The following is a 288358-nucleotide window of genomic DNA, read 5'->3' on the forward strand; positions in this document are numbered from 1 at the left end:
GTTTATCCTTTTCTCTTTCACTGTGCCAGCAGGGAGATCAATGTGCTGGGGTCATATATATGTAGATATATACACATGCATGTGTGTTTGAGCTTAAGGGTGCACACCCTAATGCATTAGGCTGCGCACACCTATGAGTAGGAGCTTTCTCTATTTTTGTAACTTTTTAGGGCTGGAGATTGGGCTGGACTGACTCGATCAGTCACTGGTCATTGGTGAGTGATGATTTGGTCAACTAAGAAGTGACCCTTTCCTGTGGTTTATGCCCAATTTGAGGGTGGTGAGCCCTCTTGGGGCTTCAGCTGCTTCCTTTGGGTACAGCCTTTAAAGAAAAGTATGTTTTTTTTTCCTTTTTATACTTACCTAGGTGGATGCAGCATCGGTCCGATGGTGCATCTGTCCCCCGCCTTCTCTGCAGTGAGAACCGAGCGATCGAACATTACCGATGGCTCAGTTCTCGCAGCTCCCCGAGCGGAGAGCTGCTGTCAATCAGCAGCTCTCCTCTCTGCTCTTCCACGTTCACTGGAGCGCTGAGCTGTGGAAGGGCAGGAAGTGGCCGTCTCAGGCTCTCAGCGGCTCGCTGAGAGGCTGAGACAGGCATCAGTTCAGGCACCTGGCAGATACAGACTTTATTGTTGCGATTACGCAGTGCCTGGACTGATCTTGGTGACGTCAGCAAAGAGCGGACTTCAGACCGCTCTCTGCTGAAAACGGGTCACAGGAGTGCAAAACTAATTGTACTCCTATGACCCATAGGTGAAGCCCAGCCAAATGAGCTCAGGCTGGACTTCTTCTTTAAGGTAATTTCCGTATGTAGACTTGTAAAGGTAAAAAGAAAAAGGAGCACTCAGTGTCTAATAAGATTACAATTGGATAGTATGTTAGAAGACGTTTATTGAGACATTTATTGCCTCTGTAAACAATGGCGACACTCTGAGGGCTCGTTTACACTTGCTTCAAAACATGGCTTCGGAACCATTTTTTTAAAGCTCTCTGAAAGCCAGTCAAAGCCCCTGTCACTAAATAAAATGGTTAGCTTACAGTCCTGTTTACATCTTGCTTTTGCTGTGCTTTACTTCAGCTTCGTTTAAAAAAATTTACCCTTGGTCGCTTTAGTGGTGCTTCAAAGTGTCTTCAAAGCCTCCACAGAAGTTTATGGCAAAGCTCGCTTGAAGCGCCTGAAGCTTTTGAGAGGCTTTAGCTTTGCTTTGTTTTGAAGATATTGCAGGTATGAGATATCAACACATAAACCAAAGCATCACGAAGCACCATCGAAAGCATCACCGAAGCACCGCAGAACCATCGAAAACACATTGAAAAAGAATGCTCAAGCGGTAGGCGGTTTAATGTGTGTTAAAGTCGAAGCAGGTGTATATGAGCTCTGACAGTCTTCCCTCTGTCCTGAAGAAAGGGGGAGTCCTTGTTCCCCCAAAATGTGTTGGCTCAATGTATTAATTGCTATTCTCATTGAACATCTTCTAACATACCATCCAATTTGCATCTTACTGGACATCGGACATGCCTTGTTCTACTTACCTTCGCTGTTTTGTTCTTTGTAAGCTGTTGTCACATTCCTGTATGAGGAGTTTGAGATGATGAGGGTGGTCTTGCATAATTCCTATCTGAGCACCTCTGGAAGTTAGGACTGCTAGGGCAGAAGAAGGGTGCAAGTGCCAGAAAGCTGGAACAGTGAGGTTGAACTTGGGAGTGCTGGTGACAGGTAAGCATGAGGACACCATGACTTCATTCAGACCAGTAGAGAACAGAGCACAAGCTCACAAGATATCAGCCAGGCAGAAAGGCACCAAATCACAAGCAGGATCAAGGTCAGAGAGGAGCAGAGTATGGCAATGTTCAGGCAGTGAAGTACAGAATCGATAGGCGAAATCTTGATCAAAAGTCCAGGACGAGGTCTGTAACACAGGTTGACAGCAGACATAAACTGGCAGAGGTAATTCAGAGGCAGCTCAGATGAAGGCCGAATCAGTAACAAAATCAAGCAGGATTCAAGTTCTAGGAAAATAGAGATACAAGCTGAAAGACCATCCAGCAATGATCCCACGCAGGCCTCAGGTTTAAATAATCCTCTAGGCGTGGTATCTGTGGTGCATCCACAAGCATGCTGTTGTGTTTGCTTTTGTATGAAAATGAGCATGATCTATCTGATGGCTGACATGAGGTTCTTGACAGCTGTATTGTCACTGATGTACAAGATGGACGGTAAACCACCATATTGAAGGTCCTTGGCTGAATCTTTTCCATTGTAAGGAAAGAAGATAAAAAGTGATTATTGAAATTTGACCACCACTTGAAAGAAAAAAAAAAAAACAACCTCCCTGCAAAAGAAGAACATCAGTACTCACCTCTTTCTTGAGAAAGTTGGGCTGTTCCCTGCCAAAACGTTGACATTGATAAGACCATGTTGGAAATTTCTCCTGTTGCAAGTCTCTCTGAATGTACCTGTTGGCTTCATATTCTATGCACCTCCTTCATGGATTGCACCTGGGCCAATATGCCTATAAACATGTGCAGTGGCCCACTTCTGCACTACCTTATGCTTACCTCTCCAGTAGGTAGGTAGTGGATCTGAACTGTCTTTAGGCCGGCATTCCCCTCTGAACAGAGTTTATTTCAGGCAATTTGAATTTTTACAAACTTTGTTCAAGCATTTTTGCATGTATATCAAGCTTTAGCCATTTGCTTCCTGGGGGCTGGGCAAGTAAATGAGAGCAGTTCTAGAGGAAAAGGAGGACAGTTGCTCAAGTGCAAAAACGCACAAAAATGTATGTGTCTTGCATTTACAGGAGCTCTCATTGATGGCTATAGGACTAAAAATGGCTGATTTTTAACAAAAAAAAAAAAAGCTCATATATTTTTTGAGTGTTGGACATTGAGCTATAAGCGACTGAGAATTAAAATGTGAAGTGGCACAATTATAATGGGATTCTGCATGTTGAGTCTAGTAAGGCGTAGAGAAAGACACTACAAAATGTACATGGGGGTTGAGAGCTAAGGCCTTAGTCAGAATCTACAGCATCCATGATCCAACTCTTCCAGGTGCGTTTTGTGGTTCTATTCACTATTTCCTATGTTACTACAGGACATGGTAGTCATATGACGACTGCAGGGAGCTATATCTGACATGCCCACCACTAGCTGGAGAGATAAGTATTAAAAATCTTATAAAAAAAAAAGTCTTATATTGCAAGGATGTTTTTTTAGAGTCACTTTAATTACTATCGGCTTAGGAAGAATTTGTTTACAGTGTAGCCCTGGTTTAGGACTGGACTACAGATGTACAGACCAGGCTGTCACTGACAGTGTGGCACATGTTGCAATTATTCATACACAGCCAGTGCTGCAGCTGTTCTCCCTCTTTTTTCCTGCCAGTGAGGAGAGAGACAAAACTCTGAACATTGCTAGAGTTCTGCAGCCAGAGGAAAACCCAGGCCACCACCTGAGAAAACAAAGGAAGCAGCAGTACTGTTGATGTGCATCCTGGGAAAGGACAAAGCCTGCTGGGAGGAGCAAGGACTTTTGGGAGATGTAGTCCCTAGAGAGACTTAGCTTGGGCTGCAGTTTTTTCTTGAACTACAAATCCCAGCATTACCAGATCTTGGCAGAGAAGGAAAAGGCAGAACTGTTCCTGGACTTGAGGCAGTCAGCAGAAGAGTGTTGTGGGAGACAAATCATGTTGCGGGCTGCTATCAGGAAGTTTTGCTGCTGTGTTGCAAAAAGGTCAAGTAGCAGACATCTCCTTGTTTGCAGGAACACTACTTTTGAGCCTGGTGTTGTTGCCTGATCACTGGAGAGAACGCCACTGCAGCTAGAGTCCTCACTCTAGGATTCAGTGAGAGGCCACTGGCCCTACCCTACCACACTCTACTTAAGTAACTGTATTGCTTACTGGGACTTTGTTCTGACACTTATACCTGGATTAGGAAGGACTTACTTTTTGAGCGCTCCAATGCCAGATATGGGCCCCAACATCCTGTTCAGTAGGGAAGGGTTTGATAAAGACTGCTATACCATTGTCATAGCATTGCCCCTTAGACAGGACCTTCTTTACGGGTCTCTCTCTGGCCTGCTTGCTTATTGCCAATTGTACACCCGTATTAGCCATTATTTATATATTTGTGTAGCACTACCCCCGTAGGAGTGGCAGATGTCAGGGTTTCTCTGCTGCACAGCCAGTCACACTGCATTTCCTTCTTGCATCCAGACACAGAGAACAGTCTTTTTGGCTTGTTTTTGTTGTTTTATTAGGGGATGATAACTTGACGAATAACAACAGATCCAGGGACAACTTCCTCCCTATTTACAGATTCCACTTCTTCCTCTTGCACGAAACTTGATCCTTTGCACAGCTCTGCTGGGTTCACTCCTTTGAAACTAATGCCCTGTACACACGGTCGGACATTGATCGGACATTCTGACAACAAAATCCATAGATTTTTTCCGACGGATGTTGGCTCAAACTTGTCTTGCATACACATGGTCACACAAAGTTGTCGGAAACGCGGTGACGTAAAACACGGCAGTAGCCAATAGCTTTCGTCTCTTAATTTATTCTGAGCATGCGTGGCACTTTGTGCGTCGGATTTGTGTACACACGATCAGAATTTCCAACAACGGATTTTGTTGCAAAGGAAAACGAGGAAATCTGGAAGCCGCACACCGGTCTAATGATAAGTGCCTTTATTATCAAAAAGCTGGATCACAGAAGTATACAGAACATCACAGCAGAAGTGTAGAGAGATCAGCTGATGCGTTTTGCACTCATAACGCGTGCTTACTCATAGTTGGCATACATGGAAATAAAAAACATATATAAACCCATGTGATCATATAATTGTGTGGATAATTGATATCAGCTGGAAACCGGTTATACTAATTTACGGCACCTGCTGTTAGACAGATAAGCCTTATAAAGGAAACTCCCATGTTGGTGATATATAAGCAACAGTGAAAGGAAAGATGGATAATAAGTGTAAAAATTATTATGTAAATAAAAAATAAAAAATAAATTAAAGAAAGAACACATAAAAAAGCGTATGTAACTAGAAAGTAATGGTGAATAAAAAACATTATAAATGTATATATGTGAAAAATATATATTTATTTACGAATAAATTATATATATGTATATGTGAACAATGTATGTGTATGGATGAATTGTATGTCAAAAAATATAAAAAAGTGATAGAAAATCAAAAATAAAAAGGAGTCATTGTCTAAAAATGTGTAGTTGAATAATAAAGATAAAATTAAATTATGAAATAAAGTGAATTATAAGTAAAAAAATGTTATTTGGATGAAACGGATTTTGTTGTCTGTACCGTGTGTACGGGGCATAACAGTCTTTTAGTTAGTTCAGCAACAGCCGCTTACCGGCTAGGAACTCATGGTCCCTTGTAAAAGGAGCACATGTGGAGTGAACTTCTGCTTCCCTGTAGACACTAGTCTCAGCTCTTATCCCTGCAGAAATGCAAGCCCACCTGGCTGCCACTTCACTAGCCCACCTGGCTACTTTTTCTTCCCAGTCTACCCGACTGACACACACTGGAGATTCCCCAGGGCAAGGTTGGATGAAGACTTAAGCACACCGCTGTCTTCAAGAGAGACCTGCTACAGCTGGCAATCTATTCCCTTGTCTGTCCCTGCACTGTGCTTACCTACTCACTCTGTCTTTCTTTATTTCTGCTGCCTCTCCAGAAAGTTTTCCTCCAACTGCCTCTCTGGAAAGTTTTCCTCCAACTGCCTCCTGTTATAGGCTCCTTCCAGGCCAACCTCCTGAGCTCCCGCCCCAGGTAAAACCCCTCCCCGGCAGAGGTCCCTCAAGGGCCCCTGACACACTCCCTCATTACTGCTTCTCCATCTTCCATATGACTCCCCGGCTGGCATGGCCCATGTCTATTTAAGGGCTCCTTAGTTCTCTGCCAGGCCCACTTCCTGGGGATTGGCTAAGGGCCCCTAAACATGCAAGGCAACATATTTACACCAGTCCTGCCAGCCAGTGTCTAATAAACGTACAGTATAATATATATATATATATATATATATATATATACATATATATATACATATATATATATATATATATATATATATGTAGCGCACTACTCCCTTGGGAGCTGCTGTTAATTCACACTTTTCTGTTAGTGGCCCTCCGTTTTCCTCCCCTGCACGAATAACATCAGCAGACAGTCCAGTAACAATTGAACATTAAACTTTATTCTTTTCCTTGCAGCATGATAGAAAAGAATGTGCAATATTTACAGTCTCTGTCTTCAGGAAGTATGAGCTGCCTCTTAATCTTTGGTTCCTTTAATAGTAGTTCTATCCCTTTTCCTTAATGAACCGACAGGTGCCTCTCTGAAAAACACCTTGGAATTCGAATGTCAGAAGTACCAGGCCTCACCTACCTATCTCGACTCCTGCAATCCTCCCTGGTCAGTTCAGGAAAAGTCCGGGCGCACCCCGATCTACTCCATCCTTTTAGCAGCCGCTTCCTGCTCCGCATGTCCAGAACCATCCCAGCCTGTGATATCTGACACATTGCTCCCAGAGTTTCTTTAGGGGAATTTTGTGGATGAACCATCCAGCGCTGAGGTCTCTGAACCCTCAGGCCTTTCCGGTTCAAGTTCTTGCTATCCAGCGCTGAGAGCATTACACCCCCAGGCCTTCAAGCCTGCTCCTTGCTGATCACATCTTTGCAGCCTTTCTGGATCAAATTCCCATCTCCAACCACACCAGGAAACATGTGACCTTAGTTTTTATAACAGTCCCGCCTCTGCCCAAGCAAAACAATGATTGGCTCAGAGCGGTCTCCAAAAACTACCTGCCACTCTGCTCCTTCAGTCCACCCACTTTACAGAACATTTCAGGGAAAGTGATGGAAATCTTACAGGGCAGAGTGTAGGTGGCCACACCCTCCTCTATTCTATCAAATCTCCCAACCAAATTAACCAACCAGCCTACACCAACAGGGTAAAACACCGGCAATTTTACCTGACACTAATCCTAACTAACTAACTAGCACACACCAACATATATATACTGTATATATATATTGCCAAAGGTATTGGGACGCCTGCCTTTTCATGCACATGAACGTTAATGGCATCCCAGTCTTAGTCCGCAGGGTTCAATATTGACTTGGCCTACCCTTTGCAACTATAACAGCTTCAACTCTACTGGGAAGTCCGTCCACAAGGTTTAGGAGTGTGTCTCTGGAAATGTTTGACCATTCTTCCAGAAGCGCATTTATGAAGTCAGACACTGCTGTGGACAAGAAGGCCTGACTCGCAGTCTCCACTCTAATTCATCCCAAAAGGTCTGTGCAGGCCAGTCAAGTTCCTCCACCCCAAACTCGCTCATCCATGTCTTTATGGACCTTGCTTTGTGCACTGGTCCAAATCATTTGGTGGAGGGGGGATTATGGTGTGGGGATGTTTTTCAGGGGTTGGGCTTGGCCCCTTCTTAGTGAAGGGAATGCTTAAGACATCAGCATACCAAGACATTTTGGACAATTTCATGCTCCCAACTTTGTGGGAACAGTTTGGGGATGGCCCCTTATTGTGGCAGCATGATTGCGCACCAGTGCACAAACAAGGTCCATAAAGACATGGATGAGCAAGTTTGGAGTGGAGGAACTTGACTGGCCTGTAATATAGTGTATGTCCCATCTATCACCATGGCAAAGAGGGTGTAAATCTCAATGGAGCACATATACAGTGACATCACCATCCTTGTAGCCCATTGATCCCTCCTCTAGCTCCATAGCTGAAGGCCGGCACCTCTGTATGGACCATCAGTTGGAGGAGCCAGAGCATTGCACCTAAGATCCATTGATTTTGGCTGCAATGCTTTGCAGGCTCACATACAAAAAAAATATATAATGCACATCTTTTGCCTTTTGCAATATAGGGCCATTCTTCTTTTTTCTTTTTTGCAAAAGGTGTTCTCCTTTAAAGCTCTATGGCTCTATATAAACTTTGTAAAGGAAACCTGTATTCTCTATGACTCTTATTTGTCAGTCATACACTTTACAGCTCGTGCTCTGCTTTCTGTTTTTATGATGGATAGTAAAACCTGCTGTCCCCGTCATGTCATTTTGATGTTTCATTTTCCTTCCATACGCAGTCACTACAGACATTATTCACCCTCCAGCAGCCTTGGAACACTTTATGAAAGGCGTTTTCTTCCTGGTAAGTGAGCAGAGAAGTTCTTTTTTTTTTTTTTTTTTCCTTCTTGACATAAGGCATTAAACGATTTTTAAATTCAGGCATGAAGTGTAGGTAATGTTTAGCACCGCTGAACTATATAAACAAAAAAGGGAGCCAGCTAACAGAACACCCTGAACAACCGAAGAAAGAAAGTGGAGCTGAGGGCAGCAGTGATTTAACTCTTTCACCTCCAGCGGCATGAGGTGTGTGTAGCCCACCACTAATTTGCCATCGACTTGCAGCAATCTGGTTTTCGGTCTGACTGGCCCGGCTTGGCAAAGGAAAAGTCTGAGGTTCCTCGTTGTTGCCTTGCGGTGCGGGAGAAAAAGGTTAAGCCTAAAGTGGTTTCATTCAGTGAAATAGCATCTCTTTTATGCACATCTGTCTCACTGGGCGGTATTTAAAATGCGTAGACTCAGGCAATTATGATTTACTGGCAAGCCACTCAGTCACTGCAGAGCAAGAGCAGAGGGAGGAAAAAAAAAAAAAAAAAGAAGAAGTCGTATGAAAGTCTTGCAGAGGAGGGAAATCCACACAGGACCAGCCGTCAGGAGCATGGACCGGTCGCTCATTCTCAATCAGGAGGCTCACTTCGCCTTAATGAATCTGTAAAGAAGATATTCAGTATTCTTGGCAATGGTAAGTCATAAGCTTTTTTTTTTTTTTTTTTTTTTTTCAACTAAACTTTTAGTGACTTGTAAAGTGGAAAACTTTGCCAGATGTTTTTGATTTAACAGTAGCGCAGCTTGTCCTGGGTTATTTTTAATTAAGACTAACCAAAGAAAGAGCTCTTTTATGTAAGTGCAGAAACGTAGGCATGGTAGTAGAGATTTAGCATAGGCTAGGGGGATCTGGCTGTGACTTAGCATTGCATAACGTGTATTTAGACATTTGGTGGCTTTGTAAAAGAAGATAGTTTGACAATTACGATAAAGTTTGTTTTGAATAGTTAATAGTACATAGAAACAATGATCGGACTTATAACAAGGAAAGAAATTATTGTCAAAGATCAAGATCATCATCTTTATTATTGCCAAGATCATATTTAACGCTAAGCCTTTTCGATTAAAATGACCGCTATAATATATTTCTAACAAGTGAACTGAATACAGGTTAATAATCCTGGAAATATATATTAGTGTAATGTCACTCACATTAGGAAAACACCGGAAGTCTCATTCATCAGCTTTTCTGAAGTTACAACTTTCTGTGTTGCTCATGATTAATGTAGAATACCATAACAATCTATGATTTTTTATTTTTAAATAGTTGTAATATCATTAGATGTGACCAGGGCTGGATTAAAGCGTAGGTTACCCAAAATATTTTTTCTATGTGTGTTCACATATGAAAAATGCTTTCTTTATTTTCCTTGCATGTTATTGTGTATTCTTTGCAGAGTGAAGCTTTACCTCATTTACTAAGCTCTAGAGCAGTGATGCTGGACCTTGGCACCTCAGATGTTTTGGAACTACATTTCCCATGATGCTCATGCACTCTGCAGTGTAGGTGAGCATCACGGGAAATGTAGTTCCAAAACATCTGGGGTGCCAAGGTTCCCCATCACTGCTCTAGAGCAACTGCACTTGCAAAGTGCACAGTCTATCTGCCTTTAGTAAATCCACCCCCTTGTGTGTAAACAGCGGCAGCAATCACACTCTATACCAGGGGTCTCAAACTGGTGGCCCTCCAACTGTTGCGAAACTATAAGTCCCATGAGGCATTGCACGGCTGACAGTTACAAGCATGACTCCCACAGGCAGAGGCATGATGGGACTTGTAGCTTCTGAGCAGCTGGAGGGCCACCAGTTTGAGACCCCTGCTCTATACACTCTCTCCTGGTCATGCAGGCACACTGCAGTCCCATATAAGTTTATGGGGCCTTATTGCACCTGTGTGCCAGGAGAGAGAGGACTTGGGGTGCAGCATGTGATAATACAATCTATGCCAGGGGTAGGCAACCTCGGCACTCCAGCTGTGGTGAAACTACAAATCCCATCATGCCTCTGCCTCTAGGAGTCATGGCTGTGATTGTCAGGGTCTTGCAATGTCTCATGGGACTTGTAGTTTCACCACAGCTGGAGGGCCGAGATTGCCTACCCCTGATCTATGCTGTAGTAGTTGGATTTCACTAAGTATACATCTGTGGAGGGGGAGGATGGGATCAGTTAACTCGGGACAAAGAGGCAAAAAGGATTATTGCACTTTGTTTTAAAGTGCACTTATGCTTTAGCGCAGGGGTCTCCAAATGTTCTAAACAAAGGACCTTATTTTCTGTCTTTCAGAATTTAGTGGGGACTGGATAGTGGGAGTAGAAAATGCCCCAGCGTCAGTGGGAGTAAACAATGCCTCTGGCTTGGTTGTTAATGAGAGTAAGAAAATGACACGCCGGCACTACGTGCCTGTAGTCAGCAGGAGGAGGAATAGTGCCAATTGTTGTCATCAGTGGGAGGAAGAGTGCCCCATCTTTGGTGTCAGTATAAGAAATAGTGCCCCATAGTTGGTATTAATAGTAGGAATAGTGCCCCATTCCTGGTGTCAGTGGGAGGTATACTCCTCTATTGTTGGTGTCGGTGGAGAAGTGCCCAATTAGTGGAATAAATATTGCCCCATTGGTGTCAGTCAAAGAAATAGTGTCCCATCGTTGGTGTTAGCAGAAGAAAAGTGCCCCATTGTTGGTGTCATTGGAAGAAATAGTGCCTCACTGCTGGTGTCAGTGGAAGAAAAAGCTCCCATCATTGTTTCAGTGGAAGAAATAGTGCCCCATTGTTGTTGTTAGTGGAAGAAATCATCGGTGTCGGTGGGAGGAATAGTTCCTCGTATCAGTGGAAAGAATAGTGCCCTAAAGGCCTGATAAAGGCAAGCAAAGGGCAGCATCCAGGCCGTGGGCTACAGTTTAGAGACCAATACTTTGGATGCATGATAGCTAGGAGAACAATTTCAGTGGTGCCCCCTACCCTTAGTGTCCTAAGCATGTGCTTATTTTGCTTAACCACTTCAGCCCCGGAAGGATTTACCCCCTTCCTGCCAGAGCACTTTTTGCGATTTGGCACTGCGTCGCTTTAACTGACAATTGCGCGGTCATGTGACGTGGCTCCCAAACAAAATTGGCGTCCTTTTTTTCTCACAAATAGAGCTTTCTTTTGGTGGTATTTGATCACCCCTGCGGTTTTTATTTTTTGCGCTATAAACAAAAAAAGAGCGACAATTTTGAAAAAAAAACGCATTATTTTTTACTTTTTGCTATAATAAATATCCCCAAAAAATATATTAAAAAAATATTTTTTTTCCTCAGTTTAGGCCGATCGTATTCTTCTACATATTTTTGGTAAAAGAAATCACAATAAGCGATTATTGATCGGTTTGCGCAAAAGTTATAGCGTTTACAAAATAGGGGATAGTTTTATGGCATTTTTATTAATATTTTTTTTTTTTTTAAATGGCAGCGATCAGCGATTTTTATCGTGACTGCGACATTATGGCAGACACATCGGACATTTTTGGGACCATTGTCATTTATACAGCAATCAGTGCTATACAAATGCACTGATTCCTGTGTAAATGACACTGGCAGTGAAGGGGTTAACCACTAGGGGGCAGTGTAGGGGTTAAGTGTGTCCTAAGGGCGTGTTTCTAACTGTAGGGGGGATGGGCTGTGTGTGACACATCACTGATCTCTGCTCCGATGACAGGGAGCAGAGATCAGTGACACTGTCACTAGGCAGAACGGGGAGACGCTTGTTTACATTAGCATCTCCCCGTTCTTTCTCCCCGTGAGGCGATCGTGGGTATCCCCACGGCGATCGAGTCCGCGGGACCCGCGACCCGACTCACGGAGCTTGCCGCGGGCACCTCTTAAAGGGAAATGTACAGGTACGTGATTCTGCCTGTACGAGCCCTTCTGCCGCAGTATATCTGCGTGAGGCGGTCGGCAAGCGGTTAAAGTGGTTGTGAACCCTCACAGTGAAGTGACTGGCCTCAGGTGATACACAGAGATACATAAGTTGTACCTGAATCTCTGCAGCAATTTGTTCTCTACATCCATTTAAAGTTGTGAATTTATATAGCTTGTCTGAGCGTTAAAAAAAAGGGGGGGCCAGAAAGTTGAAATTACACTCTGCAATGAGGAGAGCTCAGAGAGCTGATTGGAGAGAAGAGACACCCCCCCCCCCCTTTGCACAGCATAAAGGAACAGAGCTGAGGCTGTCGATCTGCTGGTGCTCCCTCCCCTGTCACCATTTTTCTCTTGGTGTCAGGAAAAGTTGTTAGAAGTGACTCATGCTGATAGCAGAGAAGAAGCAGACATTACACTTAGTACTCTTAATTGAGACACTTACACACTATAGCTTGGTTCATATTTAATATCTGAGGTTTGTAACCACTTTAATGGTTGATCCAGCCCTGTTTATGACCAGTACAGGGGTCTGGCATGTATTTGAATAAAGCATAGAAAATGATGATGTCAATTGTGTCACATCACTCGTTCTGAAATTGGCTCTCATGGAATTCTGAAATGTTGTTGGCAATGTAGTTTATCTGGAAGTAAGGACCAAAGCAAAGGGAACTGTCTTTGTTTTAAATCAAGTGTCATGGAATGGAAGGCATTAGTTATCAATGAGACACAGAAACAAAATGATCTGATTTAACCATCCAAATGAATCATATAAACATTTTTTGGGAGTAAATATAGAGCACTTTTCAGGCACCCAAGGAAGACACAAGAAAGATAGTTACGGTATAAAAGATTTTTTTACAAACTTTATTACAAAAACCATAACCAAACCAAAATAATTCAAAATTATGCCATGGCTGATCATGAAATGTTGGGTCAGAAATGGACGGTCCATCATGATCAACCATTGCAAAACTTCAATTAAATGTTATGGTTTCTGTAATAAAGTTCGTAAAAAAATCTTTTTACATTATTTTTCTTATGTCTTTCCTGGGTGCCTAAAAAAAGCCCCTTTACTCAACAAAAAAAAAAGTTTGCATAATTTATGAAGTCTATCATTTTCTAGTGCAAGACTGAAAGTGAAACAAACAAATTAGCTTAAGAGCCCTTGCACACTGGGGCGGGGGGCGGCGTCGGCGGTAAAACGCCGCTATTATTAGCGGCGTTTTACCGTCGGTATGCGGCCGCTAGCGGGGCGGTTTTACCCCCCCCGCTAGCGGCCGAGTAAGGGTTAAATACCACCGCAAAGCGCCGGTATAGCCGCGCCGTCCCATTGATTTCAATAGGCAGGAGCGGTATACACACCGCTCCTTCACCGCTCCGAAGATGCTGCTGGCAGGACTTTTTTTCCCGTCCTGCCAGCGCATCGCTCCAGTGTGCAAGCCCTCGGGGCTTTCACACTGGGATGACAGCAGCGGCACTTTCGGGGCGGTTTGCAGGCGCTATTATTAGCGCAATAGCGCCTGCAAACCGCCCCAGTGTGCAAGGGCTCTTATAGCAAAGCAGTTCTAACTCTAGATATTTTAATAAATAAAGAATGTTGCATATCCCATCCTAGAGATCCCCTTTTTCATTCATGATAAAAACATGGGAGCTTTTAATTAGCCATGAAACATCCATATATCCTCAGCCATCCTCATAGACTACAGTGTTAATGCAGCTAATTTTGAGCTTTGTGCTGTGACTACACCACCATATGACACGCATGGCACATTGGGCCTTATGTATAAAAGGTTCTAACCAGTGGCGACCGGTGGTAATATTTTTTTTTGGGGGGGCGGGGGCGGCCGGGTCGGTCTGGTGGGTCTGGTGCACTTACCCCATCTATGCGCTTCTCCCGGGCTTCACCGGTGGCTTCCCTTGCTCGGCGCCTGTGACGGCTTTCCCTTCCCCTGCTCTCCATGGGCATTGCGGCGGCTTCCGTTTCCTCCCTTCCAGGGCTTTTTTTCTCAGAGAATCGGTGCAGGAACTCCCCCCGTCTGAGTCACCCCTTGTCTTTGCCCTCTACCCACCTCTGAACACTGTCCCTTGATTCTACCCCCTACCCAGCTACCAGTACTGCCCCTTTTAGAGAATACAGAACCAAGTATCATTTTGTGGTGCTAAATCATTTGTATGGAACATGTTAATGATAAAAAGAAAAGCAGTAAAATAGATCCCCTGCAGTCAGCAACAATAGAATCCCAGCAATAGATCCCCACACAACAATAGACTCCCCCAGCAACAATGGACTCCACCCCAACAACAATAGATTCCCTGCAGCAACAGTGAACCACCCACAACAAAATATCACACCCAGTAACAAAATATCCACCCAAGCAAAATTAGACGCCCCCCCCCCCAAGCAGCAACAATAGATCTCCCAGCAGCCAGCATCAATGGATCCTCCAGCAGCCAGTAAAAATAGACCTCTCCCTCAACAGTAGATCCCTTCCAGCAACATAAGACCCTGCCCCCCCAGCAACAATAGATTCCCCATCAGCAACAACAGACCCTCACACAAAATCAGATGCCCACCAGTGACAATAGATCCCCCAGCAGCCAATATCAATAGACCCTCCAGCACACCCCACTGCCATTTAGTTCTGGAGGTGCCGGAACCCCCCGCGTTCCCGCTGAAAAAAAGCCCCGCTCCCTTCTCCTCGGTGGCCAATCAGGATTCTTCTCTTTTTGGCCAATCAGAAAATGGATCTCAGACCTGCTTCTGATTGCCCAGATTGAGGATCAGTGTTTCAATAGAGAATATTCATTGTGCTTCAAAATAACACCCGCGCCGCTGTAATTTCACGCGCCCGGCGTGCAGAACGCATGAAAAGGGGGTGGTAGTGTCCTGTCAGAATAAGGGCTGTGGATAGAGCATGGGAGTGGCGGCCGTGGATAAAGGGGGTGGCACTCCGGCGCACATAATGGATGGGCCACCACTGGTTCTAACGGAAAATGTCTTAATTGAAAAAGAGTCAACTTTCAGCTTCCAAATGCACATCCGAAAGCCAGAGAATCTAATGAATCAAATGAACCTTTTTCTTTCTTAAAAAAAAAAAAAATAAAAAATTATATATTTCCTAAAATGTATATGCATGCTTTTTAACTCTAATCCTTCAAATTCTTTAATGCCATAGATGAAAAAATGAAGGTTCATTTCCTACTAAGCTTCTGCCTAGGAATATAGAGGGGGTTATCTTACCTTATAGCAACTGATAAAGTAGTGGATTAAACTTTTGTACTGTATAGTCTCCATATACTGTATATTTCTGCCATATACTGGTTAGGAACAGATATCGGTATCTGTGCCGATACTAAGCATTTGTACAAGTATCGGTACTCATGCAAATGCTCCGATACTTGAACCCGATACTGTCCGGCTCGGTTCTTTCAGCTGACAGTGGGATTCCCCCACTGACAGCTGAAGTGTAAAAAAAAAAAGCTGGCAATTATCAGTTGTTAAAGAGAGGAACCGTCGCGTCCTTAACAATCAATGCCTCATTCAGCTGTCAGTGGGGTTCCCCTGTTCACAGATGAGGAGTAAACTGAAGTCCGGCTGTGGAGCTGTAAAAACAAAAAGCAGCCAATGTTCATCAACAACATTGCTCAGCCGAAAGGAACATTGTTTCTTTTTGTATCTTACTGTTTTTCTTCATCTACAGATCAAAGAGATGAACTTCCATCAGCAGATAAAGTCAGTTGAAAGCAACCTGTCAAGTAAAAAGTTTTGTATTAACTGTTTCTCTGTTTAACCCCTCATTCATAGGTGTGCGCAGCCTAATACATTAGGGTGTGCACCCCAAAGCTCAAACAGTCAGTAGAGCAATGGACGTTGTCAGTAGGGCAGAGATTGGTATCACTAGAGCATTGGATGGTGTCATTTTTTTTTTTTTTACAATTTTATTTTTTGTATTTTTTTTTTTTCACTTTTTTTAGGAGCCGTGTTAGGGGGCTTTGGTGAAATATTAGGGGTTTAAACAGGAGAAATCTGTACCATACAGGGTGATTAGGGTGTGCCCAGGCACACCTGGCACACCCTGTGCGCACGCCTATGCCCTCATTAATCCTTAATTTACTCTAATCGGCGTTAATTAACTCCTTATTCTCCTCCATTTAATTAGTATTTTCCTGCTGTTATTTTTTTCACTTCTATTTTATAAACCATCAATAATTAAAACTTTTTTTTGTTTGCTTTGCTTCACTTTAACCTCCCTGGCGGTATGATTATTTCAGATTTTTGTGTCTCAAAGCTGTACAATTATTTTGCATAGAAATTTGGCGTTTTACATTGTAGGCCTGTAATTCTTAGCAATAACACATTTAAATCTGTCCACCAAGAGTCTAGCAGATATCCCGGGTATGATGAAGTTTGAAACACAAAATCATAAATTATAATATAATAAATAAATATAAATAATTATAAAAAATAATAATATAATAATAATAATAAAATAAATTTCCCCACGATTCACTATCGCTCAATTCTGCAAGTGTTCTAATTTACTATCGCTGTTTTCTAGCTGGTCTAAAACCACTTTTGATGTAAAAGGACACTTTTTGGTCGCTATGGACAATCTTCACTTTCCAGGCAGAAAGAACAGTATATGTCATATAAAACTGCATGCAGGGCACTGAACAAAGCACTGGGGACAAAAGGGATGTGAAATGATTTCATACAGTAATATAATCTGTAAGATTACACTGTACTGTATGTATTATGAATTTTCATAATACATACAGTACAGTGGCCGAAACGGAGCCCGGCACAGAGAGGCTTCGGGCGGAGGACAAAGCCCACGGACACAGCTGGGGGAAATCGCAGGATTCTGGGGACAAGGTAAGTATACCGCACCAGGATCCTGAGATGTAATCCCGAGTGTGGCCCGGGGTTACCGCTAATGGTGCTGAAATTTAACCCCGAGCCACACTCTGGAAAACCGCCAGGGAGGCTACCATATATGTACACGTTTCACATTGAAAAGTGCGCAAAATTAAAAAAAAAATAATTTTAAATAACTTTCCAATGATTTGTACCATTGCTGACAGCTGAAGAAAAAATAAAACAGTTGCGGTAGGTATCGGTAATTGGTATCGGCGAGTGCTTAACCACTTATGGACCGCCCACCATCGTTTGAAGAGGGGTACCGTTGTTATGGCAGCAGCTAGCTACCATAATCCCGGTATCCTCTTCTTCAGCAGGCATTCTGCTTTCGGATAAAAGTGGTCTCTGCGGCAGATTCGCTGTGAGATCACTTTTATCGGCGGCGGGAAAGGGGCCCCTCTCTCCGTGCTCTGGTGCCCTCCACCGCTTACCAGAGCCGCTTTCTCCTATTAGGTATGGAGACGAGTGAGGGGAAGATGGCCGCCACCCCTCTCCATACCATTGCAGGGCAGAAGGGCAGAATGTCACTTCCACCCATAGCTCTTAAAGAGAAATGTTTATTTATTGTTTTTTTTAAACAACATTTTTTTTAACCACTTGACCACTGGGCACTTAAACCCCCTTCCTAACCAAACCAATTTTCAGCTTTTGGTGCTCTCACATTTTGAATGACAATTACTCTGTCATGCAACACTGTATCTATATGAAATTTTTGTCCTTTTTTCACACAAATAGAGCTTTCTTTTGGTGGTATTTAATCACCGCTGGGTTCTTTATTTTTTGCACTATAAAAGAAAAAAGACCGAAAAATCTGTAAAAAATGCATTTTTCTTGGTTTCCGTTATAAAATTTTGCAAATTAGTAATTTTTCTTCATATATTTTGGCCAAAATTTATACCGCTACATATCTTTGGTAAAAATAACCCAAATCGGTGGATATTATTTGGTCTTTGCGAAAGTTATAGAGTCCAAAAGCTATGGTACCAATATCTGAAAATCTAATTTCTTGAGACCCTAACATGCCAGAAAAGTACAAATACCCCCCAAATGACCCCTTTTTGGAAAGAAGACATTTCAAGGTATTTAGAAAGATGCATGGTGAGTTTTTTGAAGTTGTCATTTTTTCCCACAATTCTTTGCAAAATCAAGTTTGGTTTTTTTTACTTTTTTTTTTTCACAAAATTGTCATATTAGCAGGTTATTTCTCACACACCGCATATGCATACCACAAATTACACTCCAAAACACATTCTGCTATTACTCCCGAGTATGGTGATACCACATGTGTGAGACTTTTACACAGCGTGGCCACATACAGAGGCCCAACATGCAGGGGAGCACCTTCAGGCGTTCTGGAGCACCCAGGCCAATTCTGACATTTCTCTCCTACATGTAAATATCATCATTTATTAGCTAGAAAACTACATAGAATCCCAAAACATTATATATGTTTTTTTAGCAAAGACCCTAGAGAATACAATGGCGGTCATTGCAACTTTTTTATCTTGCACGGTATTTGCGCAGCAATTTTTTGAACGCTTTTTTTTGGAAAAAAAACAGATTTGTGCTTTAAAAAAAAAAACAAAACAGCAAAGTTAGCCCAATGTTTTTGCATAATATGAAAGATGAAGTTACGCCGAGTAAATAGATACCCAACATGTCACCTTTCAAAATTGCACGCGCTTGTGGAATGGCGCCAAACTTCGCTACTCAAAAATTGCCATAGGCGACGCTTTAAAAATTTTTACTGGTTACATGTTTTGAGTTACAGAGGAGGTCTAGGGCCAAAATTATCTACCGATCGCACCAATACCTCACATGTGTGGTTTGAACACCGTTTTCATATGTGGGCGGGACTTACATATGCGTTCGCTTCTGCATGCGAGCACACAGGGACAGGGGCGCTTTAAAAATTTTTTTTTTTTTTTTTTATTGTTCATTTTACTTTATTTATTTTAGTTTGATGCTTTTTTCAAAAAAAAATTTTTTTTGACCTCTTTTATTCCTATTACAAGGAATGTAAACATCCCTTGTAATAGAAATATGGCATGATAGGTCCTCTTTACAGTGAGATATGGGGTCAATAGGACCTCACATCTCACCTCTAGGCTGGGAAGCCTGAAATAAAAAAAATAAAAAATAAAAAGATCTTGGCTTCGATCGTAGCGGTAGAGTCGGTAGAAGCACCGGAGGGTGGCGGGAGGGGGGGACATCCCCCCTCACCTCCCATAAGAATGATCAAGCAGTGGAACAGCCGCTATGATCGTTCTTATGGTGTAGGGAATCGCCGCCTAAAAAAGCTGATATCTGAATGCAGGCATCATTCAGATATCCCCACACAAAGTCAAGAACGTCGTATGACAGCCGGTGGGCAGGAAGTGGTTAAAACGCTTTTTTTTTTTAACACAAAGTTGTCCATTTATACAATATTTATAACACATAACATGTACATACCAAAAACCAAAATAGATTCTCCTCCTCCTCCTGAGTACGGCGATACCACATGTGTGAGACTTCCACAGCCTGGCCACATACAGGGGCCGAGTACAGCCTAGTATGGCAGAGCATGGCCGGGCATGGCAGAGTATGGCTGAGCATGGCAGGGTATGGCAGAGTATGGCTGGGTATCACCGAGTATTGCAGAGTATGGCTGGGTATGGCAGAGTATTGCGGGGTATTGCAGAGTATGGCTGGGTATGGCAGGGTATAGCAGGGCATGGCTGGGTATGGCAGGGTATTGCGGGGTATTTCAGAGTATGGCGGGGTATTGCAGAGTATTGCGGGGGTATTGCAGAGTATTGCGGGGTATTGCAGAGTATTGCGGGAGTATTGCAGAGTATTGCGGGGTATTGCAGAGTATTGCGGGAGTATTGCCGAGTATTGTGGGGGTATTGCAGAGTATTGCGGGGTATTGCTGAGTATTGTGGGGGTATTGCAGAGCATTGCGGGGTATTGCAGAGTATTGCGGGGGTATTGCAGAGTATTGCGGGGTATTGCAGAGTATTGCGGGAGTATTGCAGAGTATTGCGGGGTATTGCTGAGTATTGCGGGGTATTGCCGAGTATTGCGGGGGTATTGCAGAGTATTGCGGGAGTATTGCAGAGTATTGCGGGGGTATTGCAGAGTATTGCGGGGTATTGCCGAGTATTGTGGGGGTATTGCAGAATATTGCGGGGTATTGCCGAGTATTGTGGGGGTATTGCAGAGCATTGCGGGGTATTGCAGAGTATTGCGGGGGGTATTGCAGAGTATTGCGGGAGTATTGCAGAGTATTGCGGGGTATTGCAGAGTATTGCGGGGGTATTGCTGAGTATTGCGGGGTATTGCCGAGTATTGCGGGGGTATTGCAGAGTATTGCGGGGTATTGTAGAGTATTGCGGGGGTATTGTAGAGTATTGCAGGGGTATTGCAGAGTATTGTGGGGGTATTGCAGAGTATTGCGGGGGTATTGCAGAGTATTGTGGGGGTATTGCAGAGTACTGCGGGATATTGCCAAGTATTGCGGGGGTATTGCAGAGTAGTGCAGGGCATTGCAGAGTATTGCACATTATTCTGGGGCATTGCAGAGTATTGCAGGGCATTGCAGAGCGTTAGGGATGGCTGAGCATGGATGGATGGATGGCTGGATGTCACTGTGCAGCGCTGTGGGCACTACACATACAGCCCACAGCGCTGCAGCCATCCATCCATCCCCCTCTCCGCTCACACTGTACCGATCGGTACACAGCAGGGGAGGAGAGAAACTGTTTGTTTACATGTGATCGCTCCGTCATTTGACGGAGCGATCACATGGTAAACGGCCGCGATCAGCGGCCTTTACCTGGATCCGTGATGCGCCGGGTCCTCTGGATTGTATTGCAACGACCACCATTTTATTCTCTAGGGTTTTAGAAAAAAATATATAATGTTTGGGGGTTCTACGTAATTTTCTAGCAAAAAAAAATCTTTTTAACTTGTAAACACCAAATCTCAGAAAGAGGCTCGGTCCTTAAGTGATTAAAAAAAATATTGGTACTCGTAAAAATAATGGTATCAGTGCGTCCCTAGTTCTTGAATATATATTTTTAGTACATTGTTTGCTAAAGCTTAATTCCAGGCAAACAGCTAAATACAACATTGAAATGCATAGATGGAACCTATTTTACCTGACCAAGAATTTGTATTTCTACCCACACAGTTCTAAGATTTATACAACCCTGCAAGAAGGCATAGCCAGCCTGGTGGCCTGACTTTCCTCTGCTGCAGTTGAGTAATACATCTTAGTCACTTCTCTGCCACCACCCTGTGATTGGATATTAAGCAGCAGCAACAGGCTAATGAAGTGACCTCCCTACTGCTCTTTGGCATGCTACTTGTTGGCACACATGCATTCAGGATAACCAATTGCCTCTTGGTGCTGCCATTTACGTTTATTATAGTAAAACCAAAACTTAGACATTGATGGCCCTGTACAGTGCACACAGGCTTTTTTTATGTATTATTCTGGGGTATTTAGCCAATTTATGGATTTATAGGGAAGTCAAAAATGTAGTATACACTAGGCTGATACGCCTAGTTTTTGCAAGCAATATGTGACTAAATGTATTTGCAACCAGTATAGTTAGTACACGTCGGCTATCTTTCGTGTTTACTATCTGTCGGACATAGGTTGGGGATTGTTTCAATTATTTTTAATGGAATAGAATAAATTGGAAACTTTATATCCTAGTGGGTGAGATGTGCTATGGTTTAGGTGCATCACCTATGCAAATTATATTATTATATTATTTTATACCACCTTACATGGTAATACTCATTCAGGCCTGATTCACACCTATGCAGTTTGCATATTGCAGGTGCATTTTGCGTTTTCCAATAAATGTTTTTCATCCACTGAAGTCTATGGAACCAAAAACCAGAAAAAAGACCCTGGCGCTTTCCATAAAATGCACAGATGTGAATTACATCCATAAGAAACCATGTTAAATGGACTGTAGAGTGTTTCTGCAAAACTGAAAACACACTAAATAATGCATAGGTGTGAACCAGGCCTCATGGTGAACGTGTTAATAGTATGGCGCTGCTGGTAGTTCATTCCTTTCTGTTAGTGTAGCTCCGTTACCCTTTCCCTGCACGAACAACACAGCAGACAGTACAGAACATTTGAACATTAAACTTTATTCTTTTCCGGCACTTATTGCGGTACTGTGGTACAGAGTCACTCTGAGTAACTCTTACAGATTTGGCATTAAGTGAAGTAAGTCCTGAGAGTACATAGTCCAGATTATATAGAGCCACTCTGAATAACTCTTAATCTGCGCTTGCTTCCAGTTATACTTTGCAGCTTTCCTTCCTCCTATTTATTGCTACTTCCCAACCGTACAGCACTTCCAAGTATCCCCAAAGAACGTTACTCTGAATAAAGTTCTTTTGGCTGACTGGTTGGATTTCTCCGGGGTGTTAATTTTTTAAGGCCCAACTCCCTGCTCAGACTTCTTTATTGACCCGCACTCCAACACTCTTTTGGGGTATTGATTCTCTAAGGCTGAAGACCTGTACCTCCTCCTTCATGACCTGCACTTTAACACCTTTAAGTCTCTTGAAAGCACTGTTTCCCTGGGTTTCCACTCACTTGTACTCCTGATCAACAGTCCATGTTTGCCACGGAGGGTCGATCTCCCAGTCTTCCTCCTGTTAGTAGTAGCAACTTCCTCCTGATGTCTCCTCCATCTCTCCTCCCCGCATGGCCCGTTCCCCTCCCCAGAGGGGAGAGCACCCGAGCTGCACCAGCCCCTACATGCTGTCTTCTTCTCCAAAACTCCAGCCTCCCGGAGCATGTGACCTTCGCTTTTATAGCAGTCCCGCCTCTGCCCAAGCAAAACAACGATTGGTTCAGAAAGGTCTCCAAAAACTACCTGCCACTCTACTCCTTCAGTCCACCCACTTTCCAGAACATTTCAAGAAAAGTGATGGAAATCTTACAGGGCAGAGTGTAAGTGGCCACACCCTCCTCTATTCTAACAAACCTCCCAACCACATTAACCAACCAGCCTACACCAACAGGGTAAAACACAGGCAATTTTACCTGACACTAATCCTAACTGACTACTTTAGCACACACCTAAGTAGGTGGGCGCTACAAGTAAATAATCTGTTGGGTCAATTACAGTGGTGATAACTGTCTAAGAATGGGGTTTACTTTGGGAGATTTCCTCCCATTTTGCTTACTGTAAGGCAAACTACCAAGGTTAAAGTAGAACTATGGGCAAAATGTTTTTCCATTTTGGATAGCATAAGGGAGGGCTATAAAAAAAAAACTATGACAGGTTTTTTTTTTTTGTACCATCTGTGTACCATTGGGGAGATTTCTCTTCACTTCCTGTCCCATAGCCAAACCAGGAAGTGAGAGGAAATCCCTGCAAATGAAGGGAATCCCTTGGGGCCCCCAGGTCACCATTGGAAGATTTCCCCTCTATTACTTTTTTGGGGACATCCCAAAATTTGGGATTTTCTTTTACTATCACTTTCAAAGATAATGGTAAACAAGACAACTAGAGAGGGTGAATCTCCCTAATGGGGACACAGACAGCAACAAAAACCGACAGGTGTTCTAATCCCTCTCCACTCCATCCAAAACTAGTTTTCCTTAGTTATACTTTAAACTTGGGCAATATTGCACAAAGTTGGGGTCCTCAGCCATGTGTCAGTTCATAGACCAAATTCAGAATACCATTGAATATGTAAAGAAGGCAGACTCCATCATAGTAGACATCGATGTCTGCAATGCAATCCTGACATTTTTCTGTACACTCATACCCAAATATTTTACAGGATAAATTTAGATAGAGTGCAGTTACCTCACTGACAGGTCTTGTACAAAATGTGCTAAAAAAAAGATAAGTTCTTTGCAGCGAATAAGGCAGCTGAAGACAGGAGAGAATAGTACCAAGCAGGAGCACGTCACGGCTTTTTCTGGGGGTTTTTTCGCCTTCTTCTGGATCAACTGTGGGTATAGGATTGGGCATATGGGATTGTATGATAGTTTTTATTTATTTATTTATTTTTATGGTTGAACTGGATGGACTTGTGTCTTTTTTCAGCCTGACTAGCTATGTAGCTACGTAGCTATGTATCTTTTGCTTTTACAGTTTTATGAATACATCCATTCCCATGCTGCAAATCAGGTCCAAAGTTCCATTGTTTCTCCTAGGTAACTATGAGATACTTTCCATGGAGCTGCTCCATGGACCACTTACTGTATGTGCTTTAACCTTAGTTTTAAAAAAGGCAGAGATAATTTCATACTTACTGTTCTGTGAAATATGGAACCCACAAAAAAATTTCTAAGGGGTGTGTTCCAAAAATAGCAATAATGCTTGTTATTATGTTTCCTCATGCAGAGAAGTGCCCAAGGGAGAGGATTATGTACTGGTGCTGGGGCTCAATTAAACAAATAACTATAAGACATTTGAAATGTAGCTTTTTGCAGAACATCAATGGGCTTGATTTCTACAAATATAAAGCATATTGACTTCATAAAGGAATTTTCACTTAAAAAAGGAAATTTTCACATTGCTTAGTAAATACGATGACAGTACACTATGCAAAAAATACCCAATTGCGTTAAAAAAAACAAAAAACAAAAAAAAAGGAATTTTGCTTTTTTGAGGACTGAAGTCAGTACAGCTTCCCCACATTCAAGTGAAAATCCCCTTGCAAAGTGAACATGCTTGTAGGCAGGTGCAGTCTTTTTTCTCTACTGCAGGTGGCACTCATCCGCAGTAGCAGTGCTGGTGGAGGAGGAAATTGAGAGGAACCTAGTTTCTCTATGATCTCCTCGGTCATAAAGAGGCAGCATCCAATTGGATGCTGGTGTCCTATATGGCTGTGGCAGCCATCTTGGGTCAGGCAGAGTCTATGCAAGACCCTGGCTCCCGGGTTTGGCGCGTATTTCCCATGTGGCTAGAGTAGGGACAGGTCACCCCTCGCCATACTTCCTGGAAGCCTCCCCACTTGGATATGGACCAGCCAGGCCACACTCTAAACCCCCCCACCCGTGATAGACGCTGTCGGCACATCTGAAACATACTGCTACTGCTCATCACTGTATATTTTGTGAGTGTTCCCTGGTCGGGTTGTCTTCCCGTCAGGATTATTGTTCATTACTGAATTTCAATTTCAATACACTTCTGTTTTCTGCAACTGGAATCTGAGTACTTACTGTTGCTGCACCATGCTGTACCTACCCACATGCTCTTCCCAAGTATCTGCCTACCTTATTGATCAACTTCTCTGTGTGTTACAGCACACCTCCCTCATATGTTATAGGGATGAGATGGGGGGAGGTATTCTGTAGTCTTGTTTTAGGTGACAATGCTGCTCCTCCATAGCTACAGTACATTAAATGGGTGTTTCCACATAGGATCACCAGGTGATAAGAAGAAGGTCAAGAGCATGAAAAAAAGAAAACCAATGCAGCCAACACATCAAAGGATTGGTCAGCTGCAATTCATACAAAAAAAAATTGTTTTTGGGTTTAGACGCCCTTTAAAACTGCACAAAAATAAGATTTTTTTCTAAATTTCATTAGACTAAATATTAACTAATGGAAAAATGTAAATTTTTAGTCCTGATTACTGGCCATATTACTCCAACAAAGTTTTACCCATCAACCAATTCCAAGCATTAGTTTTTGCTATTTTAAACATTTTCTGTTTATAGAATAGTCTTTCAGCCAGCCTACAGTAAAATGATACTTTTATTCCTTCAGCCATCCTGTTATACTTTTTAAGGAGCCAATATTGTTTGCATAATCCAAATAAACTGAAGAACAATAGCTTATGAATTAATTCTTGGATGTCTTACATAGAATTTGCTGGTACAGTCAGCCCCATAATAATTGCCTAGCCGTCCAGAGTCAGGATGTTGCCACTATTCCCCACTGTTCTGGAGGGGAGGAGGTTGTTTGATGGAATGGATTTTTTGGTTTTCTTTTAACATTAGGTTTCTTGTTTACGCCAAATAGGAGCTGCATAGATCATCCAGGCAATCCTTTGGGACAATAAAACACAGATTAAAAGAGAATTCTTTCCAAAGCAGAAAAAACTTTGGATACGATTTTCTGAAGAAATAATGAACCCTGAAAGACAACTTTCCTAGAAGTCATCTTTTCAAAATTTCTTCAAAGAAATTCCATAGTGCCTGCATGTGCTTGCCACTTCCAGCCTCTACAATGTAGTTCTGGTGTTATAGTACTATAGAATGTTGATCCATTGAAGGTACTTTGTGCCTTCAGGACAGACATGTGCAGAATTTTCCCTTAATTTTCTTTATGGTTACTATACTTTAGTGTACATATGGCAAACACAATGCCCGCAGGCCGGATATGGCCCTCACTTTGCAGCCTGAACATGGCTCTCACCTTTTGCTCCTGCTCTCCGCTGTCACTTGTAAAAACAGAAGCCTTCTTTGCTTTACAAGAGACAACTGTGCTCTCAGCAGCTTTCGTAACTAACGGATCCCTGCACGCACTCATGGCGAGGCACGGCAGGGACGGCTCTCCATGTTCTCCTTGCACAGTGATGCAGAGCTGACTACACAGGGAGGTATTAGAGCCAGGCAATATAGGAGAGAGAGATGTGGGTAAGCTTTGGGGGGGGGGAGTTGGAGTTTCACACTGTGCATAGCACTACCCTAAACCCTGCACTCTGTACACAGCACACTCCTAAACTCTGCACTCTGTACATAAGGCGCCACTGAACCCTGCACTCTGTAAGTAGTGTAATCCTGAACTCTGCACTCTGTGTTTAATGCACTCCTGAACCCTGCACTCTGTACACAGCACACTCCTAAACTCTGCACTCTGTACATAAGGCGCCACTGAACCCTGCACTCTGTAAGTAGTGTAATCCTGAACTCTGCACTCTGTGTTTAATGCACTCCTGAACCCTGCACTCTGTACATAGGGTGCCTCAGATACAACTGGCCCTTTGAGGGTGAACACACTGCTGTGTGGCCCGCAATTAAATTGAGTTAGACATCCCTGCTTTTAGTGTATACAAGGTTTGTATTTTTATGATAGAGACAGGGATATGCTGTACATTTGAACACCTTCATTTGTCAGTTGTTCTGTGATATCGGATAGTTTAATTTGACTGGAAGCTTTTATAATTGGGATTTTTGCCCCCCCCCCCCCCCCCCCGTTTTTCTTACCGTGCATGGGACATATTGTTATTTATTATTATACTGGATTAATATAGCGCCAACAGTTTGCGCTACACTTTTCAATGTTAGGGCAGACAGTACAATTACAATACAATTCAATGCAGGAGGAATCAGGGGACCCTGCTCATTAGAGCTTACAATCTAGGAGGGAGGGTCAAGTGATACAAAAGGGTAATAACTGTGGGGGATGAGCTAATGAAGAAAATAAAAGTACAGTTGTTAGGTGGAGGCAGGATAGGCTTCTCTGAAGAGAAAAGTTTTCAGGGATCGCCTAAAAGTGGATAGATTTGGAGATAGTTTGACAGATTGGGGTAGGGAATTCCTGAGGATGGGAGAGGCTCGGGAGAAGTACTGGAGGCGAATATGGGAGGAGGTGATGAGGGAGCTAGAGAGCAGGAGGAACGAAGAGGACAATTAGGTTGGTATTTTGAGACAAGGTTAGTGATGTAGCTGGGGGCAGAGTTGTGGATGGCTTTGTAAGTTATTGTTAGTATTTTGAATTTCATTTGTTGGACGAGTGGCAGCCAATGGAGGGATTTGCAGAGAGGGGTAGCAGACGCTGAGCGGTTTGTAAGGTGGATGAATCTGGCAGCAGCATTCATGATGGACTGAAGGGGGGGTAGTCTATTTAAAGGTAAGCCAGTGAGGGAGTAGTCAAGGTGAGAGATAACCAGGCAATGAATCAGGAGCTTTGTGGTTTCATTGGTTAGGAAGGGACGTAGTTTGGAGATGTTGCGTTGGTTGAGGCAGCAAGCTTTGGACAGTGATTGGGATGTGGGCCCAAAAGGAGAGTTCAGAGTCCAGGATAACACCTAGTACCCATATATATATTGGGACATATATTAATTGGCTTAATGTTTTACCATGACATTAGTACTGGTATATTACAGTAATGGGGCTACACAAGTGGTAATGAATAGGTGAAATGGAAGGGTGAATAGTGTTACTGAGCAAGTGGCTTAGCAAATCTAAGTACAGAATATTGTAGTGGTGGTCATCGCACTTGATATGGGGGGCTCAAGTTTGCCCTCTGACATCACCAAAGGGCCACACATAATATTCAATGAATTTAATGCTACTAAAAGCTGTCAGAGCTTGCAGCTATAGAACAGGAGGTAGTCAGAGGCTTAAAACATACTATAGGAGTTGCTGAAGTCTTATGCCTGGTACACACGATGAGATTATCGGACAAATGATCGTCCGTTTTTTTTTTTTTTTGCATGCTAGTCTCATATTGAAAATTGAGAGGTTACTAAAATTATGAAAATTCTCGTACGACAGAATAAAAATTCAGACCTGATGTGATGTATTGTATTTTCGAACGACAACTGTGCTGAATAAATGTAAATCGTACGATCTGGTATCGTACAAGAAAGATTTTCATGCTTGTCCCATTGGATCATTTTGCATGAATTGTAGTGATCGGCTCTTGAAAACTGTGTACTAACGATCAGATTATCGTACGATCATTTTGAAAAGCTGTATTATTTGTACGATTTTCTGATCGTGTGTACGGACCATTAGATCATGCATCTCTCATAGACATAAGACACATTACATGAGACTGTAATGCCGTGTACACATGAGCGGAATGTCTGACAGAAAAAATAAGACGGAAGCTTTTCATCGTATATTCCGATCGTGTGTATGCCCCATTGGACTTTTCACGTCGAAAATTCCGACGGACCTAGAAAGAGAACATGTTCTAAATTTTTCCGATGGAACCAATTCCTATCGGAAAAAACGATCGTCTGTATACTGTTCCGACGTACCAAAAACGACGCATGCTCTGAAGCAAGTACGAGACGGAAGCTATTGGCTACTGGCTATTGAACTTCCATTTTCTAGTCCCGTCATACATGTTGTACGTCACCGCGTTCTGGACGCTCGGAATTTGGTGTTACCATGTGCATGCAAGACAGCTTAAGCGGAATTGCGTTGGAACTCCGTCAGAAAAACCTTCAGAGTTTATTCCGACGGGAAAACCGGTCGTGAGTACAGGGTATTAGAAATCGCTGCTGAAGTAAAGTCCTTTTACAAATCAATCTCTGGAATTCATAAAGACTGGTGCAGACAGAATTTTCAAAAAATGCGTACATTCTAAAAGTGGTACAGCGTTTGCCAAATTCATGTACCTGCCTAGACCTTGTACTTGAATTTGATGCACGCTGCACCACTTTTAGAATGCACATAAGACACTTTCTCTGTAAGCCAAAAAAGATTTTGTCTTAGCTCCACTTTCATAAGATACAAACTGTTGGTATTATTTTCAATATTTGTACGCACATGCAATTTTTCTATCAAAAACTTAGATGGCATAAAATTAAATGACATTGTTCTAATAAATGCATAAAACAGATAAAAACACATGGTCATACCAAGTGGTGTATTTTGGTTTTGTGCCCTAGGCATGATTACATTTGGGTGGACTCCCCATCTAAATTTGTCCCACCCCAGCTGCAGTATACCATTCTTGACTCAGGGTCTGATGAGGAAGCTGCAGCCATTCACAGTGAACAGCTGTGGCTTCCTCATCAGACACTGAGATATGACTCATCTCAGGCCACATACATTATGTGGTCAATGGAGCAGAGGATGGGGTCAGCGGGGCAGAGGATGAGGCGGCACTGGTAAGCACTGATAGGCGGCACTAAAGGACACTGATAGGCAGCACTGATGGACACTGATAGACGGCACTGATGGACACTGATAGGTGGCACTGATGGGCACTGAGAGGCGGCACTGGTAGGCGGCACTGATGAGCACTAAAAAGCGGCACTGATGGGCACTAATAGGCAGCACTGATTGACAGCACTGATGGGCACTGACTGACAGCACTAATGATTCCTGAATACTTCCCTCTGCCAGAATCTTACAGGAAGAAGCCTAGAGCAGACTTTGACAAAGGTAGTGGAAATAACTTGTTCAGCTTGCATGCTCTGAGGGGTTCATGCTGGGATCTGTAATCCTTCACTTTTGGGAAATCACATCCCCCAAAGGTGAAGGACTACAAGTCCCAGCATGAATCCCTACTCTTTATATGGGTCTCTGGCTCTGCTCCCTCATGACACTGCACATAGGGTTCCAGCTTCACCTCTGAGTTTTCAGAGTTCCCTTCCCACAGAGCACGAGAAGATCACTGAGATGGAGGAGGTGGGTGGAAAGCCCTAGGCACGGCCGTCGAGCGGCGGAGGAAGAGGGAGTTAAATCCTCCTCCACTTTGAATGCTGGGGCCTCGGACACCCTCTGCTTTTAGGGTGGCGACGTGACGTCACTGGTTGCTAGACACCAGGCGGTGTGGCCCTAGCATCCAGTGGGCAGTAGAGCCAGCCATGGAGCCAGCTACGGGTCTCAGCCGCCTCTGCGGCGGCCTTTTTTGGAACATGATATCGGCGGCCCAGTCCTCCCTTGTACTCTGCAGTCATTGGCGAGAGGACTCCTCTCTAGTGTCCCTTCTTCGTCTAGTTTGCCTCACAGCAGATACGCCCCTGGTCATACCTCTTTACAACTTCGAACTGCTTCAAACAAGCATAATGCCGCGTACACACGGTCGGACTTTTCGGCTACAAAAGTCCGACGGACGCCGACGGACCAAGTCCGGCGGACAATCCGATCGTGTGTGGACTTCCCCGGACTTTCAGCTGACTTTTCCAGCCGCAAATCTGACGGACTTTAGATTTGGAACATGCTTCAAATCTTTACGTCGTAACTCCGCCGGACCCAGAAAGCCGCTCGTCTGTATGCTAGTCCGACGGACAAAAACCAACGCTAGGGCAGCTATTGGCTACTGGCTATCAACTTCCTTATTTTAGTCCAGTGTGCGTCATCACGTACGCATCCGTCGGACTTTTGTGTGATCGTGTGTAGGCAAGTCCGGTCGTCAGAAAGTCTGTTGAAAGTCCGCCAAAAGTCTGTCGAAAGTCTGTCGAAAGTCTGTCGGACGGGCTGTCGGACTTTTGTAGCTGAAAAGTCCGACCGTGTGTACGTGGCATTAGAGATTGAAAGAGATACTTTTAATAATAATAATAATGATAATACTAAAGGTAGAATACAATTCAATGATATAGAACTCATTCACAGAGAATTCCTACATACATGACAACATGACAAGAATGAGACAATCAGTTTATATAACAGCACAAGTGATGACACAGGTCAATAAATTTTTATGAAATAACATTTATAGAGGCAACAGAACTGTAAATGATATTATTAGTCATTCTGTAAGTACCTAGCATTATTCAGACTAATAAATTGAATCCAACGTGGCAGCTCCTTCAGCTAGAAGCTGATTGGTTTCTATGCAGAGCTTCACCAGATTCTGCACTCTCCAGTTTTAGGAAATCAACCCCAATCAACACGGTAACAGTAGCCTTTATTAATTTATTTTTTATTGTATTTTATTTAACTTTTTATTTTTGCCTTCAACACATGCTATATTTTGCCTGACTAGAACTTAAAGCATTAAACCACACAAAAAAAGTTATATATTGTAACTTACCAATTCTTAAATGTGGTGGCTGCATTTGTTTTCCTTTTTTCCTTTATTTTCACCTGGTGATCTGGCCTGTAACCAGGGCCGGATTTGCCACAAGGCCACCGAGGCCAGGCCTTGGGGCGGCAGTGGTGCAGGAGCGGCTCCACTCCTGCGGCGACTTCGCGGCCGCCCCCCTTTCAGGCAGCCCGTTAATGTGCATTAGGGGCACCGGTGCCCGTAGAAAAGATGGCCGCGAGCCGCCCACTACTGCGCATGCGCCGTTCCGAAGCCGGCCGGGCTCGGGAAAGCTCGTACGCGCTTGGCCGGGCGGCGCATGTGCAGTAGCGTGATTGCGCTGCCCGGCGCCATTTTTGAAAAGATAGGTCTCCAATCTGTGTGCCGCAGCGCCTTTGCTGCCAGGCCACGGAGGAGACCAGTAATGTCAGCGTGGCGGCGGCAGGGGAGAGAGAGAGATGACATCTCTCATTGCCCGCACCACTGTTCCGCCCTCCTCCATCTGGTGGCAGCCAGGCAGTGTGGCAAGTGATATCTGCATCTGGTGGCAGTGTGGCAAGTGACATCTCCATCTGGTGACAGCGTGGCAAGTGACATCTCCATCTGGTGACAGCGTGGCAAGTGACATCTCCATCTGGTGACAGCGTGGCAAGTGACATCTCCATCTGGTGACAGCGTGGCAAGTGACATCTCCATCTGGTGACAGCGTGGCAAGTGACATCTCCATCTGGTGGCAGCGTGGCAAGTGACATCCCCATCTGGTGCCAGGCAGCGTGGCAAGTGACATCTCCATCTGGTGGCAGGCATAGTGGCAAGTGACATCCCCATCTGGTGGCAGGCAGCGTGGCAAGTGACATCCCCATCTGGTGGCAGGCAACGTGGCAAGTGACATCTCCATCTGGTGGCAGGCATAGTGGCAAGTGACATCCCCATCTGGTGGCAGGCAGCGTGGCAAGTGACATCTCCATCTGGTGGCAGGCATAGTGGCAAGTGACATCCCCATCTGGTGGCAGGCAGCGTGGCAAGTGACATCCCCATCTGGTGGCAGACATAGTGGCAAGTGACATCCCCATCTGGTGGCAGCGTGGCAAGTGACATCCCCATCTGGTGGCAGGCAGCGTGGCAAGTGACAAGCGATGGTGGCAAGTGACACGCTCAGGGCTCCCAATGATTCTGCATTATGGTGAGTTGAACTATTTCATTTTATATTACAATGTAATGATAGAAATAATGCGTTTCAATCATCCCAACACCATACCAACCATGGTGCCGAGGATGATTGAAGCACTAACACCAGCCATTGCCCTGAAAAATTGCCCTGAAAAATCCTTACCCCTCGCAGGGGGGGGGGGGGCAATGAAGGACCCGGCCTTGGGGCGGCAAAGGGAGTAAATCCGGGCCTGCCTGTAACTTATTTTTCAACTTCCATTAACAGACCAAACTGTCAAAAGTAGCAGTTAGAGGGTTGAGACAAACCATTTAACACTAACAGTGGTGCTTACAATGATCTATTTTAATTCATTTATGTAGAACCTTAATCCCAAAAGGAAAATAAACATTGCTATAACTGCTCAAAACTTGTTAGCTGGAGTTCAATTTTAATTTGTTAGTTAAGTCCATCAAAATCTGCTAGTCCATCTAACACCACCCTCCTCCCCAGAGAGACAGTGCTGCTGTCCAAGGTGTCACTGTTGCTCCTTCATACATAATGGAGACACTCTAATACAGGAGGTTTGTTACTTGCTGGATCACCAGGTGAACATAAAGGAAATAAAGCCTAATGCCGCGTACACATGAGCAGACTTTACGGCAGACATTGTCCGGCGTACTTTTTGACGGACTTTACGACGGACTTTCTGAATGAACGGACTTGCCTACACACAATCAACCAAAGTCCGACGGATTCGTACGTGATGACGTACGACCGAACTAAAACAAGGAAGTTCATAGCCAGTAGCCAATAGCTGCCCTAGTGTCGTTTTTTGTGCGTCGGACTAGCATACAGACGAGCGGACTTTTCGACCGGACTCGAGTCTGTTGAACAGATTTGAAACATGTTTCAAATCTAAGTCTGTCAAACTTTTGAGAAAACAAAGTCGGCCGGACCAAGCATGCTGTTATGTCCGATCGTGTGTACGCCGCTTAAATAAAAGAAAACTGATGCAGCCATCAAAATTTAAGAATTGGAAAGCTGCAAAATATTACATTTTTGTTTTTGGTTTTAATATTGATCTAAAGGGCTACATATCAGAATCATAGGTAGAAGAGGAAATCTTCAAAGGGTCTCCCTGGTGCCAGGCATCTTTCTAGCTGGCAATGTCTTAAACTAAGTGTAAGGCTACCCCCTTAGGAGCCGCTGGATTTTGTCTGCTCAGCCAGGCAACAAGCATTTTCAACAGGCACACAGTAGTCAGAAAACCAGTTCAAAAGCTTTTGTTTTTGTTGTTTATTAACGTAAACAACTTGGATAGGGTTAGGGTGGTATGGGATGCCCAAAACTGAGTTAAAGTAAGATTGAAGACAAACTGCATCTGACTCTGACTTTTTCTGCAAAGAACTCCAGACTGTGTTCCCATGGGAAACTTCACTGACTACTAGCAAAACAACTCCAGCACTGATCCCAGCACTCAGATTTTAATTTGAAGGTCTTCCCAAGCAGGGGTGTAGGTTGACTGTAGCTGCCCCTCCTAGATGGCTAGCTGGGCGTTGCACCTGTCTGCCTATAGGCAGACTATAGGCTTTGGGGGTGAACAAGTAGAGGTTACTCACTCAGTCCCTTAAAGTCCTGCAGCAAAAATGGTAACTTCTGGTCAGGTCTCCTGCTGATCATGTCCCATTTGCTTCCAGGGTGTCTCAGCCAAGCCTGAGTTCTTCTCAGCCTCCTTCCTCCTCTCTTAGTACTTCACTTCTGTCTCCCTCTCTCTGGCACCTTTTGCCTTCAGCGCCCACCTCCTTCACCCCCTCCCCCAAGCACAGAGGTCCCCTCCAGGTCTCTGGGTCCTGCACTCTCTCTTCATGGCCAGGCTCCTGACTGTTTAAGGGCAATCTCCCCACCTTCTGGGCTGTCCTCACCCAGGCCTTAATCCCTGTCCCTCCACCCTTTAAGTTCTAGAACCTTCAGGAAGGTTCCAGAAGCCAGGGGGAGGTGAAAGAGACTCAGTCCTCAGAACCTGCCAGCTAACTAACAACAAATTAACTCCAGCCCTGCTGGCTACAGTGGAGATTAAACACACAGATTGTGCTACATAACTAACAGAGCAGTAGCATTACATGTGCATCCTGAGCCTGTGCCATATCTATGGCAGGTTTAACTTGCTGTGAAGTAGGAGTGGGAACTCATGAAGTATGGAGTATTCTCTTTTGTCAATTATGTCTGTGTATGACGCCTAAACAATTTGATTGGACATCTCTCTAGGAACACTAGTATAAAGTCTCTAAAGCAGATGTGCTGACATATACAGTGGTTATAGAAAAGAATCACCCCCCTTTAACCGTTTCAGCCCCGGAGGATTTTACCCCCTTCCTGACCAGAGCACTTTTTACAATTTGGCACTCTGTCGATTTAACTGACTATTACGCTGTCGTGCGACGCTGTACCCAAATGAAATTTGCGTAATTTTTTTTCACAAAAATAGTGCTTTCTTTTGGTGGTATTTGATCACCTCTGCGGTTTTTATTTTATGCGCTATAAACAAAAAAAAGAGCGACAATTTTGAAAAAAAAATATTTTTTACTTTTTGCTATAATAAATATCCCCAAAAATGTTTTTAAAAAACAAATTTCTTCATCAGTTTAGGCCAATATATATTCTTCTACATCTTTTTGGTAAAAAAAATTGCAATAAGCGTATATTGATTGGCTTGGGCAAAAGTTATAGCATCTACAACTGTGGGAAACATTTATGGCATATTTATTATTATAATTTTTTTTTTAATTAGTAATGGCAGTGATCTGCGATTTTTAGTGGTACTGCGACGTTGCGGCGGACAGATCAGACACTTTTGACACATTTTTGGGACCATTTATATTTATACAGCGATCAGTGCTATAAAAAAGCACTGATTACTGTGTAAATGTCACTGGTGTTAACAGGGGTTAAATGTGCGATCAAGGGGTTAAATGTGTTCCCTACTTAGTGTTTCTAACTGTGAATGGATAGGACTGACTGGGGAGGAAACATATCGTTGTTCCTACCTACTAGGAACACACGATTTGTCTCCTCTCCCCTGACAGAAAAGGGATTTGGGTGTTTATACACCCAAATCCCCATGCTGGCTCTTGTGCCCGTGACCACGCATGGCCGGCGGCGATCTCGCCCGCCGGCTATGAGCATCGGGCCCCCCACCGTGCAGCGGGTGTGCGCCTCCTGTGTTAAAAGAACAACGTACCCACACGGGGTTTCGCCCAGCAGAACCATTTTGCCAAAGTATATCAGCGTGAGCCGGTCGGCATGTGGTTAAAATAATCACATTTTGCAGCCTGAAATGAAGGCAGATACAGTTTTTGTTTTATCCAGCTGTATTTACTCAGTACAACTTATAACATCCAAGTGAAAGATATAACACCAACATGTCAGAAAAAAATTAAAAAAATCATGTTGAACCACCTTACAACATGACAATGACCCAAAGCAAACAGCAAAAATGACCACACAGTAGTTGAAGGAGAAAAAAGGTGAATGTCCTTACATGGCCTAGTCAGAGTCCAGACTTAAACCCCATTGAAAATCTGCAGTCTACAAACGGTCACCATCAAATTTAACTGAATTTGAGCAGTTCTGCAAAGAAGAGTGGGCAAATATTGCAAAGTATAAGTATGCAAAGTTCGTAGAGACATCTCCCAACAGAATAAAGGCTGTAATTAAAGCGAAATGTGGTCCAACAAAATACTGACACAAGGGGGTGATCCTTTTTCCTACTCCGTGATTCTGTTTTTGATTTTATTTTAATTTTTGACATGTTGACATTTTGACATGTTGGTGTTATATCTTTCACTTGGATATTATAAGTTGCACTAGTAAGTACAGCTGGATAAAACAAAAATGGTGTCTGTCCAAATTTCAGGGTGCAAAGCAACAAATGTACAAATGTAGTTATGTAAAAATATACCATACCTAGAATTCACCTTTAAATAGAAGAACCTAAGTCTACTTGCACATATGCATTCATTAACAAAAGCTTTTCTGCTCACCCACCTATGCTTTAGGTTTTGGCATGCTTACTACTATTGCTAAATTTGCTTTTGAGCTGCTAAGCTACGATGGGGAATGGATCTTTACTTTTTATGAAGACAGGCTGGAAGTTGCCACAGTGGAATACTATTTATCTTTAACTATCTGAGACCTGTCATTACCCGCACATACTCGCTGTACACCACTCTCCACACATTGCTTCCACCGGCATGGCAGCGTCCAGCAACTCCAGCCTGCCTGGATCCTCCATCTTCTCAAGTTCAGGTTCACCCAGCCTGCCATCTGTCTATTACTGAGCAGTGAGATAGGACTCCGTGCAGGAGATGGACAGGAGAGAAGCTCCTGGCATAGGCACACTCTTCCCAGGACGGGGGATCCCTGCTATTATCACACTCTTCCCAGGAGGGGGGTCATGGCATGGGCACATTCTTCTGGGGAGGGAGGGGCGATACCTGCTATGGTCACACTCTTCCTAGGTGGGGATACCTGCTATGGTCACACTTTTCCCAGGAATGGGGATATCTGGCATGGGCACATTCTTCTCAGGGGTGGTGATACCTACTTTTATCATACTATTCCCAGGAGGGGGGATACCTGGCATGTGCACACCTTTCCCAGGGTGGTGATACCTTCTATTGCCACACTTTTCCCCGGAAGGGGGGTATCCGGCATGGGCACATTCTTCTCAGGTGGTGATACCTGCTATGGTCACACTCTTCCCAGGTGGTGATACCAGATGAATGGGGAGGGGGGTGTCAGATGGGGGGTGTCATATAGGATTGACCCTGGGTGCCAAGTGCTCTAGATACACCCCTAAGGGGGACTGAAAAGAAACATAAACTGCTGTCTTATAGAGCAACTGAACTCTGGAAGATGTGCCCAAAAAAGGTAGACAGATATTTTCCCCACTGATTTACCATGCCTTGTTCTGCAGTGAAGGGCTGCTGTTAGAAATCATGGGGCCCTGTACAGCCTAACTGATGGGGCCCCCATCTACCCCGCCCTCAACCCCACCCCTGCCCCAAAACAAAATACAGTTTTGTCTTTAAAGTGGAGTTCCACCCACTTTTACAACTTGGTCTTAAAGGAAAGACCACCCCTCGTTTTTGGATAACAATTTTTATTATTTTCTTTTCTTTCCCACCTTTTCTGAAGTACCTAATGTACTTCCGCCCTAGCTCGGCCGCAGACCAGTGCGTCATTTCCTCCTACCCCCCGCTGCCTTCTGGGATCTGTGTGTCCCAGAAGACGACAGGGTCATTCAGAAAACGCTGCGCAACTCGTGCATGAGCAGTAGGAAACCGGCTGTGAACTTTGAAGGCTCCACTGCCGGTTTCCCTTAGTTACAATGGCGGCGCCTGCACCCGATCCTGGACAGGTAAGTGCACCTAAGAGAACGGAGAAGGTACAATACATTACAGATCACTCCACCAGGTGCCAGGGAAGGAAAAGAGCATATAAGGAAAAGAGGCCGGAACTATTGAGCATATGGAGCGGCGCAGGTACATAATCTGAAAATGAAGAAAAAGTTCCTTCAATGCTCCCACCTCCTGGACCCCTCTGTTGACCTGATGGGGTCCAGGAAACTATAATAATACACAGCCATGAGCAAGTAGGAGCTGGGGTATAATTTAGTAAACCCTATTTTTTTATTTGGGAGAAATGAACTTTAAAGCTGCCCGGGCCCCCCCTGTTGAGCTATTTAGGCTGGGGCCCAGTACAACAGGACCATGTGTACTGCCCTATCAGCGGCCCTGCTGCAGTGTGTCTATGTGTGTAGGTGGCCATCTTGGTAGAGGCAGGGCTTTGCTTCCTCATGTCAGCACCTCTAGCAAGGAGTACAGTGAGCAGCACAGTAGTGACATCACCAAATCTCACTCCAAATTTCTTGAGACTAGCAGTTTGAGGCAAAGAGGTCCTAAACTGCAGATATACACTCACTGCCCACTTTATTGGGTACACCTTGCTAGTACCGGGTTGGACCCCCCTTTTGCCTTAAGAACTGCCTTAATTCTTCATGGCATAGATTCAACAAGGTGTTGGAAACATTCCACAAATTTTGTTTCATACGGACATAATAGCACGCAGTTGCTGCAGATTTGTCAGCTGCACATCCATGATGGGAATCTCCTGGGCAGGATGGATCCATGCTTTCATGTTGTTTACGCCAAATTCTGACCCTACCATCTGAATCTCGCAGCTGAAATCGAGACTCATCAATCCAGACAACCTTTTTCAATCTTCTATTGTCTAATATGGGTGAGCCTGTGCGAATTGTAGCCTTAGTTTCCTGTTCTTAGCTGACAAGAGTGGCACCTGTTGTGGTCTTTTGCTGCTGTAGCCCATCTGCTTGGAGGTTTGATGTGTTGTGCTTTCAGAAATGGTATTCTGCATACCTTGGTTGTAACGAGTGGTTAATTAAGTTACTGTTGCCTTTCTATCATCTCAAACCAGTCTGCCCATTCTCCTCTGACAACAATGCATTTTTGTCCAAAAAAACGCTGCTCATTGGATATTTTCTCTTTTTTGGACCATTCTCTGTAAGAGATGGTTGTGTGTGAAAATCCCAGTAGATCAGCAGTTTTTGAAATACTCAGACAAGCCTGTCTGGCACCAACAACCATGCCACGTTCAAAGTCACTTAAATCCGCTTTATTCCCCATTCTGATGCTCAGTTTGAACTTCAGCAAGTTGTCTTCACCACGTCTAGATGCCTAAATGCACTGCCCCCTGTGACGTCATTGACCGGTGCATGCTGGGCCGCCGATGTCACAGGGGGGCGTTGCCACCAGGTGACATCGCTGCTCCTTGACAACCAGCTATATACAGTGTGTTTAAAGAAAAGAAAAAACGCAAAATGCATGAAAACTGAATGTAAAAATGCATCAAAAAATGCGGGTTTAAAAACCTGAAAACTGCATGAACCGCATAGATGTGAACCTAGACTAAAGCTATACTTCCATTTAGGAAGAATTCGAAATAGTAGTAGATTTTTCAGGGTACTGCTTGGTCACAATTAGGAATTCTAGATGTTTTCTTTAACATAGTGATTCTTCACTTTTTGAGACATTGACAGGCTGTATCATGTTATTTTTGCTTTTGCTCATAGTTTCACTATAACTGATAAACGCTACCATTACATTACTTCCGAGGTTATGTGAAAAAGTTTGGGATAGCCACAGGGGAATCATGCTCTATATTTTCTTCTCCTGTCATTAATTAAAATAATTGAGGTCCATAAGACCTCTTTACCAATTTAGACCATGGTGGAACCAACCTGTTTGCCTGCTAGATCAAGATAGATTTAGGAGTATCCAGAATCCCACGAATCTACAATTTAATAATGCATGGTGCTTTTGAACAGCCACTTTGCTGCTGGGCCTTTAAAGCTGATTAGCATAGACCCACAGTTATTGTAGGCTCATTTTAGATAAACAACTTATTAAACAAAACTTTTATTTGTGAGTTATGAAGTGCAGTATTGAAATGTCCTGCCCTGTACGCTGCAGCCTACTACTACTACACAAGGGACGGCATTCAGCCTCCCACAGCCTGTGGTCTCCACAAGTCATATTTAGAATGCCTGCCTTCTTATACAAAGGACTTTCTTTGTTAATCATCAGACCATGTGCGTTTGGGCCATATGACAGCCTGTGAGAGATTAAAGAACATTCAGAATAGTGCCTCTTGACAAGGTCAGTTTTATTTAGTTTTGCAGGGAAATTGTTGGGAGTTTTCCGATCAATCCAGGAACTTTATCCTGAAATATCTAATTTATCTCTGGTTCATTATGTCGGAAAATGAAGAAAGAAAACATGTTGCTGCAATGGATTCCAATCCTAATGGCTTTGGTAGATGAGAAGCCATGACATTCTTGCATTTATTCAACATACTGTACATACAGTACTGTATTCAACATACTGTATCTATGTTAAACACCATGGATTCCTAAAACTTTATTATATGGCAATTTTAATTTATAGGGCTATTTCAAGGGAATCTCAACCCAAGAATAAACATATAATATATTGCAGCTTATCAGTCCTTAGATGTGGTGGTGGTGGCACTGGTAGGATGGAAGTGTCTTTTAAGTAATTCAGTTCCTGCCTTAAGGTGACTTTGCTTACTCGCCATACTGTATTTATGGTTGGGGTAGTGTTGTTACATAGTTACATAGTAGGTGAGGTTGAAAAAAGACACAAGTCCATGAAGTCCAACCCTTGTGTGTGATTATATGTCAGTATTACATTGTATATCCCTGTATGTTGCAGTCTTTCAGGTGTTTATCTAAAAGTTTTTTGAAACTATTGATGCCCCTCACTGAAACCACCGCCTCTGGAAGGGAATTTCTCATCCTCGCCGCTCTTACAGTAAAGAACCCTCTATGCAGTTTAAGGTTAAACCTCTTTTCCTCTAATTTTAATGACTGGTCCCATGTCTTGTTAAAACTCCCTTCCGCAAAGAAGTTTTATCGTTATTGTGGGGTCACCAGTATAGTATTTAAAAATTGAAATCATATCCCCTCTCAAGCGTCTCTTCTTTAGAGAGAATAAGTTCAGTGCTCGTAACATTTCTTCATAAAAAATATCCTCCAGACCCTTTATTAGCTCAGTTGCCCTTCTTTGTACTCGCTCCATTTCCAGTACATCCTTCTTGAGGACTGGTGCCCAGAACAGGACAGCATACTCCAGGTGAGGCCAGACCAAAGTCTTGTAGGGCAGGAGAATTATCGTTTTATCTCTGGAGTTAATCCCCTTTTTAATGCATGCCAATATTCTGTTTGCTTTGTTCACAGCAGCTTGGCATTGCATGCCATTGCTGAGCCTATCATCTACTGGGACCCCCAGGTCCTTTTCCATCCTAGATTCCCCCAGAAGTTCACCCCCTAGTGAGTAGATTGCATTCATAAATGCATTATTTTACAGTTTTCTACATTAAACCTCATTTGCCATGTAGTTGCCCACCCCATTAATTTGTTCAGATCTTATTGCAAGGTTTCCACATCCTGCGGAGAAGTTATTGCCCTGCTTAGCTCAGTGTCATCCGCAAATACACAGATTGAACTGTTTACCCCATCCTCCAGGTCGTTTATGAACAAATTAAATAGGATTGGTCCCAGCACAGAACCCTGGGGAACCCCACTTCCCACTCCTGACCATTCCGAGTATTCCCCATTTATCACCACCCTCTGAACTCGAACTTGTAGCCAGTTTTCAATCCATGCACTCACCCTATGGTCCATGCCAACGGACCTTATTTTGTACAGTAAACGTTTATGGGGAGCTGTGCCACATGCTTTTGCAAAATCCAGATACACCACGTCTACGGACCTTTTCTTTATCTAGATGGCAGCTCACCTCCTCATAGAAGGTTAATAGATTGGTTTGGCAAGAACGATTCTTCATGAATCCATGCTGATTACTGCTAACGATACCGTTTTCCTTACTAAAATCTTGTATATAGTCCCTTATTATCCCCTCCAAGAGCTTGCATACTATTGATGTTAGGCTAACTGGTCTGTAATTCCCAGGGATGTATTTTGGAGGAATCAGTACTGCCGGAAGTGTAAGGCTATCAGCATGGTTCACTGACAAGCCAGGAGACGGTGTCAGCACGGCTACTCCGCGGACCACAAGACATTCAGATCAAGACGCCTAAATGGTGAGCGATATTACATGTCTTCCTATGTAAAAACATCAATGGACTTGGGTCTGTCATGTCACTAACTGTTGACCCCCGTGCTTAACAGCGCCATACTGCATGGATCTCTGTTCAATATATTCGGGTCAATCCTACGGGTGGATTTCTCGCCTTTATGCAGCTCTGATACAGTCAATTGTCCTGTGTATATGCCCATGGTACTCTACTTTTATCACTTTATATATCTGAGCAACATTTGTACAATATTTACTCAATAAGACCCGGGTCAAGGACTTTTTGTCTGTATGTGTATGCAAGACGAGTGATTGATGGAGGTGTGTATATAGGGTAAGGTGGCCACCCAATGTCCCATGTAAGACGTCAGTCTTATTTTTAATTCTAGCTGGAGGGAGGATTATTTTCATCTTTAATTTCTGTATTATTGTTAATCTGTTTATATATGAACTTTTCTACCTGAGGGTTTCTAATAAAGATAGTTAAGCTTAATATCAGTGTGTCCTCATTGAAGAAACTGCTTTTTTGGAATCTTTTCCGACTTTTTTCTTTTGCATATGCTGTTGGTTAAGTTCAGAGGACAATTACCCTGATTTATGTGGTTTTTTTCACGATCTATAGTCTGTGGTAATGATACACGCAGGTGTCTATATCTGAGCAGGTAATAGGTAAGCCGCCAGTAAAGCTCACGCACACCTGCGCTTGATTGGCAACGTCAGTGGTCTTTTTTTCTTTTGTTTAATGTATTTTGGCCCTTTTTTAAATATTGGTGCTACGCTGGCTTTTCCAGTACCATTTTAGTCAGTAGACTATCAGTAATAATTAGGAACAATGGTCTGGCAATTACTTGACTGAGTTCCCTAAGTACCCTTGGGTGCAAGCCATCTGGTCCCAGTGATTTATTAATGTTAATTTTCCCAAGTCTATTTCTAATTCTGTCCTCTGTTAGCCATGAGGGTGCTTCCTGTGATGTGTCATGAGGACAAACACTGCAGTTTTGGCTACTGAAGCCTCCGATTCCCTCGTGAAGACTGAGGAGAAGAATAAATTCAATACCTTCGCCATCTCCCCATCCAGGTGTCCTTCCTCATTCTTTATGGGGCCAATATGGTCTGTCCTCCTTTTTTACTGTTTATATACTTAAAGAATTTCTTGGGATTTTTTTTGCTCTCCTCTGCTATGTGTCTTTCGTGTTCTATCTTAGCCGCCCTAATTGCACCCTTACATATCTTGTTGCATTCTTTGTAAAGTCTGAATTCCCTTATTTAATATGCTCTTAGAGCAAACCCATCTCTCCTCTGTGTTCTTTGTTTCTAAGATTTTATCCCTATTTCTATCCTCTAGCAAGGTTCGTAGTTTAGGGAAGTTGGCTGTTTTGAAGTTCAGTGTCTTTGTGTTCCCCTTGTGTTTCCTATTTGTGTGATTTTATACTGAAACTAATTGACCTGTGCTCGCTGTTTCCTAAATTGCCTTGTATTTCCACATCCGTGATCAGGTCTGTATTATTGATAATCAGTAGATCTAGTAACGTCTTGTTTCTAGTTGGTGCGTCTACCATCTGTCCCATTAAATTGTCCTGCAAGACATTTAGGAATTGGCAAGCCTTAGACAAATGCGTGTTTCCCTCTGCCCGTCTATGTCTGGATAATTAAAATCCCCCATTATAACACTTCCCATCCTTGCTGCTAATCCAAATTGTGATAGGAGATCCATCTCACCCCTTCCCTCAGGTTAGGGGGCTTATAGCATACTCACAGTATTATTTTCCCCTTAGCTTCATCCCTTTGGAGCTCTACCCATAAGGATTCCACCTCCCTCCCTAGCTCCCTTATTGATGTCATCTCTCACATTCGCTTGTACATTATTCTTGATATATAGGCATACCCCTCCCCGTTTTTAATCCTCTCTATCCCTGTGATAAAGGGAATACCCTTGAATGGTTGCCAGCTGTTGAACCAGGTCTCTGAAATTCCCACAAAATCGAAATCCTCCTCGTTCAACAGTATCTCTTGTCCGCCAGGCTCCTGGCATTGGTGAACATGCCATGGATAGAAAGTGTGTTAGGACTACAGAACACTTTCACTACTCCTGATCTCCTTAACATAGGTAGCCCACACAGAAAACTCAGACAGGGCTGATAACATGTTTGAGGTTTTTAGTGCAGCATTGTCAGCTCATTACAGGAGGTTTAGAACTTACTTAATTCTTGGCAAGATCAAAAGATATTTTTGCACTTATAGAGTTTCACGTCTACCCCAACGCAGGTGGTCAAACACTATAGCTGGCTACTGTGTTCCTCACCTATAGCAGCCCCCTTTCCCATAAGGCAAGCAGGACAACCGGTACTCGGTTGCCCCAGGACGTATACACAATGCTATAGTGCCTGGACACCACGCCAGGGCAGATGCAAACATAGCAAAGAAAATAGATACTTGCGGTTAGCAGACAGTTAGCGTGGTTCTATAATAGTCCAGGTAAAGGGCAAGCTGAGTTCAGGGAATAGTCCAATAATCCGGTCCAAAATCATACACAGGGAAATCCAAACTAGCAAAGCAGGACAGACAGACAGGGAGCTTGATCAGGAACAACACAAGTATCACTCTGTATCAAATGAGGTTTGAGCTGGCTTATAACAGGCTTGGTTCTGATCATATTAATTAGCCTGCAGGTGGACAGACAGACAAGGAGAGTGCCGTAACCAAAACCCTGGATGCTGGAATGAGGAACAGGAGCACTAAGTTATCCTGACATAGAGCAGATATAACCATGGCCAAGACAAGGAAGAGGACAGGAGGAGCAGCCCCTCTGGGTGCATCATCCTTACCCAAGGTAGGGGGAAGGTGCTCAGTGAGCATCCCACTGCATGCATGTACCAGATTGGTGGTGGGCAACTAGTGAACCATGACCTTCGTTTTACCAGGCCCTGGCTTTCAGTTTGCTCTAACAGCTACTGCTTATGCACTGTGCTCCATCATGGCCACTCTCTGCTCACCTCACCCCAGCCAACATGAAAAACAGAGAGTGCATGAGAAACCACTCACCCCCAGCTGCTGGAAACCAAGCAAGTGACTGCATGCAACCTACACGCTAACTATAGGCAGTCAGTGCATTGGGGAACTGAGGAGGGGCCCAGAATGAGCATGTTAGAGCAGGCAGGATTGGTACGCCCATTTAGGACATGCATTAGCAGCAGGAGAAGGCCATGTAGTTTCGTATTTTGACTCTGGGCACTGGACAACCCCGTCCCAGCACTGGATATAACAAAGCACTTTCAATGTTATATTTAACAGGCCAGAAGGGATCAAGTAAAAACCAAATTGTAAATGGCTTTTTTCACAAAACTAGTTAACTGCAAGCTTATTTCATATTGGTTAATAAATGCACATCAGTGCAAATTTACCTGAGACCTAAATTTTACACTATATTTTTATCACTGGACCTAGGTTTTGAAACTTTTGGTCAACTCTTTGAACATTCGCACATTTATGTTTATGAACATTTATGTATTATTTACCAGTGTTAACTATGCTACAATATGCTACAATATGCTATTCCAGATTTTGACTGTTGAGTCATCCAAGTTATAGGCTCTGGTTATAGGCCCCCATATTCTTGTTCCATCACAAAGTCACATTCTGAACATAAAACAATGCAGAGCATGCTTTGCAAAAATCCCAGAGCCATTAACTGGATGAATGTTTTACGTATGGGTTTGGTATGTCTACTGTTTTCACCAAGGAGCTTTCTAGGTGAAGGTTTTCACTTTGAAAGCTCTTTGCGTTTATAATATAAAACATAGTTTATAATACATAAAATAACTGTTTTGTCTCACCTGCCATATCTGCTTAGGCTATTACAATTAGGGAAAGAAACTATAAAAGACCATTCTGGAATTTTGTAAAGATGTTTTGCCACATTTAATCGTGGCATCTTGCCACTTTTGTGTTTTTCCTTCTATGCTGCAGTCAAGAGGATAGCGTAGAGACCAAGACAGCTTGGCTGCCTACCCAGGTACTCTCCAGGGCCAATGGACATGCAGATGAAGTATTATGTGACAAAGTGTTAAGGCTCATACACACTATTAGAAAATCAGGTGAACATTTTTGCATCGTATAGTGTGTACACAACTTTCGACAGCCGATTCCGACTTTTCTTACGAAAATTCGCAAAGGGACAAATACCAAAATATTTCTCATACGGAAAGAGAATGAATGATTTTCGTTTAATGTGTACTGTTTTCATACGATTTTCGTACAAGAAAAATCAAGAAAAAATCAAGAAAAGAAAGACTGCGCATGATCAGAAACTACAAAAAAAAAGCCTTTTTTTCGTATGAGAATTTTCGTTCATCAGTTTCGATTTGCTGTGAAAGAATGAGGAAAATCAGACGATCGTTCGCCCAATTTTCTTATAGTGTGTACCCCACTTTACAAGCATTGCAAGCCAGTCACTGAAAGAGACATTCCGATCTATCCTAACACCCTTACCCCCTTGCACCATTGAAAATTGAAAAGCATGGAAAGCATAGAATACTACCAAATCACTTATCTTTCCACTTATTGTTATAATGAATATGGGGCCATTTGAGAAGGTAATATGTTGTAGGTTTTCAAGTTTTCACTTGTGAAAGAGAAAGGGGAATTGTGGTCCTACAAGACATGGCATTCTTGGCCTTTTGGCTACGATTAAGTGTAGTATCGGTCCCCAACAGTGTCGAGTAGGGGTGCTCCGCCATCATTACGGTCTTCTGGCAGGGACAGCTGGCTGTATAGTATCCCAGCTAGTATGACAGGGGGCCCTGAGGGATCTTCCCTTAGGAACAGAAACCTTAGTGTCCCTGGGCAGTGTACTGTAGACCAGGAGTAATTTCCTGGTGGAGGCTTCCAAGGGGCCCATTGCCAACTGATTTGAGCAGTGCTACCAGGTCTGGCCAGGGGCTGGAGGGCAGAGATCCTGCACTGTCAAGAGCGGAGTGGGGTCCTGGGAGTGCTGGAGTAGCGCTATGGATTTGGGACCCTACTGTGTGCACTAGACCATGACAACTTTGCTTTTTTCTGCAATACGCCTCATGGGCTAGGCCTTTTGGCTGAGAAGAGGGAGATTTTTGTTACAAGCCACAAAGCCTAGTCAATGCACTAGCACATGTATTGGCACTTTTTTATTTTATATTCTCTTATTTATTTTTACTCTCCATATGTGCCACCTGCACTTATATATGCCCATGAGGTTCTTTCCTCCCCTGCTTTGGGGGGGCTCTCTTCAGTGCTCATTAGTTGTATGCGGCTGATTATGAGATAAGGGGTCCATTGGGTGTACCCTACCCCTGTCAAGAGCCATGCACCCTGAAGGGTCAGGTGGGTTCCTTCCTTTACAGCCACATGCTTAGTGCACATTTTTTGTTCACTTTTGGTGTTTAGTTCTTGTTCACCGCACTGTGGGCTTAATAAAAGAGAAAAAAAGACACTGCATTACTGACAAACGGGTGGTTTAAAAAGCCTTTAACCTTTTTTTCCAATGAACTGTGAATCACAAAAAACACTATTCCCTCTAGCATCACTGTACCTAAAATAAATTAAAACAATGGTCTTTTTTTGTTGTGTTATTTTGTGTCTGATGAAGGATAGAAAGGGTTGAAAAAAGATGACTGCTGATTCCTGACATACCAATTCCTTTGAAGCTTCCTAACACCCTGATATCCCATCCACCATTCACTATAGAGAAGTTAAAGCGCTACTTCTTTTACAATAAAACAGCACTAGCAAAAGAAGGTGTGCTGCACACTACCTGTTTCTGATTTTCCATTCAGAAGGCTAACATGCAACACACCCAGTGAGCCATGGCTACAGGGGAAGAGAATGAAGATACTGTTGCCCCCACAGTGTCCTGTGTCACACTAGGTTAGGCCTGTGTGTGGCTGTGGCCATAAACTGAATATCAAGAAGTTGCACAGCATGTGCTTCCAAATTCCAATGTTGGAATCATATTTGGGGAATTATGACCTTGTGTGGAGAGAAATCCTATGCCTTCCGAGAACAGCCTAGAAATACACATGCTTTGTCTACACAGGGCGGGCAGAGTATTTTAGATGCCCCTTTGTACTTGGTATGCTTCCAGTTTCGTCAACTGGCACATTGAACTGTACTGAAGCCAAAATAGGTCCCACAATAATTGTTTAACATGACAACTGACACCACTCTTTCTCTCAGCTTCTCGCAGAAGCTACTTGATCACTTCCCATTGATCATTACTGCAAGACATCTTGTGCTGATTCCACTGAGTTGCACCAAAACCAACTGATACCAATAAGACTGTATGACCATAAAGGTTGTACAGCCTAGTTAAAGATCTATGTAGAGAAAATCGTGAATCAATGCTCACAGCTGGTTTAGAAAATGTACGACCTCAAGTCTGGGCACCAGTTAACAAAAAATATAATGGAGAACTACAGAAAGTGCAGGGAGGCATTGAGGAGCTCAGCTATGAGGAAAGTTTAGATGAACTGAATTTATTCTTTTTTGAGAAGAGGCAATTAAGGGGGGGAGATGATCACCGTGTATAAATACACAGGTGTTCCATATAGTGAACTTGGTGAATAGTTATTCACTTTCAGGTCAATACAGAGGACAAGGAGGCATTCTGTACATCTCGCAGAAAAGAGATTTAATTTTCCGATACAGAAAAGCTTCTTCACAGTAAGAGAAAATGTGGAATAGACTCCACCAAGAACTAGTTCTGGCCAGTTCAGTAGATTGTTTTAAAAAAAAAGAGCTGGATGCATTCCTAAATGTACAAAATATAACTGGATATTAACATTTATAGGTAATAACACCAGGGATTGTTGATCCAGGGAATATCTGATTGCCTCCTGGGGGATTAGGAAAGATTTTTTCCCCCTACTGGAGCACATTAGACCATGCTTTAAAGTTTATCTTTTGCCTTCCTCTGGATCAACTATGGGTATAGGATTGTGTATATGGAGATTTTCTATTTTGTTTATTTTTTTTTTCCTGTTGGTTAAACTAGATGGACGTGTGTCTGTTTTCAACCTAGCTATGTAAGTGATGTATGGATTAGGACATAAATTGAGGCCTAGGGCCAACGATAATTTGTATTTTCCACAGCTCTTATCTTATGTCTATTAGCCCTGGGAAGCTGCTGATGCTCTGTCCTAATGTTCAGCTCCCAACTCTTCTTCACTATGGGATCGATGTTAGGCATCATCTGGTTCTCTAAATATAAAACTTCCAGCTGTAATGTAACTTTGATATCTTCAATCTGTAGGTTTAAACGTTTGTTTAATGCATTGTATCATTATCTGAGCAACATTTCCTATTGGTTTCATTGATAATATCCTTCTCGACCTTACAGTCTGGTTTTTGCCTGCAACCCTCCAAAGAAGCTGTACTTCTAAAAGTCGCTACCAACTTACGAGTGCTGAAACCATTGGCCAGTTGACCACCTACTCCTCAAAAACTACTCCCTTGGCTTCTAGGTCTTATCTTATTCCTGGTTCTCCTACTTTCTAAGCACAACTTTATCTTCTCCTCTCCTCTTCCTTATTCCATTGGTGTCCCCCAAGGCTCTATCCTGACCCCTTCTATTATATTTCTAAGCCTCCTTTCTTGGTTATTTAACCTGCTATGAATTCCAAAATCATCTGTATGCTGATGACTTGCAACTGTATCTCTCTACTCTTCAGCTCACCTCTTTAGTCTCATTGTGCATCACTAATCTACTAAATGGCATATCAGTATGAATGTCACACCACTTCCTAGCAAACAATCTTTCAAAAACCGAGTTCATAATATTCCGCCTTTCCATGCATCAGCCCCAGACTTTTCCATTGAGATCCATAGTACAGATATCCCTCCCCTTATGCCAAGGTGCTGGGTGTAATCATAGACTCTGAGTTTTTCTTTTATCCCTACTTACAATCATGGGCGTCCGCAGAACTTTTTTTGGGGGGGGGGGGCATCATTTTAAGGTCGACTTGAAAGTAGTCTCTGCACTACTTTGGTCCAACTTCTATGCGAGTTGTACTCCATAGACCTCAATGTTAAACCCTGAAGTAGCATGCAAATCGTGCCTGAATAATATAGACACGACTTCAGTACGACTTTGTAAGCACAAGCCTGGCTCACTGATTGGGAAAGGAAAACTTTTTTTTCTTTTCGCGATGAGCGGCAGGCAGTGCTGACAGCTGTCTGGTATGAATCCTGAGGGGGAACGCCGCGCCAAGTTTTAAATGAAAAAAACGATGTGGGTTCCCCCCCAGGGGCATACCAGGCCCTTAGGTCTGGTATGGATCTAAGGGGAACCCCCTACGCCGAAAAATCGGCGTGGGGTCCCCCCCAAAATCCATACCAGACCCTTATCCAAGCACGCAGCCCGGCCGGTCAGGAATGGGGGTGGGGACGAGCGAGCGCCCCCCCCTTCCTGGACCGTACCAGGCCGCATGCCCTCAACATGGGGGGTGGGTGCTTTAGGGCATGGGGGGCAGCCTGCGGCCCCCCCACCCCAAAGCACCTTGTCCCCATGTTGATGAGGACAAGGGCCTCTTCCCGTCATAAGGGGGCGTGGTCATCACCCGGTGACCACGCCTCCTAAAACGTCACAGTCCCAGCATGCCCAGGGACTGTGACGGCATAAGGGGGCGGGGTCACCGCCTATATAAGTCCGTTGCGGAGCGTTCAGAGACCATTGCAGCTGGAGAGAGCGTCGTGTCAACATCTCTGGAAGAGAAGAGGGAAGAAGACGATCCAAAAGTCCGGACCACCGCTGGCAAAAGAGCGGCAGAAGATAGCGGTGGAGCCGGCAGAAGATGCAGACACCGGGAGAAGACGCCGGAGAGACCCCCGAAGTCGGAAGAGGACCCCCGAAGTCAGAAGAAGACCCCGGAGCTGCCTAATAAATTACTTTAAAACCTGTGTACTGTGTTTTTTATTTACGCTTTTTTCCCTACGTGAATGGGTAGGGGTACCATGTACCCCATACTCATTCACATAGGGTGGGGGGCCGGGATCTGGGGGCCCCCTTATTAAAGGGGGTTTCCAGATTCCGATAAGCCCCCCGCCCGCAGACCCCGACAACCAACGGCCTGGGTTGTCGGGAAGAGGCCCTTGTCCTCATCAACATGGGGACAAGGTGCTTTGGGGTGGGGGGGCCGCAGGGCGCCCCCCCATGCCCCAAAGCACCCACCCCCCATGTTGAGGGCATGCGGCCTGGTACGGTCCAGGAGGGGAGGGCCGCTAGCTCGTCCCCACCCCCATTCCTGACCGGCCGGGCTGCGTGCTCGGATAAGGGTCTGGTATGGATCTTCTTTCCTTCTTTATGGATCGATCTTTCAGCGTAGGAGGTTCCCCTTACAATCCATACCAGACCTAAGGGCCTGGTATGCCCCTGGGGGGGAACCCACGGCAGTTTTTTTATTTAAAACTTGGCGTGGAGTTCCCCCTTATGATCCATACCAACTACTGTATGTTTTCATTTGTTAATGCCAAAAACGTGGCAAAGTCGTACAAAGTAGTACTGCTCCCAAATCGCAGTAAAATCGCGGCAAATCGCGGTAAAATCGCGCCCGCGAAATCGCGGTAAAATCGCGCGACTTTGAAGTCGAATAAGTCTGAAAGGGGCCTTAGTCATTATCACATAAAGCGCAGGCATCCAAAGGTTTAAGAAACCTGATGCAAAATTTTAATAGAAGGATCAAGCTGCCATTGTCTGCTAAGCCATTTCTAGATTTCAAGATAAAATCACTGGCCAGGTTCACCCAAAGATCCCCCTTTAGAGCAGATCAGGGTCCCCATAGATCCCCCTTTAGTCTTACCTTTTTACCTATATTACCCGTGCTCCCAGGTTTTCCTGCACCACAAGGTACTCCAGGCTCTCCCTACAAAGAATATATATATATATATAGTGAGGATGGAAAGTATTCAGACCCCCTTAAATTTTTCACTCTTTGTTATATTGCAGTCATTTGCTAAAATAATTTAAGTTCTTTTTTTTACCTCATTAATGTACACACAGCACCCCATATTGACAGAAAAACACAGAATTGTTGACATTTTTGCAGATTTATAAAAAAAAGAAAAACTGAAATGTCACATGGTCCAAGTATTCAGACCCTTTGCTCAGTATTCAGTAGAAGCGCCCTTTTGATCTAATACAGCCATGAGTCTTTTTGGGAAAGATGCAACAAGTTTTTCACACCTGGATTTGGGGATTCTCTGACATTCCTACTTGCAGATCCTCTCCAGTTCTGTCAGGTTGGATGGTAAACGTTGGTGGACAGCCATTTTTAGGTCTCTCCAGAGATGCTCAATTGGGTTTAAGTCAGGGCTCTGGCTGGGCCATTCAAGAACAGTCACGGAGTTGTTGTGAAGCCACTCCTTCGTTATTTTAGCTGTGTGCTTAGGGTCATTGTCTTGTTGGAAGGTAAACCTTCGGCCCAGTCTGAGATCCTGAGCACTCTGGAGAAGGTCTTCATCCAGGATATCCCTGTACTTGGCCGTATTCATCTTTCCCTCGATTGGAACCAGTCGTCCTGTCCCTGCAGCTGAAAAACACCCCCACAGCATGATGCTGCCACCACCATGCTTCACTGTTGGGACTGTATTGGACAGGTGATGAGCAGTGCCTGGTTTTCGCCACACATACCACTTAGAATTAAGGCCAAAAAGTTCTATCTTGGTCTCATCAGACCAGAGAATCTTATTTCTCACCATCTTGGAGTCCTTCAGGTGTTTTTTAGCAAACCCCCTGCAGGCTTTCATGTGTCTTGCACTGAGGAGAGGCTTCCGTCGGGCTTTGAGGAGAGGCTTCCGTCGGGCTTCCGTCGGGCCCCGACTGGTGGAGGGCTGCAGTGATGGTTGACTTTCTACAACTTTCTCCCATCTCCTGACTGCATCTCTGGAGCTCAGCCACAGTGATCTTTGGGTTCTTCTTTATCTCTCTCACCAAGGCTCTTCTCCCCCGATAGCTCAGTTTGGCTGGACGGCCAGCTCTAGGAAGGGTTCTGGTCGCCTCAAACGTCTTCCATTTAAGGATTATGGAGGCCACTGTGCTCTTAGGAACCTTAAGTGCAGTAGAAATTTTTTGTAACCTTGGCCAGATCTGTGCCTTGCCACAATTCTGTCTCTGATTTTTTCATGCAGTTCCTTTGACCTCATGATTCTCATTTGCTCTGACATGCACTGTGAGCTGTAAGGTCTTATATAGACAGGTGTGTGGCTTTCCTAATCAAGTCCAATCAGTGTAATCAAACACAGCTGGACTCAAATGAAGGTGTAGAACCATCTCAAGGATGATCAGAAGAAATGGACAGCACCTGAGTTAAATATACGAGTGTCACAGCAAATGGTCTGAATACTTAGGACCATGTGGTATTTCAGTTTTTCTTTTTTAATAAATCTGCAAAAATGTCAACAATTCTGTTTTTCTGTCAATATGGGGTGCTGTGTGTACATTAATGAGGAAAAAAATGAACTTAAATGATTTTAGCAAATGGCTGCAATATAACAAAGAGTGAAAAATTTAAGGGGGTCTGAATACTTTCCGTCCCCACTGTGTGTATATATGTATATATATATATATATATATATATATATATATATATATATATACACACATAGTGGGGACGGAAAGTATATATAAATATATATAAAATATATATATATTTTTTTTTTCCCCACTCCACGAGTGCTCCTTGCTTCCTCCTCCTCCTCCCTCCTCCTCGGCTCAGGTGCCTGCCTGTTCTCTAGTTCTCTCTCCCATGCTGGGTGGCCGCTGCAGAGCACAGTCCCTCCCCCAGACAGTCCCACAGATCACTCTGCAGGCAGGACTCCAGCACCACTTCACTTGAGTGGGCGGCACCGGCGCTGCGCTGGCCAGATCTATATCTCTCTCTACACAGTACACAGGAGGAACTGGAGTCAAGTGGCCGAGCTGAGGCTTGAGCCATCACATCAGGGGTGAGGGAGGGACGGTCTCAGTGAGTCAGAGAGCAGCAGATTCAGAAAAAAGTCAGTGGCGGCTGCAGCGGACGCTAAAAGGACTGTCCGTGTGAGGACACGGATTCCGGGGGGGGGGGGCAATTGCCCCCTTTCCGACGCCCACGCATCCAATCACTGTCCAAATCTTGCCGCGTTTGCCTCCATGACATTTATTAACCGCTTCCCGACCGGCTCACGCCGATATACGTCGGCAGAATGGCACGGCTGGGCAAAAGGACATACCTGTACGTCCTTTTGAATTTCCCGCCGTGCCATTGCGTGCGCGCCGGCCGGGAGCTCTGTGAGTCGGGTCGCGGGTCCAGTGGACTCGATCGCTGCGGGATACCCACGATCGTCTCACGGAGAGCAGGAACGGGGAGATGCTGATGTAAACAGCATCTCCCCGTTCTGCCTAGTGACAGTGTCACTCGATCTCTGCTCCCTGTCATCGGGAGCAGAGATCAGTGTACTGACACACACAGCCCAACCCCCCTACAGTTAGAAACACCTCCCTAGTACTGACTTAACCCCTCCCCGCCCCCTAGTGGTTAACCCCTTCATTGCCAGTGTCATTTACACAGGAATCAATGCATTTTTATAGCACTGATTAATTGACAATGGTCCCAAAAATGTGTCAAAAATGTCCAAGGTGTCCGCCATAATGTCGCAGTCACAATAAAAATCGCTGATCGCCGCCAAAACTAGTAAAAAAAATTATTAATAAAAATGCCATAAAACTATCCCCTATTTTGTAAACGCTATAACTTTTGCGCAAACCAATCAATAAACGCTTATTGTGATTTTTTTTTACCAAAAATATGTAGAAGAATACGTATCGGCCTAAACTGAGGAAAAAAATGTTTTTTTTTTTATATTTTTGGGGGATATTTATTATAGCAAAAAGTAAAAAATAATGCGTTTTTTTCAAAATTGTCGCTCTTATTTTGTTTATAGCGCAAAAAATAAAAATCACAGAGGTGATCAAATACCACCAAAAGAAAGCTCTATTTGTGGGGAAAAAAGGTGCTCTGGTCAGGAAGGGGGTAAATTCTTCTGGAGGTGAAGCGGTTAAATACACCCCTTCTTAACCATTGACACCACCAGTTACTAATTCACTCACTTTTCATTGCTTGCTTTGGCTATTGCAACTCCTTTCTCACTGTCCTACCTCTGTACAGGCTACCCGCCTTTAGTCTATCATGAATGCTGATGCCAGACTTATCCACCTTACCAACTGATAAGTGTGTGCCACCCCTCTCTGCCAATCCCTCCTCTGATCATCCAATGATAACAATTAAAAATGCTAACAATATATAAAGCCACTCTCAACTCTGCCCCAAGCTACATTACCAACCTTATCTCAAAATATCACCCAAAACATCTTTTGTACTCCTCCCAAGACCTCCTGCTCTGGCTACCTTGTTCCTTACTCCTATGCCCAAATTCAGGACCTCTCCAAAGCCTCTTGCCCCTGGCATACCCTGTAAGGCCCATACTCTGTCTGCCTTTAGCCAATCTCTAAAAACTCATCACTTCAGGAAAGCTTGTTCCTCTTCTACCTAACAACTGAAATATTACTTTCTCAAAAAAACGTATACCCACACAGTTACTACCTTTTGTATCACTTCCCTTTTAGATTGTAAGTGTTCATGAGCAGTGCACCCTAACTCTCTTGTCTTGATTTGTATTGTAATGTACTGCTGTAAAGTGCTGTGCAAACTGTTGCCACTATATCAATCCTGTATTATAATAATAATAATTCCTTTGTGTGAGCCTGCCTGTATTCTGACCTGCATATCCATATTTGTGCAGGATTACCTGTATGCCTGGATCTGTATACCCTGACCTATATATATGTCCATCTGTATACTATCAGAGTAATCCAGTCTGTTATTCCAGTTTTGAGTTTGGCCTGCTTTCTCATTCCTTTGTTCTGTTTGTTGCCTCTCTTGACTTACTGCAGGTGAAATTAACTTCCTAAAATCTGTTTCTCTGACTTCAGCATTCCTGTGTATTGCATTCAGCTTACCTCTCTGACTGTCAGTGGTTGCCAAATGGGAAAAACTCAAGTATTGCAATCTGAAGGTGTCAAACAAGAAAAACAGTTGGATCAGGCCCTCTAGTAAATTGGTTTCTAGCAAAAACCGGGACCTCTCCTGACTCCATGTTTATTGAAGTGAACACAGAGAATTCTCCCCAATGCAAGGCAATTTTATAGCTACTTAATCTAAACTATATTACTCCTAAAAGTAAACTCAGATGTAAAAAAGTAAATTTAAAGTTTTTATCTACCACTAATAAATGATATCTACTTGATTTTCTTACATTTGTAGTGTGCTTCTAGGCAGTTGCTTACTTTAAATTCTGGGTTTGTGTATTTATTATGCAATGTGGTACTTTTACTTTGAGTTTTTGGTTGGTGCTGCAGGGGTCGGGTCATTTGTGACACTGCTCTGCCCTCCCCCTGTAAACTGACCACTGTTTATCATGGCTGCTGAGTCCTAAAACATGGTCAGTTTACGTGCCTCCATCATCCGCAGCTATCCTGTCTCTCCTCTGTCCTCTCTCCCCCACCCTCCCTGCCTGTCTGCTCTTGTCAAGTGCCTGCCCCTCCCCTCCTGCTGCTGAAATACAATTTCAAATCTTATATAATCCTGTGTGTTTGCTAATGATATGTGCTCCTTTCTCTGTGTTTCATTAAAAAAATGCTGTCACATAATGTGCTAGTATGCGATACAAATTATTATTATTCAGGATTTATATAGCGACAACAGTTTACGCAGCGCTTTACAATATAAAAGGGAGACAATACAGTTATAATACAATACAATACAATAGGATTAAGAGGGCCCTGCTCAGAAGAGCTTACAATCTAAAATTAGCACATTATCCCTTTCTTTGCGGGGAAGAAAGAAAAAACAAAAGAAAAATCAGAGTTTACTTCCTCTTTAATGTAAAATAAAAACAAAATGGATCCAAATCAATATGTCGCTACATTATTTCGGATGTTTCAAACATTAACAAAAGGAACAATTTATCGCACCATGTTTGCCGAATGAAACTAATGAATATGAATGAATTTGTTGTTTTGTTTCTAAGTTATTTTGGATTCGTTGAAATTCGTTACTATTGTGATTCAGAGATTCAGGTACATCCAAATCTCCGAATAACAAAAATTTTGTACAAATTTGGATATGTAACAAAACTAATTGCACATGTCTAGCACCATGTATTTATGTACCATTTATTGTATTTACCACGTGTAACTAAACAGCAGCACAGCCAAATATCACAGCAATTAAGACCTGGGGGATCAGAAAAGGATTTTTTCCCCCCTATTGGAGCACATTAACCACTTCAGCCCCGGAAGATTTGACTGCTCAATGACCAGAGCACTTTTTACAATTTGGCACTGAGCTGCTTTAACTGGTAATTGCGCGGTCATGCAATGCTGTATCCAAACGATATTTGCATCCTTTTTTCCCACAAATAGAGCTTTCTTCTGATGGTATTTGATTGCCTCTGGGATTTTTATTTTTTGTAATATAAAACGGGAAAAAAAATGAAAATTTTGAAAAAAAATAATATTTTCTAATTTTTGTTATAAAAAAAAATCCAATAAATTCAATTTTAGTCATACATTTAGGCCAAAAAGTATCCAGCCACATGTCTTTGGTAATAAAAAATGTCAATAAGCGTATATTTATTGGTTTGCTCAAAAGTTATAGCGTCTACAAAGTAGGGTACATTTTCTGGAATTTACGTAGCTTTTAGTTTATGACTGCCTATCTCATTTCTTGAGGTGCTAAAATGGCAGGGCAGTACAACCCCCCCCCCCAAATTACCCCATTTTGGAAAATAGACACCCCAAGGAAATTGCTGAGAGACATGTTGAGCCCATTGAATATTTTATTTTTTTGTCACAAGTGATTGAAAAATGTAAAAAATAAAAAATACACAAAGTTGTCACTAAATGATATATTGGTCATACAAACCATGGTTATATGTGGAATTACACCCCAAAATACATTCTGCTGCTTCTCCTGAGTACGGGGATACCACATGCGTGGGACTTTTTGGGAGCCTAGCCGCGTACGGGGCCCCGAAAACGAATCACCGCCTTCAGGATTTCTAAGGGCGTAAAGTTTTGATTTCACTCTTCACTACCTATCACAGTTTTGAAGGCCATAAAATGCCAAGATAGCACAAACCTCCCCAAATGACCCCATTTTGGAAAGTAGACATCCCAAGCTATTTGCTGAGAGGCATGTTGAATATTTTGCAGATCTTGCTTTTTTGTCACAAAGTTTTGAAAATTGAGAAAAAAAAAAAAAATGTACTTTCTTCATTTTTAAAAACAAATGAGAGCTGCAAAATACTCACCATGCCTCTTAGCAAATACCTTGGTGTGTCTACTTTCCAAAATAAGGTCATTTGGGATGGTTTTGTGCTATCTGGACATTTCAGGGCCTCCGTGCCTGTGATAGGTAGTGAAGGCGGTGCTTGGTTTTTGGGGTCCTGTACACGGATAGGCTCCCAAAAAGTCTCACACATGTGGTATCCCCATACTCAGAAGAAGAAGAATGTATTTTGGGGTGAAATTCCACATATAACCATGTCATGTTTGAACAAGATATCATTTAGTGACAACTTTGTGTAAAAAAATAAATAATAAATAAAGTTTGTCATTTTCCAGAAACTTGTGGAAAAATATAAAATATTTCATGGACTTAACATGCCTATCAGCAAATAGCATGGGGTGTCTACTTTCCAAAAAGGGGTCATTGGGGGGGCTTGAACTGTCCTGGTATTTTATGCACAACATTAGAATCTTATGTCACACATCACCCACTTTTCTAACCACTTGAAGACAAAGCCCTTTCTGACAAACATTATATATTTTTTTAAAGCAAAGGCCCTACAGATTAAAACGGTGGGTGTTGCAATTTTTTTTTCACACAGTATTTGCGCAGCGATTTTTCAAACACTTTTTTTTTTTAAAAAAACACCTTTTTTTAATTTTAATGCACTAAAACACACTATATTGCCCAAATGTTTGATGAAATAAAAAGATCTTATGCTGAGTACATGGATACCAAACACGACATGCTTTAAAATTGCGCACAAACTTGCAGTGGAGACAAACTACGGTACATACATTTTTAAAAGCTTTTAAAATCCTTTAAAGGTTACCACTTTAGATTTACAGTTGAGTCTACTGCTAAAATTACTGCCCTCGATCTGACCTTCGAGGTGATACCTCACATGCATGGTGCAATTGCTGTTTACATATGACACCAGTCTGGGAGTGCACGTAGGTCTGCGAGTGCACGTAGGTCTGCGAGTGGTCTGCGAGTGCATGTAGGTCTGCGAGTATCTGTGTATTGTCTCGTTGAGTACCTGTGTATTGTCTTGTAGAATACCTGTGTATTATCTTGTTGAGTACCTGTGTATTGTCTTGTTGAGTATTAGTGTCAGGAAGCTAGTTGTTAGGTAATTCGGACAGGGTATAATCCCCAATCCTCATTAAATTTAATAGGTACGATGCCCGGCGGTTGTTGAGTGGCGACTTGTTGTACATCTAGCTGTATGTATGCGTTCCTCGATCATTCGATCGAGGGTGAATACTGCTGTGCAAAATGTAAGCACATTGTTTCCCTGGAAGCCCAGGTTCTGAATCTGGGGAAGCCACTGTCAGCACTGAGAAGTCCCTCCATACTAAAGGAGAGCCAGGAACGTACACGGCAGGTGCCAGCTGGGGCCAGCACAGAGGTGGGTGGAGACAAAGAGGAAAGAGTAGATGGGTGACAGTCAGGAAGGGTGAAGTGCCAGGGAGGCCGATCCAGGGCTGGAGCATCCCAATAAGTACGCTCCATTGAGTGACATTGGTGAAACCAGTCAGGCACTGCTGGAGCTGAGGGACTCTCCTAGCTGCCGGGGGAAGAACTCCTCCAGTGAGAGTGGGGGGGAAGCGAAGGGAAAGGAAAGACATATTCTGGTGGTAGGGGACTCAATTCTTAGAAGGACAGAGAGGCCAATCTGTAACAAAGACCAGAGAGGCCAATCTGTAAAAAAGACCTGAAGCGCCGAACAGTATGTTGTCTACCGGGCGCTCGGGTTCGGCACATCATGGATCTGGTGGACAGATTACTAGGAGGGACTGGGGAAGACCCAGCTGTCATGGTGCATGTTGGCACCAATGACAAAGTCAAAGGCAGATGGAGTGTCCCAAAGAACGATTTTAGGGACTTAGGAGCTAAATTAAGGAAAAGAACCTCCAAGGTAGTATTCTCAGGAATACTACCGGTATATCGAGCCACACCAGAAAGGCAGAGGGAGATTAGTTAATTAAACAAGTGGATGAAGAACTGGTGTAGTAAGGAGGGGTTTGGGTTCCTGGAGGACTGGGCCGTCTTCTCAGTCGATAACCGGTACTATAGAAGGGACAGACTGCACCTAAATGAGGAGGGTGCAGATCAGCTGGGAATGAAGATGGCCAAAAAGTTAAAGGAGTTTTTAAACTAGGCGATGGGGGGGAGTGTCCAGAGGTAGAGATAGTCAGCGCGGAACATATTCCAGAGGGTAGTATTGGGGGCATTAGTGGTAGGTTGACCAAAGCACATAAACCCAATGTAAGTAGCAAGTCTTAGTTGCAATCTCGGAAAACCCAATAAGAGGATAATATGCGACTGGTCTAAACTATGTGGCATGTTCACCAATGCCAGGAGCCTGGCGGAAAAGATGGGTGAACTAGAGATACTGTTGTACGAGGAGGATTTGGATTTTGTAGGAATTTCAGAGACCTGGTTCAACAGCTCTCATGATTGGCTGGCAAACATTCAAGGGTATACCCTTTATCGCAAGGATAGAGAGGGTAAAAAAGGGGGAGGGGTATGCCTATATATCAAGAATAATGTACAAGTGAATGTGAGAGATAACATCACTAAGGGAGCTAGGGAGGAGGTGGAATCCTTATGGGTAGAGCTCCAAACAGATAAAGCTAAGGGGAAAATAATACTGGGAGTATTCTATAGGCCCCCTAACCTGAGAAGTGGGAAGTGTTATCATAATGGGGGATTTTAACTATCCAGACATACACTGGGTGGATGGAACTGCGCATTCATCTAAGGCTCGCCAGTTCCTAAATGTCTTGCAGGACAATTTTATGGGTCAGTTGGTGGACGCACCAACTAGAAATAAAGCGTTACTGGATCTACTGATTACCAACAATACAGACCTGATCACGGATGTGGAAATACGGGCCAATTTAGGTAACAGCGATCACAGGTCAATTGGCTTCAGTATAAATTACACAAATAGGAAACATAAGGGGAATACAAAGAATACAAAGACACTGAATTTCAAAAGAGCCAACTTCCCTAAACTACAAGCCTTGCTAGAAGGCATAAATTGGGATAAAATCTTAGGAACAAAGAACACAGAGGAGAGATGGGTTTGCTTTAAGAGCATATTAAATAAGAGCATTAGCCAATGCATTCCATGGGGGTAATAAATTTAAAAGAGCGAACAAAAGTCCTGGATGGCTTAACTCCAATGTAAAAATGCATATAAAAGCAAAGGAGAAGGCCTTCAAAAAATGCAAGGTTGAGGGATCGTCATCAGCATTCAGACTTTATAAAGAATTCAATAAGAAATGTACGGGTGCAATAAGGATGGCTAAGATAGAACATGAAAGACACATAGTGGAGGAGAGCAAAAAAAATCCCAAGAAATTCTTTAAGCATGTAAACAGTAAAAAAAGGGAGGACAGACCATATTGGCCCCATAAAGAATGAGGAAGGACATCTGGTTTTAAAGGATGGGGACATGGCGAAGGTATTGAATTTATTCTTCTCCTCAGTCTTCACGAGGGAATCGGGGGGCTTCAATAACCAAAACTGCAGTGTTTATCCTTATGACACATCACAGGAAGCACCTCTATGGTTAACAGAGGACAGAATTAAAATTAGACTTGGAAAACTTAACATTAATAAATCACAGGGACCAGATGGCTTGCACACGAGGGTACTTAGGGAACTCAGTCAAAAATACTTTTTTTTTAATGTCACGTGACAGTGTTTTTTTTTTTTCTTTAACAGTGCTTTCTTTTTTTGGGGAGGGGGGGTGAACGGTGTATGTGTGTGTGTTTTTTTATTTTTTTTATTTACAATTTTTATTTTTTACAATAATATTTTTTTCATTCTTTATTGCAATGTGTGTTTTTTTTTTTTTGTTATTTTTTTAATCAGCCCTGTTGGGGGACTTTGGTGAGATATCAGGGGTCTTAACAGACCTCTGATATCTCCCCCTTGAGACAGAGAAAGAGACAGAGGATAGAGATTCCCCAGTCCCTTTCTCTGCAGCCTCAGCTGCACTGAAAATGAATGGAGAGAAGACAGCGGCTCCTCTCCATTCATAAACTGACACATCGTAATCACAGGAGATTACAATGTTTCAGTTATGTGAATGGACAGAGTCAGCTGACTCTATCCATACACAAAGGAAGAAGGAGGAGGAAAGCACAACGGAGGGGACAGAGAAGGAGAGGGGGACAGCAGAACGGAGGGGGACAGCGGAGAGGCACAGAGAAGGAGAGAGGAACGGCGGAACGGAGGGGGACAGCGGAGAGGCACAGCAGAACGGAGGGGACAGCGGAGGGGGACAGAGAAGGAGAGAGGAACGGAGGGGGACAGCGGAGAGGCACAGAGAAGGAGAGAGGAACGGCGGAACGGAGGGGGACAGAGGAAAGGAGGGGGCATGGAGGAGGATGCAGTGACAGTCAGCGGTGACCGATCACCGTTGTATGTCACTAAAGCTGCTGAAAGCCGCTGGGGGAGAATCTTGTAACTCCCCAACGTGCCGATCACAGCTGTCTTCTAGGTATCGTGGGAAGCATCGGGAGCATTTGCCCGAGTACAAGTACTCGGGCAAATGCTCGGTATCGGTGCTGATACCGATACTAGTATCGGTATCGGGACAACCCTACAGTCTACTGACTGGAATGGTACCAGCTGATTGGAAAAAAGCCAATGTAGCACCAATATTTAAAAAGGGTCCAAAATACATTCCTGGGAATTACAGACCAGTTAGCCTAACATCAATAGTATGTAAACTCTTGGAGGGGATGATAAGGAACTATATACAAGATTTTAGTAATGAGAACGGTATCATTAGCAGTAATCAGCATGGATTTATGAAGAATCTTTCTTGCCAAACCAATCTATTAACCTTCTATGAGGAGGTGAGTTGCCATCTAGAAGGAAGGAAGGCCCGTAGATGTGGTGTATCTGGATTTTGCAAAAGCATTTGACATAGTTCCCCATAAACGTTTACTGTACAAAATAAGGTCCATTGGCATGGACCATAGGGTGAGTACATTGACTGAAAACTGGCTACAAGGACGAGTTCAGAGGGTGGGGATAAATGGGAAATACTCTGAATGGTCAGGGGTGGGTAGTGAGGTCCCCCAGGGTTCTGTGCTGGGACCAAACCTATTTAATTTGTTCATAAATGACCTGGAGGATGGGGTAAACAGTTTAATCTCTGTATTTGCAGACGATACTAAACTAAGCAGGGTAATAACTTCTCCGCAGGATGTGGAAACCTTGCAAAAAGATCTGAACAAATTAATGGGGTGGGCAACTACATGGCAAATGAGGTTCAATGTAGAAAAATGTTTAATAATGCATCTGGGTGGCAAAAATATGAATGCAAACTATACACTGGGGGGAGAACCTCTGGGGGAATCTAGGATGGAAAAGGACCTGGGGGTCCTAGTAGATGATAGGCTCAGCAATGGAATGCAATGCCAAGCTGCTGCTAACAAAGCAAACAGAATATTGGCATGCATTAAAAAGGGGATCAATTCCAGAGATAAAACGATAATTCTCATGCTCTACAATACTCTAGTCCGGCCGCACCTAGAGTATGCTGTCCAGTTCTGGGCACTAGTCCTCAGGAAGGATGTACTGGAAATGGAGCGAGTACAAATACAAGTAGGGCGACATAGCTAATAAAGGGTCTGGAGGATATTAGTTATGAGGAAAGGTTGTGAGCACTGAACTTATTCTCTCTGGAGAAGAGACACTTGATGGAGGATATGATTTCAGTATACAAATACCATACTGGTGACCCCACAATAGGGATAAAACTTTAGAAGGGAGTTTAACAAGAGCATCGATCGTTTCAAGAAACTATTAGATAAGCACCTGAACAACTGCAACATACAGGGATATACAATGTAATACTGACATATAATCACACACATGGGTTGGACTTGATGGACTTGTGTCTTTTTTCAACCTCACTTACTATGTAACTATGTAAGACCGACGCTTGAGTTCACCTTTGCACGTGAGCATGGGGGAACAAGGGTGCTTTATTTTTATTTTATTTTTTTATTTATTTTGCTTTTTTATTTTATTTTTAAACTGTTCCTTTCATTTTTTATTTATTTTTTTAATCATTTTTATTGTTATCTCAGGGAATGTAAATATCCCCTATGATAGCAATAGGTAGTGACAGGTACTCTTTTTTCAAAAAATTGGGGTCTATTAGACCCTAGATCTCTTCTCTGCCTTCAAAACATCTGACCTCACCAAGATCGGTGTGATAAAATTCTTTCCCAATTTCCCAATGGCGCTGTTTACATCCGGCAAAAGTCATAAAATGCTTGTAGTTTCTGGTTTCTTAGGCCATAGAGATGATTAGAGCCATTCCAGTCTCCGATCAGCTCTATGGTCAGCTGGCAGGACCACTGGATGCATTCTCAAGTTCCCTGTTGGGACAGGAGAGCCCGAGAAAACCATGGAAGACGGTGGGGGGGTGGTGTTCACTTTCACTGCTTGTAAAAGTAGTCTAGAGGCTAATTAGCCACTAGGAATGCTTTTACATGAAAGCCGACTGCTGGCTGAAAAGAATGATACCAAGATGATACCTAAACCTGCAGGCATCATTCTGGTATAATCACTCAAAGTCCAGGAACCTACTAGTAGGTTGCTGGTCCTTGTTGGGCATATAAGTAACAAAAAATTCCGCGCTAGAAGCATATAGGGATAAGCAGCAGTAAACAGTGCGACAACACCAATCAGAACAAAGAAATTATAAACTGCGCTAAAACAAAAATCCTAAAAATAAAGTGAGATGGTAGTATAACCTAACATCAGCAAATATTTGAAAATATTTAAAAATAATGATATAAAGTCCAACTCTTCAAAATGGTAGGATGTTCAATTTGAATGTGAGTAATAATCCAAATGAGCTATGATTGCTCTTACCAGAAGTATTAGTAATATGAGCGGATGGCAAAAACCCTGCCAGGGCCTTTAGAGTGGTGGACCAGTCAGCAGCGTCCATCTTCAAATTAAAAACCCCTCAATGGATGCAGGAGAAAGAACAAACAAAAGAAAACTGGCCATAGTGTAGTATATCAAAATGTTAGGCATGGACAGACAGACATACCAAACACCCTGGTGTGCACATAACAACACCCAAAAAAAAGGAGGGGAGGGAAGTAAAAAAACCCCACCACCGTGGCTGTAGAATGTGCTTACCGACTCACGGTGATAAGCAGGCTTTATATGAGTTGGAAGCGGATCAAAAGTAGGTAAGGAACACTTAGATACGTCCACATTAGCCCGAAGTCCACATCATCAGTACACAACCCAGAATACAAATGATAAGCTTTCCATGGTGAAGTACGTTAAATCAAGTTTAATAAATAAAGTATTGCACTTACAGGATAAAAACACTTGTATCGCGTAAAGTATAAGTTGCCGGCCGGCAAACAAACATGGAAGCGAAGCTCGTCCTACTTCCTGGTCTCGTGGTAGCGTCGCTGCGTGCGTATCCAGACGCGTTTCGTCATCAAAAGGACGTTCTCAATGGGGACGAGCAGCGCAGAGAGCCACCACCAATATATAGGCATCCAAGCCTCGTTCTGAGTCACAAGCACGGGGACGCCATCTTAGATATGGGCAAAAAGCCTTGTTTTCCCTAAAGTGTGTGCATGGCTGAAATTTGACAGGAACAAACTAGACCGCCATAATGGATATGGGCAATTGCCCTAACTATACCGGGACAAGCGAACAGCGCGCCCCAATTTATACGCACAAAAAGGACAAACGTACCCGGGAACATATACAGCAATTCAGCCAAAAATAAAAAATTATTATCAAAGAAAAATAAAATAAAAATAAAAATGAAACCTATATATAAGACGCAACCGAATCCAATCTTAACTGATAAATTGTGACCCAAAAAATATGACAATAATAGGTCTCATAAAGAGAATGAATAAATACTATAAAGGTGTATTCACACCTTCTAGCAGGTGTAGTTAAATATAAGGAGTGAATAAAATAAAAATAAAAATAAAAATAAAAATAAATTTAAACAAATTTAATTAAATGGGGCAAATCCAACTTCTAGTGTAAATTCTATATGAAACAAAAAAGGGCATATATTGTAATGTTCTTTTTTCATGCAGCCTGTGGGATGAACGAAAAAAAGGGATTGATCGGTGGGTATGCCCACCATTAAAATACCGCCCTTCATCCACCCACTTCTAATTATGGGCATACATGCACCATTTTTTTTTTAACTGTGGTGGCGAAATCACCTCCTAGAGCACTGGAGTCACTGTTTTACGTTTCGTGAGAGCAAAGCTGTTGCTGTCAAGATAAATAAATCAGTGCTGCAGCTGAATGGCATACCTGAAAAGCAAACAATGGTAACGATAAAACATTAACTCAATAAAATAACTTGATTTTTTAACACAATCTGTGCCTAAAAAATACAGTCTTGCTCAAAAGTTTGCATACCCTGGCAGAAGTTGTGACATTTTGGCATTAATATTGAGAATATGACTGATCATGCCAATAGTCAAATAGTCAATGAGTTTGTTAGCTCTCACATGGTTGTACTAAGCAGGCTAGTCACTGAGCCATGAGGAGGTAGAAAAGAACAGTCAAAAGACCTGCGTAACAAGGTAATAAGGCTTTACAAAGATGTAAAAAGGATATCAAAAGATATCCAAAGCCTTGAATATGTCAGTGTCAGAAACCATGAAATCAGACCTAGACAGAAATACAGTTAAATAACACTTGTTTAATAATAAAAGTAAATAGAACAAATCTATTCAAAACATAGCCAGAGTTCAGGAACCGGAACGGATAGTCAGACAAGCCAAACGTCAGGGAGCTGGAGATGAGCGTAGTAAATCAGCAAGCAGGATCTGGAGCCAGAAGGGATGTCAGCCTAGCAAGTCTTTTAACAGGAATGCAGGAGGTAGTCTCTGTGATGTTGACTAAGGTGAAGGCAAAGATCCTCTGGGCTGGACGGCTTAAGTAGGTAGGTGGGACTGACAAGCAGGCTATCATCAACAGCTGAGTAACTGTGGAGAAATAGGATCTGGCAGTTAGCCGACAGATGAGCGGCCAGCTCAGAAAGGGAAGGGCTGAGCCCAGTCCTGACAGCCAGTCAGTACTCTTTAATCACTTATTAAGAAGTGGAAAATTCGGGGCTCTTTTGAGACCAAGCCAAGGTCAGGTAGACCAAGAAAGATTGTAGCCACAACTGGCAGAAGAATTGCTTAGGATACAAAGAAAAATCCATAGGTAACCGCTGAAGAAATACAGGCTGCTCTCCAAAAAGACGTTGTGGTTGTTTTAAAGGAGCACAATTCAACGATACATGAACAAAAAAGAGCTGCATGGTTGACAGAAGGAAGCCTTTACTGCGCCAATGCCACAAAAAAAGCCAATGAAACATGTCAAGGTGTTGTTGGGCATATTTTAACCAGGCTCTTTTGTGGAACTTGTACAGTAAAGGCTTCCTTCTGGCAACTTGACCATGCAGCTATTTTTTGTTCAAGTATCATTGTATTGTGCTCCTTAAAAACAACCACGCCATCTTTTTCCAGAGCAGCCTGTATTCCTCCTGAGATTACCTGTGGGTTTTTCTTTTTATCCTGAACAGTTCCTGTGGCAGTTGAGGCTGAAATATTTCTTGATCTACCTGACCTTGACTTGGTATCAAGAGATCCCCACATTTTTCACTTCCTATTAAGTGATTGGAAAGTACTGACTGGCATATTCAAGGCTTTGGATATCTTTTTATATCCTTTTCCATCTTTGTTTTGTTTTTGTGTTTTTTTTTTTTTTATCCACTTTTATACAAACTGTAAACGTTCCAGATTAGGGTCTCTCAAAATGTGATGGCCATCTCATATTTTGAGACCCTGTGTAAGTGTGCCCTAGGACTTTGCAATGCTGTATCCTACGCTAATAATCCACTAGTGTGTGGTAGCGTTTGAAACAGTCACCGATGCAGAGACCAGGCTGGTCAGGACAGGAGGGACAATAAAAGCGGATGTCGTGCCTAAATCCGCGTTTTCTGCAGACACAACATCTTCTTTGGGGATTTCTTTGGGTAGGGGTACCAGGGAGGACATACAAAAAATGCCTCTCATGCAGCCGGCTCACTGCATTTGCGTTGGGAAGGTGGGCCACAGCACCGTCTGGAAATAGAAGGGCTGTGATGATCTGTTCCTGGAATTTAAGGAAGGATCCAGTTCGTCCTGAAGCTTTGTATAGCACATAAGCATTCAGCAGAGCCAATTGGAATAAATATACAGACACTTTTTTGTACCAGTGTCTGGCCTTACGGGCAATTAGGTACGACGCCAACTACTGGTCGTTGAGGTCCACCTCTCCCAAGTTAAGGTTGTATTCGTGGACAGAGAGGGGTTTCTCCACAACACCAGTTGCCATAGGAATTCAGACAGTCGTATCTGCATGAAGGGAGGACATAATGAAAACATTGCATGTATCCTCCACTTCACTGCTAACAAATTATTACATTTCAAGCAGGCTCTCTCCCCCCCGTCTAAGTCGGGATTCTACAAGCCGTTGGGGGAAGCCCCGGTGATTAGATCGGACGGTGCCACATGCGCCAATTCCACAATCAAAAAGGTGACTAAAAAGTGGCATAATTGTCCATGTACAAGTGGTACCCCTTTCTCAAATAAGGGTGACACCAAGTCCCACACAATCTTACCTGCACTCCCTATGTAGTCTGGGCAGTTCTTGGGCTCCACGTGACTATCTCTTCCCTCGTAAACCAGAAAACTATAAGTATAGCCTGTTGCCCTGTCACAGAGCTTATACATCTTGACCCCATATCTGGCACGCTTGCTGGGAAGATACTGTTGATAGACAAGCGGCCAGAAAATTTAATCAGGGACTCATCAACGCAGACAACTCGATCAGGAGTAAACAAGGCTGCAAACTGTTGGTAGAAGTGGTTTACAAGGGGCCAAATTTTGTGGAGCCGATTGTATACAGGGTCACAGCGAGGACAACAGAGTTCAATGTCATTGAAATGCATGAATAGCAAGATCTACTCGTATCGTGTCCTGGTCATGGAGACAGAGAACACGGCCATATGGTGAACTGGGTCAGTGGACCAATATGACCACAATTCACTTTTTTAACTATGCCCATGAGGAGGGATAAGGCCAGGAAGGTCATAAATTCGGAGACCGTAATAGGTCTCCAATCTCTGGCAAGGGCCAACTGGGGAATTGACCACCATACAAATTGCTTTGGTCCACAACAGATCTATAGAGATCTTCCGTGAAAAACAGCGGATAAAAATCAAGTGATGTAAAATCAACTGTTTCCACCTGAATTCTGGGTTGGCCAGTGAATGGGGGAAGTACGGGTGCTGCAGAAGTGGTGGGCTCCCAATTCCGAATGGCAAATGCAGCAGGAAGGGCACTATGGGCTTGACGGGCCTGTGTTTGTCTTCTTGGTGGCTTCGGGACTCTACTTGTGCTACCCACCTCACCAGCTTGAACTGCACTTATGGGACTTGTCACGTCACCAAGTGTTACTGCAGTGCTGGATGTATGACCAGAATGTACTAGGCTGCTGGTGCTTGCCAGTTCACCAGAAGGATGAGCGGCACTAGTACTGGCTCTCTGCTCCATACAAGAGCTCTGCGGCTCTTGTACCTCAACAACAGCAGAAGAACGGGGTCGGGTACACCTGACCTTGGCAGGGACCACTACTCTGTCGTCAGAGCTGTCTGTCGGGGTGGCGCTGCTGTCTACTGGTTCATATTCTGAGCCTGAATCAGACAGATGGGTGACTCTGTCAGGCTCAGAAACGTGTAGGCCTCTTCACTAGTGTACCTTCGATTGGACATTTTGGCCTCTAAATTTACTGGTACACTAGTGCGACTCAAAGAAAAAAGAGCACCTGACTGTCAGCAACTGCTTCAAATGCTACAAAAAAAACTGTTAGCGTTCGCGTTCGATTGATACTGCACTTGGGTGGGCTGGGCTGGGCAGAGGGGCCAAACGCAGGTGCTAGCAGGTATCTAGGCTGATCCCGCTAACTCTGCATTTTTGGGAACCCTAAACTATTGGGGACGCTAATATAGTTCTGATCAGATCAAAGATATCGATCCGTTCAGACACTATACTACAAAGGGAGGTGTATGGTGCGTGCGTGGGTATTAGCGCTACTGGCACTAATCTGACGCTGCCTGGGGCGACGCAGACCCTAACTGACTGATATCACCCGCCGGGTGATCAGGGGGTTAAACCTTTTATTAGGTAATATACTGCGGGTGCCCTGACGCTATAAAAAAATAACTAACCAGTGTCACCCGTGACACTAATATGGTGATCACTGGTGACAGGAGGTGGTCAAGGGGTTAAACCTTTATTAGGGGGGGTCCCTAGACCTTTTTGGGGCTACTACTAAGTACCCTAACACTGATTATTGTCAGAAATGACACCAGTACAGTGATCAAAGAAAAATATAAACATTGCACTGGGTGACACTGTGACAGGGAGTGAAGGGGTTAACTGGGGGAGGGCGATCGGGCAGTGATCGTGAGGGTGATCGGGGGGTTACAAGTGTGCCTATGTATACTGTGTCAGTGTAGTGTTGGTGCAACTTACTCTGAGATGTCTTCTCTCCTCTCTCTGGAATGGAAAAGAGTTCTACGAGGGGAGATAACATCACTTCCCCTGCCTATGTTTACACTTACACAGGCAGGGGAAGGATTTCATTCGCCAGAACCAATCACCAGGTCCAGGTCAGAAATCATTGGCCTGGGCCTGGAGACTGATTGGTTCTTAAGCGAATCCGATCATCGCGGCCCCCTAGGCGGCCGCGTGCCCGACGTAAGATAACGTCACTTCGCCCAGCCAAGCTGACCTGCCTCAGTACAACTGCGGGGCTGGTCTGGAACTGGTTAAACCATGCTTTATAGTTTTTTTTTTGCCTTCCTTTGGATCAACTCTGGGTATAGGATTGTGTATATGGAGATTTTCTATTTTGTTTTTTTTTGTTTTCCTATTATTTGAACTAGATGGACCTGTGTCTATTTTCAACTTAGCTATGTAAGTGATGTATAGATTAGGGCAGTGGTCATCAACCCTGTCCTCAGGGCTCACTAACAGGCCAGGTTTTATGTATTACCTTGGGGAGATGCAGACTAGAATACTGCAATCACTGAGCAGCGGATGATATCACCTGTGATGTATTTCAGTTATCTTGCAAACCTGGCCTGTTAGTGGGCCCTGAGCACAGGGTTGATGACCACTGGATTAGGGCATAAATTGAGGCCTAGGGCCAATGATAATTTGTATTTTCCACAGCTCTTATCTTTTGCCTATTAGCCCTGGGAAGCTGCTGATGCTCTGTCCTAATGTTCAGCTCCCAACTCTTCTTCACTGTGGGATCGATGTTAGGCATCATCTGCTTCTCTAAATATAAAACTTCAAGCTGTAATGTACCTTTGATATCTTTAATCTGTAGGTTTAAACGTTTGCTCAATGCATTGCAACATTATCTGAACAACATTTCCTGTTGGTTTCACTGATAATATCCTTATTAACTTTACAGTCTGGCATTTGCCTGCAACACTCCAAAGAAGCTGTACTTCTAAAACTCACTACCAACTTACCAAGTGCTAAAACCAATGGCCAGTTGACCACCTACTCCTCAAAAAAACAACCTCCTTGGCCTCTAGGTCTTATCTTATTCCTGGCTCTGCACCTAACTTTCTAAGCACTCCTTCAGTGTTATATACAACTTTATCTCCTCCTCTCCCCCTTTCCATAAGTGTCCGCCAAGGCTCTATCCTAGTCCCTTCTATTCTATTTCTACGCCTCCCTTCTTGGTTATTTACCAACTCTCTGCTTTTCAGCTCACCTCTTTAGTCCCCTTGTGCATCACTAATCTACTAAATTACATATCAGTATGGATGTCACATCACTTCCTAGTACACAATCTTTCAAAAATTGAGTTCATTTTCCAACTTTCCATGCATCACCCCCAGACTTTTCCATTGAGATCCATAGTACAGATATCCCTCCCCTTATGCCAAGATGCTGGGTGTAATCCTAGACTCTGAGTTTATTGTATTCATCACCACGTGTAACTAAACATCAGCACAGCCAAATATCACAGCAATTAAGACTTATGCGATTGGATGTATAGTATGGGAAGAAGATTATGTTTTAATTGTGAACTGAATGTAAAACTTGCAAGTCTACACGTAAAAGAAACTTACATTACCACCAGAAGTGTCAGTGTCATTTACTGAGGAAGAGTACCTAACATGCAGGAATCTGTGTAACTTTGGTGTATAGAAAATAATTTTATTTGGGGAGTCAAAGCTATGTTAACCCATTGGAAGTAGAAGGTGAAGAAGGAGTAGCAGCAGCCAGTGGAAGTGGGTGATGGTAGCATTTTTGGTAAGGGAACAGATGTACTCCATGTTCCCCACCTAGTGGCTTGGTCTCCATCTTGGAGCCGGCCGGCTGCAGTACTGAACTCACCTAAAGACCTAGCCTGGGGTCACGAGTGCAAGGCCTTGATAAACAAAAAAAAAGTATGGTAGCCTGTGTGCCCTAGGTGTACAGTGTGAAGGGCTATTGGAGTCTAGGATATACTCAGTATTAGCTGCTCAAAATGCTACAGAGACCAATGTCAGGGCAGATAGAAACAGACGCAGCCACCGTCTGAAGAGGAGATGGGACACGGTCCTTCTGTAAAGGTTTGTGTGCATGGTAAAGGTGTAAAAAAGGGGGCTTCAGCCTGAAGCTGTTAATGTCGGCACAGAACAGTGAGTTAGAGTGCTATTTTAATGGCTTGTAGTAAGATCTGTGCCCTCCTAGGGACAACCTCCCAACATGCTTAAATTGGGATGCACTAAATTTGACCTTGTTAAACACTAAAGCCAGCCAAACACTGTTCCCCTTTTTTAACCAATTTCTGATGAACTGCCTGAAATTTGCGTAGAGGGTGGCCCTGTCTTGCTCGGGCATTCTGATAGCTGTTGCCAATTAATAGTGGATGGAAGAAGCTGTTAGATTTTGTTCAGCAAGTCTGGCTGAACAAAAAAAATGTAGTAGTGTGTGGCCAACAGAGTACCATTATTAGCAAATAGACAAAGCTCTGCACAGTTTTTAACTTTAGCCTCCACCTCACCAGTCTCTCTTTTATTTACATTAGTGTGGGTAGAAAATATATCCATGCCAGGGTACTTGCACTCTGGAATACTTTCGACTATTAGCATATGGTGAAGATAGACCCTGATAGGGTTTTCCTCAGATGCCTCATCTCCTGTTAAACCAAAACCCTCTTGATTAGGCCTGTCATTAGTGGACCTTTTTGGATGTCATTATGGCGTAACATGGATGGGGAATTGACTTGGATGGCTTTATTTTTTAGGTCAATGCCAAGGACAAATTTACAGTATATTATGAAACTTATGCTTTGTGTTCCCAGATTCAAAAGTAAAATGCACATTCCATTTACAAGACCCTACAGTTATTATTTTAACAATTAACCGGGAAACTGACTCATTGTGCCATTTAACAAGCGCAGCAGTATGCCATTTTACAGTATTTGATCAGTTTGCATCAACTTTTTAAAATGTTATTTATTTCAGTTCTTGGCAAATAAAAACAATTTTCAGATGTTATGTGACTCTAGAGTAGCCAGATTGCAGAAGAAAAAAGGCTCATAAAAGCTTTAATTGATCCATCTTTTCAACAAACACTGTATTTATAACTGGACTGCCAAGAAAATCCAGTACATGCTAAGAACAAATTATTTGCTATGGTGCAAGCTTCCAACCCAAAGGACCTTTTGTTAAAACTTAATTAATCATAGTCAATAATATCCTTAAAATACTTAAATATAATGATGACCCATGGAGCTTAATAATGTAATGCATTAAACAATGTACAATTATTATCCAGACTGTGCAACACATTTGTTGCAAATAAAAATGAGAGATGCACAATGTATTTTTGTGTGACGGGTTGTAATCATGAGCAGTGGGAGAGTGCTTCCCACTACTGCTTGTTACTATTGGATGGGTTTGGGAGGATGCAGAAATGCAAGGTGCAGACACGAGGGCTCATTTACTAATGGAGTTGAGATTCTTCACTCACAAAATTGTGTAAATGTTGAATTTATTTATCCTTTATTAATCATGTGAAAGCCATCTGCATATTATTGGGTATTCAAAGTGAATAAGAATTTGCTTTTCACATATTTGGATTTAATTTTAATTAAAGTTGCGTATTATTACTTAATGGTACTTAAAGTGCTTGTTACCCTGAAAAAAAAATAGATCCTGTTCCCTTAAAGCATACTGTGTGATTTGGTCCCCTGTTTAGCCTGAAATACCTGGCTGATCCTGCCTGGTTCTGCCCTCCCCCTGTAAACTGACCATGGTTTATCATGGCTGCTGAGCCCTGACACTGTGGTCAGTTTATATGCCTCTGTCATCTGCTCTCTCCTCTGTCCTCCTCTCCCCCTCCCTCCCTGCCTGTCAGCTCGAGCCACTGCCCGTCCCTCCCCTCCTGCTGCTTAAAACAAATTATATTATATTCATCCCATCCCATCTGTTAAATAATAATATGTGTCCCAGTGTCTGTGCTGTATAAAAACTATGCAGATTTCTACCTTATATCAGAGCATCTCCAGGCGCTCATGTGATTACTCATCTCATTTCTACTCTCCTCCCCTCCTCCCAGCTGATGTCAGCAGGAGTTCTCGGCCCCTCCCACTGTAGTTGTCAGCCTGGGAGAGGAGAGAGATGAGGAGTCACGTGAGTGCCGGGAGACACTCTGATATAAGGTAGAAATTTGCATAGTTTTTATATAGCACAGACACTGGGATACATAATGTTATTTAACAGATGGGATGGGATGAATATAATATAGTGGCTTAACAACCACTTTATTATTAACACAATTAATGAAGTTTAATTCAACACACTTTTGAGTGAAGATTCTCAACTCCTTTAGTAAATGAGCTTCATTGACTCCATACACTATTTTCCCAATGGCATCATCTTAATTGGCTATAGGGCATAAAACAAGAGGGCTCTATGTACCGGCAATGTCACTTTTCCACTTTTGAGGTAACCAAAGAGGAAAATCTTATGTCCAAGTTCACATTTCCCATTACAGTAATCCTGGCTACTGGATATATATATATTTTTTTTATTATTTTTACTCTGATGTTTCCAGTAAATGAAATATAGTTTCTTTAATAATGCTGTATTGACTATGAATACAATTCTGGATGCCAATTAGACGGAATTACAACCTACATGGGATGCCATAACATTTTTCTGTTGATTTGGGGGTCTCAGCCTTAAAAATAATGAGCATCACAGATATCTATATATACACAGTATCTATCTATCTATCTATCTATCTATCTATCTATCTATCTATCTATCTATCTATCTATCTATCTATCTATCTAAAAATACAAATGAAAATGCTAGCCCTCCTGGCTACTTTCTTTAGCAGTATCTCTGCTCTTTCTACTGGTCACCCAGGCCACAGGTTCTTCAATGCAGACAGCTTCTCCCTAATGCACAGAGCTCCTATGGCCCCTTTCCTGTTATCTTTCTCTTGCAGACAATCATGCTCTGGCTGCCCAATGCAGCCTCGCTGACATCTGCATGAGACCTCCTGTCTCTCTTGGGTAGAGCCCTGAGGTATTCCCAAACCTTCACTATAAGAGCTGTGTGCAGTCCAACGCATCTTATGTCCTTAAAATGCCATAGCAGTGCTCATGTCAGTCCATCCACATGTGACAAGCTTTTATATGATTTCACATATAAGAAAAAAAGGTGAAATTACTTTTTTTAAGTGGGTGAAGCTCTCGTTACGGTGATCCTAGTTGTTATCACTCGTGCACCACATACCAAAAACGCCACCACATGAGTAACACTCCCCTTAGTATATACACTCACCAGATGTTAATATTTCATACGCCTCAAGGTAATCCTTTGCTGTCACTTTGAAGACAAGTCATCCACTAATTCTGTTAGGGTGGAGGTATAGATGGCTCCAATGCAGCAGGATCCTTGCATACAGAGTAAAGGTCTTAGTATTGTTACTTGGGGGCAAACGAAAAAGATCTGTGGGACAAGATTTTTTTTTTTATCTTCTCCTCGATGTCTCACTCCGGTGTCTGTACAAGGTGTCGGCAGAAAGGAATCTTCACTCCGGGTGTCACTCCCAAGTTGACCGGTTAGCAGAAAAACTTCATACTAGTCACCATCTTGGATTTTCTGTGTTCAGTCAGACTAGGCATCCCCGGTACCCCTGTAAGCGGGCCTGTGCTTCCCTCATCTACTGCAGCTGCATGCTTCAGGCGCCTGGATGACAAGCTCACTACAACAACTGGATTCTATTAGACCAGTGATAGCAGCTAGGTTCAATGAGGTATATTACATTAACCATTCCTTTGAATTGTTTTCTTTTGGAGTGGTGTCAATAGGCTGTTACTGTACACCTTTTTAAATTTTATATATATATATATATATATATATATATATATATATATATATATATATTATATATATACAGATAGTGGGGCCTGGCCAGTCCCTGGGGAGTTGTGCCCAGATAGAGCTGCGTTTCTGTGAATAGTCTGGAGCCCCAAAGAGTTGGTCTTTTTCCTCCTGTGGGGATGGATCAATGAGCTGTGTGCCCCTGGAGCCCTTTGAACTGAAAGCTCAATTACTTTATAATAGACTGCACCTATGGACTGTCCGTGTACCAGGATCCAGTGAGTAAAGCCTCTGCTTGTGGTATATATGACTTCATGGTCCCCAACTATGAACCGTGGACTGTTCCAGTCTACCTATACTTGTGCTGCAGCTGCTAAACACAAGTATAGGTAGTGGGCCGGTGGGGACACCGTAGAAGCACGGATTTTCCAAGTGAGGCTCCCCCACCCTACTGGGTGATTGGCTAAGCTTTACCCTTGAGCTCCCAAGTGGGGGATATTTCCTCTCCCGGGTGTATTCCATCTGAATAAGGCATCTCCATTTCTGTCTGGTTACCAACCAGCCTAATTTGTGACTGTTTTGAGTAGACAATCACATGGGAGGAGCGCTCTTTTATATTGTGGCCGCAGCAGTTAGGATAAATCTCAACCTTGGGCGTATATGCCTTAAATACCATAGTACTTTCTATGTGCATCCACTATCTAGGGCTCCTCCATATTTTAAGACTTCTGGAAGTATAACTTGGCTCACCCTCTTATATTCTTTCTGACCCCCTTTGAACCTACGTCTACATCCGTGCCCTGATAGAGTGGCCAGATAATAAAATTTATTGGCCACCCTGGAAGCTGAGTCTTCGCCGGCCCAGCATTGGGATTTGGACGCCTTTTGCCATCTGCCACTTAAGGTTTCCATTTGGAGCCTCATTTGTCTTTTCCCCGGATCTGTCCCATCCTGATGCCTGTCTTTTCGAGGTCAATCAGTAGCACTTACCCAATCTGTCCTGAGGAAGCAAATCTTTTGTAAAACGCGTCGACAAGCACACATAGAGGAGTTGTGGACCTGACTTTTTATATCTACTCATACTATTCTATATTTCTTCTCGCTTGTAATCTTCTGCCCATAGCCTAATCATTGTTCTGTTGTCAGTCTACATAACAGTGTCATCATAACAGATCCAGTGTCTCATTTTGCATTGGATAACCAGAACTTAGATTTTCAGAAATTCGTACAAGCTTGCAATCCTTTGGCTATATTTATAAACCAAACATTTACTGCAAGTGTATCTTCCTGGTTCATGTGTTTTAAAGTGTTATTAAACCCACAACAGTAAAATCAGTCTGTATATGCAGTAAAGCATGCTTGTTATACTCACTGTGGAACCTAAGGGGCTAATCCTCTGCATTGTGTAAAACGATTGTTTCATCCTGTCCTCTCTGACCCCCCCCTTCTTTTACTGTCCCCATTTCATTTGTTGATAGCACAAAGCCCTAGGAGGCACTCTGCACATGCTGAGTTTGGTGTGTATTGCTAGAGAGTTTTTTTTTTTTTTTGGGGGGGGTGCATGTGATAAGCACAGGGCCAATCAGCACTGTCCAGACAGAGGGGCAGGGGACATGCAGCCTCATAGGACAGCCAGAGGAGAGTGAAAACTCCTCCTACAAGCTTCAACCAGTGCTCGGTCGGACACAAAGTCACAAGACTGTTATATACTGCTGATGAAAAAAGGTATTTTAGCAGTTAGTTTATATTTACTAAAATAATTGCATTTCAATGTTTTGTGTACCGTGGAAGACCAGATATAATGAATGCAGAGTCCTGGGTTTAGTAACACTTTAAATTACAGTGATTGATTCACCTACTGTGAAAGCCTGACTGCTGGACAAATATGCCCTCCATGTCTTTCACTGAATAGATCGGGGGGAGATAGAACTCTAACAACTCACACAGCCCTGTAGGGATCTTTAACTAGACAGAGGTAGTGAAAAAATCAGATCACATAACAAGAATTCTATAATCAGACCAGCATGTTCTGTAAAACCAATTACATGGAAGCACCTCACATTAAATGTTTATTTCAAAAATACAGATTTTCTGCAACTATTGCAAATATGATAGAGCAACCTGATTACAGTCTTGTAAATAATAATAAAAAGTTAAATAAACGTGACCCAAGACCATTATCATTTTTTTCCAGGCAAATAATAATGAAGTTGAAAAAGGCAATGGGTATCAAAGACTTCACAAACATGATTACTTTGCAGTTATGATGATCAAAAGGTGAGTTCAAAGTTCCTTGCTGATATAAACATGTACAGAACAATGTATAGAAAAATCTGAATAATATATTTTATATACAGTATTTTCTTGAAACTGCCAATATAAAGTGGGAGCCAGGAGTCTACGGGGATAGGAGGTCATAGTACAGAATCTTTATTCTCTTGGGGCCACTTTACTTTAGCTGGCAAACTGTGTGTGACTTGATTATCTGAATGTAAGGTAACACCAAGACACAGCTCAAATCAAGTAGATGATAATTAATAAAAAAAATATTAAGTTTATATTTGTATTATTGTGCATGATGGGTACAAGTTCACAAGCAGTGAGAACCATCCAGGTTTTGAATAATGTGTAAAGATAAGAGTCATGTGTATTCTTACTTTAATCTTGGAGTGCTTTTTTTAGTCTAGATCTGTGGAGTAATCCAGAATTAAACTTTACCTCTGTGTAGGAGTTTCCTGTAATAAAGACCGGTTACTGCTGCCCTCTTTCCTTGTGCAGAGGGACTGGTTTTGTCTCCGCCCCCTCCTGTAGTTTTCTGCAGGCAGCCTGTAACAGGTGGGGCTTGTTAGGCCCCTCCCACAGCTCTGCTCTCTGCACATGTTATGTACAGCACAGTGATGTTTCTACCACTTCTTTAACAAGGTAACAACTGGATTTGCAAAGGCATTTTGTACATAAAGTGGATTTAAAGCCTTTCTAGTCATTGATTAATGTATTTAAAATATTATAATGTTTTTGTGCCTGGAGTTTTGGCTTTAAAGTGTTTGTTACCCTAAAACAAAAAAAAAAAAGGATCCTGTTTCCTTAAAGCAGTGCTTGTGCTTTATAACTTGGCCCCCCCCATATCACCTAAAATACCTGGCTGATCCTGCCTGGTTCTGCCCTCCCCTCTGTAAACTGACCACGGTTTATCATGGCTGCTGAGTCCTGGCATCGTGGTCAGTTTATGTGCCTCCGTCATCCGCAGCTCTCCTCTCTGCTCTCCTCTGTCCTCCTCCTCCCTCCCCTCCCTGCCTGTCAGCTCTGTTCACTTCACGATCCTCCCCACCTGGTGCAATCAAATCTATAATATGATCATGACATGCCCTCTGTTACATATCACTATGTGCTACTGTGCCTGTGCTGTATAAAAAAGGTGCAGATTGTACCGTATATTAGAGTGTCTCCCGGCGCTCATGTGACTCCTCAGATCTCTCTCCTATCTCCTTCCCTCCTCCCCAGCTGACGTCAGCGGCAGTGCTCAGCCCTGCCTGCTATAGCAGTGAGCTGGAGAGAGGAGAGAGCCAAGGAGTCACGTGAGCACCGGGAGCCGCTCTGATATACGGTATAATGGGCATTTTTTTTATGCGGCACAGGCACAGGGGCACATAGCATTATATAACAGAGAGGATGTCATGATCACCATATAGTGGTTTAACAACCACTTTAACAGTATGTTTCTAAACATTTTGCCAAACAGATATTATATTGGTACTTTCCAGTTATATTTATGATGAGCAATGTAGCCTATGTTAGGCTACTTTCACACTGGGGCGTTAGCAGTAAAGCTCCCGCAACACCCCAAAGATGCTGCTTGCAGGAATTTTTTTCCCGTCCTGCAAGCGCACTGCCTCCATTGTGAAAGCACTCAGGCTCTCACACTGGGGCTGCAGGGGAGGCGTTTTTTAAGCGCTTTACAGGCGCTATTTTTAGCCCGAAAGTGCCGGAATAACGCCCCAGTGTGAAAGTGGCCTTAGTGTTTTACCACAGTTTTATAAATGCATTTAGTAAATGTACCATTAAGAAAATTGCCATAAGATATAAAAAACAACTGCCTTTTACCTTCTACCTTCTAAGTGGGAGTGACATATTTTTAGTATATATGGAATACCTTCATAAGAATGTAATAGGCATTGCTTTTTCTAAGACTAATTTTATGACTCATATGTAGGTCTGTGGTTTCCATACCCTTAAAGTAGACCTTAAACCCTAACTGAGTGACACTTTTTACTTTGCTACAGCACAGAGGGGGCTGATTTACTAAAACTGGAGAAAGCAAAATCTGGTGCAGCTGTACATAGTAGCCAATCAGCTTCTAACTTCAGCTTGTTCAATTAAGCTTTGACAATAAGTGCCGGTTCACACAGGGGCGACTTGTCAGGCGACCTAGCCACCTGACAAGTCGCCTCCCGTTCTGTACAATGGAACCGTTCTAATAGGAGGGAAGCAAATCGCTCCGACTTAGAAAAAGGTTCCTGTACTACTTTGGGGGCGACTTGCATAGACTTCTATACAGAAGTCGTTTTGCAAGTCGCCGTGGAAGTCGTGTGCAGGCTCGGTGAGGCGACCTGCAAGTCGTGCCGCCCCTGTGTGAACCGGGGCTAAATCTTGGAAGCTGATTGGTTTTTGTGCACAGCTGCACCAGATTTTGCACTCTCTAGCTTTAGTAAATCAACCCCGATACATCATAAACAACTGCCTTTTGTTTTTACAATGTAGAACTAAAATGATTTACATGTATGGCAGGTAGGGGCTTATTCTATAGTGTGAAAGCAGGTACAGTATATTTGCACACTATGGCACAAGTACCTCCCCAAGCACCCTCCATGTCTGCTGTGTCTGCGTTCTTCCTGGTCACTCTGTCAGTTTATGACTGACAGTAGCAGGGGCCTATGGCTTCGTTGGCTCTCAGAGTTTCCTGTGTGACCAGGGAGAGTGAGCGGTGCTGCTACAGACAGGATAGCGTTGGATCAAGAGAGGAGCCAGGTAATTGTTTAGGCATAGCTCCCAACTGTCCATGATTTCGAGGGACTGTCCCTGATTTGGAGCAATGTCCCTCTGTCCCTCTTTCCTCCTTATTTGTCCCTCATTTTGGTCTGATCTATATAGTTGTATATAAAATGCACTATTTATCTATCAAAAAGTGTTTCCCAGTGCTAAGCCTTTCATCCAATTTCAAAATTGCTGCATTTGTAAATACCAAAAGCCAATATAAAGGAATATTAGTGGTAAAAAGCACTGTGAAGTACTGGGTTTAACCAATCCTTTTTTTTATACTATTCTCCTTTAAGAGGGGCGTGGCAAGGGGTGTGTCCTATGCCTGCATACTTTTGCTAATAGATGTCCCTCATTCCCATTTCAGAAAGTTGGGAGATATGGTTTAGGAATAGGGTAGGGAACAAGTAAAGGGGAGTTTTTTACTTTAATGCATAGAATGCATTAAAGTAACCTTAGACCTTTGTTTTTTTAAAGTAAAATAACAAACATGTTATACTTACCTTCCCTGTGAAATAGTTTTTCACAGCGCAACCCTGATCTTCCTTCTCTGTGGTCCCCCGCCGGTGCTCCAGGCCGCTCCTTTTTGGCGAGTGCCCCCATGCAAAGCCAATTTCCATGGGGGCACCCGTCCGGGCTCACTCCTGAGCCGACCAGTCTGCGCCTATTAACACAGACAGGGCAACTCACTCTCTCATCACAGCCTTTAATTGACAACATAGTTACATAGTTACATAATTGGTGAGGTCGAAAAAAGTCCATCAAGTCCAACCTATGTGTGTGATTATATGTCAGTTTTACATTGTATATCCCTGTATGTTGTGGTCATTCAGATGCTTATCTAATATATTCTTGAAACTATCGATGCTCCCCGCTGAGACCACTGCCTGTGGAAGGGAATTCCACATCCTTGCTGCTCTTACAGTAAAGAACCCTCTACGTAGTTTAAGGTTAAACCTCTTTTCTTCTAATTTTAATGAGTGGCCATGAGTCTTGTTAAACTCCCTTCCGTGAAAAAGTTTTATCCCTATTGTGGGGTCACCAGTACAGTATTTGTATATTGAAATCATATCTCCTCTCAAGCGTCTCTTCTCCAGAGAGAATAAGTTCAGTGCTCGTAACCTTTCTTCATAATCATAACTAATATCCTCCAGACCCTTTATTAGCTTTGTTGCCTTCCTTTGTACTAGCTCCATTTCCAGTACATACTTCCTGAGGACTGGTGCCCAGAACTGGACAGCATACTCTAGGTGAGGCCAGACCAGAGTCTTGTAGAGTGGGAGAATTATCACTTTATCTCTGGAATTAATCCCCTTTTAATGCATGCCAATATTCTCTTTGCTTTGCTTGCAGCAGCTTGGCATTGCTTGCCTGAGCCTATCATATACTAGGACCCCCAGGTCTTTTTCCATCCTAGATTCCCCCAGAGGTTCTCCCCCCAGTGCATAGATTGCATTCAGATTTTTGCCACCCAAATGCATTATTTTACATTTTTCTACATTGAACCTCATTTGCCATGTAGTTGCCCACCCCATTAATTTGTTCAGATCTTTTTGCAAGATTTCCACATCCTGCGGAGAAGTTATCGCCCTGCTTAGCCTATTGTTGTCCGCAAATACAGAGATTGAACTGTTTATCCCATCCTCCAGTTCGTTTATGAACAAATTAAACAGGATTGGTCCCAGCACAGAACCCTGGGGGACCCCACTACCCACCCCTGACCATTCCGAGTACTCCCCATTTATCACCACCCTCTGAACTCGCCCTTGTAGCCAGTTTTCAATCCAGCGGGAGCTGACCCAATGAGGGAGACAGCGGCTGGGAGGCTTCTGCAGCACAGGTTTTTTACCCTAATATATAGAATGCATTAAGGTAAAAATACTTTTTTTTTACTTTGGAACCACGTTATTGAAACAGACTATCTGGAAGTGTAACTTTCCACTGCTGTGTAATACAAAGCAATCGCTGGCTGTCCAAGTGATCGTGTCTTTTTAAACAGTGCTACAGAGTTCTCTGGGCAGCATTTTACTAGCAGTTTACACACATTGCCTGCAATTAATACAAACCAATACAAATACAACTTGGTAAATGCTAGAGTATTTATTTAACCATTTGGCGCAATTTAGTTATCTCATTGCAGCTAAACATATGAAGAATTAAAATAAAGAATAAAATAATTAGCAACAGATTGCTTTTTAAAACATTAATAAATGTGACAAATAAAGTTATAGATGGCTGATTTACTGCAGCAAGAGATCACCTTACATATGTATTATATTTTGGCTCCAGTATGCTCTGGAACTGGAATCAGATCAGAGGCAAGAATCAAAACTAATGAAAGTAATAAAAGATTCCTATGATGTGAGCCCCAATTGAGTTTGTTTATACTGAAAATCAGGACTATGTTAGAAAAATATGTCTGCATCACATGCTATTTCATTGACAATATCTCCAGTTCTCCACACAGAAAATAATATATAACAAAGGTATGGGTCTGCAATAGGATTCGGGTGTGTTGGCAAGACAAAGTTGCAGAGTTGCCCATTTCCCCCAGTGCAAGGGCTGCTGTATCTCATAAAAATACTAAGAACATGTACGGTAATCTAAAATGTACTTGCATTTTTTTAGCCTCAATAGAGTTCTCCATTTACTATTATTTCTTTAGGTAATATATAAAGCAAATTTATAAACATAAATAAACATTTATAAAAATGCATTAAAACGGAACCTACCGTAACCGTATCTGTGCACTGCAAAATGAAAACGCTATTTAATTCAGTTTTAATATCCAAAGAAAACTCACCCATCCATTCCTCCATGCTTTATTTTGTTGAGAAATCGCTTTGAAAAATACCCCTCTAGCATTTCTTCAGCCATCTTGAGTAAGGGCATATAATTCATGTAACATTTACTTCTTGGTATTCATCTGTGCTTAGCTCAGGCATGCAAGCAGGAAGGTGTGCTTAACTGAGAAAGCATCTCCTCCCCTCCTCCAGATAAAGAAAAAAAATTGCTTACAAGGATTCCTAACATATGATATAATTTTGACCTAGGCTACAAACCAGAAAGAAACTGAAGAAATGTAAAACAAGAATGTAACCCTTTTGCTGCCAGGTTCGTACATTGTACATACCGAACAGCAAGGGGTTTAATCCCAGTGGCTGCAAATTGTGTGTAAATCTGTCAAACCGTCAGATACTTGCACCTCCCCCCCCGCGGTAATGGCCGCCCCCCCATGCATGCCCCCCGCCATGTATCCCGGGCTCCACTTGCCCATCTGCGGGCCCGGGATCAGTATAGTAGGTGCCGCCGGGTAGGGGAGAGGGAACTGAGTGAATATGCATCCGCTCTCCTCCCCTTCTTGTTGCAGACCTGGAAGCGTCTAATGCAGTGCGATCTGCTGTAAGTCATAAGAAACATGGTTCCTCTATGATTTCCTGCGTTCACCAGGGGGACAGCTGTCCGATTGGATGATGGCGCCCTACGTGACCCTGGAGGCCAGTGAAGCGCAGTGTCTATTTAAGACTTTGGCCCACGAGTTCGGCACACTTTGTCCATGTGGCTAGTGTAGTGACAGGTTCCCTGTCTGGCAGGGACAGCACTTAGTGGCAGGGAGCAGTTGCAGAGGAGTAGGGAAAGTGCAGGGACTATGCTATCTTCACATAGGAAGCCTCCTATTTGGGTGTGGACCTGTTAGGCCGCATTTCCGCTCCTCGTTGGAGAAGCTGTCAGCATCATCTCAGGATATGCTCTTCTGCTACAGTTTTGTAGGTGGCTCTGGTCGGCTGTGCCTACCCACCAGGCCTTAGTCATGCACTGTTGGGGCTTTCTTAATACATTGTTCTCTTTCATCTCAGCCTCCGTGTGATCTATGCTCGCTGACATATCACGCTGCACCCTCTCCACAAGAACAGCTGACACACACATCAACAATATTAACTGAAAGGCTCACAAATACAAAGCAGGAGTTAGAGATGCAGAATATTTGGACACAACAAAAGGTTAAAATGAAGTAGAAGACTGTCGGCAACATTAAAGGATGTTTTAGGTTATTATTACACAGGCTAATGCAACATTTCAAAAAGAATATGGGTGACCAACAGAAAGAGACTCCGTGTTGGGCAAGTAAATCAAGAGAAGCTGTAATAAAGAAATCAATGGAATAAACACTTTTGTGATCTGGAACAAAGAGGCCATCAAAAAAGATATAGTAAAAGCTGTATAAATCAAATATAAAAGGGACAATTTAAGAAAATTATTAAGGGAAATGTACAGTGCCTTGAAAAAGTATTCATACCCCTTGAAATTTTGCACATTTTGTCATGTTACAACCAAAAATGGATATGTATTTTATTGGGATTTTATGTGATAGACCAACACAAAGTGGCATATAATTGTGAAGTGGAAGGAAAATGATAAATGGTTTTCAAAATCTTTTACAAATAAATATGTGAAAAGTGTGTCGTGCATTTGTATTCAGCCCCCCTGAGTCTTTTTGGGGATGTCTCTACCAGCTTTGCACATCTAGAGAGTGACATTTTTGCCCATTCTTCTTTGCAAAATAACTCAAGCTCTGTCAGATTGGATGAAGAGCGTCTATGAACAGCAATTTTCTTGATGTCTTGCCACGGATTCTCAATTGGATTTAGGCCTGGACATTGAGTGGGTCATTCTAACACATGAATATGCTTTGATCTAAACTATTCCATTGTAGCTCTGGCTCTATGTTTAGGGTCGTTGTCCTGCTGGAAGGTGAACCTCTGCCCCAGTCTCAAGTCTTTTGCAGACTCTAACAGGTTTTCTTCTAAGCTTGCCCTGTATTTGGCTCCTTCAATTTTCCCATCAACTCTGACCAGCTTCCCGGTCCCTGCCACCACCATGTTTCACGTTGGGGATGGTATGTTCAGGGTGATGTGCAGTGTTAGTTTTCCACCACACTAAGCATTTTGCTTTTAAACAAAAGTTTCAATTTTGGTCTCATCTGACCAGAGCACCTTCTTATGCCCTGTACACATGACCGGTTTTGCCGTCGGAATAAACTCTGAAGGTTTTTCCGACAGAATTCCGCGCAAGCTGTCTTGCATACACACGGTCACACCAAATTCCGACCGTCAAGAACGCTGTGACGTACAACATGTACAACGGGACAACATGTACGACGTCTCGTACTTGCTTCAGAGCATGCGTCATTCTTGGTTCGCCGGAACTGCATACAGACAAGCAGTTTTCCCAATAGGAATTTATTCAGTCGGAAAAATATAGAACATGTTCTCTATCTAAGTCGTCTGAATTTTCGACATAAAAAGTCCGATGGGGCATACACACGGTTGGAATATAAGATGAAAAGCTCCCATCGGACTTTTTCTATCGGAAATTCCGACCGTGTGTACAGGGCATTACACATGTTTGCTGTGTCTTCCACACGACTTCTCACAAACTGCAAACGGGACTTCTTATGGCTTGCTTTCAACAATGGCTTTCTTCTTGCCACTCTTCCATAAAGGCCAGATTTGTGGAGTGCACAACTAATAGTTGTCCTGTGGACAGATTCTCCCACCTTAACTGTGAATCTCTGCAGCTCCTCCAGAGTTACCAAGGACCTCTTGGCTGCTTCTCTGATTAATGCTCTCTTTGCCCGGCCTGCCAGGTTAGGGGGATGGCCATGCCTTGGTAGGTTTGCAGTTGTGCTATACTCTTTCCATTTTTCGATGAAGGATTGAACAGTGCTCCGTGAGATGTGCTTGGGATATTTTTTCATAACCTAACCCTGCTTTAAACTTCTCTACAACTTTATCCCTGGCCTTTCTGGTGTGTTCCTTGGCCTTCACGATGCTGTGTTCACTAAGGTTCTCTAATAAACCTCTGAGGGCTTCACAGAACAGCTGTATTTATACTGAGATTAGATTACACACAGGTGAACTCTATTTACTAATTAGATGACTTCTGAAGGCAATTGGTTCAACTAGATTTTAGTTAGGGGTATCAGAGTAAAGGGGGCTGAATACAAATGCACGCCACACTTTTGACATATTTATTTGTAAAAAAAAATTGAAAACCATTTATCATTTTCCTTCCACTTCACAATTATGTACCACTTTTTGTTGGTCTATCACATAAAATCCCAATAAAATAAATTTACGTTTTTGGTTGTAACATGACAAAATGGGTATGAATACTTTTTCAAGGCACTGTAAAAATCATCATTTCTTTTCTAGAAAATTACTCAGACCCCCCAAACATTATATATTTTGTTTAGCAAAGACCCTAGGGAATAAAATGACGGTTGTTACAACTTTTTATGTCACACGGTATTTGCGCAGCGATTTTTCAAATGCGTTTCATGAATTAGGAAAAACAAAACAGTAACGTTAGCCCAATTTTTTTGTATAATGTGAAAGATGATGTTACGCAGAGTAAATAGATACCTAACATGTCGTGCTTTAAAATTGCGCACAATCGTGGAATGACTCCAAACTTCAGTACTTAAAAATCTCCACAGGCAACGCTTTAAATTTTTTTACAGGTTACATGTTTACAGTTACAGAGGAGGTCTTGGGCTAGAATTGTTGCTTTTGCTCTAATGCACGCTGCAATACCTCACATGTGTGATTTGAACGTCGTTTGCATATGTAGGCGCGACTTACATATGCGTTCGCTTCTGTGCGCGAGCACGCGGGGATGGGGGCGATTTAATTTTTTTTTTATTCTTTATTTAAATTTACGTTTTTTATTTTTACACTTTCTTTAAAAAAAAAAAAATTTTGGTCACTTTGATTCCTATCACAAGGAATGTAAAAATCCCTTGTTATAAGGAATAATGTGCGACAGGTCTTCTTTATGGAAAGATGTGGGGTCAATAAGACCCCACATTTCTCCTCTAGGCTGGAAAGACTGAGATAAAAAAAATAAACTCTCTCAGCCTTTCCAGCCATGTCCTCAGCTTTGTTTACTTCCACAGTTCGGATGTGACGTCATAACGTCGCGCCCGGGCCTCCGAGGGTCATGGAGATGACTGGGGACCATCTGGTCACCAGAAATCTCTATGGTAAACGTCTGGTGGTGACCGATTCGTTCTCCGGCTCATCGATCGCACGGATGAGCTGGGAGAAGCACCGGAGGGCGGCGGGAGGGGGGGACGTCCCCTTCCACCACCTGTAGGAACGATCAAATGGCTGAACTGCCACTTTGATTGTTCTTACGGTGCACAGAATCACTGGAGGAAAAAAATGATATCTGGATGCTGCCTGTAGCTGCAGGCATTATCCATATATCTCCACTCAAAGTCAGTGACATCATATGACGTACCTTAGGCGGAAAGTGGTTAAACGCGAGATGGGACAACACATTCCTTTTGAAATTCAGTAAAGATTAGACTGGGAAGCTTCATTCAAATGAGTAATGAACAGTTTCGGAGTTGCTGATAAGTGAACCCTATAAGGGTGTTGTGGCTGCAACGGAATAAGAAAAAATAAAATGAGAGAAGAAATTATGAATGCTCTAGTACAAATAAAGTTCAAAAGGATTATTGAGTACGATAAAGTCTCACCATAAATGTTGAAATGTTTTGGACAGCAAAGAGAATTATTATTGCCGGTTTAGGCAAGAGAACAAATTTACAAAATACCATGATGCTTCTATCATAATTATAGTTATTTAGGAGAGACATTGGAGAATGTCCTCGTCACTATGGCATCTAACATCTCAGTGTTACAAGCAGAATTTAATAAAGAGCTTTCAAAACTAAGCTTTGAAGACAGGTAGAACAACTGCTAAGATGGTATGAGATGGGGTTTACAGCTGTTGAGTAGGGATGAGCTTCGTGTTCGAGTCGAACCCATGTTCGACTCGAACATCGGCTGTTCGATCGTTCGTCGAATTGCGAACGATATGGGCCGTTCGCGCCAAATTCGTGTGGCGCGTCACGGCCCATAATTCACTGCGGCATTGCAGTGCATTGCTTGCTGATGATTGGCCAAGCATGCACTATGACCCGCATGCTTGGCCAATCACAGCGCCGCCTTAACAGAGAGCCATAATTGGCCAAAGCCAAGGAGGCTTTGGCCAATTATGGCTCAGGGGATTTAGTACACGCCCCACACTATATAAGGCCGCCTGCACGGCGGCCCTGTGCAGTGTGTTCCGGTGTGCTTAGAGAGAGAGAGAGACAGTGTCATTTCATTTGAGTTAGCTAGATTAGGCAGGACAGTCAGTCAGTTAGCTGCACTTAAAGTGTATTGTGTATATATATGCATCCCAGGTGTTGCATATATATATATATACACTGTATTCAGTTTAGCTAGATCCGTTCCTGTTATCTTCTAGACTATTTACATTTAGTGCAGTGCGTCCTGCTCACAGTGTTCAGCTAGATCCGTTCCTGTTATATTCCTACTGACAGGCAGGCTTGTCTTGTTACAGTATTTTGAAGAAAATTACTGGTGTTCTTTTGATCCTATTAGTACCACAGTCAGGCAGCTAGACTATTTACAGTTAGTGCAGTGCGTCCTGCCCACAGTGTTCTGCTAAACCTACAAGTAAGTGGGGTGCGTCCTGCTCACAGTGTTCAGCTAAACCTACAAGTTAGTGGGGTGCGTCCACCTCACAGTGTTCAGCTAAACCTACAAGCTAGTGGGGTGCGTCCTGCTCACAGTGTTCAGCTAGATCCGTTTCTGTTATCTTCTTACTAACAGGCAGGCTTGTCTTGTTACAGTAAATACAGCTACCTGAAGAAAATTGCTGGTGTTCTTTTGATCCTATTAGTACCACAGTCAGGCAGCTAGACTATTTACAGTTAGTGCAGTGCGTCCTGCTCACAGTGTTCTGCTAAACCTACAAGTAAGTGGGGTGCGTCCTGCTCACAGTGTTCAGCTAAACCTACAATTAGTGGGGTGCGTCCACCTCACAGTGTTCAGCTAAACCTACAAGCTAGTGGGGTGCGTCCTGCTCACAGTGTTCAGCTAGATCCGTTTCTGTTATCTTCTTACTGACAGGCAGGCTTGTCTTGTTACAGTAAATACAGCTACCTGAAGAAAATTGCTGGTGTTCTTTTGATCCTATTAGTACCACAGTCAGGCAGCTAGACTATTTACAGTTAGTGCAGTGCATCCTGCTCACAGTGTTCTGCTAAACCTACAAGTTAGTGGGGTGCGTCCTGCTCACAGTGTTCAGCTAAACCTACAAGTTAGTGGGGTGCGTCCACCTCACAGTGTTCAGCTAAACCTACAAGCTAGTGGGGTGCGTCCTGCTCACAGTGTTCAGCTAGATCCGTTCCTGTTATCTTCTTACTGACAGGCAGGCTTGTCTTGTTACAGTAAATACAGCTACCTGAAGAAAATTGCTGGTGTTCTTTTGATCCTATTAGTACCACAGTCAGGCAGCTAGACTATTTACAGTTAGTGCAGTGCGTCCTGCTCACAGTGTTCTGCTAAACCTACAAGTTAGTGGGGTGCGTCCTGCTCACAGTGTTCAGCTAAACCTACAAGTTAGTGGGGTGCGTCCACCTCACAGTGTTCAGCTAAACCTACAAGCTAGTGGGGTGCGTCCTGCTCACAGTGTTCAGCTAGATCCGTTCCTGTTATCTTCTTACTGACAGGCAGGCTTGTCTTGTTACAGTATTTTAAAGAAAATTGCTGGTGTTCTTTTGATCCTATTAGTACCACAGTCAGGCAGCTAGACTATTTACAGTTAGTGCAGTGCGTCCTGCTCACAGTGTTCTGCTAAACCTACAAGTCACAGGGTGCGTCTGTCCACTGACTCGGTCGATCGACTGACCTTCATAAAAATGAATGAGTCTTGGATCACCACCAGCTACCAAGCACCTGATGCTGATGTAACCGAATAATTTTTTTTGAAATCTCAGATCCCTTCAAAGACTGCCTATGCTGATGCTGAGTGACTATCCCTGAGTAATTATCCTCTTCCTCCTCAATCATCACGCTGATAGCTTGTAAGAACATTTTTGGTTCTGGGTGCCACCACCAGTGCCTAAGGCACAATTTTTCAGCCCCTGTTTAACAGGGGCGTGTAATTACGATTTTTGATGTAATACTTTGCAGCAGGGCTCGTTCCTGCATTCCAACTAGAGTGTCTGTGAGGGGTTGCAGTGTTGTGGCACCAGCACCAGTGCCTAAGGCCTAATTTTTCAGCTCCTGTTCAACAGGGGCATGTAATTACAATTCTTGATCTAATATTTCACAGCAGAGCCCTGTGAGGGCTTACAGTGTTGTGGCCACAGCAACACCTAAGGCCCAAATTTCTGCTGAGTATATAGGGCAGGACCCTACTTTCAAACAACTAACTTACAAACAACTCCTACTTGCAAACGGAAGGAGACAACAGGAAGTGAAATCTACCCCTAGGAAGGGAAATTCTCTCCTGTAAGAGTTAATATGGGAAAAACATTTCTCCTTTCCACTGATGCTTTCCAATCCATTGGGACAAAAAGTGAGGTGAAATCTTCTGAAGAGGAGGAAAGACAGCAAAACAAATGTCACAGGGGTGATAAGCCTTCCCTATGTTTTCCAAAAAGCTTAAAAAAGATTTTTTGGCTGGAGCTAAACACGTTAAAAATGTACCCGTTCAAAATTACAAAGAGATTCTACTTAACAACAAACCTACAGCCTGTATACTGCTGTTCAGAGTATATAGGGCCTGGTGGCCCCACACCTTTCCTTATTTTAATTTGGGTGCGGGGTTCCCCTTAATATCCATACAAGACCCAAAGGGCCTGGTAATGGACTGGGGGGTACCCATGCCGTTTGTACCACTGATTTTCATCCATATTGCCAGGACCCGACATTACATTAAACCCGCAAGCAGTTTTAAATGAGATTTTTTCCTTTAAAAATGACATTTGGTGCAGGGACTGTTCTAAACATGGGAAACACGCGTCACTTTACAGGCATACTATAGACACCCCCCAGGTACGATATTTAAAGGAATATTTCACTTTTTTTTTTTTTACTTTAAGCATCATTAAAATCACTGCTCCCGAAAAAATGGCCGTTTTTAAAAGTTTTTTTTGCATTGATACATGTCCCCTGGGGTAGGACCCGGGTCCCCAAACCCTTTTTCGGACAATGTGGTGTACAGTAGGGGGCGCTAGAGACCTGAAAACATATGTATCTGTCACTAGATACACACACAATCCACATCAACCGCAGTGAATTATATAATACTGTTTGTGCTAAAATAAAAATATACCAAATACATAATATGTAATAAAAATATACAAATATATAAAATAAAAGTGAAGAGTGATATTAAGATCAAAAAAGTTCTTAGTGCAAGTGTGATAGATGAATTCGGACAATACCATGCAAATAAGCCTTTAAAATGAGCACTTTTGATTTCGAACGTTCGAGTCCCATAGACGTCAATGGGGTTCTAACGTTCGTGCGAACTTTCGGTCCGTTCGCAGGTTCTGGTGCGAACCAAACCGGGGGGTGTTCGGCTCATCCCTACTGTTGAGTAATGCAGAACATCAGGGAAGATATCAGGGCACAAAATAAAAGCCTATTCATGTTTCTTAAACACGTAGAAGGCCTTTGATTCAGAACCAAGGAAAGAGCAGTAGAAGGTTCTCAAGGGGAGTCATTCAGAGCTTAATTGCAGGTATCCAAAACTTCTGTAAAGTATGTGATAACTGTGTGAGGACATTAAACACCCAGTCCACATAATTCCAAGCAATAGCTTGTATAAGGTATGGAGACAGTCTATTACTGTTAAGACTCATAGCACTGATGGATGTCTCTTATCCAGAGCTGCGAGACCATACAAAATCAACATGTCAACATAAACCAATTATTCATTGTCTTTTGGGTCCCAAGGAAGAAACTTAGCAAAATTGGGCAAAGATACTGACAATTTTGAGCAGTGTTTTAATGCTTTTATATTTATAGAGCCTTAACCTTTTTAACCTTTCTTTTTTAACCTTTCCTTTTTATCTACAAGGAACCCTTGAAGTGATTTTAAGGTCTTGAGGAACCATCCATTCTCTAGTTTGAGTATTGAACCGCCAAAGAAGATTTAGCTGGAGCAATGTCTACTTCTGTTGGTGTTTCTATAGACTATGTTTAGTAAAGGCTCCTACACTACCATGGAATCACCCTTCGGGGTGGATGCAGCTGATAACAGACTTCACACTAATGAGTTCAGGTGTCATAAGTTAGGAGTACATAAATTAACTGATGTTTTAACTCAATAAAAGGTAATAACACCAAATCATTCATACACCCCACTGCATCAGTCAGCAGAATTTATCAACATGCTATTAACATTGCCCAAAAAGCAAACAAACAATTTCAAACCTTCACTACTCTTAAGCAACAGGAAAAAGGAAGCCTTCTCCAGTAAAAGCCTTGAGTATGTTTATTGAATTATGCCATGCACAAGCTTATTCACCTCTCTCACAAGAGCGAATGAGCTCTGGATGGGGTAAAATGCGTTAGAGCTCCTGGGACAGGTGGATCAGCTTGTGCACGAAATACTTCATTAAACATACACAAAGCTTTTAATGGAGAGCAGCTTACTTTTACTCTGTTGCTCGAGAGTGGATTTCATGGAGGCCTGCATCCAGTGTCAGGATGAGGGGGAGGTATGCCTGTAGTGAGACTGAATACTTTTTTTAAATGTTCACTAGTTAAATAACAGTTGGAAAATACAATTTTAAATCAGATTGGTGTCTATGGACAACAAAAACATTTCTTATTGAGCTCTCTTGAGTAAAAAGGCGGACTTCTTTTAACTTAAATTTTCTGCCTGCATAGTCATATCAGACAAATTAAAGAGAAACTGAATATGTACTTCATTTGATGAGCCACATCCTTCAAAAACAATAATGTTATAATTGCTAAAACTAACCTGTCATACCATGACACAATATTAAAAGATGATGAAAAATGGTTGTGCAATCTTTTTGTAATTATTTACACCAGGAAAGCATGAAGATATAAGCAACCTTCCAATCAAAGCATATACATAGTCATTACGTATAACCACAAGATATAAATACAATGGGAAAGCATATTTAACCATAAACTAACTGTCTAGGAAACCTAAATAAGTTGTAAAATATGTTTGAGTCATATTAAGTTCTTACTAGTATGACAACAGTCACAATGAATCAGGAGAATGTTATATGAAATCCCCCTTCTTATTCAAGGTTTAAAAAAAAACAAAAAACTAAAATATGTCTGTAAGCCAAGGAAAGTTAAAGCTTTAGTAAACAAGCTATCTTGTGACTACAAGGATCGTAAGTATTTCTGAGATCCTACAAAATGTGCTGAAAAAAACGTAAGCACAGTAAAATTTTACGATAACTACATTCCACCCACATCCTCCAAAGGTCAGAGAGGGACAATGGTGTACATAGTTATCACTTGCCCTTTTTATTCAGATTAGAATAAGGGTCCTTTCACATGGGCGTGCTGCACTCAGTTCAGCAGGGGATCCGTAAACTGTAAAAAGATCTCTCACTGAATCCAGGCAGAACAGGACTACCCTGCTCAGTTTATACCCACATTTTGACGGTTGGATGTTTAGGGATCCATGGTGGATTTATGGCAGCCGGATATAAACAAACTTGCTTCCATTTACATCAAAATACCTCTGATCAATCCTGTTTAGGTCCCCTCAGTTGAACAGGGGATCTGTGATCCATGAACAGATCCCCACTTGAATCAGGGCAGAACGAGACTCCCCTGCTCAGTTTATCTCCACATTTTGACAGTGGATGTTTGGGGACCTGGTATGGATTTATGGCAGCTTAATGTAAACAGACTTGCTTGCATTTACGTTGTACATCAGGATACCTCTGATCCATCTTGTTTAGGTCTGAAAAATGGAAAAGGATGCAGTCCTTTTTAATTTTTTTTCTACACCTGGATTGACTTGGAGATAGGCGGATGTCTGTTTACATCTCCTTGTTCACAGACTTGGATAGAGCTTCCGATCAGGTCTGCTTGAACAACTGACACGCGGGCCTGATCACCAATCGCATTTGAAAGGATCCTAAAGATGTCCATAGACGGATAAAAATTTGGGCGGTCCCTGCTGAACTGGCTGAATTGTGATCCATCTATGGCCAGCTTGTGTATGACCTTCTCTGTTTGACAGAAGTTGATTGTTAAATAAACAATGAACAAGTTGAGAAAATTTAGCTACTGCTACTGATCGGTATATACCGATAACACCAAGCCCAGCTATCAGAATACAATGTCCTGGCATGGAAGGATTCCACCATTCACCTTGTTTGTTCAGCCTACTGGCTGAACAAAAGATATTTATTCATCTATGGCCACCTTAAGGCTGTAATGGGTTCATAATGCTACATGTGAACTGGGTCTTTTTCCACGAGTGTCACCAGTTCTGACATAAGAATTGATATCATTTATAGAAATGATATAATTTGTAGAAATACACTGTGGTTCAGTTTGGATCTGTTTGAAAAACAGATGGATCCAGACTGAATGTTGTTGGGAAAGGGCCATAAAATTATTCTCTCAGTGGGAAAAGGTAGTAGTACTGGACAGCTGAAAAAACTTTAGGGAATCAGAATTGCTTCAGAATAAATATCCATAGCTTGTCACAGGTAAGTGCAGCAATCACTTTTTTAACATTTATGCTGCCGCAAAATATGGGACTGCAAATTAGTGGCTTGGGTAACTTTTATTTAAACTAGCATCACAATGATAGGAAGCAGACACAATAATCTGTGTTTGGATATAGAAAATAGGTACTACAATTACATTGAATTTAGCATTACCCTATACAATGAGCCTATAAACTGACCATACAGCCACTGTAATGTCCATGTAATTTTTAGTTAATGACACAAAAAACAAACACCAAATGGTACAGCCAGCCAAGGCTATGTACACATTGACATGCATTGGCCTGAACATTGCATGTAACTTGTAGAGTAAGTCACAATAGGCAGTCACTTCATTGGATTTCTTGGTGAGTGATAACATTATGGCCCAAGCGGGGGTAGAAATGACTAAGGGGTTGGATGTTTTTATCCTTCTAAGTCTTGTGGGGACATATGCTAACAATACAGGAAAAAATGCTAAATACTTAAATAAAATCCATTACATAAAATGGATTATGTTAAAAACTTTTTTTTTTTTTTTAATAAGCTTCAATTCCACTTTAAGCCCCTTTCACACTTGTTCAAACTTTCCTGTGACTTTGGAAATCAGAGTCACATGACAAGTCGTACCCCATGATTCCCAATGGTTACCATTCATATCTGTGTGACTTCAAGTCTCACTGACTTCAAAGTAGTCCATGTACTACTTTGGTCTGACTTTGATGCGAGTTGAGATCCATAGACCTCAAGTTTACACAGGCATTCCCTGAAATCGCGTTGGAAACCCAGCCACAAAATTGCGGTAAAACCACGCGACTTTCAAGTTGTGGCAGTGTGAGGGGGTCTTAGATTTTGTGGTTGCAGAGCAGTGCGGGGCGTTAAGATTTAATTTACTGTAATGGAAAAGGCATTTGTGGAGCAGTTTTAATGCTCGTCAAATGCTTCAAAACTGCCCATAGGGTGTTTACTGAGCATTTTTAACTCCTCATTAATGCTTGTAAAACGCCTGTCTAATGTCCATACTAAAGCTCATTGACGCCTGTCTGACGCCCATACTAACGCCATACAAAGCTATTGGAGCGTTTGTTGAACGTTAGAAATTTAGTCAGATGTGAACAAGCCCTAGTAACCTAATTTTACTTCCCAGTCTAGTCACAAATATTCCATTAATAGATCCGGATCCATTTACATTACACATATGTCTGTACAGAAAGCTATGATGTACTGTACATATATTAAACATGATGTATCATAAAACAGCAGTTTGGAATACCTACTTGACATTTTTTACATTTTCCTTTACTTCTGTTATGGTTTCTAATTTTGTTTGAGAATAGGAAGCCTATTACCCGCCCAATACCCAACAAACATTGGTATTTGGGAATGATAAATGCTATGTAGGATATTTTTGCAGAATTCTTTTTCTTGTGATGTGTAGAAATGTTGCTATTTTAATGATGTCTTGTAAACTGAGCTTTGGCAGTATTAAATGGAAACTACTCCTTAAAAAGTAGGTATTTTCCACAGTATTCCTGTAATTTAAATAAGGAAAACATGTCAAAGATGTTTTTCCTTCTACTAGAAGAACAACTGTAATTCCAATTCAGAGTTCTTCATAGGTCGTAAAATCTGTCATCTGATATATTCAATAACCCTGCACTCCTGAACTGAAAGTTCACTGTTGGGTAATTGGATTTGCAAATAACTAATTGGGTATAACATTACTAGAGAGACCATTACATGCATAAGCAATGCCCATTAGGGAATGATGCCTGATCATGAGTGAACATGCGCTGTCAGTAGAGCAGTTATGAAACATCTTATGAAACGATGATTGTGAATTCTTGTCTTCAACCTTGGTTACCAACCAACTCAGTGCTACAATATGATTTCCATTGCATTTCCAGAAATAATTTTACACTCCCGGTGATGTAGGAGGACATCCTGACATGCCAAACAAATATGGTTGTGAGAGAGGGAGCATTCTTAAGTCCTCTCTGAAGATGGACAGACAGAGCAGCACGGGGAAAAAAATCAAGAAAGGCAAAAACTTCCGTTCCATATCCAAGTCACTTATTCTGTGCAACACTAAGAACAGCGATGATGGGTCCAGCCTGGAGGAGAAATACTCTGAAATCACTGAGATATCACGATGCGGTGTGCAAGACTGGGAATCTGGCATTCCACAAAATAATAACATGATACCAGAGCCTACAAGTAAGAAAATGATTTTATCGAGAAGCACCTCTAATGACAAAAGTCTGAACAAATCATCTCTTAAGGTAAATTTCATTTTAAATTAAAATCGGGGCAGGGCAGAATTCAAATATTTGCATATTTATTAAGCAGCAAATAAATAAAACAAGCCTTCACTGACCTTTGTAGCGGCAGACATTGTGGAATAGTTCATCCTCAAACTACACAATAAAAGCAGTTAAGTTGTTCAAGTCTGTTCTCGACACTCTGTTCTCTCCATTCTTTTTATGCACTTGTATGGCTCCCTAACTCTCCCTAATTTTGAGGGACTGTCCCTGATTTGAAACAAAATCCCTCTGTCCCTCTTTCCTCCTCATTTGTTCTGATCTATATACCGTAGTCGTATATAAAATGTACTTTTTATATTTCAAAAAGTGTTTCTCAGTGCTAAGCATTTCATTCAATTTCTAAATTGGTGCATTTGTAAATTCCAGAAGCCAGTATAAAGAAATAGTAGTGGTAAAAACAAAATTCTCCTTTAACCACTTCAGCTCCGGAAGGTTGTACCACCTTCCTGACCATGCCATTTTTTGCGATACATCACTGCGTTTCGTTAACTGACAATTGCGCGGTCTTGCAACGCTGTACCAAAATAAAATTGATGTCCTTTTTCCCCACAGATGGAGCTTTCTTTTAGTGGTATTTGATCACCTCTGTGGTTTTTATTTTTTGCGCTATAAACAAAAAAAAAGACCAACAATTTTGAAAAAAATAACTATGTTTTTTACTTTCTGCTATAAAACATTCCCAATAAAAAAAAAATTTAAATCAAATTTCTTCATCAATTTAGGCCAATATGTATTCTGCTACATATTTTTGGTAAAAAAAAAATCCCAATAAGTGTATATTGATTGGTTTGTGCAAAAGTTATAGCACCTACAAAATATGGGATAGATTTAGGGACTTTTTTTTTTATATATTTGGTCCCTTAGTGGCAACAGCTTCCCCTCTACCTCCGACCACGTCAGGTTCTCCGGCCGGCAGAACCGTCACTTCTGGTTGGACTGCAAGCCGCAATCCCAACCCTGCGCTGCTCTCCTGCTTCTGGATAGGCCCTCAGACAGCCTAGCAGCCAGATGTACCGGGGATAGGCCCAAACTCCAGCTTAGCAGCCCGGGGCAATACAACACATGTCTACCCAGACAGCCATCCGGGTGGCACAGAACCCCGATCACCTGACTCCACCGAAATATATAGGTTCTCCCAGCAGGCCAAGGGATCCAAGAAAACCCCTGCCCATTGGCTGAGGTGCCCCATATACCCATAATCTGACCTTGCATTGCCCTTCTCATATCTAATGCCACCAGGCACCTGGCCATCTAGCGACAAAAGAGAGAAGTGCAGCAATTACAGACTTGTGCCCCGTACACACGGTCGGATTTTCCGATGGAAAATGTCCGATCGGAGCGTGTTGTCGGAAATTCCGACCGTGTGTGGGCTCCATCGGACATTTTCCATCGGATTTTCCGACACACAAAGTTGGACAGCAGGAGATAAAATTTTCCGACAACAAAATCCGTTGTCGGAAATTCCGATCGTGTGTACACAAATCCGACGGACAAAGTGCCATGCTCAGAATAAATAAAGAGATGAAAGCTATTGGCCACTGCCCCGTTTATAGTCCCGACGTACGTGTTTTACGTCACCGCGTTTAGAACGATCGGATTTTCCGACAACTTTGTGCGACCGTGTGTAGACAAAACAAGTTTGAGCCAACATCCGTCGGAAAAAATCCTAGGATTTTGTTGTCGGAATGTCCGAACAAAGTCCGACCGTCTGTACGCCCTATTAGAGTAAAATAAATTGGTCCTCAATTTATTGGTCCTCAACATTGGTCCTCAACAATTAGCCAAGGCAGCTATACCTGGCAGGTAAATTTAGGAGCAACCGTGCCTAAACACCAGAGTGCTACATATAATATGTGTGGTGCAATTGCTGTTTACATACACGTATACTCCTTATGCATGTTAGGATTTGTGGGTGTGCGCAGGGGTTGCTTTTAATGTCTTGTTATTTTTCTATTTTTATTATAAGTTTACCCTGCCCTCCACTGCCCTCCACTGCAGCTAATCAAGAACAGATAGTGCTTAATTAGTTGTTTTACAAGATACATCAGCTCACAAGCGCTCATAGCTGAGAGCTTATGGTTTCATATCTAGCAGTACTAATCCCCTAGTATCTATTAGTATATCATTCAAAGCTGTTTCCTTTTATATGATATGCAATGATATACAAGTCTGTGTATGGGAGGGTGAACGGAGCTCCCACAGTATTATAAAATGAAAGTGATTGTAAACCCTCACCTTATTAAAATCATTCAGATTAAAATAGAAATGAAAGGCAAAACTTTTGTGTATAGATAAAAAAAAACATTAAAAATACCTTTTTGTCTTTTATATAAATGATCACATTTCCTCTGTTCTCAGCTACACAGGAAAAACAGCAGTACACTGAGAAACGCTGTGGCCGCGGGTGGGGGTGGGGGTTATCAGGACAGGTCTGATCATTGGAGGAGAGCAGACTGAGTTCCCAGCACAGCTAGAGAATTGACCATGGTGTGCTCTCTTGCCTAGTGTGGTCAGTTTTTTTTAATAGGAAAGCAGAGGGACTGGCAGGAACACCGGGGAACACGAAGGAAGCATTATGAAGAAAACAGGATACTTTTTTATACATGGTACATCAGACATATATCAGGAATATGAAATGCTAGGTTTACATATTCTTTAATATCTTGTGAAACTTTACATTTTTAGCACAAAACATACTACAAGGTACATTTATAGAGGCCCTAGAAAAACCACATTTTTGCCAAGGTGAACCAACTTGAACTTGCTGCACAATTGCCATTGGCTGTCAGCATTTACCACACTATCACAATGTTTAAAGTGGCAGATGTTAAAGAATACTTTATTTACCACAATTAATAAAAAAAAAACAACTTTTAATTATGGTAAATGAGAGGTCAGTGAAAGTGAGTTCATATTTATTATTATGACAAAAAAGTGTGCCATTGCCATAATACTCGCTAACTCACTAACACATAGGGGTTGATTTACTAAAGGCAAATAGACTGTGTACTTTGCAAATGCAGTTGCTCCAGAGCTTAGTAAATGAGGTTGAGTTTGCAAAGAATACCCAATCACGTGCAAGGGAAAAAAAATGCATTTTTGCTGGCACATGATTGGATGATGGAAGTCAGCAAGGCTCCCCCTTATTTACTAAGCTCTGGAGCAACTGCACTTTGCAAAATGCACAGTCTATTTTCCTTTAATAAATCAACCCCATTGTTTAATTTGACAAAAAAATGTAAAAACACTGTGTGCCCAAAACACCACATATCTTTAACCCAGTTGTACTGCAACCCCTTGCCAAAACAGCTTTGGTCTCTTAGCTTAAAATATATAAAATACATGTATTGGTTTTATTGGTACCATCTTCAGTGGGTGTTTGTTAGTCCTATGCACAGCTGCACCAGATTTTGCACTCTCCAGTTTTAATAAATCAACCCCAAAGCGTGCACCCTACAAGAAATACAAGTGGGATATGAAAAGTTTACACACCCCTGTTAAAATGTCAGATTTCTGTGATGTAAAAAATCAGACAATGTTAAATAATTTCAGAACTTTTTTCCACCTTTAATGTGACCTATAAACTGTACAACTCAACAAACTGAAATCTTTTAGGTGGAGGGAAGAAAAAATAAAAAAACGAAAATAATATGGCTGCATAAGTGTGCACACCCTTATACTAATATTTTGTTGAAGCACCTTTCAATTTTGTTACAGCTCTCAGTCTTTTTGGGTATGGGTCTATCAGCATGGCACATCTTGACTTATTTGCCCACTCTTCTTTGCAAAAAAACTCCAAATCTGTCAGATTGCGAGGGCATCTCCTGTGCACAGCCCTCTTCAGATTTTCAATCGGATTTGGGTCTGGGCTCTGGCTGGGCCATTCCAAAACTTTAATTTGCTTCTGGTGAAGCCATTCCTTTGTTGATTTGGATTTATGCTTTGGGTCGTTGTCATGCTGAAAGATGAAGTTACTCTTCATGTTCAGCTTTCTAGCAGAAGCCTAAAGGTTTTGTACCAATATTGACTGGTATTGGGAACTGTTCATATTTCCCTCTACCTTTACTAAGGCCCCTGTTCCAGCTGAAGAAAAACAGCCCCAAAGCATGATGCTGCCACCACCATGCTTCCCAGTGGGTATGGTGTTCTTTTGGTGATGTGCAGTGTTGTTTTTGTTCCAAAAATATCTTTTGAAATTATGGCCAAAAAGTTAAACCTTGGTTTATCAACACATTTTCCCACATGATTTTGGGAGACTTCAGATGCGTTTTTGCAAAATTTAGCCAGGCTTGGATGTTTTCCTTCATAAGAAAAGGCTTCCGTCTTGCCACTCTACCCCATAGCCCAGACATATGAAGAATACGGGAGATTGTTGTCACATGTGCCACACAGCCAGCAATTGCCAGATATTCCTGCAGCCACTTTAATGTTGATGTAGGCCTCTTAGCAGCCTCCCTTTTCTTCTCGTTTTTTCATTAATTTTGTAGGGACGTCCAGTTCTTGGTAATATCACTGTTGTGCCATATTTTCTCCAAATCGATGATGACTGTCTTCACTATGTTCCGTGGTATATCTAATGCCTTGGAAATGCTTTTGTACCCTTCTCCTGACTGATACCTTTTAACAATGAGTCACCTCTGATGCTTTGGAAGCTCTCTGCGGACCATGGCTTTTGCTGTAGGATGCGACTGAGAAAATGTCAGGAAAGACCTACTAGAACAGCTGAACTTTATATGGGATTATTAAGAGGCACTTTAAATGATTAAAAAGGAGTACTGACTCCTATTTAACATAAGTTTGAATGTGATTGTATAATGCTGAACACAGCTACATCCCCAGTTATAAGAGGGTGTGCACACTTATGCAACCACATTATTTTATTTTTTATTTTTACTTCCACATCCTAAAAGATTTTAGTTTGTTTTTCAATTGAGTTGTACAGTTTATAGGTCACATTAAAGGTGAAAAAAAGTTCTGAAATTATTTATCTTTGTCTCATTTTTTTACAGCACAGAAACCTGACATTTTAACAGGGGCATGTGGACTTTTTATTTCCATTGTATATATATATATATATATATATATATATATATATATATATATATATTGGCATAGCTGAGGAATTGCAGATGTGCCTGGCTTTAAAAAGATCTCACTGAAACCAATCTCATCCTGAAGTCCAGCCCCCTGTGTGATGTCACATCTTGGAGCATGTGTTGTGCTTGCTTCAAGGTGTCTACCTCTTCATCAGCTGAAGCATTGCTGAGTGCAGCCGTCAGTACAGGCATCTAGGAAACTGCTTCCCCAGTTCACATTCATGCTCCTGGCCAGGACTTGTGGACAGTGTATGGGCATTCAATATCCACCTTGGCAACTCCCATGTGTGTCTGGTCACATACCTTCTTGTGAGTAGGAATTTATCTGTTAATAAGTGGTTTTGGGGGTTTGAGCTGTCTTTCCCTTCCTTTTTTGAAAATATCTTGCCTATTAGCCTTGAAAATAATCAGAATTGATTTTCAAGCTTTGCCCCTATAGACTTCAGTGGAATTCACTGCTAAGTTTGGGTTTCATTGATTTTAATCAGGATTCGACAAACCCCCAGCAAATGGAACCCCAGGCAGATTTGCCAATGCCAATTTATAAATGGTTTTTGATACATTGAAAGGATGCAATAATATGAGAATAAAATTGCTTGCTTATGAACAGGTTTATGCAATCAATCACTGGTGCAATAAAACTTTTTTTTACATTTGTAACTTACAATAAAATAAACACATTTCTATGTCATGGGTATGATTGTCATGAATGATTTTCTTTTGCTATGTGGAAAACAGTAATGTTTGTTGAACTGGATCTATATACAGCAACTGTTTTCTATAACTGAGCTACAGGCTGCCAACACTTTATCACATTTGGCATGTGGCTTCTTTCATGGCCCCAACTTGGATTTCAGAGACCCATGTGTACAAAACTGCTGTATACAGATTAACCATTGCAAACTGCCTTAACCCTCTCCGGGTGGAAAATATTTTGCTGCTGCTTACATTTTTTGTGTGTATTCCTTATGCTTACAAAGAAAAAAGCTAAATAAAAATAAAAAAATATCATGTTATTCCATTTTACAGGAAGCAGCTCTGAATGCATTTGTAGAAAGTCAAGCAAAACTGGAAAACCATTCCCTTCTGCAAATGAAGGTTCCATGTGTGAGGACAAGGAGCAACTCAACAAGTATGCTTTTTCTTTTTATCTTACTTACTAAATCAAGTGACAAATGGATTTAATTTAATCTATGTCGCACCCTGATGTTTAGGCAGGGCTGCTAGTAAATTTAGTTGCCAGGCGATAGTTGTCTTTTGGCCAATTGTTAGGAGATCAATTGATTTCCCCCTAATTCTGGAATTGCTGCACTTCTCTCTTCTGTCACTAGGTGGCCTGGTAGCTGGTGACATTGGATAAGACAAGGGCATAGCAAGGACAGATTATGAATGAATGGAGTGCCTCAGCCAATGGGCAGGGATTTTATTGGGTCCTTTGGCCTGCTGGGAGAGCCTATTTATTTGGGTGGCGTTAGGTGATCAGAGTTCTGTGCCACCTGGTTGGCTGTCTGGGTGGACGTGTGTTATGTTGCCCCAGGCTGCTAGGCCGTAAGCCTTAGGCCTATCCCAGGGACATCTGGCTGATAGGCTGTCTGAGGCCTATCCTGAAGCAGGAGAGCAGCGTAGGGGTGGGAATGCGGGCTTGTAGTCCAACCAGTAGTGACGGTTCCGCCAGCCGGGGAACCAGTCGTGGTCAGAGGTAGAAGGGAAGCTGTCACCACTAAGGGACCATCCACCTTGTTCCCGGAGACTACTGTGAGTAAGCTGAGGCCCGTACCAGAGAAGACTTCTCCCCAGCCGGGCACGGTGAAGAAGTGGAAAAACTTCAGCAAGTGCCAAGTCAGGGACCCAGCAGGACAGCAGAGGTGAAGCTTGTGGAGCATCAACAAGTGCCAAGCCAGGGACCTGACATGTCAGCGGGGGTGAAGCTTGAACAGTATCTGTGAGTGCCAAGCCAGGGACCCAGCAGGGAAGCGGGGGTGATGCTTGAGGAAGATACTGAGTGCTAACAGTTGAAGAGCTCAGGGGATCCAGTGGCTAGTGTATCTGAAGTCTAGTGAGAGAGACTGGGAGCTCGTTGAGTGAAGGCCCACAGTGAGTGATTGTGGAGTAAGCTGAGAACTGTTCGTGTTGCAAATAGTTGGATACAATTATAGTTAGTAACTTTTACAAGACTTTTGCCATAGGAGACAGCGTCCTACCTATACAGAAGTGGTGTCCGGCTGGCGGCCTTCACCTGTATAGCTGTCTACCTATAGAAGTCTCGGAGTCTGACAATTAACATTGCATCTACCTAAGGGTGTCCCGACCCTAACCCTCAGTTCTGTTTAAGAGACAATAAATCTCTTTGCATTCAAAAAGTGTCTGGCGCCCAGCGTTTCATCTTGCATTACATCCACCGTGCCTTGTAACCCACTCTAAACAGAAGGATGTCAGCTGTCCCTAACTTTGGAGGTCACCATCAGTCACCAGGTGCCCCGGGACTTTGCTACATCTAGTTTCTCAAATAAGAAATAGCAGCATTATCCTGTAGCAGTAAATGAAAGGGAAGCATGTAATGGGCAGTGACAATCTTAGATACAAGTCTAAGTTTACTTAAAGCGGAAGTAAAGTTAACTTAAACAAAAAAAATCTTCTCCCTGCAAGGTAAAGTCTTAATGTGCTAGTATGCATCACATACTAGCACATTATGAAAGACTTACCTTGACACGAAGCCCTCCAACAGCGCCTTTTCACCACTTCTTTGCTACAGTGTAAAGTAGTGAGTGTACATGTGCATGGGAGTCTCGGCCATGGCACAGAGCTCTGAAGGAACAGCACGAGTATGCCATTCCTTCTGAGCGCATGTGCTGGTGATGTCACCGGATGCAGAGACACTGAATATCACCTAAATGGTGCACATTTAGGAAATATTCTTTGTACCCACAGGTAAGCTTTATCATAAGCCTACCTATAGGTACAAGTATCCAATAGGACTTTACTACCACTTAAAAAAAAAAAAAAAACAGCAAAAGGGACATCACTTACCTTAAATGTGATGTGTTCCTTGTGCTGCTCTTTTCTGGTTTGGTAAAAATCTTCCTCCTCTGATGCTGTAATCTTCTGGTGGAGGGGGTTCAAAGAACTAAGAGAACTGTCACAGGCTCTCATCAAGAGTGCAGACTATGCCCTCCCTTTTCGCCCAGCTCCTCAATTCATAGAAGCCGTGCTATAGTTTCTATGAGTGAAACATGACATGTGAATGGAGGACGAGCGGATGATTGATGGGTCCCTCCACCCCTTCCTATTCTTAGATCATGTTTTATTCTCTGGTTACAATTTTAAAGGAAATTGCTCAATCTGTTTTTTTTTGGCTCCATCATCTCATTTCTAGCTTCCCAAATTATTATTTTGCGCTTTTAATTGATTTCATAGAACTTTCAATTTGCAAATTCTGAGTTTTGGAGATTCACAATAAAAAGGGCAGTATTCCAACATGATAATGACCCCCCAACACACCTCCAAGACGACTACTGACTTGCTAAAGAAGCTGAAGGTAAAGGTGATGGACTGACCAAGCATGTCTCCAGACCTAAACCCTATTGAGCATCTGTGGGGCATCCTCAAATGGAAGGTGGAGGAGCGCAAGGTCTCTAACTTCCACCAGCTCCGTGATGTCGTCATGGAGGAGTGGAAGAGGACTCCAGTGGCAACCTGTGAAGCTCTGGTGAACTGCATGCCCAAGAGGGTTAAGGCAGTGCTGGAAAATAATGGTGGTCACACAAAATATTGACACATTTGGTCCAATTTGGACATTTTCACTTAGGGGTGTACTCACTTTTGTTGCCAGCGGTTTAGACATTAATGGCTGTGTGTTGTGTTAGTTTGAGGGGACAGCAAATTTACACTGTTATACAAGCTGTACACTCACTACTTTACATTGTAGCAAAGTGTCATTTCTTCAGTGTTGTCACATGAAAAGATAGAATAAAATATTTACAAAAATGTGAGGGGTGTACTCACTTTAGTGAGATACTGTACTGTACATAATACAGAGTTAGTTTCAGCACTTTTGTATTGTTTGAAACATGTTAATAAGGTAGAGCTAAAGGCTAAACTTTTTTTTTCCACTTTTGACAGCATAAGGGAACGCTATGACCTCTTAGTTTTTTTTCAGCCATCTGTGCCCCATTGGGGAGATTTCCATTCACTTCCTGTCCTGTAGCCAAATCAGGGAGTTAGAGGAAATCCCTCCAACGTGAGGGAATTCCTGGTGGTCACCAGAGCTAGTGTTCCCATTGGAAGATTTCCCCTCTACTCCTGTTTTGGTGTGGGATTTTATTTCACTTCCACTCTTGGTAATAATAGTAAATGGGACAAATAGAGAGGGAGAATCTCTCTAACGGGGACACAGACGGCTATAAAAAACCTTACAGGTGTTCTAATACCTCTCTGATTTATCCAAAAGTAAAAAAAAAAGTTTTGTCTTTAGTTATACTTTAAACTTTTGTTTTGCCTTTAGAGACAAACTAACAGATATATACTAAACCAATTCATATGTGTCACCGACCTTTCAAAATATTAATTTTGAAACATTCCTTGCTTGAAATATTATAGAGGTGGCTGAAAAAATAAAAAATGTACATTTTTCCACCACGATTCCACAACATGATGAGTTATTATACTGATAAACAAAAACGTGCGGTAAGAATAGTATATGTGCAAAAACAAATCGCATTTAAAGCAATCCTCATTAATGTTAATCATATATTGAAATAACCATTGATCAAAACAGCTGATAATAATAAAGTGCAAAATGTGCTATGGTGTTAGCATACATAAATAAATAAAGCAGCTTGTATAAAGTGCAAGGTATACTAGAAAGTGGCCAAACATAAACAAACAAGCAGTTTGAATGGTCCCACATTCAATGCAGGGTAGCCCCTAAACAGTCCTGTAAAGAATGAACCACCTCAGCAGTAGGTGCTTTGCAATAATAACCCTAGTTTTTCAGCTTACTATTTTGAGCAAATTTTGTTTCCTAAATGTCTTTTCACTGCTAAAAGGTTCATTTTAAAATAGTAAAGCCTATGCAAAATATATATTAAATAAGCTGATAGATATAATATTTATGCAGCATAACACTTTTGGTAGTGAAATAGTACATAGAGATGTACACTTCAGACCAAAAAGAGGGACAGCAGAGGTTGCATGAGGGAAAGAGTGAGCTGCCTGGGGTACCTTGAGGAGCCTTGACCAATCCCCAACTTGGATTAGCAGGGGCAGGCCTCCTCAAATACCTGGGGTCAGCCCAGCTGGGGAGGAGTTGTGGGGAGGAAGAGCTGGAGTAAAAGAGTGTGAAGGTTGTCGGGGGCCCATAGGAAGCTCCCCAGTCTGAGAGGGGGGTGACCCTGGGCCTGGGGGTCGGGTGCATCAAGGAGAAGAAAAGAGATCCTGGAAGAGAGGCACATAAGAGAGCAAGGAGAGGAAAGCCAGAGAGAACACTGCTAAGAGTCTCCAAGGAGGACAACTGGTCGCAGCCAGGAGGGCTGGTGAGTGAGCACAGTTGGGAGGACTGGGGAGGCACGCCTGAGAGAACTGGAAGATTGCAGGTTGAGATGGATGCAGAACCAGAAGAGAGGACTGTGAGAAGGACAGTGGAAAGAGGTCTTTGCAGCCATGCTGGCTGGCAGGGTCTGAAGAGAGCTATCTGGGAGTGGTAGCCGAGTAGAGGACAGTTAGCACCTGAATTATTTTTACACCACAGGGGCCCGCTGCAAAAGGCAGTTCACTGAGGCCTGGCTGAGTTTGTGTCAGGTCTACCATGTGGTGCTTGCTAGTCTGGAGGAGTGACAGTCTGCAGCAAGTAAAGTGCTGGAGGAGGGAAGGATAAGAGATCTTAAGCAAGAGTTTGTGCTGGAGAGAAGACTGGAGTGTATATAGAAGTCCCAAGCAAGTTGCACTGAATTTCCGGGGCATCCCATAATTGCCCATTTCCCATCCAAGTTTAATCCCCTCAATAAAAAAACAAAAACAAAGCTTATGGACTGTTCTGTGTCTTTGAGTATCTGTGAGACAGATGTCTGGCTGAGCAGGGTGACAGGTGGACCACTACATTCAGCAAACCCTACGGGGGCATGGCTACATAAATAAGGCCACTTTTAGACAGAGCAGAATCTGTCCAAGCGGATCCGCCTGTTCTATGCAGAGCAGACACAGACACAGCCCGCTGTTCTCTATGGGTCGGTTTCCATTCGATTGGCATCCGATCTGCCATACTGATGGCGAGCGTATCCCCATGCGTCTGTTTTTAGCGGATCGGATCGGATGCCGGCGGGTGACAAGTGGACACATGTCTGCTGACATCCAACGCCCCATAGATAAAAATGGGTGGTCTGATCACGTCTGCCTGAAAAACTGAACCCAATGGTGGGAAAGGGGCCTTTCAGGGCCAACAGCGCCAAAACAGTTCAGCATCCTACTTTTTTTATTTTTAATGGTACGGCGACGAATATTCTAAAATTTGTTTAAAAATTGTTGGCCTAAAATAAAAATGTTTTTGTTTAACTGCCATATAGTATGTTGCCATTTTTAACCCAGTTATGTAATTGACATTAATGTAAGTAGTTGAAAATGTCAGTGCTGTGATTTTGTGATTTTAATTTTACTATTATATTATACTATTTTATATGTGTAACATTTTGTTATATCTGAACAAATAATCAATAGCAATGTCATGTTATGTCTAGGTCAATTTCTTGAATTCATACATTTATTTTAATTTAGGTGTAAACCCGTACTGCATTGGTGAAATCGATGCACCTGCAAGTAAGAAGCCTTTACTGTTCAGAGACCGACAACCCCCCAATTTGTGCAGCAACAGAAAGTCTTTGTCTCAGCAATTAGACTGTCCCTCAGGAATTGTACAGGTGAGAAGCAATGCTAGTATACTCCTATTATAAAAAAACAAAACAAAAAAAAAAAAACCATAAGGATATTAATGTTACATAAAACCTTGGGAGGTCTGTATGCTTTGGGAATTGCCATACAGATGTGCTTGTTAGCAGTTTATATATACACAATGGATAACAATAACAGAAGATGACATATGAGCAGAGCAATCTAATCACCCTTGGGTAATTTTTTGTAATACCCTTGAGTAAAATTTCCACTACAAATAAAAAAAAAAAAAAAAAAAAAAAAAAAACACACAACAACCAATTTAACATTAGAAAAGTATTTTGGACGCAATATATACAGTCTATAATATATGTTCTAAATTTTCTATATACCCCACTTTGGGAAATGTTTTACCAGAAAAAAATATTCAGTCTTAACACAAGTAATCTAAATATATTATATACATTTTTATTACATTATTGTATACTCATGCTCTGTTCTCAATAGCTTTGCACAGATCAGAGTTGTATGTATAAAGGATGAATACATTGATATTGTCTCATAAATCCTGTATGTTTCTAGGGTGTTTCCCGTTCTTCAAGGTCATTGAGTTCTGCACACCTAGCAACCATGAGAGGTTCTTCACAAGTGTCTGTTATTTCCAATATTATTTTAATGAAAGGCCAAGGCAAGGTAAGTGTTTTGTTTTATTGCAAATTTTTTGCCTTCCTCTGGATCAACCTAAAGCAGAGCTCCACTCAAAACGGGAAGCTCCGCTTGTTTGCTTCCTCCCCCCCTCGGGCGCCACATTCGGCACCTTTTTGTGGGGGGAGCGGTTACCTGTTTTTGACAGGTACCCAGCCCTACTTCCGGGAGACCTCGCCGCGGACCTCGCCGCAGGGAGTTCAGCCCCCCTCCTTCTTCCCCCGCTGCCGGGCCATTCAGAAAGCGCAGCACGCTTGGCGCATGCACAGTAGGGAACCGGCTGTAAAGGCGCAAGGCTTCACTGCCGGTTTCCCTTACAAGAAATGGCGGCGGCAGCGCCCGAGAGCCGATTGAAAAATCGGCTGGGGTGTCAACATTGCCAGACCCCTGGACAGGTAAGTGTCCTAATATTAAAAGTCAGCAGCTACAGTATTTGTAGCTGCTGAGTTTTAATATTTGGAGGGGGGGGGGGGGTGCTGGCTGGAGCTCCGCTTTAAGGTATAGGAATAAAAATATGGTAGTTTCTTTTTTCTATTATTCTATTTTTTTCTATTGGTTGAACTAGATAGACTAAATTTTTAGTGCTTGCCGACTGCCTCACGTAGGAGTACGGCGACAGAGTGGCTCTCCTGCACTGGATCACGTATCTAGTATGTGATCCATCACTCCTGGGCAGAGGGCACGCCAGCTATGCTGTGATTAGTCACAGCACAAGCCAATCAGCGGGTGCTGGCCAATGATTAACCACCGGCACCCGCTGATCGGCGAGGAAGAAGACAGGACAGAACTCTGTCAATGTAAACAATGCAGAGCTCTGTCCCTACAAAGCAGGGGACAAAAACCAGCACATCCCTTAGTAAAAGCACCTCACAGTACACATATAAACACTTGTTAGGCACTCATTTAACCCATTGCTCGCCCTAGATGTTAACCCCTTCCCAGCCAGTGTCATTAGTACAGTGACAGTGCATATTTTTAGCACTGATCACTGTATTAGTGTCACTGGTTCCCACAAAGTGTCAAAAGTGTAAGTTAGTGTCAGATTGTCAGCCATACTATCGCAGTCCCGCTATAAATCGCTGATCACCGCCATTACTAGTTAAAAATAAATAAAAAAATAAAAATTCCAGTATATACAGCTGTGCCCATAAGTTTACATACCCTGGCAGAATTTATGATTTCTTAGCCATTTTTCAGAGAATATGAATGACAACACAAAAACTTTTCTTTCACTCATGGTTAGTGTTTGGCTGAAGCCATTTATTATCAATCAACTGTGTTTACTTTTTAAATCATAATCACAACAGAAACTACCCAAATGACCCTGATCAAAAGTTTACATACCCCAGTCCTTAATACTGTGTGCCCCCTTTAACATCAATGACAGCTTGAAGTTTTTTGTGGTATTTGTGGCTCTTTATCTTCTCAGATAGTAAAGCTGCCCATTCCTCGTGGCAAAAAGCCTCCAGTTCCTGTAAATTCTTGGGCTATCTTGCATGAACTGCACCTTTGAGATCTCCCCAGAGTGGCTCAATGATATTGAGGTCAGGAGACTGAGATGGCCACTCCAGAACCTTCACTTTATTCTGCTGTAGCCAATGACAGGTCGACTTGTCCTTGTGTTTTGGATCATTGTCATGTTGGAATGTCCAAGTACGTCCCATGCGCAGCTTCCTGGCTGATGAATGCAAACGTTCCTCCAGTATTTTTTGATAACATACTGCCATTCATCTTGCCATCAATTTTGACCAAATTCCCTGTGCCTTTGTAGCTCACACATCCCCAAAACATCAGCGATCCATCTCCGTGTTTCACAGTAGGAATGGTGTACCTTTCATCATAGGCCTTGTTGACTCCTCTCCAAATGTAGTGTTTATGGTTGTGGCAAAAAAGCTAAATTTTGGCCTCATCACTCCAAATGACTTTGTGCCAGAAGGTTTGAGGCTTGTCTCTGTTTGGCGTATTGTAAGAAGGATACTTTGTGGTATTTGCGTAGTAATGGCTTTTTTCTGGCAACTTGACCATGCAGCCCAGCTTTCTTCAAGTGCCTCCTTATTGTTCATCTTGAAACAGCCACACCACATGTTTTCAGAGAGTCCTGTATTTCACCTGAAGTTATTTGTGGGTTTTTCTTTGCATCCCGAACAATTTTCCTGGCAGCTGTGGCTGAAATTTTGTTTGGTTTCAACAGAACCCCTCATTTTCCACTTCTTGATTAGAGTTATAACACTGCTGATTGGCATTCTCAATTCCTTGAATATCTTTTCCCTTTCCTGTTTTATACAGTTTAACTAGATAAATTCTGCCAGGGTATGTAAACTTATGAACACAACTGTATACACCATAGTTTTAAGTCGCTACAACTTTTGCACAAACCAATCAATTTACACTTTTTGGTATTTTTTACCAAAAATATGTAGCAGAATACATATTGGCATAAATTGATGAAGAAATTAGATTTTTTATTGGATATGTTTTATAGCAGAAAGTAAAAACATTTTGTTTTTTTTTCAAAATGATCTTTTTTCATTTATAGTGCAAAAAAAAAACAGTGGTAATCAAATAAAACCAAAAGAAAGCTGTGTGAAAAAAATTATATAAATTTAATTTGGGTACAGTGTTGCATGGTCGCGCAATTGTCAGTTAAAGTAATGTAATGCCAAAAAGCCAAAAAAAGGTCTGGTCAGGAAGGATGATAAATCTTCCGGAGCTGAAGCTTGAAGGTTAAAGAATAAAGATTATAGGTTATGTAGCAAGGTCCCAGGACTCCTTTAGTCTAATGAGAACCTCCAGAGCCAGGAACAGCTGACATCCTTCTGTATAGAGTGGGTTACAAGGCATAGTGGGTGTGATGTAAGGTAGATTCATGGGCGCCAGACACTTCTTGAATACAAAGAGATTTATTTTCTCTTAAACAGAACTGTGGGGGAGAGGGTTTAGGGCCAGTACACCCTTAGGAAGTTGCAATGTCAATTGGCAGACTCCGAGACTTCTACAGGTAGACAGCCATGCCGGGAAAGGCACCCAGCAGGGCACCACATCTGCATGTGTAGGAGCGCTGTCTCCTGTGGCAACAGTCTTAGAACAGTTTCTAACACACATTGTAACAAACTCCTTTACCGTTATACAATCCCTTCTTGTAGATTCTCAGCCCACTATGCTCCCAGTCTCTCTCACTAGACTTGCTGATTCACTGCCACTGAATCCCGTGAGCTCTTCTAATCTTCTTACTTTAGTATCTTACTCAAGCGTCACTTACGCTTCCCTGCTGGGTCCCTGGCTTGGCACTCCAGATACTCCTCAAGAGTCACCCCACTAGCTGGGTCCCTGGCTTGGCACCTGCTGAAGTTTCCAGATTCTTTGCCATCAACGGTTGGTGAGAATACTGCTCCGATACTTGCTTCTGCTACTCACTGTGGTCCCTGGTAACGAGGTGGATGGTCCCTTAGTGGCGACAGCTTGCCCTCTACCTTCGACCATGTCAGGTTCTCCGGCTGGCAGAACCGTCACTTTTGGTTCAACTGCAAGCCGGAATACCAACCCTGCGATGTTCTCCCTTGCTTCTGGGTAGGCCCTCAGACAGTCTAGCAGCCAGATGTGCCCTGTATAGGCCCAAACTCCGGGCTAGCAGCCCGAGCAACAAAACACATGTCCACTCAGACAGCCGTCCAGGTGGCACAGAACCCCGATCACCTGACTACACCCAAATATATAGGTTCTCCCAGCAGGCTAAGGGGCCAAGGAAACCCCTTTTCATTGGCAGAGACACCCCATATACTCCTAATCTGTCCTTGCATTGCCCTTTTCCTATCTAATGTCACCAGGTACCTGGCCACCCATTGACAGAAGAGAGACGTGCAGCAATTCCAGACTTGGGGTGAAATCAATTGATCCCTAGCAAAAAACAAGAGTGGCATATAACACAAACAATTTCAATAAGTATAGAAGAGGTCTTAATTTGGGAGGTACTCTAACTATTATGCCGCGTACACACGGTCGGACTTTTCGTCTACAAAAGTCCAACGGACGCTGACGGACTAAAGCTGGCTGGTAATCCGATCGTGTGTGGGCTTCTCCGGACTTTCAACGGACTTTTTTAGCCTCAAATCCGACGGACTTTAGATTTGAAACATGCTTCAAATCTTTACGTCGTAAGTACGACGGACCCCGAAATCCGCTCGTCTGTGTGCTAGTCCGACGGACAAAAACCCATGCTAGGGCAGCTATTGGCTACTGGCTATGAACTTCCTTATTTTAGTCCGGTGTACGTCATCACGTACGAATCCGTCGGACTTTTGTGTGGTCGTGTGTAGGCAAGTCCGTTCGTAAGAAAGTCTGCCGCAAGTCCGCCGAAGGTACGTCGGAAGTCTGTCGGACAGGCTGTCGGACTTTTGTAGACGAAAAGTCCGACCGTGTGTACGCGGCATTAAGGTTGGGAGAAGCCTGGAGTATCTCTCTGTACTCAGGTCTGCTCAGGTAGATTTTCTGACAATGTCATAGTCATAAATAAAATACTCATGTCATCAACCATTACAAAAATAAAAAAATTGACTGTCATCCTGTTTCTCAGGGACTTGGATTCAGTATTGTTGGTGGGAAGGACAGCATTTATGGACCAGTTGGCATTTATGTGAAGACAATATTTCCAGATGGAGCAGCTGCAGCTGATGGAAGACTGCAAGAAGGTAATCTTGTCCACAGATTATCTCATTGCATGTGCATTGGGTTTAGTAGAGCAGCGAGCAACCTGTTTTTAGAAATTTGCATGTAATTTTTTGGGTGCTTTGATTAAGGAAAATAAATAAAAATGTGCTACAAGAATCCAAATTTTAAAACACCGGGCTTGATTTACTAAAAGCAAATAATCTGCTTAGTTTACAAGGGAAGTTCTACTTTGCAAGATTTTCCCCAGAGTTTAGTGGATTGGGGTGAAGCTCTGCTGACTTCCATCAGTCAATCATGCAAAAATGTTTATTTTCCATACACGTGACTTGGTATTTCTATGCAAAGTGAAACTGCACCACATTCACTAAGCTCTGGGGAAAATTCCCTTGCACAGCACAAAATCCCTTGCAAAGTAAAAAGCCTATTTTCCTTTAGTATATCAACCCTATTATTTCTATGTAGCACTCTCCTAGTTCTGAGTAGGCTGCTAGATAAATTTAGTTAGCTTCTCTGTAAACAGTGGAGCAGGGGCTGATTACTTAGGGCTGTTCAGTGTCTCACAGGCTGCTGTTCTGCTACTCCCTCCTGTCTTCTAGAGACTTCTGGAAGTATATTGGGAGGGAGAGCATGGCAATCAGCCTGAATGTTTATGGAATTCTGGTCAATCCCTGGGAGATGTGCCCAGAAGGTGGAGGAAGAGCTCATAAATATTTAGAGGCCTGGCAGCAAGGGTGCAGAGTTCCTGGGTACAGTCCTACAGGAGGAGACCCCTGTCTGGGTGCTCTGCCCTTGGGGTGGAGAGAGAGACAGAGAGGGAGCTAGAGGAGCCTTTGAAGACATCAAGGTCCCAGCAAGGTTTTGCTGGGGGGCCTAACAAAGAGAGTTTTCCAGTGACTGAGCAGAGCCAGAAGGTAGTTGGTGGGAGGAAGCCCAAACATTCTGGGACTGAGTGAGTACCTGATCCTGCTGTACAGAGGAGAAGTGACTGCGGGGTGGTTTGTTCTCCCAAGGGGTGGTTTGTTCTCCCAAGCAAATGCAGTGCAGCCAGGAGTTGTGCAAAATAGACAGGAGTGTGGAATGCTGCTAATGGTTTGCCCAGTACTGCCAGGAGTTGTGCAAGACAGCCAAGAGAGTACAGTGCAGCCAGAGGTTGTGCAATACAGTCTGCATTTTGTACAGAGCAGCCAGAAGCCTAGCAGTCCTCAAGTTGTGTATTTCCTTCATTCCGGGTTATCCCATTCTGCCCGTCCCTATTCAAGTTACTGTTCCAATCAAAACCCAAAAAGAAACCCGTAGACTGATCTTTGAGTCAAAGGAAGAATGCTGAAAATGCTGTGTGCCTGGTTGTATATCCTGCCACTGAGGGAAATAGGCTCAACTCATCAGCGGCTCTTACCGGGTTTGCATTGCATCTATTTAACCTACTGTTATGCTTGGTACCTTCCATAAGATGTAGCCAGATTCCACTTTGGTAACCCAGAAATATCAGCTCTTGATTATTAAATCGTGGGTCAATAACCTGTGTAACCCATTACGTGATCCAGCACTTCTGGTTCTAGGGTGTGCGCACACACTGATTAGACACAGCGGGAGCTGATCGACAGGTACGGTGGACTTGCTGTCCACCGGCACCAGCCAATGCTTCGGTATACAGACAGAACGGTCGTCTGCCTATGTAAACAAGGCAGATCGCCGCTCTGTTACTACAGAAGACATGCATCCTGTGTCTTTGCTAAGCAGGAGCACCTATTCATGCCTTCTCCTAGTACAAGCACCTCCCCCACAGTAGTAACGCACTGGGCAGGCATACATTTAACCCTTTGATCTCCCCTGATGTTAACCCCTTCCAAAACAGTGTCATTAGTACAGTGACAGTGCATAATTTTTAGCGCTGATCACTGTTTTAGTGTCACTGGTCCCCAAAAAGTGTCAAAAGTGTCAGTTAGTGTCCTGACTGTCTGCCACAATAATAAAATAAAATAAATATCAGTCCCACTATAAGTAAAAATATAAAGAAATAAATATATATCCCACAGACGCTATAACTTTAGCACAAACCAATCCATTTTTTACCAAAAATATGTAGCAGAATACATATTGGCCTAAATTGATGAAGACATTTTTTTTTTAATTTTGTATTGGATGTGTTTTATAGCAGAAAGTTAAAAATATTGGTTTTTTTTCAAAATTGTCAGCCTTTTTTTGTTCATTGCGCAAAAAATAAAAAAAACAGCGGTGATCAAATACCACCAAAAGAAATTTGTGGGGGAAAAAGGACATACATTTTATTTGGGTACAGCGTCGTACGACGGCGCAATTGTCAGTTAAAATATCGCAGTGCCATATCGCAAAAAATTGCCTGGTCATGAAGAGGGTAACTCTTTCGAAGATCAAGTGGTTAAAACTTGAAAAGAAATAATGAGAGCGAAAATTAGGTTGTTTTAAATAGCCGTAATCAGAATGTTTTGTTTCTATAAAATAGCAAAGGTGAATGGCCAGCCAACCTGTGTGTGCGCTTATTTTCCTCTCTCTGGCTTTACGGAATCAGCCCCGCAGTATAACATGTCAAACAGTGCCCTGCACAGAAAATTGTGAATGCTACTAAAACATATCATCAAGAATTTAAATGTGATGTTGTAAAAGTAACCGACGTATGACAAGTCTTGTAGATCAGACAACTTTTATTTTGTTGCAGGGGATGAAATTCTAGAACTGAATGGAGAGTCGATGTGCGGCTTAACACATAACGATGCACTGCAAAAATTTAAGGTGAGAATTCATGCATGTTATTGTTACTATTGTTGTTATTTTGTGAGCCCTGATCAAGCTTTGGGAGGTGTTTTCCTGCGGCAAGTGGTAATGACTAGTCAAATAGAGAAAGCCATGTGTTTACTGTCCTTCAGACTTAAAGTGGCTGTATAGTCATTTTCTTAACTTTTACCTACAGGTAAGCCTATAATAAGGCTTACTTGTAGGTAAAAAGAATATCTCCTAAACCTGTACGGTTTAGGAGATATTTCCCTTGCAATGAGCCGCTGACTTCATCGGCGCATGTGCTCCGGGGATTCTCGGCTGAAAGTCCGGCAGACATTGCGGCTCCGGCCACTCACAGCGCCGGAGCCGCGATACCCGGTAGATAGGCCGAGGCAAAATGTCAGCTCCCTCGACGTGGACCGGGTGAGATACCCGACGTCTCGTTCTAAGGTAAGTATTTCATAATGAGCTAGTATGCGTTGCATACTAGCTCATTATGCCTTTTGCCTTACAGGTGTAGAAAAAAAAAAGTCAGCGGGTTTACTACCGCTTTAAGGGGTGCCGGACTGTGGTTGTTGGGAGTAGAAAAGGTCTGGATATTGGTGGGAAAAAAAAATGCCCCATCTTTGGTGTCAGTGAGAGGAATTGTCTCCCATCCTTGATGTAATTGGGAGGAATTGTGCCCCATCGTTGGTGTCATTGTGAGGAATTTTGCCCCTATATTGGTGTCAGTGGGGGAATTATCCCCCATTGTTGGTATCAGTGGATGAAAATAGTGCCCCAAGGGCTGGATAAAAGTAGACAATCTGGCCTCCGGGCCACAGTTGGGAGACCACTGGTATATAGCAATGCAGAGTGCAGTATGCAGAACCCACCACTAAATGAATTCAAGGACCCAACCTACTTTACAGGTTTTTACAAGATACATATATTAACTGACGTGTGCAGAAGCTAAGATATTACTGTTATCTCTTTACCATGGCACCAATGTATTGATTCAACTCCAGAAAAACATCAGTAAGCCCAGGTTCACACTGATCTGCGGGAATGAAGCTGTGCGAGTTCAGCTGAACTCGCACAATTTCACTCCCGCATGTCAGTCCTGATTTCGACCGTGATTTCAGAGACAGATGGCAGTGTAAATCACAGCCCGAAATCGCAGAAAGTAGTACAGAAACGACTTTTTGAAATCGGTGCAGCGCCGCAGATGCGCCGTCGCACTGATTAGAACAGTGCCATTGGCGGCAATTGCCGCCGATTTGACATGCAATTTGACAAAACGCTCCAGTGTGAACCAGAGCTCCATCATGTTACCTAATGGAGAATAACGACACTAAGGGGAAGATACAACGCACTAAAATTCTGCACAATTAAAGTGGAAGTACACTGCATCTGAGCACCACAAACCAAAAACCCTATTTAATTCATTTTTTAATATTTAAAACAAACTCCCCCATGTTTTACTTTACTGACCCCCCCCCCCCCCTAGTATTTCTGGCCATTGCCATCTTGAGTAAGGACAGATGGTTCATGTAGAATTTACTTCCTGGAATCCATCTGCCTAGGCATGGAGGTGGGAGAGTGTTCTTAGCTGAGAAAACCCCTCCTTTCTTCCTCCTCCACTCCTGAAGATTCCTGGAATGTGGGATGTATGACATCATTTTGGCCTAGGCCAGAAACCAGGAAGCAACTGAAGAAATGTTAGTAAAAAGGTTAAAACAAGTACATATAATATATCCTATCTATTTACTAATGTTAGCAGCAGAAGGATTAAAAATAGTCAATGTTGATTGCGAAAGTAAAGTTCTATTCTAACTTGTTGCCTTTTATTATTTCTGCAGCACTTTTTTTTTTTTATATAATGATCTTCTGTGCTTTTCCCTCAGCAAGTGAAGAAAGGAGTTCTGACCCTAACAGTCCGGACTGGACTCAGCCCTCCAGATTATAAAGGATGCAATTCTCAGATGGTCCGATCTAAAAGTTCCAGCACCTGTGCCATGAGAGATCATAGCCCTCTTCACCCTGAGAATCCTTCAGCTTTATTTAGCTCCAAGCCCAATGACAGAGTCCTTATTGAGGTGTCATTACAAAAAGGTATTGACAAGATTATTTATGTACTGGCCTAACAGAAGCAATGGAACACTATATAACTGTTTAGGAAAACATATACTATAGTAAACCAACCTGATATATGTATGTATGTTTGTTGAGAAGTAGCCCAACCTTACAGGGGTTGCCCAGAATCCTGCATCCGTAGCCAGTTATCCATTTACACCTAGTGGTGGTAGGGGCAGGACTGGCATTAAAGCCTAACTCCAGGATATTTGAAAAATTCTCCCTTATAGGGGTTAACTGGGACTTGAGGACAGTAAAAAGAATTTTATTTACCTGATCCTTTGCAGTCTCCTTGAGTTGGGCTTGAACTCTTAAGCCGCGTACACACAATTGGACTTTCCGACAGGAAATGTTCGATGACAGGCTGTTGGCGGTAAATCCGACCATGTGTATGCTCCATCAGACAATTGTTGTTGGATTTTCTGCCAACAAATGTTGGCTAGCAGGTTTTAACATTTTCCACAGACAAATGTCTGTTGTCGGATTTTCCGAGCGTGTGTACACAAGTCCGTCTGACAAAAGTACAAGGACAAACATGCATGCTCGGAAGCAAGGACGAGCCAGAAGCGGTCGGTCTTGTAAATGTAGCAATACTCTCGGTGGAGCTGCTGGTTTAAGTGGGCCTGTCCTCTTTGCTCTACACCCTTCTTAAATTGTTCACTCCCCTTGACACAACTGTAGTGCAGTGTTGAAATAATATAAGCATTAACTTTAACCCACAATATACACTTACAATTAGGATTACCTCTCCCTGGGTACTGGTAGCTCCACCTGTAGGAGAAATGACAACACTGCACACAAACTTCAATAATGACCAAAAATAACTTTTTTCTTTGAATAAGTAATATATTTATATAAAGAGTTATTTCAATAAATATACTATCACACCAACTTAGTGCAATAGTATAAGGAATGATATGACAATCAATGACAATCACAGGAATAAATATATATATATATGTGAATCTACACCTGGGAGCTCCCCTTAATCTAAACCTTAAAGTCACTATACTAGAGTGCAGGGCCCTGCAATGAAAAAGGCAGTCCAGGCGTCTTCAGTCTTCGCTAGCTTTTATAATTGTAATCCGTATAGGGGGGTTCCTCCTGTGTGCTATGTAGTGTAGTATAACACACTAGAACAATTGTAATCCAAATGAGTGACTAGGTGTCTTTACATGAAGAAACAAAACATCTAACATCCGCTCTTGAACGCTGAAGTCTATTTGGATGTAATCATTTCAGACTTCACTTGTTTTGTGGGACTATCAGTCCCAGCAACACTCTGTACAGTTCTAAAGGTGTGTGTGTAATACTCAATTAAACTTCTGGGTATCAGCCCTCTCACCACACGGAATCCAGGCAGGTGGATGTCTCCGGTTCAGCAGTTCTCAGTCCTGTAACGAGGCACCACCACGCCGTCACACTGTTCCGTCACAAACGACCGGGAGTCCTCGGTTAACTCCCCACGGGTCCTCCGGAACAATCACGTCTCTTGTCCAGCTCGCTGCGATGCGATGGCAGGATGCTGCAGCTGCTCCGCTCCTTCGCAAGGTAGGCCGCAACCCTGTGGGACACACACACCCACAGAGTCCTGCTGGCAGGCCACATGTCCCAGGAACAAGAGACCTAAAATGGCCGCTGCTTACCCTTTTATATCCTCCCACAATGCAGTTCAGTTCTGACTTTGTCCAGGAGCATTGTGGGTGGGTCAAAGCTACAGTTCCGAAGTAAACAGTGAATCAATTCCACGTCACTTAATCCTGAGACGTAAACTTATTGTGCTTTATTAATCGTCCACAAGATGGCACTAATACAACTATTGTACTAAATAATACACATAGAGCTAGAAACAGCAGTTGTCTGCGCTACATAAACTAGCGTTCGTAATGGAGAATTAACATTCGTGACGTGGCAAATTATGAAATCTTGAAATGCAGTGCACATTTCTTTTTTTCTTTAATGGGATAATAATGAAGCTGCTTTGCTGGTGATACTGATGGAGTTATTGCCATCGAATTTTCAAAGGCTTTTTTTTTCTAGTGATATCAAGAATAATATTATTATTTTGCTTTTTTTTTTTTTATTTGAGCAAGTTACCACAACACCATTATCCCGTAGTTTTTAAGTTCAAAAATACAACTATGTTGGTGTCCCTTGTCAATTTTACATTGTATTTTTTAAATGTAACTGCCTACTCCCAAACTGTCATTTGAAGTAAAACACATAGCCAAGTATTATTCTCCACATTTTTTTATTGTGCATTAAAAAAAGAAAACAAATAAAATTAGACATGCTATCTGCCAATAGAACTTAACCAAAAAGTGCATTCTATGCATTCAAAAATATAGAAAATATACCAAATCAAATCATTATTCAACCAAAAAATAATGTCAAAGCAATAACTCCAGGGCCAATAATAAATAACACGTTATCTCCTCCGATTCCGCAACATGTGTAGTTGACAAACGGCCCTTTAGAAATGAACTGAAAAGCGCGAAATGAAAAAGCACCAATCAACACTCACCAAACTTCTACTAACACGAAATTAGCAGAAGGAGCCCAAAGGGTGGCGCTAATGAGCTGAAAAACAACGTAGTCTGTCACTACGTTCGTAATTGTTGGCCAACAATTGTGCGGCCGTGTGTATGCAAGACAAGTTTGAGCCAAGGCCCAAAAGTCCACGGTTTTGTTGGCCAACAATCCAATCGTGTGTATGAGGTTTTTAGTTGTGATGCCTACCTACTACTGGTAATGGGGGCCTCTAGCTGCTTCTAAAGCTCCATAGATGTGGGCCAAATATCGGGCGACATCGGCCGGTTCAATAGAAAATGGCCAACATTCAGCCCGTGTGTACGGCACCCAGTCCGACAGAATCCGGGTTCTGTCGAAGGAGCATGACCAAAAAGGGTCTGCCTAATGGCACCGGATCAGTGTTTTCAGCCAATGACCGGTGCGTTTTGGCGCGGGGGGCGTCCCCCTGTCAGAACACAATAACTCCTTCTGAGCTCTTCAGCTTTTTTTTCGTTCAGCCTGCTGGGTTGAACGTAAAAAAAACTTCTAGTATGTACCAGGCTTTAGGCTCCTATTCTGCTTATCAATTCAAATGGAGCCTACTCTATAAACTGTGGTGCCATCTTGTGGCCAGAAAGCAGAATTACAGGGGGCACATCTGTTCCCTTCCCATACAGTAGTACTGTCACAAGGGATCTTTACATTCCTTGTGACAACAATAAAAGTGATCAGAATTTATTATTTTTTTTAAGGGACGATATAAAAAAAAAAGAAAAAAAAGAACATTTTTTAAAGTGCCCCCGTCCCAGCATGCTTGCACAGCAAAGAAAACGCATACATAAGTCGCGTCTGCAAATGTAAACGGCGTTCAAATCACACATGTGAGGTATTGCCGCAATCGTCAGAGTGAGAGCAATAATTCTAGCAAAAGACCTCCTCTGTAACTCTAACCTGGTAACCGTTACATTTTTTTAAAGCGTCGCCTATGGAGATTTTTAGGTACCGTGGTTTGTCGCCATTCCATGAGTGAGCACATTTTCAAAGCATGACATGTTAGGTATCTATTTACTTGGCATAACATCATCTTTCACATTATACAAAAAAAAAAACTTTACTGCTTAGTTTTTTTTTTAATTTATGAAAGTGTCTTTTTTCCCAAAAAATTGCATTTGAAAGACTGCTGGGCAAATACCGTGTGACATAAAATATTGCAACGATCGCCATTTTATTCTCTAGGGTCTCTGCTAAAAAAATAAATAAATGTAATATATATATATATATATATATATATATATATACACACACATATACATACATACATAATACATATATATAATGTTTGGGGGTTCTAAATAATTTTCTAGCAAAAAATATGGATTTTAGCTTGTAAGCAACAAATGTCAGAAATAGGCTTTGGCATGAAAGGGTTAAAGAAGAACTCCAGGTTTTCACACAATTTACATTGCCAAGCTGGCACAGACAAACTATGTCCCTCGCTAACCTGTGAGTGTGCTGGATGTGCGCCTCTTTGACTCAGCCAGAGTCTGCATATGAATGGAAGTCAGCAGAGCTTCACCTCATCCACTAAACTAAGGGAACATTCCCTTGCAAGGTGAATACCTTATTTGCCTTTAGTAAATCAACCCCAATGGCATTGAATTGTAAATGAAGTAGCAGTTGTGCTCACCGTGAAAACCCAATTACGTGCAAGGGAAATTAAATTAAAAAAAAAAAAATTTCTTGCACATTATTGAATGATTGAGGTGAACACAGCTTCATTGTATTTACTAAGCTAGGTCAACATTGATTCTGCAGTGTGAAAATAGTCTACTCATTTACTAAATTAACCCCAATTTATGTCAATGTCAATTTTCAACCCTATTATGTGATCTTTTTTCCTAGAGTCCGGCGTTGGTCTGGGAATCGGATTGTGCAGTGTTCCAAACTGTGGAGGCGTTTCTGGGATATTTATCCACACTCTTTCCCCAGGCTCTGTGGCCCACATGGATGGACGGCTCAGGTAGTAATATTGATATCCTACAACAAAGCTAAACTCTCGCAATCGACTAATTTTTTAATCCCTATGTTGATACCCTTAGTAAATAGATAGGAAAGTGTATCATATATACTTGTTTTAAAGTAATACTAAAGTCTTTATTTTTTTTTTTTGTTTAAAAATAACCAACATGTTATACTTACCTGCTCTATGCAGGTGGTTTTGCGCAGAGCAGCCCCGATGCTCCTCTTCTCAGGCCCCTCCTTGGCGCTCCTGGCCCTTCTCTCTTGTTGAGTGCCCCCACAGCAAGCAGCTTGCTATGGGGGCACCTGAGCCAAGTCACAGCTCCATGTGTCCACTCAGACACGGAACTGTGGCCCAGCCCCACCCCCTCTCTCCCCATTGGCTCACTCATTTTAAAAACAGTTAGGTTCTGGTTTAGTAACTATGCCCAGAGGACTTACATTTATCTTCTGCAGAATCCGTGCTTGTATGTACTAGGCCATGTATTAGGCCCCATTCACATACCACTTAGCGGGAAATAAGTGAATGGGAGCTATGACGATTAGCTCCAACTAATGGTCATAATGTGGTACTTTCTTGATTGAGGTGCTAGATAGCCACTAGATGGAACTGACAATAATTGGGAATAATGTATTAGGCAAATTACAGTGAATATTTATGGCAGCTGTGCCGATACTTAAGACATTAGCATAGAGATTTTTTTTTTCATATATAGACTCCTAAGAGCTAGTTTACACTAGTGTTGCACTCCAAAGAGAGATCCCCATTCGGATCGCTCTTCAGAGAGCATTTGACAGGTGGTGAGGAGGCGCCACACTACCACGCCGCAACTCTGTGCATTACGTGCAGTTGCGGAGTTGTTGCAGCACGACCTCAGTCATTTAAATGGGTCATGTTCAGCAGATGGTAGCGACTGCTAAACATGACAAGGGGTGTAATTGCTGCTGCAGAGCATCGTGGCCGTGGTATGTGTACACCCCTGCCCGCTGTCTTTGCAGCTAAAGAGGGAGCAGTAGAAGGGCAGTAAAAACGCAGTGATCATTCATAGCAGAGAACACATTAGTGTAGTAAGACTAATAAAAGGTGACTTCTCATTAGCCGTTGCCAAGTTCTCTCTGCTATCTTCGCCCTGTGTGATGTGAAAGCTCATTATGTGAGATATCAGAAGCATGGAACAAGAGCTGACCTGCCTGTTAGATTAATAGGAAAAGAGGCGATCCTAACAAAAAACATTGTGCAGAACAATGGAAGGCTGGAGCGATTCAAGACAATTTTTTTTACATCAGCTAAAAGTATTTTTTGCTTTATCTACAGAAAAGGCGATGAACTTGTGGAAGTAAATGAACACACTGTCAGCAACAAGCCACTTAATGAAGTCTATGCTCTTCTAAGCCACTGTAACCCTGGAGCAGTCATTATCCTGATTAGTAGACACCCAGACCCCCAGGTAACTGTAACCTTATGAAGTACACTCAGTTAGCGCCCTCTGCTGTTTTTATTTGTACTCCTCGAAGTCCTTCAGTCTCATAGAGGTGCTGCACACTGCACAGACTGGAGATCAGCAAAATAATTCACCCTGGAGTTTCCATTTGAGGACTTTACACCTTTCCTTTCCTTTGCTGCTGTATACACAAACGCTTTATACATATGGACATCAACCAACTCTTTACTAGTGCGTTATAACCAATTGTAACCGCTTTCTATTAGTGTCACTATAACAGATTAAGAGCCCTTGCACACTGGGGCGGTTTGCAGGCGCTATTGCGCTAATAATAGCGCCTGCAAACAGCCCCGAAAGTGCCGCTGCTTTCATTCCAGTGTGAAAGCCCCGAGGGCTGGCACACTGGAGCGATGCACTGGCAGGACGGTAAAAAAAGTCCTGCCAGCAGCATCTTCGGAGTGGTGAAGGAGCGGTGTGTATACCGCTCCCTTACCGCTCCTGCCCATTGAAATCAATGGGACGGCGCGACTATACCGCCGGCAAAGCGCCTCTGCAGAGGCGCTTTGCGGTGGTATTTAACCCTTTCTCGGCCACTAGCTGGGGGTAAAACCGCCCCGCTAGCGGCCGCATACCGACGGTAAAACGCTAATAATGGCGGCGTTTTACCGCCGACGCCGCCCCCCGCCCCAGTGTGCAAGGGCTCTTATAGAAACAAAAAAAAAAGTGTGTTGCACTACAGTGACTGATATTAAAAATACTGAAACAGAATGATATATAAATAAACAGTCCAGAAAAATCAGTCTCTCAAATGGACCAAATTGGTCAAATGGCAAACTCCATGATTCAACTGTGGATAAGGTTATGCAATCCCTTCACCAAGTGAACACGCCACCACCACAATAGGTTGGACTCTTACCAGAGAGCCTGGACCCTTTATTACGTAGGGTCAAACATGCTTGATGAATGTGTCCCAGTAGGGGTCATCAGCAGGGGATGGACAAAGGAACCACGTCAGGAATAGCTCCAGAGCATCCAGGGGACTCCACCCAAATGACGATCATGTAGTCAGATCCAAATAAACCAAAAAAAGCTGGATAATGTAAAACCTCTTTAGGGTTGCATTTAATATAAAGTATTGCACTTACACGTATCCATAGTAAAAACAGCATTGCATGGAAAAAAAGGAAGGCGGCCATGCTGTTTTTACTATGGATACGTGTAAGTGCAATACTTTATATTAAATACAACCCTTAAGAAGTTTTACACTATCCAGCGTTTTAGTTGGATCTGACTGCACGATCGTTGTTTGGATGGAGTCCCCTGGATGTTCTGGAGCTGTTCCTGATGTGGTTCCTTGGTACATCCCCTGCTGATGACCCCTATCATGAAACATTAATCAAGCCTGTTTGACCCTTCGTAATAAAGGGTCCAGGCTCTCTGGTAAGAGTCCAACCTATTTTGGTGGTGGCGGCGTGTTCACTTGGTGAAAGGACTGGATAACCTTATCCACGGTTGAATCATGGAGTTTGCCATTTGACCATTATGGTCCATTTGAGAGACTGATTTTTCTGGACTATTTTTCTATAAAATGTGTTTTTTTTTCAGTATTTTTAATATCAATCACTGTAGCGCAACACACTTATTTTGTTTCTTGTTTTTTGTGGTAATATCTCACATTTGTGGTGCGGCTTTTTTTCACTCTGAATAATCTTTTTACATGCGTGGTATTATTTTTGTGTTTATAACAGATTTATAGTTAGGATTGTTGTTGTTTTCAGTGTTTAACACCAATGAACTATTATTTCATTAAATTTTTTAAGCTTATGTAATAATGTAAAATGCAAAATATAAAACGGCCTTTATTCCTCAGCATAGTGTTATTGTACTAAACTGTAGCCAGACTACCGTTATCCACTTCCAGACCAGGCCTTTTCTGTCACTTTTTGTTTACATGTAACAATCAGTATTTTTTTGCTATATTATTACTTAGAACCCCCAAACATTATACATTTTTAAAGCAGAGGCTCTAGAGAATAAAATGACAGTCATTGCAATTTTTTATGTCAAACGGTATTTTCACAGCGGTGTTTCAACGCAATTTTTTTGTAAAAAATGCAAAAATACAGTACATAACCCAATTGTTTTGTAAAATATAAAAGATGATGTTATACCGGATAAATAGATATCAAACATATCACGCTTTAAAATTGCGCACTCCCGTGAAAACCATGAGAGACTTACTTTTACTATATTTTACTATCCATAGGCGACACTGTAGCCTCCCTGGCGGTATGATTATGTCAGATTTTTGCGTTTCAAAGCGGTACAATTATTTTGCATAGAAATTTGGCGTTTTATATTGTAGGCCTGTAGTTCTTAGCAATAACACACTTAAATCTGTCCAAACCAGAGTCTAGTAGATATCCCGGGTATGATAAAGTTAGTAACACAAAATCATAAATTATAATATAATAAATAAATAATTATAAAAAATAATAATATAATAATAATAAAATGAATTTCCCCACGATTCACTATCGTTCAATTCTGCAAGTGATTCTAACCACTTACCGACTGGCTCCTGTACACTTTGAAGATGGATATCTCGGTAACGGCAGCAGCTGCTGCCACAACCGAGGTATCCATCTTTACAGGAGCCGGTTCTGTGTACGATAATGGTGGTCTCTGCGGAGGGTTCACCGCGAGATCACCGTTATCGGCGGCGGGAGAGGTGCCACCCCCTCTCCCGCCGCTTTCCCGCGCCCTCCGCCGCTTACCGGAGCCGTCGGTAGCGGCGGAGGCGATCGGGACCTTTCTGTGCCTGGGTATGGAGACGAGTGAGGCTAAGATGGCCGCCACCCATCTCCATACCATTGGATGGCTGAAGGGACGTCATTACATCAGCTCCGCCCACTTTTCTTAAAGGCATATTTTTTTTTATGTCATTTTTTTTTTTTTTTTTTTTTTTTGCATTTTAGTCCAAATATGAGATCTGAGGACTTTTTGACCCCAGATGTCATATTTAAGAGGACCTGTCATGCTTTTTTCTATTACAAGGGATGTTTACATTCCTTGTAATAGGAATAAAAGTGATCCAAATTTTATTTTTTTTTTTAAACTGTGCAAAAATAAATATAATAAAGTAAAATTAATAAGAAAATAATTTTTTTTTTTTTTTAAAAGCGCCCTGTCCCGACGAGCTCGCACGCAGAAGCGAACCCATACGTGAGTAGTGCCCGCATATGAAAACGGTGGTCAAACCACACATATGAGGTATCGCCCGCGACCGGTAGAGCGAGAGCAATAATTCTAGCCTTAGACCTCCTCTGTAGCGCAAAACATGCAACCTGTAGAATTTTTTAAACGTCGCCTATGGAGATTTTTAAGGGTAAAAGTTTGACGCCATTCCACGAGCGGGCGCAATTTTGAAGCGTGACATGTTGGGTATGAATTTACTTGGCATAACATTATATTTCACAATATAAAAAAAAATTGGGCTAACTTTACTGTTGTTTATTCAAAAAAGTGATTTTCTTCCAAAAAAAGTGCACTTATAAGACCGCTGCGCAAATACGGTGCAAAAAAAAGTATTTCAATGACCGCCATTTTATTCTCTAGGGTGTTAGAAAAAAAACCATATATAATGTTTGGGGGTTCTAAGTAATTTTCTAGCAAAAAAACCTGTTTTAAACATGTAAACACCTAAAATCCAAAACGAGGCTGGTCCTTAAGTGGCTAATTTACTATCGCTGTTTTCTAGCTGGTCTAAAACCACTTTTGATGTAAAGGGACACTTTTTAGTTGCTATGGACAATCTCCAGTTTCCAGGCAGAAGGAACAGTATATATCATATAAAACTGCATGCAGGGCACTGGACAAAGCACTAGGGACAAAAGGGATGTGAAATGATTTCATACAGTAATGTAATCTGTAAGATTACAGTGTACAGTATGTATCATGATTTTTTATGATTTTTACATTTTTTGAATTTGCCGCCGGGCTCCACCCCCCAGCGTCGCGACGCTCGCAGGGAACGGAACCCGGCACACAGAGGCATCGTGAAGAGGACAGAGCCCACAGACACAGCGGGGGGACATCACAGGATCCTGGGGACAAGGTAAGTATACTGCACCAGAATCCTGCAATGCAATCCCGAGTGTGACTCAGGGTTACCGCTAATGGTACTGAAATTTAACCCCGAGTCACACTCGGGAAAACCGCTAGGGAGGTTAAAAGCCTTTACAGGTTACCACACTGCTGCTTTAAATGTTCTTTTTATCACTTTTATTGCTGTCACGTGAAATGGAATAATCCTTGTTACAGCAATAGGTATGTGATAAGTGCTCTTTATGGAGAGATCTGGGGTCTATAAGACCCCAAATCCCTCCTCTGCCCTTAAAAGCATTCAAAACACCAAGATCAATGTTTTTGAATACTTTAGATTTTTTTTAAAATGGCACCATTGACATCTGGGTAAACCGGAAGTGATGTCAGGTCAACGCTTCTGGTTTACCATAGCAATCCCGGCTTTGTTCGGCTGTCCAGCCAGCCGGTGGACACGTGGGCTGGTCGCTCAGGTCTTCCGGTGGGGCCGGGGAGTCAGAGCAAGTCGCAGAAAGAGGCAGGAGGGGGGATGTCCCCTCCGGCTGTGTGTAAAAGCAGTCCAGCTAGTCCTGATTGCTTTTACAAGAGAGCCGGCCGCTGTCTCTAAAAAAAAGGTACCAGGGCATCATCCCGATATAATCACCCGAAGTCCAGCGCTGCACCGGTATGTCACTGGTCCAGAAGTGGTTATGCTGCATAAAGCCCACACAGATTTTTATTAAAGTGGTTTTAGGCCCAAACAAAATAAAGTATTGCAGCTTACCAGACCTTAAATTTGGTGGCTGCATTAGCTTTCCTTTTTAGGCTTTTTTTTTCTCCTTTATCACCTGGTGATCTGGCCAGTAACACACCTCTTGTCTTAGGCCTCTTGCACACTGCTGCCTGAAAATGCTCAGATTTCAGCCATACAGGCATTTTTATTTTTTATTTTTATCTAAATGCAGCCCATTGTTTTTAATGTGTGTACACACAGGGGCCTAAAATGTGTTGCATACTGATTATTAAAATAAATAAATAAAGATAAAAATACAGAAATCTGACTTTCTGGTCAGTATATTTGTGTGTTTACTTGCAAATACGTGCAAATTCCATGCTTTCTGCCTGTATGTGCATACAGAACACACACAAGTGATATACAGCCCATCCTCACGCTTTTTTCTGCCAGAAATCTCTCATACTCATACATCAATACTGTGTGCAGGAAGCCTTCGCCCCCTTTTCACACGGGCTGTCCAATCAGGTCCGTCTGTCAGTTTTTCAGGAGGACCTGATCAGACACTCCATTCACCTCTATGGAGCAGCGGATGTCAGCATGACATCCGCCAATATCGGATCCAATCCTGTCCGCCAAAACCAGACGGATGGTGGTCCTATTTTCCATCCGCCTGGCGGATCGGATGGGATGAAAACGGACAGGTGGTCCTTTTTCATCCGATCTCCCCATAGAGGAGCGTGGGACTCTGACAGGTCCGTCTCAGCACAGTGAGGGGATACGGACCTGTCATCCGCCTGCTCTGCGGATCGATCCCCCCGCTGAGCAAAGCGGAGTCCGTCGTGCGGACCGGCCATGTGAAAGGACCCTTAGGGTGTTTCCACTCTGGATGAAGGAGCAACGGAGACATTGTCAGTCTAGGGAGCCCATAAATTCATCTTTTTATTCAGCTGGTTGAACGAGAAAAAAAAAAGATATTCCCACATCCGCACATTCGATCTTGATGGTGAATTCTCCCCGCTGTGCTATTGTGTTCTGACGGTGGGGACCCTTCCTCGCTTTCAGAATACATTGATCAGTGCGCCGGCCATAGCTTGCGGCACGGATCAATCAGGAAATGCTGACAGGCTGGTTGTACACAAACCGATTGGTAGATCAACTTCTGTACAACCAGGGTGCCCATACATGGATCGAAATTCGGACAGTCCCTGCTGAACCAGCCAAATTTCGATCCATGTACGGCTTTAGATATACTAGCAGATTTCAATGAACTTGGCTAACAAATTAAAGCCAAATTCCAGATTAAGCTTTTTAAGCAGTTACAGCAACAGTTTTTTTATCCTTTTGGGATACAAGTTTTACATAAATGAGAAAATGCTGACCATTGTAAGCATCACTGTCAGTGGTAAATGCGCATTGTTCACGCCAAAGAAGCTCAGGGACCAAACTTTTGCCCTGAGCCAGGCGTGTTTATAATGCGATGATTGTGGCAAAGTTGCACCACGTTTTGCAATCCAAACATGAACAGGGTCTTAAAGAGGAAGTAAACCCTTTTTTTCCCCTGCAAATAAAAGCATAATGGGCTAGTTAGCATCGTATACTAGCCCATTATGTGGCACTTACCTGCAAACAAAGCCCGCGCTGTCCCCGCTGGTGGTTACATCCATCTGTAACGATATCAAGTACGGGACATGAAAAGCTGTAGCTAGCTGCCATCTTGTGTGGAAGTAGCCATGACAGTTTGGCTAACCATGTAACCTTACAGAAAACTCTGAACTCCCTCCTTCCTCGTCTTAGGAATTCAAAGCTTTTTAAGTTCAACAGAAAAGGTTATCTCAACAGAGAAAACAGAACCAGGTTAGGTCAGTAGAAAACATTTGTTGTAAGGGCAGTGTTCAGGCCTGTCGTAAAACTGTCACCCTCCCCATTCAGAGACCTAACAGGCCTCGGTTGTAAATTTGTCTGAATACACCTCAGTAGAATAAGTATGAAATTTCAGCATGTTTCATAACTTCTGACTTAGTGATAGCACAGCCATAATCTGGACATATTTAGTTTCCTCAGATAATATGGAACGTTTCAAGTCCAGACACCCCTATGTCAGGTCATATGGGAAACCCCTGGGACCACTTATTCCTCCAAAGCAGGCTATACGTTATAGAGATGGCATGTTTAGACTTGTTTTGAAGGAAATCTCAAGTTGAATAATAATATGGATATTTGGAGTCTGTAAACACTATAGATGCAGATATATGAATATGTATTGCAAATCTACCTGGGACGTGGTCATGAGTGTAGACACCTCCCAGCCACCAACCCCTAAAACAAGATGACCAGACGATTGGTTACTGGTCACTGTCAACACCCCCTTTGATTTGACAGAAAAGAGGAGATGCCAAGACAATGGGCAGTTCTCCTTTTACCATCCAAGAAGAAACATCTGCCAAGTCGAGAACCGATTACCTAACTCATCGATCGAACTCTGATCAACCCTCGGACATTAATTGTAAGTATTCTTCCTTCCCAATTCTACCTTATTGCTTTGTGGCTGTATATTGTCTTTATCTTTTTGAAACATCTTTTTTCTGTAAATATTTTATTTGCATCAACTTTGACCTTTTCATAATAAACCCTTATGTTGAAAAGTGTTAACCTTGTCTCTAAAGCTCTTAATGCAAGCTATAAACGAACCTGCCTCTTGAAGGGCGCTACTGTTGTAGAGTAAGACTCTGAGCAGACCTGTCTGTGGTGGCAGTGTGTGTGGCAGACGCTTATTCTAAAATGATAATTGGTATTGCTAAAATTACGAGTCTCCCCCGGCTCAGTCTTTTAAACGGGGGTGGTGGCAGTTAAAGGGTTAATTGTGTAATTAGCCTAGTGACAATCACTCTCAGGCTGCTCGCACCTAGATTGTGGTCCCGCAGGCTGGAAAATCTTTGTGCTGGGCGCAGCTGAGAGTGGCATTGTTACGTAAGTGACAGCGTGGTGTGAGGTTGGCCGGTCCTTCGTTGCAAGTTAGCGAGGAGGGCAGGGATCTGACACCCGCGTTCGTCACATATTGGTTGGCAGCGTAGCGGGATAGTTTCGCATTAAGAGCATTCAGTGCATTGTTAGGAATTAGCTCTGCACTGAAGGATTGTAACCTTTGTGGAAACAGTCCTTAGAGACAAGCTGGTGCATATTTTTTGATTTTTTTTTTTTTTTAAGGGAGACATACAGCAACAGCTCCTTTCTACACCTTCTTCCTATCTCTTCTTTCTGTTCTATCTTTTCTGCTTGCAACATGTCTGGGTTATCAGCATATAAAAAGATGAGCAAGAATGAACTGACTGTTGAGTGCGCAGAAAGAGGAATTGATGTCGGTGGCAAAAATCGTGAAGGCTTGATACATGCCTTACAGGAGTTTGATATCCGTGCACACCAGAACCTGGGGGAAACTGGACCAGAAAGGGTTTCCGCTACTCCAGAGCCCAGTGGTTCAGAGGCGGCCTCACCAGATGGGCAAGCAGAGACTGACACTGGAATACCACGGATTGTTACCTCCAAGCCACAACAAGAACAGGCCAGCATCAGATTGCCTGAAACCATCATAGACTCTCTTCAAATGCATGAAACTCTACAAAACCTCAGGGAGACGGATCCTGTGGTGTACCTGCAGTTTCTTGAGCGCCAGGCTGCGGCCGAGAGAGAGGCTGTGGAACGCAGGGCTGAGCGAGAGGAACGCCAGGCTGAGAGGGAGGCTGATCGTTGGCACGAATTGGAGATGGCTAGGCTCCAGCAGCAGCGACAGGCTCAGAACCCCGGATCCCTAGAGCACAGGGATGCCTCTCTGCCAGTGATCCCAGCAGCCAAATTTCCAGTTATGGAAAAGGACAGTGACATTGACGTGTATCTACTGTCGTTTGAAAAAACTTGCCGTCAGTACCATCTGCCCCCAGCACAATGGGCCCGGTATCTGACACCAGGGCTACGAGGCAAGGCCCTGGATGCTTATGTCGAACTGTCAGAAGAGCAGTGCGACGATTATGAGGCCCTAAAGGCTGCAATCATCCAAAAGTTTCAGCTAACCCCGGAAGTGTACCGGAAGCGTTTTAGGTCCTTGCAAAAGGGGCCTGGGGACTCATACATGGATGTGGTAGGTCGCTTACGCACCACATTTCGGCAGTGGACTAAAGGCTTGAAAGCCGATTCTTTTGAATCCCTGGAAGATCTTATGATTGAAGATCAACTTTTGCACATCTGTCCTACAGACGTCAGACAGTTTGTGCTGGAGCGAAAGCCAGCCTCTGCCAAAGCAGCAGCAGAACTGGCAGATACCTATATCCACTCTCGGGTATCTGACCATCGCAAGGCTCCTCTGAATGGCTGGAAAGGAGGGAAATCGCACACGGCAACCCCTCCTCTGCCTACCAAACAACTTCCTCAGCAGCCGGAACCTGCAGCTCCTGGAGCCAAGGCCTTCCTAACTGACAAACGCAAATGCTACAACTGTGGGGAAGCCGGACATCTCAGGACGCAGTGCCCTGAGCAGAAGAAGACGACATCACCTGGCCATCCGGCCAGCAACCCTTCTTCCGTACTGTTCGTCCGCAGGAAAACTCGGGTAACCACCGCCAACTTGCAGCCAGTCACTGTGGGCCACCGGATCGTTACTGGGTTCCGTGACACAGGAGCTGAAGTCACTTTGGTCAGACCAGAGGTGATAGAAAGAAGGGACATCATCCCTGGAAAGTTTTTTACCCTCACCGGAGTCGGGGGAACCCGCTCACGAGTACCCCGTGCCTATGTTTTCATTGATTGGGGTGCCGGAAGTGGGATGAGAGAAGTGGGAGTCTCGGAGGAGATCCCCACTGCGGTGTTGTTGGGTGCTGATTTAGGTACCCTTGTTTCTTACTATGCCCCTGCTAAAAGCACCCAGGATGCTCCCACGGAACTCTCTGGACCTACCAAGGTACTGTTTACCGATGTTGGGGTAATATCTGGGCAACCTGTGGATGGACAGAGGGAGGGGGAGGATGGAGTGGAGGTTCAGGGGTCTTCTTCCCCTACAGAAGGAGAGGAGGCCCCCTTGCATGTGTCAATATCAAATGCTTGTGTAGCTGATGTTAAGAATGTAATTACTGAATGTAATGATGTTATGTTGTTGTCGGAGGTCACCCACAATGCTGGGAGGGTGGAGAAGATAGAGTCTCTGGCGGCAGAGCCCAGGAGTGGCCCAGGTGGCCCCATTCCTGACTCTGACCCAGAGTATTCTGCCTTGACTACACCCCAGCAGTTGTCCTTGTGTGTCACAGGACGGCTGGTTGGTACTTGTAGTCCCACGCCTCAGCCAGCACTGCTGAGAGACAAAGGCTTTGCAGTGTTCAGCAGGCCAGCTGTTAGCTCCCCTGCTGAGAAAAATAAACAAAAGCATGATAGGGACAGTGTGCAGAGAGGCTGTACTGGTCTACAGGCAGGAGGCCTGGAGACTGAAAGGGTTAAACAGTTGCTCACTGTGTCCAGTCAGCCTAAAGGGAATTTGTTGAAGGTGTCACCTGATATGGTCTGTGAAGGTCCAGGTGAAATCAGGAAGGCCCGGGTTGAAGTGAAACACAATGGTTTGTGGCCTAACTTGATGTTCACACAATGTCCCAGCACAGCGCCTGTCATGGGCAGAGACCTTATACCTGAACGGAAAGAGTTAGGTGCCCTGCTAGAAGTGATAGCTGACACTCAGGGAGTGGGCTTAGGCCTTCAGTCCCACTCACCTTTCCTTCCACTTCAGGCACCCATGATGCTGGCAGTGCTTACAGCATGCCGTGTTTGGGTCATGGGAAACCCTGGGAGGGCACCCCATGGCGTCCACAAGGTGGGCGACCGTGTGTATCCTCCCCTCACCCTTGCAGCCCACCTTGCCTTGCAGGAGGCGCAGACAGGCGGGGCAAAGGAGACTGAGGAAATTATGCAGTTAGGGGTCGTTCAGGGAGCTCGGACAGTCTGGGCGCCACTGGTAGTCTTGGTCCCCAAAAAGGACCAGACGACCAGGTTCTGTGTGGACTACCGGAAGCTGAATGCCATCACTACTGCAGATGCCTACCCCATGCCCCGGATTGATGAGTTGTTAGATAGGCTGGCGGCCGCCCGTTATATAACAATCATGGATCTGAGCAGGGGGTACTGGCAAATTCCTCTGGCCCCTGAGGCTCGGGAAAAGTCGGCCTTCATCACCCCATTCGGATTGTTTGAGTTTACCGTCATGCCGTTTGGGATGAAGAATGCCCCAGCTACCTTCCAGAGAGTCATGAATGACTTACTGGAGGGGCTGGAAACCTTTGCCGTAGCCTACCTGGATGACATCGCCGTGTTCAGCCCTACCTGGGAAGAACACCTGGTGCACCTGTCACAGGTCCTGGACCAACTGACAGCTGCCAATCTGACTGTAAAACCCAGTAAGTGTCAGATTGGCATGACTGATGTGCAGTACTTGGGACACCAGGTAGGAGGAGGTACCCTGAAACCCGAGACAGGGAAGGTTGAGGCCATCCTGGCCTGGCCTACCCCTCAAACCAAAAAGCAGGTTATGTCTTTCTTGGGGACCGCTGGCTACTATAGGAAATTTGTATGTAACTATAGTAGCCTGGCCAAACCTCTGACTGACCTAACCAAAAAGAAACTGCCCAAGGTGGTGTCTTGGACACCAGAATGTGAGCAGGCATTTCAGGCCTTGAAGGAGGCGCTGGCCAGCGCCCCTGTGCTGCAGGCTCCAGACTTCACCCGCCGTTTCCTTGTGCAGACGGATGCCTCTGCCTACGGATTGGGTGCAGTCCTGAGCCAGGTGGACGAGGCTGGAGAGGAGCATCCCATCCTCTACCTGAGCAGGAAGCTGCTTCCCAGGGAAGTAGCATATGCCACGATCGAAAAGGAGTGTCTTGCGATCGTGTGGGCTCTCCAGAAGTTACAAACGTACCTTTATGGACGGCACTTCACTGTGATCACGGATCACAATCCCTTGAGCTGGCTAAATCGTGTTGCTGGGGAGAATGGCAAACTACTTTGGTGGAGCCTAATTCTTCAGCAATACGATTTCACCATCCAGCATAAGAAAGGCAGTGCCCATGGCAATGCTGATGGGCTGTCACGACAAGCCGAGCCCGCAGGAGTCGGTTGCGTCAGGAGGGAAATTGTAGTTCCCTCCCATGCAACCACCTAAGGGGGGAAGTGTAACGATATCAAGTACGGGACATGAAAAGCTGTAGCTAGCTGCCATCTTGTGTGGAAGTAGCCATGACAGTTTGGCTAACCATGTAACCTTACAGAAAACTCTGAACTCCCTCCTTCCTCGTCTTAGGAATTCAAAGCTTTTTAAGTTCAACAGAAAAGGTTATCTCAACAGAGAAAACAGAACCAGGTTAGGTCAGTAGAAAACATTTGTTGTAAGGGCAGTGTTCAGGCCTGTCGTAAAACTGTCACCCTCCCCATTCAGAGACCTAACAGGCCTCGGTTGTAAATTGTCTGAATACACCTCAGTAGAATAAGTATGAAATTTCAGCATGTTTCATAACTTCTGACTTAGTGATAGCACAGCCATAATCTGGACATATTTAGTTTCCTCAGATAATATGGAACGTTTCAAGTCCAGACACCCCTATGTCAGGTCATATGGGAAACCCCTGGGACCACTTATTCCTCCAAAGCAGGCTATACGTTATAGAGATGGCATGTTTAGACTTGTTTTGAAGGAAATCTCAAGTTGAATAATAATATGGATATTTGGAGTCTGTAAACACTATAGATGCAGATATATGAATATGTATTGCAAATCTACCTGGGACGTGGTCATGAGTGTAGACACCTCCCAGCCACCAACCCCTAAAACAAGATGACCAGACGATTGGTTACTGGTCACTGTCAACACCCCCTTTGATTTGACAGAAAAGAGGAGATGCCAAGACAATGGGCAGTTCTCCTTTTACCATCCAAGAAGAAACATCTGCCAAGTCGAGAACCGATTACCTAACTCATCGATCGAACTCTGATCAACCCTCGGACATTAATTGTAAGTATTCTTCCTTCCCAATTCTACCTTATTGCTTTGTGGCTGTATATTGTCTTTATCTTTTTGAAACATCTTTTTTCTGTAAATATTTTATTTGCATCAACTTTGACCTTTTCATAATAAACCCTTATGTTGAAAAGTGTTAACCTTGTCTCTAAAGCTCTTAATGCAAGCTATAAACGAACCTGCCTCTTGAAGGGCGCTACTGTTGTAGAGTAAGACTCTGAGCAGACCTGTCTGTGGTGGCAGTGTGTGTGGCAGACGCTTATTCTAAAATGATAATTGGTATTGCTAAAATTACGAGTCTCCCCCGGCTCAGTCTTTTAAACGGGGGTGGTGGCAGTTAAAGGGTTAATTGTGTAATTAGCCTAGTGACAATCACTCTCAGGCTGCTCGCACCTAGATTGTCGTCCCGCAGGCTGGAAAATCTTTGTGCTGGGCGCAGCTGAGAGTGGCATTGTTACGTAAGTGACAGCGTGGTGTGAGGTTGGCCGGTCCTTCGTTGCAAGTTAGCGAGGAGGGCAGGGATCTGACACCCGCGTTTGTCACACCATCTTCGCCCCTCTTCCTTCCGGGGACCCCGGACTCCGGCTCTGTGAATGGCCGGAGCCACGTGACGTCACTCCCGCGCATGCGCGTGGGAGCCGTCAGTCACGGCACTTGCGAGTGAAGAAACAGCACGGAGGTCTGTTTCTTCACAGCGCATGCACCGATGACATCATCAGCGCACTACAAGGTAGATGTCTCCTAAACGGTGCACGTTTAGGAGATATTTCCACTACCTATAGGTAAGCCTTATTATAGGCTTACCTATAGGTAAAGTGACAATCAGAGGTTTACAACCACTTTAAGGTGTCTATGAATAAAAGATTTGCTGAGTTAATGTCTCAATAAATTGCACAACCACCATGAATAATCACTATAATGTGTCTAGTATGTTCTCCTATGATCATCTGCTCCATCTAGTGGCCATAATGTAGTATTCTCTTAAATTAGGTATTTCAGGAAATAGCTGCATTATGGCCACTAGATGGAGCTGACAATAAAAGGAAAAAAATGTATTGGGCAAATTACAAGGATTATTTATGGTGGTTGTGGAGATACTTAGGACATTAGCATGGCATTTTTTTTTTTTTTACATATACTCCTAAGGGCTAGTTTACAGCAGACAAACTATTTATCAGTGAATGGGGTACTCACAATGGTCAGCTTTTATTTATGTAAAACTTTTATCCCAAAAGCAAAAAATGTAATTGCCGTAATTGTTTAGAAAATGTTAGCTGGAGTCCACCTTTAACTTGGGAAAAAAATAGAAAATTAAAAAAAAAAAAAAAGCATATACAATTGCAAAGAAAATTGTCTCCCATAGGACTGTAATGCAGCCAAAATTCACAACAATATGTAAAAATAAATAATTTTTTATTGTGCAAACATTATATTCATAAAAATCACATAATAAAAGCATATACCCAGGAATACTCCAGTTTTATGATGTACAGTACAGCCAAAAAATATATACCCCTAATTTCTAGGCATGTACAGATCAGTACAAAAAACACATAAAAAAAAAAAAAAAATACAAAAAAAAAAATCTAAAAAAACACTTTTTTGCCACAGCTTCCCAACGCATTTCGATTGGTATATACGATCTTCATCAAGGGGTAAAAGGGGTACACCAAACTCATTAACAAATAAAAGTTGTTCAATGTTCGCCTTGAAAAACCCCAGAAGGCCATATAGGCCCACCATCAGAGCCCACATGGGACCAGGATGGCTCCCCACAGTCGCTTAGGGCAAGCAGCCCCCCATGGCAATTTCCTGGGTATGAAAGTCTTGAATGACAGAAAACAGGGAAGACACTACGATGGAGGTTGAAACAGATCACATAAAAGCCTGCAACTTCCCTGTTCCTGGCAGAGAGGCAAATGCCGTGGGCAAATTCCAGCGGCTCCTTCAGGGGTAGCACTACAGTTATTTCAAAGGTTCCTCCATGATGAAAAGGTTGAGAAAGGCTGATTTAGAGAAATGGAAACACATATAGATTGCAGGAATCTTTATTGTAACCGTCATTCTTCATTTACAGGTCTCTGAGCAGCAACTGCAGCAAGCTATGGATGAAGCTATAGAAAAAGAATTTCCACACTGGAATTCGGAAGGTAATGTCTGACAACATTTTAATGGAGGTTGTGCCATGATATTCTTGCACTGTAAATAAATAGATATGGATTATTATGTTTGATAACTGGTGGTGCAAATGGCATTTATCACCTTGCCCTATTTGGCATCCCAGGTTTGATTGAGGGACATATGTCACAACATGATGTCCCATTTTTAGCTCATCTATCCACTGGGAGTTGAATGCAAAATTTACACCTAATTGGTGGTCCTCCTACTCTACCAATTAAAGAAAGTAAGAGTATTCATTTCCTGGAAATTTCACCAAAAATATAGAAAGCTCACAATCAAAGGGGAAAGCACAATTCAAGCAGTGTTCCAGGCGAAATGTTTTTTTTTTTTTTTTTTAAAGTCAGCAGCTGCAAACACTGTAGCTGCTGACTTTTAATAAGGACACTTACCCGTCCAGATAGCCCGTGATGTCGGCACCCCGAGGCCGATCCGTCCATCGGATCGAGTGCAGGTGCCACCATTCCAACTAAGGGAAACCGGCAGTGGAACCTTGCGGCTTCACTGCCGGTTTCTGACTGCGCATGCGCGAGTTGTGCAATGCTTTGTGAATAGCCAGCTCCCAGAAGACAACAGGGGGCTCGCCGCAGAAGAGGATGTGACGTCCTCGGCCGCGACCCGGCTGGATCGAAAGTACTCTTAATACTTCCAAAAAAGTTAAGTTAGAAAGTAAAAACATTTTTTTAAATATCCAAAGACGAGGGGTGGAGAGGTGGTCTTTCATTTAAGACCACCATTCAAAATTAGGTGGAACTCCGCTTTAAGGTGTTTTAAGGAAGTCATCTGTCTCCAGGACCTCACCAGCCATGAACATTAAAAAGAAAAAAAATCGAGCTTCGAGGGTCATAGCTCGGCGACCTAGGGTCATAGAGACCCCAAATTTGGGGGGTATGTAGCCTAAGTCCTACCCCACCACTGGGGTAGCTACAACTTATGGTTCCAGAGATATGGGGCTCTTTGCACAGCCTGTCAAAAACTAAATACAGAGCAGCCACTTTAAATACAAACTGACACACTCTGTTTGCAGCAGACTGAGAGGTTGAGCTCACAGTGCCTCTCACTTTTTGTCAGAGGCACTGAGCTCAATAAACAGCTTGGAGTCTTGGACCAATGGTAACGTACCATTGGCCCCAGCTGTCCAATAAAAATGCTGCAGTGGAGGCATGTCTCTCACTGCAGTGTCATAGAAGGGGCAAGTGTCTAAAAATGGAAAATTGTATACTCAACTTTCTGTCATTTTCCTTTCCTGGTGCATCTTCATGGCAGCATACATATGGGTTGTGACTCCGCACCCACAACCTGATAGGACTGGTTAACTATAAATCAAAGACAGACCCGGCTCACAGCATTCTCTGTAACTCACACCATTTGGGTGGGCATCTGTATGCTGCCATGAAGATGCACCAGGAAAGGAAAATTAAGGAAAGGTGAGTATACAATTTTCCGTTTTCCTGGTGCCTCATGGCAGCATACATATGGGGACTAACTCGCCATATGGGAGGGTGCAAGAAAAATTTTGTAATCATCAGTAGCGCAAGTATGCACCATGAATTTTCCAAAATAACAAATAACATCAGGAGACACTTTGAGCTGTCCAGAGCTTGCACTGCCCTAGTTAAATGTGCTCTTAAGACCTCCAAAACAGGAAGGCCTTGAAGAGTAGGCTCTTTTAATTGTCTTAATCTAGGAGGTGACTGAACGTGTTGATGCTAACTGACCCTGACTTAAGCCACGCTGGAACAAAGAACATATTTCAGCTTTCCTGAATGAAAAGGTAGCTGCCAAGCAGGTCACCAGCATTAGCTCAGCATCCAGGGGATGTGGTTCTCTCGACCAAGAAAGATGGAAAAGTGACTTCCTGGTTAAAATTGGAAGGAGAAAGACACCCCATGGTTAAAAGCAGTCTGGAGTTTTAGGACTATTCTGTCTGGGTAGGACGTTAAGTGAGGCTCCTTGAGTACAAAGCCTGCAGTTCTGACATCCTTTTTCACAGAGGTTGTAGCAACCAGAAATACAGTCTTTAGGATTTTCAAAGTGTAGTCAATTCTGTAGGATAGAAATTAGGCCTTGAAAGAAGTGGGAACCATAAGCAAGTTCCAAATAGGGAACAATTGTTTCCTGGGAGGTCTATAACTTCATGCAAGCCTTTTAAGAATTGCATCGCTAAAGGGTTAAGGACTCCTTAAACCCTTGCGAGTGCAGACAAGGCTGAACTTTAAGCTTTAAACCTATTTGAACCTAGGCTCCTGTTCAGCCCCAGTTGTAAGAACTGTAGAACCTTGGCTGATTTAGGTGATAAAGGACTCCAGGCTTTTGCTGTGTGAGATCTGCATCATTTTCCCATATTCTTTGGTAAATCTTATTCATGAAGACCTCTCTGGTTTGACACAAGGTAGGCACTACCTGCACTGAGCATGCTTGACTTGGTAGCCACTGCCTCTCAACTTCCATGCCATCAAAAGTAGTCTCTTGGAGCTGGATGGCAAAACTGTCCATGAGAGAGTGAATCCGTCATCACTGGAAGCGGCAGTGGTGATTCAATGCTTAAGAGTAGGATAGAGAGACACTAGAGCCTCCTAAGCCAAAATGGTATATTTGTAATTATTGATACAGGAAGCTCCACTGACAGCCTAAGAATTCTTCCCTTCCACCGTTGTCTAGGCACAGTACAAATCTTGCTCCTTTTGCTAAAAGGAGTTAATGACAGAAGTGCTTTTAACACTACTCAGTTCAAGAAAATTCAATACTATTCCTCATAAGCTTAACATCCCATGACCTTAAGCAGCCTGCTCTTTGAAATGCATCCCCCAACCTTTCTAGCTGGGGTCTGATGTGATAATGTTCAGGCCTGTACTGGCCATAGGGACTACCGGTCCTGGAGCCACTCCTCTCTGACAGCGAGTGATCGCAATTTCACTCCTGTCAGGAGGAGAAGCTTCCTCCCATTAGGCGTTATGCTCCCTCCAGCCTAGAGGGGGAGATAGACCAACGGAAGACTTTCCTTCCTCTCTCCCCTATCACTTGTTATCACATGACTGGAGAAAGGAACGAGAAGCTGCCTTTAAAATGGTGAGTACATGTGGGAGGGGGAGGAGAGGGAGGACACTGATGTGAAGGGCTGCTGATGGGGACTGTGATGTGAAGGGAGCTGCTGGTGGGGACTCTGATGTGAAGTGAGCTGCTGGTGGGGACTGTGATGTGAAGTGAGCTGCTGGTGGGGACTGTGATGTGAAGTGGGCTGCTGGTGGGGACTGTGATGTGAAGTGGGCTGCTGGTGGGGACTGTGATGTGAAGGGAGCTGCTGGTGGGGACTGTGATGGGAAGGGAGCTGCTGGTGGGGACTGTGATGTGAAGTGGGCTGCTGGTGGGGACTGTGATGTGAAGGGAGCTGCTGGTGGGGACTGTGATGTGAAGTGGGCTGCTGGTGGGGACTGTGATGTGAAGGGAGCTGCTGGTGGGGACTGTGATGTGAAGGGAGCTGCTGGTGGGGACTCTGATGTGAAGTGGGCTGCTGGTGGGGACTGTGATGTGAAGTGGGCTGCTGGTGGGGACTGTGATGTGAAGGGAGCTGCTGGTGGGGACCGTGATGGGAAGGGAGCTGCTGGTGGGGACTGTGATGTGAAGGGAGCTGCTGGTGGGGACTCTGATGTGAAGGGAGCTGCTGATTGGGACACTCTGATGTTAGGGAGATGCTGTTGGGGACACTCTGATGTAAGGGGGACTCTGTTGGGGACACTCTGATGTAAGGGGGACGCTGTTGGGGACACTCTGATGTAAGGGGGACGCTGTTGGGGACACTCTGATGTAAGGGGGACGCTGTTGGGGACACTCTGATGTAAGGGGGATGCTGTTGGGGACACTCTGATGTAAGGGGGGCGCTGTTGGGGACACTCTGATGTAAGGGGGCGCTGTTGGGGACACTCTGATGTAAGGGGGGCGCTGTTGGGGACACTCTGATGTAAGGGGGGCGCTGTTGGGGACACTCTGATGTAAGGGGGGCGCTGTTGGGGACACTCTGATGTAAGGGGGGCGCTGTTGGGGACACTCTGATGTAAGGGGGGCGCTGTTGGGGACACTCTGATGTAAGGGGGGCGCTGTTGGGGACACTCTGATGTAAGGGGGGCGCTGTTGGGGACACTCTGATGTAAAGGGGGGCTGTTGGGGACACTCTGATGTAAGGGGGGCGCTGTTGGGGACACTCTGATGTAAGGGGGGCGCTGTTGGGGACACTCTGATGTAAGGGGGGCGCTGTTGGGGACACTCTGATGTAAGGGGGGCGCTGTTGGGGACACTCTGATGTAAGGGGGATGCTGTTGGGGACACTCTGATGTAAGGGGGATGCTGTTGGGGACACTCTGATTTAAGAGGAAGCTGTTGGGGACACTCTGATGTAAGGGGGGCGCTGTTGGGGACACTCTGATATAAGGGGGGCGCTGTTGGGGACACTCTGATGTAAGAGGGGCGCTGTTGGAGACACTCTGATGTAAGGGGGGCGCTGTTGGGGACACTCTGATGTAAGGGGGGCGCTGTTGGGGACACTCTGATGTAAGGGGGGCGCTGTTGGGGACACTCTGATGTAAGGGGGGCGCTGTTGGGGACACTCTGATGTAAGGGGGACGCTGTTGGGGACACTCTGATGTAAGGGGGATGCTGTTAGGGACACTCTGATGTAAGGGGGGCGCTGTTGGGGACACTCTGATGTAAGGGGGGCGCTGTTGGGGACACTCAAAATTAAAGTGGGCCAGTCATGAGGAAGTCCAGGGCCAAATTTTTGTCCCAGTCCAGCCCTGATAATGTTCCATCTGAAAAGAACTGGTCAGTTACGAAGAACCAAGGATACTCCGGCACTGTTCTGCTGGAAGAGACTTCATTCCCAAAGCACCTTTGGCTTTCTCTGTCAGAGGACGGAAATTCCCTTGTGGAAGTTCTACCGAATTTTTCCCGTCGCTATTGCAGACAGTAAAACCTTTGTGAATGCCCTGGGGGAGATGTACAGGCCGAAGGGGAGGGACTCAAACTGGTAGAGGAATTGAGGATGAATTGGGACAAATAGGTGTCTGATAAACCTACAGGAGAATCCAGTCTCCCAGATTTATGAATAAAATAATTGATTGGAGGTTTTCCATTTTGCACGACTCCTAACTTCCTGTGCTGCTTGTCAATTTTTTTTTTTTTTTTTTTTAACTTTAGCACTGGGCACAGATTACCTGTTTTTTATTTTTTTTTATTTTATTGCTAGGAACAGAGGTGAACTGAACCCTTATCTCCTCTGGGTAACTAGAGCCTTCACGATTGCTCTTTTTTTTTTAATCCAGCTACAAACTCGACCAGAATATTTTACTTTTCCATCAACTCTGGTAGCCTGGCTGACTGGAAGAGATTGAAAGGTGGACTTCCCATCTGTCAATGTTATATAATCGTTATGCTCATTGAATTATGCCCCTTCATGGGTGAGTTTGTCATTATGTTATACTTTTTCAATAAAAATTATTGTACCAGAAAGGCGGACCTCCCTTCAACTTCCACCAATGTCACTCTAATATAGCTGATATGGCCCACTGATCCTGAAGGTTTTCCATCCAGTTGTATGCGTAAGATTCGCACAGGCACCCCCTGGATTAGTGCACCCTTAAAAAGGACTTCCACTGTTCTCCTAAGACAGGAGCCTTAGGCTCGGTTCACACTGGGACGACTTGGGATCCGACTTGTCGCCCCTCAAGTCGCCCCAAGTCGCCCCAGAAAGAGATTCACATGAGAGTGAATGGGAGCGTCTTAAATGACACTACTGAAGTCGCTCCGACTTCAGAGCGTACTCCCTGTACTACTTGGATCCGACTTGGTAGGCGACCTGTACCATAGAAATCAATGGAAGTCGCCTCCAAGTCGGATCTCTCTGTAAAGTCAAGCGACTTTGCAGGGAAAACCCCTCCCTCCCCCCCTCCCTCCTAGAGAGCTGATTGGCCACAGGCAAAGTCGCCTGTCATGCAGGCGACTTCAAGTCGCCTTGTAATTTGCTAAAGTCGCGTCGAAGTCGCGTCGAAGTCGCGTCGAAGTCGCCGTGCAAAGTCGCGCTGAAGTCGTGTTGCCCCAGTGTGAACCGAGCCTTAGATCTTAAAGGCTTCAATAATGAAGATTGGGTACTTCTCCGGTTCGTTTGCTAATCTTTTTCCCGGTCCGTAGGAGTTTGCCTCCTGGTATCTACTTGGGAGTCGCCACCTGTATGCTGGACCTTTTTATGGTCTTTTTTGTCAGATGATATTCTCCCTGACCTGCTAATGGTCACCCTTGAGATGGCTGTATCCTGTCTACTCCCAAATAGATTGGACCTGTGTTCTGGTGTCTTGCACCATTTTTTTTCAATTTTTATTTATTTATTTTTTGGCAGGATCCACCAACCATGGCTTTAGCCATAATGCACTCCTTGCCGTTACCGCAGGGAACACTGCTCTTAAAAACAGCAATTGACGTCTGACACATACAACCCGTGGCAAAAATTATGGAATCACCAGTCCCTGAGGATGTTCCTTCAGTTGTTTATTGTTGTAGAAAAAAAGCAGATCACAGACATGGACAAAAACTTTCAAATGGCAACTTTCTGGCTTTAAGAAACACTAAAAGAAATCAAGAAAAATCCAGTTATGCCCCGGATTTTCCGACGGAAAATGTGTGATAGGACCCTGTTGTCGGAAATTCCGACCGTGTGTGGGCTCCATCACACATTTTCCATCGGATTTTCCGACACACAAAGTTTGAGAGCAGGCTATAAAATTTTCCGACAACAAAATCCGTTGTCGGAAATTCCGATCGTGTGTACACATATCGGACGCACAAAGTGCCACGCATGCTCAGAATAAATTAAGAGATGAAAGCTATTGGCTACTGCCCCGTTTATAGTCCCGACGTACGTGTTTTATGTCACCGCGTTCAGTACGATCGGATTTTCCGACAACTTTGTGTGACAGTGTGTATGCAAGACAAGTTTGAGCCAACATCCGTCGGAAAAAATCCTAGGATTTTGTTGTCAGAATGTCCGATCAATGTCCGACCATGTGTACGGGGCATAACAGTTAGATTTATAGAACAAGCACAGGGAATAAATTATGGAATCACTCAATTCTGAGGAAAAAATTATGGAATCATGAAAAACAAACAAACAAAATAACACTCCAACACATCACTAGTACTTTGTTGCACCACCTCTGGCTTTTATAACTGCTTGCAGTCTCTGAGGCATTGACTTAATGAGTGATAAACAGTACTCTTCATCAATCTGGCTCCAGCCTTCTCTGATTGCTGTTGCCAAATCATCTTTGCAGGTTGGAGCCTTGTCATGGACCATTTTCTTTAACTTTCACCACAGATTTTGGATTTTGGATTGAGATCCGGACTGTTTACAGGCCATGACATTGACCTTATGTGTCTTTCTTCAAGGAATTTTTTCACAGTTTTTGCTCTATGGCAAGATGCATTATCATCGTGATAAATGATTTCATCATCCCCAAACATCCTTTCAATAGATGGGATAAGAAAAGTATCCAAAATTTCAATGTAAACCTGTGCATTTATTGAAGATTTAATGACTGCTATCTCCCCAGTGCCTTTACCTGACATGCAGCCCCATATCATAATTGACTGTGGAAATCTGCATGTTTTCTTCAGACAGTTGTCTGCATAAATCTCATTGGAACGGCACCAAACAAAAGTTCCAGCATCATCACCTTGCCCAATGCAGATTCGAGATTCATCACTGAATATGACTTTCATCCAATCATCCACAGTCCACGATTGCCTTTCCTTAGCCCATTGTAACCTTGTTTTTTTGTGTTTAGGTGTTAGAGATGGCTTTCTTTTAGCTTTTCTGTATGTAAATCCCATTTCCTTTAGACGGTTTCTTACAGTTCGGTCACAGATGTTGACTCCAGTTTCCTCCCATTTGTTCCTCATTTGTTTTGTTGTACATTTTCTGTTTTCAAGGCATATTGCTTTAAGTTTTCTGTCTGGACGCTTTGATGTCTTCCTTGGTCTACCAGTATACTTGCCTTTAACCACCTTCCCATGTTGTTTGTATTTGGTCCATGTTTTAGACACAGCCGAATGTGAACAACCAACATCTTGTGCAACACTGCGTGATGATTTACCCTCTTTACCTACATACTAACAAGCAGATTTAATCTGATGCAGGTGTTAGTGTTTGTAATGAACATTTACAGGGAGATGCCATAATTTTTTCCTCAGAATTGAGTGATTCCATAATTTATTCCCTGTGTTTGTTCTATAAATCTAATGCCCCGTACACACGGTCGGATTTTCCGACAGAAAATGTGTGATAGGACCTTGTTGTTGGAAATTCTGTCCGTGTGTAGGCTGCATCACACATTTTCCATTGGATTTTCCGACACACAAAGTTTGAGAGCTTGCTATAAAATTTTCCGACAACAAAATCCGTTGTCGGAAATTCCGATCGTGTGTACACATATCGGACGCACAAAGTGCCACGCATGCTCAGAATAAATTAAGAGATGAAAGCTATTGGCTACTGCCCCGTTTATAGTCCCGACGTACGTGTTTTACGTCACTGCGTTCAGAATGATCGGATTTTCCGACAACTTTGTGTGACCGTGTGTATGCAAGACAAGTTTGAGCCAACATCCGTCGGAAAAAATCCATGGATTTTGTTGTCGTAATGTCCAATCAATGTCCAACTGTGTGTACGGGGCATAACTGTTACTGGTCACCACAATTATTTTTCTTGATTTCTTTTAGTGTTTCTTAAAGCCAGAAAGTTGCCATTTGAAATGCCTTTAGTTTTTGTCCATGTCTGTGATCTGCTTTTTTTCTACAACAATAAACAACTGAAGGAACATCCTCAAGGACTGGTGATTCCATCATTTTTGCCAGGGGTTGTACACCACAAAGTATGCCGCCAATTTCAGCTCTTACAAAGCTGTTACCACCTTGTCTCTTCTCTTCTTGCAGATGGGGTTATTTAACCACTTAAGCCCTGGACCATTTGGCTGGCCAAAGACCAGAGCACTTTTTGTGATTCGGCACTGCGTTGTTTTACTGACAATTGCCCAGTCGTGCGACGTGGCTCCCAAACAAAATTGACGTCCTGCTTGTATGACTGGTTCACTGATTTTCCCAGAAGTCTGCACCAGGATAAAAGTCAGATTTTTTGGCATCCACTGCAATAAAAATTTCATTTTTGATAAGATAGTCCCAATAGGGGAATCACGTCTAAAGGGATGCAGACCCTGCCACTTTCCTCAGAGTCCTGCAGGTGCAGCAGCTGGTTGATAATTATGAAACCACTCCCATTAGACTCACTCAGCACATGGGCTGATTATTGCTGGTGTGCCAGCACCTGCAGATGCTACAGTATGTAGGAGCACTTCAGATCTAGAACTAATTTTTGGACTAGAGCCTCCTTGAATGTGACATGTCTTGCCAGCTACATTCATGATGCATCCATCATCAGAGGAGACTGCAGCAAGTTGACCTTTAGATTTTTCAGGGTATACAGTTTTGACAGCCTGTTTATAAGGGCATTTTTCTCTGACCCCTTCAAATCTTCCTGGATTAAATCTTCCAGTTGTTAAATGAAGGAAATTAGTACTTTCTAACCTTGTGGAGAGTTTCCTCCATTTCAGCCCAGGTAATTGCGTCCTTAGCTGCCCTTGCAAAAAAAGTCTCTATTGGGCAATCTTCAAAGCTTGTGGCCCCTTTAACGCTTTATTCTCATGGCAAGCTTTCCTATTTGGACACCACCTACTGGTTCTGGTTGGAAGTGCTAGGCAATTCATGCACTGTAGCTTGTCAAGCAATGACTTTCCACTAAGGATGAGCTCCGGCGTGTTCGCATGGCGCACGTGCCGAGCCCGCCAGGAAGTCGGCACGGCGCAGCGCTAATCACAGGCAGGGAGACATTTCCCGATCTCTGCAGCCGCACATCGGGAAATGTCTCACTGCTTGTGATTAGCGCTGCCCCGTGCCGACTTCCTGGCGGGCTCGGCACGTGCGCCATGCGAACACGCCGGAGCTCATCCCTACTTTCCACCAAGAATGCAGCAACCATTAGTGCTGGTAATCTGTGGTGTTTGTAAACGGGGAGCAATGATAATGAGGGGTGAGATGATGAGTTTAATCAACATCGCCTGGATGTCTGTTCTTGGATGGTGACTTGTCTTGACCGTCAGAAGGCTCCCTCCATCTTGTAGTCCTTACAGGACTATAGATATTGGCTCTCTTTTTCTCAATCTTCACTACTTACCTAATCCCTATACCTTAAAGGCAATGGGTGGTCTGACTGAACAGCGTTTCCCATAGAAACAGAGCAAAGTAGCAGAATGAAATGAAAAACAGCATAACAGCATAATGCTAAGTCTCCACTATTGCGACCTGAAGGTCGCATGATTTTGCTGCAAATTTGATGCGACTTTAAGCAATGCCTGTGTATTCTTAAGGTCTATGAACACAGATATGAACGATACTCATTGGAAATCATGGGGTAAGGCTTGTAATGCGACTTTGCAGTGACAAGTCGCACTAGTGGAAACTGAGCCCAACACAGTGATCCCAGAGCAAGCATTGAAAAGGGGATAGGAAGAGTCCAGGTGAATGCCATAAAGAGCACAATGATCCTAGAGCAACACTGAGAAGGAGATAGGAAGAAACACAGGTGAATGCCATAAAAAGGGAAAACATACCTGCAAACAATGACCACATAAGCATGCAGCATGCATGATTAGAGAGCTCCACCATTTGTTGCCCAAAAATGTCATAAAACCATTTAGAACTCACATTTGCCATTAGTGATGATTAAGGATGAGCTCCGGCGTGTTCGCACACTCCACGTGCAGAGCCCGCCAGGAAGTCGGCACGGCGCTGCGCTAATCACAGGCAGTGAGACATTTCCCGATCTCTGCAGCCGCACATCGGGACAATGTCTCACTGCCTGTGATTAGCGCAGTGCCGTGCCGACTTCCTGGCGGGCTCTGCACGTGGAGTGTGCGAACACGCCGGAGCTCATCCTTAGTGATGATATCAGTACCTGAGCATGTTCAGATCACCATCCTGGAAAAGCTCTAGCCAGGAAACACAGAGGCCGCATCAGTTCTTGCCTCTCATTCTCAGAGTGTACTTGCACTGCTGCAGCCATCTTGGGAATGGCAAACGCCCATAAAACAGAGAAAAGAAGTAAAAAGCATATGGATAGCAAAAGGAACCGCTGTCACTTACGTCAAAGCTTGTTTAAAGCTTTCTTTGAGAAGCCTGCACCACCAGAATGGGGCTCCAACCATATAGGTCATTTAGAGACTGTAGAGGAAGGACTTCCGCCCAGGAGAGGCTAAAATATGCCCCCCCCCCAGACCACCAGAATGGGGCTCCAACCATATAGGCTCATTTAGAGACTGTACAGGAAGGACTTCCACCCAGGAGAGGCTGAACCTGGCTGGGGCGACAAGCGGTAAGGGATACCTCACGATTTCAGTCCTGTTCAGGCAAGGGAAAAAATGGCAGCATACAGATTCCCACCCAAATGGTGAAAGTTACAGAGAATGCTGTGAGCCGGGTCTGTCTTTGATTTATAGTTAACCAGTCCTATCAGGTTGTGGGGGCGGAGTCACAACCCATATGTATGCTGCTATGAAGATGCACCAGGAAAGACAAATGCTCCCTTCCAGCCCAGCCCTCTTAACTACAAGGAAAAAACATGAGTTTATGGGTATAAGATTTACCCACAATCCCATGTTTCTCTCAAACAGTTAAGAGGGAGAATGAGAATCTGCTGCCTGCTAAAAAGGTACTGTTATAATCAAGCTAAATCATATATTCATATGCTATGTGTTATAACATAATAATTTATTATTTATCTATTTACTGTGAAATTACTGGTTGGAAGTTACAACTTCAAACTTCAGTAATTTGTCCGTTAAGCCACCTGCTTGAGTACAGATTTAGAAAATATAGTAAATTACCTTAAAAACAATATATAATAATTATTTGTATATTACTTACTTATGGTAATAAACCCCTTGCCACCCAGGCCAATTCTGACACTTCTCTCCTACACATAAAAATCATCATTTTTTTTGCTAGAAAAATACTCAGAATCCCCAAACATTATATATATTGTTTTGGCAGACACCCTAGAGAATAAAATGGTGGTTGTTGCAACTTTTTATGTCACACGGTATTTTCGCAGCAATTTTTTTAAACATGTTTTTTTTGGGCGGGGGGGGCTGTTTCGTGAATAAAAAAAAAACAGCACTAACGTTAGTCCAATTATTTTGTATAATGTGAAAAATGATGTTACACCGAGTAAATAGATACCTAACATGTCACACTTTAAAATTGCGCACACTTGTGGAATGGCGTCAAACTTCAGTACTTATAAATCTCCATAGGAGACACTTTAAAAGATTTTACAGGTTACATGTTTAGAGTTACAGAGGAGGTCTAGTGCTAGAATTATTGTTCTCACTCTACTGATCGCGGTGTATGTAACCTGTGTGTATCTGGCTCTGATACTAGCCAGTGCCTCACCAGCCACTGACCTCACCGCATGTCCCTGGAAGGTACCTCTACCTTCTTGCCAACTGGAATTGCCAGACGCATATACTACCTGTGATCTTTATGTCTCCTGTCTTCTCCTTCATCTCTTCTACTTCTCTTCTCCTTCCCTTTTCTTTTAGCCTTCTTCTACTGCCTTTTTCTATCCTCTTCTCTCAGTTACTTTGGATTCATGATTTATGATGCAATAGTTGTTATTATTAGCCTTTCTCGTAATTATTGTATCTTCTAATATGAGAACTGTGACAGCTTACAGTAAGAGATTACGCTTTGGTCCCTGTTTTGCATTCAGTATTTGCATCGCCTGAGGCTGTCCATTTGTCCATCTGACTTTCTGATTTTGTAAAACCTCAATAAATATTTTGAACGTATGGTATTTTTAAGACCTCATGCAGAACTGGTGTTTGCTGAGCTCTCCTGAACACCTTTCTACTATATACAGTGGGGACGGAAAGTATTCAGACCCCCTTACATTTTTCACTCTTTGTTATATTGCAGCCATTTGCTAAAATCATTTAAGTTATTTTTTTTTCCTCATTAATGTACACACAGCACCCCATATTGACAGAAAAACACAGAATTGTTGATATTTTTGCAGATTTATTAAAAAAGAAAAACTGAAATATCACATGGTCCTAAGTATTCAGACCCTTTGCTGTGACACTCATATATTTAACTGCTGTCCATTTCTTCTGATCATCCCTGAGATGGTTCTACACCTTCATTTGAGTCCAGCTGTGTTTGATTATACTGATTGGACTTGATTAGGAAAGCCACCCACCTGTCTATATAAGACCTTACAGCTCACATTGCATGTCTCTCTGTCTGTGGCTGAGCTCCAGAGATGCAGTCGGGAGATGGGGGAAAGTTGTAGAAAGTCAACCATCACTGCAGCCCTCCACCAGTCGGGGCTTTATGGCAGAGTGGCCCGACGGAAGCCTCTCCTCAGTGCAAGACATATGAAAGCCCGCATGGAGTTTGCTAAAAAACACCTGAAGGACTTTAAGATGGTGAGAAATAAGATTCTCTGGTCTGATGAGACCAAGATAGAACTTTTTGGCCTTAATTCTAAGCGGTATGTGTGGAGAAAAACAGGCACTGCTCATCACCTGTCCAATACAGTCCCAACAGTGAAGCATGGTGGTGGCATCATCATGCTGTGGGGGTGTTTTTCAGCTGCAGGGACAGGACGACTAGTTGCAATTGAGGGAAAAATGAATGCGGCCAAGTACCCGGGATATCCTGGACGAAAACCTTCTCCAGAGTGCTCAGGACCTCAGACTGGGCCGAAGGTTTACCTTCTAACAAGACAATGACCCTAAGAACACAGCTAAAATAACGAAGGAGTGGCTTCACAACAACTCCGTGACTGTTCTTGAATGGCCCAGGCAGAGCCCTGACTTAAACCCAATTGAGCATCTCTGGAGAGACCTAAAAATGGCTGTCCACCAACGTTTACCATCCAACCTGACAGAACTGGAGAGGATCTGCAAGGAGGAATGGCAGAGGATCCCCAAATCCAGGTGTGAAAAACCTGTTGCATCTTTCCCAAAAAGACTCATGGCTGTATTAGATCAAAAGGGTTCTTCTACTAAATACTGAACAAAGGGTCTGAATACTTAGGACCATGTGATATTTCAGTTTTTCTTTTTTAATAAATCTGCAAAAATGTCAACCATTCTGTGTTTTTCTGTCAATATGGGGTGCTGTGTGTACATTAATGAGGAAAAAAAATGAACTTAAATGATTTTAGCAAATGGCTGCAATATAACAAAGAGTGAAAAATTTAAGGGGGTCTGAATACTTTCAGTCCCTACTGTGTGTGTGTGTATATATATATATATATATATATATATATATATATATATATATATATATATATATATATGTCATGGCCGAAATTGTTGGCACCTCAGAAATTTTTCTAGAAAATCAAGTATTTCTCACAGAAAAGTATTGCAGTAACACATGTTTTGCTATACACATGTTTATTCCCTTTGTGTGTATTGGAACAAAGCAAAAAAGGGAGGAAAGAAAGCAATTGAACATAATGTCACACAAAACTCCAAAAATGGGCTGGTCAAAATTCTGGGCACCCTTTCCAAATTGTGGATAAATAAGATTGTTTCAAGCATGTGATGCTCCTTTAAACTCACCTGGGGCAAGTAACAAGTGTGGTCAATATAAAAATCACACCTGAAAGCAGATAAAAAGGAGAGAAGTTCACTTATGGCCCGTACACACGATCCGAATATCGTACGACCGATCGTACGACCGTTCTCGCTTAATAGTCGCAAGTAGAAATTGAATAGCTAAATAAAGTCACGAAAATTCTCGTACGACAGACAAAAAAATCGGAAGTGATGTCATGTGTTGTATTGTATTTGTATTGTATTTTCGGACGACAACTATACGGACTAAACGAAAATCGTACGATCTGGAATCGTACGAGGAAAATTTTCACGTATGTCCGATCGAATAATATTGGATGAACGGTCGTGATCGGCTGTCGAAAGTAGTGTACACACGATCCGAATATCGTACAATCCTTCCTCGGACAACCGTTTTCATACGCTATTCGGATCGTGTGTACGGGCCATTAGTCTTTGCATTGTGTATCTGTGTGCCACACTAAGCATGGACAACAGGAAGAGGAGAAGAGAACTGTCTGAGGACTTAAGAACCACAATTGTGGAAAAATATCAGCAATCTTAAGGTTACAAGTCCATCTCCAGAGATCTAGATTTGCCTTTGTCCACAGTGCGCAACATTATCAAGAAGATTGCAACCCATGGCACTGTAGCTAATCTCTCTGGGTGTGGACGGAAGAGAAAAATTGATGAAAGGTTGCAACGCAGAATAGTCCGGATGGTGGATAAGCAGCCCCAAACAAGTTCCAAAGAAATTCAAGCTGTCCTGCAGGCTCAGGGAGCATCAGTGTCAGCACAAACTATCTGTCGACATTTAAATGAAATGAAACGCTATGGCAGGAGACCCAGGAGGACCCCACTGCTGACACAGAGACATAAAAAAGCAAGACTACATTTTGCCAAAATGTACCTGAGTAAGCCAAAATCCTTCTGGGAAAACGAGGCCTACAAAGAAAAGAACACAGTACCTACAGTGAAATATGGCGGAGGTTCAATGATGTTTTGGGGTTGTTTTGCTGCCTCTGGCACTGGGTGCCTTGAATGTGTGCAAGGCATCATGAAATCTGAGGTTTATCAAAGGATTTTTGGTCGCACTGTAGAGCCTAGTGTCAGAAAGCTGGGTTTGCGTCCGAGATCTTGGGTCTTCCAGCAGGACAATGAACCCAAACATATGTCAAAAGGCACCCAGAAATGGATGGCAACAAAGCACTGGAGAGTTCTAAAGTGGCCATCGATTAATCCAGATCTAAATCCCATTAAACACCTGTGGAGAGATCTTAAAATTGCTGTTGGGAAAAGGCACCATTCCAATAAGAGAGACCTGGAGCAGTTTGCAAAGGAAGAGTGTTCCAAAATTCCGAGTGAGAGGTGTAAAAGCTTATTGATAGTTATAGGAAGCGACTGATTTCAGTTATATTTTCCAAAGGGTGTGCAACCAAATATTAAGTTAAGGGTGCCAAGAATTTTGACCAGCCCATTTTTGGAGTTTTGTGTGACATTATGTCCAATTTGCTTTTTTTCCCCCCTTTTTTGTTGTGTTCCAATACATACAAAGGGAATAAACATGTGTATAGCAAAACATGTGTTACTGCAATACTTTTCTGTGAGAAATACTTGATTTTCTTGAAAAATTTCTGGGGGTGCCAACAATTTCCGCCATGACTATATATACTCTGCATTCAGTGTAGCCTATATATTCAGCGTAGTGTCGTTTATACAATATAGTGTATTGAAGTGGTTAAGGGGAACCTGTGCCAACATTTTTTTTTAAAAATGGCGTGGGGGTCCCCCCCAAAATCATTATCAGGCCCTTTAAGTATGATATGAATTTTAAGGGGAACCCTGCGCCAAAATTTAAAAAAAAATTGCTTGGGGGTCCCCCCAAAATCCATACCAGACCCTTATCCGAGCATTCACCAAAAAAGTGTCATAAAAGTAAAAACAACAGCAGACAGTTTTTGACAATTATAGAAAATTTTTAAAAAGTGTCCCGCGATGTCCAGTCACCTTTGATCATGTGACGTCAGAAAAGGGGGGTTGGTTCTCCCATTTACATCACCGGGTGGCCCCGCCCTTGGCTATATCACAGATGTCCCCGCAAAAAAGCTGCAGTCGGCGGGATGCCTCCCATGGAGGCGGAGTTTTTCCGTTTTTTTCTTTTTTTTCCCCGACCGTCGGCACTGTGATTGAGGATGGATGGATATCGCAGAACACTTTTTTTTAACCACTTCACCCCCGGAAGAATTTACCCCCTTCCTGACCAGGACATTTTTTACGATACGGCACTGCGTCGCTTTAACTGACAATTGCGTGGTCATGCGACGCTGTACCTTTTACGTTCTTTTGGTGCTATTTGATCACCTTTGCTTTGGTTTTTATTTTTTGCGCTATAAACAAAAGAAGAGCAACAATTCTGAAAAAAAAAACACAATATCTTTTACTTTTTGCTATAATAAATATCCCCAAAAAATATATAAAAAAAACAAATTTTTTTCCTCAGTTTAGGCCGATATGTATTCTACATATTTTTGGTAAAAAATATCACAATAAGCATATATTGATTGGTTTGCACAAAAGTTATAGCGTCTACAAAATAGGGGATAGTTTTATGGCATTTTTATTATTAATTTTTTTTTTGTTATTAGTAATGGTGGCGATCTGCGATTTTCACCGTAACTGTGACATTATGGCGGACACATTGGACACTTTTGACACTATTTTGGGACCATTGTCATTTATAAAGCGATCAGTGCTATAAAAATGCACTGATTACTGTGTAAATGACACTGGCAGTGAAGGGGTTAAACACTAGGGAAAGATGAAGGGGTTAAGTGTGTCCTAGAGAGTGATTCTAACTGTGGGGGGGATGAGCTACTACTCACATGACAGCGATCACTGCTCCCGATGACAGGGAGCGGTGATCTCTGTCATGTCACAAGGCAGAATGGGGAAATGCCTTGTTTACATAGGTACTTCCCCGTTCTGCGGCTCCATGACACAATCGGCGGGAGACCGGCAGACATCGAGTCGAGTCACGCTGTAATCGTGCGCCTGCTATCCCCGCCTGTTAAAGGGGATGTACAGGTACGCCCATTTGCCCACCGCTGCCATTGTGTGGACATATATCGGCGTGCAGCGGTCGGCAAGTGGTTACAATGAACACTTTTGATTTTTCACCTTCGTGTCCCATAGACTTTAACGGTGTTCGCATGTACGTACAAATTTTTTGTCTGTTCACAAGTTCTGGTGCGAACCGAACCGGGGGGTGTTCGGCTCATCCCTAGTTATAACCCCTGTCATTTTCTTTTTTTTTTTTGCAATCTGTGTCCCATTGGGGAGATTTCCCTTTACTTCCTGTCACATAGCAAAATCAGGAAGCTAAAGGAAATCCCTGCAAAGTGATGGTTGTCATCAAGGTCACCAGATCTACTGCCTCCTTTGGAAAATGTCCCTTTTCCTGTTGCAGCATTGACAATGCATATTTTGAGATTTTCCGTTACTTTCATTCTTGGTGATAACAGTAAACAGGACAAATAGAGAGGGTGAATCTCCTCCTAAGACGGATATAGACAGCAATAAAAATCTGACAGGGGTTCTAATCCCTCTCCACTCTATCCAAAAAAAGTTTTATCCTCAGTTATACTTTAATGTACCCCTATTCTAACACAATAATGGGTAAAAGCACTACTTTGAATGTATTAGGCTATACTCAATGTTGCACACTTCAAGCTGGGTTTACATGATGTGCGGCCGTGGGGCACAGCAGGGGTCTGGTGCGTTCCTGTTCACAGATTCAGGCCCAAATTAGGTCAGAATTTTTGCCTAAATTTGGACCTGAAACGGAGACAAAGACATACAGAACTCTTCTGCTGTGCACTCACGGCCTCCCAGAGCTGTGTGAACCGGCTCCTTTGATATCTAGTCACTCTCCTGTCATGCAAATTGGATGCGGATAAACCCACATCCAATTCGCATAAGTGTGAAGCCGGCCTTAAGCTTTTGCTGCTTCTTGCGGAAGTTGAAATACACCACTGAGCCCATTAAGGCTGTTGGCCCTAGGACTCCAACAGGATTGCTCCCTTGTGATCCACCACAGCTTCCTTTGCTGTCAGATATTTCCAGCTGAGGAAAAGTTGGACAGTAGGTCAGACCTTTCAGCAGCCGTGCTGTTCATATTAGCAGTAATAAGGAGACCTAGGAATACTGTAATCCTTGAAGTGTCGTTTATTGGTACATCAGAGTGACAATAAAACAATAAATCTTACGTGTTTCGGCAATAGCCTTAGTCGTAGCTACGACTAAGGCTATTGCCGAAACGCATCAGCTTTATTGTTTTATTGTCACTCTGATGTACCATTAAACAACACTACAAGGATTACAGTATTCCTAGGTCTCCTTATTACTGTTGCATTGGAGTGTGTTGGGACACATTGAGCCTCGGCACCTGTGAGTGGACCTGGTGTATGGATTGAGTTGTCCCTGCAGAAAGAGCTGTTACCTTTCTTCTTTTCCATGTTCATATTAGCAGCCATCAATGCAGGCAGGGTTTTTTTCTGTTCAGGGCTCTTTTTCTCAAACAATAGGTGCTGGAACTCAACCACGACCCCCCAAAACCCCTCCCCCTACACACACCCTCCAAATCACATCAAATAGTGGTTGTGGTCAGTCAAATTTCACCAACAGTAGGAGGGTCCTAAAGGGGCATTAAATACCAGGATTGCATTACATACAGAGTGCAGAGTTCAGGGGGGTTACACACAGAGTGCAGAGCTTTCACTTGTAAACACAGAAACCAGACTTCTGTGTTTACAAGTTATGGTGGTGAGCAGCCACCCCCCCCCCCCACTCCCCACCCCCGAGGGTCTGAGCCAGAGGTGGTGGAACTGAGTTCTACCAAGTTCCCCCTGAAAAAAAGCCCTGGTTCTGTTAAAGTTATCTTGTTAGTGGATTTACATCTTTGCATCGTGGGAATTCACGCGGATGCATTCATTTTAAAAATCACCCCAATACACATAAGGAAATCACTCGATTCCTGCATCAACACAGTCCGTATTAATTGAGGTGCCATTGTGCCCTGCTGGGGGGTGGTGCTCGTGGGAAGTATTCCCTGCTGGCAGAACACAATTATTACTGCTTGTTGTACTAAAGTTGATTGATGGATTATTATTATTATACAGGATTTATATAGCACCAACAGTTTGCACAGCGCTTTACAACATGAGGGCAGACAGTAGTTACAATACAATTCAATACAGGAGGAATCAGAGGGTCTTGCTCGTTAGAGCTTACAATCTAGGAGGGAGGGTTAAGAGATACAAAAGGTAATATCTGTGGGATCAACTTCAGTACAACCAGCCTGCCCATAGATGGCTTGAATCTTGGCCTGTGCCTGCTGAACTGGCCAAAATCTGATCCATCTACGGCCGACTTAAGGCAAAGCACATATATTGAAATGGGCTGCAATGCGTGGCAATGCTCCATAGAGTGGTGCAGCAAAAATTTGGGGAAATTTTGTGCATTGGAATGCTCATTGACTTCAATGGGCTGCCTTAATGCATCGCATGTTACTGCACCACACACATGTAAATGGGACCTAAGGGTTACATGCTCTTTTGGTGTTACTGGTCATTTCCTGTGTTCATCAAGCACTTGTATTAGTGAAGATCATAAAGTTGTTTCTCAGTAAAATACATATGTAATAGTACAATAAAAAAAAAAAAACCCTATTGTAGATTTCAGGCAGTTTGTTCTTCTTTTTTTCTGTTCATTGTTATAAAATAATGTCACATATAGGTCTTTAGTGGCTACATGTGAGGGGGCTATACTGGTATAACTGTGAAACTTCAGTTAATGTTAAAGTTCCGCTTAAATATTTGCATGTATACATTTAACACAAAGGCTAAGGGCTCAGCAAGTTTCATTAAACATTTCCTCTTTTTTTTTATCCAACATGACCTTGTAAAACTTCATATTTAAAGTAGGACTGAAGGCAAAACTTGTTTTCAATGTAGATAGGGTAAAGGAGGGTTTTCTTTTTACCATCTGTCCCATTGGGGAGATTTCCTGTCCCATAGCCAAGGAAAGAAAAAAGGAAATCCCCCTAAAGTGTTTCCACTGGAAAATTTCTGCTTTATTGCTGGTCTGGTGGCAACCCAAAATGTGTGATTTTTTCCTTCACTTTCACTCTTGGTGATAATGGTAAACAGGACACATAGTAAGGGTGATCCTCCCTACAGGGGACACACACAAAAACCTGCCAGGTGTTCCAATTCCTCTCCAAAACTTAAAAAATATATATATTTCTCAAAAAACAACTCACTTGGATACACTGATGGTTTTGTTTTTCAGAACATGTAGACCAGGGGTCTCCAAACTATGGGCCGAGGGCCACATTCAGGCCTGCTACAGGATTTTTTTGTCCAGCCTACGGCTAGGGTCACTGGCATATTCATAATGTGCACAGGTTGAGGATTAAGGTCAGCAGAGGCTGCCTATGGTCTACGATTTAATCCCCCCAACTCACACCCAGACTCTGTAGGGAAGATTCTGATGGGCACACTGATGGGGATTCTGATGTTAGGGGGGCGGCTATAATAGGGACCCTGATGTAGGTTGGGACTCTGGGGTAAGGGGGACTCTGATGGGGACTCAGATATAGAAGGGGACTCTTATGGGCACTCCTGGATGTAAGGGGGACTCGAATTGGAACCACAACGTAAGGGAGGATTCTAATGGCGATCCTGATGGGGACTTGGCTGTAAGAGGGAAATAGGATGTGAACCCTAACATAAGGAAGGACTCTAATAGGGATCCTGACATAAGGGGAAATTCTAATGAGGACCCTGATGTAAGGGGGGACTCTGATGGGGACCCTGATGTAAGGGGGGACTTGGATGGGGACCTTGAGTTAAGGGGGAGACTCTAATGGGGACTGTGATATAAGGGAGGACTTTGCTGTAAAGGGAACTCTAAAGCAGAACCTAGTGTAAAAGAGAATCTATTGGGGACCCTGATATGAAGGAGAGACTCTGATAAGGATTTTTTTTCGGCTTACGAATATTTGTAAAATATTCAAAATGGCCCCCACACTGAAAAGTTTGGAGACCCCTGGTGTAGACAATAAAACTTTCATCGGCATTACATGCAATACAATTGGTCCGGGGTGGATAGTACCACCTAACTCAGGAGAGGGGGGGATGTTCTGTTCTCTGCATTGGGGCCCTGTGTTGTCTTCTCTGCTCTTGATATTTTAACATTATTTTTGTGGATTTATTTATAATGTATTTTGCAGGTGATAGGAAGATGGCCTCGTGCTGCCATGGGAAATATCAATGTGAAAGCTGCATCGAGAAGCATGCTGCATACCTGTATTACAGCCGGAGGGAGCAGAGGCAAATGGTTCGATCCAGCAGTGACAGCAACTATAATCCCAGGTCAATGGGCCTGAACCCAGACTCCTGCCAACTGTACGGTCTGAAGGGTAGAGTGCACAGTGTGGACGTGCCTGTGCGAACAGAACCCATACAGACTCATTACTCTGCTCCTGTAAAGCTGGGAGATTATTCACCTACTGCCAGTGATGCTTTAACCTCAACTCAGGTCCTCTGTAAGAAAACTAGTAGCCACACAGGAGAGATCATCGTTAGGAAGTTAACATCAAAACCAGCTCCCCCACCTAGGAAATATTATAAGCAAGACACAAAGGATGATGTAAGTACAGTATATCATTACAAAACATATTGGTGTCATTGTTATCTATAAAAAGTGCAACAACTACTGCCACATTAATTCTTATTTCTCATGAGTCCTATTTTGCAATAGAGAAGTGATATACTTCATCAATCATACACACAGGTGTCTGTATAGACCAGGTTTAACCACATTTTTTGGTGCAAAAATGTCCTTCCTTACATCCAGGATTGCCCAGTACAGTGCCCCACTTCCAATCCAGGAGTACTCATCAGAGTTCCCCCTTACATAGTGGCCATCAGAGCCCGCCTTACATTCATGTGTGCCCATTAGAGCCCACCTTACATCAAGGAGTGCCCATCAGAGACCCACCCCCCCCCCACATCCAGGTGTGCCCATCAGAATCTTCTTTCACCCATGTGTGCCCATTAGAGCCCACCTTACATCAAGGAGTGCCCATCAGAGACCCCCCCCCCCCACATCCAGGAGTGCCCATCAGAGTCTACCTTACATCCAGGACTGTCCATCAAAGCCCGCCTTACATCCACGAGTGCCCATCAGAGACCTCCCGTACATTGAAGAGTGCCCATCGGAATCCCCCTTACATCCAGAAGTGTCCATCGGAACCCACCCTTCATTGAGGCGTGCCTATCACAGCTCGCCTTACATCCATTGTGACCATCAGAATCCCACTTATATTCATGTATGCCCAGCAGAGTTTCCCCTTACATGCCGGGGTGACCATCAGAGACCCTCCCTACATTTAGGAATGCCCATCAGAGCTTGCCTTACATCTAAGTGTGACCATCAGAGTACCCCTTACATCCATGTGTGCCCAGCAGAGTTACCCTTGCATCCAGGAGTGCCCATTAGAGCCTACCTTACATCCAGGAGTTCCCATTGGAGACCCTCCCCACATCCAGGATTCCCTATGAGAGCCTGCCTTACATCTAGGAGTGCCCATCAGAGCCTGCCTTACAACCAGGAATGCTCATCAGAGCCCAACTTACATCCAGGAGTGCCTATCAGAGTCCCCTTACATTCATGTGTGCCCAGCAGAGTCCCCCGTACATCCAGGAGTGCCCATAGAAGTCCAGCCTTACCTTTCAGGTGGCAGAGCAGCAGAGCAGAAACCAGGAGATGGAGCAGGTGTGCACCTAGGAAGTGTGGTCCTCCTGCAAATGCAGGAGGCATAGTACAATACACAGCCTGCCAGTCAGTCAGGCTGGATAAAATCTTGTAGGGGGGCATATGTGTCCTACAGGTCGTAGTTTGGGGAATCCTGATAAAGGCATCAAAAACAGTGATATGTAGACTTTGTGCTTGTTTGTCAATGATCCCTAAAAGGCTTTTTTACTGCAGTGCTGAGCTATTCACTTCAACCTCTAAACAAACTCAGCCCCTCTAAATCTGTTCTATTGTTTTTTCTCATAATCTTGTATAAGTTTGGCACAGTGAGGTTGATTTACTAAAACTGGAGAGTGCAAACTCTGGTGCAGCTCTGCATGTTTTTTTTTTTTGTCATAGCTTAATTGAACAAGCTGACGTTAGAAGCTGATTGGCTACCATGCACAGCTGCACCAGATTTTGCACTCTCCAGTTTTAGTAAATCAACCTCAGGGTGTCTTTGATATTAACTTGTCCAGTGTTCATAGTCTGGGCAGATTTGGATGTCAGTCAAGCAGTATATTGTATGCATTGCCATGGAAACACAACCACAACAGCCAAACTCAAGTCATTAAGAGAGCTGAAAAAATAACAGTCGGCTCTCCACTATTCTCACACTTTAGGCTGGGTTCACACGTGAGCTTGAACTTCTGCAAGCCTTTTTGAAGCGTTTTTTTATGCACACGTTTGTAGCACCCTGGGGTTTAGTCAAGGAGCTCCTCACCAAATTCCTTGTCAGGTGTAGCTACTGTGGATAGTTGTTAGAGATCCATTGATTTCTCCCTAAATTTGGCCTTGTTGTACTTCTCTCTTCTGCCACTAGGTGACCGGGCACTTGGTGGCATTAGATGTGAGAAGGACATTTCATGGTCAAGTTATGGGTATATGGGATATCTCAACCAATGGGCAGGGGTTTTCTTGAATCCCTTGGCCTGCTGGGAGAATCTATATATATATATATATATATATATATTTGGGTGGAGTCAGGTGATCTATGTTCTGTGCCACCCGGACTGCCCTCTGGGTGGATGTGTGTTGTCTGCCCTGGGCTGCTAGACTGGAGATTGGGCCTATCCTGGGGGCATCTGGCTGCCAGGCTGTGTGAGAGCCTATCCAGAAGTAAGAGGGCAGCGCGGGGTTGGGACTGCAGCTTGCAGTCCAACCAAAAATTGACAGTTCTGCCAGTCGGAGAACCTGTCATGGTCGGAGGTAGAGGGGAAGCTGTCGCCACTAAGGGACCGACCACCTTTACCAGGGACCACAGTGACTAAATGAAGAAAGTACTGGAGTAACATTCTCACCGAATGGGCATGGTGGAGAATCGGGAAACGTCAGGCGGTGATCAAGTCAGAGACCCAACCAGCGGAGATGACGCTTGCAGAGCAGCCTTGTGTGTCAAGCCAGAGACCGAGCCGGTCATCAGGGGTGAAGCTTGAAAGGCATCTGGAGTGCCAAGCTAGGGACCCAGCAGGGAAGTGTGGATGACACTTGAGGGAGATACCACCGCAAAAGCCTTGAGGAACTCACGGGATTCAGAGTCAGTGAATCAGAGAGTCCAATGAGAGACCAGGAGCTCAAGGGGCTGAAGAGCTACAAGTGGACATTGTAGTGAAGCTGAGATAACTGTTGAACTTTGCGTTAGGAACTGTTAAATACTGTTGCCATGGGAGACAGCAAACCTGCATGTGCAGAAGTGGCACCTTGCTGGGGGCTTTCCCTGTACGGCTGTCTTCCTTTTGAAGTCTCAGAGTCTGCCAATTGAAATTGCAACCACTTAAGGGTGTCCTGGCCCTAACCCTCTTTTCCTTGCAAAATATAAAAAGGACTGTTAAAAAAAATAAAACCTCTTTTGCATCCAAGAAGTGTCTGGCGCCAAATGACTTTCATCATCTTTGCACCCATCATGCCTCAAAACCCACCACATATTGAAGGATGTCAGCAGTCCGTGGCCTCAAAGGTTCTCATTAGACTGGAACAGGTAAGAGATTCTGCTACATTTTTTTGGGGGGGGGGGCATTTTCAGGTGTTTTCAGACTTATGCGTTTTTGCCAATGGAAAGCTAGTTATTAAGAGAAGCAAAAAACACACAAAAAGCATGCATTTTGAGGCATTTTAGGCATTCCCAAGTCTAAAGGTCCAAAAAGACATGACTCTGCCCCAAAGAAGCTCATGTACTTTATCAGGCTTTGAGCGACAAGCCCCAAGTGCAGGGGCGGCCCATGCATTGTGGGCGCACAGGCTCCGCCCCCTCCTAATCCCGGCCGCCGCCTCCCTATCCATGCGCCCGGCCCCTCTCAGGACGCCGGATGCATGGACTCCTATGGCAGCGTGGGAGGAGGTGTTTTTTTTTTTTTTTAAGCACCTGATTAGAGCCTGAGGGTCTAATAGGCTCGGGGAGCAGAGAGTGTGCCCTGTTGTATGACCATAGCGAATTAATTTTCACTATTTTTACACCACAGTGCCTCCCCGCCAATCAGGAGGCAGGTCAGTGAGACCTGTTTTCCGAATGGGCAAAGCATAGGCTGCCCGGTGCTTTTGCGGAAGAGACACACAGGGGAGGAAGCTGGAGGATCGCACTCTTCTGCCACTGCTGCTGCCCACACTGGGACACAGGAGGAGAGGACCGAACAGCCCGGTAAGTGCCGGACCTCCTCCCGAGAGGGGGGTAGTACTGCCGGTGTGTGTGCCCCGCGGAATGGAGGAGGAGACACCTGGGAACCATGAAGGATGCAGGAGACGTCGCCTGCCCATCCCACAGCTCGCTGCCATCACCCGGATAGAGTAAGTGCTGGTCTGATGGCGGGTGAGCGCGGGGGGGTCATATATGCACAGAAGCTGCATATGGTGGGCACAGAAGCTACATATGGTGGGCACAAAAGCAGCATATGATGGGCACAGAAGCTGCATATGGTGGGCACAGAAGCTGCACATGATGGGCATAATGGCTGCATATGATGGACACAGAGGCTGCATATGATTGGCACAGAAGCTGCATATGGTGGGCACAGAAGCTGCATATAATGGGCACAGAGGCTGCATATGATGGGCACAAAAGCTGCATATGGTGGGCACAGAAGCTGCACATGATGGGCACAGAAGCTGCACATGATGGGCACGGAAGCTGCACATGATGGGCACGGAAGCTGCACCTGATGGGCACGGAAGCTGCACATGATGGGCACAGAAGCTGCATATGATGGGCACAGAAGCTGCATATGGTGGGCACAGAAGCTGCATATGATGGGCACAGAAGCTGCATATGGCGGGTACAGAAGCTGCATATGGCGGGCACAGAAGCTGCATATGGTGGGCACAGAGGCTGCATATGATGGGCACAGAGGTTGCATATGAGGGGCGCAATGGCTGCATATGATGGGCACAGAGGCTGCATATGATGGGCACAGAGGCTGCATATGATGGGCACAGTGGCTGTATATGGTGGGCACAGTGGCTGCATTTTATGGGCACAGTGGCTACAATTGATGGCACAGTGAGGCTGCAGTTGATGGTTTTTTTTCAGTGTTTTTCAGAACTTTTCAGTTTGTTTGCACCCCCCAAAAATTTTGAGCACCAGCCGCCACTGCTCAAGTGACACAATGCTCAGGTGTGAATGGGCGCCACTGAATTTAATGAGAATCTAGAATGTCCACCATTGAAGTTCCTCAGGAAACATGCTTCAAATCACTCCGGTGTGAACTGGACCTTAGCGTACAGATGAGTGATATGTAATAAATTGCTATATAGAGGAACTCTAACAAAAGACAATTCCATTCTGGGGAATAGGAGGGTTTTATCATCGAGGACACATCAACTTCTAGGAGTTGTTTTCTAACGGTTGCTCCTCTTAATCTAGAGAGAGAAGTCAACATGAAATAATAAAGATATAAAGACGTTTATATTCATAGTACACAGCCAGTGTAAAGAGAGACAAAGAGAAGCAGCACAGGATGTGGTTTAGCATAGGAAGTATGAGCTTGTGTGGCATATCACAATAAATATTACAGACATGACATTACAGAACATGCAATACATATACAACCCTTGTTAAGCTGTATTACTAAATACGAATGTAACAACGTTGCCAGTATTTTATTATGAAAATGGAGCACGGAAGTAGAAAATCTGGTAGTAAAAGAGCATTTTATCTATGTATAAACTTGTTGGATAGATTATCCCAAGACTCATGTCCACAAACCTCAGCCACTATCTGCTATCTCTTTACCCCACAGGGTCATGGTAGATGGGTACAGGAGGCACCAACATTTTATTTTATTGAGTAAAGCCTAATTTTATACTTGTAGTTGAAAAAGCGACTCAACTGGTTCATTTTACCGCCCCTCCAAGTTGCAAAGTCAGCTGTATGGGAGAATACATATGATACAGCAGCCATGATGCTTTGCATCACAGCATAGCAAAATCGATCCCTCTGTTACATTCAATGGGTATATAGTTGTTACATATAACACAGCATTTGGACATTTTCATTAGACAGAGCATTGCGGTCATTACCCACTTGACCACCGGAAGATGAAAGCGTGGGCAGGTAGGAAGAATTTTCTTCCAGAGATTGGAGCCCGGCTTGAAAAGAGGGTGGTGGTCCCTATCAGGGGCAAGACTGCTCCCTTGGGTACAGCCTACTGGTCGATTCCCCTTGTATTTGAGTAAAGTGGAGGTAAAGGAGCGTCCGATGTCCAGTAAATGTAGATTTGATTAACTATAAAATAAAGACAAAGCTGCGCTGCCTCTGAAGTCACATCCAGCACTTGGATAACAATCCGTCTGATCTTTGTGCCACAGGTGGACCCGATTAGAATTCTTCTCCAATAGCATTCAGCACCAGCCCTGAGGAAGGGGGAGTCCTTGTTCCCCTAAAATGCGTTGGGTTCATTTTATCATTCTTACTCTAAAGAAAACTTTTTTCAGACCTACATCTACTGGACATCGGGTGTTACTTTTCATCTACTTTGCTCAATTTGTTGCTATACCTCACTGCGTTACTTTAACTGACAATTGCGCTATCATGCAATGCCGTACCTAATAAAGTTTATGTCCTTTTTTCCCACAAATAGAGTTTTCTTTTGGTGGTATTTGATCACTTCTGGGTTTTTTATTTTTTGCGCTATAAACAAAAAAAAAGCAACAATTTTGAAAAAAAAAAACAATATTTTTTACTTTCTGCTATAAAACATATCCAATAAAAAAAAAAAAAAATAGAAAAAATGTAGGCCAATATTTATTCTGCTACAAGTTTTGGGTAAAAAGAAAATCCCAATAAGCGTATATTGATTGGTTTGCGCAAATGTTATAGCGTCTACAGACTATGGTATATATGGAATTTTTATTAATTTTTTTATACTAGTAATGGTGAATGACTTATAGTGGGACTGCAATATTGTGATGGAGAATTGGACACTAACTGACACTTTTTTGGGAACCAGTGACACTAATACAGTTATCAGTGCTAAAAATATGCACTATCGCTGTACTAATGACACTGGCTGGGAAGGGGTTAAACATCAGGGGCATGCAAAGGGTTAAATGTGTGCCCAGCCAGTGTTTTTGTGTGTAATGTGTGCTGCTTTCATTAAGGGGTGTTCTGGATTTTATCCCCTGATTTACAGGGAAACAAAATCCAGCACATCCCCTCTGACAGGGTGAAGCTCTGCATTGTTTACATATGCAGAGCTCTGTCCAGTGTGTCTCCTCGCTGATCAGCGGGTGCCGGCGGTCATCCATTGGCTGGCACCCACTGATCGGCTTCTGGTGTGATTAACCACAGCAGAAGCGACATGCCAGCGGCGCTTGCGCCCTCCCCCTACCCGGAAGTGCAGAGTCATGTATATATACGTGATTCTGAACAGAGCGGCCGCCCTGTAGCAGTGAAGCTGCTATAGGGCGGTCGGCAACTGGTTACATATAGAATAGCATGAGGCTCATTACATATAGCACACCATTGAGGTTATTTCATATAGCATAGCATTGGGACATTTACCAATAGCAGAGCATTGGGGTCGTTACATATAGCATAGTACTGGGGTCGTTACATATAGCATAGTACTGGGGTCGTTACATATAGCATAGCAGGGTGGATAAAAATCAATGATTTTTAAAAAATAAATTAAAAAGTCGGATCTTTTTGATGTAAATCGTATTTTTTTGATTTATATCAATTTTTTTGATTTTTATCAAATTACTTTATTAAAATGATTTTAGAGTAAAAATATATCATCATAATAAGATAGTTTTTAATTTAGGATACATTAAAGTGATTGTAAAGGTAAATAAAAAAAAATAAATAAATAAACATATCATACTTACCTCCACTGTGCAGCTCGTTTTGCACAGAGTGGCCCCGAACGTCCTCTTCTGGGGTCCCCCGGAGGTTCTTCGCGGCTCCTCCCCACATCTGATAACCCCCTTGGAGAAGCTCTTCCCCGAGGGGGTTACCTTGCAGGCACGCTTCCGAGTCCAGCATTCGGCGTTCATAGAGGCCGAATGCAGGACTCGGCCCCGCCCCCCGGCGCTCGCGTCTTTGGATTTGATTAACAGGAGCAGGAGCCAATGGCTGCACTGCTATCAATCTATCCAATCAAGAGCCGAGAACCTCAGGCAGGGAGACAGCGTGTCCCCGCTGGGTCAAGTTCGAGGGTTCAGGTAAGTAAAATGGGGGGGCTGGGGGGCCGGTCACTGACAGGTGTTTTGCTCACCTTAATGCATAGGATGCATTAAGGTGAAAAAACATGAAGGTTTACAACCCCTTTAATAATTTAGTTTATTCAGCATGAAATGGAGCTTAGTTATGTAGCATGAGGCTGTATATTCTGCAATATTTACATTTTTGGTAAACTCATTCAATGAATGCAAGCTCTGCAAGCTGAGATAACATGCACTGCATTGATGCATTCACATAATTTCCCAGTAACCATGGGATAAAACAAAGTTCAGGAATATTCCTTTATCCCATTGTTTTGCAAATATATGTACACTACAAACTGTATGACTGAATCAGTTCTGATATCGCTGTTTTACTAACCTGACAGCTTATTATTCTAAATAGGAAACCTTCATTTTGTTTGCAAATATTAAAGATTCTAACTACCAGCAAGAATGAGTCCTTACATTTAAAGAGCACCTGTCATTTCAGATCCATCATGGCAGAGCCTGTTAGCAGGCATCCACTCACCTGCTGCCGCCATGTCCCTCACCTTGTGGTGTCACTGCCACATCACCGGCCGGTCCATTAAAGTGAATGGGACTGTCAGTGAGTCAACAGCGGGTCAGAGGAGGAGCCGCTGCGGGACAGAGATGACAGGTGCTCTTTAAAAATTATGATTTAAATCAAATCCACCTGGTAACATAGCATGGGGTCATTACATATATCATAGCATGGGGTTTGTTCCATATAGCACAGCACTGGGGTTGTTATACATAGCACAGCATGGGTTTATATATAAGTATCAAATATAATAGTGGATTACAAACTATTCAATAATATAGTGGAGACACAGTGAGTTTGTGACAGCCTACAATACTATAATAACAATGGGTATAATAATAATGCATACAAGTGTAATAATAAAAAAAAAAAGTTTATTTGCATAGTGAACGAGAATATACATTGTATATTGTTTTCTATACTATTATCAAGATCAAAGGGATTCCTATGTTATGGCAGCAAATTATTTTATGGTGACATTCTATGGTTATTTTGATTGATCTTTACTATCATATATACAAATTAAAAGCATACATTTTGCAGAGAGGTCATGAAAGTTGTACCTGTGGACATATGGAAATCATTTATAACAGGTCATGAAGAATTCTTACCAGGGAGCTCATTTCAGCATTTGTTTCTTAATAATAAAGATGTATGCAGACAAAAGAATCGCTCAGTAAATGGCTCTTATATTCTTTGATGATAAAATTCCTTTGTTGCAATAAGACCCCTTTCACACCGAGCCGCCCCAGGCGTTAGCGATAAAGTGGCGCTATTATTAGCGCCGATTTACCGTCATTTTATCGGCGCTATTCGGCCTCTAGCGGGGCGGTTTTAACGAAAAGTCTGTGTTAATGGACACAGCAGCGGGACTCGTGAGCGCACCCGCACAGGTGCCCCCCATGGAAAGCGGCTCTCCCTGGGGGCACCCGATGAAGAGGAGGAGCCTGGAGCGCCGCCGGGGCACCCCAGAAGAAGAGGATCCGGGCTGTTCTGCACAAAACCATTACACAGAGCAGGTAAGTATAACATGTTTGTTATTTAAAAAAAAACAAAAACTAACTTTTATAATCACTTTAAATTAATTTATGAACACAGAGCTTCCTAAACTTGTGTTTTTGTATCTGCCTGGAGTTCAGATTTAATTCTGATTGCAGCTTACTTGCAAATGAAAACACATAGTGAATTGGCACTTAGTACTGTACGCCTATGCCCACGATGTGCTGTAATGAATGGTTAACGCTGAACTAAAATGATGTGGCCGGGGTTGTTTTTGACATGTCTGCTTTGTTAAACAGGAAGCAGGAAATTTGATTCTAAAGGGAAACCAGCAATTGACAGCCCACAGTGTGCTAGATACATCCTTATCTTCTGCTGACTCTTCACATACAACAACTGCTGATCAGATATCTCCAGACTCAGGTATGTCATCATCCCACCCAAACTTGACCAATGCACTCCCAAAATGATTCCCTACAAAAGGGCTTATTCAGTAGGGCAAAGCAAAGGGCATTGGCAACGTTCAAAGTGCAAGAACTCGCAGCAACAAAATAGAAAAGATACATAAAGTGTGCTGGCTTCTGTCACCTGCTTGTGATCTGTTGGTTTCCATTGTTTGCATGCCGGCATTGCACTTTGAATTGATTACATATTTTTGCCTTCCTCTGGATCAACTGTGGGTATAGGATTGTATATATAGGATTGCATTATTTTTTTTTTCCTTCTATTAGTTAAACTAGATGGACTTGTGTCTTTTTTCAACCAGACTAACTATGTAACTGTGATTTTAATTATATTTAAACCATTTCTTAGAGGAACACTTGTGCACTGCATATACCTGCATTGGAAACTTTAGTGAAATCGTTATAATTTATTACATAGTTTTAGTGACTGTGTTGATTAGGCACGATAGAGGAAATGATGTAAAGAATATATCATGAGTAAAAAAAAAAAAGTTGCAGTTAAGGCACGTTAGGCACATACACAAGTAGATAGATATTTCTTTACAGAAATCACAGGTTAGGATGCATTTATTAATTACTTACACATTTAATGGTACCCTTTATTTTATTTTTAGAGATAGCCTGCTCCAGAATCCAGCTATTCACTTTTGAATATGAATCAGTCAATATCAACCGTGCAAGATCATTTATATTTAAAATTGCTTTTAAATGTGTGGTTTTGATCATTTGCACAAGAATAAAAAAAAAAAATTATTTTTTTTTTGTATATAACATTTGAACATCCTGAGGCTCCTTTTCACGTGTGCGGTCTGGGATCTGACCTGTGAGGATCGCAGGACATGTGAAATTCAATGTATTTCTTGGAAAGCCATTCCTACTGACACTACAGAAGTCGCTGCGACTTCAGAAAAGGTTCCTGCACTGCTTTGGTCCAACTTTTGATGTGACTTTGGTTTAGAGAACATAAATTCAGATCAAAGTCGCACCAAAAGTCACATAAAAGTCGTGCGACTTTGATTACGCACTAATGTAAAAGGAGCCTAATTCTTGAGTTGGATATTTCTATTAAATAATAAAGGGGAGCATTAAATGTGTAAACAGATAAAAAAAATGTACTTACAACCAAGAGTGATTTAATGGTTAATTAGCGAGTTCCCACACGCATTCCCTTAGCTCTTGTAGATTACATTTATTATTTTGTATATTTTTCTATTTGTTGTATTGCTTGTTTTTAATTTAAACAGATAAATGACACGCATGGGTTTATTTACTAATGCCAAATAGGCTGGTCAATTTGGGGTTAATTTACTAAAGCTAGAGAGGGAAAAATTTGTCACAATTCTGCAGAGAAACCAATCAGATTCCAGGTTTTATTGCTAAAGCTTAATTTAACAAGCTGAGGTTAGAAGCTGATTGGTTTCTCTGCAGAATTGTGACTAATTTTGCCCTCTCTAGCTTTAGTAAATAAACCCCTTTGCAAGGTAATGAAGTAAATCTCTTCTGACTTCCATCATCCAATTGTGTGCAAGCATAAATACTGTTTTTTTTTCTTCCCTTGCATGTCATTGGGTATTCCTTGCAAACTGAATTTTTAGTACATTTGCTAAGCTAAGTTAAAATTCCATAGCTCCCAACTGTCCCTGATTTCGAGGGACTCTCTCTGATTTGTCCCTCTGTCCCTCTTTCCTCCTCATTTGTCCCCCATTTTGGTCTGATCTATATAGATGTATATAAAATGTACTTTTTATCTATCAAAAAGTGTTTTCCAGCGCTAAACCTTTCATCTGATTTCTAAATTGCTGCATTTGTAAATTCCAAAAGCCAATATAAAGGGATAGTAGTGGTAAAAAAGCACTTATGGTTTTTTTTTGTACAATTCTCCTTTAAGGGGGTGTGGTAGGGGGTGTGTCCTATGCCTGCATACTTTTGCTGATAGGTGTCCCTCATTCCCATCTCAAAAAGTTGGGAGGTGTGAAATTCCCTTGCAAAATGAACAGCCAATTCGTCTTACGTAAATCAGCCCCGTAGGATGCTTTACTAGGAATCAGTCTTACTTGCTCAATTTAGGTCAAATTGCAATGGCCATTAGTTAAAATGAATCCCCAGGCTAATGCAGTTGAAGTACATATATGTTTACAGTTTCAGCTGTCAAATTATTTGTAATTCTGTTCGTCAAGTCTTGTGACACATACACTTTCATTAGACACTAAGGCAAGGTCTTGGACCTACTTGCACACTATACTACATTTAGGCGATGCAGCCTGGTCCAGGATCTGACTCATCCTGTATCGGCACAATGTAGGAACAGCAGCACACTGATGAGATCACTCATATGCAATCTCTCCTGTAAGCATGTTCTTGTGTTAGACTGATAACACTGTAAAGTAATGGAGTTATGATTAATTCAAAGTGCTTTGCCTGTCCAGAGTACTGCTGTGCAGAGTATTGTGAAAGGCTGATTCCAGGACAGATCAAGACACATATACTAATTGCATGTAGAACTAATTTAATGATTTAAAAAAATATGTAGTTGAATGGTGTTTTATACCAGCCTAGAGTTTCAGCTTTAATAGAAGAAAAACAAAGTACTTGACTTATAGGGGTTGATTCACTAAAACAAGAGTGCGAGATTTGCTGCAGTTCTGCATAGAAACCAAACCAAAGCTTCCAGGATTTTTTGTCAAAGCTTGATTAACCCTCCTGGTGGTATTCCCGAGTGTGGCTAAATTTCAGTACCATAAGCGGTAACCCAGAGCCTGGTACAGCATATTTACCTTGTCACCAGCATCCTACGATGTCCCCCCCGCTGTGCCCTCCACCAGATCATCCGTATGATGCTCTGTGTTCCGGGCTCTGTTCCCTGCGAGTGTTGTGACGCATGGGGCCGGAGACTGGCAGCAAATTCAAAAAGTACACTGTAATATTACAGATTACATTACTGTATCAAATCACCTAACTTTTGTTCCTAGTGCTTTGTCCAGTGCCCTGCATGCACTTTTATATTATATATAACGGTCATCCACCCTGGATACCTTCGCCCCCCTCACTACACACAGAATCAGGCCCGACCGCTACAATCCTGGCAGCCCTGGATGTGAGCTTGTTGGCGGAAAGTCCCACTGTGTGTATGCTCCATCGAACATTTGCTATCTGACTTTCAAATGTTGGTTAGCAGGTTCTCAGATTTTCTGCCAACAAAATTTTGTTGTCGGAGTTTCCGATTGTGTGTACACAAGTCCATCGCACAAAAATTCACGCATGCTCGGAATCAAGTACGAGCCAGAAGCGATCGGTCTTGTAAAACTAGCGTTCAAAATGGAGATATTACAGGACTATTGAACTTCCTTTTTATAGTCTCGTCATACGTCTTGTAAGTAACCACGTTCGTAATTGTTGGCCAACATTTTTGTGACCGTGTGTATGCAAGACAAGTTGGAGCCAACAATCTTCAAACTAAATTCCACGGTTTTGTTGTCGGAAAGTCCGATCGTGTGTACTGGGCATAAGTCACAGCAAGATTTCAGCCAATATAAATCTGCCCTCCAAAAATACCATTCCTGCTTCCACATTGCCAAATAGACCTACTTTATCACTCTTATTAACACCCTTTCACGCAGTCCTCGTCAACTCTTTTCTACCTTTACCACTCTACTTCTCCATTACCTCCACCCACTGACTTACTCACTGCCCAGGAGATTGCTAATCACTTCAAAAATACGATTGAGACAATTCGTCTCGAGATCTCCACTCTACAGATATCTCCCTCACTTTACACTCCTTGTCCTCTTGCACAATCAATACTTCCCTCTTTTAACCCAGCAACTATAGAGGAAGTCACTAAATTTTTTTCTAACGCCCACCTAACCTCCTGCCCCCTGGACCCTGTTCCTTCTCAAATACTAAGGTCACCATTTGGCTCTATCCTACACTCTTTAACTTATATCTTCAACCTCTCACTCTCTACTGGCATCTTCCCCAACCCTGTAAAACATGCGCTAGTCACTCCCATACCAAAAAAATGCCTTACTAGACCCCACCAATCTTAACAACCTAAGACCCATCTCTTTACTCCCTTTTGCCTCCAAACTCCTTGAACGTTTAGTCTACAACTGACTGAGCGACCACCTCATTGAGAATAACCTTCTTGATCCCCTTCAGTCTGGATTTCGCCCACAGCACTCCACAGAAAATGCCCTCCTAAAACTCAGAAACGACTTACTAACAGCCAAAACCAATGGTCATTATTCCGTACTCTTACTCTTGGACCTTTCTGCTGCCTTGATACTGTTGACCACCCACTCCTCCTCAAAAATTTGCTTGGTCTCCATGGCTGCGCTCTCCGTTGGTTTGAATCTTACCTATCTCATCGCACCTTCAGTGTCACTTACAACTCCACTTCCTCCTTTCCAACTCCTCGTACCATTGGGGTGCCTCAAGGTTTTGTCCTTGGACCTCTACTATTCTCGATCTACACGTCCTCCTTGGGACAGCTGATAGCCTCCCATGGCTTCCATTGCCATTTATATGCTGATGACACCCAAATCTATCTCTCTGCCCCTCAGCTCACCCCATCAGTCCCCTCTCGCATCACTGATTTACTAACAGACATATCAGCCTGGATGTCAAACCACTTCCTCAAACTGAATATATCTAAAACCGAGCACCTAATATTTCCTCCCCCACCTGCTCCTTCCCCTGACTTCTCTTGTCAAGATTAATGGCACATCTATCAGTCCGTCCCCAAATGCCAGGGTGCTAGGGGTAACTTTAGACTCTGAACTGTCCTTTCAGGCCCACATCCAATCCCTGCTCAAATCATGCCGCCTTAGCCTAAAACATTTCCAAAATACGCCCCTTTTTAACTAATGACACCACCAAGCTTCTAATTCATTTCCTGGTCATCTCTCGCCTCGACTACTGCAACTCCCTCCTCATTGGATTACCTTTACATAGACTTTCCCCCCTTCAGTCCATAATGAATGCCGCTGCAAGACTCATCCACCTTACCAACCATTCAGTGTCCTTCACTCCTCTCTGCCAATCCCTCCACTGGCTTCCACTCACCCAACAAATAAAATTCACTGTACTAACAATAATTTAGTCCCAAAATGCCAACCAAGCCTCTCTCTTCGTTCCTCCCAAGTCCTCCTGCTCTCTAGCTCCCATGTCACCTCCTCCCATGCTTGGCTCCAGGATTTCTCCAGAGCTTCTCCCATCCTTTGGAACTCCCTACCCCAATCTGTCCAACTGTCCCCTAATCTATCTATCTTTAGACGATTCCTGAAAACCCTTGTCTTTAAAGAAGCCTATTCTGCTTGTTTTACTTCCTCCATCAGCTCATCCCCCACAACTATTACCTTTTGTATCAATTGACCCTCCCTTTTTATATTGTAAGCTCTAACGAGCAGGGCCCTCTCATTCCTCATGTATCAAATTGTAATGTAACTGTAATGTCTGCCTTTATTTTGTTAAGCGCTGCGCAAACTGTTGGCGCTATATAAATCCTGTATTATAATAATAATAATATATACTGTTCTTTCTGCCTGGAAACTTGAGATTGTCCATGGCAACCAAAAAGTGTCCCTTTATGTCAAAAGTGTTTTTTAGACCAGCTAGAAAACAGCGATAGTAAATTAGAACACTTGCAGAATTGATAGTGAATCGTGGGGAAATTAATTTTATTATTATTATATTATTATTATTTATAATTATTTTATTATATTATAATTTATGATTTCGTATTTAAAACTTTATCATACCCGAGATGTCTACTAGACTCTGGTTTGGACAGATTTAAGTATGTTATTGCTAAGAATTACAGGCCTATAATATAAAACGCCAAATTTCTCGCCAAATTTCTATGCAAAACAATGTACCGCTTTGAGATTCAAAAATCTGACATGATCATACCATCAGGGAGGCTACACAAGCTGAAGTTAGAAGCTGATTGGCTACCATGCACAGCTGCTCCAGATTTTGCACTCTCCAGTTTTAGTAAATCAACCCCATAGTAACTAATGATCTACAGTATCTTTCATTATTCTTACTGCTGTAAACTTTAAAAAAATGAAAGGTATAATGTTATTAATTGCTGTGGGTAGCTTCACTTTGAGCATATCTACAATGGGGTAGCCATTTTTAAAGTGATTGTAAATATATTATTTTTTTTAAAATAACAAACATGTCATACTTACCTGCTCTGTGTAATGGTTCTGCACTAGCAGCCCCAATCCATCTCTTCTGGGGTCCCCCGCCAGCACTCCTGCCCCCTTCTGAGTGCCCCCATAGCAAGCAGATTGCTATGGGGGCACTTGTCCTGGTGCCATCCTGAGCCGTACTGTGTGTGTCCAATGACACACACACAGCACGGTTCGGTGCCGCCCCCTGCTCTCTCTTTACAGGCTATGATTGACAATTACCAATGGCTCCCGCTGCTGGTTCTATGTCCAGTGAGGAGAGAGAGATTTGAGAGAAGCGCTGGATAAAGATCGGGCTCAGGTAAGTATTTAGGGGGGCCGGGGTGGGGGGAGCTGGACACAGAAGGTTTTTTTTTACCTTAAAGTGACTGTAAAGTTTCGCTTTTTAAAAAAAATTAAAAAATAACAAACATATTATACTTACCTGCTCTGTTGCAGTAGATTTGCACAGAGCAGCCCAGATCTTCCTCTTCTCGGGTCCTTCTTCGGTGCTCCTGGCCCCTCCCTCCTGACGAGTGCCCCTATAGACCAGCAGCTTGCTATGGGGGCAACCGAGCCAAGTCAGAGCTCCCTGTGTCCATTCAGACACGGAGCCCCAACCTGGCCCCGCCCCCTCTCTCCCCTGATTGGCTAACTGACTGAGCCTGAGCCAATAGCGCCGCAGCTGGGACCAAGCCAATTAGGAGGAGAGTCCCAGATGGCCGAGGGAATCGTGGACATAGCTGGATAGAGAAGGGGCTCAGGGTAAGTATTAGGGGGTGCTGGGGGGCTTGCTACACACAAAAGGTTTTTTTTATCTTAATGTATAGAATGCATTAGGATAGAAAACCTTCTACCTTTACAACTCCTTTAATGCAGAGAATGCATTAGGGTAAAATACCATCTGCCTTTACAGCCACTTTAACTTGTTCTTTACCTTTTTTGTATTTATTTAATTTTTGTTAGAAAAATATTTTTTTTTTCTCCAAAAAAATGTTTATCATATGAACATCAGAAAAAAATAAACAATTCATTCTCTGTTTCCATCTAAATCCTAATGTTAGTTCCACAGTTTAAAATTAATATTATAATATAATAAGACAATATTGAGGAAAAAAAAAAAGAAAAAGGGATGGAGAGCATTAATTCTGAGGGGTGACATCATCCATAGAATATACACCGATCAGCCATATGAACACTAACAGGTTAACCACGTATGCCCCGGACCATTTGGCTGGCAAAAGACCAGAGCACTTTTTTGCGATTCGGCACTGCATCGCTTTAACTGACAATTGCGCGGTTGTGCGACATGGCTCCTAAACAAAATTGATGTCCTTTTTTCCCCACAAATAGAGCTTTCTTTTGGTGGTATTTGATCACCTCTGCGGTTTTTATTTTTTGCGCTATAAACAAAAAAATAGCGACAATTTTGAAAAAAAAAGCATTATTTTTTACTTTTCGCTATAATAAATATCCCTAAAAAATATATATATAAAACATTTTTTTTCCTCAGTTTAGGCCGATACATAGTCTTCTACATATTTTTGGTAAAAAAAATCGCACTAAGCGTTTATTGATTGGTTTGCGCAAAAGTTATAACGTCTACAAAATAGGGGATAGTTTTATGGCATTTTTATTAATAATTTTTTTTTTACTAGCAATGGCAGCGATCATCAATTTTTATCGTGACTGCGACAATATGGTGGACACATCGGACACTTTTGGTGCGATTTTGGGACCATTCACATTTATACAGCGCTCAGTGCAATTAAAAATGCATTGATTACTGTGTAAATGTGACTGGCAGTGAAGGGGTTAACCACTAGGGGGCAGTGAAGGGGTTAAGTGTGTCCTAGGGAGTGATTCTAACTGTTAGGGGGTGTGGCTATGTGTGACACAACACTGATCACCGCTCCCGATTACAGGCAGCGGTGATCAGTGTCCTGTCATTAGGCAGAATGGGGAAATGCTTGTTTACAATAGCATTTCCCCGTTCTTTCTCTCCGTGAGACGATCGCGGGTATCTCCACGGACATAGGGTGAGCGGGACCCGCGATCACACTCACGGAGGTCGCGCGTGCAAACCGCTTCTTAACCTCCCTGGCGGTATGATTATTTCGGATTTTAGGTGCTGAAAGCGGTACAATTATTTTGCATGGAAATTTGGCGTTTTATGTTGTAGGCCTGTAATTCTTAACAATAACACACTTAAATCTGTCCACCAAGAGTCTAGTAGATATCCCGGGTATGATGAAGTTTGAAACATAAAAATTATAATATAATAAATAAATATAAATAATTAAAAAAAATAATAATATAATAATAATATAATAAATTTCCCCACGATTCACTATCGCTCAATTCTGCAAGTGTTCTAATTTACTATCGCTGTTTTCTAGCTGGTCTAAAGCCACTTTTGACGTAAAGGGACACTTTTTGGTTGCTATGGACAATCTCCAGTTTCCAGGCAGAAAGAACAGTATATATAACATAAAACTGCATGCAGGGCATGGGCCAAAGCACTGGGGACAAAAGGGATGTGAAAAAATTTCATACAGTACTGTAATCTGTAAGATTACAGTACTGTATGTGTTATGGTTTTTACATTTTTTTGATTTTGCCGCCAGGCTCCGCCCCCGTGAGTCGCGACGCTCGCAGGGAACGGAGCCTGGCACAGAGAGGCTTCGGAGGAGGACGGCGCAGGGGACATCGCAGGATCCTGGAGACAAGGTAAGTAAAGCTGCAACAGGATCCTGCAATGTAATCCCGAGTGTGGCTCGGGGTTACCGCTAATGGGACTGAAATTTAACCCTGAGCCACACTCGGGAAAACCGTCAGGGAGGCTACAGGGCAACGTACAGGTACGTTAATCTGCCTGTATGTGCCCTTCTGCCGACGTATATTGGCGTGCGGTGGTCGGCAAGCGGATAAAATGTCATTAACGTTTGTAAAACGCCAGACTAACGCCCACACTAAAGCGCATTAATGCCAGTCTAACACCTATACTAAAGCATATTAACACTATAGGAGTCTTTGTTAGGAGTTAGAAATTTAGTCATGCGTAAACAAGCCCTTAGGCAAGTTAAAAACCCTAAAGCCTGGTACACACTATGTGTAATGTCAGAGCCGCTGTACTAACTATGCAAAGTTAGTATAGCGATCTCCCCTGCTGAGCTGTTGTGTTCTGACAGGGGGGCAGCCCCCCCCGCCAGAACACTCTAATCAGCGCTCTCCGTCATTGGCTGATCGGGATTCAGTCGGCTGCTGCTTTTCCAGCATGCTCGTCCGACAGAAGCTGGCCAATCGGCTAGCCCTCTGTCGGACAGGGTGGCATGCACAAGGCCGAATGTCTCCCAACATTCGGCCGGTGTGTACGGGGCTTTAGACAGTTTTGTTTTCCCGGTCTACACACAGCTTGTTCATCATTTACCCAAAACAAAAACGCTTGTGCAACAAAAAAGCATGAAAAGGTTCTTTATTATCTGTAGCCAGTCTATGAGAGCTCATAGAATTCAGCTTAAAATGTGTATTTAAAATATTTCAGTGCACTTTATCCTGTGCAGTTAAATAATTGAACTCAATTCCTGGTATAAAGGAGGGCTTTACACATTGGAACAACCAATTAGAAAATAGGTTTTCATAAATTTTTACTGATTTTACAGCTAGGAGTCATGTATAAATATGCCACTGCTTGTTTGGTTCTTTTTCTTGGCTTCAATACGTTATGATTCTATACATAAATATAAAAGGCCATTGAAATATATTTTAGTTTTTGAAAGATGCTGTTAAACCCATATGTTTATTAAATCTTTCCATGACTCTAGTGGTGAGAACTTTGTATATTAGCTTCCAGACCTGAAGAGCTGTTTAGGCCATTGGAAATTAGTACTAACTGGAGATCCAGGCTCAGTAGTTACTCAGTTCAGAGTTTTGGGTGTTTCTGTCCACCTTGAAGTGTTCCCACTTTCGCATTCCATTCAACATCAAATAAATTACAATTCCAACACTCCAATCTTTGTGCCAAATTAACTAGATATCATACCCTGTTTCCCCGAAAATAAGTCCTAGCGTGATTGACGGTGATGGCTGCAATATAAGCCCTACCCCCCAAATAAGCCCTAGTTAAAGTCCTTGTAGGTCTTATTTTCAGGGTAGGGCTTATTTTCGGGGAAACAGGGTAGGGCTTATTTGGGGGGTAAGGCTTATATTGCAGCCATCACTGACAGTCACGCTAGGTCTTATTTTCGGGGAAACAGGGTAGTAAGAAGATATTGCTGCTGGAGTCCCCAAAAATATAAGATGTCAAACTGTGACTCACAGGTCAAAGCATTTTACCTATAAGTAAGACTGATTTGAGGTTCGATACCCGTCAGGTTCTACAGGATTCAGGAGCACTCACTGTTTGTTTAGTGCTTTCAGGGGATAAAAAGAGTTTTTGGGTGAACCCCATATAACTATCACCCCCCTTTGTCTCTATATCATTATGTGGGTGACAGTTTTTGGTCTCTAGACGGAATTTGCACTACTAGTCTAGTCTTAGATTTCTAATCTTACAGTTACTTCATGCTGTAGCCTTTACACAGAAAAGGGGAAATGAATATCCTCTACATCTGCTTAGTGGTGCCTGACCTTTCTCAAACTGAAACCCATAATATTAGACTAATAATTTGACTCTCGGTCCCCAAATATGAGCTTTATGCCATTAGTCTAAAGCTTCAAAAGATGTGGTCCTGTATTCCATCTGAGAAAATTTCAGGAAAAACCACTCCAATTTTTTAAGAGCATAGTCTGAAAATGAAAACTTAGCCAGCACTGACTCATTTTGACAAAGGTTAATCTGTCCACAATCTCTGTAGATAATTACCTAAATTTTAGGGTGTTAATGTCACTTGTCACTTTTTCCAACCACATACCTGAAGGCAGACCGCTGAACAGTTCACTAGTGACTATAGTTTGTGCACTCATTAGTTCTTTGAGTTATTGCTTCAGGGACTAAGGTACAGTTCCAATATGATGGGGCCATCTTTTCACCACTTATAGATTAGGTCGTGGGCGGTAGACTGGCACAACAACTGTAAAGTGATGCTAGTTTTGTGACAATGAGTATGTAGCTGCCCTGGATTGGACAGCAATAGGTGCCATGACATCCCAAGGTCCCACTCCGCGTCATCTTGGATACAGCCACCACATACCTGTCTTTGGGTCCACCATCTTGGACACGTTTCTCCCGGCCATAGGCCCACTCAGGACATCCCCAGCCAGAGGCCCATTGTCAAATAAAGGAATGTCCACAAACAGATCATATCTTCACAGAATCACTGATTCTTTAGTGCAGAACAGCAGCAATATAAAAGTGACATCTTGACAGTGCATTATCATCTTTGCAGTACACTATTTATCAGGTTAGCCATCTTCCCTTTACTCCTCTTATAGGAAGCACCACGGAGATGAAGCAGCTCCTCATTAGTATGCAGATCATTGTGCCCAAGGCCATCGTACACCAAGCTACAGGACCCAGCTGAGGGTCAGGGGTTGCATAGTCTCTCCTGTGTATACTGCTACTGTTACAATGTCCTCCTTCCATTCCAGCCCAGCCATGCACACTCTCCGATGTTATCTGCTCCTATGTTGTCTGTTCCCACACACGTTAAATGACTCTTTCACAGGCCCTGAGGCCATATGCACCAATCTATATACTGCAGAAGAAGGTCAGGGGCAGACAAGGTGACTCCAGTTGGCCCTCATATGTTCTATACCACTCCCCCTGAGAGGTCAGCCTTGACAATGGCAGCTGAAGCTCAGGGCTCCATCTTGACACAGGGATATCCTGCTCCTATACCCTGAACTACTGAGCCCCACCCACAGCTAGTATATATATGGGCACTAGCTCCACTAATGGCATCACTACAGGAGAGCATTTTCTAAAAGGAAAGCTAGCACTTGCTCAAGATCTTCCCTGGGAAAAGAGCCACCTACTGGAAGGCATGTTAACTGCACTTGCCTACAAGTAGACATCAACTGATACAAAGTCAGAATAAAAAGTAACAGCAGCAGGACAGGAACACAGGTTTGCACAGAGACAAAGATTGAAAACCTCACACTGCTTTTCTGGTGGACAACAAATTAGCTTAGTGGTTAGCAACTTTGCATTACAGCAATAGTGTTATCATTTTGAATCCCAACCTCGACACAAGCTGCATGTTCTGCCTGTGCTGGCGTGGGTTTCCTCCCACAATCCAAAGACATGATTAAGTCCTGATTAAATTGGCCCCAATAAGTCTATGTATGCATGTGAGACAGGGATCTTAGATTGTAAGCTCCTGGAGAGCAGGGAATGATGTGCACAATATATGCAAAGCATTACATAAATTGTGGCAACTATATAAATACCTGTAAAGAAAAAAATCTTCCTTTAAAGTAAGCTGGACATAGAATACAAAAGTAGCCAAGTACTTATGTTAGCCTTCAGGTAAAGTGATTCTAAAGGTAAAAAATTATTTTTTAAAAATAACAAACATGTCATACTTACCTGCTCTTTGCAATTGCTTTGCACGGAGCAACCCCGATCCTCTTCTGGGTTCCTCCGCCAGCTCCCCTGGCCCCTCCCCCCTGCTGTGTGCCCCCATAGCAAGCCTATGTGTGTGCTCTGCCGAATGTGTGTTCATTGATACATAGAGCACAGCACAGCCCTGTCCCTCGTTCACTGACTGTTATTGACAGAAGCAGGAGCCAATGGCTCCCACTGCTACCTTTCTGTATAATGAGATGAAAGAGAGTAGAAAGAGTTGCTGCTGTCAAGCACATTTCTGGATAGAGATCAGGCAGGCTCAGGTAAGTATTTCAGGGGAGGTATGGGGGCATTGGGGCAGGGAGAGCTGCAGGCAGAAGGTTTTTTACCCTAATGCATATGCATTAAGGTAAAAAACCTTCTGCCTTTAGAACCACTTTAACCACAGTGTCCTGGTGTAGCCCCTTTGACCCTAGGTCCAGGCTGTACACAGGGTCTCTCAAAGTCAAGATTAAGTCTTGCCCTCCGTATGCCAGTAAACTCCACTACTTGACATTCAGCTCTCAAATCCTAGAGGATAAATTGACAGTTCAGGAGCTAAGCAGTTGAATGTCACATATGAATTGTATTGGCAGAACATGGCACACAGTCTGAACCAAGAATTTCAAGGGGAACTACGAGGATCAATTTGACTAGCCTAGATACTTGATGTCTTTACTTTTGTCTTACACTTTTATAGGCCAGACCAAGTTTACTTTAATGCTGATTTACTATATTGGTCCTCAAGAGTCTGTGACAAAAAATTTAGTTCTGAAACAACTGTTTCTCATGTTCCATAGGAAATTCTGTTGTGTCCCATCACAAGCCATTGTTAAGAAGACAGGCACACGTAGACTACAGCTTTGATACAACTGCTGAAGATCCGTGGGTTAGAATTTCTGATTGTATTAAAAACTTGTTCAGCCCCATCATAACTGAAGACCATAACCTTATGGACATGGATGGAAATATAAGCACGGGGGAGGATAGCTCCTCCTCTACACAAACAGAACAAAGACACCAGCAAACTTATGGTGGTGAATCCAGTTCTCAGACAGGGGAAAGTGAAGATATAACAATCCTAAAAAAAGGTCCTCCTGTGGCACCCAAGCCAACCTGGTTTCGTCAGAGTTTAAAAGGAACCAAGAATGTAAATCGCTCCTGGGACCATAGTGGTTCTGATAAACCCAAAGAACCCAGTTACATTTCTAGACCACAGGTTTCAACCCGAACATCATCAATCAAGCAGAGGATAAGTTCATTTGAAACTTTTAGTAGCCCACTACCAGTAACAAAAGTGAACAATAGGCCTTGCTCTCAGTCTCCAGTGCAACATGAAAAACCAGTTCACAAGGAAATCGAAGTGGAATGTGTTACTGTGTCTTTCAACAAGGTGTCAGTAAACTCAGTTGAAAGTAAAGTTGAAAAAGTAATTGAACCTCAAATGGTATCTCCAGAACCTGTGGACAATACAGAAGTCAGAGTTTCTTGCTCTCCACCAAAGATTAATGTATTCAATGCTAGAAGAAGCAGCAGTACCAGTAATGAGTCACAGCTCTACTCTTCATATACTGAGCTCACTGAGCCCCTGCCATACAAGCCTCCAAGCCAAAGATCAAGGAGCTACCCACTTTCCTCCAATATATCAGCTGAAACTACAAAGAAAAGTGAAAACTGCAGCAAAATATACTCTATTAGCAACCAAGTGTCCTCTGCTCTGATGAAATCCTTGCTGGCTCTACCTCAGTCTCCACTTCCGCAAAGCAAAGACTTATGGCAGACTGAGACCACTGCAACAGAGGAAAGCCCTTGCAGCTCCCTCACTGAAAACCACCTGTTGGACACTGGATTCTCTGTAAAGTAAGACAGTATTTAAATGATTTAAAAAAATTGAAAAAGCATACAGAAGTGTCATAAATACAGGATTTTCTATTATTTACAAAAGATAATGTATTCTATAATACAATACAGAAGGTACTCAAAAGAGCCAACTTACCAAAACTACGAACCTTGCTAGAAGGCATAAATTGTGATAAAATCTTAGGAACAAAGAACACGGAGGAGAGATGGGTTTGCTTTAAGAGCATATTAAATAAGAGCATTAGCCAATGCATCCCAGTGGGTAATAAATTTAAAACAACGAACAAAAGTCCTGGATGGCTTAACTCCAATGTTAAAATGCATATAAAAGCAAAGGAGAAGGCCTTCAAAAAATACAAGGTTGAGGGGTCATCATCAGCATTCAGACTTTATAAAGAATGCAACAAGAAATGTAAGGATGCAATAAGGTCGGCTAAGATAGAACATGAAAGACACATAGCGGAGGAGAGCAAAAAAAATCCCAAGAAATTCTTTAAATATGTAAACAGTAAAAAAGGAAGGACAGACCATATTGGCCTCATAAAGACTGAGGAAGGACATCTAGTTACAAAGGATGGGGAGATGGCAAAGGTATTGAATTTATTCTTCTCCTCAGTCTTCACGAGGGGATCGGGGGGCTTCAGTAACCAAAACTGCATTGTTTATCCTTATGACACATTACAGGAAGCAGCTCCATGGTTAACAGAGGACAGAATTAAAATTACACTTGGGAAACTTAACATTAATAAATTACCAGGACCAGATGGCTTGAACCCGAGAGTACTTAGGGAACTCAGTCAAGTAATTGCCAGACCATTGTTCCTAATTTTTACTGACAGTCTACTGACTGGAATGGTACCAGCTGATTGAAGAAAAGCCAATGTAGCACCAATATTTAAAAAGGGCCCAAAATACATCCCTGGGAATTACAGACCAGTTAGCCTAACATCAATAGTATGTAAATTCTTGGAGGGGATGATAAGGGACTATATACAAGATTTTAGTAATGAGAACAGTATCATTAGCAGTAATCAGCATGGATTTATAAAGAATCGTTCTTGCCAAACCAATCTATTAATCTTCTGTGAGGAGGTGAGTTGCCATCTAGATAAAGGAAGGTCCATAGTTGTGGTGTATCTGCATTTTGCAAAAGCATTTGACACAGTTCCCCATAAACGTTTACTGTACAAAATAAGGTCCGTTGCCATGGACCATAGGGTGAGTACATGGATTGAAAACTGGCTACAAGGGGGAGTTCAGAGAGTGGTGATAAATGGGGAGTACTCGGAATGGTCAGAGGTGGGTAGTGGGGTCCCCAGGGTTCTGTGCTGGGACCAATCCTGTTTAATTTGTTCATAAACGACCTGGAGGATGGGGTAAACAGTTCAATCTCTGTATTTGCGGACGATACTAAGCTAAACAGGGCAAAACTTGTCAGTGGGATATGGAAACCTTGCAAAAAGATCAAATTAATGGGGTGGGCAACTACATGCTTTGATGAAGGCTTCTTAGCTGTCAGCATAGCCTGTACCCGCGTACCCATGTAACCAAATAAAGGACTTTTATTCAAGAGCATCTGAGTCGCCAACCCTTTTCTGATTCAAGTACTGCATTTTGGGGCCCAAACGTCCTGGCTAGAGCACCGGTTCACAGTTCATAGATCATCATATTGGCAGTGGAGCTGGGGTATCATTTTGCTTCTTGAGGGCAACTACATGGCAAATGAGGTTCAATGTAGAAAAATGTAAAATAATGCATTTGGGTGGCAAAAATATGAATGGAGTCTATACACTGGTGGAAGAACCTCTGGGGGAATCTAGGATGGAAAAGGACCTGGGGGTCCTAGTAGATGATAGGCTCAGCAATGGCATGCAATGCCAAGCTGCTGCTAACAAAGCAAACAGAATATTGGCATGCATTAGAAAGGAGATTAATTCCAGAGATAAAATGATAATTCTCCCGCTCTACAAGACTCTGGTCCGACCGCACCTAGAGTATGCTGTCCAGTTCTGGCCACCAGTCCTCAGGAAGGATGTACTGGAAATGGAGCCAGTACAAAGAAGGGCAACAAAGCTAATAAAGGGTCTGGAGGATATTAGTTATGAGGAAAGGTTGCGAGCACTGAACTTATTCTCTCTGGAGAAGAGACGCTTGAGAGGGGATATGATTTCAATTTACAAATACCGTACTGGTGATCCCACAATAGAGATAAAACTTTTTTGCGGAAGGGAGTTTAACAAGACTCGTGGCCACTCATTAAAATTAGAAGAAAAGAGGTTTAACCTTAAACTATGTAGAGGGTTCTTTACTGTAAGAGCGGCAAGGATGTGGAATTCCCTTCCACAGGCGGTGTCTCAGCAGGGGGCATCAATAGTTTCAAGAAACTATTAGATAAACACCTGAACGACCACAACATACAGGGATATACAATGTAATACTGACATATAATCACACACATAGGTTGGACTTGATGGACTTGTGTCTTTTTTGACCTCACCTACTATGTAACTATGTAACAACAGCTGAGAAAGGTTTCCCTTTAGTAAAAGAACATCAATCAACAGAACAATTCTTTTATGTAGCAAATACTTTCGGTATGTGCTTGTATAGCTATTGTACATATTACATATGGAGGTTCTGCAGCGATGTAAAGTAATGTAAAGTACTTGAAGTTACGTTTTGAGATATTAAAAATTAGAGAAAAAACAGATATGGTTGACCAGGGGGTAGACAGGAAGTATAAGTTGGGAACAGGAGGAGTTTACTCCATTTAACACAAAGCTGGGAAGGAGATGGACAAGGAAGAAGGAGCCTTGGTTCTTCCTAATTCTTCAATTTTTTGATACTCTGCAGTACACCATCCTTTTTCAACCAGGGTGCCTTCAGTCTTCTTAAGGGGTGCCTTGGCAAAAGCCTAAAAACTGTATACAAGTCAGTGGGTGGATCAAGCCTGCCTTTTAGTTACACAAAGCTACAGGTTTTCATTGTGCACCATTACAGCCTTCCAGCCACCAGCATCCTAACAACCAGTGATAACATCAAATAATAAGGAGGGCGTCAAATACCTGCACAGCATCCTTGTTTACCCCTTCCCTGCCCATCTCTGTCAGTACTGGGGTCACATTAGATGAGATAGAGGGAAACTGAGTGAGAGGAGAAACATTGGAGTACTAATCAGAACCAGTGTGCAAAGGTGTATGTGCTTTGGAAGAATACATAACCTGTAAAATTGAAATTGAGTATCCCATGTGTGGATGTTGCTGTGTTATATAAAACTGTTGGTTTCGTTTTTCGCATTTTAGAATGGGGTGCCTCGAGATTTTGCATAATTTTAAAGGGTGCCTTGACCAAACAAACATCGAGAAACACTGCTCTACACTGCACAAAATCCTACAAACATTTTGAAATTGCTGTATTTGCTCTGTGGCTATGTAGCAACACCTTCAACTAGCCATCCATATTAGAGGGGATTTTAGATGACTTCTATTGTATTTGTATAAGCTGCTTCACTGCATTTAATATGCGTAGTGTTAGACACTGTTTGAACAATTTAATCAATTTGGGTGAGTTGGGGAAGCTAGATGGCTTGGCCAAAACAAATATCACCAGCAATCATTTTAGAAGACAAATGGTGGCAAGAATGGACTGATAAGATGGTAATTTGTCCACTGCTATATGTGCTCCAACTTGGATGGAGACTTTCAAAAATATAGAGTTAGGCCCGCTGTACACAGAGGAGCCATGTATGCTCTGCGGCTTCCACATATATTTACAAATGTGTACAACTAAAACCTCTGTTTTTAACATGACTTGTTAGACAGGGTACATTTTTTTTGCAGGCTAACTGAATAGGTGTGCTGGGAAATATTTGTCTGTGTTGATAAGATGGTAAGACCGCCAAAGGTTAAATATTAATGCCAAGAATGAGTGCCAGTGACAACATACAGTGGGGAAAATAATTATTTGATCCCCTGCAGATATTTTAAGTTTGTAAACTTACAAAGAATTTAAGGGTCTATAATTTTTATCATAGTTGTATTTTAAATGATAGATACAGAATATCAACCAAAAATCTAGAAAACACATGATACAAATTTTATAAATTGAGTTGCAGTTCAGTGAGTAAAATAAATATTTGATCCCCAAGCAAAACATGACTTAGTAGTTGGTGGAAAAACCCTTATTGGCAAGCACAGAGGTAGGACATTTCTTGTAGCTGGGTACTGGGTTTGCACACATCTCAGGAGGGATTTTAGTCCACTCTTCTTTACAGTACTTCTCTAAATCCTTAAGATTTCTTGGCTGTCACTTGGCAACTTGAAGTTTCAGCTCCCCTCATAAATTTTCTATAGGATTAAGGTGTGGAGACTGGCTAGGCCACTCCATGGCCTTAATGTGCATCTTCTTGAGCCACTCAGCAACTTTGTTGCTTTGGCGGTATGTTTTGGGTCATTGTCATGCTGAATGACCCTTCCATGACCCATCTTCAGTGTTCTGGCTGAGGGAAGAAGGTTCTCATCCAAGATTTTACAATACATTGCCCTGTCCATTGGCCCCTCAATGCAGCAAATTCAGCCTGTACCTTTAGCAGAGAAACAGCCCCGAAGCATAATGTTTCCACCTCCATGCTTGACTGTAGGGATGGCGTTCTTAGGGTCATAGTGAGCATTTTTCTTCCTCCAAACACAGCAAGTCGAGTTGATGCCAAAGAGCTCAATTTCGGTCTCATCTGACCACAGCACTTTCTCCCAATTCTTCTCTGAATAATTTATATGTTCATTTGCAAACTTCAGATGGGCCTGTACATGTGCCTTCTTGAGGAGGGGGACCTTGCAGAAGCTGCAGGATTTCAATGCATGGCGGTGTATTGTATTACCAATGGTTTGTTTGGTGAATGTGGTCCCAACTGCCTTGAGATCATTCACAAGCTCCTCCCATGTAGTTCTGGGCTGATCCCTCACTTTTCTCATGATCATCCTTACCCCATGAGGCCAAATCTTGCATGGAGCTCCTGATCGAGGGCGATTGATGGTTATTTTGTATTTTTTCCATTTGCGAATAATCACTCCAACAATTTTCTCCTTCTCACCAAGCTTCTTGCTGATGGTCTTGTAGTCCATTCCAGCTGTGTGCAGGTCTAAAATCTTGTTCCTGACATCCTTTGACAGGTCTTTAGTCTTGCCCATGATGGTAAAGTTTAAATGGAAGAAGGATTCTGTAGACAGGTGTCTTATATACGCAAAATTGATTTGTCGTTAGGAGCACCTTCTTAAATCAAGAGGACTAATCTATGTAGCCAGTCTGTGGGAGCCAGAATTATTGTTGGTAGGGGATCAAATCCTTTTTTTATTCACTGAACTGCAACACAATTTATAACATTTGTATCATGTGTTGTTTCTGGATTTTTGGTTATTAATCTGTCTCTAACATTTAAAATACATCTATGATACAAGTTAAAGAACCCCTAATTTCTTTGTAAGTGGGCAAACCTAAAAAATCTGCAGGGGATCAAATAATAATTTTCCCCACTGTATGTCAGAAGCAAAGTGGAGTGAAAAAGTCCTATTTGAGGAAGCATGTTTGGGTCGAGGGGGAAAGAGGATACCAGGTGACAGATAAAAGCCTTGCCATTGGATTTATTTTTGAAGGTGCTGTTGGGGCACAGTAGAGAGTATTCATCAACATACAGTTGTGCTCAAAAGTTTGCATACCCTGACAGAAATTGTGAAATTTTGTCATTAATATTGAAAATATGACTGATCATGCCAAAAAACTTTTATTTAAGGATACCAATCACATGAAGCCATTTATTATTACATCGTTTTTTGGATCCTTTTTAAATCATAATGATAACAGAAATCACCCAAATGGCCCTGATAAAAACTTTACATACCCTGGAATGTTTGGCCTTGGTACAGATGGAGAAGGTGGCTAACACAAGTTAAAATGGCAATCAAAGGTTAATTTCCCACATTTGTGGCTTTTTAAATCACAATTATTGTCTGCGTATAAATAGTCAATGAGTTTGTTAGCTTTCACATGGATGCACTAAGCAGGCTAGACACTGAGCCATGAGGAGGTAGAAAAGAATAGTCAAAAGACCTGCGTAACAAGGTAATAAAACTTTACCAAGATGGAAAAGAATATTAAAAGATATCCAAAGCCTTGAATATGCCAGTCAGTACTGTTCAATCACTTATTAAGAAGTGGAAAATGTTGGGATCTCTTGATACCAAGACAAGGTCAGGTAGATCAAGAAAAATTTCAGCCGCAACTGCCACAGGAACTGTTTTGGATACAAAGAGAAACCCACAGGTAACCTCAGGAGAAATACAGGCTGCTCTGGAAAAAGATGGTGTGGTTGTTTTTAAGGAGCACAATACGATGATACTTGAACAAAAAGAGCTGCATGGTCAGGTTGCCAGAAAGAAGCCTTTACTGTACAAGTTTCACAAAAAAAAGCCTGGTTACAATATGTCCAACAACACCTTGACATGCCTTATTGGCTTTTTTGTGGCATTGGCGCAGTAAAAGCTTCCTTCTGGCAGCTCAACCGTGCAACTCTTTTTTGTTCAAGTATTGTTGAATTGTGCACCTTAAAAACAACCACACCATCTTTTTGGAGCAGCCTGTATTTCTCCTGCGGTTACCTGTGGATTTTTCTTTGTATCCTGGGCAATTCTTCCGCCAGTTGTGGCTTCAATCTTTCTTGGTCTACCTGACCTTGGCATGGTATCAAAAGAGCCCCTAATTTTTCACTTCTTAAATAAGTGATTAAACAGTACTGACTGGCATATTCAAGGCTTTGGATATTATTTTATATCCTTTTCCATCTTTGTAAAGTTTCATTACCTTGTTACGCAGGTCTTTTGACCGTTCTTTTCTACCTCCTCATTGCTCAGTGTTTAGCCTGCTTAGTGCATCCATGTGAGAGCTAACAAACCCATTGACTATTTATACACAGACACTAATTGTGATTTAAAAAGCCACAAATGTGGAAAATTAAGCTTTAATTGCCATTTTAACCTGTGTGTGACACCTTCTGTGTCTGTACCAAGGCCAAACATCCCAGGGTATGTAAACTTTTTATCAGGGCCATTTGGGTGATTTCTGTTATCATTATGATTTAAAAAGGATCCGGGTGATAATAAATGGCTTCATGTGATTGCTATCCTTGAATAAAAGACAGTTTTTTGGCGTGATTATTTCAATATTAATGGCAAAATTTAACAATTTCTGCCAGGGTGTGCAAACTTTTGAGCATGGCTGTACCTGATGGAATGTTCTAACTAGTGGGTTCTAGGTGTAATATTCAAAATTTTGTTTGTGAGTGACCAGGCTGGTGGTTATGCATGGGAGTAAAAATTTTACTGGTAGGGGACAAAGTATCATTGTTAACTGCAAATTGTTTTACAATAGTATCTAATATTCAAAATGATTGGAAATAGCAAGAGTGGCCTAGCATGAGTTAATCAGTTGAGCAGTGTCTTTCGCATTCAATCCTCCCAGGGTTGCCTTAAGCCTGTGTCCCCAACAGAGTGCCATGGTAACTCCCTCCAACCCCTACACCACTGCTAAGTACTGTACCAGCGTATGGGTCAGAAGGAGGAATCAGCACATTGCAGGGTACAAAGGCATCTGTTACTCCCGAAAGTGCTGAATTCCAAAGACTGAAGGTGACTGCAGCACTTGAATGGAGGGAAGGTAGAAGTCATAGGCTGGCAACGATGTGAGTATGCAATCTATTATCTTGCAACTAACTGGCCCTTTGATTCGTTCAGCAATTTGACAGGGTCTCTTTAAACTGCTACTAGTACATGTCTGAGGATAACTGTAAGGTTCTCTGAGGTTATTCCTAAGGAGAGCAGAAATTGAGTAATTTGAAGTGGAGGTAAAAATATTGATTAATGAGAAAAAGAGGCTTTCAAAATTAAAAAAAAGTTTTCATGTGAAAAAATACCTGTGTGATATGAAAAGTCATACTGATGTCCCTTGGCTTTGTAAACCTAGCTACCTAGGTGCCCTGCTACCGCCATGGCCATCTGACAATGACTGTGGTTGGCAAGGAGACGGATGTTTTGTAACCATTGCTTGTCTCTGTTCTGAGCACTTGCCAAGTGCAACAAGAGGTGGCAAGATGAATGCAGAAGGATGGGGTGGGGTGTGTTAGCCTCCCATTCACCTGCATTCTTCTTGACACTGCTTGTTTCAGGCAAGTGCTTGGAGCCAAGACAAGCACCAGTTATCAAGCTGCCATCCTGCTTGTCCGATGGCCATGAGTGGCACCCTGTCTCACCCCATAGCTAGGCTTGCAAAGCATGTAGGAACATTGGACAAAGTACTACATGTGCTTTGTCCCTTGGGGGGCAGAATGCTGAAAAAATAGTGTGAGAGAACCTCACCCCTTCATGCTTTTAAATATACTTTTAATTAAATCCATTTTTTTATTTCAGATTAGAACTCTTATGCCACGTACACACGATCGGACTTCTCATCAGAAAAAGATATGATGGCTTTTCCGATTCCGCTCAAGCTTGCCTTGCATACACACGGTCACGCAAAAGTTCGCTGAACTTTCGACCGTCAAGAACGCGATGACGTACAACACTACGATGACCTGAGAAAATGAAGTTCAATGCTTCCGAGCATGCGTCGAATTGTTTCCCGTCATGCGTAGGAATTTTGCGCGTCGGACTTGCCACAGACGATGGCATTTTCGGATAGGGACTTTTTCTGACTGAAAAATTAAGAACATGCTCTCAATCTTTTGCTAGCTGAAATTCGGCCAGCAAAAGACCAATGGAGCATACACACGGTCGTATTTTTCGATGAAAATCTCTCATCGGTCTTTTGCTGGCCGAAATTCCGATCGAGTGTACGCGGCATTAGTTACTGTGAGTACAAATTATTCAATGAATGACAATTTGCCATGCCTTATTTCAGGGGTATCCATCTGGGCCACATTGTAAAAAGAGGAATTGTCTTAGGCCACACATGAATTACACCAACAATAAGGATAGCTGATGAGCAGAAAAAGTCGAGCAGATGACAAGTTAAAGAGGTTCTAAAGGCAGAATTTTTTTAATCTTAATGTATTCTATGCATTAAGATAAAAAACCTTCCGTGTGCAGCACCCCCCTCAGCCCCCCATACTTACCTGAGCCCCATCTCCATCCAGCGATGTTGCACAAGGACCCCGGCTGTGCGGGGACTCTCCCTCCTCATTGGCTGAGACAGCAGCAGAGGGGTGAGAGAGGGGGCGGAGACCGAGCCGCAGCTCTGTGTCTGAATGGACACAGAGCAGCAGCTCAGCACAAGTGCTCCCATAGCAAGCTGCTTGCTGTGGGGACATTCTGCAGGAGTGAGGGGCCAAGAGTACCGGCGAGGGACCCGAGAAGAGGAGGATCGGGGCAGCTCTGTGCAAAACCACTACACAGAGCGGGTAAGTATAACATGTTTGTTATTTTTACACAAAAAAAAAAAACAAGAATTTAATATCACTTTAACGATCACTGATAAAAATAAGGTACTTATCTGAGTAATAAAACTTCATTTTTTTTAATCTTTTTTTTATTATAAAAGTAAAAGAGGGCAACATAAAACTAGTGAGATATGTAATGCTGTTTTTGATAAAATAACCCATCAATATCTGGTTGGATGGATGGAGTAGCAATTCTCAATGAATTCTCAAGTCACTCATCAGATATTTTGGTTCTAATTTCAAAAGAAAGAAGGATTTCGCACAATAGCCTATTACCTGAGGAATACTCCTCTAGGTATCGTGCTGTCTAAACAATAATGACAGGAATACTAAAGTGCAATAAGTCCATGCGAATAATGTATCATTGTGAAATAAATATTAATATCTCATAAAAATAGTGACTGGTAAGGCTAGACATATCAAATAATCACATAATTGCATAAAGTATCTACTGTAAAATACCAAAATCCTATTAGTAGGTAGTGTACCAATGACCGTGAAAAAGTGCAAATCAAGTGTTAATAGTCCAAATAAAGATGAATGTAAAACCTATGTCCATATGGTAAGGTGGACTGTACTTAAGAGTCACAGATATATAGGTATAAAGATGATCCAATAGGTGGCTCATTAATAATATAATTCAGTGATGTTGCCCATATAAAACTCCATACAGTTTTTCCTGGATGTGGTCTCCCAGAACTCTCACCTTAAAGCTGATGAATGATTGCATCTGTGAGTTCAGGTTTATAGGTGTTATCACTGTTGAATGCTGTCAGTGAGGCTTGTTGCGGATTTCCCCTTTAAAATCCTCTGCCAAAGTTCCTAAAGGGCTCCGGTATTGCCACAGCAGTGGCAGGGGGAAAAAGGAGAAAAAAGAAAGGCCTCCACTAGTGTAGTAAGAAATAACAGTAAGGGGATATTTATTAAGTGTCTGCAATGGACTCTTACATTCCCCAGATGAAGACACGTGACCGTGTCGTAACGCGTAGGGAGTGGCCGGAGCGAGACGTACACCAGGAGGAAGAGTGAGAGGGCGCTGAGAACGCCACATTGTCACTATCTTTTTCCATTTGCTTTTAAACGTTTGTTACAATGTAAGAGTCCATTGTAGACACTTAATAAATATCCCCTTACTGTTTTAACTTACTACACTAGTGGAGGCCTTTCTTTTTTCTCCTTTTTCCCCCTGCCACTGCTGTGGCAATACCGGAGCCCTTTAGGAACTTTGGCAGAGGATTTTAAAGGAGAAATCCGCAACAAGCCTCACTGACAGCATTCAACAGTGATAACACCTATAAACCTGAACTCACAGATGCAATCATTCATCAGCTTTAAGGTGAGAGTTCTGGGAGACCACATCCAGGAAAAACTGTATGGAGTTTTATATGGGCAACATCACTGAATTATATTATTAATGAGCCACCTATTGGATCATCTTTATACCTATATATCTGTGACTCTTAAGTACAGTCCACCTTACCATATGGACATAGCTTTTACATTCATCTTTATTTGGACTATTAACACTTGATTTGCACTTTTTCACGGTTATTGGTACACTACCTACTAAAAGGATTTTGGTATTTTACAGTAGATACTTTATGCAATTATGTGATTATTTGATATGTCTAGCCTTACCAGTCACTATTTTTATGAGCTATTAATATTTATTTCACAATGATACATTATTCGGATGGCCTTATTGAACTTTAGTATTCCTGTCATTATTGTTTAGACAGCACGATACCTAGAGGAGTATTCCTCAGGTAATAGGCTATTGCGCGAAATCATTCTTTCTTTTAGTTTTCACTTTATTTGTGTTGCTGTGAACACTTTAGATTTTGCTGCAATTATCCTACATTTTTGTTACACATTACTGCGCGAAGGACACTTATCACCCTCACCTTGGTTTTAATTTTGCCGTTCGTATGCTTCCTCTTTGAAAATAGTTTCTCACAAATATAGGTGTTGCCGAAAACTGATGACATGAATAAGGTGTAATTGTGAACAGCGGGATATTTTTTGGGGGAAGATAAAACTTATAAAAGTCCCTTATGGAGGCACTGTCATATTTTTCTTCGACTGCATGTGTTTTCTAAGTGTAAATACATTTTTACAAAAAACATCAACATTTTTAAGTAAGTTTACAGTTTACTGCCCAATTCGTAGCAATCTTTGGCCGCAGGTTGGACACCCCTGCCTTGTATAAACAGATTAACTTTTATTCACTCCCTTGTTATCTCTCGCCTTGACTATTGCAACTCCCTTCTCATTGGCTTACCTCTCCATAGGCTATCCCCTCTTCAGTCTATCATGAATGCTGCTGCCAGACTTATCCACCTTACCAACCGCTCAGTGTCTGCCAACCCTCTACTTCAATCCCTACACTGGCTCCCAATCACCCAGCGAATTAAATTCAAAATTCTAACCACAACATACAAAGCCATTCACAACTCTGCCCCAAGCTACATCACTAATCTTGTCTCCAAATATCACCCAAATCGACCTCTCCGCTCTTCTCAAGACCTCCTGCTTTCAAGCTCTCTCATCTCCTCCTCCCATGCTCGTCTCCAGGATTTCTCCAGAGCCTCAACCATCCTCTGGAACTTGCTACCTCCATCTATCCGGCTATCCCCTACTCTTGCTACCTTCAGGCAATCCCTGAAAACTCATCTCTTCAGGAAAGCCTATCACGTCTCCAACTAATCTCCTACCACTTCCACCAGCTCATTCCCCACAGTTACAACCTTTTGTACCACCTGCCCCACGCTATTAGATTGTAAGCTCTTCTGAGCAGGGCCCTCTTAATCCTATTGTATTGTATTGTATTATAACTGTATTGTCTCCCTTTTATATTGTAAAGCGCTGCGTAAACTGTTGGCGCTATATAAATCCTGAATAATAATAATAAATAATAATAATAATTAACCAAATGGTTTGCACACCATGGAGTTCCAGTATGAAGCCTCTAATAAAGTAACTCTTTTCATTATAGCCTCTCTGAGTTAAAGGGCTATGGAACGGGCCAGTCAGACAAAGAGAAGGAAGAGACCATCAGTGAGCAGCTCATCTTTCTGCCTTCATCTGCAGCCACTAACAGCCAGTCTGTCATATCTCTACTTCCCATTCAAGAACTGAGCCAACTAATAGAGGAAGTTCAAGCTCTAGATGAAGAAACACTTAAGGTCTGAAATTGTCTGAAAATATTTTCATTTTTAACTTTTGCGTATCTTCCTCAAAAAGCATAAAAACTATATGTGTTTAGATTGTGACGGGCACTGGAAAAGCCCATGTAGATAAGGTAGGCGGGCGGTTCAGAATGAGAGCTGCTTGGAAATCTTACATTTTGCTTGATATATCCATGCATGCAGGGCTGAGACAAGGGGTGGGCAGGAGGGGCATGTGTTCTGGGTGCAGTGCTTTCATGTGAGGAGGGTGGAATGCCACCCTGGCGTGCTGTGCCCTCATTACACTCTTGTATGTTACCAGCAGGACAAGATGTGCCTGATAACAGTTTTACTCACCTCCAATCTAAAGCTGTTGATCCTGCCCTTTACAGAGGATGTCAGGAAATCCACCAACCTCTCCTGCAATTTTAATAAATGCTGGTCAGCCTGGGCAAGTAGCAGAGCATGCCACCATACCTCATCGGCCTGCCTGCTGCAAGATCAGTCCCTGCACCGTTCTGCTAAATTGTGGGAGGAGGGGTTCTTTGTGCTTCAAGACATTTAGTTGCTGCAGTTTACTGCTAGCAAGCTCAGTGTTGGAGGTGTGGTGACAGCTCTGAAATTGTGTCAGTATACCTCAGTCCAGACACCTTGCACTACAGTGTTGCTGGCTTCAGAAACGAAACAGCTGCAAATACACTGAATCCTTATCCCACACTGTAGCCACTGTGCTGGGAGTGATATTGCAGCAAGTGGGACAACAGCAGGCATTACTACTGGTCCAGGCTGACCAGAGGTATTGATTACTTCAGGTAAGGGTGGTGGCTTTGCTGGCATTCTCTGTGAGCAGCAGGATCAACAGCAGGGGAGTAACTGCTAGCGTCAGAAGTCTGGTGAGCAGAATATGCCTCTGCTGGAAGCTAATGGCAACATTGGCGGGGTTCCCTGGTCAAAGCACCTCCCTTCAATCCCCTTTCATTACAGTCCACTCTCATAGTCACAGAGACTCCCTGCCACTTTAACCCAGCACCCCCACACCTTAGGGAGAAAAGAAACAATGGAATACTTGTCAGTACCAGTGTGCAAAGGTGTGTTTACTTTGGAAGAATAAATCACCTCCTACATTGGGTATCCTATGTGGGAGGATGTTGCTAAGTTATGTAAAACTATTCGTTTAGTTTTTTACATTTTAGAACGGGGTGCCTTGAGATAGATGTATTTTCCCTGACTCAAAAAAGGTAGGGAAACACTTCTATAGACAACAAATATAAAAAGTACACGCACGCGGTGTGTACTGCGAACACTGCGTTCCTCACAGTATAACAATTAGCTGTAAAGTCCGTATACAACAGTCTTAGTGAGAGGGCACAGAAAGATACAAGCAACTCTTGCAGCTCCTTGAACTGATCTTGGAGGCAGTGTTGGAACAAGTGGTTGGGACAAGCGGTCAACTCAGCGGTCAACTCAGCGGTCAACTCAGCGGTCAACTCAGCGGTGCCCGGGGTAGGTGCCCACTCACCCCTCCCCAGTCCCAACCTTACTTGGAGGGATCCACTCATGTATAGATGAAAAAGACAAGGACGCTGGAGTTAGTAGAATCTCAATGATAACATTTATTAACATAGCACACTCACATGTATAAAAAATGTGTCCAGACTGGGATTGATCAGGGACACCATCAAACAACATGGATTCATCCAACCATCAGGGTCTGGCCAATCATGCATGTTCAGCGAGACCCTCATGGTTGGATGAATCCATGTTGTTTGATGGTGCTCCTGAGCTATCCTATAGACAAGGCATTTTGTCTTGAGTTCTATGTATTTAGATAATACCATTGTGCTGAACTTTTCTCCAGCACAGTGTTTTGGGACACAGTCTACCAAATCTCAACCCGCTGCAGTGAAATAGGATGAATGAAATATCACAAAAATTTAAAAGAAAAAAGGAAACAGTGCAATGCCTCATTTATGAGGCTGCTGATGTGAATTGGCCCTGAAGTAGCATCAGCTGACAGATAAGCTCAACATATGTCCATTGTCTATGGAGCACCTGCAGTGTTCATGATCAGTGTAAAGCACATGGTCATGTCAAGTGCAAAAATGAAGAATAAAAAAAACTGCCAAACAAGTTGCAGTTGATAAAAAGCCACACATAAATAATTGCAGGGTGCTTATTACAGTATGTATGGGAAGTACTGATCACACAGGATATTAGAAGTGACTGTTACACTCACATAATCTCTAGAGATCCTCACCATTTGTTGACATAAGGAAAAATGTCCTTTTTTGTACCCATTTTTCTTCCTTATTTACACTAAACAAGCACTGTGAGCTTTAAAGAAATCTTTGCAGAAGGAAATATGTAGACAACTATTGATGACCTTACCTTCTAAAAATGCAAGCTATCTGGATTTCATACTGATTTAAGAGTCCTTGACCAGGGACAAGTGTGCAGATTAGGATTTATAACTTTACTCTGATTTATATATAAAAAAAAGTAAATGCATAGGCATTCACCCAGTAAAAAGTGCATGGACATATGTTTCAAGTGAATGGAGCAAAAAACAAATGTTATTAGGATTTTTCCCATGCTGTTTCAAAGTTTTTCATTGATTTTAAATGAAAAATACTGCATTTGGCCACTTGATGATGCTAAGTGCCATAGGGAATTCCTAATATACTTAGTGCCATCTAGTGCCCAAATGCAGCATTTTCCATGTAATTAAAGTAAAACTAAAGGCAAAAGTTTTTTATTTTAGTTTTGAATAGAGTGAAGAGGGATTAGAACTCTTGTCAATTTGTAATGCTCTCTGTGCTCCTGTTAGTGAGATTCATCCTCTCTATTTGAACCATCATATGTGAAAGTAAAAGTACACCCAAATTTTGGGTATGACACCAGTACAGTGATAGAGGGGTAATCTTCCAATAGGGACACTAGTTCTGGTGACACCCTGCGATTCCCTCACTTTGGAGGGATTTCCTTTCACTTCTTGTTTTGGCTGTGGAACTGAAGTGAAGGTAAATCTCCCAAATGGGACACAGATGGCAAAAAAAAAGAAAAAACTGGCAGAGGTTATAACCCTCCCTTACTCTATGCAAAATGAATCAATTGCCTTTAGTTCTACTTTAAGTATTCTAGGAAAGCATCATAGGAAATTTCCATGATACTTAGCTCCATCTAGTGGCCAAATCTAGTAGTGGATAATACTGCATTTGGGCACAACTATGGTATTTTCCATTTTAAATCAATGAAAAACATTCCAACAACACAGGAAATATCCTAATAACATTCATGTTTTGCCTCATTGACATATTCACTGGGCAAACTGCTATGCAGATTTTTTTTTTTAAATAGTCTTTGGTATATGCTCTTCCAGTGCAGTAATATAGGTGTAGATGATGAAGCCAGAGAAAGACAGGCAATTAGCTTTTTCAGAAGGAGGTCAGCAATGGCAGCACTGTTTTTCTGTCAAATATATTCCCCTGTGGCTAATTTGCATAGTGGGTACTTGGTTGGTTGTATGCCCTCCTGTTCCCTGCTGTCCACTGCCCTGCCCCTTTAATCAATTGTATTTCAGTTCTTTCGATCATGGAGGCTCAACCTGTTGATGTTATCTAGGGAAGTCTGCATGCAAATGCAGCCTGTCTAGGAATGCCCATTACTCCAAACTGGCATCCACCATCCAAAGCATTTTAATATTTGCATAACTCCTCCCAAGAGCCAGACCCTGAAGCTGAGAGCTCTTGAGAAGAGTATTTAGGCAGGGTGTGGGGATGTTTTCAGGAAACTATGTACACCGCTGTGCTGACCCCTCTAACCAGCTGTGGTCTGACTGCATTGCATAGAGAAGCACAGAGACCCAAAGATGACATCTTTGGGTCTGAAAAAAAGTTATGTAATGTAAAAAAAGTTTTATTTAAAAAATGTATTAGTATGTTGATAAGCAGGGGAGAGCAAAAGAAAACAAGAAAGCAAAATATAGTCAGATTAGGTCCCTTCTTCGGGCTTTATACAAAAGTATATAAAGCCTGAAGAAGGGACCTAATGGGTCCCAAAGGCTAGTTAGTGAGTATATCACTTAAAACCACTTCCCGACCGCCGCACGACTATATACGTCCTAAGTTTGAACGGGGATATCGTTGTTATGGCAGCAGCTAGCTGCCATAACCCCGGTATCCCCATTTTCGTGCGGCGGCCGGCTTTCAGATAAAAGTGGTCCCTGCGGCAGATTCGCCGCGAGATCACTTTTATCGGTGGCGGGAGAGGGCCCCCCCCTCCCGCCGCGATCCGGTGCCCTCCGCCGCTTACCGGAGCCGTCGGTAGTGGCGGAGGCGATCGCGTCCTTCTGTGTGGTGTGTCTGGAGACGAGTGAGGCTAAGATGGCGCTCACTCGTCTCCATGATACTGCTGGGCGGAAGCGACGTCAAAACGTCACTTCCGTCCACGCCTCTTAAAGGCATATTTTTTCAAATGTCATTTTTCTAAATGACTTTTTTTTTTTTTTTTTTTATTGCATTTTAGTGTAAATATGAGATCTGAGGTCTTTTTGACCCCAGATCTCATATTTAAGAGGTCCTGCCATGCTTTTTTCTATTACAAGGGATGTTTACATTCCTTGTAATAGGAATAAAAGTGACACATTTTTTTTTTTTTTTAAACAGTGTAAAAATAAATAAAATATTTTAAAATAAATAATAAAAATAAAAAAAAAAATTTTTAAAACCCCCCTGTCCCGACGAGCTCGCGCGCAGAAGCATATGAAAACGGTGGTCAAACCACACATGTGAGGTATCACAGCGACCGGTAGAGCGAGAGCAATAATTCTAGCCCTAGACCTCCTCTGTAGCGCAAAATATGCAACCTGTAGAATTTTTTAAACGTCGCCTATGGAGATTTTTGAGGGTAAAAGTTTGACGCCATTCCACGAGCGGGCGCAATTTTCAAGCATGACATGTTGGGTATCAATTTACTTGGCGTAACATTATATTTCACAATATAAAAAAAAATTGGGATAACTTTACTGTTGTTTTATTTTTTTATTCAAAAAAGTGCATTTTTTCCAAAAAAAGTGCGCTTATAAGACCGCTGCGCAAATACGGTGCAAAAAAAAGTATTGCAATGACCGCCATTGTATTCTCTAGGGTGTTAGAAGAAAAAACATATATAATGTTTGGGGGTTCTAAGTAATTTTCTAGCAGAAAAACCTGTTTTAAACATGTAAACACCTAAAATCCAAAACAAGGCTGGTCCTTAAGTGGTTAAGATCCAAACATTCTGCAGTGATCAAGGCTAACACGGTACAAGACACTACTTTGTCGACAGAAAAGGAACTCTTGTATATATTCGCAATGAAGGATAGGGAATGTGAGTCTTGGTTTGTTGCTGCAGGTAACAGTCCAGTTTTCTTTGCTCCTGTTTTTAATTTAGCTTTGTTCTGTAACTTTATCCATGGCTGTCTGTTAGTGAAAGCAGCTTTGTCTATGTCTCCAATCCAGGAATTTGATGACATTCATGTGGTGGTCCTGCACAAGGAAGAGAATGCTGGCTTAGGCTTTAGCCTTGCTGGAGGACTTGATCTGGAAAACAAGGCAATCACTGTAAGTAGGTTAATCAATAAAGTCTATACAGTTCTATAATTTTTAAACAAGCACATTTTATTCAGAACAATTTTCGTGTGGTGGTGGTCTTCGGTGGTCTGCAGGGTGGGGCCAGGAGTGCAAAGTGGGGGCACAAAGAACAACTTGGGGTGTCCACTGGAAAAATAAGAGGAGAGGTGGGAGAGCCTTATAGTGTCATATGTATAAAAAAAAGTACAATTTCCTGTTTGGCCACTAGGTGGCACTCTTCCTGTAGAGAAATAGAGAGTTACCTAGAGAGTAGGAGAAGTTCAGGCAAGGACTTAAAGTGGGGTTCCACCCAAAAAAAAAACAAAATACCTGAAAAATTGTAAAAAAAAACAAAAAAACATTTGAATTTTTTTTTTTTTTTTACTTACCTCTAAATGCCTGTTGCTAGGTGGTCCCTCGTAGTCTGCCTATTCCTTTGCCTGGGCTGGTGACATCACTTCCCCCCAGGCACAGGAAGGGCTCGGCTCTGCTCCCTCCCTCCTGTCAATCATCTGGGACCCATTACAGGTCCCAGGTGATTGAGCAGCCAATCACGGCGCACGGCGCCGCTCGCGCATGCGCAGTGGGTGCCAGGCTGTGAAGCCACAGCCCGGCGCCCACAGTTGAAATGCTGGCGCCGACGAGTGGGGCTTCGATCCCCCGCATCGCTGGACCCAGGGACAGGTGAGTGTCCAATTAAAAGTCAGCAGCTGCAGTATTTGTAGCTGCTGACTTTTAATTTTTTTTTTTTTTAATGGAGCCCCTGGGTGGAACTCCTCTTTAAGAAAACAGAAGTGGGACCCTGGAGCTGAAATTTGGGACATGGTGGGGCCTATTCTACAAAGATGTTGTGCTTACAGTGCTTGGTATTCCCCAGCTGGGGAATACCTCAGAGGTCTTGGGGTACTGGATAGCAGGATTTTAGGAAATGGGCATAGGTAGCCTGATCTGGGAAAATGCAGATGACTGCTATCATAATTGGTGGGAAGCTGTATACCCTGAAGTTGTCTACCTTGAAGTTGTGAAAATGAAGCTTTACAAATCTATTGGACTCACCTCTTCTTGCTACTAATGGCCCATCTCTGGAACTAGTACCTGGCTCAGCCGGGAAGGCTGCGGGTTGACGTGTAGGGTGTGGTAATGTACATGTGCTGGTGAATGGACGCTATTTGGATCCCTTTGGGAGCGAGGACTCACATTAACGTGAAATTAGGGCTTGTTAGTGGTACCTGGGAGTGAAACGTTTTTCCCATGTTCTAATGGCCCTGCCTACAAACTCCAAGCGGTTTTGTGGGCAAGTATAGTTTGGCCTCCCTGCAAGGGTGGCGTTGTTTAGAGGCCATCGTGCAGAGATGATGGAGGTCAAGGGGGCACTCGGGTTGGCATGCATTTTGGGTAGGTCAGGGACAGAGACCAGCTGGTTAGGCACAGGTTGATTAACGTGAGACAGGTTTTTGTGAAGGAGAGACAGAGTAGGGACTACTGCTGTATCTCTCCACTAGCTTTCCTCACCAGGGGCCCTGTTACCAGTCTGCCTTCCTGCCACCTCCTCTGTTGGATGCTGCCAGGTGTCTACAGTGTGTACATATATCCCTTACCTGGTTTGTTGTAAGAGTTTTGGTTCTGTGTGGCCTTGTCCACAGAGTTTGTTGTTCTTCTCAATACTATAATGTTAACTACAACCGACTAAGTGACCATCTGACCATGAATAAACTTCTTGATCCCCTTCAGTCCGGATTTCGCCCTCAACACTCCACGGAAACTGCTCTCCTTAAACTCTCAAATGACCTACTAATGGCTAAAACCAGTGGACACTATTCTGTACTTCTTCTGGATCTCTCTGCTGCCTTTGACACAGTGGACCACCCCCTCCTCCTCAATAAACTCCACTCCGTTGGCCTCCATGACTGTACTCTTCGCTGGTTCTCATCCTACCTATCCCGCCGCTCCTTCAGTGTCACTTACAACTCTACTTCCTCCTCTCCTCTTCCTTTCTCCGTTGGGGTCCCCCAAGGTTCTGTTCTTGGACCTCTCCATTTCTCAATCTACACCACCTCCCTGGGTCAGTTGAATGCCTCCCACGGCTTTAAATATCATCTCTACGCTGATGACACCCATATCTATCTCTCCACCCCCCAGCTCTCTCCATCTGTCTCCTCACACATTACCAACTTACTAGCAGACATATGAGCCTGAATTCACATCACATCCTCAAACTCAACCTATCCAAAACCGAGCTCATGATATTTCCTCCCTCAGGTGCCACTTCCCCTGATTTCCCTGTCAATATCAACGGCTCAACTATCAACCCATCTCCCCACACCAAGGTCCTAGGTGTAATCCTGGACTCTGAACCTTTCGAACCCACATTCTATCACTATCCAAAATTTGCCGCCTCAATCTCCGCAACATCTCCAAGATACGCCCCTTCCTAACCAATGTCACCACAAAGCTTCTAATCCACTCCCTGGTCATCTCCCGCCTCGACTACTGCAACTCCCTCCTCATTGGCTTACCTCTAAATAGGCTATCCCCACTTCAGTCCATCATGAACGCTGCTGCCAGGCTCATCTACCTCACAAACTGCTCAGTGTCTGCTATACCCCTCTGCCAAGCCCTCCATTGGCTGCCACTCAGTCACCGAATTAAATTCAAGATACTAACTATAACTTACAAAGCCATCCACAACCTGGCCCCCAGCTAAATCTCTAACCTAGTCTCAAAATACCAACCTAATCGTTCTCTTCGCTCCACCCAAGACCTCCTGCTCTCAAACTCCCTTGTCACCTCATCCCATGCTCGCCTTCAGGACTTCTCCAGAGCCTCTCCCATCCTCTGGAATGCTCTACCCCAATCCGTCCGATTTTCTCCTACTTTATCCACTTTCAGACGATCCCTGAAAATTCATCTCTTCAGAGAGACCTATCTGGCCCCCACCTAACAACTGTACATGTATCTTCTCAATCAGCACATCACCCACAGTTATTACCTCTTGTATCTCTTGACCTTCCCTCTTAGATTGTAAGCTCTAAGGAGCAGGGCCCTCTGATTCCTACTGTATTAAAGTGTATTGTATTTGTACTGTCTACCCTCAAGTTGTAAAGCGCTATGTAAACTGTTGGCGCTATATAAATCCTGTATAATAATAATAATACACTCTACCATACCAACTAGTCTCTGTGTGAGTTCTCTTCCCCTGCAGGCAGTGAATCTGAGCCCACCTACATGCTGGTTTAGATATGAAAAATTAACATGGTAAATTACATTCAATGACATTGAAATGACAGCTTCCAACGGTCCCTGATTTCGAGGGACTATCCCTGATTTTGAACAAAAGCCCTCTGTCCCTCTTTCCTCCTCATTTGTCCCTCATTTTGGTCTGCTCTATATAGTTGTATATAAAATACACTTTTTATATTTCAAAAAGTGCTTCCCAGTGCTAAACCTTTCTAATAATTTCTAAATTGCTGCATTTGTAAATGTCAAAAGCCAGTACAAAGAAACAGTAGTGGTTAACAAAAAAAGGCACTTGTAGGTTTAACTAATTGTTTTTTTGGATAACTCTCCTTTAGGGGGCAGGGGGTGTGTCCGATGTCTACATGTTTTTGCTAATAGATGTCCCTCGTTTCCACCTCAAAAAGTTGGGAGGTATGCAATGAGGTTGCGGTAACCCAGCCAGGGTTGAACAACCTTTCGTGGGCACAAGTAGAGAATACCCTTGTCTTCATGCATGATACACTAGTCCCTCTCGATGCCTTAGGGGTCCTGGTATTAGGTCCTCAGAAGGGACTTCAAGAGGTGATGTACTCGTTGGAGGTAAAGTAAAAAACCCATCGGTGGTTCGAACGTCAGAAGCACAAGTTGAAATTTGTATTATGGTGTGTCTAGGGATCAATCTAAGACATCATATTTTACAAACATCAAGTTACTTTATTGTATCAGTTTAAGGCTACTTTCACACTGAGGCGCTTTACAGGCGCTATAGCGCTAAAAATAGTGCCTGCAAAGCGCCTCTCCTGTCACTCTCGGGCTTTCACACTGGATTGGTGCACTTGCGGGACGTAAAAAAAAAGTCCTGCAAGAAGCTTTGAGGCACTTTAGAAGCGCTCCTAAAGCACTCCTGCCCATTGAGATTGAAATCAATGGACAGCGCCGCTGAAGCACCTGTAAAGCATCATGGCAAAGGCGCTATGCAGGCACTATTAACCCTTTATTCGGCCGCTAGCAGGGTTAAAAGCGCCCCGCTAGCAGCCAAAAAGCGCCTATAAAACCACGGTAAAGCGCCGCTAAAATGCTTTACCGCCGATGCCCCCATGCCTCAGTGCGGACTGGGATGTTTTCAGCTTCCAGGAATTGTGTACAGAGCCTTGCAACATGGGGCCGTGCATTATCATGCTGCAACATGAGGTGATGGTCGTGGATGAATGGCACAACAATGGGCCTCAGGGTCTCGTCATGGTATCTCTGTGCATTCAAAATGCCATCAATAAAATGCACCTGTGTTCATTGTCCATAGCATATGCCTGCCCATACCATAACCCCACCGCCACCATGGGCCACTCGATCCACAACGTTGACATTAGCAAACCGCTCACCCACGTGGCGCCATACATGCTGTCTGCCATCTGCCCTGTACAGTAAAAACCAGGATTCATCCGTGAAGAGAACACCTCTCCAACGTGCCAGACGCCATCGAATGTGAGCATTTGCCCACTCAAGTCGGTTATGACGACGAACTGCAGTCAGGTCAAGACCCCGATGAGGATGACGAGCATGCAGATGAGCTTCCCTGAGACGGTTTCTGACAGTTTGTGCAGAAATTCTTTGGTTATGCAAACGGATTGTTGCAGCAGCTGTCTGGGTGGCTGGTCTCAGATGATCTTAGAGGTGAAGATGCTGGATGTGGAGGTCCTGGGCTGGTGTGGTTACACGTGGTCTGCGGTTGTGAGGCCAGTTGAATGTACTCCCAAATTCTCTGAAACGCCTTTGGAGACATCTTATGGTAGAGAAATGAACATTCAATTCAAGGGCAACAGCTCTGGTGGACATTCCTGCAGTCAGCATGACAATTGCACGGTCCCTGAAAACTTGCGACATCTGTGGCATTGTGCTGTGTGATAAAACTGCACATTTTAGAGTGGCCTTTTATTGTGGCCAGTCTAAGGCACACCTGTGCAATAATCATGCTGTCTAATCAGCATCTTGATATGCCACACCTGTGAGGTGGATGGATTATCTCAGCAAAGGAGAAGTTCTCACTTACACATATTTAGACAGGTTTGTGAACAATATTTGAGAGAAATAGGCCTTTTGTGTACATTGTTCAGCTCATGATAAATAGGGGCAAACACAAAAGTGTTGCGTTTATAATTTTGCTCAGTGTATTAGACACATTGGGGTATATTTACTAAAACTAGAACACTCAGAATCTGGTGCAGCTGTGCATGGTACCCTATCCGCTTCCAACTACAGCTTGTTCAATTAAGCTTTGGCAATGAAACCTGGAAGCTGATTGGTTTCAGTGCAGAGCTGCACCAGATTTTGCACTCACCAGTTTTAGTAAATAAACCCCATTGCGGCAATTATTCGTGTCCGCTTTGCGAATGCTTGCGGCACTTGAACAGCAACATTTTTATAAGTAGACATCATTTATAAATAGTACACCTTCCTGCACCCTGTTGGTGCATTTGTGTTTATTTCTATCCCACAAATTATGTGCATTATTGATTTGTGTGAAGTTGTCCTAATAGATGCTTGCTTTTAATTCTGCAGGTCCACAGAGTGTTCCCCAGTGGTCTCACCTCTCAAGAAGGAACTATTCAAAAAGGAGACAAAGTTTTGTCCATCAATGGAAAGTCACTGAAAGGTGTCACTCATAATGAAGCACTGGGGATTTTACGTGAGGCACGTCTACCTAGACAAGCTGTTATAGTGATAAAGAAAGAAAAGGATGGTGAACAAAGCTCCAGCTCATCAGACTGTACTGGGACTGATGAACATACAACTGGAAGTAAGTGATAGGTTATGATAATAGCCCAATTATACAGAAATATATCACCATATTTTCTTCTTATGACCTGTAAACTATTTCTTAGTACCCCCATGTCTTTTACTGTGTCCTAAAAATTAATAGACTGTTATCCAGCAGCTTATGCTCAGCCTGATGCCTAGGTCTGGAACTATAGCTGGTGAATGTTTCTTCTACCCTCAGCAGCCCCCCGTTACTCAAGCAGGCTTTCTGGTACTTGGTTGCCCCCAGGTTTCAGTACACAACTCTACAGTGCCTGGCCAGATAGCACCAGGATTGAGCAAAGAGGACAGGAAAGGGTACCTGTAGTCTGGGTAAGTCAGATGAGGGTTGTGGTTGTGTGAGCAGCATCCGTGTCAAAATCCAGAGGCTGGTGGTGGTCTGGAAAGGCTGCAGCTGGATACACAATCCAAACAATGGTTCCAAATTCATGGCAGGCAGCAGGCAAGCAAAATCCAGTAAGCAATCAGAGGTCAAGGATGGTGGCACTGGCAAGCCAAAAGAGTAATCCAAGTTCAAGGCCAAGGTCAGCAACAAGGGAATCCATAATAGGTAGAGACACATGAGGCACAATTGGTGGGAAGTTAGGAATTAAAATGTTATCATAAGCTTAAAGCTCTGGGCTTGTGGCATTCAAATACAGCACCACAGCAGAGCCACCAATGAGAAGTAGAGGAGGCAAAGTGGTCTAAGCTGAATGCTGCCTAGCAACCGGGCCACCAGCCAATCAGAGCGGTAGGCCAATCGAGATAGGAGAGGAGAGCCACTGCTGACTAAAAGGAGCATCAGTCACAGCTCTCGAAACACCAGCATTCAGTGGCCTTATAGGCCTGTTTAATGACTGTAGTTTGATATCCACTTATATAATGCCAGGTAGAGAACTGAACATTTTTAAGATCATACTTCTATAAACACTGTATTTTTTTATATTTAAGAAAGATCAAGCAGGAAAAATACATAGTGCACACATGATATAAACACACAAGAATGTTGACATAGCAATGTTCATCAAATGAGAACAGTTCAGAGCTCACTAGGAAACAACAATCAATTGTATGAGCATCAGGACAGCAAGCTCTGAACAATAGTTATAACACCTAGGGCAGGGGCGGAATATAGAAACTGGAGGATTAAACCCCCCAAACAGTATAAGAAAAGAAACCAGTAAAGGCTTGTTCTCACATGTGACAGCACAGGGCTTTTGACGGGCAGTAAGGAGGCAATATGTTGCTTCTTCGCGGCTTGTTTTAACCTTAGAAAGGTCCAACCATTAGACAGGTAGAGTTCATTGGCGGTACCGCCCGCCGAATGTGACACGGAGTTTAATTTTTGCGAAAGCAAACCAAAGCCTTAAACAGATGCATGCCCTTCTCTAAATGACCACCCATGTGAATAAGCCCTAAGGCCGGTTTCATACTGGTACGACAAACGCTCCGACATTGGGAGTTCATGTTGCATGACGTGTGAAAATCAATGTTTCCCTATGGGAGCCGTCTTAACTGGTCCGACATAAATCGGTCTGACTTTGAAAATACTCCCTGCACTACTTTGGTCCGACTTTGATCCTACATCAGCCCATTGAATATCACTGAAGTTGGATCAAAGTCGGATATCTATCTTGACTGATCTGACTTGTGTTCTGATGATCTTGAAGGGGAACTCTGCCTCAACATGGGGGGGGGGTTGGTGAGGAGAAGGGCCTCTTCCCGACAACCCTGGCCATTGGTTGTTGGGGTCTGCGGGCAGGGGGCTTATCGGAATCTGGAAGCCCCCTTTAACAAGGGGCCCCCAGCTCCCAGGCCCCCCTCCCTATGTGAGCGAGTATGGGGTACATTGTACTCCTACCCATTCACCTAAAAAAAGTGTAAAAAAAAAACACATTACACATGTTTTTAAAGTAATTTATTAGGCAGCTCCGTTGTCTCTTTCAATCTCTTCTGTGTCCTCCGTTGACGTCTTCTGCCTGGGTTGGTTCTTTTCCGCTCTCTCCCCGGTTCTTCTCCCTCTGTCCGCTGTCTTCTCGCTCTTTTGCCCGGTCTTCTCCGCTGTTTTCTCCCTCTGTTCTTCTACCGATGTTGAATCGACGCTCTCTCCCACTCTAATGCCAGGTGTGCGGTGTGCCACTACTTATATTGGCATGGGGTGGGTCACCGCCCCTTATGACATCAGCGCCCGGGGCATAATGGGCATTGACGTCATAAGAGGCATGCCTCCGGTGACCCTGCCCCATGCCAATATAAGTAGTGGCACACCGCGCACCCGGCATTAGAGCAGGAGAGAGCATCGAGTCAACATCGGAAGAAGAACAGAGGGAAAAGACAGCGGAGAAGACCGAGCAAAAGAGCGAGAAGATAACGGAGGAGACCCGGCAGAAGACAGCGGACAGAGGGAGAAGAACTGGAGAGAGAGCGGAAAAGAACAGAGGGGGGAGAAGAACCAACAGAGGCAGAAGACGTGAGTGGAGGACACAGGAGAGCCGGAGACGGGAGAAGAGATCGGAAAAGAAGACGGAGCTGCCTAATAAATTACTTTAAAAACATGAACATGTGCAATGTGTTTTATTTTTTACACTTTTTTGTAGGTGAATGGGTAAGGGTACAATGTACCCCATACTCATAGATTCCAAAAAGCCCCCCGCCCGCAGACCCCGACAACCAATGGCCAGGGTTGTCGGGAAGAGGCCCTTGTCCTCATCAACCCCCCCATGTTGAGGCAGAGTTCCCCTTCAAGATCCTCATCAACATGAGCAGAGCCCCCCCCCCGCCCCAAAGCACCCACCCTTCCCATGTTGAGGGCATGCAGCCTGGTATGGTCCGGGGGGGGGGGCGCCCACTCGTCCCCACTCCTTTCCTGACCTGCCAGGCTGTGTGCTCGGATAAGGGTCTGGTATGGTTTTTGGGGGGACCACCATGCCGTTTTTTCGGCGTGGGGGTTCCCCTTAAAATCCACATCAGATTGAAGGGCTTGGTATGCTCTTGGAGGGGAACTCATGCCGTTTCTTTTTTTTACCATTTTGCATGAAGTATCCCCCTAAAGATTCATACCAGACAGTGACTGGTATTGTCTGAATCAAAGTCGGATCCCTGTTCAAGTCGCAGGTCAAGGTCGGATCCAAAATAGTACGACTGTCGTGTCTTACCAGTGTGAACCCAGCCTAAGAGAGGAAGAGGACTGAAAGAAGAAAAAGAGGAAGGGAAGAAACGGGGAGGGAATTCTCCTCCCAAGGGTAGCCACCCAACAACAATTTCCACTAAACTAAGCAGCCTCATCAAATCTCCCAAGCAAGGAAATTTGAAGTCACAAATGGTTCCGACATCTTCTGGAAAATGGGTATAGAGTCTAACCATGAGATTTTTCATGGTTTAGACATCATTGATCCAAGTAAAAAGGTCTAATTTAGAAGGTAATACAAACTTCTCAGCAATTAATAAATGGGAGGCTGTCAAAATGTGTAATAATTATTATTTGCGTTTATGTTTAGATAGTTGGGGAAATAGTAAACCCAATAAACCTGTCCGAGGAGTGAGCGGAAGAGCATACAGTATGTTGTGAGATGGTTTAGTACATCCTGGACTTCATGCCTGAAGGACTGAATATTAAGACAAGCCCAGAATATATGAAAAAAACACCCCTCTCCAACAGGTGGGAGGGATAAAAAAAAGTAACACTTCAGAGGTGTGGTACCAGTGGCACAAAATTTTGTACTGATTCTCTATGTAAAAGGTGCAAATGGAAGACTTACTAGCATCAGTCAAGATAGTTTCCCACTCCTCCACATTAAGTTACAATCCTAGTCCCTTTTTACTAAACAAACCACAGTAGAAATATCAGAAGATCTAAAAATACATTCTAATGCCCCGTACACACGGTTGGATTTTCCGATGGAAAATGTGTGATAGGACCTTGTTGTCGGAAATTCCGACCGTCTGTAGGCTCCATCACACATTTTCCATCGGATTTTCCGACACACAAAGTTGGAGAGCAGGCTATAAAATTTTCCGACAACAAAATCCGTTGTCGGAAATTCCGATCGTGTGTACACAAATGCGACGGACAAAGTGCCACGCATGCTCAGAATAAATAAAGAGATGAAAGCTATTGGCCACTGCCCCGTTTATAGTCCCGACGTACGTGTTTTACGTCACCGCGTTCAGAATGATCAGATTTTCCAACAACTTTGTGTGACCATGTGTATGCAAGACAAGTTTGAGCCAACATCCGTCAGAAAAAATCCTAGGATTTTGTTGTCGGAATGTTCGAACAAAGCCCGACCATGTGTACGGGGCATAACTCTGTAGCTGGTTTTGTTTGGAGAACAAAGGGGACCGGAAGTAGTAGAGAGCTGCAGTCATACAAGAGGTACAGGAAACGAGTGGGTGCAGTCATTGATTGATGCTTAATCTGAGGTTTTTACTGGAGATGAAATTTACATGACAATTGAGGCATCGCTCTAATGCATTTCCTGTATGAGAACTTAAAGTGTACATGTTTGTGTAAATGTTTATTTTAGCCCACAGGACAACTATTAGTCGTGCACTCCACAAATATGACCTTTATGGAAAAGTGGCAAGAATAAAGCCATAAGAAGTCCCATTTGCAGTTTGTGAGAAGCCATGTGGGGCACACAGAAAACATGTGAAAGAAGGTGCTCTGGTCAGATGAGTCCAAAATGGAACTTTTTGGCCTAAAAACAAAATGCTGTGTGTGGCATAAAACTAACACTACACTTCAACCTGAACACACCATCCCCACCGTGAAACATGGTGGTGGCAGCATTATGCTGTGTGAATGCTTTTGTTCAGCAGGGACAGTAAAGCTAGTCAAAGTTGATGGGAAGGTAGATGGAGCCAAATACAGGGCTTACTAAGAAGAAAACCTGTTATGCCGCGTACACACGAGCGGACTTTACGGCGGACTTTGCCCGGCGGACTGGATTTCGTCGGACAATTCGATGTGTGTGGGCTCCAGCGGACTTTGTTTTCTCAAAAGTTGGACGGACTTAGATTTTAAACTTGTTTAAAATTTATCCGTTGAAATCGAGTCCGGTCGAAAAGTCCGCTCGTCTGTATGCTAGTTCGACGGACAAAAAGGCACGCTAGGGCAGCTATTGGCTACTGGCTATGAACTTCCTTGTTTTAGTCCGGTCGTACGTCATCACGTACGAATTCGACGGACTTTGGTGGATTGTGTGTAGGCAAGTCCGTTCATTCACAAAGTCCGTCGGAAAGTACGTCGAAAAATCCGCCGGGCAAAGTCCGCCGTAAAGTCCGACCGTGTGTACGCGGCATAAGAGTCTGCAAAAGACTTGGGTGGAGGTTCACCTTCAGCAGGACAACAACCCTAAACATACAGCCAGAGCTACAATGGAATGGTTTAGATCAAAGCATATTCATGTGTTAGAATGGCCCAGTCAAAGTCCAGACCTAAATCCAATTGAGAATCTGTGGCAAGATTTGAAAATTGTTGTTCAAAGACGCTCTTCATCCAATCTGACAGAGCTTGAGCTATTTTGCAAAGAAGAATGGGCAAAAATGTTACTCCCTAGATGTGCAAAGCTGGTAGAGACACCCAAAAAGTCTTGCAGCTGTAATTGCAGCAAAAGGTGGTTCTACAAAGTATTGAACGCTCACGTGACCCGCCGACTCTCTCCTCCTCCCCTCCAGACTGATGTCAGCAGGGGAATCTCAGCCCTTGCATCTGTCAGACGAGGAGAGAGGCGGCGGGTCACATGCGCGCTGATTGACGATCTGAAATTAGGTATAATCGTCATTTTTTTTTATAAAACACAGACACAGGAGCATATGTCCTTAGGCGACAAGGAGGATAGTATAAAGTCATTACAGTGGGTTAACAACCACTTTAACGTTGATGTAGTGGAGTACAGGATTTGCAACATTACAGTGAGTGTAGTTTATCTAACACCCATCCCTGTCCACAAAACCTCACTTACCTTGTTAGGTATGTTTACTAGCTCTGCAATCAATGATTAGAAATATACATGTTTATCTGCATTTTTTTCTTAATGTAAAATAAGTCTTTTATCTTCCTGGCAGATATGGACGTGGGGGGCTTTATAATGTCTGTAACTCTGGAGAAGTCTTTGGCTGGTTTAGGATTCAGCTTGGATGGAGGAAAAGGTTCCATACATGGAGACAAGCCAATTGTCATCAACAGAATATTTAAAGGTGAAGAATATGCATTAACATTTTTTAAGCTTTGCACTAACTATTAATGATTTCTTCCAGAATATGAGATTTTTTTTTTTAACTTTCAGACATGTACCACCCAATGATTTTCCTTCCCCATCTGAGGAACTAGCCATATATGCTGTCCTCTAGGAAGGTGCCCCTTCTCCCTATCCTGTTCTTTACTTCTTCCCCACAGCACACTGCAATTACAGCACATGATTGCAGTGTCCTAGAGGAGGAGACAGAGTATAACCATTTAATACTTACAGCAATGACAGCATTTATTAAAACAGCTTAAATGTACATACAAATCCAATCAAGTGAAGTCACGTCTTCACTATGCCCTTTGATTATGCACTGCTGTGTCACACATTCCACACAGTCTGCCTTCTGAACTAAAGAGGAGCTGAGTGGAGGAGTTGGAGTCAGTACAGGAATCACTGCTTGCAGGCAGCAAGGTACCATGGGATATGTAGTCCTTAGAAATTGAAAGTAAACAGCAGAGGAGAAATTCTAAACATGGATTGATCATTTTTAAATAATTTAAAGTCCAGCCCCAGCTGAACCTAATCCCTTTACCCACCCCCACCACTCACCATTGCTTTTTTAAATGAAAAATGTAAAACCTATTTTTGCTCACTTAAGTACAGCTTTGAGCACAAAAACTTTACCAAAGTTAAAGCAGTAAAACATTGCTAGATGATGCATATTGGCTGTACTTCTTGGTCGCTCAGAATTAAGTGCTGCAGGTTTGATGGTCCCCAGTGCTGTAGTCATGTCACCTCTTCCCCTCTCCTCCAGGCCATATACATGTAGCACCCTCCTAGATAGGTGCTAGGATTAGTTAGATTTAGTGCTGGCTCACTGTATTCAGTGGAGCTGGGCGTGTTTTTCTTAGGTAAATTTAGCATGCCACACTTTAACCAGTGTGGCTGTAATTACAGTGTTAGACAAATCTAGCTAGGCTCACTTTAACCAGTGCAGCTGATTGATTGGGTTGGTTCAGTGCTCTCAACTGCTGCGGGTATGTTTGATCCCTCTGCCTTCTAGAGAGTTGTAAAATTATCTGGAACAAAGTTGTGGAGCTATGCAGATGGCAGTATGAATATGTATGCAGCCCTGGCCAAGCCCAGGGAGCAGGGCCCTGAAAGCTGCTGGGAAGCTGCATAAATACTCTGAGAGGCTGAGTTTCTGGGTCTTTTTCTGCAGAGGATCAGTCCAGCTTGGAGGGCTTCTGCCCTCCAGGCCAACACTGCCATGTGTTTGCAGTTTGTGAGGCCTCAGGTGGGCGACCTGAGGGCCTGGATGCTAAAGATACAGAGAGCTGACTGATGGGCTGTCTGCTGAAAATCGAGTCTGGTATCACAGGAAAAAGGTGTTGCATGGATGTTGGAAAGAGGAGCAAGCTTTCACTGGACAGTTTGTGAGTACAGACTGCTGAGAGATTTTAGAAACTTTTGCTAGAGAGTCAGCTGTGTGTGTCTGTTCAAAGGGGACATCGCTGGTTTGCTGAATAGCTTAATCTACCTAGTTCTGTGTAAAGGAACTATGTTCTTAGTGCTTTAAAGAAAAAAAATTGGCTATTATCTGCTCCACAGTTATCTGTCCACAGTTTGCTATATATGGAAGGACTTTTGCTTCACCTGTATATTTAACTGGTTCCACTACAAAGCCAAGTCCACAGTTTGCTACATGCAAGGACTTCTGCTTCACCTTTTCAGAAAGGAGTTTATTGTCCTTAATCTGTACAAAGTCCAAGGGGGCTGCTCCAATCCTGCACTATTGGTGTAGGTGTCTAAACTTTCGCAATCTGTACATAGTTTCTGTTTTTGGAGAATCCCACTCAATTCCCTCAACCCTTTCTTTTCCTAAGATAAAAACAAAATAAAATAAACTAGACTGGTTATTGAGGAAAAATGTGGCCGAGATCTTGTGCCTGGCTGCGGGACAATCCACTGGGAAAGAACCTGGGCAAAATTCCAGTGGCTCCTTTAGGAGTAAGTGTTATATACAAATCACACAGCGCCAGGCTTCAGTTAGTAAATGGTCAGGAAGAGAGGGGGGCAGAGACACAAGCACCGAGCTGGAGACGATGAAATCTGCAGTGCTTACATCCAAGTTTCCCAGAAGTACCCATAGTATGGTTATTGTGCCCAGAATTAGGCTCTGACATGGTATGACTCTTCATAATGCCTCCTCCGAAAGTGGAAACTAGTGATCCAGCACTGCAATCCAAGCCTTATGCCCAATTGTTTCTCTTGTAATGACCTAATCAAGCCACTGCTGTCTTCTGCAGCCTTCGAAGACCTTGCCGAAGGGCACCCAAAGAGAAGTTTCCAAGTCACCCAGGCAGTGACTTGGGCATCAAAAAGTTACATGACTGCTAGCATTAATCATTGTATTCTGCCAGCCAGGAAGGCAACCCGCTGGCAGATTACAATAGCACTGCTGGAGGCATTCCCCCACCAACACTGAATGTGCTGATGGAGGAATTGAGTGATTTTCTTTCCTTCCCCCATGGTGGAAGGAAAGAAAAATCGAGTAATCTATGGGCTGCTTAAAGCACAAGAACAGCCATTAAGAACCACTGGAGCTTTTATCACCAATCAACTCCCGTTAAGTTAGCATTAAAAACTAAGTAATCAAATATTCCAAAGCAGGGGTCTCCAAACTGTCTGAACAAAGGGCCAATTTACTGTCCTTCTGACTTTGAGGGGGCTGGACTGTGGCCAGTGTGGGTAGAAAATGCCCTGCCATCAATGGGTGTAAAGAATGCCCCATCATTGGTATTAGTGGAAAGAATATTGCCCCATTGTTGGTATTAGGGGAAGAAATAGTGCCCCTTCATTGGTGTCAGTGGGAGGAATAGTGCCGCATTGTTGATATCAGGGCAAGGAATAGTGCCCCATCATTGGTGTCAGTGAGAAGAATAGTGGGGTTAGTGATAGGAATAGTGCCCTATTGTTGGTATCAGTGACAGGAATTATGCCCAATTGCTAGTGTAGAAGGAATAGTGCCTTGTATCAGTGGGAGGATTAGTGACCCAAGGGACTGATAAAGGCAGGCAGAGGATCACATCTGGCCCCCGGGCCGCAGTTTGGAGACGTTTTGTGCAATAAAATAACTCTGGCACTATAAAAGAAGATTTATTTCTCTAGGTCTCTATAGCTAAGCAAAAATTCCTTTCAAATGAGATGGCATTTCAAACATATGCAGTTATGTTCTTAGATAATAAATGATAGCTAAGCCATTCACACTAATACTTCTGGAGGTAAATCTTTATTGAAATATTCAAATATGGCTGCAGGCAGGACTAGAGCATGCTGAAGCATGGCACCCACAAAGATACATTAAAACTTTACTTTCTGGAAGAACTATCACATTACTTTGTCTATCACTCCTTTACAGAATTGTATTTATTACAACAGTATAGGTGCTCAGGAAGTAAAGTCAGTTTGCTGTAATTTGTTTTCAATAATGCCATATGGCAGTTTAATAGTGGCCACACACGCTTAAATTTTTGATCGATGTGTGATTTGATCAAAACAATAAAATCTGCAAACAATCAAGTAGCTATGAATTCCAATCAATTAGCTATAACTCTCAAATGTTAATCTAATAAGATCAAACTGAGTTGATCATATCAGAATATTATTGATTGTTTTGCATCAGCTGGCAACACAAATATACTTTGTTCATGAATATGTTCATATTTCGATCAATAGGATCAATTATATTAGAAAACAGAATTATTAGACAAGTTCAAAGTTTGTGTTTACTTTTTACTATTGTATGTCAGTTTTGTAGAGTAGCATTTTTCCTCATCCAATGCCATCAGTAATACACATAGTTGAATCTGTTACGTGAACTTTGACATTTACAGCAGAACTAACTTGATATTTGTATTGTAGGTGTGTCAGACAAGAATGATGCCGTTCAGCCTGGAGATGAATTGCTGCAGTTGGGAAATATTTCTTTGCAAGGTCTCACTCGTTTTGAGGCGTGGACTGCCATTAAAACATTACCCAGTGGGCCAGTTCAGGCTGTTATTAAAAGGAGCAGCAATGCTGGCTTAGTCAATCAATAGGAATCCTGTCATGGAGGATGATGAAGCTTCTGCTTAACATACCATATTTAATTGGCATCTTAGCATTTTGTTGTTGTGGTAGTGCAGAATTTTAACAAACATGACCCAAAGATGACTGGGGCCAGTCAAACCAACAATGATATTTTGGTTGTATATGGAGCCTGGTGGGTTGAAAAAAAAGCCATTGGTTTCTTATATGTCTCAGGTTCACCCAACAGCAAGATCATCCTGCCATAATTTCTGACTCTGTTCCTATCCATCTAGGTGTTCTTTTAGCAGACTCACATTCAGTGACCAAAGATGCTTTCCCTTAGCACCCCTGAGAAGGCACATCATTTTTAACAAGAAAGAGAAGGCACATAATTAGCTGTCCTCCATTAGCTGAGATCTTCACAGGGTGGCTGCTTGGTGCCACATAATCTCTTCCTAAAAATCTTCGCTGTCTTGTCCTGCTCCTTCTGAACATGCAGGTGCCACAAACTTTATTTGTTCCAAAGAAGAGTTACTACTTCTCTTGTCCCAGAAGAATACAAATCCAAGTAAGTATGTACCATGTCAGGGGTGCTGGGGGAGGGCATCTGAGGCCACCAAGTATAAGTCTACTAAAAGTGGACTTTTACTTTGAATCGAAAATCAAACTACTGTAGCTAGTATTACATATTGAAACTGTGGTACCATAGAAAAGTCTTTATAGGGTTCTGTGACCAAACACTGTAAAATGTCACCCTACCACAAAGAGCTTTGCAATGCTTAGACCAGCCATTCTCACCACTGTTTCATGGAAGGTTCCCTACAGGGGCTACTAGAGGTTCTTTGGGCTGTGGCTGATTGACCTCCCATTTGATTGTGCCCACATAGTTCCGGAGCTAAAATGCCACTTGTCAGAGCTAGCTGCTCAACAACCATGATCTTTTTAGCTGTTTGTAAGAGTGGCACACTGCCACTGACTGCAAAAAAAGGGCATTTTTTCCACCTCTACCAATGTAATGGACATTATTCCTACTGACCCCCACTGTTTCAGCAGGGGTTCCCTGAGACCTGAGAATTATTTTAATGTTTCTTCTGGGGTAAAAAGTTTGAGAAAGACTGGCTTAGACAGTCATCATCTTTCATTATGTCTGTCATCTTATTTTAGCGTGGTAAGCCTAAAATGGTCAAAATGGTAAGATCAGACAACATGTTTGGACTCTTTAAATAGTAAACCTTTTTTTCTAACTTCAATACTAATTTTACACACCCCACATTTAGATTTCATAATGAACCAGTCCTAAAAACACTGTGGGGTGAACAGTGGTGCTACAATCTAGCAGTAACCCATTTGACCAGAAAACTCACTAGTGGAAGATGCCTTTGTCAATTGGTAGCTGCCTTAGGCCTCTGAAGCAGACACTGGCTTGTGGCCCATATACTGATTGGGGCTCACCTTAATTACAGTAAATAAGAGATAACTAACTGAACTAACAAACCTAATAGATGCTCCTATCAATCAGATAAGATACGTCTCTGATCCTTTCAATGCAAAAAAAATAAGCCCCATGGTTAATCCAACCTAGCTCCACTCAATTTAACCTTATTTACTGTATATGGATCACACCCAGTTTGGATATTTCCCCATGATATACTGTAGGTACTAGAGCTGCACGATTCTGGCCAAAATGAGAATCACAATTTTTTTGCTTAGAATAAAAAGATCACGATTCTCTTGACGTAAAATCTTTCACATTATACAAAAAAAGGGGCTAACTTTACTGGTTAGATTTTTTTTTTAAATTTATTAAAGTAATTTTTTCTCCAAAAAATTGCATTTGAAAGACCACTGTGCAAATACAGTGTGACATAAAATATTGCAACAACCACCATTTTATTCTCTAGGGTGTCTACTAAAAAATATATATATGTTTGGGGGTTCTAAGTAATTTTCTAGCAAAAAAAATGATTTTAACTTAAAACAAATGTTAGAAAAAGATTTTTTGTTTAAGTGGTTAAACTTTTTTCACTTACACAGGAAGTCTATTCCATTGACAAATTGTCACAATGTTTATACTTAAGTTCAACTGATAAAAAATGTTTTGATTCTTGGCAGACTGCCCATTTTTTCTCTTCCTTTCTTTTGATGCTGTGGCTTCAGAAGAGCAGAGAGAATTCTTTGCATAGAAAGAATTGTGAAACACTTTAGTCAAGATCGCGATAACGATTCTTGACGATTAATCACGATAACAATTCTTGACGATTAATTGTGCAGCTCTAGTAGGTACTATAAACTAAGGGTTCTTGGGATCTAAAATCATAGTCACATTTACTTGGTTGAGCAAAGTTTGCTTATATTTTATTCAACATTTCAGCTAAAAAATGATAAATCAACAAAAATTAAAGCAGCGAATGAATGTATCAGAATTTATTAGCAACTGTCACATTTCATTGAATTGTATAAAGTTGAGTGTATAAAATAGTAACTTAAAGTATAACTAAAAGGAAAAAACTTTTACTTTTTAGTTTTAGATAGAGTGGAAGGGGATTAGAACACCCACTAGGTTTTTATTGCTGTCTGTGTATCCGTTAGACCCCTTTCACTCTGGGGCCCATGCGGTCACTTTTGCGCCACTTTTCGGCCGCTAGCGGGGCGTTTTTAAGTCCAAAAAAAGGGATAAAAACTCCTGTGTTGTGGCGTTTCAGCAATGGGCAGGGGCGTTTTTGGAAGTGCTGTATACAGTGCTCCCAAACCGCCCCAAAGATGCTGCTTGCAGGACTTTTTCCAACGTCCCACAAGCGCACTGCCCGGGTGTGAAAGCACCCATTGCTATGAATGGGAGGCAATTTTCAGGCGTTTTACAGACGCTATTTCTAGAGCTAAAAGGCCTGAAAACTGCCTCAACGTAAAAGGGGTCCTAGGGAGGTTCACCCTCTCTATTTGTCCTGTTTACTGTTATCATTGAAAGTGAAACTAAAAGAAAATCCCAAACTTTAGGTTGTCCCCAAAATTCTTAGAGGGGAAACTTTCAATTGGGACACAAGTTCTGGTGACTTGGGGGCCCCAAGTTATTCCCTTAATTTACAGGGATTTTCTGTCACAGAATTGAAGGTAAATCTTCCCAGTGGGACACAGCTGGAAAACAAAATCTGACAGGGGTTTATAACCCTCTCTTACGCTATCCAAAATTTAAAAGTTCTACTTTAAGAGTGCCAAAAATATTGGAATGAATATGTTTTTATATGAATTATCTTTATATGGCTGCAGATGGTGCCATTGAATGTTCCGCTGGAAACCAAGTTAGGCACATTTGTGCTTTGTGTACAATTACATAAAGGGATATAGTTTTTCTGTCTTGAAGCCAGTAGGTATAATATGTGTTATAGATGGGATGCAATAGAATGTCTGTAATAAACACAATCAGAAAAAGCTCTAGCTGTGTAATGAAGGATAGATGTGTACTAAATGTAGGACAACAACAAATCTGTTTTAAGCTAAATAAAAATTGATAGTGTTTTATAGGCTAATCAAAACTTACTGGCTTCAATAATGCACATCATTACCATTTGCTCCGTCTTTTTAAAGCGGACCTCCAGTCTTTTTTTTTTTCTTTAAAAGCACCCCACTGATAGTTGCAGCTTATGTCATGTAAATTGGAATACGCTGCATACTGTATGTAATCGTTGTATTCCTTGTAAATCCAATGTTATTCACTGTCCCCTCTCGATCCTGTAAACTTCTGTCTTGAGTGTGGGCATCTGAAGCCCGGTCGAACTTTCTTCCGGGATACGGTACCCAGCATGCACCTCTGATTTTGCGCCTGCGCAGTGTGAAGAAAGTGAGGCGCACTGGACGCCGAGGGTTTGCCTATTGGTTCCTGGAATTGATGACACATATATTTCAGGGGCCAAGGGGCAGGAGGATGTAACGTACTGCACCGCAGCAAGGTAATACAAAAGTGCATTGCTTCAGGAAGCCTAAATAAAACTTTGGAGAAAAAAAAATTCCCAAACATTGAGGGCATTGCGGTAAGCAATGCCTGGGGCCAAAGTGAAAAAATAGGGCAGGACTCTGCTTTAAAAAATGATATTTAGAGAAGGCATTTTAAGTGCTTGTGTCTATTGGCAAATCTCAGATTGCTCCAAGGTACATTCTGTTTATGTTTAATATCAGTTTGAGGCACTCTGAGATCATTACAGTTCATTGGTAGGTGCATGTGATCTGCATTTAACTTTCTTCTGAGCTGCATCAACCTGCTTTTAAAAGTGGAACTAAACTCTCAATCACCTTAAATTAATTTAATCCTTATGCTGCTAGCCTTAGTAAAGAAATAGGAAGGTATATTATTTTTACTTGTTTTAAACTTGTTTAAACATTCCTTCAGTTGCTTCCTGGTTTCTGGCCTAGGCCAAAATTATGTCATACATCCCAGGAAACTTCATGGGCATTTTTTCTTTTACCTGGAGAAGGTGGGGAGGGGCTTTCTCATGTAAGCACACCCTCCTGTCTGCATGCCTGAGCTAAAGAAACAAAGCAAATGCTATATGAATCATCTGCCCTTACCCAAGATGGTTGCAGCTAGAAATGCTGATGTTTTTCAAAGTAATTACTCAAAAACATAAAGCATGGATATATGAATGGATGGGGGAGTTTGCTTTGAATATGGTAGAGACAAGCCATGCCCCCCACTGTGCGGCTCCCAGGACACCTATCACTCTCTACCACTGCCTAGAGCAGTGATTCTCAAACTGTGCGCCGCAAGAGATTTGCAGGTGTGCCGTGGGAGTTTTGATAAATATTTGGTGGAGCCGTCAGCAAAGACTAACAGCGCTCAGACCCATGGAGCCAGGGTGGGAGGACTTGATGGCAGTCGGCAAGTGTTGGAGTGCAGCGTGACACGCAGCGCCCCCCGGAAGAGGATCATTGGGAGAAAATGACGCAACGTGTTTCAGAGCATGTGCAGTAGCCCATAGAGAGGCCGCAATTCTCCTTTCTCAAGCTTTCCCAGCCCTGTACCAACTTCACTAGCACCAAGGAAGCACCTTCTATTTATTATGTGCTCCTCCCTCATGTGAGTGGATATCTGTTGTTTCCTTTAATAAATGTTGTGAGATACTACACTTATGGCCCGTACACATGATCCGAATATCGTACGACTTTTTTTGCTTAATAGTCGAAAGTAGAAATTGAATAGGTAACTAAAGTCATGAAAATTCTTGTAGGACAGAAAAAAAAAAAAAATGGAAGTGATGTCATGTGTTGTAATGTATTTGTATTGTATTTTCGGACAACAGCTATACTGACTAAACGAAAATCGTACGATCTGGTATCGTACAAGGAAAAGTTTCGTGCTTGTCGATCGAATGATATCGGATGAACTGTCTTGATCGGCTCTAAAGTAGTGTACACATGATCCGAAAATCGTACGATTCTTCCTCGGACAACAGTTTTCGTACGATATTTGGATCGTGTGTGTATGGGCCATTAGGCTTAGAGGCACCCGTCACCTTTTCTCTTTTGTCTACACTACAGTGTTAACTTAAGAGTCGGCTTCAACACTTGGAACGGCAGCCCAGGTGGATTCTCTCTTTTTGGACTGAAATCCAATCGAAAAAGAGAGAGAGACTTAAAATCGAAGGCGAAATGCATGCTTGTTTATCGACTTTAGAGCCTCGTTTCAATCTGATTTGATCTCGAAAGCAGGCACATCCTTCACATTAAATGTAAAATGAAATATATATGTAAAAATAAATAAGATCTTCACCACAAAAATTGATAAATCTTTTCAGGTGTGCCATGAAAATTTTTAATTCTTTTTTGGTGCGCGAGACAAAAAAGTTGGAGAAACACTGGCCTAGAGCATAGACAAAATCCCTTCCCGGCCAGCACTGACAGCGGTGGGCACAGGACTTCATTCCCATACAGCCTGAGCGGTTCACACGCATATCTTGGTTTGCTTTGAATATATTTAAAATTAATGAAATAGTGTTTTCAGATTGTGGTGCTCAGAAACAGTTTAGCTCAGCTTCAAGTTCTCATTGATTTGTATGGGTAGAGAAGTAGTTTTGGCACAAACAAGTCTGTGTGCCAGACCCTAATGGGAAAACGTCACCAATTTTCTGAGCCATTAAATATTTTAGATAAACATTACATTCCTGGTAACAATATCTTAGCTGGCCAACAGGTTCAGACCATTAAAATTACTTAAAATGTATTTCCACGTTGCTGCCTAATAAGGATAACACCTACTTTATATTTGTTACATTATAGCATAATAAAAAATAAAAAATATATATTGCTGCCTATAACTGTAGATACGCTTTTCTTATAACACCAGCATTTAAAAATCTTACTTAATCAGTTCAGGTATGCCCCATAGCAGTTTTACTGCTACAGGGAGGCACCTGTGCACCGGATCGCGTATATACTGTATATGTGAACCGGCTCTTCTAGGTAGGGCGTGTGCATGCGTGCCACCGGTGGCTCACTCCCGCTGTGATCGCACACAGCGGAAGCCCAGTGGTGGGTACCTCGACTCGATGTCTGTCTGCACCCGTCGACCATTTGGTATACAGGCAGAACGGCAGTCTGCCCATGTAAAGAAGGCAGATTGCCATTCTGTCAGTAAGGACGGCATGGATCCTGTGTTCCTGCAAAGTAGAGACAAGGATCCATATCTTCCCCTAGTTAAAGCACCTCACGCTGTACAAAAACACTGGCTAGGCACACAGTTAACCCTTTGATCACCCCGATGTTATCCCCTTCCCAGCCAATGTCATTAGTACAGTGATAGTGTATATTTTTAGCACTGATCACTGTATTAGTGTCACTAGTCCCCCAAAAGTGTCACTTAGTGTCCAAATTGTCCACCGCAATATCGCAGTCCCACTATAAGTTGCCTGTAAAGCGCCTGAAAACTGCCTCCCATTCATTGAAATGGGTGCTTTCATACTGGGGCGGTGCGTTTGCGGGACATTAGAAAAAGTCCTGCAAGCAGCATCTTTGGGGCGGTTTGGGAGCACTGTGTACATCGCTTCCAAAAGATCGCGACCATTACTAATAAAAGATGCAGCGCATCCAGAAAGTATTCACGACGCTTCACTTTTTCCACCTTTTAGTATACTTTTGCAAATTTACTTATTGCAAAAAAACTTATTGCAAAATTGATTAAATTCATTATTTTCCTCAAAATTCTACAAACAATACCCCATAATGACAACGTGAAAAAAGTTTGTTTGAAATCTTTGCAAATTTATTACAAAAAAAAAAAAATCACATGTACATAAAACTTTGCTCAATACTTTGTTGAAGCACCTTTGGCACCAATTGCAGCCTCAAGTCTTTATGAGTATGATGCTACAAGCTTGGCACACCTATTTATGGGCAGTTTCTCCCATTCTTCTTTGCAGGACCTGTGTCTCCCGACATTCGGCACATGTGTACGGGGGCTTTACCCTTTAAATTGGGAAGAGACTCGCACTGAATTTGTAAAACGTTTGCAGTCATCCGTGACTCTTTCTCCTAGGAAGCATCTAAAAAGAAAATATACTTTTTTTTTTAAATGTAGGCAATTGGAGAGGAGCACCCTATGTCCAAAAAAGTCTCACTTGATGATGCGTACAGTTTATTGAAAACAATAAGGTTCCACTCCAGAAGGTCTTATAGCTCCATCGCCAGCCATGGGTGCTGTGTTTATACTGTATGACTACAAGGGGCTCATCCTTACCCTTGGAATGCAAATCAAAAATCCTTTTTTTTCTCTTCTTCAATAAACTTTCCAATGTAGTCCAATACAAACAGAGGTGAATTCGGCAGTGATATGGCTTCTTTTACTTGTGATTGGGTACATATTTTAAAGTCAGCATGATTCATTTTTATGTGCCTGTTGATAATACAGACTGATGTAAGACAGAGGTCTTTAAACACTCCTATGAGGGTCTAAGCATCAGTGTATTTTTTTGTGTTGGAGCACTTTATCTTTTGCTATTACAAAGGGAACAAAAAAAAATGTGGTTCTTGGTAAAACTCACCACGGTGCACGCAATTGGATCTAATAATCTGAGGACCTCAAATATTGATTAAAAATGCCTGATTTTTTTTTTTACTCAGTCTTACATCCCTGATATAGGATACATGCCACCAAATTGTCTCGTAGCAAGGGCTTGTGTTGACGGGTTCACTTTAAATAGGTTTTCCAATCTCTACAGCCTCGTACACTCGATCCGATTGTTGGCAGGGGATTGTGTGATGACAGACTGTTGGCCTAAAATCCGACCTTTAGTACTCTCCTTCAGACAATTTCTAACTTTCGGCCAACAAATGTTGAATGGCAGGCTAGTAAATTTTTGGCGGACAATGGTCTGTTGTCAGAATTTCGTATCGTCTGTACACAAGTCCGTCACACAAAAGTCCAAAGTACAAACGCGCATGCTCGGAATCAATGCTCACCAAACATGACATTAGCAGAAGGTGCCCACAGGGTGGTGCTCAGGACTTGAAATTCCACATAGTACGTCACTAAGTTCATGTTTGTTGGCCAACAATTGTGTGCTGTTAGTATGCAAGACAAGATCCAAGCACACACCCTTTTGACAAAAGTCTGACGCTCTATTGGCCAACAATCTGATCATGTGTACCAGGCTTTAAACTCTATGCCAAAACCCACTTAGCACGGGGCAAATGCATGTCAGAATGAGGTCAACTACAGGTCAAAGGAACTTGAAGTTGAATTATGGATGACCTCATAAATGTCTCAAAATGGTGTAAAACCAGTTTTTCTCAACCTTTTTACCTCTGAAGAACCCTTGAATAATTTTTAGGGTTCTTGGGGGATCCCTGGTAAAAAAAAAAAGATACCCACAGCTCTTGATACATTTGAATGATCAATAAGTTGAAGAAAGTTTTAAATAGAATAAGTAAAGTGGCGTATCTAGAATATTTGCCACCTAGTGTGGGTAATTTTGTTATTAACTCCTTACAAAATTATTTTCAGTAGTATACTTGAAAAAAATACCTACAGAAAGGGAAGCAGACAGTAGATGTTGTGGTATCCTCCAATAGTGGTCAGTGTAGAAATGAGTCCTTACATTTGTGATTAGTGGAAAATTGCCTCCTTGCATTGTTGGCCAGTATAGGTGAAAGATCAATCCACCATTGCTCACTGCTCAAGGAACCTCTAGCAACCTTGGGAGGAAACCTAAGGTACCATGGAAATCTGGTTGAGAAACACTGTCAAACTGATGCTATTGTCACAAGCCCAGTGACACAGGCCACGATGTTCATGTGTGATGTCATTGGTAGATGTCAGCTTCTCCGGGTTCAGCTGTCTGACCTACCAATGATGTGCCAATTGACCAGTCCCCCTCCTCCTTTACTGAATGGAGAGATAATACCTCTGGGATATGTGACTATATACACAAAATACTTAAAGCGGATCCTTAGCCTCAACCCCTCAACTTTTTTTTTAACTCCTGCTTACCATGGGTTGTCTTCTCCACGAATCAGATACTCGCCCACCCAGCCGATCTAGTCTTGTCCTGCTGAGATCCATGTCTGTTTTGCTTCTGCTCAGTCCTGAGCCACTATGTTCATGTGTGATGTCATTGGTAGGCATCAGTTTTTCTGGGTTCAGCTGGCTGGCTTACTGATGACGTGCCGATTGACCAGCCCCTTCCTCCTTTACTGAATGGAGAGAGAACACCTCCTGAAATATGTGACGTGCATATCCCAGGAGGCAAAGGGTGCACAGTGCACTCCATTTGTTTAGGCGAATGACTTGCACAGGGGGGCGGCCCAAACACATTTCCACTCTTTAGGGATAGGGGGAGAGGAGGGAAGAGTGACTTTAAAGGGAGCATGAAGGCATAGAAATTTTCACTGCTTCCTTGCAACATAGGTGCTTTCAAGTACTAACTGCATGGAGTTTCTATGCTTGAGTATGAATGGGTTTAGGCTAAAATATAACGGCAGTTGACCATGCTTAGATAATACTAATTATATTTTTGCCATGGTGCTATTGGTATCACCGGTAAGGGACATAAAGTTATTATTGTTCTATGGTAGTATTGGGGCATTTTCGTCTAAGCAGGTTTAGAAGCAGGGTGAGCGTATTGTGTGCCAGTATGACATGATCACACTTTTTGAAGTATTCACACGTATTCATTTAGAAGATGAAAACTTTAAGCATATGTTAAATGTTGAATGCAGAATCAAAATCGTAGCTGTAACATAAAACAAGTGTACTTTAGAGTAGCTATACACAATTTGTTTTCACATAAATGCTCTTCCCACCATGTGCATTTAACTTACAAAAGGAGTTGAATTACATTGGATCCAGGTTTTGCACTGATTCAAAACAATCATGAAGTGACTTGTCACTCTGGCTTTCTCGTTGAGAGATCAGCTTGTGTATGGCAATCCATAGGCCACTATGCAGGCAATACAGTAGGTCTTTTTATATAATTATGCATACATTACATAGAGTAGAGATTTTCCTATTGAAGCTTAAAGCTTACAATGCAATTAGCTGGACCATTTTTTAGATTGGCTCATTTATTTTATGATACATGAGCAAAGGAATGTACGAGGTCAAATTGCATTAATAATGCAAATAAAAATGCCAAATTAATAACCTCTGCAAAGGTTTACATAACAGCATCCATAAATCTATGCAATATAATGTTTCTGTAAATATGGCATTGTTCCTGTGCAAAAATGTTGAGGAATATGTAAATACATTCTGTAATTTTGTTTTGCAGATGCAAATAAAAAATTCTAACAAACTCTTGTTGTTTGGTAAATTCTAGGTAGGTTTGCTTTTTTAGCTAACATAACTCTTCTTTTTCGAATCCACTGCGACTGAGCAAGTCATCGAATTAGCATTACTGTATTATTCATATTGTTCTCACTCCTCTTATATTTCTCGCAGCTGTATTAGGTCTTGGACCAATAACATGGAAACTCAGTACGAAATACAAATAAGCATTTATTTCAATCAGGACTGTCGAAAGCGTAAAGCATATAAAGACAGACATTTTAGGCCACAATTAGAAAAGTGTTGCTCATTTATAATATAAAAGTAATTTTTATGTGGATTGTCCAGAAATAAGTCATGGACTTCTCACAGCAGCATCCTGGAGAATGTCACCAGCAAGCCATAATAGACCATAGACAAGGGGCAGCTAAAGATACAGCGCTTCACTTTTTCCACATTTTGTTATGTTACAGCCTTATTCCAAAATGGATTTAATACATTATTTTACTCAAAATTCTACAAACATTACCCCATAATGACAACGTGAAAAAAGTTTATTTGAAACATTTGCAAAATTTATTAAAAATAAAAAAAAAAAAAAAAAATCACACTGGGATGCTTTGCAGGCGCTACAGCGCTAAAAATAACGCCTGCAAAGCGCCCTGAAAGAGCCGCTGCTGTGTCTCCAATGTGAAAGCCCCGAGGGCTTTCACACTGGAGCGGTGCGCTGGCAGCACGGTAAAAAAAGTCCTGCTAGGATTGAAATCAATGGGGCAGCGCGGCTATACCGCCGGCAAAGCGCTGCTGCAGCAGCACTTTGCGGTGGTTTTAACCCTTTCTCTACCGCTAGCTGGGGATAAAACGCCCCCCCCCCCCGCTAGCGGCCGAATACCGCCCCTAAAATGACGGTAAGGCGGCACTAAAAATAGCGCCGTTTTACCGCCGACACCGCTCCTGCCCCAGTGTGAAAGGGGCCTAAGGCTCGGTTCACATAGGGGCGACTTGTCAGGCGACCTAGTCGCCTGACAAGTCGCCTCCCGTTCTGTGCTACGGAACCGTTCTAATAGGAGCGATGCAAGTCGCTCCGACTTAGAAAAAGGTTCCTGTACTACTTTGGGGGCGACTTGGGGCGACTTGCATAGACTTCTATACAGAAGTCGTTTTGCAAGTCGCCTCAGAAGTCGTTTGCAGGTCGCCTCGCTGAGGCGACCTGCAAGTCGTGCCGCCCCTGTGTGAACCGGCACTTAGTGTTCACAGCCTTTGCCATGACTCTGAAAATTGAGCTCAGGTGCATCCTATTCCCACGGATCATCCTTGAGATGTTTCTACAACTTGATTGGCATCCATCTGTGGTAAATTCAGCTGATTGGACATTATTTGGAAAGGCACACACCTGTCTATATAAGGTTCCACAGTGAGCCCTGGTTCACACATTTCAAATCGGTGTCAATTGCCGTCAATGGCACCATCCTAATCGGTGCGACACCTCATCTGCGGTGCTGCACCGATTTGGAGGAATGTATCGAGGCACAGATCTGGGCAGGCCCGCACTGGCCATAGGGCAGACCGGGCATTTCCCCGGTGGGTCGGGGGCCACTGGGCTGCATGTCTGGGTGTGACATGCAGAGCTGACCGCGGGTTCCGGACATGCAGGGCCAGCCGATGATGTTCCGCATATGCTGGGTGGTGGTGGGAGGAGCGGAACAAGTCTCCTCATTCCTACCAAGCCGATCCATGGCAACCCAGGCCGCCGCTGAACAGAAAGTCCCTGTTCGCGCAGCCGACGGGCACCTGGCAACCAGGACGCCAGGAGAGGAGGGGGGACGGAGAAGCCGAGGAAGAGGCCTTATGCACCCCCACCTTCAGTATATGCGGCCATAGCACCTTACTGGCTTTCATGTGCGAGAGGCAAGTCTCAGACCCGCCTCCTGCACATGAAAGCCGGCGAGGTGCTGTGGCCACCTATAGTGAAAGCAGTGCAGCTGCCGGCTGGTGTACACCCATCTCCGTTCCTGCCAGTGAAGGGGTGGGCTCTGATGCTCCAGGCCGGAGAGCACTGCTCTTGCTAATGGTAGCTATCATTTTTTTCCTTCTGTAACTGCAGTGTGATTAATCCTTGTGCACCTGCTGTCTCTGGGCACTCCTCTCCCTCAGCAGCCTTGTGCCAGGCTCAAGATGAAGGGGAAACAATTCTACCCAGAAAAGTTGACTGGATGAAGTATTTCACAAGCTTTGGAAGCACTAGTAAAAGTAATGCTCAAAAAGCCATTTATAAAGCAATACTCTTTTATAACTGGCTCTGTAATTATTTACAACTGGCTCTGGGAATAATGCTTTATAACTGGCTTTGCAGTACTAACAAAGCCAGTTGTAAAGTATTACTCAGAGGCAGTTATAAATCATTACAGAGCCAGTTATAAAGGAGTTTTGCTTAACCACTTCCCGCCCGGCCTATAGCAGATTGACGGCCGGGAAGTGGTTCTGTTATCCTGACTGGGCGTCATATGACACGCCGCATCTCCGATCATGATAAGAAGCCTCTCTCGGAGACTTCTTACCACCTGATCAGCTGTGACCAATCACAGCTGATCATCGCGTGAACCAGGCATTTCTCGGTTCGCGCTGACAGGGAGAGCCGATCGGAGGCTCTCCCTGTCAGGTGGGGGTCTGTGCTGATAATCAGCACATTGATTATCAGCACAGCTCCCTCAGTTGTCCCAATCACCTACCAATCAATCCCCAGCAACACACAATAATAAACTCTCCCAGTGCCCACTACAGTGCCAATCAGAGCCCACCACTAACACCTGTCAGTGATCTATCAGTACCTCATCATCAGTGCTGCCATCAGTGCCATCTGTCAGTGCCCATCACAGCCACCTGTCGGTGCCCATCAGTGCTGCATATCAGTGCCGCCTATCAGTGCCCATCAATTCTACATATCAGTGCCCATCAGTGAAGGGGAAAACAAAATTTTAGGACAGAAAGCAAGAAAAACTTGTTTTTATTTCAACAATTTTGGACTTTTTTAGTTTGTTTAGCAAAAAATAAAAACCCAGAGGTGATCAAATACCACCAAAAGAAAGCTGTATTTGTGGGAAGAAAATGATAAAAACTTAGTCTGGGTACAGTGTTGGATGACCGCGGAACTGTCATTCAAAGTGTGACAGCACTGAAAGCTCAAAATTGTCCTGGGCAGGAATGGCCAAAAGTGCCTGGTATTGAAGTGGTTAATAACTCGCTCTGTGAGTAAAAGCTCAGTGCACAAGGGCCAAATGTCAGCCAACATTCGGCCTGTGTGTATGGCAGCCGGTCCAACAAAAGCCAGCCATTCAGCCCAGCTTCTGTCGAAGACTCGTGACCGAAAAAGGTCAGCGTTCTTAGCCAATGGCTGAGAGCGTTGATCGGAGTGTTCTGGTGGGGGGCGTGTAAGCTGGGGAATTAGCGTGCCTGTATTATAGAGGGAAACACACTGCGTGGTATTGTAAATGAAGTAACTGGCACTGTAGTTATTATTCCTCTCTTCAGGCACATCAGTGGTATACAAGGCACATTTCAATTACTTGCCATAGGCTGGAGTCCATAAGCAGGTTCCACAGATGCAGCAGAGATGATTTAACAGGAAAATACACCATCTCAGATGATCTTCTATCACAAGCACAGACGCAGTGCTGATAGGCTGGTCTCCTGAGGATCCCTCTTCTGTCCCCGCAGGCTGGAACACTCTCCCTGAATAAGGCCTAGCTTTCCCTCACAGGCAGTATACCTTTCCCTCACTCATTCCACACAAATGTCTCTCAAAAAGGTGGCTGGGCTCTCTTTTATATGGAAGCAAACAGAAAATGGTGGACAAAATCTAGAGATAACTTGGTACCAATCAGAACAAGAGGCTTCTAAAAGATGGCTGCTGGAGACAATTTAGAGAACAGTTACAGCCTCAGGATTTCACAAAACAGAAGGAAAAACCAACACATTCTGAATATAATATGACATTTCTGCATGAGAAAGCAAGTATGATACAATTGTAGTCCCACTTCTCCTCTCAGCCAGCAAGACTGTCCTGTCACAGTTAACTGTATGTGAGGAGGCTACCTACAGGCGTCCCCCTGTCAGAACACAACAGCTCAGCAGGGGAGATCGCTGTACTAACATCGGACTGTTAGTACACGGCTCTGACCTGAGCTGTCAGTTTAGTGGTGTGTACAAAGCTTAACGCTTTATAACGGGCTTTTCAGTTTTTACAAAGCCAGTTATTAAGCATTACTCACAGAGCCAGTTCTAAAAGAGTTATGCTTAATAACTGGCTTTGTGAGTACTCCATTATATCTGGCTTTGTGTGTCATGCTTAGTAACTGGCTTTGTGACCACTACTTTAGAAGTTTTAAAAGGGAACGGCACTTTAAAACAGGGTTTGGTAACTTGTTTTCTAAAGTAGTAGCTCCCAACCCCTGTTCTAAGGCTACATTTGCACAGATTTTTAGGCACAATTCTGCTGATTAGTACTGCCGTTTTTGACACCTGTGGGTGGCTAGCTGCGTTACCTTTTGTGTATTCTAAAAGGGGCAGGAATCAGGGCTGATCTGAGGTGTGAAGGTGCAAAGCTCAGTTGATTTCTTACTATTATTCAAGTGGTTTACAGCATTTACTTTATAAAGATTCCTTTCCGTGTGCAGTTCAGTTTTTTTTTTATGTATCTGGCACTGTCAATTTCTTTGGAAACATTTTTCGGCACACTATGCCCAAAAGGTTACCCCCTGCATTAGAGCAACCCTCAGTTTGTCCTGCTTCATACTATTTTCAGGACTCCACCATCAAAACCAGAGTTACAGTAATCAAATCCACACATCCTGGAACCCCACATCCCATCATCAACCGACCCCGAGAACGCCACCCCCCTCCTCCTCCGGGCTGCTCAGTCTAAAATGCCCGGGCCTATTTTTTGTCCCAGTGCGGGCCTGGACCTGGGAAGGGTGCAGAAAAATTTCTGCAGCATTTTAAGGTCCCAATGAGCACTGTGACCTCCATCATCCATAAATGGAAGAAGTTTGGAACCACCAGGACTTTTCCTAGAGTGGGCCGCCCGGCCAAACTGAGCAATCGGGGGAGAAGGGTCTTAGTCAGGGAGGTGACCAAGAGCCCGATGGTCAGCTCCAGCATTTCTCTGTGGAGAGAGGAGAACCTTCTAGAAGAATAACCATCTCTGCAGCAGTCCACCAATCAGGCCTGTATGGTAGAGTGGCCAGACAGAAGCCACTCCTCAGTAAAAGGCACATGACAAGCTCGCCCAGAGCATCGTGTCTGGAGGAAACCTGGCACCGCTCATCACCTGGCCAATACCATCCCTACAGTGAAGCATGGCGTTGGCAGCATCATGCTGTGGGGATGTTTTTCAGTGGCAGGAACCTGGGAGACTAGTCAGGATTGAGGGAAAGATGAATGCAGCAATGTACAGAGACATCCTTGATGAAAACCTGCTCCAGAGCTCTCTGGACCTCAGACTGGGGCGAAGGTTCATCTTCCAAAAAGGACAACGACCCAAAGCACACAGCCAAGATAACAAAGAAATGGCTAAGGGACAATTCTGTGAATGTCCTTGAGTGGCCCAGCCAAATCCCAGACTTGAACCCGATTGAACATCTCTGGAGAGATCTGAAAATGGCTGTGCACCAACACACCCCATCCAACCTGATGGAGCTTGAGGTCCTGCAAAGAAGAAATGGAGAAACTGCCCAAAAATAGGTGTGCCAAGCTTGTAGCATCATACTCAAAAAGACTTGAGGCTGTAATTGGGGCCAAAGGTGCTTCAACAAAGTATTGAGCAAAGGTTGTGAATACTTCTATACATGGGATTTTTTCGTTTTTAATTTTTATTAAATTTGCAAAGATTTCAAACAAACTTCTTTCACATTGTTATTATGGGGTATTGTTTGTAGAATGTTGAGGAAAATAATGATATAAACAGCAGCGGCTCTTTCAGGGCGCTTTGCAGGCGTTATTTTTAGCGCTGTAGCGCCTGCAAAGCATCCCAGTGTGATTTTTTTTTTTTTTATTTTTAATAAATTTTGCAAATGTTTCAAATAAACTTTTTTCACGTTGTCATTATGGGGTAATTTTTGTAGAATTTTGAGTAAAATAATGTATTAAATCCATTTTGGAATAAGGCTGCAACATAACAAAATGTGGAAAAAGTGAAGCGCCATGAATACTTTCCGGATGCACTGTAGCAGCATAGGCCTCAAAACTTCATTGGTTGGGGGAAAATAGGGATAAACAAATCTGCCTGGGTTCAGTTTGAGGATTGTTCGTCGAAGTCTGCCTAAAGTCTTGAAAAAGCATCTATACGAGGTGAATCTTGTTAGTTTGTTCTGATCATTTTAAAGACTAAAAGGCAATAAAGACGCTCACATTGAAATATAAATAATAAAACAAACACATAAAATAACATTTTATTTATGTCCCCTGATGGAATTCTTTAACCACAAGCTGCTGCGTGCCCCCGGGGGACAGAGACTCTTTACCGCATGATCAGCGGTGTCCAATCACGGCTGATCACGATGTAAAACAGGAAGAGCCACTGATCGGCTTTTCCTCACTCGCATCTGACAGATGTGACTAGAGGAGAGCCGATCGGCTGCTCTCCTGAGAGGGGGGGGGTCTGTGCTGATTGTTTATCAGTGCAGCCCCCCCCTCAGATGCCCGTTCAGGACCACCAGGGATGGCCACCACACTGGACCACCAGTTATGCCACCCTAGACCACCAGGGAAATGGCAATCAGTGCCCAGGCAGCTGCCAATCAGTGCCAAAGAACCTGCCAGTGCCACCAGTGATGCCTATCGGTGAAATCTATCAGTGCAAACCATCAGTGCCTATCAATGCCCATCAGTGCCGCCTTTCAGTACCCATCAGTGCCATCTATCAGTGCCACCCATAAGTACCCATCAGTGCAGCCTATCAGTGCCCATCAGTGTTGCCTATCAGTGCCACTTTGAGTGCCCATCAATGCCGCATATCAGTGCCACCTCATAAATATTTTTTTATTGCATTGTAGTGTAAATATGAGATTTGAGGTCTTTTTGACCCCAAATCTCATATTTAAGAGGTCCTGTCATGCTTTTTTTCCATTACAAGGGATGTTTAAATTCCTTGTAATAGGAATAAAAGTGACACCATTTTTTTTAAAGAACAGTGTAAAAATTAAAAATAAAAAGGTAAAAGAAAAAAGAAAAAAAAAAAATTTAAACGCGTCCCGTCGAGCTCGCGTGCAGAAGCAAATGCATACGTGAGTAGCGCCCGCATATAAATACGGTGATCAAACCACACGTAGCGAGAGCAATAATTCTAGCTCTAGACCACCTCTGTAACTCAAAACATGCAACCTGTAGAATTTTTTTAAACATCGCCTATGGAGATTTTTAAGGCTAAAAGTTTGTCGCCATTCCACGAGCAGACGCAACTTTGAAGCGTGACATGTTGGGTATCAATTTACTCAGTGTAACATCATCTTTCACAATTTTTTCCTAAAAAAGTGTGCTTGTAAGACCGTGCACAAATACGGTGTGACAAAGTATTGCAACAACCGCCATTTTATTCTCTAGAGTGTTAGAAAAAAATATATATAATGTTTGGGGGTTCTAAGTAATTTTCTTGCAAAAAAAATTTTTTTTAACCTGTAAACACCAAATCTCAGAAAGAGACTTGGTCCTTAAGTGGTTAAGTGCCACACTCCTGTTGCTAAATTACATATTAACCAGCTGCAGTAATGTGAACAGCCAGCCATAATGGTGATGTTATACTCCAAACTTGGGATTTCCAGCTGTCAATTGGTCTGGGAAACAAAAAATAATATTTTTTTTATGTTTGTGACTAATTCCAATTAGACCCCTTTCACACTGGGGCAAAGCGCCCTGAAACAGCCACTGCTGTGTCTCCAGTGTAAAAGCCAGAGGGTGCGCTTGCAGGACTTTAAAAAAACTTCTGCAAGCAGCATCTTTGGAGCGGTGAAGTAGCGGTGTATACTGGCAACTGGCAACAAAAGTGAGTACACCCCTAAGTGAAAATGTCCAAATTGGGCCCAATTAGCCATTTTCCCTCACTGGTGTTGTGTGACTTGGTGTTACAAGGTCTCAGTTGTGAATGGGGAGCAGGTGTGTTAAAATTTGATGTTATCGCTCTCACTCTTTCATACTGGTCACTGGAAGTTCAACATGGCACCTCATGGCAAAGAACTCTCTGAGGATCTGAAAAAAAGAATTGTTTCTCTACATAACGATGGCCTAGGCTATAAGAAGATTGCCAAGACCCTGAAACTGAGCTGCAGCACGGTGGCCATGGCCATACAGCAGTTCAACAGGACATATTCTACTCAGAACAGGCCTTGTCATGGTCAACAAAAGAAGTTGAGTGCACGTGCTCAGCATCATATCCAAAAGGTTGTCTTTGAGAAATAGACACATGAGTGCTGCCAGCATTACTGCAGAGGTTGAAGGGGTGGGGTTCAGCCTGTCAGTGCTCAGACCATACACCGCAGGCTGCATCAAATTGTTCTGCATGGCTGTCATCTCAGAAGGAAGCCTCTTCTAAAGATGATGCACAAGAAAGCCTGCAAACAGTTTGCTGAAGACAAGCAGACTAAGGACCTGGATTACTGGAACCATGACCTTGGTCTGATGAGACCAAGATAAACTTATTTGGTTCAGATGGTGTCAAGCATGTGTGGCGGCAAACAGGTGAGGAGTACAATGACAAGTGCGTCTTGCCTACAGTCAAGCATTGCGGTGGGAGTGTCATGGTCTGGGGCTGCATGAGTGCTGCCGGCACTGGGGAGCTACAGTTCATTGAGGGAACCAAGAATGCCAACATGTACTGTGACATACTGAAGCAGAGCATGATCCCCTCCCTTCGGGGACTGGGCCGCAGGGCAGTATTCCAACATGATAACGACCCCAAATACACCTTTAAGACAACCACTTCCTTGCTAAAGAAGCTGAAGGTAAATGTGATGGACTGGCCGAGCATGTCTCCAGACCTTAACCCTATTGAGCATCGGTGGGGCATCCTCAAATGCTAGGTGGAGGAACGCAAGGTCTCTAACAACCACCAGCTCTGGTGAACTCCAGGCCCAAGAGGGTTAAGGCAGTGCTGGAAAATAATGGTGGCCACACAAAATATTGACACTTTGGGCCCAATTTGGATTTTTCACTTAGGGGTGTACTCACTTTTGTTGGCAGCAGTTTATACATTAATGGCTGTGTGTTGAGTTATTTTGAGGGGACAGCAAATTTACACCGTTATACGAGCTGTACACTCACTACTTTACATTGTAGCAAAGTGTAATTTTTTCAGTGTTGTCACATGAAAAGATATAATAAAATATTTACAAAAATGTGAGGGGTGTACTCACTTTTGTGAGATACTGCATAACAGAAGCCCCTAGCCTAGGAGACTGGGCCAGTGACTTAATTTTGCCTCTACCCTGTAGCTGCTTGCATGCAGTACATTGGTTGGCGGAGGAGAGAAATGCTCAGCTCAGAGACAGAGCGATGCCGCATACTCTGAATCCCAAAACAGCTATCATGTCTACCATTAACTCTGGCAGCTGGGTGCTAAAAGGAGTATTTCAGCACTCAGCTACCAGAAGGACATGGCTCAGATACGCCATTGCAACCCCTGTAACCATGCCAGTGTGTATTAGTAAATGGCTGCATGGATGTATAGGTAAATGTATGTTCTTTTTGGGTAAATAACTGTATATATACTCATTCTAAGTGAGATATTTGCATTTGGAATCTATTGCTGGGAACCTACATCATGCGTTCAAAACAGCTGTCCATGCATTAAAACAGGCTATTATAAGGCTTCAAAAACAAAACAAATCCATCAGAGAGATAGCTGCAACATTAGGAGTGGCCAAATCAATAGTTTGGTACATTCTGAGGAAAGAAGAACGCACTGGTGGAAGTCAACAGTGGTGGATGATCGCAGGAAAAGAAAAACACATTCACAACATCCAGACAAGTGAAGGACACTCTCCATGAGGTGGGCATATCATTGTCAAAGTCTACAATCAAGAGCAAATACAGAGAGTTCATTACAAGGTGAAAACCATTCATAAGCCTAAAGAATAGAAAAGCCAGATTAGACTTTACCAAAAACAAAAAAAAGCCTGATCAGTTCCGAAAAAGCATTCTTTAGACCAGGGGTCTCAAACTGGTGGCCCTCCAGCTGTTGCGAAACTACAAGTCCCATCGTGCCTCTGTCTGTGGGAGTAACAGCTGGAGGGCCGCCAGTTTGAGACCCCTGCTTTAGACGGATGAAACTAAAAATGAATTTGTACCAAAATGACGGCAAGAAAAAAAGTGTGGAGAGGGCTTGGAACAGCTTATGATCCAAGGCACACAACATCATCTGTAAAACATGATGGGGGCAGTGAGATGGCATTGGCATGTAGCACTGGGTCATTGGTGTTTAATGATGATGTGACAGAAGACAGAAGCAGCCGAATAAATTCTGCAGTGTTTAGAGATATATTGTCAACCCAGAGTCAGCCAAATGCAGTTGATTGGACGGCGCTTCACAGTACAGATGGACAATGATCTAAAAACACACTGCAAAAGAAATCCAGGAGCTTTTGAAGGAAAAGAAGTGGAATATTCTGCAATGGCCGACTCAAACACCTGATCTCAACCAAATTGAGCATGCATTTCACTTGCTGAAGGCAAAGCTAAAGGCAGAAAGACCCACAAAGAACAAATGAAGCCCCCACCCCATGATGCACCGCATCCTTAGCCATTTGAAAGGAACCCAATGAGATATCCAGTACGATACCTACTTACACCAGATGGACTCTAATTGCTGGGATGCTGGTTGCTGATATCTGCCTGGAAGTCACAGACTACCTGCACCCGCTACTTATTGCACAGGTGAATCGGCATTATTCTCAATTCAGAGCTTACTATGGGAATAACGCTCCAGCAGGATTTACACAGGGTTACCAGCTAACCTGCATTATCTGCTTGACCCATGGGGTAGCCGTTTTCTATCATCTTCATTCAGTCACCTTGTTGATTGCAATTCTTTGGAGGACTGCCACAACTACAACCATCCAGCTACACTTGAGGATACGGATCTGTGAGTACACTCATACACATCACCGATCATATCGGCATTTCTAACAGAGTACCCGGATTGTCGGGACCCATTCACTCACTGGCCGGATCGGATGTATGTATGTATGTATCTGTGCATCCCTGTGACACTGTATAGCACTTTCCATCTGTGGGGGTCACCTCCATATGACTTATATCTGTGTCTGACATTGTGCAGCACTACCAGCGGTATTACCAGTGGATGAGGGCATTCCCTCACTATCCAGTTATCACTCATGGCTTGATCCCGTTTTAGTCATACCACTTGGATCAGCAGAATTTTTGTTTCATCCATCCAGGTGGAATTAGGTCTGGTTCATATAAGAATCACCTACACAGAGGTGATAAATTTCTATTGAGTTTGGTCCATCTGAGGATTCCCTGACCTGGTATTGGGTTACTGCATTTGCCCAATGTGGCTATAAGGTGCAGAGCCTTATACTTCGGGCAATTACCTGGCCTGGAAACATCATTGGGTAGGGCTTGGATTCAGGTGCAGTCATCAGGGGTACCATCTAAGGGGGTTTATCACAGTCTTTTGGTCTCAACTCCGGTATGGAACTATGGGGGGGAGGGGTGTTCTTAGCGGTTCCACACATGTGCTGAGGGGAGATAGGGGATGGGAATAGGCTCACATGGTTTACCATGTTTTGATGGGTGGGAGGGCTGAAGGGGGTTTTGTAGTATTCCTATTGGGGGATACAGGATCATATGTGAGGGAGGAGGGATTATTGTTATAGAGCTGTAATTTGACAAAACATTTTGAGGAGATAACCCATAGGTGTGCAGATAATATTAATACATATATATATATTTTTTTTATTTGACAGTTTTGCATTTTGTATACACACCCTACCATTATTGATGGAGGTACCCTCATATGTAACTTGTCTGGCTCCCAGTTTGGTTTTTGTTTTACCTCTTTTTTTCATAGAACAACTGAAGACAGCCGCAGTTAGAGCTTGGCAAAGCATCAGAAAGGAGGAAACCTAGTCTTTGGTAATGTCCATGGGTTCCAGACTTCAGACAGTCATTGCCAATAAAGTATTCTCAACAAAATATTAAAAATTAACATTTATGCTTATATTCATTTGTCCAATTACATGTGAGCTGTGTATAAAAAATGGTTGCACTTCCTAAAATTTGCACTTGATAAGTCTGCACTTCAAATTAATTTGGATTGTTTCGTTTTAATTTTATTCTGGTGGCATACAGAGCCCAAAGTATGAAAATTGTGCCTGTGTCCAAATATATATGGACTTAACTGTATGTCTGTGCACAAGTTTGCACAAGTCAACTCATAAACACCTGTTCCACCATTGCACCTCCTCCTGAACAGCTGTTACAACACTGCACCCTCATCTTTTCTACCACTGCACCCCACCTCTTCCACTACTGCACCCCACCTCTTCCACCACTGCACCCCTCTTTTTCCACCACTGCACCCCTCTTATTCCAACCACTGCACCCCCTCCTGAGCACCTGTTTCACTAATGCACCCCCTCCTGAGCACCTGTTCCATCCACTGCACCCTCTTGTTCCAACCACTACACCCCCTCCTGAGCACCTGTTTCAACCACTGCACCCCTCTTGTGCCAACCACTGCACCCATTCCTGAGCACCTGTTTCACCACTGCACCCCTCTTTTTTCCAACCACTGCACCCCCCCTAAGCATCTGTTCCAACACCACTGCACCCCCTCCCGAGCACCTGTTCCACTACTGCACCCCCTTCTAAGAATCTGTTCCAACCACTGCAACCCCCCCCCCCCCCTCGAGCACCTGTTCTAACCACTGCATCCCTCTTGTTCCAACCACTGCACCCTTCCTGAGCACCTGTTCCATCCACTGCACCCTCTTGTGCCAACCACTGCACCCCTCCTGAGCACCTGTTCCACCACTGCACCCCCTCCTGAGCACCTGTTCCAACTACTGCATCCCTCTTGTTCCAACCATTGCAACCCCTCCTGAGCACCCGTTCCATCCACTGCACTCTCTTGTTCCAACCACTGCACCTCCCCTGAGCACCTGTTCCAACCACTGCACCCCCTCCTGAGCATGTGTTTCAACCATTGCACCCCCTCCTGAGCACCTGTTCCACCACTGCACCCCCTCCTGAGCACCTGTTCCAACCACTGCACCCCCTCCTGAGCACCTGTTCCAACCATTGCACCCCCTCCTGAGCACCTGTTCCAACCATTGCACCGCCTCCTGAGCACCTGTTCCAACCATTGCACCGCCTCCTGAGTGCCTGTTCCAACCATTGCTCCCCCTCCTAAGCACCTGTTCCATCCACTGCACCCCCTCCTCTTCCACCACCTTCCTCCTGAACTGCTGTTCCAGCACTGAAAAACACACACCAGTTTTTATATCTCTGATGCCTCTTCCACACGCCTGCATGCTTCTTCCCCTGTTGCTTCCAGGTCGGGTGTAGCCAAATGATGTGACTGCTACCCTCAAGTTCTGGGCTGAGTAGAAGAGTAGTAATGCTGCATGGCTGCAGCAGCCTGACAGATGATCATGATTCAAAAAAATAAAAAATAGTGGGCAGGCACCCAAGAAGACCTGGTGCTCGCAATGTAGTACTGTACTGAGTGGAGTGAGCAGTGTGAGAGCAGCAGTGACAGCTAGGCTGGCCACATCCTGTGATATCGGAATACAGCCATCGCGGCCAGGCTGCTGTACACACAGTGGAGCTGAGTGATGTGGTCCCCCATCGGTTGGGAGGAGGGAGAGGTGCCGGGTAAGCAAGGTCAGTCTCCGGAGCCCAGAGGGGGCTCTTCAATTAGGCAAATTAGGCGGCCATGGGGCCCCTGTGAACGCGAGGCCTTAGGCAACCGCCTAATTTAAGAGCCGCCTCTAATCCTCACCTATAACAATTCAGACAATGACTGGTTTTAGCTGCTTTGCACCTTTTTCCTCATGCCACCAACAGGACAGTGGTAACACCCGAGTCAAATTTTTAAATTTTTTTGTACTTTTTAGGTAAGATTGCACTCAATGCAATCCAACCAGCTTCCTTATCTGTTCACCTCTAGTTATAACTCTGCTGTAAATTAACACATCTGATAACTCTGATAAGGTTATCATTACCTGCTTAGTGGACACAAGCTTCCTGTTTATAGAACCCAATAACCCAAGCTGAAATTTACAGGCAAGCAAATGAGTCAGAAGACTCAAGCTGGCCATAGATGGATTGAAATTTGGCCGGATCAGCAAGGACTGGATGAGGCTATTCATATTCCAGTGAAGTTGATTTAACCACTTCAGCCCCGGAAGGATTTACCCCCTTCCTGACCAGAGCACTTTTTACAATTTGGCACTGTGTCGCTTTAACTGCTAATTGGGTACAGCATTGCATGACCGCGCAAACAAAATTTGCGTCCTTTTCTTCCCACAAATAGAGCTTTCTTTTGATGGTATTTGATCACCTCTGCCGTTTTTATTTTTTGCGCTATAAACGGAAAAAGACCGAAAATTTTGAAAAAAAAATGATATTTTCTACTTTTTGTTATAAAAAAATCCAATAAACTCAATTTTAGTCATACATTTAGGCCAAAATGTATTCGGCCGCATGTCTTTGGTAAAAAAAATGTCAATAAGCGTATACTTATTGGTTTGCGCAAAAGTTATAGCTTCTACAAACTAGGGTACATTTTCTGGAATTTACACAGCTTTTAGCTTATGACTGCCTATGTCATTTCTTGAGGTACTAAAATGGCAGGGCAGTACAAAACCCCCCCAAATGACCCCATTTTGGAAAGTAGACACCCCAAGGAAATTGCTGAGAGGCATGTTGAGCCCATTGAGTATTTATTTTTTTTGTCCCAAGTGATTGAATAATGACAACAACAAAAAATTACAAAAAGTTGTCACTAAATGATATATTGCTCACACAGGCCATGGGCATATGTGGAATTGCACCCCAAAATACATTTAGCTGCTTCTCCTGAGTATGGGGATACCACATGTGTGGGACTTTTTGGGAGCCTAGCGGCGTACGGGGCCCTGAAAACCAATCACTGCCTTCAGGATTTCTAAGGGCGTAAATTTTTCATTTCACTCCTCACTACCTATTACAGTTTTGAAGGCCATAAAATGCCAAGATGGCACAACCCCCCCCCCCCATGACCCCATTTTGGAAAGTAGACACCCCAAGCTATTTGCTGAGAGGCATGTTGAGTCCATGGAATATTTTATTTTTGGACACAAGTTGCGGGAAAGTGACACTTTTTTTTTTGCACAAAGTTGTCACTAAATGATATATTGCTCACACAGGCCATGTGCATATGTGGAATTGCACCCCAAAATACATTCTGCTGATTCTCCTGAGTACGGGGATACCACATGTGTGGGACTTTTTGGGAGCCTAGCCGTGTACGGGGCCCCAAAAACCAAGCACCGCCTTCAGGATTTCTAAGGGCGTAAATTTTTGATTTCACTCCTCACTACCTATCACAGTTTTGAAGGCCATAAAATGCCCAGATGGCACAAAACCCCCCAAATGACCCCATTTTGGAAAGTAGACACCCCAAGCTTTTTGCTGAGAGGCATGTTGAGTCCATGGAATATTTTACATTTTGACACAAGTTGCGGAAAAGTGACAATTTTTTTTTTTTTTTTGCACAAAGTTGTCACTAAATGATATTTTGCTCAAACATGCCATGGGCATATGTGAAATTACACCCCAAAATACATTCTGCTGCTTCTCCTGAGTACGGGGATACCACATGTGTGGCACTTTTTGGGAGCCTAGCTTCATACGGGGCCCCGAAATCCAATCACCGCCTTCAGGATTTCTAAGGGCGTAAATTTTTGATTTCACTCCTCACTACCTATCAGTTTCGAAGGCCATAAAATGCCAAGATAGGACAAAGCCCCCCAAAATGACCCCATTTTGGAAAGTAGACACCCCAAGCTATTTGCTGAGAGGCATGGTGAGTTTTTTGCAGCTCTCATTTGTTTTTGAAAATGAAGAAAGTCAAGAAAAATGTATTTTTTTTTCTTTTTTTAAATTTCAAAAGTTTGTGACAAAAAGTGAGGTCTGCAAAATACTCACTATACCTCTCAGCAAATAGCTTTGGGTGTCTATTTTCCAAAATGGGGTAATTTGGGGGGGGGGTTTGTGCCATCTGGGCATTCCATGGCCTCCGAAACTGTGATAGACAGTGAAGAGTGAAATAAAAAATTTACGCCCTTAGAAAGCCTGAAGGCGGTGCTTGGTTTTTGGGGTCCCGTACGCGGCTAGGCTCCCAAAAAGTCTCACACATGTGGTATCCCCGTACTCAGGAGAAGCAACAGAATTTATTTTGGGGTGTAAATTCACAAATTCCCATGGCATGTTTGAGCGATATATCATTTAGTGACAACTTTGTGCAAAAAAAAAAAATTTGTCTTTTTCCCGCAAATGTGTCACAATATAAAATATTCCATGGACTCGACATGCCTCTCAGCAAATAGCATGGAGTGTCTACTTTCCAAAATGGGGTCATTTGGGGGGGTTTGAACTGTCCTGGCATTTTATGCACAACATTTAGAAGCTTATGTCACACATCACCCACTCTTCTAACCACTTGAAGACAAAGCCCTTTCTGACACTTTTTGTTTACATGAAAAAATTATTTTTTTTGCAATAAAATTACTTTGAACCCCCAAACATTATATATTTTTTTAAAGCAAATGCCCTACAGATTAAAATGGTGGGTGTTTCATTTTTTTTTTCACACAGTATTTGCGCAGCGATTTTTCAAACGCATTTTTTTGGGGAAAAAACACACTTTTTTACATTTTAATGCACTAAAACACACTATACTGCCCAAATGTTTGATGCAATAAAAAAAGATGATCTTAGGCCGAGTACATGGATACCAAACATGACATGCTTTAAAATTGCGCACAAACACGCAGTGGCGACAAACTAAATACATTTTTAAAAGCCTTTAAAAGCCTTTACAGGTTACCACTTTAGATTTACAGAGGAGGTCTACTGCTAAAATTACTGCCCTCGATCTGACCTTCACAGTGATACCTCACATGCATGGTGCAATTGCTGTTTACTTTTGATGCCAGACCGACGCTTGCGTTTGCCCTTGCGCGAGAGCAGGGGGGGACAAGGGTGCTTTTTTTTTTTTTTTTTCCTTTATTAATTTTTTATCTTATTTTTAAACTGTTCCTTTCATTTTTATTTAATCATTTTTATTGTTATCTCAGGGAATGTAAATATCCCCTATGATAGCAATAGGTAGTGACAGGTACTCTTTTTTTGAAAAAATTGGGGTCTATTAGACCCTAGATCTCTCCTCTGCCCTCAAAGCATCTGACCACACCAAGATCAGTGTGATAAAATGCTTTCCCAATTTCCCAATGGCGCTGTTTACATCCGTCAAAATCTAAGTCATGAAATGCTCGTAGCTTCCAGTTTCTTAGGCCATAGAGATGTTTGGAGCCATTCTGGTCTCTGATCAGCTCTATGGTCAGCTGGCTGAATCACCGGCTGCATTCTCAGGTTCCCTGTTGGGACAGGAGAGCCAGAGAAAAACATGGAAGACGGTGGGGGGGGGGCATTCCCTCCCACTGCTTGTAAAAGCAGTCTAGAGGCTAATTAGCCGCTAGGATTGCTTTTACATGAAAGCTGACCACTGGCTGAAAAGAATGATACCAAGATGATACCTAAACCTGCAGGCATCATTCTGGTATAACCACTTAAAGTCCAGCAACATACCAGTATGTTGCTGGTCCTTGTTGGGCATATATTGTAAACTTTTTTTTCATGCAGCCTGTGGGCTGAACGAAAAAAAGATATTGATCGGTGGGTATGCCCACCATTAGAATACCTCCCTTCATCCACCCACTTCTAATGATGGGCATACATGCACCGTATATATATGCCGAAGCATGGGGGCATCCTCCCGCAAAAGTTAGGAGCAAATCGCTCCTCCGCCCACTGCTGCCCCCACGCTTCGGCATATATGCTGAAGTATGCAACTGTGGTGGTGAAATCACCTCCAACAGCGCTGGAGTCACGGCTTTATGTATCGTGGGAGCAAACGCTGTTGCTGTCAAGATAAATAAATCCGCCCTGCAACTGAATGGCGTACCTGCTAAGCAAATGATGGTTAACAAAAAAACAAAGTAACATTACAGTATAACAGTAATACTTACCATACCTGCAAAGCAAATACAAAAAAAAAAACATAGTAAAAAATAAAACATTTAACGCAACCTGTGCCTACCTAAAATATATATATGCCGAAGCATGGGGGCATCCTCCCGCAAAAGGCAGGAGCAAATTGCTCCTCCACCCACTGCTGCCCCCACGCTTTGGCATATATGCTGAAGTATGTAACTGTGGTGGTGAAATCACCTCCGACAGCGCTGGAGTCACGGCTTTATGTATCGTGGGAGCAAACGCTGTTGCTGTCAAGATGAATAAATCCGCTCTGCAGCTGAATGGCGTACCTAAAAACAAAAAAGTGGTTAACAATAAAAAAACAAAGTATAAAAAAATTGCATACCTATAAAGCAAACATGATAAAAACATAACAATAAAACATAGAGCAGAACAAGAGAGAGAGAATAGAGAGAGAACAATAAAAAACAACAACTATTTTTGTTTTTATTTTATATATTTTTTTAATTTTTATTTTTTTTTAATTTTTATTTTTTTACACTTTTTTTAGTAACTTTAACTTTAACTGGTACCAGGTTTGGGTCTCTCAAAATGCGATGGCATCTTGGGAGACCCTGTGAAAGTGTGTCCTAGTCTGTGCAGTGCTGTACCCTACGCTAATACTCAACTAGTGTATGGTAGCGTTCAAAACATTCACCAATGCATAGACCAGGATTGTCAGGACAGGAGGGACAAAAATACCGGGTATCACACCTAAATCCGCGCTTGCTGCAGACACGACATCTTTTTTGTGGGGCTCATTGGGTAGGGGTACTCTGGAGGACATAAGGAAAATGCCTCTCATGCAGCCGGCTTACTGCATTTGGTTGGGGAAGGTGAGGTGGAGCACCGTCTGGAAACAGAAGGGCTCTGATGATCTCTTCCTGGAATTTAAGGAAGGATCTAGTCCGTCCTGAAGCTCTGTATAGCACATGAGCATTCAGCAAAGCCAATTGAAATAAATAAACAGACACTTTTTTGTACCAGCGTCTGGCCTTACGGGCAACTAGGTACAGCGCCAACAACTGGTCGTTGAGGTCCACCCTTCCCATATTTTGGTTATATTCATGGACACAGAGGGGTTTCTCCACAACACCAGTCGCCGTAGTAATTTGGGTCGTCGTGTCTGCATGAAGGGAGGTAAGAACGAAAACATTCTTATTGTCCCTCCACTTCATAGCGAGCAAATTATTACACTGCAAGCAGGCTCTCTCCCCCAGCCTAAGACGGGAATCTACAAGCCGCTGGGGAAAGCCCCGGCGATTAGGTCGCACGGTGCCACATGCTCCAATCTGCTGATCAAACAAGTGACTAAAAAGTGGCACGCTCGTGTAATAATTGTCCACGTACAAGTGGTACCCCTTTCCAAATAAGGGTGACACCAAGTCCCACACTATCTTGCCAGCGCTTCCTATGTAGTCAGGGCAGTTTATCGGCTCTACGTGACTATCTTTGCCCTCGTAAACCATAAATCTACATGTATAGCCTGTGGCCCTGTCACAGAGCTTATACATCTTGACCCCGTATCTGGCACGCTTGCTGGGAAGGTACTGTTTGAATGACAAGCGGCCAGAAAATTTAATCAGGGACTCATCAACGCAGACAACTTGATGGGGAGTAAACAAGTCTGCAAAACGCTGGTTGAAGTGGTTTACGAGGGGCCGAATTTTGTAGAGCCGATCGTATCAAGGGTCCCCACGAGGACGACAAAGTTCATTGTCGTTGAAGTGCATGAACCGCAAAATCTGCTCGTATCGTGCCCTGGTCATGGAGGCAGAGAACAAGGGCATATGGTGAATTGAGTCAGTGGACCAATATGACCGCAACTCACTCTTTTTAGTTATGCCCATGTTGAGGGAAAGGCCCAGAAAGGTCTTAAATTCGGAAACCGTAATTGGTTTCCAATCTCTGGCAAGGGAGGACTGGGGATTAGCGGTGATGTGTTGACCAGCGTACAAATTGCTTTGGTCCACAATAGATCTATAGAGTTCCTCGGTGAAAAACAGCGAATAAAAATCCAGTGGCGTAAAATCAACTGTTTCCACCTGAATTTCGGGTTGGCCAGTGAATGGGGGAAGTACGGGTGCTGCAGAAGTGGTGGGTTCCCAATTCGGATTGGCGAATGCAGCAGGAAGGGCACTATGGGCACGACGGGCCTGTGTTCGTCTTCTTCTTGGTGGCAGCGGGACACTACTTGTGCTTGCCACCTCGCCAGCTTGAACTGCACTTATGGGACTTGCCACGTCACCACGTGTTACTGCAGTGCTGGATGTACGACCAGGGTGTACTAGGCCGCTGGTGCTTGCCAGTACACCAGAAGGAACAGCGGCACTAGTACTTCTCTGCTCCATACGAGAGCCCTGCGGTTCTTGCACTTCAAGGACAGAAGAAGTTCGGGGTCAGGTATGCCTGACCCTAGCAGGGACCACAACTCCGTCGTCAGAGCTATCTGTCATGGAGCCGTTGTCCTCTACAGGATCGTATTCTGAGCCTGAACTTGACAGATGAGTGCCTTCCTCTTCACTATCTGTCATGCTCAGAAACGTGTAGGCCTCTTCACTAGTGTACCTTCGATTTGCCATTTTGGGCTCTAAATTTAGGGGTACACTAGTGAGACTCACAGGCAAAAAAGCTCTTGACTGTTAGCGACTGATTCAAAACGCTACCAAAAAACTGTTAGCGATCGCAGGGATCAGGCCTGACTCTGGGAACGCTGCAGTTATGTGTGCTTAGTGTTTTGTAAGTGACAGTTATCGATCGATACTGCACTTGGGTGGGCTGGGCTGGGCCGAGGGGCAAAACGCAGGTGCTAGCAGGTATCTGGGCTGATCCCGCTAACACTGTGTTTATGGGAACCCTAAACTGCTGGGGAGTATAGATCTGATCGGATCAGATATCGATCCGTTCAGATACTATAGCACTAAGGGAGGTGTATGCTGCGTGCGTGGGTTTTAGCGGTAATGGCGCTAACCTGACGCTGCCTGGGGCGACGCAGACCTTATCTGATCCTAAAAACGTAACTTATATCACCGCCGGGCAATTAGGGGGTTAAACCTTTATAAGGTAATAAACGGCGGGTGCCCTAAAACTATAATAAACAAACTAACTAACCAGCGTCACCCGTAACACTTATACAGTGATCACTGGTGAAAGGGTTAACTAGGGGGCAATCAGGGGGTTAAAACCTTTAGTAGGTAGTATATGGGGGTCCCTGTCGCTATAAAACACTGACAGCTAACCTATATACTTACCTCCCTAACTAGCGTCACCTGTGTCACTAATACAGCAATCAGAAAAACGATCGCTTAGCGACACTGGTGACGGGGGTGATCGAGGGGTTAACCTTTATTAGGGGGGGTTAGGGGGGTACCCTAGACCTAAAGGGGGGTACCCCAGACCTAAAGGGGGCTAACCTAACTGCCCTAACACTTATAACTGTCACAAACTGACACCAATGCAAAAAAAAAAACTGCTATTGGTGTCAGTGTGACAGGGGGGGTGATAAGTGTGCCTAGTGTGTTCTACTGTTAGTGTAGTGTTGGTGCACTTACTTGGATGTCTTCTCTCCTCGGCGCCGGATTGAAAAGACCGGCTCGAGGAGGGATGACATCACTTCCTCTCCCTCTGTTTACATTACAGAGGGAGAGGAAGCATTTTCATTCGCTGGGAGCGATCGGGAGGGGGTGGCCAACAATGGATGGCCTCCCCCTCACCTCTCATCGCCCGCGAAGAAATGCCGGCCGCCTCTGGCCCTGGGGGGGGGTCCGATCGGACCGCCCACCCGTGGGAGGCAGATCACGTATGGGTACGTGATTCTGCCTGCCCGTGCCATTCTGCTGACGTATATCAGCGTGAGGCGGTCGGCAAGTGGTTAATGATTGACTTCTTTCAAACTGGCTTGTTGGAAAATATCCCTTTGATCAGTGTATTCTGACAAGGGAGGAGTCCCCACTGTCAGAATATAATAACAAAGTGGGGCAGATTCCTCCATCCACTTCACTTGTACGAATGGGAGAATCTGTTCATTTTATTTTCAAACAGCCGCTATCTAAAAAAAAAACAAAAAAACGATGTATGACTAGTCTTGCTCGTTTGTTAGGCTGTAAAGTCTGAGAGTCTGAAAGGAAACCGCTTCTTACTCTTTAGAAACCCATGTATGGTGCGCTCTGACAAAAGTATCTTGGGTGGTTATTTAAAAATTTTGGATTTTATATACTTAGTAAAAAAAAAAAAAAAAAGTACATCTTTAATCCAAAAATTTTAAAAAGCCCTTATATTTTCCTATTTGCCAATGCCTGGTCTTTATCACTTGGTAATTAAAACTTACATGGCCCAGCCACTACAGGCTGTATTCAAAGAGTGTTACATAAATAGGCCATGCATGCATGGATAGCTGAGAGAAAAGTATTACCATGAGTTGATGGATACCTTGACAATTTTCTAGAACTTCCAAGTTTTACCTGAGATAGTCATGGGCATCATCACTGCAAATTACAGCAGAGAATGGTTAAATGGATGTAGGAGTTTTCAATCAAATTAATGTTTTAGAGTAGTGGCCACACAAAAACAGTCTTCCTTTGAAATAAAAAAAAAAAAATTGATTTTAAGAACGCTTGTTCAATTTTCTAATCGTTAGTGGGGTCCAATAGACGTATGTTTTCAACCACAGTAACTGGAAAATTAGAAGGAGCAGAACAGAAAACTTCTTGGTCAAAGGAATTTTTAGACAGTATATGTGGTTTTCGTTCAGAAATTACATTAATTTTAAAACTGGATGTTAAAAGCAAGTGAAATTTTCAAACGACATTCTTTCATTCAGCGAATGTACAAAGATTTTTCGTATAATTATTCTCATCCGAAAATCGATACGTGTATGGAAAGCATAAGGCTTTATGCAGTTCTGATCAGTTTCTGCAGTGCTTTTTGCTGCATGTTTTGCACACACAATTTGCGTTTAGCATCTCTATGCTTTTTTTTGTGGCCAATTTGTTGTTGGGCAGATTAAAAAACGCAAATCGCAGCAAAACCGCACTGCATGCTTTGTTGCAGTTTCTCCATTGAAGTCTATTGAATAAAAAAAAAAAAAAGCACCGTTTTGCATTAAAAAATGTCCCTGACCCTTTTCCAAATTACGCAGCGGCTGAAAAAAGCATAGATGTAAACATGTCCCATAGGAAACCACATTAAATGAACTGTAGTGCTTTTCTGCAAAAGGCACCAAAAAATGCATAGGTATGACCCAAGCCTAAGATGTCTAGTAGCAGCAACTTCTGTTATTTTTGGATCACCTGTCATAATGGGGGTAAATAAAATGAGCCCTTCAGCCTAGGTTCACATTGCTGGGCGTTAGAAATCGTGCGAGTTCAGCTGAACTTGCACAATTTCAACATGGCAATGCAGTCCGACTTGGGGGGGGGGGCGATTTGACAGACATCTGTGCAGGTTCATCCTATTGCTATTGTCAAATAGCATCCCAAATCATACCAATGTGAATCTAGGCTCATTGTACAAAAAGAGCAGAAAATCGCTACTATAAAAAGGGGTTAATTTTATACTATGAAACAGTGAAAGAAATAATATTGATTACTTATATCCTATATATATATATATAATAATAAATACACCCAGAAGTAGGATATATGGGCATTTTAACTAGGAGTCAGACATGAAGCTATATGAAGGGTGGAGGGGAGATATAAATATTTTATAGTAAAGTGGTCGTAAACCCTTACAGACCATTTTCACCTACAGGTAAACCGAGATTAAGGCTTACCTGTAGGTGCTGGAAATATCTCCTAAACCTACACGGTTTAGGCAGGGGCGGATCCAGAGTCCAGTCTCGGAAGGGGCACTGGCAGAAAATAATTTTTTTGCAGGCAATTTATCGGGGAAATGGCTAGTGTTGGCGCTTCAATCATCACGGCACCATGGTTGTTATGGTGTCATGGTGTCAGGATGATTGAAGAGCATTATTTATATTATTACATTGTAATATAAAATGAAATGGTTCAACGCACCATAATGCAGAATCAGTGGGAGCCCTGAGTGTGTCACTTGCCGCGTCACCTGCCACACATTGCGGATTGTCCACTTGCCACACGTTGCAGATTGTCCACTTGTCACACGTTGGGGGCAGAGAAGGAATAATGCTGGCGCTCTGCCACTGACAGTGGATGCTGGACATTTTAACTAGTCTGTCTAAACTATCTAAACTCTAAACTGCAGCAACAACTGTTCCCCTATTTATGGCTCCAGCTCCTGTCACGTCGGCTCTGAGACTTGAGTCCAACGTGACCCTGACGTCACTCGTTGCTAGACGCCAGGCAGCCCAGGCGCTAGCAACGAGTGCAGGGAAGAGTCTCCACCCACCTCCTCCGGCTCCTGGTCAGTGCGGCGTAGCCGTAATAACACTAGACGAGTCGCTCTCTCAGCGCCGCTGATAGGCTGATGTGAGAGAGACTCGGGCAGAGGCAGAGACATGTCAGTGTGGTATTTTCGGGGGTGGGGGGGGGGGGTGGGGGGGAGTATTGCCCTGTTGCTGCCCCTGCTACTGATCCAAATCCAATGACCTCAAATAACTATTGAAGTGTTGTGACCACCATTGGGGCTCTGTGCACACAGGACTGAGGAGGTTATGACGGATCTTCCTGACACCGGTATGGTGTGTATAGTGCATGTGTATCCTCCGTATAGATGTGAAGACGTCCTCATCAGTATCACCTTCTTCCACCTCCCAGGATTTTCCATGAAAACCTTCAAACTATATTCTAATCTAATATTCTAATCTAATATTCTGATCGATAATCTTGGTGACCTTTCTTGCACTTTTTTTCAGTGGGGTTACTGATTTGTGTGTGTGAGTATGAGTATTCAAGAGGACACATGGAATATACTGACCAGAATGCAGATTAACCACATATATTTACATTGCGGCTTGCAAGTGGTTTACCGGGGTTATGCCTGAAGCCATCAGCCATAATCCTGGTATTTTATTTTCAGCCGGCGGCTGGCTTTCTCAGGAATGTGATCCAAGTGGTTCATTAGCCGCTGGATTGGTTTAAGAAGCAATGGGAGGGGAAGTCCCCCCTCCCTCCTGCTGGTGTTTCTCAGGATTACTGGTTCTAATAATGCGCCCAAGAAACAATCCAATGGTCAGCCAGCTGGTCACAAAGATTAAGAGGCCAGATCGTCTCTGATCGCCTCTATGGCCTTGGAGGACTGGAGCAACATCATGACATCACTTCCGGTCTAGGGCGGAAGTAAACAAAAAAAAATCTATTTTTTTTAAAGCAAAAGCTCAACAGTTTTTCTTTTAAAAAGGTAAAAGGTGAGATTTGGGGTCTTTTAGACCTTGGACCTCTCCATAAAGAGGGCCGGTCATCCTATTTCTATTACAAGGGATGTTTACATTCCTTGTATTAGGAATAAAAGTAGTCAAAAAATAAAACTGAACAGGAACAGTGTAAAACATAAAAAATAAAATAAAGAATTTTTTTTTTTTTAAAGACCCTCCGTTCTCACTCGCAGAACGCATACACAAGTTGCGCACGTATATGTAAATGGTGTTCACACCACACATGTGAAGTATCGCCGTGAACGTCAGAGAGAGCGCAATAATTCTAGTGCTAGACGTCCTCTAACTCTGAACAGGTAACCTATATAGATTTTTAAAGCATTGCCTATGGAGATTTTAAGTTTTGTAGTTTGTCACCATTCCATAAGCATGCGCAATTCAAAAGCGTGATACGTTTGGTATCTATTTACTCAGCATGACATCATCTTTCATAAAAAAAAAAACAAAATCTTGTGAGTAACTATAATGCTATAAGTAAAAAGAGATTTAGCTGCTGGCACTTAACACAACCCCATACTCATGTGTACCGCCATAAAATAAAATAAACGTGCCGCACTATATATGTACCTAAATAATTATTATCCTGATTTCACAAATTATAAACACAATCCAATCCATAAAAGGTGCTTCCAACTCCTAATCAAAATTATAATATGATCCAAAATCCAAAATTTCACAGTGTATCATCCCACTATTTCATTAGAATTGTGGCAATACTTAAATAAAATAAAAACATACAATATAATCAAATTAAAATAAGCGCAAAACAAAATAAAATATTTATAATAGTTCATGAATGTGCAATCCTGTCCGTGGTGGTGCATCAATAGTGCTGTGCTTACATGCTTCTAAGTATACATATATAAAATGTTTGGGTGCTTCACACATATGATTAAATAATACACTCGTGCTCCCCCATCAGATGTGTGCTCACCTGATAATATTTGACCTTACAATTAAGCTCGGTCATATATCGCTTTTAATCCTTCCAGGACTAGAGCAGCAGATGTCAGCTTTTCTTCCCCGCTGCTGCCGATATGTCTCCTCAACTCTTACAGCATTCCCTGAACCATATAAATAAGGATAAGAACGCCAATAGTGCTAATATCATAAAAATATATAAATGCCCCTATTTATTCCAAAAGTAGCTACTCACATTAGTTGGGTGCTCCAGGGCACCTCCTTAAAACACCCTATATATCCGTGACACTGCATCTGCCTGCGATAGGCATGTTTAGAATCCGAGCGTCGTGCCGTCCTGTTGCCCCTCTCTAGGGGGCACTATTTACACCACAATTACACTCCATTGTGGCCTCCGCCCCATTAACCTGCTTGGGCTGTGATGGGGGGGGGGGGGGGGGTCAGCTCTGCTGTGAGCTGTGTACAGCCCCCACCAACCGCAGCTTCTCCTCCAGGTTGGGGGGGCGGTAATGATGCAGTTTCATTGCCATCCGTGGGAATGAGGCCATGAAGACAGTCAATCACAGATCACCATCAGACAGGGTTAGAGGTCAGGATTGGGGAAGATGGGGACACCTTCCGCCATACAGACCCCCCCCCCCAAATCATACAACACAGCCCCTCCCCCCATCATATCATACAATACAGACAGTTCTACAAGCAGTAATGGGCTGGAGGGGCGGAGCGCTGAGCTGGATCTCAAGAAGGAGCTTAACCAGTTAATCCCGTAAGTGCCGGGCGTCAGAGGCAGAGGATGTGATTTCATGGGGGAAACCAAACAAACATCTCACACTAAATAGTCTGGGGGATCAGAAGATGTGCATAGAGGGTGTCAGACTGGGGTAGATGGGGGTGGGGGGTATCAGTCTTGGGTAGATGGGGGTATCAGTCTGCAGTAGATTGGGGGGGTGTATCAGTCTGGGGTAAATGGGAGGTATGAGTCTGGGGTAGATTGGGGTGGAGGGGGGGTCAGTCTGAGATGGGGGGGTAGTCTGGGGTAAATGAGGGTCCATGGGGTAGTTGAGGGTGGGGAAAAATCAGTCTGGAGTAGATAAGGGTCGGGGTAGAAGTCTGGAGTAGATGGGGTGGGGTGGAGGATCAGTCTGGGATAAAAGGAGGTAGTCAGTCTAGGTAGATGGGGTGGGGGGGATATTAGTCTGGGGTAGGGGGTCAGTCTGAGATGGCTGGGTGGGTCAGTGGTTGGGGGAGGAGGAAGGGGTGTCAGCAGTTGAGAGGAGGTGTTGTCAGTGGTTGGGGGCAAGGGTATCAGTGGGTGGGGGGTTCCTCATTGCTCTTTTTATATTACAATTAAAGTATTTTACGATCTCTGAGTGATTATCTCTATCTCGGTGTTAGTGGTGATTTCGGAAGGTGGGTCCTCCAGTAAGTGTCCATTCACTCCGTATTGATGAAATAACATGTGTCTTCCAGCGATGTTACCACAATGCACATCGATGCCCCATAAGTTGGTGGAAGTGATTGGGGGGGGTGCCTTCTTGGCCCCCAATTTACCTTCCAGCAGACATATTTGGGGTGTAATGTATGACAATGCAGTAAAGTGTCTTGTGGTGTTTGCCAGGTAATAGTACATGGAACGTTCTGCCACCTCCCTACCCACACAGCACACTCAGGTCCTCGCTTCTCTCCTTTATCCCTTAAGGTGACCATACAGTATACTATCTGGCTGTACAATCTTCATCAGAATGTGGTGTATGGACCTGCCTGATCTGATACAATTGAATGGGCAATTTAAATCTGTCCTCCTATTACATAGTTCTGGTAAACCTAAAGAAGATTGTACAATCACATTGTATAGTGTATGGCCAGCTTTCCATAGAAGCGTCAGTCACCATGGATACGTATGTGCGCTGTGTGGGCATTAAGGCCCGCCCTCATTGCGGCCACACATGGGCATTACGTGGTCAGCAAGGGGTTAACATTGCGGTTCTGTTTTGTAAATAAATTCTGACTTCTTCAGATGTTGACTTGACTGTCCTCCCCTCTCTGTCCTGCTAATGACGCCTCCGGTAAACTCACAACTGTACACTCAGCTTTGCTCCCTACCCACGCATGCACAGTCCATTCTCATGGAAAGCTAAGCTGCAAGAGAAAGTGGACTGTGCATGCGTGGGTAGAGCATGAAGCTGAGTGTGCATTTGTGAGTTCTCGGGGCGTACAACCAAAGCTGGGTACATTCTGCCATCTGCAGGACAGAGAGGGGAGGACAGTCCCCTTTCAGCCCAGGTACCACTGTCACCTACCAGGTCCAGTTCCAATGTCACTGTACCCCAGTCTGGCCGCACACTGCAGAACACCGAGTTCTCTACATGCTGCCAGACATAGGAAGTAGGATTCTCAACCAAGTACCTATCATAGCATATGTCAGAGTCATATACATGTGTAGCAGGAATGTGCCTATGTACAACGCTACAGCATATGTCACAGCCATATACATACATAACAGCAATGTGCCATTGTACAACGGTATGGCATGTGTCACAGCCATATACATGTATAGTAGGAATGTGCCATTGTACAGCGCTATGACATATGTCTGAGCCATATCCGTGAGTAGCAGGAATGTGCGACTGTACAATGCTATGGCATATGTATAGCAGCAATGTGCCATGGTACAATGGTACGGCATATGTCAGAGCCATATACATATATAGTAGCAATGTGTCATTGTACAACGCTACAGAATATGTCAGAGGTAAGTCTAAAATATAGCCGATGCTTGCCTACATCCTTTAAATACATGTATATGGAACAAGGACCCTCCTAAATGGGACTTTACATGGCAACAGATATTACCCAAATTAATTGCAATTAGGAGTATATTGTTTGTAAAAATCTTTTAAAGTACTTTATTAACCCCTTGCCAACCAGCCACAGTATATACTGTATACTGTGGCAGGCCGGCTCTCCTGTGCAAACCGATGTACCCATACGTCGATCCGTGCGTGTTAAACTGCAGGTACGCGCGCCCGCTGCATGCCGTGGGAGAGCGCCGGCGGCTCCTGCGGACTCTATGTCCACCGGCGACCCACGATCATGGTACACAGAGGCAGAACAGGGATCTGCCTATGTAAATAAGGCAGATCCCCATTCTGTCAGAGGACATCATGGAGATCTGCTGTTCCCAGTGATCAGGAACAGTGAACACCGTTAACCCCTTCCCTGCCAGTGTCATTTATACATCGATCAGTGCATTTTTATAGCACTGATCAATGTAATAATGTCACTGGTCCCCAAAAAGTGTCACTTGGGGTCAGATTTGTCCGCCACAATGTTTGCTTATAGCGCAAAAAATAAACAATGCAGAGGTGATCAAATCCTACCAAAAGAAATCTCTATTTGTGGGAAAAAAAGGACATTGACTTTGGGTACAGCATCGAACGATCACGCAATTGTCAGTTAAACTGACGCAGTGCCGTATCGCAAAGAATGGCCTGGTCATTAAGGGGTTAAAACATTACGGGGCTGAAGCAGTTAATGTCACAACAATGGTTTTAAAACACACATACAATACACAGTAGAGATGACTATTCATAAATACACTTCCAACTTGAAAGTATCAGAGTGCCTAATGCAATGCACATCCAATGCGTTTCAAAAATAAACTTTCATAATCTTCTTCAGGTATGGAAGCAATAAGCAATATTCTATAACAAAAACATATCAACAAATGAATCAAGAAACTGCTAAAAGTACAATACAAAAAAAGCTTATTGATAGATTTGTAATGTATGTATTACCTGCATATCGCTGGTACCTGTTTGGAGGATGAGGAAATTGCCTATACTTTCCTTTGTTTTCATTATGGCTATGTCCTCAAGTTACCAGTAGGGGGCACAGGGGGCCGGGGCAATCAGCCTGAACTCCACTGAGGTCAGTCTGAATCAACCCGGACGAGAGTGAAAAAGGAGTGCTGTTTGGACATAAAGATTCCAAAATCATTAGTGAGCCGTTATATCTTAAAACATGTTTAATGACTGAATAGAAATATTGGTAAAAAAAAATATGTCTAACCTTGGAGGGATTAATATTGTAGCAGTGGATGTGTTAAAGTGGCTGTAAACCCACAAAAAAGAAAAAAAAAAAATGCAAGACAAAAGGCATAATGAGCTAGTATGCTATGCATACTAGCTCATTATGAAATACTCACCTTAGATCGAAGCCCCTGCAGCAGTCCCAGTACACATTGTAATCTCTATTAATTCGCAAGTGTCAGAAAATTAATATATGCGGCGCTAGTAGTAGCGATAGGTGGCCCTGAGTTAGAGCAGTGAATATTGAGTGATATCAAAAGCACAAATAATATATATCAAACACAACAATCATTAATATATATAATCACCCTGTATCACAGACATATAAGTACACAACCAGAAATAGAAATTAGTGAATAAAGTCCATCAATAGAAAAAACACAGTGATTGATGTGCAGGTTTCTAAAAGATGTCCACCAAAATCAAACGTGCCAGTGATTCCTCTCCCTTCAGATTCAAAACTCACCGGATAAATATGCCTCACACTCTCGTGTTTTGGCAAATAAGCGTGATAAACCTCACAATCAGGTTTAAACGGGAGATCCAAATTTCATCCGTATGTGTACCATTTCATTCCACATGCAAATAAAAAATGCACTGATAGTGTAGTAACGTAAAACCAGATTTAATAATCACTGTGTAAAACTTCAAACATTGCACTCACATAAAATCTCTTTAAACCGAGCAAAAAATCACAGCAACTCCATCTCACAATCCTCCTGTGTAAACGCCCAACACCAAATGCAATGATGGTCACGGCGGACCCAAGGTGTGCGGAAGGGGCTCTCACCACCACTCACTGATCTGCATTGCCTCAGGCTTGGAATCCCCGCTCTCACTCTCAATCCAGCGCGTCCTCCGTCACATGCTGCCGTACAGCCACGCCCCGATATGTTTCGTCATACCTGACTTATTCATGGGATTCCATGAACATGAACATGAGGAATGTCTAGTAATGATGTTACAGATAGAGCACATGGAAAAGATGATGTACTAACCGCCTCTCTTACAGGTTGTGGCTGCCACCCACCATGCCAGTAACAAACTGGTGGCCGTGAAGATGGTCAGCAAAAAGGATCTAATTAAAGCGGGGTTCCACCCAAATTTTGAACAATATCTGTATGTATTCTCTTCCTTGCCTAGATGCTGACATGCCGTTTAAAAAAATGTAAATCGCCGTAATTACCTTTTATTTTTCTATTTTTCTTTGCACTTCCTGGTTCTCCTCCCGTGGGAGTAGGCGTGTTTCTAGCCTCTCCCAGACTCCTGGGAGCTAGTCTCAGGCTTCCCAGGATGCCACTGAGCATGTGCGGGAACGAGCGGTGAATGCTGGGAGCACAGCATTCACCACATCCAGTTAATAAATGCTTGTGGGCTTCAAATGCCCACAATGAAGATGGAAACCGCCTGTAGTGAATAATATAAGTTATTCTTTCTGACGAAATCTGACACAGGCGGACATATTACACACAATATGTGAGTATGTAATGCTGAGAAGAAAAGTTTGTGAATGAACTCAAAAAAAACGATAGATAGGTGGACCCCCGCTTTAAGGACGACCCGGATTCCGTCCTGATCGAGAGGAAGGTCCTGGAGATGTTTGAGTGCAGCCCTTACTGAACTCACCTTTATGGCGCCTTTCAGACAGACGTAAGTGTATTTTCTGGAAAATATAATATATAGTAGCAAAAACATTGATTCATGACATCTGCATGCTAGCGTTTCATCAGATTAGGCGATCCATCAGAATGTGTAATGGAAGTGACGTTTAGTCGCCGCCATCTTGCTACACCCCGCACTTCTCCGCAGTAAGGATAGAATGAGAAGGGGGCAAGTGGACATCTTGTTACTGTTGGCAAATGTAGATTGTCTAGGGATATTTTTAGACCCTCGATAAGTCTGCATAAGATCTACCTTACAATCCCCACAGGCCTGTGAGATTAGCCCATTGAGACAATGATAAAAAACTCTAAAAGTCTTGCCGAGCAAATCTAATCTTTATTCTTTGGTGTGAATATTTAAAGGGGGCTTTTAGAAACTACCGCCCCTTGACCGCGTCATACAAATTATCCAATAAAATACAGAAACAATTTATGACAAAAGTGAAACTAATTATTTGAACAGTCACTTGCAGATCTCCAGGATTATGCCTCAAATTATGAGTTTAGGGACTGGGATAAAAAGGGTGTGCAGAAAGATCCAAAAACTGGACGTTTCTGCAAAGAGGGGAAACCATGTATACCAGCGGCAAGTGCATCACTCTTCATCTCACAGTACCACAGAATAGACATATTTGGGGTGTAATGTATGACAATGCAGTTAAGTGTCTTGTGGTGTTTGCCAAGTAATAGTACATGGAACGTTCTGCCACCTCCCTACCCACACAGCACACTCAGGTCCTCGCTTCTCTCCTTTATCCCTTAAGGTGACCATACAGTATACTATCTGGCTGTACAATCTTCATCAGAATGTGGTGTATGGACCTGCCTGATCTGATACAATTGAATGGGCAATTTAAATCTGTCCTCCTATTACATAGTTCTGGTAAACCTAAAGAAGATTGTACAATCACATTGTATAGTGTATGGCCAGCTTTCCATAGAAGCGTCAGTCACCATGGATACGTATGTGCGCTGTGTGGGCATTAAGGCCCGCCCTCATTGCGGCCACACATGGGCATGCGTGGGTAGAGCATGAAGCTGAGTGTGCATTTGTGAGTTCTCGGGGCGTACAACCAAAGCTGGGTACATTCTGCCATCTGCAGGACAGAGAGGGGAGGACAGTCCCCTTTCAGCCCAGGTACCACTGTCACCTACCAGGTCCAGTTCCAATGTCACTGTACCCCAGTCTGGCCGCACACTGCAGAACACCGAGTTCTCTACATGCTGCCAGACATAGGAAGTAGGATTCTCAACCAAGTACCTATCATAGCATATGTCAGAGTCATATACATGTGTAGCAGGAATGTGCCTATGTACAACGCTACAGCATATGTCACAGCCATATACATACATAACAGCAATGTGCCATTGTACAACGGTATGGCATGTGTCACAGCCATATACATGTATAGTAGGAATGTGCCATTGTACAGCGCTATGACATATGTCTGAGCCATATCCGTGAGTAGCAGGAATGTGCGACTGTACAATGCTATGGCATATGTATAGCAGCAATGTGCCATGGTACAATGGTACGGCGTATGTCAGAGCCATATACATATATAGTAGCAATGTGTCATTGTACAACGCTACAGAATATGTCAGAGGTAAGTCTAAAATATAGCCGATGCTTGCCTACATCCTTTAAATACATGTATATGGAACAAGGACCCTCCTAAATGGGACTTTACATGGCAACAGATATTACCCAAATTAATTGCAATTAGGAGTATATTGTTTGTAAAAATCTTTTAAAGTACTTTATTAACCCCTTGCCAACCAGCCACAGTATATACTGTATACTGTGGCAGGCCGGCTCTCCTGTGCAAACCGATGTACCCATACGTCGATCCGTGCGTGTTAAACTGCAGGTACGCGTGCCCGCTGCATGCCGTGGGAGAGCGCCGGCGGCTCCTGCGGACTCTATGTCCACCGGCGACCCACGATCATGGTACACAGAGGCAGAACAGGGATCTGCCTATGTAAATAAGGCAGATCCCCATTCTGTCAGAGGACATCATGGAGATCTGCTGTTCCCAGTGATCAGGAACAGTGAACACCGTTAACCCCTGATCGCCCCCTAGTGTTAACCCCTTCCCTGCCAGTGTCATTTATACATCGATCAGTGCATTTTTATAGCACTGATCAATGTAATAATGTCACTGGTCCCCAAAAAGTGTCACTTGGGGTCAGATTTGTCCGCCACAATGTTTGCTTATAGCGCAAAAAATAAACAATGCAGAGGTGATCAAATCCTACCAAAAGAAATCTCTATTTGTGGGAAAAAAAGGACATTGACTTTGGGTACAGCATCGAACGATCACGCAATTGTCAGTTAAACTGACGCAGTGCCGTATCGCAAAGAATGGCCTGGTCATTAAGGGGTTAAAACATTACGGGGCTGAAGCAGTTAATGTCACAACAATGGTTTTAAAACACACATACAATACACAGTAGAGATGACTATTCATAAATACACTTCCAACTTGAAAGTATCAGAGTGCCTAATGCAATGCACATCCAATGCGTTTCAAAAATAAACTTTCATAATCTTCTTCAGGTATGGAAGCAATAAGCAATATTCTATAATAAAAACATATCAACAAATGAATCAAGAAACTGCTAAAAGTACAATACAAAAAAAGCTTATTGATAGATTTGTAATGTATGTATTACCTGCATATCGCTGGTACCTGTTTGGAGGATGAGGAAATTGCCTATACTTTCCTTTGTTTTCATTATGGCTATGTCCTCAAGTTACCAGTAGGGGGCACAGGGGGCCGGGGCAATCAGCCTGAACTCCACTGAGGTCAGTCTGAATCAACCCGGACGAGAGTGAAAAAGGAGTGCTGTTTGGACATAAAGATTCCAAAATCATTAGTGAGCCGTTATATCTTAAAACATGTTTAATGACTGAATAGAAATATTGGTAAAAAAAAATATGTCTAACCTTGGAGGGATTAATATTGTAGCAGTGGATGTGTTAAAGTGGCTGTAAACCCACAAAAAAGAAAAAAAAAAAAATGCAAGACAAAAGGCATAATGAGCTAGTATGCTATGCATACTAGCTCATTATGAAATACTCACCTTAGATCGAAGCCCCTGCAGCAGTCCCAGTACACATTGTAATCTCTATTAATTCGCAAAGGTCAGAAAATTAATATATGCGGCGCTAGTAGTAGCGATAGGTGGCCCTGAGTTAGACCAGTGAATATTGAGTGATATCAAAAGCACAAATAATATATATCAAACACAACAATCATTAATATATATAATCACCCTGTATCACAGACATAAGTACACAACCAGAAATAGAAATTAGTGAATAAAGTCCATCAATAGAAAAAACACAGTGATTGATGTGCAGGTTTCTAAAAGATGTCCACCAAAATCAAACGTGCCAGTGATTCCTCTCCCTTCAGATTCAAAACTCACCGGATAAATATGCCTCACACTCTCGTGTTTTGGCAAATAAGCGTGATAAACCTCACAATCAGGTTTAAACGGGAGATCCAAATTTCATCCGTATGTGTACCATTTCATTCCACATGCAAATAAAAAATGCACTGATAGTGTAGTAACGTAAAACCAGATTTAATAATCACTGTGTAAAACTTCAAACATTGCACTCACATAAAATCTCTTTAAACCGAGCAAAAAATCACAGCAACTCCATCTCACAATCCTCCTGTGTAAACGCCCAACACCAAATGCAATGATGGTCACGGCGGACCCAAGGTGTGCGGAAGGGGCTCTCACCACCACTCACTGATCTGCATTGCCTCAGGCTTGGAATCCCCGCTCTCACTCTCAATCCAGCGCGTCCTCCGTCACATGCTGCCGTACAGCCACGCCCCGATATGTTTCGTCATACCTGACTTATTCATGGGATTCCATGAACATGAACATGAGGAATGTCTAGTAATGATGTTACAGATAGAGCACATGGAAAAGATGATGTACTAACCGCCTCTCTTACAGGTTGTGGCTGCCACCCACCATGCCAGTAACAAACTGGTGGCCGTGAAGATGGTCAGCAAAAAGGATCTAATTAAAGCGGGGTTCCACCCAAATTTTGAACAACATCTGTATGTATTCTCTTCCTTGCCTAGATGCTGACATGCCGTTTAAAAAAATTTAAATCGCCGTAATTACCTTTTATTTTTCTATTTTTCTTTGCACTTCCTGGTTCTCCTCCCGTGGGAGTAGGCGTGTTTCTAGCCTCTCCCAGACTCCTGGGAGCTAGTCTCAGGCTTCCCAGGATGCCACTGAGCATGTGCGGGAACGAGCGGTGAATGCTGGGAGCACAGCATTCACCACATCCAGTTAATAAATGCTTGTGGGCTTCAAATGCCCACAATGAAGATGGAAACCGCCTGTAGTGAATAATATAAGTTATTCTTTCCGACGAAATCTGACACAGGCGGACATATTACACACAATATGTGAGTATGTAATGCTGAGAAGAAAAGTTTGTGAATGAACTCAAAAAAAACGATAGATAGGTGGACCCCCGCTTTAAGGACGACCCGGATTCCGTCCTGATCGAGAGGAAGGTCCTGGAGATGTTTGAGTGCAGCCCTTACTGAACTCACCTTTATGGCGCCTTTCAGACAGACGTAAGTGTATTTTCTGGAAAATATAATATATAGTAGCAAAAACATTGATTCATGACATCTGCATGCCAGCGTTTCATCAGATTAGGCGATCCATCAGAATGTGTAATGGAAGTGACGTTTAGTCGCCGCCATCTTGCTACACCCCGCACTTCTCCGCAGTAAGGATAGAATGAGAAGGGGGCAAGTGGACATCTTGTTACTGTTGGCAAATGTAGATTGTCTAGGGATATTTTTAGACCCTCGATAAGTCTGCATAAGATCTACCTTACAATCCCCACAGGCCTGTGAGATTAGCCCATTGAGACAATGATAAAAAACTCTAAAAGTCTTGCCGAGCAAATCTAATCTTTATTCTTTGGTGTGAATATTTAAAGGGGGCTTTTAGAAACTACCGCCCCTTGACCGCGTCATACAAATTATCCAATAAAATACAGAAACAATTTATGACAAAAGTGAAACTAATTATTTTTAAGATATCACGTGCTTTACAGGAAACGAAAAACAAAAGATAACAGGGATGTGAGAAACGAAACTAGATTACATTACACTTCTAGTAATATGTGAAATAGAGTACAGGGAAAAACACAAAATGGAAACTAAGTTTTAAAATGGATGTGGTTAAGCTAAATATCCCTTCAATCCCCTCTTAGATCATATAAGATGATCTCTACCTTCTATCTAGTGTTCTAGTACTTCTTTGGGATTGTGGCATAGATTGCCTGATAATTCTTCATGTATGTCATGTAGGATAGAACCTTTTTATTAGGAGATTGAATGCGTGCAAATAAAACACTTAAAGCAGAGGTAAAGAATCAGAGCAAGGATAAATATCATAGTAGTCAGGCACCTTGGCACTCATGTTAGAGATCCAAGTACAGCATTCGTAGTCCTCAGTCATTTCACATAAACCTGTGAGAGCTGCACTCATGCTTTCTATAGCTAACTCATGTAGTTCTAGCTGTTTTCTAATTGCTCTAGTTTCTATGTTTAACATAGCAATGTCATCTGAATTCCTCTCCATTATCTCTTTCAATATACTTAAATAATTGTTCAACCTTTTCATCATGTCTATACCCCATCCTGTCCAAGAAGGAAACCATGCCCAGGCAATATCTTGTTTATAGAACAATTTCCCTTTTGTTGCAGTGTTTGAGGGGGTATCTGGGGCTTATACTGGCCTCTAGATTCGCACATGGAAATGTTAAATATTGACCTACTACAAATGGAAGAGTTAGTCTGTGTCTCATTCCCTAAATTAAAACACCAATCGGGGAATGACTTTTACCTGCTATTGGAAAGTTAACAGTGTTATTTATGTGCAGAGTGGATATGTTAGTTAAGAAAACAGGAGGAGTCTCGTTGAGGAAGGAGGAGATATTTAAAGGTACAGCCAAAAAGGAATTCGGGCAGTACTAGGATGTAATTTGCTACATATCCAACATTCTTCATACCCTGATCTTTTTGAGCATAAGCATACTTAAATTTTAGCAAAAGCATCAGTAAAACTATCTCCAATCTCTCTCTTTGTTCTAGCTTGTGTCACTGTAATGTTCTCGTGTGTGTGTGTTCCCACAGATACTTTTAAATGCACCCAAATCTTGAGTGTGGTAGATACAGTTAGTGATGATCCAGGTGGGCAGGAACACTATCAGAGAAATCAGGATCAGGAGGCAAAATGCCTTGCCAGAAGTCTGTGATTAAATAAGCGGGGGTCATCTTCTCTGGCCAGACCTGCTTTCCCAGGAACTCCTCCTTCATCTGCTTGGACTTCTGCTTGAGGGCCTCCTTTATCCAAGGTCTCCTTCCTGTTCCTGGGGCTTTGGGCAACCTTTTTTTCCTCGGCTGGCATGGATCCAGGACTGGCAGTTTTCCACTAGGATGGCTGTTCTGGTCACAGCAACCACTGTGGTAGGAGGTCCAAAGGGATACTCTTGAATCTTATTTCTGTTCAGCTGTTGGACCACCACAGTGTCTCCCACCTTGAAGGGGTGAGTAGCTTCCTGTGAAGAAAAAGGAGAGGTGCGAGCAACATTTCTTTCGACTGTATCCAATGTTTCAACCAGTTTTCTTACATATTCTTCCCGTATTAAGTCTAAATCTCCCTTTTCTACCATTAAAGGTGATCTGGCCCATGGGGTAGGGAAAAGTCTACCCATCAAAAATTCAAAAGGCGAATACCTTGTTGTTTTGGAAGGGGTCATTCTTATTTCTGCCAGGACTGCTGGGAGGACCTTTTTCCAGTTGGCAAAGGTTCCTCCTGTGGCCTTTCTTGTCTTTTATTCTTCTGTTCATTCTTTCTACTATCCCTGAGCTTTGAGGGTGGTAGGGAATGTGGAACTTCCATTCAATCTTGAGAGTTTTTACCAAGTCCTGGCAGACCCTGGCCATAAAAGCTGGGCCATTGTCTGAGTTTATTTGAAGTGGGCATCCCCATCGAGGAATGATTTCCTGAGTGAGGATCCTCACTACTGTTTGTGCATCTTCTTTTGTGGTCACGAAAAGTTCGACCCATCTTGAGAATATAAAAATCTCTACTCAGAAGATCAGCAGATCAGCCGTGACCTGTATACCTGCGTGGCCTATTCTGTGGTACTGTGAGATGAAGAGTGATGCACTTGCCGCTGGTATACATGGTTTCCCCTCTTTGCAGAAACGTCCAGTTTTTGGATCTTTCTGCACACCCTTTTTATCCCAGTCCCTAAACTCATAATTTGAGGCATAATCCTGGAGATCTGCAAGTGACTGTTCAAATGGGGATAGGTCAGGTATCAGCATAGCCATTTGGATGTCTGTGAGATAGCAGCTTGTTTAGCAGCAAGGTCAGCAGGGCATTTCCGCTGGCTATCTCTGTCTGTTGGCCTGTATGTGCTCTGCAATGTACTATAGCCAGTGTTTTAGGTAGCTGGATAGCTTTTAGCAATAACATTACCAAAGAAGAATGTGAAATGTTCTTTCCATCTGCTGCCACAAAGCCACGCCTACTTCATATCACACCGAAGTCGTGTACCACGCTGTACCCATACTTCGAGTCAGTGTAAATGTTTACATCCTGACCTTCAAAGAGCTGGCATGCTCTAGTGAGTGCAATTCAGCAGCCTGTGCTGATTGACATGAGATAGGCTTGACCTCAAGTATAACATCTGGAAGTTGCACAACTGCTTACCCTGCATTGTATGTGTGATCATTTGGCCTAGAGCAAGAACAATCCACAAAAACATTCTGTGTGTCTGGTAGTGCCGTGGAAGATAAATCAGACCTGAGTGATGTGTCTCGGTGAATGAGGTTAATGCAGTCATGTTGTGGCATGACCTCATCCTGTTCTCTTTTTAATCCTAAAAGGGCGTTTAAAATTGGCGCTGGGCCTGCAGTGGGAGAAGCATATTTGATGTGCAATTTTGGATTGGACAGCAAAATCACCTCATATCCGCTCAACCTCTGAGCAGACATGTGCTGTGTATGTACATTTTTCAACAGGATTGACACATTGTGGGTGGTGCGAAGTGTGGTGTCGTGTCCCAGAGTGAAAGAAGTGGCCATCTCAACTACCATCGTACAGGACGCTAGAGTTCTGAGACACACGGGCATGCCTTGAACCTGCACCGGGACCATCTTTGGAGAGAAAAAAAAACTACAGGGTGCAGTCTCCCACCATGTTCCTGGGCCAGTACTCCCGCCATGGTTCTGCAATTTTCCCTGGCAAACAAGTTATACATTTTGCCATATTTCAGGGAGGCCGAGGCTCGGGCTGGTAACCATTGCACATTTCAACATGGCAAAAACATTTAACATTTCATCAGACCATTTTACAGTACCAGACATTTCAGAGAGGGTTGCTTATATTATATTACAATATATTGTTACAATATATTGTCATAGAAAGAACAGTCAGGTATTCATTGGCGGCAGCAACCAATCATTCCAAGAAAGGTAAGCATGTCTTTCTTGGTAAGTGGGCGGGGAAAACCCACAAGAGCAACAGCTCTTTTTTTTTTACTGACTTTCCTAACTCCCGGAGACAGCACAAACCCTAGGTACTCAACCTCCTGTTTACACCATTGTAACTTTTTCTTAGACACTTTGTGACCACATACATTTCAATAAGGATAGGCTATCAGCTCGGCAGTCCTCCTCTGAAGAACTACAAATCAAAAGATCATTAACATACTGCAACAGTACAGAACCATGAGGGGCAGTTCAAGTCCCGAGGGTGGTTTGGAGTACTATAGAATAGACCACAGGTGAGTCTATGTAACTCTGCGGCATTTTACACCAGATAAACTGACGACTGTGTTGGTCAATCGACACAGTAAAAACAAAGAGTGTCCGTGTCTCCTCGTCTACAGGGACGGAGAAAAAAAAAATTCTTTAAATCAATCACAGCAAAATACTCTTCATCGTATGGTATGGCGGTAAGTATTGATGGCACATCAGGCACTATTGGGGCAATCGGTACCACTAGGCTATTGATGTCCCTTAGGTCTTGTACAAACCTATAGTCACCATTTGCCTTCTTTACCAGGTTAATGGGAGTATTGTAGGGCGAGACAATTTCCCTTAAGATTCCTTTCTCCAAGAAATCCTCTTTTTCTCTGTATGTAACTTCCTCTTTGTCCTTGCCCCCTCCCTCTTTGTATAAAAGTTTCCCCTTTTGATTTCCTGAGAAATCATTTTGATAATGTGTCTGCACTGGTGTTTGTTTAGGAATGTCAAAACATCCTGCAGCATCCTTCTCTGTCAGCTTCTGATATTTGCTGTCTTACTATAAGTGCATGTTTAAGGCCAAGGTTGCTGAGGTATGTCTGTATTAAAAGACTGTGCATGTTATAATGAACAAATCCTGCCTCTTGTGTCCAAACGTCTATAAATCTTTTCCAGCATTCTAACATGGATTCTGCTAACTTTTGCTTGCAAGCTGTTAAAAAAAAAAAAAAAAAAAATTGTTGCTGTGTGTCTTTATGTGATGAGGTCTTTATCTGGTTGTGAAATGTAAGGGGGAGGAGGCGGGGAACACAATACAAGCATAGAGAAGGTTGATTTAACCCTTAAATTTACCATCCTATGACTCTGCTAAACCCATTGTGAACAATGTTTGGGCTAGGATGCTATAGGGAGCCTCGGTCCAGCCGGGGGATCTCCACAGCATACATTTTTATTTTCATCTTTATTTTTCTTTCTAAACATTCTAAATTCTTGTACATACTAAGTCTCTGTATGTTATTACTTTTCCTGTTTATAACCAAACAATTTTTATTTACATTTCAAATTTTTGGCAGAGTGCCAACAGGTTCAAACAGTGCCTTCAATTGCGGTAGCACTAATGCCGCAAACAATTCCCCACTATCTATTACAGTCAGTGAGATATTAGCACTTGAACCCTGTTGGCAAAAAAACAATGTCCAAATTTTGCACCTGACTTTCCCTTCGCAGAAAATGTCAGTAGCAAAAAGAATTATTCAAATAGCATGTTTTTATTAAAAGTTAGCCTCACCAATTTATGTATTGCCTTAATAAAGTGTTAATGCTCTACCCATATTTTAATTGGTAAAAACGTCCCTAATGTCACAATCCTTCAAAGACCCGGGACAGACTTGATAAGTCTCCCCTGCTCTTCGAATAAGTGACATTAATCCCTTCACTGTCAACCCTTCTTAAAACACAAATTTGTTATGTAAATTAAACCTTAAAGCTTGAACCCTTGGTTTACCTTCTCTAAATAAGGGTCCCTTACCTAGTTTAGAATAACCTCCTGGGACACTGGCTACAAGATATGTCCGAGGACCAGTATAACAGAATAACAAACCAATAATACAATCAAAACACTTTAGAGACATTTGTTAGTACAGAAGAAGAAATTAACCTAGATACTCACCAATCCAGGGTTCCTTATAAACTCTAAAATTCTTATTCTACTCTATACAGATAAATCAGCAGAAACGAAACACCAATAAACCTTAAAACAATAATTCCGGTATAAGACTTAGTTCTGTCAGACCACCCAATATTTTAGTTCTCTTTTTTAGTTCTTTCTCTATAATGACACTGAACGTCTGATTACTGTAAGGAAAAGAAAATATTTTTACTCACTAAAACAATACCAGAATCATTCTGCCGATTACAATACGATACAAGTTATATCTTAAACTTTAGGGTCAAAGCATTCATATAAAAATCATTAAAAAAATAAACAGTGCAGTGGAAAAGGTCTCATCTTACCTTATGACACCCGACAAATTCCACACAGACAAACATTACAAATCATCTTATGACAGCTACGCAACAGGAAGATAAGCAAAGAGATTGGGTTTTGTCCGGCACACCTTATCAGACTTTTTCTTATAATTACAGTACTGTATAACTCATTAAGCTCTAACGGAGCTTATCTCATTGTTTACCCAAAACAGTAGGCTGCAGTCTTTTTCTATGGACTTCTCCTTAAAGTCCTTAAAACCCACCCAGGGTTTTTTTATTGCTTCTCAGAGCAATTTTCTGCCCACCCAGGGCATATCTTACTGTTTCTCAGAACAGTTTCTTGAAGCCCACCCAGGGCTTATCTATCGAGGTCTAAAAAAAGCTAATTACAGGTCCCTTAAAAGGAATTGATCTCTAAATAAATCACGGCAAGAGAAAAATAAATATAAATCAAAATCACCGGACATATTATGGTCAATCCGGAACGAGCCGCCATTCTGTTGGCAAATGTAGATTGTCTAGGGATATTTTTAGACCCTCGATAAGTCTGCATAAGATGTACCTTACAATCTCCACAGGCCTGTGAGATTAGCCCATTGAGACAATGATAAAAAAAACTCTAAAAGTCTCGCCGAGCAAATCTAATCTTTATTCTTTGGTGTGAATATTTAAAGGGGGCTTTTAGAAACTACCGCCCCTTGACCGCGTCATACAAATTATCCAATAAAATACAGAAACAATTTATGACAAAAGTGAAACTAATTATTTTTAAGATATCACGTGCTTTACAGGAAACGAAACACAAAAGATAACAGGGATATGAGAAACGAAACTAGATTACATTTCACTCCTAGTAATATGTGAAATAGAGTACAGGGAAAAACACAAAATGGAAACTAAGTTTTAAAATGGATGTGGTTAAGCTAAATATCCCTTCAGTTACACCCACCAGAGTTTTGCATTTTACACTTTTTTTAAACAGTAAACTGAGTTTATATAGTGAAATACAGTATTTAGAACTCCGTCTGACTGTTTAGATGTTGCATTTTAAAAGCAGCGGCAAGCCTGCTCATCTCACAGGTTTGCTAATCGCACAGAAGTTCGCTGCTTTTAAAATTCAACATATACACAGTCAGACAGAGTTCTAAGTACTGTATTTCATTATATAAACTCAGTTTACTGTTAAAAAAAATAAAAAAGTGTAAAATGTAAACCTCTGGTGGGTGTAACAAGATGTCCGCTTGCCCCCTTCTCAGTGTATCTTTTTTGTGGAGGAGTGAGGGGTGTAGCAAGATGGCGGTGGGGAAACATCACTTCCATTACACATTCTGACGGGTTGCCTAATCTGTCAAAACACCAGCTTTGGAAGCTGAACTTCAGATAGGCAGGGAAGATGCAGATGTGACACATGTATAGTACATCTCACCTGTCAAAAGGATTGTCTTGTGATCAAGGGGACCTCGTTTTTTTTCTGTTGTCACACAATAGAGGCTGATCACCTGCCCTGCCACCTACACTGATAACCGTCACACTGCATTGGGCAATGCTATACAATGCAAACTGGCCTGACTGGATCTCACTGATAATAACTGTCCCTCTCCTAGCTTGAATCCTGCTGCAAGGAAGAGGAAGCCAATATAAAAAGGACTTTTGGTATTTTTACTGGCTGTGTTTAAGAATAGAGTTACTGAATCTATCTCTGGAACCAAGTGATGATTTATATCTGACTGGAGTTCACATAGAATTGGATAAGTCAGATGTAGGGGAAGACACCAGAAACATGTTACCAAAGGATGTATAATAATAGATAGACACAGATATCATGCAGTGTTTTTGGTAGAGAATTATAATCGGATTCTTTTATTTTGACCTTTGAACTGAATTCATTCACTGACCTGTCTGTATTCCCTTCCCCAGAATCACTTATTCTTTGTAATGGAATACCTGTGCGGAGGAGAGCTGCGGAACAAGATAACCAACAAAAAAAAAAAAAGTTTCCATCGACGACATCAAACACATAGCAGTGGAGCTGCTTTGCGATTTGCAGTTCCTACATTCCAAAGGTGTTGTACACAGGTAAGTATCTTTGATAAACTTCAATCATTTTTACAATTTGCCCCCTCCCCCACCGAAACTATTACTAAAACCCATTTGTGAAAAGGACGATGGTGAGCGCACACTTAACCTTTTACCCTTCTACAAAAGGTGGAAGGTAGGCGCAGAGGTAATAAATACTACACTGATGGGGCGTACACACAGTCGGACTTTTCGACCGGACTGGTCTGACGGACGCCAACGGACCAAATCCTGCGGACAATCCGATTGTGTGGGCTTCACCGGACCTTCAGCTGAATTTTCCAGTTGCAAATCTGACGGACTTTAGATTTGGAACAGGCTTCAAATCTTTATGTCGTAACTCCGCCGGACTCAGAAATCCGCTCGTCTGTATGCTAGTCTGACGGACAAAAACTGACGCTAGGGCAGCTATTGGCTACTGGCTATCAACTTCCTTATTTTAGTCCGGTGTACGTCATCACGTACAAATCCGTCGGACTTTGGTGTGATCGTGTGTAGAAAAGTCCGTTCGTTAGAAAGTCCGTCGAAAGTCCACTGGAAAGTCTGTCGGACCAGTCCGGACGAAAAGTCCGCCCGTGTGTACACGGCATGAGTGGTGCTTTCCTGTTTCACCCTTCTACAGCCAATGATTGTGGGTGCCCTTCTGCTGGCCGTTATCATAAGAGAATGGTTGAGCGCAGATTGGATCACTTTTTAATGTTTCACTTACACAGTAAAAAAAAGGAGGGAATTTGGACAGATTTTATTGGATTTCCACCAGGACTGATTGATTAGTTCTGATGAAGACAATTGTTTAATGATCATATAGTAGTGCAATCAATTCAGGAAAGACACCATTGTATCCTGGATCCAATCATTCTTTGTATGGGCAGTGCTAGGAAAGGCAAATTTGTGAATGTTAATCCCTCTATGGATCAGTAATACTGGGATATAGGGAGGAAAATTGACTGAACCACAGAGCTGACACTTTTTTTTCTCTGCAGGGACCCAAAACCTGAAAACATCCTAGACAAGGATGGTCACATGAAAATTGCAGACTTTGGTCTAGCCAACACCGACATGATTGGAAACAAGAAAGTGACTCAATATTGCGGAACATCTGGTTATATTGCACCAGAGGTAAGTAAAAAGAAAAAGTAATCTGCTGGTCAATATGCCCATACTCAGGGCAATTATTAACCTGATTAGGTCTTAATTTGAACCTCTATATGAAAGGAGCTATTATCAACCAGATTAGAGGTGAATTAAAGAGAACCTGTATACAAGGGAAACTTTCAGTCTGGCCTTTTCCAATCTGAGCTGAGGGTCCCATTTGACACTGGAGGCAGCCTCTGACTCCCCAAAGCAGTGCTAGATCCATGGCTGGCAAATTCCTGTGTGACCCTGAGGTGTGGTTTGCCATGGAGGCGTGGTCTGCCTTGGAGGTGTGGTTTGCCATGGAGGCGTGGGCTGCCTTGGAGGTGTTGAACAATGGCAGCGTTCAGGAAGGTTCAACTGGGTCTGGTTTAATTAATGATGGACAGGTTCTCTTGAAGGTGCTTCTAAGTGATGCTCCTGGCTTCCAGCCTGATTTGTCGCTTTGTTCCTAAATTTTTCTGTACAGACAACATAAAGGATGTTTGTAAGACAGAGTATCATTGTGCTTAACAAGAAACCATCACGACCAGAATTATGAAAGGATCTGAACATTCTGTCTTCATTTATTATAAGGGGCAGCTTTTTTATTCCCATCTTAGCTTTACTTGCAATCGGACTCATCAGAATCAGGGTCTGGGGGAAAGATTTACATATCACTTAGCTATAGAGTTCTCGCTGCTGTTATGTACTCAGGAGCTGGGAGACAGTGTGCAAAAGTGATCCTGAGAGGATAGCAACAGGTAGACCTCATATGAGCTCTCAGCCCAACTCTCAATCTGAAAACTCAGGGTGAGTAAAGTGAAATAAGGAGACATATATAAACCTTTCAGAAGTGAGTTTGTACAATTCTAATTGTGAAAATCCATATCCTTGTTTATGCACAATGGTGCCTGGTATCGGACATCTCACAATCGTATGGACTTGGATGCAGAGGCATTTCTTCTAAATATTAGCCGATCTAACTGCTCTCTCCTTTTCTTTATCAGAAAGATGAAACCATACTAAAAAAACAAATGGAGCCAAAAGAAATCACAGCTCAAGAAAAGGCTCTTACAAAGGAGGATCAGAAGTTGTTCACTGGCTTTTCTTTTATCAGCGACAAATGGAAAGCCCTGTAGAAGGGTAAATGGAAGACCTCATAAACCAAGAAGAGGCTATGTCATCTTAAGCAGAGAATTACATAAATGCCTCAAATGGAAATCATCAATTCACTCAAGAAAAAAAAAGGGAGCATACAATCATCCAATCTTCTTAACTAAGAAAATATATCAAGTTCTCAGGGAATTTTATATTAATTTTATATTCCTGCACATTCCCCTCACAAAATATATAGGAAATTGTTTCCCGTTATCCAGGGCTAGAGGATCTGCTCTATTCAGAAGAACTGTTTTTCTGCCCTCACAATCTATACTTTAGTATTAAGCGTTTCTCTAGTCTCCAATATACCGTATTTATCGACGTATAACACGCACCGGCGTATAACACGCACCCCAATTTAGGAGGGAATTTTAAGGAAAAAAAACTTACATTTAAATGCCCTTCATTGCAGCCTTGTCAGTGCAGCCTTGTCAGTGCAGCCTTGTCAGTGCAGCCTTCCCCAGTGCAGCCTTCCCCAGTGCAGCCTTCCCCAGTGCAGCCTTCCCCAGTGCAGCCTTGTCAGTTCAGCCTTCCCCAGTGCAGCCTTGTCAGTTCAGCCTTCCCCAGTGCAGCCTTCTCAGTGCAGCCTTCCCCAGTGCAGCCTTGCCCCAGTGCAGCCTTGTCAGTTCAGCCTTCCCCAGTGCAGCCTTGTCAGTTCAGCCTTCCCCAGTGCAGCCTTGTCAGTGCAGCCTTCCCCAGTGCAGCCTTGCCCCAGTGCAGCCTTGCCCCAGTGCAGCCTGGGATCCCCTGTCCCTGCTTCCAGGGCTTCAAAATCGCAGTCCGCGATTTGAAAATGGCGCCGCCGGCGCTGAAGTACACAAAGCCGGTCCTCGGCTCTTTCCGGCGGCTCTCGTTTACTTTCGGCTCCACTCGTAGTCCCGAGCGGAGCTATCCGAGTAGGTTCGGATAGCTCCGCTCGGGACTACGAGTGGAGCCGAAAGTAAACGAGAGCCGCCGGAAAGAGCCGAGGACCGGCTTTGTGTACTTCAGCGCCGGCGGCGCCATTTTCAAATCGCGGTCCGCGATTTTGAAATTTGGACAGCTCGGGATCGGCGGGGATCGGCGTATAACACGCACCTGCGACTTTCCCCTGATTTTAGGGGAAAAAAGTGCGTGTTATACGCCGATAAATACGGTAATTGTAACATTCTCTATTTTAAAATCTCTTGCTTCTTAAAAGTGACTGTAAAGTTTTAATTTTTTTTTCCCATTAACCTGTTCAAAACCACGCTATAGCCGAATGACGGCTACATCATGGACCTGCTTTGCCGGGAGTATGTCTCTTGATGACCTCACGTGCCTGAGCAGCCTGCGCACGCTCTGTGATCAGTGAGTCTATGAGACTCGCTGGATCACAGATCGGAGTAAGGGGTTGATCTCGACCTCTTACCACGTGATCAGCTGTCAGCCAATGACAGCTGATCATGTAATGTAAACAGAGCCGGTAATCAGCTATTTTTCTCCTCGCGCTGACAGCATGAGGAGAAAAAAAAAAAAAAGCTAATCACCGGCTGCCACCAGCTCCTCAGTGCCCACCTGTGACACCTGCCAGTGCCACCTACCAGTGCCCACCAACGCCACCAATTAGTGCCCACAGTGCCACCCATCAGTGCCCACAATCAGTGCCTCATCAACAGTGATGCACATCAGTGCCGCCCTATCAGTGGCCATCAGTGCCGCCTTATCTGTCCCCATCAGTCCCGCCTTATCTGTCCCCATCAGTGCCCACCAGTGCAGCCTCATCAGCACATATCAATGAAGGAGAAAATTTACCTGTTTGCAAAATTTTATAACAAACTATGAAATATGATTTTTTTTTTCAAAATTTTCCATCTTTGTTTAGAAAAAAACAAAAATCCCAACTGTGATTAAATACCACTAAAAAAAAGCTCTTTGTGTGAAAAAAATGATAAAAACTTAATTTGGGTACAGTGTTGTATGACCGCGCAATTGTCATTCAAAGTGCGTCAGCGCTGAAAGGTGAAAATTGGTCTGGGCAGGAGGGGGGTTTAAGTGCCCAGTAACCAAGTAGCTAGATTAATAAACATGTTATACTTATCTGCTCTGTGTAATGGTTTTGCACAGAGCAGCCCTGATCCTCCTCTTCTCAGGTCCCCGGTCGGTGCTCCTGGCTCCTCCCCTTGCCTGCTATGGGGCACTTGTACGTGCTCGATCTGGAGCCTCACTGCTTTTGTCTATTGTATAAAAAACTTCTGCACTTGGTGACTATTAAATGGCACAGTGAAAAGAATTGTGACTCTCAGAGAAAGCAACACTCTAAAATGTGTCAACACTCAAAGAAATGTCACTATAGCTAGTTTGGTGCGTTGTCTCTTTTAAATTGTTACAGCGATATGAAAGGCTTAATTCACAATGACACAATGACAGTGGGACTAGGCCCTGCCCCTGGGCTATGCTCACAGCTTTTGACTGCCAGCAGCTGGAGCCAATGGCAACCAATGCTCTAAGCCAAGCCGGTGAGAGCGGGGAGAGGTAGAGCTGCTGCAGACGTGCATAGCTCTGGATCAAAATCGGGCTCTTATGCCGTGTACACACAAGCTGAACTCCGAAGGACTTTGACGGAGTTCCGACTAAACGGACTTGCCTACACACGATCACACCAAAGTCCGAATGATTCCAACGTGATGACGTACGACCGGACTAGAAAAGGAAGTTCAATAGCCAGTAGCCAATAGCTGCCCTTGTGTGGTTTTTGGTCCGTCGGACTAGCATACAGACAAACGTTTTTTTTCTATATGAAAAGATTTGAAACATGTTCTATTTCTAAGGTCCGATGAAGCCCACACACGATCGAATTGTCCAACGGAATTGTTCCGTCGGACCTTTGATGCTGAAAAGTCCGGTCCTGTGTACGCAACATTAGGCTTAATGTACACGGGACGTTTTTACAACCTCTTCTGAACGATTTAACTTGACAGATAGTAACCCATGTTTAAAACGTCCGTTTTGCCACATTTACCTGCCACGTTTAGCGGCGTTTGCTTATAGAAGCGTTTCTACAAAAATAAATACATTTATTTTAAATAGCAAAAAACTGTAAACAAAACGCGGCTAAACGTGAGTTACCACGTTTAGAAGCGCTTGGCACTTGAAATGACTCTAAACTCAGCGTCTGAGCTCTTTTTTTGCTTTCCAAAAAAAGCCTCTAAACTCAACTGCCTAGAAACAACTTTAAACGACCTGTGTATATGTACCGATAAGATAACATAGAGGAGAGTTCAGGAGCAGTTGAAAAAAATGCCAAACTGCTCCTAAATGTCCGTTTACCAGCAGCAGTGTACATGAGGCCTTAAAGTAATTGTAAAGGTTTTTTTATTTTAACAACAAACGCTCTGTCCAGTGCCCCCCATAGGAAGCCGCTTCCCATAGGGGCACTCGTGCATGCTCGCACCCGAGCCCCGCTGCTGCGTCCATTGACAGACAGCAGGACGCGGCCCTGTCCCCCGCTCCCTTGTCACTGGTATGGATTGACAGCACTGGAAGCCAGGGGCACAGCAAAGCCAGCGAGACCCGGAATTGAGGGCAGAGAAGAGCAGCAGACATGCATGGGTCTGGTTCGAATGAGGGCTCAGGTAAGTAAAAAGGGGAGGGGGATGCTAAAACCTAAAAATGTTTTACCTTAATGAAAGGAATGTATTAAGGTAAAAAATGTTTAGGCTTTACAACCCACTTTAAGGTTTTGCACCTTAAAAGGAGAAGTCCAGCCTGAGCTTTTTAGGCTGGGCTTCTCCTCTGGGTCACAGGAGTGCAATTCGTTTTGCACTCCTGTGACCTGTTTTCAGTGGAGAGCGGTCTGAAGTCCACTCTGTGCTGACATCACTGCCATCAGTCGAGGCAGCGCATCATCCCGACTTCCAAGTCTTGATCCACCAGCTGCTTTGATTGATGGCAGTCTCAGCGAGCTGCTGAGACGGCCGCTCCCTGCCCTTCCACGGCTCAGCGTTCCAATGAGCGCGGAGAAGTAGAGCAGAAGCGATGCTGACCGACAGTCAGCATCGCTCTGCTCAGGGAGCACCCCCCCAGTGTGAAAGCATTCATTGATTTTAATGGTAAGCAGTTTTCATGAGCTCCGCTGACACCTGCCCGCCATCCAATAATATCTGCTCAAAACAGACATATGGCAATACGTTCACCAGACTGTCCATTTTCATCGATCTCCCCTTAGAGAACAGCGGGGCTCTGACAGGTCCGTCCCTGCACAGGGAACGGAGATGGACCTGTCATCCACCTGCTGAGCAGAGATCAACGGAGCGATCCTCCGCTGAGCTAGCACATCTTACCACACTACCCACTTTGGGCCAATATCCATACCGATTTTTCAGCTGTTGTGGAGAAGGCAACTATTTGTGGATAGCTATACTTATTTACTATTCCATTACATTTACAAATATAGTTATCTCTATTTCCCATGAGTGATTGCTCATCCTTAAACCTTCCATACACATATAAAACCTTCACATTGGCTAACATGTATCTTCCCGACTAAAGTTAAGTGAAATCTTTCCCATTGATCCACCAGTAATTGGGGGATTTTTGCAGAAGGTAACCCTATAAATTATCAAAAACAGATACTTTTCAACAACACTTGGGATTTATTGCACTTCTCCAACAGAACTATGAAGAGGGTTAAGAGAACTCTTAGAATTCAGAGTGGTAGACACGTACATCATTGCACCTCTATGATACAGAATATAATTTCTATTCCAAATCTATCGGACAAGTGACTTCCTAGCTTACCACCCTCTTCTGTCTTGGCAACCCCAATCGACCATTGGCAAAATAATATGGTCAAACTATGCCCATACCTATCTCTCATTTGTTTATTCCAGATTCCGGGAAACCATTTAACTCCTGGAGGCTAACAACCTAATTGTTGTCAGCCTTAAGGCTAGGATCACACTTATGTGCATCCAATTCGATTGACAGGAGATTGTGACCGGCTCTCAATGAAGAGCTCTCAAACGGCTGCAGAGCACATTGCACAGGGGTCCTGTGTGTCTTTGACTCTGTTTCAGGCCCGAATTCAGGCAAAAATTTGGGCCTGATTTGTCCCTGAGGCTGGGCTCACAGGGGTCTGGTGCATCCCTGTTCACCGTTTCAGGTCCAAAATTTTGCCTGCATTGGGACTTGAAACGGAGCCAAAAACCTACAGGACCCTTCTGCTATGTGCTATGCGGCTGCCCGGAAGCTGTGTGAACTGGCTCCAATGAGAGCCGGTCACAGTTTCCTGTCTTGCGAATTGGATGTGGAGAAACCTGCATCCAATTTGCATAAGTGTGAACCCAGCCTGAAACAGAGAACAGGGAAGCAACAGACCCCATGCTGTGAGCCGCATCCGTATTAAGTGTGCACCCAGCCTCATTGTTGTGAATGCAATAATAAATAGAGTTGCTTGTTGGCTCTGGTTCTCCGATAATGTAGCCAGTCCCAATATCCACGACAAGGACAAGCTTGTCCCTAAATACGAGGTTACAGTATATCTACTGCCTTTATTCTGGACAACATAGAGAAAGGGCTTAATCCTGAGTCAAATTTAAGAAAAATTTCCTTTTACTTCATGTTCATTAGACACAACAGGAATAGTAAATTTCTCCAAAGCGAGGAAAACCTCCTCTTAGATGTCAGCGGAACACATTTCCCTATTGGAATTTTCCTTTGATTCATTTTATGGTCACAGCACAAAATGTTGGACTTTCCAGAACTTGGCCTGTTTGCTTTGCTCCTGCCCAAGTTACTGTATCATTGTACCATGTTTGTGCTGTATATATAAAAAAAAAAAGAAAGAAAAGAAAAGAAACTTTCAATAAAGACTTTTGTAAAAATAAAATGTTGGACTTTCCCTCACTTTTGGCCCCAGTGACAAGAGCTTTAGAACAAACAGAAAGTTAATGTCGCTAATAAAGGCACAAGCAGCAGTAAAAATCTGACAGGGGTTGTAACCTTTCATTAATCTATCCAAATGATTTAAAATGTTTTTGACTTTGGGTACACCTATACAGTACAGTAACAATCACTTTAAGCACCTCCAATGCCAAAACAAAGCAAAAATGCAAGAGCACATAAACAGGACCCTTCGCATAACTAACTCAACCGCAACTAGATCAGTTCAACGCTCCATTTTATGGG

General features: G+C 43.0%; 2 protein-coding genes across 2 annotated transcripts; both read left to right on the top strand.

Moving 5' to 3' along the window:
* Window positions 1-8283: 8283 nt before the first annotated feature.
* On the top strand, window positions 8284-234742 carry IL16 (interleukin 16). The gene is made up of 20 exons (XM_073618563.1): window positions 8284-8867; window positions 79618-79700; window positions 98955-99329; window positions 105497-105599; window positions 111233-111375; window positions 111929-112039; window positions 116622-116736; window positions 119412-119485; window positions 121357-121564; window positions 125999-126116; window positions 127431-127563; window positions 142492-142564; window positions 164607-165025; window positions 174686-174809; window positions 188374-189433; window positions 201910-202099; window positions 207580-207681; window positions 213463-213700; window positions 219772-219903; window positions 223818-234742. The coding sequence occupies exons 3-20, from the start codon at window positions 98997-98999 to the stop codon at window positions 223991-223993; spliced, it is 3852 nt and encodes a 1283-aa protein (XP_073474664.1). The 5' UTR covers window positions 8284-8867; window positions 79618-79700; window positions 98955-98996; the 3' UTR covers window positions 223994-234742.
* On the top strand, window positions 136122-141383 carry LOC141131134 (uncharacterized). The gene is made up of 2 exons (XM_073618190.1): window positions 136122-137324; window positions 141375-141383. The coding sequence occupies exons 1-2, from the start codon at window positions 136137-136139 to the stop codon at window positions 141381-141383; spliced, it is 1197 nt and encodes a 398-aa protein (XP_073474291.1). The 5' UTR covers window positions 136122-136136.
* Window positions 234743-288358: the final 53616 nt, after the last annotated feature.

This window comes from Aquarana catesbeiana, linkage group LG03 (genome assembly GCF_042186555.1).
Source record: "Aquarana catesbeiana isolate 2022-GZ linkage group LG03, ASM4218655v1, whole genome shotgun sequence".
In the NCBI taxonomy this organism is placed as follows: domain Eukaryota; kingdom Metazoa; phylum Chordata; class Amphibia; order Anura; family Ranidae; genus Aquarana; species Aquarana catesbeiana.

Coding starts and splice junctions, on each gene's coding strand:
- LOC141131134 (XM_073618190.1), top strand. CDS start 136,137: ATGGCTAGGCTCCAGCAGCAGCGACAGGCTCAGAACCCCGGATCCCTA.
- IL16 (XM_073618563.1), top strand. CDS start 98,997: ATGCCAAACAAATATGGTTGTGAGAGAGGGAGCATTCTTAAGTCCTCT. Junction 112,040..116,621: donor TAATGAAAGGCCAAGGCAAG/GTAAGTGTTTTG, acceptor CCTGTTTCTCAG/GGACTTGGATTCAGTATTGT. Junction 127,564..142,491: donor GTAGACACCCAGACCCCCAG/GTAACTGTAACC, acceptor CTTCATTTACAG/GTCTCTGAGCAGCAACTGCA.